General features: G+C 48.3%; 7 protein-coding genes and 2 pseudogenes across 24 annotated transcripts; 5 read left to right on the forward strand and 4 right to left on the reverse strand.

The window, feature by feature from the left end:
* The first annotated feature begins 9,850 nt into the window (after nucleotides 1-9,850).
* LOC108580973 lies at nucleotides 9,851-11,268 on the forward strand (annotated as a pseudogene).
* A 3,531-nt stretch (nucleotides 11,269-14,799) lies between these two features.
* PRPF40B (pre-mRNA processing factor 40 homolog B) lies at nucleotides 14,800-36,356 on the forward strand. Of its 4 annotated transcripts, none has more exons than XM_021922310.1 (26): nucleotides 14,800-14,974; nucleotides 22,232-22,312; nucleotides 23,091-23,234; nucleotides 23,549-23,614; nucleotides 24,285-24,312; nucleotides 24,549-24,574; nucleotides 24,706-24,816; nucleotides 25,126-25,246; nucleotides 25,336-25,360; nucleotides 25,585-25,791; nucleotides 26,031-26,154; nucleotides 26,237-26,301; nucleotides 26,799-26,963; nucleotides 27,066-27,174; nucleotides 27,541-27,691; nucleotides 28,414-28,547; nucleotides 29,166-29,280; nucleotides 29,442-29,533; nucleotides 33,594-33,710; nucleotides 33,922-34,059; nucleotides 34,267-34,362; nucleotides 34,619-34,705; nucleotides 34,912-35,086; nucleotides 35,381-35,442; nucleotides 35,551-35,694; nucleotides 35,790-36,356. In XM_021922310.1, the coding sequence occupies exons 1-26, from the start codon at nucleotides 14,972-14,974 to the stop codon at nucleotides 35,880-35,882; spliced, it is 2,679 nt and encodes an 892-aa protein (XP_021778002.1). In that variant the 5' UTR covers nucleotides 14,800-14,971; the 3' UTR covers nucleotides 35,883-36,356. The 4 variants fall into 4 exon arrangements, with proteins under 4 accessions (XP_021778002.1, XP_009178956.2, XP_021778004.1 ...); XM_009180692.3 differs by having other exon boundaries at nucleotides 34,616-34,705; nucleotides 35,790-36,355; XM_021922312.2 differs by lacking the exon at nucleotides 24,706-24,816 and having other exon boundaries at nucleotides 34,616-34,705; nucleotides 35,790-36,354.
* On the reverse strand, nucleotides 32,432-98,167 carry FMNL3 (formin like 3). 10 transcript variants are annotated; one of them, XR_002515640.2, is made up of 28 exons: nucleotides 97,758-97,883; nucleotides 59,979-60,062; nucleotides 57,630-57,710; nucleotides 57,334-57,410; nucleotides 53,501-53,584; nucleotides 49,952-50,104; nucleotides 48,596-48,704; nucleotides 48,337-48,413; nucleotides 47,916-48,009; nucleotides 46,429-46,503; nucleotides 45,723-45,833; nucleotides 45,257-45,406; nucleotides 44,798-44,899; nucleotides 43,507-43,786; nucleotides 42,964-43,032; nucleotides 42,750-42,874; nucleotides 42,255-42,457; nucleotides 41,292-41,526; nucleotides 41,071-41,139; nucleotides 40,860-40,940; nucleotides 40,639-40,768; nucleotides 39,802-39,962; nucleotides 39,368-39,469; nucleotides 38,938-39,030; nucleotides 38,547-38,670; nucleotides 38,299-38,413; nucleotides 36,988-37,586; nucleotides 36,617-36,786 (listed from the first exon to the last, which is right to left on the reverse strand). XR_002515640.2 is itself a non-coding variant. In XM_003906335.5 (27 exons), the coding sequence occupies exons 1-26, from the start codon at nucleotides 97,881-97,883 to the stop codon at nucleotides 38,322-38,324; spliced, it is 3,087 nt and encodes a 1,028-aa protein (XP_003906384.1). In that variant the 5' UTR covers nucleotides 97,884-98,167; the 3' UTR covers nucleotides 32,432-37,586; nucleotides 38,299-38,321. The 10 variants fall into 10 exon arrangements, 9 of the variants coding, with proteins under 9 accessions (XP_003906384.1, XP_003906385.2, XP_003906386.2 ...); XM_003906335.5 differs by having other exon boundaries at nucleotides 32,432-37,586; nucleotides 97,758-98,167; XM_021922306.2 differs by having other exon boundaries at nucleotides 36,619-37,586; nucleotides 45,257-45,403; nucleotides 97,758-98,167.
* A 10,383-nt stretch (nucleotides 98,168-108,550) lies between these two features.
* On the forward strand, nucleotides 108,551-109,093 carry LOC100998078 (60S ribosomal protein L27a). Its single transcript, XM_003906345.4, has one exon. It carries the CDS (start codon nucleotides 108,573-108,575, stop codon nucleotides 109,017-109,019), a length of 447 nt encoding a protein of 148 aa, XP_003906394.1. The 5' UTR covers nucleotides 108,551-108,572; the 3' UTR covers nucleotides 109,020-109,093.
* A 14,908-nt stretch (nucleotides 109,094-124,001) lies between these two features.
* On the forward strand, nucleotides 124,002-148,182 carry TMBIM6 (transmembrane BAX inhibitor motif containing 6). 2 transcript variants are annotated; one of them, XM_003906340.5, is made up of 10 exons: nucleotides 124,002-124,133; nucleotides 136,066-136,151; nucleotides 136,570-136,678; nucleotides 139,160-139,280; nucleotides 141,478-141,526; nucleotides 141,640-141,737; nucleotides 141,943-142,022; nucleotides 142,492-142,592; nucleotides 144,973-145,048; nucleotides 146,148-148,182. In XM_003906340.5, exons 2-10 carry the CDS (start codon nucleotides 136,096-136,098, stop codon nucleotides 146,169-146,171), a joined length of 714 nt encoding a protein of 237 aa, XP_003906389.2. In that variant the 5' UTR covers nucleotides 124,002-124,133; nucleotides 136,066-136,095; the 3' UTR covers nucleotides 146,172-148,182. The 2 variants fall into 2 exon arrangements, with proteins under 2 accessions (XP_003906389.2, XP_003906390.2); XM_003906341.5 differs by lacking the exon at nucleotides 124,002-124,133 and adding an exon at nucleotides 124,141-124,807 and having other exon boundaries at nucleotides 146,148-147,332.
* Nucleotides 148,183-177,557: 29,375 nt separating this feature from the next.
* On the reverse strand, nucleotides 177,558-216,309 carry NCKAP5L (NCK associated protein 5 like). 4 transcript variants are annotated; one of them, XM_009180694.4, is made up of 13 exons: nucleotides 215,835-216,309; nucleotides 192,486-192,547; nucleotides 190,422-190,550; nucleotides 189,598-189,666; nucleotides 189,459-189,497; nucleotides 188,320-188,439; nucleotides 184,792-184,905; nucleotides 181,142-183,771; nucleotides 180,121-180,283; nucleotides 179,741-179,822; nucleotides 179,071-179,379; nucleotides 178,851-178,993; nucleotides 177,558-178,453 (listed from the first exon to the last, which is right to left on the reverse strand). In XM_009180694.4, the coding sequence occupies exons 3-13, from the start codon at nucleotides 190,542-190,544 to the stop codon at nucleotides 178,241-178,243; spliced, it is 4,005 nt and encodes a 1,334-aa protein (XP_009178958.2). In that variant the 5' UTR covers nucleotides 190,545-190,550; nucleotides 192,486-192,547; nucleotides 215,835-216,309; the 3' UTR covers nucleotides 177,558-178,240. The 4 variants fall into 4 exon arrangements, with proteins under 4 accessions (XP_009178958.2, XP_003906395.2, XP_017801346.2 ...); XM_003906346.5 differs by having other exon boundaries at nucleotides 190,422-190,580; XM_017945857.3 differs by having other exon boundaries at nucleotides 190,422-190,580; nucleotides 192,522-192,547; nucleotides 215,835-215,941.
* An 8,784-nt stretch (nucleotides 216,310-225,093) lies between these two features.
* Nucleotides 225,094-230,953, reverse strand: BCDIN3D (BCDIN3 domain containing RNA methyltransferase). Its single transcript, XM_021922313.2, has 2 exons — nucleotides 230,677-230,953; nucleotides 225,094-226,545 (listed from the first exon to the last, which is right to left on the reverse strand). Exons 1-2 carry the CDS (start codon nucleotides 230,917-230,919, stop codon nucleotides 225,916-225,918), a joined length of 873 nt encoding a protein of 290 aa, XP_021778005.2. The 5' UTR covers nucleotides 230,920-230,953; the 3' UTR covers nucleotides 225,094-225,915.
* Nucleotides 230,954-242,173: 11,220 nt separating this feature from the next.
* LOC116268869 lies at nucleotides 242,174-242,510 on the forward strand (annotated as a pseudogene).
* Nucleotides 242,511-249,364: 6,854 nt separating this feature from the next.
* FAIM2 (Fas apoptotic inhibitory molecule 2) lies at nucleotides 249,365-280,182 on the reverse strand. 2 transcript variants are annotated; one of them, XM_017945858.3, is made up of 13 exons: nucleotides 279,987-280,179; nucleotides 279,060-279,194; nucleotides 277,381-277,573; nucleotides 274,265-274,368; nucleotides 273,799-273,863; nucleotides 273,300-273,353; nucleotides 267,348-267,398; nucleotides 266,980-267,019; nucleotides 266,413-266,450; nucleotides 265,772-265,859; nucleotides 265,346-265,441; nucleotides 263,640-263,693; nucleotides 249,365-249,647 (listed from the first exon to the last, which is right to left on the reverse strand). In XM_017945858.3, exons 2-13 carry the CDS (start codon nucleotides 279,102-279,104, stop codon nucleotides 249,498-249,500), a joined length of 978 nt encoding a protein of 325 aa, XP_017801347.1. In that variant the 5' UTR covers nucleotides 279,105-279,194; nucleotides 279,987-280,179; the 3' UTR covers nucleotides 249,365-249,497. The 2 variants fall into 2 exon arrangements, with proteins under 2 accessions (XP_017801347.1, XP_009178961.1); XM_009180697.1 differs by lacking the exon at nucleotides 279,060-279,194 and having other exon boundaries at nucleotides 279,987-280,182.
* Between the last annotated feature and the right edge of the window lie 3,809 nt (nucleotides 280,183-283,991).

Below are 283,991 nucleotides of genomic sequence, written 5' to 3' on the forward strand. Positions count from 1 at the left end.
GAGAGGCTGAGGCAGGAGGATCACCTGAGCCCAGGAGGTCAAGGCTGCAGTGAGCCATGTTCACGCCACTACACCCCAGCCTAGGTGATAGATACCCTGACACACACACACACACACACACACACACACACACACACACACACAGAGGGAGGGACATCCCATGATGCTAAAGATGTCAATTAATAAGGGGGACATAATTCTAAATGTATATATACCTAATAACATTGCTTCAAAATACATGAAGCAAAAAGCTTCCAGAACTGAAAGGAGGAATAGGTAAATCCAAAATTATAGTTGGAGATTCCAGCACTTCTCTTGCAGGAGTTGATAGAAACAGCAAAAAATAAGTAAAGTATAGAGGTTTTGAAAAATACTATCAACCAACTTGACTCCATTGACAGTCATAGAACACTTCACCCAACAATAGGACATATATTATTCCCTATGCATATGGAACAATGATCATATAAACCATAATTTGGGCCATAAAACAATTATGAATTAACCTAAGAAGGCTAAAATAATACAAAATATGTTCTCTGACCACTATGGAATTAAACTATAAATCAGTAATTGAGAGATCTTAGGAAAATTCCCAAATATTTTACAAATTAAGCAACATACTTTCATATAACCCTGAGTCAAAAAAGAAATCACAGAGAAAGTTATGAAATACTTTGAACCAAGTAAAAATAGAAACATACCAAAATTTTGAGGATGCTGCCAAATCAGTGCTTAGAGGAAAAAACTAGAAAAGGAAGAACAAAAAAACCCAAAATAAGCACAAGGAAGGAAATAATAAGGATAAGAATAGAGACCAATAGAAAACAAACAAAAATAGAAGAAAATCAATGCAACTAAAATCTGATGTTTTGAAAAGATTCATGCAATTGATAAAATTCTAGCCATATTTACCAGGAAGAAAAGAGAGAAGACAAGCTACCAATATGAAGAATAAGAGACTACAGGCTCTACAGTGGGAATAATAGGAGAGAGCATTATGAAAAACCTTTATGCCAATAAAGTTGGTAAATTAGATGAAATGGTCAGATTCTTTAACATACACAACCTATCAATGCTCACTAAAGAAAAAAAAAGCTCTGAATATCCATAAATCTACTAAAGAAATTGGATTCATAATATAAAAAACCTTTCCCTCAAAGAAAACTCCAGCCCCAGATAGTTTAATTAGTGAGTTCTGCCAAACATTTAAGAAAAAAAAAGATATGATTCTATAAAAACTCTTTCAAAAAATTGAATAGTAAAGAACACTTCTCAAATCATTTTATGAGGTTAGCATTATCTTTTTTTTTTTTTTTTTTTTTTTTTTTTTTTTTTTTTCCTGAGACGGCCTCTCACTCCGTTGCCGAGGCCAGAGTGCAGTGGCACAATCTCGGCTCACTGCCTCCTGGATTCAAGCGATTCCCCACCTCAGCCTCCCGAGCAGCTGGGACTGCAGGTGTGTGCCACCATGCCCAGCTGATTTTTGTATTTTTAGTAGAGATGGGGTTTCACCATGTTCATCAGGTTGCTTTCAAACTCCTGACCCCAGGTGATTCACCCACCTTGGCCTCCCAAATTGCTGGGATTACAGGCTCACGTGAGCCACCGCACCCAGCTGAGGTTAGCATTATCTTGATACCAAAACCAGAAAAACATGACAAGAAAAAAAAGTACTACAGCTCAATATCCAATATTGCTCACAAATATAGACATAAAAGAAAATTAATTGATTGGGAGGCTGAAACAAGAGAATTTCTTGAATCCAGGAGCTGAAGTCTAGCCTGGGCAACTTAGCAAGACTTCATACCTTAAAAAAAACAAAAAAACAAAAAAGTTGGTCGGGCATGGTGGCTCACACCTGTAATCCCAGCACTTTGGGAGGCTGAGGCGGGTGGATCACTTGAGGTCAGGAGTTCAAGACAAGCCTGCCTAACATGGTGAAACCTTGTCTCTACTAAAATTACAAAAATTAGCTGGGCGTGGTGGTGTGCACCTGTAATACCAGCTACTCAGGAGGCTGAGGCAGGAGAATTGCTTAACTCCGGGAGGCTGAGGTTGTGGTGAGCTGTGGTCCCACCACTGTGCTCCAGCCTGGATGACTAAGCAAGACTTTGTTTCAAAATAAAAAAATACAAATACAAAAATTAGCCAGGCGTGGTAGCATGCATCTGTAGTCCCAGCTATTCAGGAGACTGGGGCATGAGAATCACTTGAACCTGGGAGGCAGAGGTTGCAGTGAATTGAGACTGCACTGCTGCACTCCGGCATGGGCAACCGAGCAAGACTGTGTCTCAAAAAACAAAAACAAAAACAAAAACATAAAAATGTAGAGACAGGGTTTCACCACGTTGCCCAGGCTGTTCTCAAACTCCTGGGCTCAAAGAATCCACCTGTCTCAGCCTTCTAAACTGCTGGGATTACAGGTGTGAGCCATGGTGCCCAGCCCTCAGCATTTTTTTTTTTTTTTTGAGACAGTCTTGATCTGTTGACCAGGCTAGAGTGCAGTGGTGTGATCTCGGCTCACTGCAACCTCCACCTCCCAGATTCAAGCAATTCTCCTGCTTCAGCCTCCCAAGTAGCTGGGACTATAGGCACCTGCCACCACGCCCAGCTAATTTTTGTATTTTTTGTAGAGATGGAGTTTCAACATGTTGGCCAGGCTGGTCTCGGACTCCTGACCTCAAATGATCCACCCACCTTGGCCTCTCAAAGTGCTGGGATTACAGGTGTGAGCCACCGCGCCCGACCCATTTGCATTCTTAAAGAAAAGTAATTCCAACCAAGAATTTCATATCCTGCCAAACTAAACTTCATAATTGGGCCGGGCGCAGTGGCTCATGTCTATAATCCCAGCACTTTACCGTCCCGGCCAACATGGTGAAACTATGTCTCTACTAAAAATACAAAAATTAGCTGAGCATAGTGGCGTGCACCTGTAGTCCCAGCTACTTGGGAGGCTGAGGCAGGAGAATCGCTTGAACTTGGGAGGCAGAGGTTGCAGCGACCTGAGATTGTGCCACTGCACTCCAGCATGATGACAGAGTGAAACTCCATCTCAAAATAAATAAATAAAATAAATAAACTTCATAATTGAAGGAGAAATAAAAGCTTTTCCAGACAAGCAAGTGCTAAGGGAATTTATTACCACTAAACTAGCCTTACAAGAGATCCTTAAGGGAGTTCTTAACATGGAAATAAAAGAACAATACCTGCTACCACAAAAATACACTTAAGTGCATACCTGACAGATTCTATAAAGCAACTGCATAATAGAAACTACAAAGCAACCAGCTAATAACTTCATGATAGGATCAAAACCTCACATATCAATATTAACCTTGAATGTAAACAGTCTAAATGGCCCACTTAAAAGGCACAGAGCTGCAAGTTGGATGAAAAAAGCAAGACTTGCCTGTCTGCTGTCTTCAAGAGGCCCATGTCACACATAATGATACCAACAGGCTCAACATAAAGGGTTGGAGAAAGATCACACAAATGGAAAACAAAAAAGAGCAAGGGTCACTATTCTTAGATAAAACAGACTTTAATCCAACAAAGTCTTTTTTTTTTTTTTTTAAAAAAAGGACAAAGAACGGCATCACATAATGATAAAGGAAGCTTGTCCAACCTGTGACCCATGGGCTGCATGCGGCCCAGGACAGCTTTGAATGCAGCCCAACACAAATTCATAAACTGTCTTAAAACATTATGAGGTTTTTTAATGATTTTTTTTTTTTTTTTAGCTCATCAGCTATTGTTAGTGTTAGCGCATTTTCTGTTTGAGCCAAGACAATTCTTCTTCCGGTGTGCTCCAGGGAAGCCAAAAGATTGGACATCCCTTTCAGATAAAGGATTCAATTCAACAAGAAGACTTAACTATTCTAAATATATATGCACCCAACATTGGAGCACCTAGATTCATAAAACAAGTATTTCTAGACCTACAAAAAGACATAGACAACCACACAATAATATTGGGAGACTTGAACACCCCAATGACAGCATTAGACAGATCATCAAGGCAAAATACTAACAAAAAAATTCAGGACTTAAATTCAACACTTGACCAATTGGCCCTAATAGACATTTACAGAATACTCCAACCATCAACCTCAGAATATACATTCTTCTCATCTGAACACAGTACGCACTCCAAGATCAACCACATACTTGGCCATAAAGCAAGTCTCAATAAACTCAAAAAAATCAAAATCATGCCAACCATATTCTCAGACCACAGTGGAATAAAAATAGAAATCAAAACAAGAAGATCTTCAAAACCACACAATTACACAGAAATTAAACAACTTACTCCTGAATGACTTTTGGGTAAGCCATAAAATTAAGGCAGAAATCAAAATATTCTTTGAACTAAATGAAAACATTCCAAGAGGCACGTTTATAGCACTAAATGCCTACCTCAAAAAGTTAGATCTCGGCCAGGTGTGGTGGCTCACGCCTGTAATCCCAGCACTTTGGGAGGCCCAGGTGGGTGGATCACGAGGTCAGGAGATCAAGACCATCTTGGCTAATATGGTGAAACCCTGTCTCTACTAAAAATACAAAAAATTAGGTGGGCGTGGTGGCAGGCGCCTGTAGTCCCAGCTACTCGGGAGGCTGAGGCAGGAGAATGGCATGAACCCGGGAGGCAGAACTTGCAGTAAGCCCAGATCCCGCCACTGCACTCCAGCCTGGATGACAGAGCAAGACTCCGTCTCAAAAAAAAAAAAAAAAAAAAAAAATTAGATCTCAAATTGGTTGGGTGCAGTGGCTCATGCCTGTAATCCCAGAACTTTGGGAGGCCAAGGCGGGCGGATCACTTGAACTTAAGAGTTCAGACCAGCCTAGGCAACATGGAAAAACCCCATCTCTACAAAAAATACAAAACTTAGCGAGGCATGGTGGCACGTACCTGTAGTTCCAGCTACTTGGGAGGCTGAGGCAGGAGGATCACTGAGTCCAGGGAGGTCAAGGCTGCAGTGAGCTGTGATCACGCCACTGCACTCCAGCCTGGGTGACAGAGTGAGACCTTGTCTCGAAAAACCAAAAAACAAAACAAAAAAACAAAATAAAACAGAACTGGCCGGGTGTGGTGGCTCACACCCATAATCCTAGCACTTTGGGAGGCCCTGGTGGGTGGATCACCTGAGGTCAGGAGTTCAAAACCAGCCTGGCCAACATGGTGAAATCCCATCTCTACTAAAAATACAAAACATTAGCCAGACATGGCAGCGGGTGGCTATAATCCCAGCTATTTGGGAGGCTGAGGCAGGAGAATCGCTTGAACCTGGGAGGTGGAGGTTGCAGTGAGCCGAGATTGTGCCATTGCACTCCAGCCTGGGCAACAAGGGTAAAACTCTGTCTCAAAAAATAAAAAAATTAAAAAACAAAACAAAACAGAACTACCATTCAACCCAGCAATCCCATTACTGGGTATATACCCAAAAGAAAATAAATCGTTTTACCAAAAAGACACCTGCACTCATATCCACCACAGTGCCATTCACAATAGCAAAAACATGGAATCAACTCAATTCCATGATATGACCATCAACAGTGTTTGGGATAAAGAAAATGTGGTCCATACACACCATGGAATACTAGATAGCCATAAAAAAGAATGAAACAATGTCCTTTGCAACAACATGGATGCAGCTGGAGGCCATTATCCTAAGCAAATTAATGCAAGAATAGAAAACCAAATACCATGTGTTCTCACTTATAAGTGGGAGCTAAACATTGGATACTTATGGCCAGAAAGATGGCAACAAAAGACACTGGGGCGTACCGGAAGCGGGAGGGAGAAAAGGAGGAAAGGGCTGAAAAACTAACTATTGGGCATTATGCTCAGTTTCTGGGTGATGGGATCAATCATGCCCCCAACTGCAACATTCACGCAATATACCCATGCAGCAAACCTGCACACGGACCCCCAGAGTCTGAAGTAAAAGTTGTGGGAGCTAAGCTATGAGGACACAAAGGCACAAGAATGATACAGCGGACTTTGGGGACTCAGGGAAAGAGTAGGGGAGGGTGAGGGATAAAAGACTACACATTGGGTACAGTGTACACTGCTCGGGTGATGGGTGCACTTAAATCTCAGAAATCACCACTAAAGAACTTACTTATATAACCAAACACGATCTGTTTCCCAAAAACTTACTGAAATTTTTAAAAATTAAAAAAAATTGGCCGGGCGCGGTGGCTCAAGCCTGTAATCCCAGCACTTTGGGAGGCCGAGACGGGCGGATCACAAGGTCAGGCGATCGAGACCATCCTGGCTAACACGATGAAACCCCGTCTCTACTAAAAGATACAAAAAACTAGCCGGGCGTGGTGGCGGGCGCCTGTAGTCCCAGCTACTCCGGAGGCTGAGGCAGGAGAATGGCGTGAACCCGGGAGGCGGAGCTTGCAGTGAGCCGAGATCGGGCCACTGCAATCCAGCCTGGGCGACAGAGCGAGACTCCGTCTCAAAAAAAAAAAAAAAAAAAAAAAATTAGGATCACAATTACAAATGGAAAAAAAAAAGCTGAAATTATTTAAAAACAACAACAAAAGAAAATGAATTGAAAGGTACTGACTAGAATAAAAAGTATTTGCAAACATGTATTTGATAAAGGAGTTGTATCCAGAATATATAAAGAGCTACTATAACTCAACAAGAAGACAAACAACCCAAGATTCAAATACACACATCACGAAAGAAGTTATACAAATGGGCTGGGCACAATGGCTCAGGCCTGTAATCCCAGTACTTTGGGAGGCTGACGTGGGTGGATCATGAGGTCAGGAGTTTGAGACCAGCCTGACCAATATAGTGAAACTCCATCTCTACTAAAAATACAATAATTAGCCGGGTGTGGTGGCATGCGCCTGTAGTTCCAGCTACTTGGGAGGCTGAGGCAGGAGGATCACTTGAGTCCAGGGAAGTCAAGACTGCAGTGAGCTGTGATCGTACCACTGCACTCCAGCCCAGGTGACAGAGCAAGACTGTCTCAAGAAAAAAAAAAAAAAAGAAAATATATAAATGGCGAATAAGCACGTAAAAAGATTCTCAACTTACTAGTCATTGCATTAGGGAAATGCAAGTTAAAACCATGAGATCCCAACTCTGATAAGAATGAGTCAGATGATAAAAAGTGTGACAATACCAAGTGTTGAGGAAGATGTTGGGAAAGTGAAACCCCCATATGGTGTATTGCCGGTGGGAATGTACAGCCACTTTGGAAAAGAGTTTGGCAGGTTTTTTTTTTTTTTTTTTGAGATGGAGTCTCGCTCTGTTGCCCAGGCTGGAGTGCAGTAGCACGATCTCAGCTCACTGCAAGCTCCGCCTCCTGGGTTCATGCCATGCTCCTGCCTCAGCCTCCCAAGTAGCTGGGACTACAGGCGCCTGCCACCACGCCTGGCTAATTTTTTTGTATTTTTAGTAGAGACGGGGTTTCACCATGTGTTAGCCAGGATGGTCTTGATCTCCTGACCTCGCGATCCGCCTGCCTCGGTCTCCCAAAGTGCTGGGATTATAGGCGTGAGCCACTGCACCTGGCTGGCAGGTTTTTTTAATTTTAATTTTAATTTTTTGAGATGTAGTCTCGCTCTTGTCGCACAGGCTGGAGTGCAGTGGCACGATCTCAGCTCACTGCAACCTCTGCCTCCCAGGTTCAAGTGATTCTCCTTCCTCAGCCTCCTGAGTAGCTGGGATTACAGGCATGCACCACCATACCTGGCTAATTTTTGTATTTTTAGTAGAGACGGGTTTCACCATGTTGGCTGGGCTAGTCTTGAACTCCTGACCTCAGATGATTCACCTGCCTCGGCCTCCCAAAGTGCTGGGATTACAGGCGTGAGCCACTGTACCCGGCCAGCAGGTTTTTAAAAAAATATGCATTAGCATATAGCCCAGCAATCCCACTCCTAAGCATTTAAATATTTATTATAAAACATATGTCCACACATAAATCTATACAGAAGTATTGATAAACCTGAAAACAACCCAAACACAACAGTCCATCAACTGGCGAATGGATAAACAAATTGTAGTATGTCCGTGTGATGAAATATACCACTTCACATGACAAAGGAATGAACTACTGACACATGCAATGACATGGAAAATTTCAAAAGCATTATACTAATGAAAGAAGACAGACACAAACTCCTACAAACTATATAATTCCACTTATATGAAATTCTAGGAAGGCAAAACAATAGTGATATAAACCAGATCAGTAGATGCCAGAAGCCAGGTTAGAAGAGAGGAGACTGACAGCAAAGGGGCACAAAGGTGTTTGAGTAAAGGAATGATGATGGTGATGGTCACATGACTGGATACATCTGTGAAAATTCATTGTATTGTACATTTAAAATTGCTGAATTGTATTATATGTAAATTATACCTCAATAAAGTTGATTTTTTTAAAATGCAATGTTTTGTAATGCTCAAGACTGTGGAGGGATTGTGGGTAGCCAGGGCAAAGGGCTAGCAATTAGGAAGGTACTGGAAGGTGTTAGGAAATAATTCTTCCTCCTTTGTCAGTGGTGAGTCTCCTTTATTTGCATACCCTTTTCCCCTGAGACTGGGATGCTCCCTTTGTAGACATTAGTCCTTCTTAGCCCCTCTCACGTGAGCAGATTGCTGGCCTGTTACAACACCTTCACCACAGTACAAAGGCCATAGTTTGGTGATCACTAGCCCGGGAGAGATGTTTACAAACTTTAAGACAAACAAACAAACAAACAAACAAAAAATCACCCAACCCCTTCTCAAGCAAAGCTTTATGCAGACCCTCACTAACCAAAACAAAAGCAATATTTTGGCCAGACATGGTGGCTAACGACTATAATCGCAGCACTTTGGGAGGCCAGGGCAGGCAGACAGCTTGAGCCCAGAAGTTTGAGACCAGCCTGGGCAAAATGGTGAAACCCCATCTCTACAAAAAATACAAAAATTAGGCAGTGTGGTAATACATGCCTGTAGACCCAGCTACTCAGGAGGCTGAGGTGGAAGGATCACCTGAGCCTGGAGGCAGAGGCTACAAGTGAGCCGAGGCCACACCACTGCACTTTAGCCTGGGTCTCAGAATGAGACCCTGTCTCAAAAAAAAGCAATATTTTATTAGTACACATTTACATTATAAGCTTAATTTCATGATATCTTTCTATTATAAAGTCATTTAATGTCAACAAGCCTATTTTTCATGAACCCAGAAATTTGATATTCATATGTATATTTTTAAACTACTGTTTTAAAACCAGTTAAAATATACTTAAAGTTTCTGGGTAAAAAATGGTAGATTGAACATGATCATCCAAATTTGTCCACTGAAAACCCATGTAGCAAAGGGATTTTTAAAGGCATAAATCCATAAGGACAGGGAAACGGGAAAAGAGACAAGAGCAAAATATTTTCAGAAGTGGAAACCAGATGGATGAGAGGTTACTCACTTACACTAGAGAAGGATAGATCCTAAGGCAGTGGCAGAACTATATGGCAAACGGAATTGGTTGTGCCAGACCAGAGATGGGCAGTCTCCTCTGTCTGACCACCCTGAGAAGGAAAACCTAGGAATGCTGACACCAGAAGTTCCCAGCCAGGTCACTGTGCAAAGAAGCTGATGACTGAACGGGCGCGGTGGCTCATGCCTGTAATCCCAGCACTTTGGGAGGCTGAGGTGGGCAGATCACCAGGTCAGGGGATCGAGACCATCCTGGCCAACATGGTGAAACCCTGTTTCTACTAAAAATACAAAAATTAGCTGGGCGTGGTAGCACGTGCCTGTAATCCCAGCTACTCGAGAGGCTGAGACAGGAGAATTGCTTGAACCGGGGAGGCGGAAGTTGCAGTGAGCTAAGATCGCACCATTGCACTCCAGCCTGGCAACAGAGCGAGATTCCGTCTGAAAAAAATAAAAATAAAAAAAGAAGCTCATGACTGACAAGCCCATCCATCTACCACCTGAACAGAGAACAAAAGCTTCCAGTCAGCTTTTAGGTGACCGACCCATCCTTAAGTGTGAGCAGACAACCAAGGTTTCTAAGACCTCCAAGAAAAGAATCTAATATAGAAGACAGAGACCAAAACAACAGAAAAAGAAATTTGGAGCAGCGATTATGCAGAGAAACAAAAATGACAGAACTATCAGTAACAGCTTCTGAGATAAGATAACCCTGAAATAAAATATGCTATAAAAAGAACAATTCAGATAATAAAAATAAAGTGAAAGTGATTAAAACCTTTAAAAGATGGAAAAACTCAGAAGAAGAATAGGAAGATAAAGTGGAGGAAATCTCCCAGGAAATGAAGTAAAAAAGATGCAAAGCTAGAGAGAAAAATAAGAAATTAGAAAGACCAGTTCAACAGGTCCATCATCCAAGTAATAGGAGATCAAAAAGAAAGAATAGAGAAAATAGGAAGAAATCACCAATAGGATAATTCAAGATTATTCCCCAAAAGTGAGGGGCACTGAGTGCCCAGCACAATGGAAGATAGTAGCCACTCACCAAGACATATCACTGCAATTTCAGAACACTGGAAACAAGTTCAGAGAGGGGGAAAGTCACCTAGAAAGGACAAGGAATTAAAAGGCTTCAGACTTCTCATTCTGCACAGAAGTGTCAGAAGCTAGAAGACCATGTAGCGATGCCTTCATAATTCTGAAGGAATTCAGTACCCAGCCAAACAACCAAATCCAAGGGTCACAGTTGAAAAATGACAACAGCAAACATGCAAAATTCCACAATAATTTACTCTTCCCTTTCTCAGGAAGCTTCTGGATGATGGTCTCCTCCAAAAAGCAGGAGTATTACAAATCAAGAAAAACACGGGCACAGGTGCGGATCAAAAGCGTGAGGGGGTTTTCTCGCTCTAGGGAGATTATTCAAGCAATCACTGTGTCAACAGACACAAATGTTTCCCTTTCTTCATATGATGAAGATCAGGGATCCAAACTTATTTGAAAAGCTAAAGAGGCACCATTCATCCCCACTGGAATGGCAGGTTTTGCAGCAATTGTTGCATATGGATTATACAAATTGAAGAGCAGAGGAAATACTAAAATGTTGCATCATCTGATCCACATGTGTGTGGCAGCCCAAGGCTTTGTTGAAGGAGCAATGACTGTTGGTATGGGCTATTATTCCATGTATCGGGAAATCTGGGCAAAACCTACACCTTAGAAGAGATGCTATCTTGGTCTTGTTGGAGGAGTTTGCTTTAGTTAGACATCTTTTTTTTTTTTGAGATGGAGTCTCGCTCTGTTGCCCAGACTGGAGTACAGTGGCACAATCTCGCTCACTGCAACCTCTACCTCCCGAGTTCAAGCGATTCTCCTGCCTCAGCCTCCTGAGTAGCTGGGATTACAGGTGCTCGCCACCACGCCCAGCTAATTTTTGTATTTTTTTTTTAGTAGAGACAGGGTTTCACCACATTGGCAGGTTGGTCTCATACTCCTAACCTCAGGTGATCCACCCACCTCGGCCTCCCAAAGTGCTGGGATTACAGGCATGAGCCACCGCGCCCACATCTCATTATTGAAGCTACATATTAATGCTGAAAATAAACTATTCGAGTGGGTTCAGCTGATAACACGGCATTGTGAATACTGGCCTCCTTTCTTGCAGGCTTGATTTGCCTGGTGACTGAATTACTAGTGACTAGTTTACTAACTAGGTCATTCAGGAGAGCCAAATTAATACAAAAGAAACATGTCATCTAAATGATGGTGTTGAAATGTCCACCTTCTTAAACTGTTAAGATAAAATTAGTTCTAAAGAAGATAGCAAACCAACCCTGAAGTACTCCCAGTTTGCTCTAGAATCTTGCATGTTTTGGATGTTATATGAGTCCTATTTGCCCCAGTTAATTTAACTTTTTTCTGCCTGTCTTGTGGACTGGCTGGCTCTTTTAGAACTCTGTCAAAAAGGTGCATGGAATATAACTTGTAAAACCTCCCACAGCTGAAAGTATATATGTGTATATGTTTAAATCAAATCTAGAAAGCTTCCAATAGAGCTGCATAGTCATAGTATGTATTGAAGAATCATAACTGTAAACATGAGAATAACTTATGGATTCTAGTTTAGTTCTTTTGTAACTGTAGATATCTATATTTGCTGCTGTAATATAAGAATAATTTTTAAATGTCATCTTGAAACAGAAACATGTATTTCAAGCACTCATGCAAAGGTAACTGAAGAATACTTTTTAAATGTGTACATTATTTTCTCCATAAGAATTGTAAACGTTAAACTAAACATATTAACTATAATGGAATTGATTAATGATTTATAAGCAAGCTGGTTTGAACAGACATTATACACATGCTTTTCTATACTACAGAATGCCATTACACTTGTTAAATTCTCTTGTCTAGCCTGAATTTACATTCCATGCTGACAACATGGTATATGTATTGTTATAAAAATAAGTGACCATGTCAAAAAAAATAAAAGAAAAGAAAAACATAGAATATGGCAAATAAAAATCCCACAGAAGTGTGAGGCAGCCAGGCAAAGTGACTCACGCCTGTAATCCCAACACTTTGCCAGGTCGAGGCAGGCAGATCACTTGAGCTCAGGAGTTCAAGTCCAGCGTGGCTAGCATGGTGAAACCCTGTCTCTACTAAAAATACAAAAGTTAGCCGGATGTGGTGGTGCACGCCTGTAGTCCCAGCTACTTGGGAGGCTGAAGCAGGAGGATAGCTTGAACCTGGGAGGCAGAGGTTCAGTGGGCTACTTCACTCCAGCCTGGGCAACAAGAGCGAGACTCTGTCTCAAAACAAAACAAAACAAAACAAAATAAAACAAAACAACAACAAAAGAATGAGGCAAAGAACATGCCCAGGAGAAAAGATTTGCCAGGGTGCCAGATATGCAGCAAGGTTAGGGGATGAACAGTCAGATTGGAGAAGGTCAGCAGTCTCCAGCAGTGATGTCTCCAAGAAGATGAAATGGAGAGAATTCTCTGCTATATCTAGATCTTCTGAGAGGAAATTTAAACAACTGGGGGAAGAATTTGAGGTAGATTTTCTGAGAAATACATAGAAAATAAATGATTTTTAAAAACAAGATTATTAATTCCAGGAAAAATAAATATTTGTGCAGGAAGAAACGCAAGGCCTCCCTGGGGAGGACAGACGCAAGGAAGAAGCTGAGCAGGGAATTCCAGGGTCCCAGGTATTCAGAATATAGTCTGTTCCTGGGCAAGTGTACTTTGCATGGGCAAATCCCCTCAGACCCCTCGCCCTGTGGGGAGGGCTGCAGCTGGAGGAAGGCCGGAGATGTGAAAGTAAATGCCAGAAGAAACAGCTATAAGAGGTGAAAACGTTGCCTCTAGAGAGGGGAAGACGATGGGGGCAGGGCTCTGCTGTTTGTCTAACAAATCTGGTACAATTATTTGATTCTATATGTGTGTACATGTTCTAAGAAATATTTCATTAAAGAAAATAACATTTTAAAAATAAAAATGCAATTCATAAAAGTTCACGGAACCTCTGGACCACTTCTGCTATACTTACAGATCTCAATAATAGTTTGAAAATCTCCCCATCTGCGCGGGCGTCGCGGCAGTCCCCGGGGGAAGATGGGAGAAGTCGAGAGGCGGCGGGAGTCCGTCCCCCTCCCCCTGCCCGCCCCCTCCGTTACCCTCTCTCGGGCGCCAGTCCCCGCACCCTCACAAAAAAGTCTGAAAACCGCAGGACCCAGCCTGGGCAGTATAGGGAGACCTCCTCTCCAAAAAATTACAAAATTAGCTGGGCTTGGTGGCACACGCCTGTAGTCCCAGCTACTCGGAGGCTGAGGGAGGAGGACCAGTTGAGACCAGGAGGCTGAGGCTGCAGTGAGCCCTGATTGTGCCGCTGCACTCCAGCCTGGGTGACAGATCAATTCGCTGCCTCAAATAAGAAAACCGCAGAGCTGGGCCTTCATTTGAGGCCATGTGGGTATCGTTTTGATTAAATCATAAAGCAGTTTTCTCTCTACAGCAGCCTACAAGGGTGAATCCCATTTCCTTTTCCTCCCAGGTGTCACCTCAAACTCAGGACTTCTCCGTGTCAGGAGTTTTTCTACCTCTCCCGAGTTATCTGATCTCAGGAACCTAGCACAGCATCACGCGAGTCTTGGCTCAGGTTGAGGGGGGAATAAAGGGAACAGGAAGCCCCTTTTGCGGGGCTTTGCAGGCTGGCGTTCAGCGCCTCTCTGCACCCGTGTGCCTGTGGCCCGTCACTCTCCAGCCCCAAGGCCTTCAGCGCATTCACCGCACAGCTCCAGGTTACAGTTTCCTCGGCCGCACAGCACAGCATGTACCTCACATTTTTAACTTCTATCAAAGAGTGGGCCCTGCTCTCATGAGTTCGGCGCTCAGTGGGAGCCAGGTCCCAAAAGTGAACTTCAGGGTCACGCGAGAAGCACTTGTACGCCCCACAAGGGCATGATTTCGGGGATTTGTCTGCTTTTTTTTTTTTCCAAGCTGCTGTGTGCTCAGTCCCTGAGACAGTCCCTGCCACCTCACAGGTGCTCAACAAATAGTTCTGGAGTTAATTAACTTAAAAGTACTGTAAAAGAACTACAGCAAATTAAATTCGTTGTGCAACGCAAAGGCACCCTACACACGGCGTGAACGCTTGGGCTCCCGGAGCGACGGCAAAGCCAGGACGCAGGCAGCTGGGAGAGGCAGAGGCGCCGGCCCCTGACCGTCAGTCAGAGGCGGGAGCAGGCGTGCCCCGCCCCCCGGGGGGCGGACCTGGAACTCGGCGGCGCGGGGGCGGGGCCTGGTTCTCCGTGCCGGGGGGCGGGGCCGGGACCGAACACACCGGGCCGGTTGGGGGCCCCGCTCGCCGGCGGGAGCCACCGGAGCCCCGGCCACGAAGGGGTGCGACCCCCTGCCGACCCCGCCCTCCCGGCTGCAGCCCGGCCAATCAGAGCAGCTCTTACTGGCGGGTGGGCTGAGCCGGCCCAGCTGCTCGGAGGCTCTGGCATGGTAACATCCCCGCGCGGGGGTGGAGGGGCTCGGGGCGGTCCCACAGCGCCCCCTGCGGCCTGGGCCGTGGCCGAGGGGGCGGGGAGGCCACTGGGGATAGCTGGGACCCCGGGGAGGACATGGGGGGCCAAGGGTGAGGGAAGAGAGCCCGGGAGGGGGGATGGGGGCGGGGACTGGGGGCGAAGGGGCGGGGGAGGCCATGATGGAGCCTGGCCGGGGGCGAAAGGGGCGAGAGTGGCGGGACGGGGTGAGGAGTGGGAAGGGGAGAGGTGGGGGTGGGTTCGCGGAGAAAGATCTGGAAAGAAGAGGGGGCGGAGATGAGGGGACCAGGGTACAGGTGGGGACCAGTTTCCCCTCCTGGGATATTTGGCGTGCGACATGCCCCTCCCCCAGCCCCAGCGCCCGTTTCCTTTGGAAGCCTGGGTGCTCCTCAGACCACTTGGGACTCCTTGCTTCACCTTCCCGCATTTGCAAGAGCTTGTCTCCTGAGGCGAAGAGGGGGCCTCTGAGGAAAGGGGCTCCCAGCCCTGGCCATCAACAAACTAACGACTCTGTGTGACCTTGGGCAAGTCACTACCTTTCTTTGGGCCTCAGATTTCCCATCAATTTTTTTAAAAAGGAAATGCATGAAAATTAAATCCCAAATCTCTTCCAGGGTCTTAACGAAGAGGTTTTTGAGGAGGAAGTTTAGGAGAATGGGTTTGGTAGGGAAGCAAAGGAAAGGATGAAGATGGAGGCGAGGCCTTGGGCTGGGGCGGGAGAAATCCCCACGGGTGCGGGGGGGATGGTAGACAGAAGGCCTGCCGGGCTGGGGCGGGCTGGGGCGGGCTAGCCATATCCTGTTGGAGGGATGGAAGAACTCTAAGGAGAGGAGGAGGTTGAAACCTAATTCCGCAATGATGGAGACCAAAAGTACCATTCGCTTCTTCAGAGGGAGAGTGATGAGATGGCAGGATCAGAAAGAAGTAACAGGGGCCGGGCGCGGTGGCTCATACCTATAATCCCGGCACTTTGGGAGGCCAAGGTGGGCGGATCACCTGAGGTTGGGAGTTTGAGACCAGCCTGACCAACATGGAGAAACCCCTTCTCTAGTAAAAATACAAAATTAGCCGGGCGTGGTGGCACATGCCTGTAATCCCAGCAACTTTGGAGGCTGAGGCGGAAGAATCGCTTGAACCCGGGAGGCAGAGGTTGCGGTGAGCTGAGATCGCGCCATTGCACTCCAGTCTGGGCAGCAAGAGCGAAGCTCTGTCTGGGGGGGGGGGTAAAAAACAACAACAGGAATACTTTCTAATAAGGCAGATCTTTGGGGAGCAAGAGGAAGAGTAGGGCTGGTCCAGGAAAGTTGGAAACTAGGATGGTCTGAAACGGAAGGGCAGATGCTGTTTGGGGCAGCTGAAGAAGGACCGCAGGTAGATCACAGGATAACCAGCTGGTCGCTCAGCCTTTTCTTTTTTGATGATGGCTGCCACTTTCTGAGAGATGTGCCTCCCAGCCTTCATCTTCCAACACATATCACTTCAGGGAGTGGGATTGAGTCAGACCAAGTGGACCTTGGGAACACCTGGCTCGCTGAGGATTTCTGGATTGTATAAGGATTGGGGTTAAAAAAGAAAAAAGGAAAATGTATCTCAATGTAAGATGTATCATCTGTGGCGCCATCATCCTTGCTGGGAGGCAGCTTTGTGAACTGGTTGAAAGCACAGGCTTTGGGGTCAGACTGCTTGGATTCCAAACCTGCCTCTCCCATTTAATGTCTTGGAACCTTGGTCAGGTTACTTAATCTCTGAACCTCATTTTCTTTATCTGTAAAATGGGAGTAATAACCTCTAAGATGGTTGCCAGGATTAAATGAGTGTTTGGCACAGTGTCTGGCTCATAATAAGTGCTCAGTAAATATTAGCTATTAGCTATTATCGTTCCCTTTTTCTGTTCTTTTCCTTTTGTCTCTCCATTCTTGTCCTTTTCTCCTTTTGTTCTTCTGAGTGCTCAGTTCTGAGATGCCCTTTAGATGTGAAGTCTCAGAAATGTTGATTGCATCTTTGGTGGTGGGGAAGGGGTGGCCCCTCACTGGCCCCGGTGAACATATGATCAGATGATCAAGTGTCTCTTCATCATCTCTCAGCCCACAAATGTGTTTTTGTTCCAGGGAAGACACGGGATCTGCTTCTCTTTCAGCAACCATTTCTATATCCTTCCCTGTCACTAGTTATTTCTTCATATTCTCACCCAGAAATAAAATAAGACCCAAAGTTTTATGGCACCGCAGCAGGTAGGAGAGGAACGGGGTGTTGCAGGAAAGTAGGGACGCAACACTGGAATCTCAGGAAAGGAAGGCCTTTGGAAGTTCCATAGTAGTTTATGTTTATTCCATTGTTCTGTCCTCTGGGGAACTGTCCAGAATAGGCCAGTGTCTGAATCCTGGCCAGAGGTCTTCATCCCAAGTTGAAGATGACTGTATACCGTTAGCTTTATTAGGTTTTCCCATGCCAACATTTCATTCCAGTTTCTTTTTTCCAAGCCACAAAGACCTCTGTCAAGCTACCTCTCTCTGTCACAGCCTATAGTCAGATAATTTATACAGATGTACATACACGTGTACTCGCTGTTTTCAAAATGCATTTTAGGATACTCCAGTATGCAAAAATCTAATAAGGTTAGAGATGAGACTGCATTTGATCACAGCACTTTGTGTGCAGGGCCTGACTAAACACTTGGGGGAGGTATAAAAGGAGAAAACTCAATCCCTGAATGTAGGGAAATCCCCACATGAGTGGGAGACAAGCAGTCCCACATGAAACACCCAGCAAACATTCACAGAGTAGCATGTCACTCTGCAAAGTAGTGCATCATTTATCCTGAAGGGACACAGGTAGGAGTGTGTGTATGTGTGTGGGATAGTCATAAGGGTAACCTGGAGGAGGTGAATATTGGATCATCTTGAACAAAGCATGAAACTGTAGAATAAAAGAAATGTGTTTCACCTGAGGGTAATCTAACAATTCTGTGCAAAAAGAGGAGGAGGGAAGCCATTGAGTCAGGATGAGTAAAGGAGAGTGTGGGGTGGCCTTCGTTGCAAGGCTTTGACTGTTAGATGAAAGATTTTGTAGGGTAGGCAATTGGGAACCCTGTAAGTTATCAATAACATGTTGAGTCGTTGGTGATTTAACCACTTAGGTTGCAGGGGATATACTAGATTGCAAACAGACCTGCTTCATGTGGTAGGAGTTTTTTTTGTTTTGTTTTTTTTATTTTTGAGACGGAGTCTCGCTCTGTCGCCTAGGCTGGAGTGCAGTGGCCGGACCTCAGCTCACTGCAAGCTCCGCCTCCCGGGCTCATGCCATTCTCCTGCCTCAGCCTCCCGAGTAGCTGGGACTACAGGCGCCCGCCACCTCGCCCAGCTAGTTTTTTGTATTTTTTAGTAGAGACGGGGTTTCACCGGGTTAGCCAGGATGGTCTCGATCTTCTGACCTTGTGATCCACCCGTCTCGGCCTCCCAAAGAGCTGGGATTACAGGCTTGAGCCACCGCGCCCGGCCAGGAGTTTTGCTTTTAAGGGAGTAGGGCCAGAGGGCAGATTGAATCCATTCCTGGTTCTGTCCCTAACCAGCAGTGGCTCCTTGGACAGATTATTCCCTGAAAAAGGGGGATACCTGGGGTGACTGCCAGGGTCTCCTCCAGTTCTGACATTCTATGTTCCCTGAATAACTACTAGACCTAACTTACCAGTGGCCCCCTACTGTTTTGTAGGACTTGCCAAGACCATTTAGTCATTAAATTAACAAATATTTATTAGCACCTACTTAGAGGGTGGTAAGGAAAACACAGTGGGAACTGGATATGAGGTGAGCAAAAACAGATGAAGTCCCTGCCCTTCAGTGTTTTCAGTCTAGTAGGGGCCACGGATATTATATTTCAATAATTCTGAGACTCATATTTGAACATTTGTCAAGTCAGGATGCATCTTTAAATTGACAGGATATTATAATTTGATTGGCAGCATTTGTTTTTTATTCATGCCAAATAGAATAATAATATAATCCGGATTGTACAAATAACTATAAAATCTTAGTGGATACTTGCTGAAGGAGAAGGTATATGGTGTTGTACAAGTATATAAAAGAGGGCTCTGACTAGTTCAGGGAGTTGGGAAAAGCTTTCATGAAGAAATGATTGGTAGATGTGAAGTGTATGTAGGCAAGGTGTGTGGAGTCGGCAGGGCCAACCCGGTTTTCTCAGGCAAAGGTGGATGCCTGAGGTGGGAGAGCTGAGAGAAGGTGAGTAGGGCTGGAGCTGAGACCCAGGAGCTCAGCATGGGGGAGGCTGGCAATGTAGCTGGGTAGCAGACCCCCTCATAGCCTCACTGGGCAGGGGGTTTACTAGTTACCCTAAGAGCAGTGGGAAGCCATCGAAGAGTTTTAAGCAGGGGGCTAACAGTCGGAGGTGCACTTTGAAGAGCTTGTTATGGCTGCCGATTGGAGTGGATGTGGGGAAAACAGTTGGGAGGCCACTGCAATTAGATGAAAAAAGATGGTGGCTTGGACAAGATGGGGGTGGAAAAGGAAATGGAGAGAAATGGATAGATTCAAGAAATCTTGAGGAGGTAAAGTTAACAAGACTTGGTGATTTATTGGCAAGGAAGAAGGAGTTGTAGAGAGTGAGTCATGGGTTTCCATTTGGACAACTGATTGGTGCAGTGCCAGTCTCTGAGATAGGCTTCCTTGGAGCCTGGTAGGACCCAAAGATGTTAGAGAGGCTCCTGAGGCAGCTTGAGATAGGAAAGTGTGACACAGAAAATTGTATTTCCACCACTATTGATTAGTTTCTGACTTCCCATGCTGAGGAAAGCGTCAGGGGCAAGAGCAGGTCTGAATACAGAACTAAAGCAGTTGAGCACTTAGAAAAGGTGAGTCACATTGGAGTAGTTTAGCTCATACCCTTTTCTTCTTAGGACAAGGTGAAGGATAGTTTTTTTTGTTGTTGTTTTGTTTTTTTGAAAGAGTCTCACTCTGTCACCCAGGCTGGAGTGCAGTGGTGCAATCTCAGCTCAGTGCAACCTCCGCCTCCCGGGTTCAAGCAATTCTCGTGCCTCAGCCTCCCCAGTAGCTGAGACTACAGGCATGTGCGACCACACCTGGCTAATTTTTGTATTTTTAGTAGAGGTTTCACCATGTTGGCCAAGCTGGTCTCGAACTCCTGACCTCAGGTGATCCGCCTGCTTGGGCTCCCAAACTGTTGGTATTACAGGTGTGAGCCACCACACCAGGCCAGGAACAGATTTTTTTTTTTTTTTTTTTTTTTGAGACAAAACCTCGCTCTGTCGTCCAGGCTGGAGTTGGAGTGCAGTGGCACGATCTCGGCTCACTGCAAGCTCTGCCTCCCGGGTTCACGCCATTCTCCCACCTCTCCTGAGTAGCTGGGGCTACAGGCGCCTGCCACCATGCCTGGCTAATTTTGTTTTGGTATTTTTAGTAGAGATGGGGTTTCACCATGTTAGCCAGGATGGCCTCGATCTCCTGACCTCGTCATCTGCCCGCCTTTGCCTCCCAAAGTGCTGGGATTACAGGCATGAGCCTCTGCATCTGGCCAGGAACAGATATTTTAAAGGCAGACATGAGAGGACATTTTTAAATGCTGAGCATTCTCAGCATAGGGGAAATTGGCAGCAGTGAGGTACCTTCTGTTTAGCCAGATACCACCTTTCCCTGGAATTCCTCCCTATCACCCACTAACTTTCAGGCAAAGAGGCAGAAGGGCTGGGCCCTTTAGCTCCATCTCCAAGCCTCGGTTCATTTACATGAGTTTGTTTGTTTGTTTGTTTTTGAATAGGCAGTACAGTCATATGGCTGCGTATTCAAAAGATACAAAAGCCATACAGGGAAAAGTCTCCCCTTTACCTCTGTCCCTTTCTACCATTTCTTGTGTGTCATCTTTTGTCTCTGATTTTTTACAAATGATAAAAGTTTGCTACACCTTGCTTTTTTTCCCACTTGTTAATATATCTTAGAGATCATATTGAGACAATAAGCTGCTTCATTCTTGTTTATAATTGTTTAGTATTGTATTTTATGTATGTGTATAATTTCATAGCCCTTTACTGGTGGCTATTCATGTTGATTCCAATCTTTTGTTTTTACAAATAATACTGAAATGAAAACCTTAAACATACAGCATTTTGGCCATGTAGGGCTATGCCTATAAAATGAATTTTTAGAATTAGAAGGTTCTATATAGAGGTTTGTTCCATTTGTTCTTCATTCATTCAATATTTGCTGAATACCTATTATGTGCCAGATGCTGGTAGGTACCAGGAATCCAGCTTCCAACAAGTCAGATATGATCCCTGTCTTCATGGAATGTTATTACACTCTTGTTGGGGAAAACATATCCAGGCAAACATAATAATTACAAAATTATATACATAAGGAAACTAAAAAGGGGATCAGATAGAGAAATAGGAAGGAGCTATGTTAAACAGAGTCAGGAAGTCGTCTTAAAATAAGTGATACTTAAGCTGAGAACTAAAGAATGGGATGCGGACAGCCATTCGGGGTAGGACAGGGCAACCTAAGCTGTTCAAAGCCTACATCCACAGGGAAATAATTCAGGATTTGTAGAGGAGGGGATGGACACCAAAAAGGGGATAGAGGTAAAGTCAAAGAGATGAAGTTGGCAATTCGATGTGGAAGATGTCAAAGAAAGTAGGTGGCTAAGGATGAGGTCAATTAGGGCAGGAAACTGGTCATGAAGAGATGAGAATTAGGGAGACAAGCATTTAAAAGAATAGCGACTATTTGTGTTGAGAGAGCTTTGGAATGAATCTCTGTAAATGGGCTAATTAAGGTAGGGAAACCAGAAAAGAGGTGACTCCCTCCCTAGATACTTTGGGAATAGAAGAGACCTCTAAGTTATTTGAGAGAGGCACAGCCTTGCCGACAGGCAGGAGAATGGATTAGAATCCTTGGGTAGAGCCAGTCTTTGCCTGTAGTGAAGCCTCCTTCATCTTTTCTGTTGCTTTGGCAAAATGGAAACTTTCAAAATAAAGATGACATTCAAGGGACTCAGCCAGCTGGCTCTGAGCTGGCACGAGAGAGCAGACCTACCAAGGGCTCAGGGCTTGGGGTGGGCAGGAAATCGGACTTGAAGACCCTCCTGAACTTTGTGCTCCTTTTTCATCCTCACCACTTCTGCTTCCCTTCTGCAAAAAGCCCATCTCTGTGCCCATCCTGGGTCCTATGACTTTTCTCTCCCTCAACAGTCGGTTCCCGATTCTGGTCCCCGGCCCCCAGCAGCGCCTGCCCCCTTCCCACCGGGGCCCCCCATGATGCCACCACCCTTCGTAAGTTTTATGTCTTTCCCTGGGCTTGGCTTTTCCAGCCTGCACCCCCAGCTCCCCAGCCCCTAGCCACTGCTGCATCACCAGCACAGTTTTCCTGTAATGCCCCTTTTGCTGCCCTTGGAAGAGGGATGGTTTTACTTGGGCATTGGGGTGGGGAGAGCTGTTGTGAAGCTCTCAGTACATAACATTGACAATTCCCCCTTTGTCTTTTTGACCTTAGGACACACTGGGGCTGGAGGTAGGAGAAGTGGAAGGGAAAAGACCCCATTAATGTGAGGGCAGGGTGGGACTATCTATCTCTTTCACTACTCCTTATCTGTGCTCTTTAAATATGCCACAGAATTCGGGCTGGAATGGCATTGGTGGTCATGAGTTGGAGAGAAAGGGATGGGAGGCAGGGGACTGGGGTACTTGGGTACCTGGATACCTGCCTTCTGCCCCTTCATCTGAGAGGCCTCTTTGGGGGAGAATTGCTGAAGAGGTGGAGCCTTCCAGTCTCAGTCTGGTGCTGTTAAACTTCCCTTATTATTCCTTTCCTTTCCCATTATAATTAAGAAGCTGTGCGCTTGCCTGTTAGACCCCAGTTATCAGTCTTTCTCAGTGGTGAGGAGGGAGGCAGTTTCATGCCTTGTGCTTCTCAAACTAAAGCCTTGGAATTGCCTCAGAGGAGGGTGGAGGGTCAGGGAGGGAGGCGGTGGATATTTCCTGACAGGTCCTCTCTTCCTCTGACAAGGCGATGTCTTCCCTGCTCAGTGTCTGTTCCTTTCCTCATTTCCAGATGCCCCCTCCAGGGATCCCCCCACCCTTTCCTCCGATGGGGCTACCCCCCATGAGTCAGAGACCACCAGCTATCCCCCCCATGCCACCTGGCATCCTGCCCCCAATGCTTCCACCAATGGGGGCGCCACCACCACTCACACAGGTAATTGTTTCTCCTCCCCTGGGGCCTCAGAAAACCCTGTCACTTTAGCTGGGGGTGGAGATAAGAGTGGGCATATGGGCCTCAGAAACTGGGGAAGGGAGGGACTTTGGGGCAGATCCATGTGGACTTGTCTGCTGAATGACTGAGACAACTCTCAGGCAAGGTGAGAGGCCAGAAGCTGGGGACTGCCTGAGGAAGTGCCCAAGTGAGGGTCATGGCTCCAGTGAGATCTCTCAGGACCCTTTGAGGTACCCTGTCCCTCCTGTTCCAGCCCTTACCTTGGTGGTTGGTTTCTGTCTTCTTTGTATCCTTAGATACCAGGAATGGTACCTCCGATGATGCCAGGAATGCTGATGCCAGCGGTGCCTGTCACCGCAGCGGTAAGCGCTAGGGGCCAGCAGGTAGCAGGCTCTGCCCTGCAGTCCTGTGAGTCTGACTTGGAATACAGGGCTACAACCTCCATTCTTTCCCTCTTCTCATCGCATCCACCCAGGTCCCCAGCAGCACTCCCCACACTCAAATCCTCCTCGCCAGCCATGTATTCAGCTCTTCTAGTTTCCCACTCATCCCCAAAGGCATATACATTCTCTTGTTACTCCCATGCCTTGTCCAGCTCCCTTAAGGAGCACACTTATTTTCACAGAGCCACACACTGTGGACACATGAATACAGTTCTTCACATCCTCTTTGTCCCCAGAAGAGTCAGTAGCACCTGGGGATCTTGCTGTGCCTTCTTATGCTATTGCTCAGTGTAGCAGAGTCTGGGTAGGATATAGAATTTGGCATCCACTGTGAAGGAATGTGCCTTGGGAGTTGTCTCAACCAAATACTCTCACTTGAGGAGAACGAAGAATGGAGCTGCTATGTGATTCTCCCCTGGGATCCCAGAGCCACGGCCCTAAAGGGTGGGGGAAGCCTGTTAGGGAGCAGACATCTCTAGGAGCAGGACACATGGATTCTGGCCTGGCCTGCTTCTCTATCCCCCATGGCCTGGGTCCTGGGGGCCACTGGGCTTGGCCCCAACCCTTCCCCCTCCTCTTTCTTCGGCAGACGGCTCCGGGTGCGGACACCGCCAGCTGTGAGTCTTCTGGGGGCCTGCTCCCCCCAGGCTCGGAGGTTGGGGGGCATAGGGGAGAGGGGACCGTGGACTGGAGCCCACCCTGGATCATGCCTGTTGGGATGCCAGGGAGCCTGGGATATTGATGGGACCAGGGGAATATTTACTGGGGATGGAATACGGGAGGCATAGGTGGGGATAAGATGGAGGTTGGAGCAAGGACTTAGTATGTATCCTGTGGCTTTTTTTTTTTCTAGCTGCTGTGGCTGGGACAGGCCCTCCGGTGAGTTCTTCCAGCTCAGGGGTCTCTGGGTAGAAAGCCTGAGAGTCGGGGACTGATGGTTACGTCTTTGGGGTGAGGAGAGGCTTTGGAAAAGGGGCCTTGACTACCATTCTGTGCCCCCCCCCACCCAGAGGGCCCTATGGAGTGAGCATGTGGCCCCAGATGGGCGCATCTACTACTACAATGCTGACGACAAGCAGTCCGTGTGGGAGAAGCCCAGCGTGCTCAAGTCCAAGGCAGAGGTCCTGAGCTGGGCTTTCTGGCCCTTCCTTTCAGCTGCCCTGACCCTTCTAAGTCTTTGGCCTTCCCTTAGTCTCTAACCATACTCATGATGGTTCCTCTGATCCCAAGGTCCAAGGTCCCTGACCACTCCCCACCCTCCCTGGAAATATCTCCATAGGATCTCAAGAAGTCCACCTTCCCCAGTTTGAGCCAGGCCAGGTGGTAGCTAAAGGTTCCTGTGTCCTCTACTCACTGGGTCTCCTTAGCTCCCCTGACTGGCTGGAGAGAATGGCCAGCCCACTGATGGCTCCTATCCCATCCTCTTGCAGCTGCTCCTGTCGCAATGTCCCTGGAAAGAGTACAAGTCAGACACAGGCAAACCTTACTACTATAACAACCAGAGTAAAGAGTCTCGCTGGACCCGGCCCAAGGATCTGGATGACCTAGAGGGTGAGACGTCCTACGAGTGGGCCGGGTCAGGAGTTCTGGAGGTTCTCTGTTGCCCCTGTGACTGACTGTGTTATCTTTTCCCATCGCAGTTCTAGTCAAACAAGAGGCTGCAGGGTGAGTGACTTGCCCAACTATCCATTTATAGTTGGGGCACCTGGAGTGTGGGAATAGACTCTCCTGCTATGATTTCTACACTGTGGGAGGAAGAGCCAGTTTTGTCTCCTTGTGGAGTCATCCCCTCTGGCCCCAGTCTTTCCCAGGATAGAGAGACCAGCCAGCCCCTGAACTCCTCCATTCCTGCTCTCCTCCTGGACACTGCCCTTCTGGCTCGTCTGCAGGAAACAGCAGCAGCAGCTGCCACAGACACTTCAGCCACAGCCGCCTCAGCCACAGCCTGACCCCCCACCTGCACCTCCTGGCCCCACCCCAGTGCCCACAGGCCTCCTGGAACCTGAGCCAGGTGGGAGTGAAGATTGTGATGTGTCGGAGGCCACCCAGCCCCTGGAACAGGGGTTCCTGCAGCAGCTGGAGGAGGGCCCCAGCAGGTGAGGGCTGCCCCCCATGGCATTCCCGATGTTGGCCTCAGACTCCCAGCCTGGTTCAACCCTTGTCCTCTGCTGGGCCTCTCTCTCAGGAGGGGTTTGAAGATCTGGGTGTGACCTCTGAAGGGCAGAAAAAGGCTGCCCTGAGGAACAAGGAGGAGATGATAGGTTGCCAAGAGTTCAGGGCACTGAAAGCTGTGAGGGCTGGGGGACCCTGTGGCTGAGTCCCCTGTGCCCTCCAGTTCTGGACAGCATCAGCCACAGCAGGAGGAGGAAGAATCAAAGCCAGAACCAGAGAGGTCTGGCCTCAGTTGGAGCAACCGGGAGAAGGCAAAGCAGGCATTCAAGGAACTGCTGAGGGACAAGGTGCTGGAGTGGGGCTCCCAGGGAAGGTTTGGAGGGGGCTGGAGCAGGGCAGGCCCCATGACTCCCACCTGCTTCATTCCAGGCTGTCCCCTCCAACGCCTCATGGGAACAGGCCATGAAGATGGTGGTCACCGACCCCCGTTACAGGTAGGCCTGGGCAGAGGGAGCCAGGCCCTGTTCATGAGAGCTGCTATGCTAGGGACTTTCTAAGAAACCCCAGCTCAACACTCAGCCCTGAGGGAACCAGAGTCAGGACAATGATAGATTGGGCTGGGGAGCAAGGGGAAGAAAAGCTGGAGGGCCTCCAGGAGAAGGAAAGGAAAGGTATCTGACACAACACATTCAATAAATGCTTATTGGATTGAATCAAACTGAATTGAATTAATTGGGGAATGAGGGTGCTGGATAGGGTGACTTGAGAACCCCAAAGCAAAAGGGCCCAGTATTTGCAGTGTCTTGGAGCTGCATCTCTTCCCCTCACTTCCTGTCACCCCTACTTCTCCATGAATGGTGTTCAGATCCCAGACATCTGTGCCCTTGAAGCCGCTGCAGCCTGTAGTGTCTCATGACCCTCCAGTGTGGGCTGTGCAGGGTGGTTCAGGGTGACTTCTCTATCCCCATCCCACTCCTACCCTTTATCCCAGTGCCTTGCCCAAACTGAGTGAGAAAAAGCAGGCATTCAATGCCTACAAGGCGCAGCGGGAGAAGGAGGAGAAGGAGGAGGCCCGTCTAAGGGCCAAGGAGGCCAAGCAGACCCTGCAGCATTTCCTGGAGCAGCATGAACGCATGACCTCCACCACCCGCTACCGGTCAGGGGGCCAGGCTGGACTGGGGGCTTGGGAACCCTGAGAACACAGAGGTCCAGGGTCTCTGTTCTCTGTCTACCTACTCACAGCTCATATGCTCTACAGGCGGGCAGAACAGACCTTTGGAGACCTGGAGGTCTGGGCTGTGGTTCCTGAGAGGGATCGAAAAGAGGTTTATGATGATGTCCTCTTCTTCCTGGCCAAGAAGGAGAAGGTAATGGTCGCTGGGCAGGATCCATCAGCCCATCTTATCCTGGACTTTCCTTGTCTTTGCTTTGTTATGGACCCTAGCCATTTACTTCTCCACTTCCCCAGTGTCCCAGCTTCTGACTTGGAAGCTGGCATGGGACTTGCACATCCCATTTCTGCTCTGGGCCTATAGTCCTGGGTGTAGTGAGGAGAAGTCTCTGAGAGATGGGTCTGTAACCTGTACTCCCTCCCCTTCCCTGAGACATGAAAGTCTTGAGTATGGCCTTCTTCCTAGGGTTCCCTAGCTACCTTTCCCCAGGTCCTCCTCTGCCCAGGCCTACTTGGGTAGCTCTGGCCTGCCCTGCCTCACCCTGATCCTGTGGCTCCCCAGGAACAGGCCAAGCAGCTCCGGCGCCGCAATATCCAGGCCCTAAAGAGCATTCTGGATGGGATGAGTAGTGTCAACTTCCAAACCACATGGTCCCAGGCCCAGCAGTACCTCATGGATAACCCCAGCTTTGCTCAGGACCATCAGCTGCAGAGTAAGCCTGGGCCTCCAATCCCAGCTATCCCTTTCCCTTACTGGACCTGGGACCCCAGAGTCTGCCTCACCCCACTCACCTGTACCTCCTGCCCTCCCGGACACCCTAGGAGTACTCAACACTCACCCAGTCCTTGTACTTCTCTGGACTCTGGGGATACCAGAATGTTTCAGGTCACCCCTGCCTCTGGGGTCCACTGTTGGGCTAGACATTGTGTGTCCTTGGAGGAGGAGCTCTAGGATAGGAATCTTAAGTCCTAGAGATGTCATTGATGATGGTTTTAGCTCATGTGAATATGGTCTTAAAGCATCATAGCACTACACACCTCAAGTGGTCACATGTTACAATAGACTGTTGTTGGCCTGTAGTCACTGATGATACTGAAATTCGCTTTCTAAAATTGCATCAAAGCCTGATTGATTCCCAGTTCCCTAAGATGTGAAACGTCAGATCCCAAGACAACTGGTTTCATGTTATGGCTTCTAATAACTGAATTCACAAGAGCTGAATACTTGCTCATTTATTCTTATACAATTAATGATTCCCTCTTAAGAACCACCATTCCAGTGGCTGCTCCCACAGAGCCCTCTCCAGGCCCTTCCCTCACCACCCTGGGTATCCCTAGCACCTGTAGGACAGCATCGTTGAAACATTAGGGGTGCTGGGGTCTGAGAGGGTGTCCTCCTGGTACAGTGCCCGCTGAACCTCCTGCTTGTCTTTAGATATGGACAAGGAAGATGCACTGATCTGTTTTGAGGAGCACATTCGAGCTTTGGAGAGGGAAGAGGAGGAGGAACGGGAGCGGGCCCGGCTTCGGGAGCGACGCCAACAACGCAAGAATCGGGAGGCCTTCCAGGTATCTTTGCCATCCTTTCTAGATCAGAGCTCGGCTCTGCCCTAGAGCACCTCTTCACCCATTCCCTGCCCCTTTCTGGATAGGCTGCCTGTTCTTTATGTGCCTAGCCTGTTCAAGCTCCATGAGACCTCTCTCTGCCTGCAGTCTGTTTCTGCTGTACCCCCTCAATTCTGGACTGTGCTCTTCTAGGGAGACTAGATGTATGCACCACCCAGAAACTGCCAGCAGAGAGCACCCTACAGGCACGACTTGGCAGCTAGGCCATGTTTATTTCCCCTGGTGGGGCGCCAGACAGGCAGAGTTTATTCCCCCACCTTGCGGGTGGTAGTGGGGGTGGTAGTGCTACGGGTTGCTGCAGGCAGGTTTCTGTTTCTTTGCCTCCCGGGAATGGCTTGTTCTCACTTTTTTGTTCTGTCCCTCTCTGTGTATTTACATTCTCTCCTTTTGCATTGTTCTCAGCCTTCCATCTGCATCTCTTCATCTCTGCCTCTTTCCTGCATCTCCTCAATCTTGATTGTCCCTGCCTCTTCCTCTGCCATTCCCTCTCTTCCCCCTCATTCTGTGGCTCTGCCTCCCTCCTTGTCTCACTCTCCCTATAACTGGCCTCTCCCTGCTCAGACCTTCCTGGATGAGCTGCATGAGACAGGGCAGCTGCACTCTATGTCCACCTGGATGGAGCTATATCCAGCAGTCAGCACTGATGTCCGTTTTGCCAACATGCTGGGCCAGCCGGGTAAGGCAGCCAGGCTAGGCAGCCAGGCTCCCCCTTCTCTGGCCTGGCTTCCTGCCCTGCCAGCCTCTCTGTACCCCCTACTCCCTGGTCCTGTCCTCGGCGCAGCCCCCAGGCCTTGGGAAGCTGCCGCCCGCCAGGCCCCCCTCCCTCCCTCCTTGCAGGCTCCACACCTCTGGACTTGTTCAAGTTCTATGTGGAGGAGTTGAAGGCACGATTCCATGATGAAAAGAAGATCATTAAGGACATCCTTAAGGTGAGGGAGGCTGGGGTTATGGATGGATACAGGATGGACGCAGGGCACACTCCCTGCAGAGGACTCCCTGATAAGTCCTGTTTTGCAGGAGCATTACAGCTTGGTTCAGCAGATACCTACTGTGATCCTTTACTGTGCACTAGGGATACAGTAATGAATACACAATTTCTACCCACAGGAGTTCATGGTCTAATAGGAAGATATACATGAGAACTGTTATACAAAGGGGCAAGTGTTACTACAGAGACAGGAATCTGAAGAGCTAACATTTGAACTGCACATTTAGAAATCAGTAGGTGGAAGAGGTTGGAGTGTACCCAGGGTCCTAAGAGCAAAGGCAAGGGGGTGGAAAGGGCATGCCAGGTCTGAGGAGGAAGAAGCATAGCTAATTGTAAACTGGTAGCACACAGATTGTTCTGGCCTGTACAGTGTTTTTTAAAAAATTTGGAATTTGTTGCTAACGTTTTAAAACCAGGAAACGTCACATAAAAAATCTGAATCTTTAGCTTCTCTTGTCAATATGGATTATCTAGCAGCATTGAGCTGGATATGCAAGGCATTCTGCAGACTCAAGTTGAGATGCCACTTTAGAAAGGGCAAGTCATCCTTCTCACCATTCCTTAGTGCCTTCTTGATACTGTCATAAGTGTCAGCTGCCATTTACCATCATTCATGGCCTGTTGCTTTTCTTCTACTGGAGAAGAGAAATAGTTCTCAATATTTACATCTTATCAAAAGTGGAAAAGTGAGTGAGTGATGGACTAAACTTGTGTTCCAAAAGAAAAAACAGAGAAAGCATATTTCTTTATGGAAGTGAAGATTCTAATGCATTTGAGGAGATAATACAGTACAGTGGTTAGGAGCAGGACTGGAGGCAGACTGTCTACAGTAAAAGTCTAGCTTAACTGCTTGCTAGTTGTGTGACCTTGCACAGGTCACTTGACCTTTCTGACCCTGTTTCCTCATCTAAAAAATGGTGAGTGTTCTACCAGAGTACACCTAATTACAGAGATTAAATGGTACCTGGGTTGAAAGGGATCTGGAAATAAAGCTAGAAATGTCTCACTGCACATCTATTTCTTTGAAGTATTGTTTTGCCTTACAAATTCACGTAGGTGTTGCATTTTGACACCATATTACCTCTCTATTTAATATAAATTTAATATTTTAAATTACTTACCATTAGGTAAGATATATCATACTGTCCTGAGGTATCCTCTTTCTCTGGAACCATATGCCCCAGTTTGGAAGTAGAGCCCTGCATGTAAAGTGCCTTGAATGCCAAAATAAGAAATTTGGATTTTTCTCTCGTAAGTAATAAGGAACCAGGGAATGATCAGATTAGATGGTGTATAGTAGAACCTTTCAGTCTAGAGTATGTCCTTAGGGAAGGTTGTGGTGGTAGGTAGAGCAGTTTTTGAAGCCTCAGAATACTAAAACTGATAGTGGTAATTCAAATAGTCATATTCTTCTCACTTATCCCCAGACCTCTCTCCTACTGTTGGGGCTACTTGGTACAAAAGTCCAAGAAGCACTAGCTGCTAGGAGCTGGGTTAGAGGGATGGAAGAGGGTCAGTAAGGAGAAAAGTCAGTAGGCTGTGCAGGACTCTCGGTAGGAGGTGATCCTAGCCAGGGCAGTGGGGACAGCAGAAGAAAAGAGCAGGCTATAGCACTCCAGCTGTGCTTCTGAGACACTCTGGGTTTCTGTATAGGTGCCTTGAGACAAGCAAGGGTTGGGGTTGAGTATGGGGGGATTTTGTGCTGCTTCCTGTTTTCAAGTGAAGCAGCTTGAATCTTTTTTATGCATAGAGGTTCTATATAAGATTTCTATGTTAATAAACTGTTTCTGCTATTTAAAAAAAAAAGGGGGGGGGGTGGAGAATTTAAAACCAGTGGGATAGAGTCACTAAGTAGAACTGACAGATTTTGTGAAATGGAGGGAAAAGAAGGAATCAGAGGTGTCAGGGAAGTGGATGATGGCACCACTGATAAGGATAAAACAAGAAGAGCAAGGCTGTAGAAAACAGGAATTCTATTTGGGGAATTACTCTCAAAGCAAATATCATATTTTAAAACAAAATAATCATATAAAGTAGAAATGCTTTATCCTGGGATAGCTAAATTTTATTGGACAATTAACTTTTAGCCAGAGTGGCTGATTGATAGGCCTGTAGGGGCCTATCCTGAGTCCTGTCTCTCCACACCACCTGAGAAAGCAGCTTTTTTAGACAGTTCCCTTCCTCTTTCCCCATTTGGGTTCCTGCCTATGGAGGGCAGATGAGCCGAGTCCCTCTTGCTTTCCACAGCCAGGCAGACCATAATGGTGCCTCTCATCCCATAGGATAATGCAAAGAGCCCTGGACTTAGAACACGCAGACAGATCTGGGTCAGGGAGATCCATGGAGGGTGCTCATGAGAAATATATTCTCTTGAGATCTGTTGAATTTGAAGTTCTGAAATATCCAGTCTAGGATGAGTTTGAAAATCAGGAGAGATGAAGGATGAGATTGCTAGGGAGTACAAATTGAGTAGTGAAAGAGGACTAAGTGCTATTCTCAGGAACATGCATATGCAAGAGAAGTAATAAGAGGTGAGAGAGGAGTCGACCTGGAGAGGGGAGTGTTGAAGAAGTAATTGATAGAGGCACTGAGGACCAGATGAGTGAGGAGCAAGAAGGAGGCCTTGGATTTGGCTAGCAGACACAAGCAACCTTTGGGAGATTAGTGTCATGGAGGCGGCATAGGGACCACACATGTTTTAGAGTCAGATAACTCCTGGTTGCTTATTGGCTCTGAGTTCTCCGTAAGTTCCATGTCTCTGAGCCTGTTTGCTCACCTGTAAATCGGATAATTCATAGGTAAGGTTGTGAGAATTAAATAACATTTGTAAAGTATCTAATAGGTTCTCAATAAATGTTTATTCCTTTTCCTTTCTGCTGCATTTCAAGAGGTTTTGAAACAAAGGAAAACAGCAGAGGTAGTTAGCTTGATGAAGGGGACAGCATGGTGGAAAGGATGTTCCAGGTTAGGTGAGGTGTCTCCTTGATGGAAGGAGCCAGTGACGAGGGTGACTTGGAGCTGAGAATGAATGCTGTGTTGATAAGGACTGGGGCAGGGTTGAGGAAGTACCCTTGGAAAGAAGCAATGCAAGGAACACACCTCTGCCATCAGCAGAAAGGCCAGGGGAGGTGAGAGCTATGTGGAGGGAGAGGAAGGGAATCTGGCCTGTGCTTAACTGACGTGAGAGCCAGACTTTGAACTTACAGTGGCTTCCTTTACCACTCATGTCATCTTGGGCCAACTGAGATCACTTTTCTAAGCCTCTGCTTCACTGGAATGTTGTGAGGCCTAAATGAGAAGCACAGAGCCTGGTCCGTGGAGATATTTTTAGTATTGGTGGGGAGCTGCACACCTGGTGGCCTCCATTTCTCCCATGGACTAAGTTACCTGGGTTGGTGTGGTGCTTGAAAGCACAGACTTTGGGGAGAGAGAGACCCAGGGTAGGGTTCTTGCCTAGCCATACATCAGCTGTGAGACCTCGGGCAAGTGCTTGGTTTCTCCTTCTGTGTAAAATTAGGATACTAGGACCTATTCTTAAATGTAGAACCAAGAGGATTAAATGAGATAATGTGTGAAACACTCATCGTGGTACCTGGTACATAGTAAGCACTCAATAAATAGAGCCAAAGGGTAGGGGTCAGCAAATGTTGATTGAGAATGCATGGAAGCTCCACTGAGCAGCAGGAGGGCCCAGCTGGGGCCAGAGCTTTAAGCCAAAGGAACAAAAGTTAATTTTGAGAAACTCATGCATTAATCAGCAGTTGGGAGACATCTCCCAACCCCTTCAGCTCCGTGTGACATCCAAACCAAGGCTAGGCATGGGGGCTTAATTGTCAAGTGATGAGGACTTGGATAACTTGGTTTCTAATGCATATCACAGTCCTGTGGATCTCTTCTGGAGGCAAGGGCCTTCTTGACCATCTGTAGTGTGACCACTCTGCCTGCCAGCTTTGGCCTCAAGGCACGTGGTACCCCTGCTTCATGTACTGCTGTGCCCACAGGACCGGGGCTTCTGTGTGGAGGTGAACACGGCCTTTGAGGACTTCGCCCACGTCATAAGCTTTGACAAGAGGGCTGCCGCACTGGACGCAGGCAACATCAAGCTGACCTTCAATAGTGTGAGGGGCTGGGCAGGGCATGGGGCTCAGTTCTGTAATTCATCCCAGTGCCTTGTTCCACTCCTTCTCACTCACTGTCCGACTATATTCCCAATTCAGGGGATGGTGGTAGAAGCCCAGACCCTAACTTTCCACCTCCTAAGGTATGCCTGAGTGGGACCCGGCATCCACCCTCCTGGGTGACCCTGTTCCATGTCCCTTCTTTTCTCAGCTGCTGGAGAAAGCAGAGGCACGGGAGAGGGAGCGGGAGAAGGAGGAGGCACGCAGGATGCGGCGCAGGGAAGCTGCCTTTCGAAGCATGCTGAGGCAGGCTGTGCCTGCTCTGGAGCTAGGCACTGCCTGGGAAGAGGTCAGGAGCGTAGCCTGGCCCCAAACACCCCTCAAGCCTGAGGGCAGCGGTGCTTCACCACTGAGGGCCCACCCCAGTCACGTCACAGCCCTGGGCCAGCTCCAGTTCCCTTCCTTTCTCTGCCCCAGCCCTGCCCTGTGCTCATGGCGGTGTCCAGGCCAGGCTGAGTGGGGCCTAGTCTGATCAGCAGTGCTCTCCTCGTTCAAGGTCCGTGAGCGTTTTGTGTGTGACTCAGCCTTTGAGCAGATTACCCTGGAGTCGGAGCGGATCCGGCTCTTCCGGGAGTTCCTACAGGTGCTGGAGGTGAGGCAGGCTTGTCCTCTGGGATCTGCCCCAGGCCCTTGAACTCCCTAGACCAGTTCAACAGAGACCTCAGTGGCCTCCCTCTTACCCTTAGGGTACTCCTGGCCAGCTAAGGAAGGGGAAGCCTGAAGGATCCCTGGGATAAGCAGAAGGCTCTAGCCTGAGAAAGGGAGGCAAAGCCAGATTTTAGGAGGTAGAGTCCTTCCTGGGGCTAAGTCTGGTGCCGTCCTCACCCTTCTTCCTCTGCCTCTAGCAGACTGAATGCCAGCACCTCCACACCAAAGGCCGAAAGCATGGCAGGAAAGGCAAGAAGCACCATCGCAAGCGTTCCCACTCACCCTCAGTGAGTAAGCGGGTAGAAGGGACGTGGGGGAAGCTGGGTTGTTTTGGGGAAATAAACACTATTGGTTTCCCCTTACATTATCTCCATTGGAGGGAAATTTGAGGATTCCTTTGGCCCTGGATCCTCCTCCTCTCTCGAATTCCCAGATGAGGGCTTCTGGAGGGCAGATAACCTCTGTACTGATACGTATCTGCTGATCTGCCCAGGGCTCTGAGTCAGAAGAAGAGGAGCTGCCCCCACCATCTCTCCGGCCCCCCAAGCGGAGGCGGCGGAATCCCTCAGAGTCAGGCTCTGAGCCCTCTTCCTCACTTGATTCAGTTGAAAGTGGGGGTGCTGCCCTTGGAGGACGGGGCTCCCCTTCCTCCCATCTTCTTGGAGCAGGTAAGCAGTTGCTATGAGCCTAGAAGCTGGAGAACTGTTGTCCCAGACTGAGAGGATGCCCTCCGCAAGCCCCAGCTCCTTTGAGGGTAGACTGGATTGGGAGGGCTGCACCTGTGGGAGTAGAAAGAACTTCCTCTACCTGTCCAGGCAAGAAGCTGGAGAAGGAAAACCGGACTTGGAATTCCTCAGAGCATGAGGTTCCTGCCTGTGAAGAATGAACACGGGCTAGAACAAAGAAAAAGAAGAGCCTTCCTTTCTCCTGTTGGGACTTAGTAGGGATTTTTCTATCTCCAGATCATGGCCTTCGGAAAGCCAAGAAACCAAAAAAGAAAACTAAGAAGAGAAGACACAAGTCGGTGAGTGAAGGAACTTCTACCTAAGCCCCTGCTATTTTGTGAGCTCTGTTCTACCTGACTCCCAGACTATCCACAGGAACTGAGGAGGTGGGCTCTGGACTCTTACAGAACAGTCCTGAGAGTGAGACAGACCCTGAGGAGAAAGCTGGCAAGGAGAGTGATGAGAAAGAACAAGAACAGGACAAGGACAGGGAGCTCCGGCAGGCAGAGCTCCCTAACCGTTCCCCAGGCTTTGGAATCAAGAAGGAGAAGGTGAGGGGCAGGGGCCCTAGGCCAGTCAGCACGCTGGTCAAGCCTCCACGGCCCTCAGTGCCGGCTAAGGGTGAGCTGTGCCTTTGCTCCAACAGACAGGCTGGGACACGTCAGAAAGTGAGCTGAGTGAGGGTGAGCTGGAGAGGCGGCGGCGGACACTCCTACAGCAGCTGGACGATCACCAGTGACCCGATGAGCTGTTCTCTGCCTCGGGTCTGTGTGAGGCCGTGGCTCCTGGGCCACCCTCACCATCTGCCTCAGACTTCTTCCTTAGTCTGGTCTGTGTCCACTTTTTCTAAAGTAACCCCACCCCCAGCACACCATTGTTGGCACCTCTCAAGGTTGCTGTTGGTGTTCAAGGTTCCCCTACTCCCTGGACTAGTGCAGTCCTTGCCCTCAGCCCCAGACCAGAGATGGGTGGTATGTGCCATGTGGGGTGGGTGATGCCAATAGATAAAAGTGTGAGAGAAGGGGTCTCCAGGGAAGAGTGACAGGCTGATGGACACAGCCTGGGTGGCAGAGGGCAGGGTCGTCACCCTCTAGCATCAGTGCCTGCTCCTGCCTGCCCTGGTCCTGAGGCTCCACCACTTCTTCCTCCACCCAGGACCTAATGTACGTGTGTTTTGTTTTTGTTTTTTAAATAACAATATTTATAACATGGCCAGTGACTCTTTTCCATGTGCTACTGGGGCAGGCTGGGGACTGGACACATGCCCAGCAGAGGGCACTAGTGTCTCACGGCAGGCCTGCTTCCCTTTGTGTGGCTAGAGCCCACCCAGCCAGTTCTCCTTTCCCCAGAGTTCTGATCTCATCTCCGAAAAAGATGCAGTGCCCCAAAGATTTCTTTTCTGTCCCCATGGCCCAGGTCGGGCTAAGTGGACACCCTAAACCCTTAAGCTCAGAAACAGGAGACAAAGTCAGGCCTGGTGCATCAAGCCTTTGTTGAGAGAGGGAGAGTCTGAGGTTTATGTACAAGAGGAAAAGGAGGTGGTACATGTACAAAAAAGTGGGCCCCCACATTCCCTTCCAGGGGCAGAGGAGAAACAGGAAGGTGAGCAAATAGTCAGCCAAGACCACCATGCTCCTTGTCCCCTGCCAAAAAACAAACAAACAAAAAAACGTAGCTGAGGAAAGAAGGTGAAGAGTTGGCCCACCCTTTCTCCAGCCATCTGCAGAGAGGGGTCGGTGCAGAGAAAACCTCTGCTTTTCTGCCCACCTTGACAAGGGCAGTGTGAGCCTAGAATGAAATGGGCAGAGAAATAAGGGCAGTGAGTCTGACATCTTTCCTCTTACCCTTATCACTAGGGCACAGCTGGCACGGCCCATGCTTCAGAGGGCCTTGCTCCTGGTAAGAGATGAACTGAGACTGGCAGGGTCCCAGGGCTCCCTAAGCCTAGATACGTCTAGACCAGAGCTGACCATGGGCCTGCAAAAAGGAAGGGAAAAAAAAAGAAAGGACAGTTGCTCTCTCCTCTCATCCCTCTGGGCTCTAGTGGGAGAAAGATCTACATGCCCTGTTTAGGCTAAAGCTGGAAATGGTTTTTCCCAGCCTTGAGCTGACCCTTGGTGACCCTTCAGGAAACGAAGTCAAAGACCTTGGGGGCAAAGTGCAGTACTGGAGGCACCAGGGACCTACGGACCTAGTGCCCATAGTGGCACAAGTAGAAAGATCCAGCCTTAAGAGCTGGGGTGGATATAGTTGAGAGCAACACAGCCCTCTCCTGGGCCCTTGGCCAATTCCAGGTCCACTGGTTGGACTTGTAGGACTCTGAGGGCTGAAGTGCTTCTGCCTCCAAGAGGGTCTCAGTGGGGGCCTGGAGCCCGAGGGGGACCACTGGGTGGCGCAGCACTCCTGGCTTGGTGGCGAACAACCATAGGCTGGCAGTGGAGGCCTGTAGGGGAAGACAGAGACCTGTGAACAGGATGGTAGGCTGAGCCAGGATAGTGTCCTCAAGAGCAGCCCCACAGGTAGGGCCAGGGAGGAGCCAGCGGTGAGGCAGATAAACAGGAGGCTTAGAGGCTTGAGGGGTACCCAGCTGGGGAGATTGCTGGACTTTGCATTTCAGTGGATCAGGTTGGGGGTGACTAGAGGCCACTGGGCAGTGGACAGAGACAAGGTAGATGCATTCAGAAAGAGCCAGAAGGAAAAGACCCCAGGCTGACTGGACATTAGGAAACAGATCAAGGGACATCTGATACCTCCTGGTCAGAAGCTACTACCAGAGCTCTTATAAGAGAACCGAACCCTAGGGAAAGGTTCCTTAGGCCTGGGAATGGACCCTCAACCTCAGTCTCAAAGATCAGAACTGTAGGCCTGGTCCTGCCTGCTCTGGCCTGTCCTCAACACTGGCCTGGCGACTCCCTACCCACTGGGTCTTAGTAGAAGCCAGGACAGCATTAGTGGGAGAGACCACTTCCCTAAGGACACATGCAGGGGATATGCCACACTTCTCAGAGCATGGGGCATGCAAGAAGTATGTGTCCCCATCGCTGGGAGGCTGCCAGAGGGTGATTGCAAATCATGCAGGAAAGGAGGTGCCTGTGGTCTCCAGCAGGAATCCTGGGAGATGGGCATGCAGAGGGGGCAGCTGCGGTGCCCAGTACCTGTCGGGCCCCAGCCTTGGGGGCTAACAGTTTGACTCATCATGGTGGGCTGCATCACAGAAGAAGCGTGAGCCCCGCTTGGCAGTACGGGCCGTGAAAGGGACACTCTTCAGCACTGTGGCCCAGGAGAGAGACACAGTGGTCAGGCCTCATGGGGGGTGGGATGGGAGGAGAGCCCAAAGGAGTTAGGTTGAGCTTTGGGAGCTGGGTGCAATGGCCAGGCCCCAGGGAGTAAAAAAGGGCCCCACCTGTGATGATGTCCTCGATGGTACCATCCTTCCCCTCATAAACAGGCCGGTGTTCCTTGGCCTGGCGCCGCCTCAACTCTGCTATTAACTCCTGCTGTTGCCACTTGTTCCGCTGGGATGGGGTCTAGGGCCAAGAATGTGGAGGGGGAAGGAAGTCATCACTGACCTAATGTGGGACTGGTTCCTGCCCCAAGGTGCAGTCTGAGGATGCCACTGCTTGTGCACTGCTAGGAATCCCCAAAGGCCCTCCCTCCATCCCTCTGGATGCCAGCCCACTGGCCCTCTGGGTGGTCTGTCCACTCCAAGTTTTCATCTACCCTAGCCTTCTGACCCCCAGCCCCCACTCTTTTGCCTTGTCGTCTTCCAGGCCCCAGCTCTTGGTCCCACCCACCTTGGCATCCAGTTTCTTGGCTTCCTGAGCCAGCTGCTTCTCCCGCATTACCTCCTCCTGCTTCTTGCGGGCTTCATTCTCTTGTTCTGCTTCCTAAGAGCCATGGAAGATGGGTGGGGGCTGGGGGTGAGGCTCACAGGCTGTGAGGGGAGGGGCTCACACTGAGGTGGAGAGTGGGTGGCAGTGAGACCCGCTAACTCCAGGTGGCCACCCTCTGGAGGGGCACTTCCTGCCCCAAACAATGACAGGAAGGTCCTGGGCCCCACCCTGCCCACCAGTTCACAGCTAAGAGGCCTGTCGCCAGCTTGCATCGCTCCCTTCCCAGGACTCAAAGGAGGAGTCGGAAAAGGCCCATACTTTAAACCCAGGCTTCTCTCCCTCAGTCAGTTTTCTCTCAACCAAACTTCTTAAAAAGCTATCTGCAGCTTACCTTGTAAGAACGAATGAATCGGACAAATACTGGGAAGAATACAGAAGGAGGTGTAGTCTTGGGACTCTCACCAAAGTAGCGCACAACTGCATTGTAGGCCTCCTGGGGAAGGGGTGGGCAGAACGGGTCACTGGCGGGAAGGGGCAGCCCAGCTCCCACACCGTGGATGAGTGGCCTGCGGAAAGCAGAGCCCAGGGCCAAAGGGAGGAAAACCAACCACCCAGGCCCCTGTGAGCTGGAGAGAACCTGGGGCTCCCAAAGCTCCCAATAACCAGTCTCCAGAGGCAGCTGCCTGCCACTCCCAAAGCGCGCTCTCCCCCCTACATATAGACAGCCAGCTGCTTGATTTAAAAGAAAAAATAGAACTGGGGCCACCTAGAGGGGCCTGGAGCCTTGGCCCTGGTTGCTCCCACCCGCCTGCACCCTGTGCTTGCCTCAGCCGTCTTGGCGTCCCGCTGGAGCTTGTCTAGTTTGCCTTCATTGGTACTGAGGAAGTTCCGGAGGACACTGTTGTCATGGATGCTGCACTCACGCCGAATCAGCTCCATGCCCCGGCCCAGCTCCTTCACATCCAGCAGCACGTTCTCCAGGGACACTGGTCACCAAAAGCCTGGCTGAGGATGCCTAGGGCCTGGCACGCCCACCTCCCAGCCTAGAGCTATATCAAACTCTGGCCCTCCCCCTCAGCATGGGCTCATTCAGGTTCACATATCTGTGTGGACATAAGGAAGTACACACCAAGCTAGCTGATCCCTCACAGGGGGAGGGAATGGAATGGAAACTGAGCTTGTGACCCCAAAGAACACAGTAGCAAACAAAAGCAGGCAAGCCACAGAGACTGCTGGTCTCCACAATGAAACTGCCTCAGGCCTGCCCTAGTGTTCATGGGTGGGGCAGAAATAACAGCTACCTCATGTCTATAGAGGGCTTTATGATTTTTTCTAAGCACTTCACATACATCATACACAAACGCAAGATCTCTGGGGCCAGTTTGAGGAAGTTGGGAGTAAAGAGTCACTGCTCCCCTTCCTGTTCCTGCTCCCACTGTACCTAGCTGGGAAGAGCTGGGATGGGCCAGGCCTGGCGCCTGGAGGAAGGCTCCCTCTGGAGTGGCCCCTGCTTAAGGCTCCAGCGGAAAGCTTTGAAGTGGTCAGAAAGAAGATAACAAAAGCCAGAAACAAATGGACCCAAGTGTTCCCTCTCCTCATAGCTTCCTGGGATTGTCCTGGGCTGGATGTGAGGGCAGGCCCACCCAGCCAGGCTCTCCTCACCTGCTGCAGCCTTCTCAACAAAGTGCAGCTCATGCCAGAAGTTAGCCAGGTCTGGGTATTTCTCCTTCACTGTCAAGGCGATGAAATGAAGCAGTGTCATCTTCCGGTCAGTGGACTTGGTATCCAACAGCTAGGAGAGGGGGTCAGGGCAGTGCATAAAAGCTAAGCACACTGGCTCCACAACTGCTGCCCCCCAGGCTTCCTGGCCCTCACCATCTTACCAGATCCAGGCTCTGGAGCTTGAAGCCATACACAGCTCCCCGCTTGCTGCTGTTCATGTAGTTCCCCAGTGCAAGTATGATCTGTCCAAAGAATGCATGGGAGGCAGGTCAGGCTCAGGTCCTGAGGGCTCCTTCTTCCTCTCTGTATAGCCCCAGGCTCCCACCTAGGACCCGAGAACCCCAAGCACCCCTGTTCACAACCTCTTCCCACCTCCAACATCTGCTTCAGCTTCTGTGAAGACTTGACGGAAGCGGACGCCGCAATGATGGCATTGAGTTGCTGTAGGACAATATGAACACTGAAGTAACCCCAGGCTGAGATGCAGTAAAGACAGGGAGGGGTCAGAAGGACTGGAAGGGCAGGGGAGGTGACTAGCAGATGGAGGGTGGAGGGACAGCTGTCCAGGACCATGAGTTGGGTGGGGGCTGTACCGGTGTGAGCATCTGCAGGTTATCCTGGAAGTTCCCCAGGAAGGCCATGCCAGCCATTCGCTGGGTCAGCCGTTCCACCTTGCTGAAGAGCAGCATGAAGCGATCCTCAGCCGCCAACTCCTCCAGGGGCTGCCGCTCACGCTCATATTGCCGCAGCAGCTTTACCTCAGCCTCTGTGGGCAGGAAGCGCATCAGGCACTCCACGAAGTCCACAGGTAGTGTCTGCAAGTCAAACCTGTGGAGGAGGAAGGGACCACGTCAGTTCTCCCATCTCTCCACGTTTTCCCTCATCCCTTTTATTTTCCAAGCTCCTAGAAGGACTGGACAGGGGACTGTACACAGCACACAGCCAAAGGCAAAGGACCCATTGCCTCATCTGTCACAGCACCAGCAATGATCCTAGGGGAACATTCCATGCTCCTGTTTAATAAGCCCTTTAATGTACTCCCTCTGTACCTAGGGTGAAGTCCAAACACCTAAGCATGGCTTATGAGGCCCAGCCTGCAAGACTTCTGACTGACTCTCTACCTTCTCCTGCTCCTCTCCCTACACTAAAGCCAGATTCCATTTTTAGTACCCAAGGCACTATGCTTCTCCCTCCAGGCCCTGAACTGGACTAACTCCTATCTTTTCTTCAGGTCCCAGTTGAGACATTACCTCCTGTGGGAAGGCTTCCCTCATTCATCACCAAGCTCAGCTACATGAACCTCCATGTTCTCCCAAAGCTGCCTGTATACTTCTACCATCTTGGTGGTATCACTCAGTGTTACTGCACTGTTCCCAACAGACTGAGAGCTCCTTGGGTGAAGGTCTGGGCTGAACTGCCAGCACAGATGCAGTAAATTCTGGCCAAGCCAAGCCAGTGGATGATTAGGGGGATAGGAGGGAGTTCTGTCAGATGACCTGGAATCTAGGGAAACCCAGGCTCCTGGGTGGAGAACCCCAGGTCAGTGGGAGCCTCACGTGTGAATGGCCCTGCAGATCTCCTCAGCCGAGCGGCCAGCCTTGCGTAGGGTGATGGCCAGGTTCTTGGCACGATTGGCTTCCAACAGAGTCACCTTGCTGGCAGCTTTTTGCGCTGTCTTGTTCTTGGAGCAGATGAGGTCAAGGGCAGGGCCCTGCGCTTTCGTCTTGAATAATTCTTCAAACTTATCCAGATCCAGGTCCTGGCAGGAATAGATGAGCAGGGAAAATGCTGTAGCCTCATACTAGTGGAGGACCTCCTGACAGCCCACCCAGCGTTGGCCCAGAGCTCTGTCACTCTGGAATATTTCCTGAATACAAACACAAATAAAGTGTTGACACAACTAGAAATATATATACACTCAAGAATGAAGGGTTCGTGGAGCTGAGCCTGGCCTCACCCTGTCTGATGGCTTTTCTAAGACCAGATCTCCTCAAAAGGCAACCAGGTCCCTAGCCCTCAACCTTACCCCTCTGGACCCCAGGCCCTGTTACCTCCAAGATCTTCTCATCATCAAGTTCGCTGAAGACAGTGCCACTGATCTGGTTGGGTTTCAGTGCTGTCCAGTTGAAGACAGGCAGCCGGAACTTGGTCTTGATAGGTTTCTTAATTCGAATGGCTAATTTGGAAGGAGGATCAGTGACACAGGGGCCAAGGACACACACCCCTGGTCCCACCAGCCCTGCCCAGAGCCTTGGGGACACTCACCTGACAAGCCCACTGTCAACACCACAGAAGGTGCAGCACCAGGGAGAGGTGGGGCTGGGGGACACTTGTCTGGGGAAAGAAGATACAGTGACCCAGGGGTCAAGAGACTCTTCATAGGCTTCCCTCCCCTCTGCCTGCCCCACCTTCTCTGAGAGTTTAAAAAAAAAACAACTCTCAGAGAAGGAGCCTACATGAACTCTGCTCAAGCTGCTCCCAGAAATTCTAACTCTGACAGGGCAGTTGTTGCTGGTCTCTGACCCAGTTTCTACGGCTATAGACTAAGCCTCTCCTTGGCTGTCTTCAAAGGAATTGGGAGCAACATCTTTATGACCCTTAAAACAGGTCCACATCTGCTTTTGGGCATCCCTGTGCTGATAACTTGAGCTCCTCTCAGATTCCAGCCCTCCCTCACCCGGATTTTATATCCCCCTAGTCCTCAGATGATGCCATTTTCCCAGTTTCTCCCTGAGGAAGACACTGCTGACTACAGTTTTGGTCCCCACAAAGAGGCTGCCCCTGCTGGTTCCCAGGGGTGGTGGTTACCTGGTAATGGGGGAGGTGGAGGGGGCAAGGGCGGAGCTGGTGGTGGAGGAAGAGGCAGGACCTCCTCAGGGGGTGTGGCTGGAGCCAGAAGATCCAGGTTGGAGGGTGGCATGCCCTCACTCAGCTCTGCAGGGCCTACTCTGGCCAGGGCCTCACTGCCCACAGACTCCAGGCCCCGGACACTTGGCTCCAAATGGCATCGACGCTGAAAGGCCTCCTCCTTCTCTTTAATGAGCCTTCGCAGGGTATGCACCTGGTGGCTTGTGTTCTCGTATGTCTCCTGACAGGCAGACAGCACCATTAACGGAAAAGTGGGCTGAAGGAATAGTCATTGCCCCTAGAGTGAGAATTCCTACCCAGGGTTCTCTTAACTAGGGTCTCTGTGAGTGTACTCAGAGGCTCAGAGTGGCAGAAGCCCAGGTGGGGGAATGGGGAAGCTGGAAGGCAGCAAAACAAAAGAGGCAAGCAGAAGCTGCCTCCTCCCTCTGCTGGCACCCTCAAGTGTCCTCTCTGCTCCAGCCAATTCTCACTGCATGGACCTCTCAAAGCCCAGGGAAAAAGGTTGCCCCTGTGAAACTCTCCTTAATCTACCACCGGTCTAAAATAGCTGCTCTCTCCATAGCCCTTTGGGCCTCATTTTGCTTTACTTTCACTTGACCCTGTATAATGGCTCAATTGGAAGCGCCCTATAAACAAGACCCTGTTTTAACCACCTCTGTATTCTCCATAGCTCCCAATACAATGCTTAGCAGAAGCTGGGCAGATACATATTGAGCTCAACACAGCCAGCATATATTCTTCTGGAAGAGAAGGTAGGATGGGGACATGACTATAATGAACAAAAAGTCAGGTGAGAATACAGGAGAGAATGAAATATGAAGAGCACCTGCCCTGCCAATTTAGGATACCTGGTGGACAGCCTAATACACGGAGCACCTGGTCCCTCTGCCCCTGCTCATTAACCATGGCTTGGGGAGGAACATGGGGGTAGACGGGAGAAAAATCAATGGGATAGGCTGGTAGAAGGAGGCTGGGTTGGAACTCCAGAATACTCTGGGTGCCCCAGCTGCTCCCACCCTCTTATGTGTGTGTCTGGCTCACACTGGCTTCAGCTTTCTTCTCCAACTAGAAACATGGGGTGAAATCATCAGCCCACCCAGACCTGAGTACCTCAAGGGTGAATCAAGATCTAAATCCTAAAGAACTTGATATGACTCAGGGAAAAAAAGCAAAACCCCAAGGCCCTGGAGCCCAGGATCAGTCAGGGACCGCCTTCCCAGAGTACTTGTACCTTGATGCTCTCTAGTTCCTTCTCCCGCTGCAGCAGCTGCTTCTCTAGCTCTGCCACCCGCATCATGTTTTCATTCTCTAGGTCCAGAAGCTTCTCTGTGAGCTGCACAACAGGAAGGGCAGGTTCTGTGCTGGCCCTAAAGCCTGGGCACTCAGCACAGCCTGAACCCTAGTCAAGACCTGAGTCCAACCCCTCAACACAAGGGATAACAGATACAAGACAAAGGCCACATTCTGACTGTCTCAAGACCAATGCCACCTCATGCCCAGCCCTGGAGGTCGGTGTGTGTTCCAATTGGTGGATGATCCAGTGGCTCAGACCTGAGTATGCTCTTGAGAGCCCTGGTGGGTTCTAAAGCCTCCCTGGGACTCAATCTGGAGGCAATGGGTCAGCTTAGGATTCCTGGTAACTTGAGCTTCCATCAACAGTGGCTCTGGCAGGCAAAGAAAGACCACCTACATGGGACACATGCTCCTCCAACTCTTCCACCTTCTCCAGGGCTACATTCTTGGTCTCTGCATCCTCCAACAAACCCCCGACGTCAAACACGTTGTCTAGATATGCCTGAATCTGCACCTGTAGCTTCTCACTCTCTGTGTGCCTTGACTTCTGGGGGAAGAGCAGAGAGTAGTAGTTGTTGTAGGAGCAGGCAGATCATCAGGGGAACTTTCTGAGAAAGACTTAGTCCTCATCCCCCTTCGCCACCACTTCCCAAAGAGTTCCTGCTGCAGGCCATGTCAGATTCTCGCCCCATGGAGTGGCCTGACTGGGGAGTTATCTGCAGAGGTCCTGAGTCCCAGGCCACAGAAGACAGGCAGGGTCCCAAGAGCATCAAGGACTAGGCACTTATAAAAGAAAAATCATTTGTGATATGGCTAAACGGATCCCAACGCACCTCACCTTACAAGGACCCCAACCAGCTCACCTGCAGGAACTCCTCTAGCCCCAGCTTGGTAAACTCATACTGCAGGTGGACCCGGAAGTTCATGTCCTCCACCGAGTGCACCACGATGTTGATGAACTGCATGCAGGCCACCTGAAGAAGAGGAGGCCCAGAGAAGCAGCAACAGGAAGGGCAGATGAGAGCCAAGAGACCAGGAGGATAGGTGGCTGTTAGAATATCATCATCATGTGGATAATTACAGGGAGTCAATTAAAGAGTTAAGCCTTTATGCGGGCAATAAGAGCATTTTAATTTTTAAAAAGTCATTTAATATTCAATGTATAAAGACAAGTAAATTACATGAAAAACAGATGTAAGTGAAGATATAGCTCTCTGATTTCCTTTGTACATCAGCAGGTATTCCTCAAGGAAATCTTACCTAGCCGAAAACCCTGCACTGAGGGGAAGAGAAGCTAGAGGAAGAGCTTAGGAAAGGGAGGGCAGCTCAAAAAGGATCCAATTCAAGGACAAAAAGGCCACAGAAAAGAGGAAAAGGAGATAGATCCAATATAGACAAATGATGTCCTGAAGTTTCTAAGAGCTCTCTGGGGTGGGCAGGTGGACAAGAAGCATTTGCTGAATAGAATCATTCTGGGCTCTACATGGAATATCAAGATACGCTGTTGGCCTCACCCCTGTTGTCAAGGAACACACAGCCCTGGTGCTGGACCCAGGCCCAGTTCCTCACCATGAAGTCAATGTTGCTGTCCTCATTCCGGAAATATTCCATCAGCTTCTCAAAGCGGTGCAGCTCCTTGCATACCTGAATGAGCAAACTTTCTCAGTGAAAGGATCTGCTCTGTGCAGAACCCAAGCCCCTATGCTCTGGCTCCCAGGAACATCATGGCAAAGGACTGGTTCAGACCAAGCTTAACCACAACTCTATATATGAAATAGGGCATTCTGGACACTATAAAAGAAAACCTGGGGCCGGGCGTGGTGGCTCATGCCTATAACCCCAGCACTTTGCGAGGCCAAGATGGACAGATCACCTGAGGTGAGGAATTCAAGAACAGCCTGGGCAACATGGTGAAACCCCATCTCTACTAAAAATACAAAAATTAGCCGGGCATGGTGGCATATGCCTGTAGTCCCAGCTACTTGGGAGGCAGAGGCAGGAGAATCGTTTGAACCCGGGAGGTGGAAGTTGCGGCAAGGTGAGATTGTGCCACTGAACTCCAGCCTGGCCACAGAGTGAGACTCCATCTCAAAAAAGAAAGAAAACTGGGACCTACAATCTGGCTCTGGGTCTATGGTCCCCCACCAAATTGCTGAGGGAATTCAGTAAAGCCTGTGCCCTTAAGCTGGGCTTTGAGTGCCTCTGGGGATAGGTCAAGAAGAAACACAGGGATGTGATGCTGCCAAGTTACTAAAAGGAGGAGGGAAAGAAGGAGGAAGGGAGGAAGGCCATGGCTAAGACAGGAGGCTGCAGTCCTAGTGGGGATGCAGAGGAAGGGCCAGTGTACAGGAAAGCCCTCTCTGAGAGGGGTCTAGAGGCTCCTCTGAGCCTCTGGGCTTCAAGGAGGAAGAGCCATTTCCTGGCTTGAACAATGGATGCTAGGGAAGAGGTCCAAAGAAGAGGAAGGGGTGGGACCACCAGCTGTGGCTGGATGTCGAAGAATCCTGTGCTCAAGTAGATAGGGGTTTCAGAGGCAGGCCCAGGAGCTGGGGCAAATGCCACAAAGGAGTTCCTTCTCTCCTCACCAGTAACAGCCAACAACCCAGGAGACATCCTTGCTTACCTTCTCCTCCCATTTCAAACATATGTGCTTTGGGTTCTACCAGTGGTTCACCGCATCAGATTCCCATCTGGGGTGTCACTTAAGTACATATACTCAGGCCTCTAATGGGTCTGAACTAGAGCACAGGGATCTGTACTTTTAACAAGCTCCTTAGGTGATCTGGATGCAGGGTCCAAGTAGGACCATTAGACTATAGCCCTCAGCTAGCTGAGGGTATCTTTAGCTGGCCAATCAGGAGGTTTCTTGGCCCGAAGATCTAGTAAGACTAAAGTTCTGGTATTAAAAACAGTGGGAGTTCAGGAGAGAGGTTGCTTAGTCAAGCACTGGAATGTTAAAAAGCATTGCAGATCATGGGAAATGGTGCTTACCTACCTGGCTCCCTGCCTTCTCCCCTGCAAATACACACACACACACGCAAAGCCAAAAGACTGACCTCTTTGAAATTGTCAAAGGCAGCAAGGATGATTTCGTGACCTCCTCGCACCAAACACACAGCTGCCAGAAGCTCTAAGACAAGGGCTTTGGTCCTAAGGGGTGAAGAAGGAAGATTAACACCCTAGCTCCCCATCCTGACAACTACACAGCTCACTTCCCTGGCTGGGTAAGTCCTTTTGGAGAGTGGAGAAAGCCTCAGTGGTGAGGAGAGAGGGTGGGAGAAAGCGGGCTTGCTCCTTTACTAAGCTGTATAGACTAGAGGAGAGCCAGGGATACTTCTCCTCCAGCAGAGGTGAGGGGGTCCAAACCAAGGCTCTGACAGGACTCCAAGGCTAGGCAGGACTTGTCAGGAATACATGGAATACAGATATCCAGAGCCCTGAACAGAGTGAGGAGGAAAGGGGAGGGAAGGAACTCACCTTGGATTCTTGTTATTGAGGCTAAGTGCAATCTCATTGACAGCATGGGGGTGGGACATGACCAGGTTGAATCCATACTACAAGAGAAAGGACAGAAGGAGGAGACCTTGATGGTGGGAAAGAGAGAGCCCAGCAGATCTCCTTGACCATAGGCCCACCAGCAAACCTGTCTTTTATAAGCTGGTGCCCTCCTAGCTCTCCTGGTTTTGCAGATGAGGCAGAAGAGGTAGAGCACCCACGACTAGTGCTTCCCCCTTACCTGATAATTCATGATGGCTCTGAGACAAAGGATACAGACGTGGACGTCATCCTTCTGGCTCACTAGGCGGGAGTTCTTCAGGGCCCTGCGCCCAGGGAGAGTGCTATACCTGGGGAGATGGGCCAGGCAGTCAGGTGGGAGCTGAGGCTGCCAGTGAAGCATCTAGGGGCACTCACCATCACCCAGAGAGCAGGCTGCTCCTTAGTAGTGGCAAAAAATAGGGAATAGTACTAACAGCCAAGAGGGACAGCGTGCAGGAGGTAGAGTGTTCAGCCTGTTTTCACCTCCTTAAGTAGGCCTTTATCAGCAACTACTCAGGATCCCGGCTTTATAACCAGTGCCCGAAACCTAGAGATCCTTCAAAATACAAGTAGTAGTTGTGTAGGCCTTCCTAGTCCCTGAGATGGGTCCAGAGACACAGTCATCTGAGCATTCCCTCCACCCACTTCCAGTTGCTGCACCTTCTGCACAATCTGTGAGACAAGAGCATCGTGGTTCCCATCCCACTTCTGTATCACAGAAAAGGCAGAGCCGACCCCCAAAGGCTTTAGTGGGGCCACAGGGCTATGTCTGGCTTTGCACTACCCCTCCACCCTCTCAGTGATATTTCATGGAAAAGGGAGGAGACACTGTCTGCTCATGCATGACAAGAATAATCAACAGTATCCAAGGGACACAACCCAAAGGAGACTAGGAGAAAAGCATGGCCACAAGAGAGATAGAAACCAAGGAAAGGGCCATTGGACCCAAAGGGAAGCCTCCCAGAGTAGGAAGGGGCTCTGAGAAGTCATCCAGTCCATCCGCCTACCTCCAGGCAGGACAGCTTTCTAGACACCGCAGACAGACAGATGAGCATGTTGCACCCTTAGAGAGAAAAGTCCTGAAGGAAGAGGTGAAGGGAATGCAAGGGGGAGCCAGGTTGGGTGGGAGCTGGTCTCCAAGCAGCTGAAGGGGCAGAGTGAAGAACTACAGGGAAACAGAATGAGGGTAGGAGCTGGATCACCCAGTGAAGGCCATGGACCTGTATGAGATGTGCCCTGCTCAAGAGACCCAGGAGGAATGGCAGAGTGTGAGTGAGGAATGAAGGGGCCCCCCAGAGAGGGGTTAGGAGTGGGGAGAGCTGGAACCCCATGTGGGGTGAGTGCAGCTGAGACCATGTACTTACCCAGGACAGACCGCTGGGCAGAGTCAAGGAGACAGAGAGGACAGACCAGAGACAGACTGGCAGGCAGAGGGCAAGAGAGCTGAGCCTGGAAGCAAGAGTGGAGGGAGGAGCATGAGCACTCACCGCTGAACCTGAAACCTGCACTGAAGGGTAGGGTGGGAGGCAGGCGGGCAGAGCAAGAGCACACATACCGGAGCACAGACTGGCGCGCAGAGCGAGCGAGGCTGTTGGTGAAGGGGGCCGACAGAGCGCTGGGTGGCTGCAGGTCCTCGATGGACCTGCTCCAGGACCGGAGTTTGTCAAATGCACCATCGTCACCACTCTCCAGACCCTCAAAGTCAAACCTGGAGCATGAAAGGATACACGTGCGCACACACAGGCACATACGCGGGAGAAATTCAGTGCCAAGGCCCCCTGCGAGCCTACCCCCACCCTTCAGGCCTCCAGGGCAACAAGAAGCAGGGGTAGCAAGGAGAAAAAGCAGAACTGGGCAGCAGAGACCTGATCCTAGCTGGAAGAGCCACTAACACAGAACAGTGGCAGAAGCAGCACAGGCAGCAACCAGGAGGGGAGTCTAAGGAGATGGGAAGCTGATGGAGGCCAACTCCTTTGCTCCCCACTGGCCAGGAAACTCCAGGAGGAGTGTCCTCCTCATGGGCCACTCAGGAGCTGGCAGTCTTTCTGCACTCTCAGCTTAGATGGAACATCTCTAGGAAGCTGTGGCCCCCCATGAAGAATCTGCCCCCGTAGAGGGAATGGTGGGGAATGGGCGAACTGCAGGTCTTGCTAGTTGGCAAATGCCAGCACCCAAAGGGCCTTTCAGTGCCTTGAAGGAGTCCAGTTGATTGTGGATGGCAGGACTGAATGGAAAGGAAAGGGGGTTCTGCCAAACCCAGAGTGGGACAGTCCTTTATTGTTTGGAGGAGCACCACTGCCCCATCTTAGCACTGGGCTTTAATGACCAGGTTCTCTATGGTTCTGGCTACTTGAGGTTTCTAGGTTTTTCAGGTATACAGGCTCCCTGGGCTTCAGTTGCCCTGGGGGAGGAAATTATAAGTTGAGATTGTGGACCAGGGTCCTGTAGTCTAGCCTCTGCAGGAGTTGAATGGTTTGTCACTTCCTGATCCTGGAACCAGATGTCTTCCACCATCAGCAATTATTATTATTTTTTTTTAAGAGAAAGGGTTTCACTCTGTGGCCCAGGATGGAATGCAGTGGCACAGTCGTGGCTCACTGTAACCTCTAACTCCTGGGCTTAAGCAATCCTCCCGCCTCAGCCTCCCGAGTAGCTGGGACTATAGGTGCGTGCCACCATGCCTGACTAATTTTTTAAGATTTTCTTGTAGAGATGGAGTCTTGCTATGTTGTGCAGGCTGGTCTTAAAACTCCTGGGCTCAAGCAATCTCTCATCTTGGCCTCCCAAAGCTCTGGGATTACATGTGAGCCACTGCGCCCAGTCAACCATCAGCAGTTTGTCAGTGTGGCCAGGACAAGGAAGACGGCCAAGATCACAAACTCACAGAGACTCCTCTCTTATACATCCTCACTTCAGGATATACCCCTCTGAGAAACTGTCCCTCTCCTTCTTGTCCTCTTCCTCCATGTAGGTCATTAAAAGACTAAGGGAGCATCTCCTACAGGTTCTTCTCCCCCAAGAAGCATTCTGCTCAGATATGGGGTCAAAGGCACAGAGGTTGAGGCTTTCTGGAATAGGAAGGGATATCTACAGATGTCAGAATATTCCAAAGGAAGTGGGAGCAGGCTTTAGTGTCCTCATGATCAGGAGGTGTTTAATGGGGCTCTCAAGTAGACATCAGAGGAATCTCCTGACAGGGAAACAGCTTGCTGACTCCATCAGCAACAACACTGTATCCTCTTGTACTGGTATATGCAGTTTAAAAACAAGTATCTTCACTCAAACTCTATTTGGCCTCACCCTTTCCCTCTCAATCCTTCCCAAAACACACACTGTCTCCCACACACAGAGTCCTTCTTTTTTAAAAACAGAGTCAAAGGTACTGCCATGGACACTACAATACTGAGGTTCCAGGGTACTCTTGGTTTAGGGCGGCTGGAATTTGTTTGCTTTTCAAGTAAGAGAGATAGGCTTATTTGAAAAAATGAGCTACATTTTTTACTATAAAAGCTCTGAATTTTTAAAGAAAAATTATTTCACCAAATGTTTTTCATTTCTTTCTATAAAAAGATTTTTTTTTAAGAGAGAGGACAATCACACGAGGTATGACTTCTGCTGAGACAAGAATGAAAGTGGGCCACTCTTGCCTTTAACAGAGGATAACCTGGAAAAGGTGAGAGAGGCACTGAACGTAGAAGAAGCATCAGTTCAAATTCCTAAGGAGATGACTCTGAAGACCTGCTGGAAAAAGAAGAATGGCCAAGGGGGCAAGGACAGTAGTTAGAAAAGTGGAAGCTGGTTGGGAGCAGTGGCTCACACCTGCAATCCCAGCACTTTGGAAGGCCGAGGCAAGCTGGATCGCTTGAGCCCCGGAGTTCAAGGCCAGCCTGGGCAGCATGGTGAAACCCCATCCCTACTAAAAACACACAAAAAGTTAGTTAAGCATGGTGGTGTACACCTGTGGTCCCAGCTACTCAGCAGGACTGAGGCAGGACTGAGGCAGGACTGAGGCAGGAGGACTGCTTGAGCCCAGGAAGTCAAGCCTGCAGTGAGCCGAGATTGTGCCACTGCACTCCAGCCTGGGCAACTGAGCAAGACCCTGTCTCAAAAAAATGTTAGGGCTGAGTCCTAGGATGGAGGAGTTTCCTGGGACACTGGGGAAAACCAGGGACAGTCATGGGCAAACCGGGAAGACTGGTCTCCCTAATGCTGACCTGTCCTAGGTATAAGTCTAAATGTGTTGGTCATTATGTTTATTATGTAATTCCATATATTCAGGTAATTGTGGTAGGGTATGCCACTTTAAATAATAATAATGAAATTAACAGTAGATCTGCTACCACAATACAGACCTAGTATGTTCCAAACAATACTAAGTGTTTTAACACGTCATCATCTAATTTTCACAACAACCCTGGAATGTGGATCTCCTTTCATAGAAGAAGATTAAAAACTTGCTTTGAAGTCACACAGATAGTAAATAACAGAACTGAGACCCAAACTCAGCTTTGTCTGACTCAAGAGCTCTCATTCCTTCCACTATACCAGGCCACCTTTTCTGTGCTAACTCACTTCTGGCTGCCTCCAAGCCCCCATGCCTGCTAGAAAAAGACTCCTGAATACTTCATTTTTCTATCCAGGTCAAAAGGTCATGCTCACTGTTCCTGGGTTCTTCAACAATGACCTGGAGTAATAACCCTCTCACGTCTGGAAACCCAAAGTTGCTTCTGGAAGACTCAACTCTGCAAAGATGAATGGATCCCACCAAGGCATCTCTACCAGAAGCCAGGACATTTCCCTGGATTGCTCACAGCTTGGCATTTGGATGCCTTGGCTTCTGATTCCAAGCTCCCTTTCCATCTCTCTCTCCTATTCTCCAAAATGCATCTTATCTTCTACTCCAGCCTAGTACCATTCTTCACTGATCCCCAGACATCTCTGGGCTTGCCTGCCTACTTCCACACCACTGCTTGGGCTACTCCCTCCTGTCCAGGATTCCCATTTCCATCTTCATTGTTGAACTCTCACCCTTCCTTATCAAAGCAGAATAGAACTATGTCCTCCCCCAACTGGTCCCCAACCTTAGCCCCGGGGTGGTACTCACATGACAGAACACTGGGCAAAGGACAGGTAATCCACCAGCACATCCAGGCCTTTGTTTTCATCATTCAGAAACTCCCGTACCCACCTGCAGATAAAGGAAACACAGTGGAAGGGGTCTGCTAAAGTGGGTCAAGGATCAGGAGGGTGACATGCCTCTGATCCAACACCTCCTCCTCCTGGAACCCAGCACCAGGCTAGGAAAATTCTGAAGATCAAAACCCATGACAGACCCATCCACGGTCATGGACTTCCCCTAGGCAGGGAAGCCAGGGATGGGGAAAGTACAGGCCCTTCTAATACCACTTGCTTTATCACGAAGGTGCTTTAGACAAACAAGCTCTCAAGTACTCCCTCTTTAAGGGCCAGACCCTGGCTCAATTATTTTCTGCATCCCTCCACATGTCCTTGCTCAGTGTTTGTTGGAAGAATTTAGGAAGTATCAAGAGCATTGACCACAGGCCCGTGTGCAGAGTTGTGCTTGACTGAAGCCAGCAAGTCTCCAACCTGACTGAAGCCTGTCAAGACACCAGCAGGAAGAGTCAAGGAGAGCTCTGGAACAGAAGTATCCTGGGGCAAAGCACTCTCTACCAAGTTTAAGGAGAGGAGTTTTGGAAAGCAGTGAGCAAACAGAGATGTATAGGAGTTCTGTATTTAGTCATGTTGAGTTTGTCAGAACCTGAAAAAGCATGGGGGTGATCAGGAACTCGAGGAACTCCAGGATGTCTATGACCACTCTGAGTCAACCTGAGGACGTGGGCCCCCCCTCAGCCAGGAAGGTAGACAACAAAGCACCTAGGGACCATATCCCAGGGCATTATTTTCCCTGCTGCTTTCAGTCCTTTTGGGCTGAGATATTCCTGGAATGAAAGTCAAGGGCAAATCTAGGGAACTGTTACATGACAGGTTCATTCCATAGCAGAAACATAAAACGCTCAGGATGAAACCCTAATCTAGAGTGCTCTACTCCTTCAGAATTTCTGGGGGTCTTTATAGGAAAGCTCTGCCCAAACTGCCGTGCGGGGCCTCTTCTCCCCAACAGCTGGAAAACCAGCGCCATGTTGGCCAGCCACACCCCAAGCTACGGAGAGACTCTGGAGCTACACCACCAGGCCCAGCTGAGATTTGGCAGCAGGCTCTGGCTGAAGCTGACTGACACCGGAGCTGCCTGAAGTTAGCTTCCTCTCTGGGGGCCAACAGGCCTCCCGTTTCCTGTCTGTCTGCTCTCCAGCTCCCCACCCCCTTCTCATTTCCTGTCTGAGTCTATACTGCTATTTCGGGATCTTGACACTTTGAGGAGAGGTTAAAGGGTGCTTAGGCAAGGCACAGAAACCAATACAAACCAGGGAAAGAGGAGCTGGAGAGGCTCCAGAATCCCACTTCCCAGCCTGTCCCTCTCCAGAACCTGAGTTCCCATCTGCTGCTCCTGCACACCCAACTTCTGCAAGCCCTGGGGCTGATCAGGCTGTGACCAAAGCAGGATCCTCCTCTCCCCACCTTGCCCTGGGTTCCTTCCACCCTGAAGCACCCACAATCTGACAAACGCTTCCCAGAAATCCAGGAAGGATCCTTCCACATAACTCTACCCAGAGAAGCTGCAGTTCAGATGGCAGGCATGCCTAAAATGCCAGGCACTGAGCTATTCCCTGGGAACAAAGGACCACGTCCAGGACCTCTAACTTGTGTGCCAACTGCCAAGAGGCCCCAGGCCTGGGAACCACGCTGCTTTGGACCTAGCTCCTGGCCAGCAGCCAGAGGAGCAGGCACCAGGTAGAGGGGGCAGGCAGCAGGGACTGTCATAAACTGCTCTGTGGCCTTCTCCCAATGAAAGCACATCCCCATCCTCAGATGACTACAGCAAGACTTAATCAAGAAAACAAGGCTGGGTACTAGTGGCTCCACTTTGGGATTCTTAAGGAGGATCACTTGAGCCTAGGAGTTCAAGACCAGCCTAGGCAACAAGGCTAGACTCTGTCTCTACTAAAAAAAAATTTTTTTTAATGGACAGGCAGGCCAGGCACAGTGGCTCACGTCTATAATCTCAGCACTTTGGAAGGCCAAAACAGGCAGATCACTTGAGCCCACGAGTTTGAGACCAGCCTGGCCAACATGGCAAAACCCTGTCTCTACTAAACATACAAACATTAGCTGGGTGTGGTGGCACACGCCTGTAGTCCCAGTTATTCAGGAGGCAAAGGCAGAATGGCTTGAGCCTGGGAGGCAGAGGTTGCAGTGAGCCGAGATCACGCCTGGGCGACAGAGCTAGACTCCGTCTCAAAATATAAATAAATAAATAAATAAATAAATAAATTAAATAAAATGGGCAGGCATGGGTGTGTGCCTGTGTTCCCAGCTACTTGGGAGGCTGAGATAGGAGGATCACTTGAGCCCTGGAAGCTGAAGCTTCTGTGAGTCATGATCACGTCACTGTACTTCATCCTGGGCAACAGAGCAAGACCCTGTCTTTAAAAACAAACAAAAAGAAGACAGACGGGCTGAGAGTGACAGAAGGGACTATGGAGGAATGCAGAGTGGTAGGTGGCTTCGGGTGGCAGGTAGCACTCAGGGTTGCCACTGGTGTCATTCTTGCCCTCACACACAAGCAGCCCCTGCCACTTTGTCCTTCCATGAAGGATTCACCAAACAAAGGAAGAGGCTTGGCCACACCTTTCTCAGTGGCTTGGCTTTCAATGTCTGATTCACAGATGAGTTACAGAAGCCATACTCGGGCCACCAGAGCACAGTTACTGAGGCCAGGAACTATCCCTTTCCTGTTCTCTCCTGTGCTGTTTCCCTTGTGATTGCTGCTACAACTGGCTACACACACAGGTGTCCTCTCCCTCTAAAGAACCCCGGGAAGGCTTGCCCTGGGGGTGGATAAGGGCTGCTGCTACAACAGGAGGGGAAAGGCTGATGATGTCATTTGGCTGTCTCTACCCCACTGTCAGGAAGCCTGGGTACCCCACCCCCACCCGGGCTTCCACTGCTCACTCATAAGCACTGGACATTTGTGCCAGGCCCTCCATCAGGTCTGTAACCCCGCCTGCAGTTCTACATCACATGTCCCTCACTGTCCTTTTGCATGAGCACACATACGCACACATATACACACTTTCTCTCTCTCTCTCTCTCACTTTCATATATCTTTGCTGATTACAGTTTCGTAACACTGAGGCCAATACCCTCTTTCACTGTACCTCACACATTAGCCTTTTGCTTGTTCAGCAATTCCTGGTTTCCCACTCAGGGACCGGAAAAAAAAAGACTCACACAGTTCCTAAGGGCCCTGTCAATGGGTTGGGAGCACCACGGTCTGTGAATATAGAAAACATTCAGCTCCTGGCCCCCACTGCCTTACATCTTTCCTGGTGCTTAAGGAAGCTTCTTCTGCTCATGAACTAAGATTATCTTCTCCCAGGCACCAAAAAGTCCAAATAGTCACAGAACGGGAAGTAGGTCTCAGCTACCCAATACAGTATGTTCCCCCCACCCTCAGCCTTCTCTGGGCCTTGCTTGGCCCAGCACCAGGCCACAGGCAGACTCCAGTCTCAACTGCTGTGGGAATGTCTTCCACTCAAAGCCACAGGCGGAGGACCCCAGGAGAGGCCTCAAGCTTGCCAGAAACATCTAGTCAGCAGCTGGCAGAGCTGAGGGGGCAGAAAAGTCAGAAAAGAAACAGTCCAAAGCTCTGGGGAGCCAGAAGCCATTCAAGGGGCAACTCTGCCTCATGGCAGGGAAGATGAACAGGAACACCATCCCCAGAGGACAGCAGATCCTGTGTGCCCAGCCAACAGCCTGGGGCCAGGTGAAGAGGCTACTGCGGCCAATCCAACTCACCCAATGTGGTTGGTGCGAAGAGAGATCTCCAGCTCCCTTAGTACTTTGGTTGACTCCTGCACCCTCCTCCTGAACTTCTGTAAAAAAGGGTAGAGAAGGAGAAGAATACAAGAGGGCAGTTATAGATTTTCCCTCCATTACTGGCCAGCCATTCCAGGTCCCTGGCCACAGAACCCTGAAATCCAGCTCCCAAGGCTCAGAAACAGATGTCCAATATCCAAGTCAAAGGGTTTGCCCCCAAACCCCACAGGACTATAAAGGCTGGCAAGACGGGGCCTCTCTGCCTCATACTTCACCTTCCGAGTTACGCTGGGGTCCAAGAAGCTCTGGAGTTTCTGAATGTAAGTGTGGGGAGGATTCTTCACCTGGAATCGTTCCTGTAAGGGAAACATGCATATGCGTATCCACAAAGACAACCAGAGACCTGAGGAGGGCACTGAGGAAGAAGAGCACTCATAGTGTTCAGTGTGAGGGGACTCAGCCTCTTCAAGTTGTCACCTGGCTCTAGACATCACCTAAACTTGAGGTTACCTTCCTTGACTTATCCCCAGGTGTTGCCATCTGTTGCCATCTCCTCCTCCTCCAATTAGTGCTCCCTGAGCCTAAAATGTTTTTCTATGTCAAAAAGTATTTTTAAAGTGTGCTGCTTGCTACAAAGATATTGAGGATTACAGAGTTGTGAATAGCACCCAAAACAAAGACATAATTGATTGGGCTTAGGAGGCCAAGGCAGGAAGACTGCTTGAGGCCAGGAGTTTCAGAATAGTCTGGATAACATAGAAAGACTCTGTCTCTACAAAAAAACTTTAAAAAATTAGCCAGGCATGGTGGTTACCACATGCCTGTAGCGCTGGCTACTTAGGCTGAGGTGGTAGGATCCCTTGAGCCCAGGAGTTTGAGGCTACAGTAAGATATGATCATGCCATTGCACTCTAGCCTGGGCAACAGAGTGTGATCCCTCTCTAAGAAAAGAAAGAAAAAAAAGGTATGATTGGGAAATGCTGTTCACTGCCTGGCCAACTAATGGATATGGGTTAGGAATGCCAAGGGGAGAGGAGCTTGGCCTTGTAGAATCCAACTTTCTCAGCAATGAACTCTGCGGTTGGGACTGGAATGGTTTTGCTGAGCTGACACAGCTCAGGGCTGCAAACACTGCTCCTTGCCCAGACCCCAGCAATCCAAAGCAACCTCAAATACTGAAGGCTGCGTTCAGCAAGGTCATCCCTCGATTCCCTTCTACATAGAGCCTGGGACCACGCCCTACTTTGGCCCAACCCCTTCATCTGACCCAAAAAGAAACTCAGGGAGTACCCCTTTGCATTCTGGTCCTATTAGGGCTGCCACCACCAAGATATCTGAAGAGCTGGATATCTGAAGAGTGGAGGGGCTGAAAAATGTCCAGGAGAATGATATAATGTTAGAGAATAGGACCTAAAAACAAGTAGAAGAAAAAAACGAAAGGTCTGAGAAACAGCTGAAATTGACCTAGAAAAGACTGAGAGATCATCAATTAAAGAACCTCAATACCAAAGGGTTACTATTCTCCAAACCCCAAGCAGGTGCTAAGCAACTCCTCTTAACGCAGAACACAAGGAAATTGACCTTTGGTGGAGAAGGGACTTGGACTAAGATCCTTGAAGCATACTCCTAGCTTATGTCAAGCAGCATGACCTGGGGAGGCAGTGGAACAGAACAGTTAGCACAGACTTGGCATCTGCTTGCCGGAGCTCAGCCCTGGCTTCATCACTTACTAGCATTAGGCAAGTTACTGAGCCTTGGGTTCTTCATTTGTAAAATGCCAACACTGCCTTCCTCAGAGGGTTCTGTGACGACTAAATGAGGTATTTCAGTGTGTTGAGTACTTGGTCCATAACAAGCACTCAATAAACATTACCTATTATTATTTCACCCAGAGCCTGAAAAGAAATAATAAAACTGTACATGGCAAAGTGCTGGGTAAACACACTACCCACACTGCCAGATACTTCCATCTCTACCAAGATGTAAAAAGGTAAAAGGTAACTCTCCCAGCCCTGCATACAGGCCTGTCTGAGTTCACAGACTCGTGACTCATGATCTTCAAATGCATGCAAGGGAAAGAGCCAGGTCATATGTGTTAGAAGATTCTCAACTCTGAGCAAAGTAATGATTTCTATTCTCTTCTAGCTTTCAACACAGTTCATGTAGGGAGAGTTTTCAGACCTTGACTCTTCTGAGATTTTGGAACAAAAGACTAGAGCCTGGGGCTTCTCATTCCTAGAGGCCCCGAGATAATGAGAAAGACCCTGCTATTTGCCAGGGCTAAGACAGAGTGAGAGATCAACAGTCCTTTGAACACCCTGCCAGGCATAGCCCTGAACCTGCACAGCCAATCCTATACCCCTGATCTATACAAACCCCCTTATACTATTGCCCATTGGAAGAAATCAAGACAGCTCTTTGTGGGAGCTAGAGGAGAACTTGGCCTGCTAGCTCTGTCTCTGTTACGAGAATCTTCTTGGAAAAGAAAGTGAACACAGATGAGGCCAAGCTTAGGCCAGGGTTCCTCAAGGGACCCAGAGCTGCACTCAATGTCTCTGGCCCCACAGCCTTAGCTAGCCCAAGGCACAACTCCCCACCTCCCTCCTCTTTCCGAAACCCCATACCTGGTCACAGATCAAATCCCACTTCTTCTCATTGTCATACTGCCGCAGAAGCCGGGCCTTGTCTGGAGGTAGGTTCATGGAGCTCTGAGGAGAGAACCTGAGTCAACAAGGCTGAAACCTCCCCTCATCTGGAAAAGAGAGAGACTAGACCGCCCACACCTTTCCGCTACTGGGCCCTCAGACTTCACCCTGACACTCCATCGCTGATAAGGCAAGCTTGGAAAAGTGGAGCAGTCCTCCAGCCTCCCCTTCATATTTAGTTGAGTTTGGTTGAGCAATGTTTTCCAAACCTCTGGTTGTAGAATCAGTTTAATGAGTCAAAATTAACTCTATTTTAAATGAAAACGAGCAGATTAAAATAGAATAGAAGATACCAGAATTCATTGCAAATAGGAAGTATAAATAATGCTTTGTGAAGCTTTAGTTTCTTTTATATTTTATGTATATACACAAATGTGTCATATACATACATCATACCATAAAATGTGATGGGAACATGAGACGGGTCAAAAAATTTGAAAAGCCACCAGGTTAAAGCAGCAATTTTTTTCAGTTTGCTTTTCCCCCACAACCTGAGAGACAGGTAACTTGCCTACAACACCCACTCCCATGGGTGAATCCTGAGCCACCCACAACCTATGTAGATGCTATAACTGTGACCCTCTTGCCCATATCAGCATACAAGTGAATGAGAAGAACATTAGCATGAAGATAACTGCTTAAATTTTTTTAGGAAAAAAATATTTAGGCAAAAATTCACAAAAGTACCAGACTTTAATTGTTAGTAGCAAATTACTAATGACACATCTCCCAATTAATTAAGACACCGCAAAGCACCCTAACCCCTTGGCAAGCCACTCTAATATAGGCTATTTGAAGGACAGCCCAGGAATCATTTTATTTTGTTCACCACTGTTTGGTGACTGAATAAGGTATGAGAGAATGAGTGGGTGAAGCCTAAGGACTTCATCCATGGACTAGCCCTACCCATGCTAGAGGCTACGTTCCCTACCTTTATCCCCATTCAGCCAAACCTTTCTTCTCATCAGGCTGGCTGTCTTTGTTCCAGGTCACAGCCCTTACCTCTAAAGGCAGTCTGGGCCAGATGCAGTAGCTCATACCTGTAATCGCAGCACTTTGGGAGGCCAAGGCAGGCAGATCACTTGAGGCCAGGAGTTCAAGACCAACCTGGCCAACATAGCAAAATCCCGTCTCTACCAAAAATACAAAAATTAGCTGGGCGCAGTAGTGCACACCTGTAGTCCCAGCTACTCAGGTTGCCAAGGTACAAGAATTGCTTGAACCTAGGAGGTGGAGGCTGCAGTGAGCCAAGATCACGCCACTGCACTCCAGCCTAAGCAACAGAGAAATATTCCATCTCAAAAAAAACAAAACACACAAACAAAAAAGACTAAAGGCAGTCTGACACTTTAATCAGATCACTGTACCTGCTCCCTTGTAATCTTGAATCAAATATGATCCCCTACCCGAGGTGTTGCAGCTGCATGATAACCCATGTGACTTCCCACAAATTCAGCTTCTTCCCCAGCATAGTGCTAGCCACCTAGAAGGCTGCCTCTCATCCTTCTCTCCTTTAGCTACTGTCCAAGTTCAGCTCTAACTCTCTGGTAACCCAAGCATGACCACTCATTTACCTCTGCCCAGTTCTTGGCATTCGCATCCCTGGGGACACGAACTGTGTGCATCCAGGGTCCCTGAGGAGTCACATAGGCCCTGCATTATTCCAGAAGAAGCAAACAAATCCTAGAAGGAGGTCCTCCAACTTTTGATGGAATCAAAAGAAAATCCTTAAACATTTATTCTGTCACACTATCTATTTATTATAAACATAACACAGATATACTCTTAAATCAGCTGTATACTCATCTAGCCCCTAAAGTGCTATGTCTATTCTTACCATCTCTAGCTCCCAACATGCATCTAGTAGGGACAGTAAGGTGATAATAAACCATGTGTAAGAGGTCCCAGGTCTGAGCTACAAGCCCAGCTACTAGCTGGAAATGAGGTCACTATGGCTCAAAAAGGAAGTAGGGTTGAAGTCTTCGGTTGGAATTTATACATGGAAGAATTTATAAAGTGGGGCAGGTGAGAGAAGAAAGTGGGGCAGGTGAGAGAAACAAAGAAGGGGAAGAGAGCCCCACATCACACCTCTCCCTATGGTTCCTGCTGCCCCATGCATCTGCCTGAACTTCCACAGGAAAGTGAGGCTGAGTCCTCCTCACAGTCTATGTAGTATGGATGGCAAGATGGTCAAACACAAGCCTGGAATGTTCTCTCTGAAACTACTTTGTTAAGGGTCAATCTCAGCATATCCGTGTGGACAGCAGGATAGGAGCAAGAGGCCTCAACAAAACAAGGACTCAAAGGTCAACCCAGAGCAGGTCTCCTAACTCAGCCTAACTGGGGCCAGGCTGCTGCCAGCTGAACTCAAGACAGAAATGAGCAGAAACAGTCCTCAGGACTGGTCCTGGCTCTGTGCATATCCTAAACACATCGCTGCCATCTGACCATTTCTCCTAAGTCTGTGCCATGAAAATAGTTCTGTTGTCTCCCCTGGAAGAAAGCTGCTGGAATGGGGGAGGGGGCAGCCTGGCACTGCTGTGGCAGACATCGCATCCTGTCTATGCCAACTTCCTCCCTCAGCCACCCACTGTCAGCTGCTGTGGCTTACACTTCTCTACCAGGTGAACTGAGGAGGAAACACTTGGTCCCCTCGGTTTGAAAAACTGGGCAAAGTCACTCCCTTGGGTAGTCCCAGCCTAAGAGCATGGAAGAGGCACAGCAGAGACCTGGTCAAACTCTTAGATCCCCAGGAAGGAGTGACCCCAAATTATGGAAACAGGTGGTAGAGGCATGAATCTGCTCTGACCACAGCCACATCCTCCTGTCTAGAGCTTTGGGTGGCACTTTCTTGACAGTGGTCTCAGACTTCTCTGCTTCTTCTGGGCTGAAGTGTGATGGGGAAGGAGATGGGTAAGGGGAATTTCCCCAAGCTCCAGCATTCTCAGAAGAAACGGGTCACTGGCTGCCAGTGGGAGCCACCTGCCAAGGGGGCATAAACCAGAGCCTGGCCCGGACAGTTGTCTTCCTGCTAGACAAGGGCATCAGGGCTTTTGCCTCCACCTGATAATGTGTGAGTCTGGCAGGGCTCCAATGTCCTGAGGAAGCCACTCTGCCCTTAGGAATGACAACTTCCTGAGTTCCGGGGACAGCAAAGGAGCAAACTTGACACAGTTCCGGTCTCAGTCAAAAGGGTTTGTTTCCTTGATATTTTTTCTTCAGTGGTTCCACAGAGACTGTAGGCTCCAAGAAGGCAGAAGCTGAGTTAAGTTCTTGCTAACTCCTCATTGAGACCCTTGCTGAGCAGAAAGGAGGCAGTGGCTGTCTTGGAAAGGAGAAGGCACTAAATGTGGGTGAAGTCAGAGGGCCCAAGATCAACTTTGGGCTCTTCAGAGTTATGGAGCCTTGGTGAACGCATCCATAAACTGGAGATAATCTCACTACTTCACAGGGTTTTAACTGAGGATTAAATGATAAATATTTTATGCCTGTATGTGTCTGGAACACTGTGGGTGTTCAACACAGTCCCTGCCCCACTTCCTCCTGAAAATCTTGTGTAATGTTCTGATGTCTGAGGGACCTGCCCTTTTGCTTCTAGGCTGTCTCTCTCTCTCTGCCTCCATCCCACCTTCAGCAATTGCTTCTCAACATTCTGCCTACAGAGCAATCCATTATCCTTTCACTGATAACTGCTCTGGCTTCCTCTAAGACTAGGTGCCAATTTAAATATCATTATCCTGAGGGGTGGGGGACATGGCAAGAGACTCCAAGGAAGAAGTAAGGGAGGTAAGTCACAGCCAAAACAGTTACAATAGGAGATGTGAGGAAAAGTGGAAGATGAATTCAAACTGAAAGCAACTCTGGGAGTGATTCCTAAATCACAGGGAACCAGCAAAACGTCTAATAATAAAAACCTATAACAGGAAGAAGCCTAAAGGCATGGAGCTGGTGCTTCTCCAGCAAGGCTCCTCTGGTTTTACTGCCAGTTTGAGGCCAGGCAAATCTCCCTGCACACTGAGGTGCATGTGAGCAAGGGCCCGGTTCCTCCAGCAAGGTTTCCTAACTCTCCACCTCACCCCTGACAGCCCCAGTCAAGCCAAGGAGGAGGGAGGCAGCTCTGGTGGCAGAGGTTCCCTTCCCTTTCCCGATCTGCACCCTCAGCCCAGTGAGCCCCTCCTCGTTTCCTTCCCACTGCAGGGGAAGGGAAATGCCGGTCGGGTTTGGAGTTTCCTTCAATGCTGTGAGCTCTGCTCTGGGACTCGCCCCTACTCTGACAGTCTTCTTGAGCCAGGCCTGGGGAAAACCCAACAAACAGAAATAGGAACCACCAAAAATTCCCAACTGTTTTTGTTGGTCCCAATCATGATATATCTTAGGAACAGAGACCAAAATGGCACAGCTTCGAGAGACAGGGAGAGAGACGTTTGTAACGTTCCTGAGAAAGAAACTGGAGGCTTTAGGGAAGCTCCAGCAGGGACTGTTTGTTTTGAGAAAATACAGAAAGTGAGAGGTAGTTTTATTAATGTTTTCCCTCTTGAACCACCTCCCACCAGGTTTCCTATGGCTGTCTTCTCCAAGTATGGTAGCCTCAGCCCCCATGCTCAGCCCATGGGGACAGGGAGTCCTGAGAAACTGAATCTGAAACTGCCCCACAGATTAAATGAATGCCGTCCTGGGCACCACACACTTCTCAACATGCTGCTGAGCCCCTGACGGCAGGTCCAAGTCCTCCCTGGCATCCACAAATCAGCCCATTGAGCAGATGAGCAGAGATGGAAAGTGGCAAGAGGACACAAAATTTGGAAGTCCAGAAGACTGCTGAAGGAGGAGCTGTAACACTGTGCTCCCACCCCATGTTCCCATGTTCCCACTAGGATCCCCCTCACAAACCAACAGATCTGCCCCAAGCCAATGGCAAAGCAGGCAACACAAGGCACAAAGGCCCATTACTAGCTGCCAAAAGGACAGAGTGTAAGGAACGGCCTCCACATGTCTCTACTGGTGGGCAGTAGGCACAGCTGTGGCCAGTTGGGCACTGCTCCCAAAGGGCGAGAGCCCAAGGAGGTGGGAGGTACCAGCTCCTGCTGCCTTGGCCCCTTGGCGGCCACAGCCAGTCCTGCCGCAGTAGCAGCTCCCAGACAATGAGAGTTATTTTCAGCCAGCGCTTTAACACAAGCCAGCTGGCTAGTGTGCAGGGCGGGAGTCCTCCTCCACCCAGCCCGCCCAGGCGGCAGGCCAGCCGGGCCAGCCCATTGCCTACGCCGCTGCTGCTGCTGCTGCTGCCGCCACCGCCGCCGCCTCCATGTCACTGTTTGTTTATCTCATTGTTCCAGCACAGCTCCTTCTAACTCCCCACAAAACTGCAATCCTTTGTAAAAGGGAATCAAAAAAATCAGAGAGTTTGATCAAAGGTCCAAGAGCTAAAATTTTAAAAGGTCCAGACATGGGAAGCACGGCAGCCCCTCCAAACACCCACACTTTTCCCCAGCATTGTGACTGGCTGGGGTAGCACAGGGAAGGAAATGGAACAGATGGATGGTCAGATCTCACTGCAGCTCTCACAGACCAAGGCCAAGCCTGGCTTCGCCGCCAACCTGGGGAGACAAAGCTCAAGACTGCTCTCCTTGCCTTGACTCCCTCCCATCCTCTTCTCCAGAGCCCAGGTTTGGAGAAGATAACTTGAGACACACAGCCTGAAATGGGCTGAGTCAACTGTGAAAGGTTCTGGGCAAAGATCTATATCCTGTGGCAGAAAGGAAATCACAGAACAGTCAATGACACTTGGCTGGAAGGACAGGCAACCCCCTGCCCTGCCTTGATAGAGTAGGGGCAAACACTTCAGCTGTACCACCCCACCACCACACCAAAGTACTCAAGAATAGAAAAGGTGGAAGGCAGCAGTTACCTCCCTGGACTCTAGGCTTCCAGCCCTGGTCCTGCCCAACTCTACAGCCTCCCCAGGGCAGTTCCCCATTGCTGCTCATCTCCCTCCTTATGTCATCCCACACGCAGGAGCATGTGAGTATAATACAAGTCTAGCCACACACAACTTTCTCTAGGCCCCAGCTGCCCTATTAGACATCTGAACAAACTGCTTAGGTACCACATGACAAAAGGCATAAGAAAAGTGGGTGCTCCTTAAGTGTCTGTAGTAGCTTAGATCTGGCTTGCTGTTTTTGTTTAATTGAAACTACCACTTTGGGGATGAGCTGCCAGGGAAAAGCCAGCTCTCACAGGCTCGGAACCATGTCTGGAGAACGTGCTTCTGTGGTCACTGAGGACTCTGTAACCAGAAATGACTTGCTGAGCAGTTACGGGCCAAGTCCCTGAGCAGCCTGGAAGAAAAAGAAATGGATTCACCAGATGTCTCTGGTTGAGCTCTGCAGTTCACACCAGGGAAGTTGGATAAAGGAGAGGTCCTAAAAGGCCAGCATCATTCAAACAAAGAGATGACTTTTTCTAAATACAATTATACCCCTGGGGCCTCTTCTTCACCCTAGAGAATTCCTCCACTGGATCCTGAGAAGGCAAAGGAAATTGGCCATGTCCCCAAAGTTGGTAAAGCCTCAAACTCTTCCCTTTGCCACACTGTTGGCCTCATACCTGACATCAGATAACCTCTGCAGGTAACCCTGAGGCCCCCAAACCCTGATTAAGGCCACCCTTTCTGGCCTGCCCAGTCAAAAAATACATAATCTCCAATAGGAGCTTCTGTCAGTGCTTCCCAACTGAGCACCCAGGCCCTAGTAAAAAGCTACTGCCACAGCAACTTGATCTGTCTGTTGGCTCCTCGGCCCCTCCTCGTGGTTAGCCAGACCCACACACTCCCCAGTTACGCAGAATGGAAACTATTCCGCTGGGGGCAGCTTATTTTCCAAAGCCAAGGAGTCTTGGGGCAAAGCCTCGCATTCTCCCTGCAGCCAACCAACGACCTCCCTCTCTTCATGAGGTTCTGTCCTCCCACCTGAGGAGCCCAATGGGCAGTGCTACCTCTCAGAGGACACAGTATTTCTGGGGTCACATTTCCTCTCTCCCCATACCAACAGGCCCAGTGAGTCTCCCTCCCAAGGTCTCTCATCTATACTTCCCCTTCTGTTCCCACTGTCACCACCTGGATAGGCCGTTATTGTTCACTCGCCACCCTCTGGGATAAGCTTCTAGCTGGCATCCCTACTTCCAGTACTTTCCTCCCTGCCATTCTCCACATGAATGAAACTTTCAAACTTCTAAGCACATAAATCATGTTTCTCCTTGGTTCAGAAATCTTTTTTGACTCCTTACCATTTATATGAGAAAACCTGAGCTCCTTGGCCTATTGCTCTTAGCATCTTGAGCTTCTGAGGTAAGATTCTCTCCAGGCTGGCTCCAGCTTCTCTGACCAGCCTCATCCTCTCCCACTCTGTGGAATCTCTCTCCGGGGACAGCCACTCTTCCCACTCCTTAACCCTAGGATTTGCTTGTTATTGATGTTTCCCCAATCTTCTGACTCCCTACCTACTACTTACTACCTGACTTAAAATCCAGCAGCTCTGACTACCCAACCTAAAATAATCAGCCCCTCTCTTGAGCTCCAAGCATAATATTTAAAGAATAAAATGGCAGAGACCTGCCTGTTATCCCTGACCTCTTCTCCTCCTCTTCCTTAGTAGTGAACCTCCAATGTTGAGTTGGACACTTGACAGCCTAGAATTGATACATTTCTCAGCTTCCCTTGCATTTAGGTATGGTTTGCATTTAGGTATTCAGGTATGGTTTCCCTTGCATTTAGGTATGGCTTTGTGACCATGTGGGATGTAAACAGAAATCGTGTGCACAACTTCTGAGAAGTGTCACTAAAGGGAGGGAATATACCCTTCTTTTCTCCTTTCTGCTTCTAGCTAGTTGGAATACAAACAGTGGCTGAACCTTCAACAACTATTTTAGACCATGAAGTGACTTTGGAAATGAAATCCACATGGATGAAATAACAAGACAGAAAATACCAGGACACTGATACCATGGACCTTTAGCACAAATTGAATGTTTCATAGTGGGGGTTTTTTTGCACATGTTTTCTCTATTCACAACTAGAAAGAACAAACTCCTTAAGGGAAGGGGCCATGTCTTACCCTTCTTTGAATCATGTGCAGGTGCTTAATAAGTAAGTGATTGATCCTGCTCCTACCACTCCCACCACCAAGTCCCTTACTCAGTCTCCTGGCTAAGTGGGTAAAGGGAGGATCCTTTAACTTTTTACCACTGTCCTTACTTTTTCTGGGCTCTTTTATCTATAATCTGTCTTATGTTCTATAGCCCAAATCACTTTATATATTGCTTTCCCCTCAGCAAACTCCTACTTTTCATTCTGAGTTTCAACTCTGTCTTCAGTTTATGCCATAATCTAAGCCACTTCCCTGCTCTTCTCTTTAACCAGACTCATCTTCTTATAACCTGCTAGAACACAGGCTTCGAAGCACAGGAATCATCATCAGCTTGTTTAGCACTATAATAGGTGAGCAATAAAGATTGGGCAAATCGAATTTCTCCATTCACATGTTCCTTCATATATTCATTCATATATCCCTAAGTTGTTTACTCCATTGTACCCCAGAGACACTACCTCCTTTTGAATTGCCAGCCATGCTTCCCCTCCAATTCACAACAGGTGAAATCTACCATCTCTAGCAAATCCTTCATAAATGAGAGAGTAACATCCACTCTCCCAACAGTGTCTCTGCACATTTACTAATTATTTTAAAATGTGTTCATGGAATTGTGACTTATGGTTAAAGTTTCTTCACCTTTTCTTGGACAATCAATATATATGTTTATCATAAACCTCAGTGACACTCCTAGAGGCACATATACAATGTAGTGGTTAAAGCACTAACTGTGAAGCCACACTGCCTGGGTTTGAATACTGGCTTCACCACTTACTAGCTGTGTGGCTTTGGGAGAGTTATTTAATCTCTGCAAGCCTCAGTTTCCTTACCTGTAAAATGGAGGCAGGAATAATAGTACTTACCCCATAGTGTTGCTGTGATTATTAAATAAGTTAATATATGTAAATAATTTAAATCAGAACCTATATAGTAAATGTCACACATAATACTAGCTATGTTTTTTTGGTTTGGTTTTTTATTCAACATTTAGCTGGGAAACAACTCTATGCCAAGCACAAGCTAGAATTTGGCAATATCAAAATAAACAGAGTATGGTCACTACATTCAGAAAGTTTATATCCTGAGGAAAGATAGACATGCAAATCAGGGGTCAGTATAGACAGCGTTGCTGTGAAAGCATACAGTACTGTGGGATCCCAAGGAGGTAACATCTAATTAGACTGTGGAGTCAAGTAAGGCATAAGGCTTTCTGAAAGAAATGTCACAGGATTTATTTTATTTTATTTTATTTATTTTGAGACAGAGTCTCGCTCTGTCGCCCAGACTGGAGTGCAGTGGTGCGATCTCGGCTTACTGCAAGCTCCGCCTTCCGGGTTCATGCCATTCTCCTGCCTTAGCCTCCCGAGTAGCTGGGACTACAGGTGCCCACCACCATGCCCGGCTAATTTTTTGTATTTTTAGTAGAGATGGGGTTTCACAGTGTTAGCCAGGACGGTCTCGATCTCCTGACCTTGTGATATGCCCGCCTTGGCCTCCCAAAGTGCTGGGATTACAGCTTTCAGCCACCGCGCCTGGCCTATTTTATTTTTTTTTTGAGACAGAGTCTCACTCTGTTGCCCAGGCTGGAGTGCAGTGGTGTGATCTTGGCTTATCACAACCTCCGCCTTCCGGGTTCAAGTGATTCTCCTGCCTCAGCCTCTGAGGAGCTGGGACTACGGGCACACGCCACAATGCCCAGCTAATTTTTATATTTTTAGTGGAGATGGGGTTTCACTATGTTGGCCAGACTGGTCTCAAGCTCCTGACCTCGTGATCCACTCACTTCAGCCTCCCAAAGTGCTGGGATTACAGGCGTGAGCCACTGCACCCGGCAATTTTTTTTTTTTTTTTCCTTTGAGACAAGGTCTCACTTTGTCATCCAGGTTGAAGTGCAGTGGCACAATCTTGGCTCACTGCAGCCTCAACCTCCCAGGTTCAAGCGATCCTCCTGCCTCAGCCCCTCAAGTAGCTGGGACTACAGGCACTCAACACCACACCTGGTTAATTTTTGTTTTTTTAGTAGAGACAAGGTTTTGCCACGTTGGCCAGGCTGGTCTCGAACTCCTGGACTCAAGCGATCCACCCACCTCGGCCTCCCAAAGTTTTAAGATTACAGGCATGAGCCACAGCGCCCCACCTAGAATTAGTCTTAAACATCAAGCGGGAAGGAATCAGAAAAAGGCAAGAGCAGAAGGGAAGATGGTGATATTCTAGGCAAGGAGACAGTATTCGCAAATACATGGCAACACAAAACACCATTACAAATCCAGGAGTCTGTAAGTGATTTACTACAAAGGCATGAAAGTATGTATGAAGAAATTACAGCAGGCAGAAAAGTCAGGTGATAAAGGATATGATGAGTTAAGTAAGTAGGTGGCATAAGTAGGATAATAATAATAACACTACTAAAATGAAAACAGTAATAATGAAAAAAGCTAACATTTATTGACAGAGCTGTGATAAGCACTCTATATGAATTATCTCATCTAATTCTCAAAACGATGATATAAAGTCCTATGAAGTAGGGACTATCATTATCCCTATTTTACAAGCAAGGAAACAAAGGCCTGGAAAGGCCATGGAACTTGCCCCACATCACAGAGCAAGCATATGGTGGAGCTGGGATTTGAACCCAGGTCTGACCCAAAGTCTGAGCTTTTAACTCCTCACAATGTCTCCTCTGAGACAATTAATTGTATTAGCCCTTGCACCTTTCCAAATTGTATGCATCCTTCAGGACCAATCAGTACCATTTCAACTTTCCTCATGGAACCTCTCCCAAACCACCCAGATCTCTGTGCATCCTTCCTCTGAATTTCTGTGGGTTTTCTGCTCTAACCTCCCATTAGCACTCATATTCAATCATTCTTTGAACAGCATTTGTGTCTTTTTTTTTTTTTTTTTTTTTTTTTTTGAGACAGGGTCTCACTCCATCACCCAGTGGAGTGCAGTGGCAAGATCTAGGCTCACTGCAGCCTCGACCTCTTGGGCTCAGGTGATATTCCCACCTCAGCTTCCCCAGTAGCTGGGACTGCAGGCACACACCATCATGCCTGGGTAAATTTATTTTGGTAGAGACGGGTTTCACCACGTTGCCCACGCTGGTCTCGAACTCCCAGGCTCACGCAATCCACCCACTTTGACTTCCCAAAGTGTTGGGATTACAGGCGTAGGCCACCACACCCAGTAACATTCATGTCTTCTATGTACCATGCATTGTGCCAACTGGGGGACCTGTTTTGCCTTGTGATAACTCTTGTATTTACAAAGAAGGGGGAACCTGAAGCTTATAAACATCTACTCTGGGCCAGGATGGTGCCAGACCCTTCAATTACAAGATTTCATGGAAAAGTCAATTCTCTCTTATTGTTATTCATTTTTCACATTTTATATTATTTCCTGAACTAGACTATAAGCTCCTTGAGGATTCTGCCTTGAATACACTTGTTCCTAGACAAGTAGGCCTGGCACACAGAAAAAGCTTAATAGATACTGTGGGCTGCCCAAAGGGACAGCAGAGGCCATTTTGCGGGACAGAACCCAGTACACCGGCCTAGGGCCCAGCTCTGGCTTTCCATGAATCTCATGACACATCTAACAGCTTATTATAAAGCCATAAAACTTAATGAATCCCTTCCTACTTCCAGACACATGTGGGAGAGGCATGACCCCTGCTTTATAGAAAGATAAACTGACGTTTGGCACAGGCACACATCTGTCACAAGTTCTATCAGCCAGGGAGAGGCTCTACAAGTCCTGCCTCTCCTTGCTTTCAAATGGAGGTACATCCTCAGTGCCTCAGTGCTTCTATCCTCTTTTGGGAGGAATCATAATGACCTCAGTCTGCTCTAGATCCATGAGCTGTCCTCCCAATGTTGTCCCCTCTCACGCTTTGAAGGCCAGAACTTGACATAGAGGTCTAGGCTACCCACAGCCCAATGCTATTTTTGAGTTGTTCCAGCTTTTTTACAACTCGTTTGATTGTCCAGCTAGTAGGAAAAAACACCTCTTTGGACTTAGCCTTTGAGAGTTCCCTCCCCACGACCCAAATCTTCTCTGCTTCTTGGAAATGTCTGGTGTCCTAAGTGTTATATTCACTCAGGGAACAGGGATGAAAAACATTACTGCACATCTCTTATATGCCAGGCACTTTTCTCACATTCTCTCACTTACTATTCTCAATAACCACTGGAGGTAAATATTATACCTGTTTAACTGATTGAGGGAATTAAGAATTTGAGACCAACTGGCTCAAGGTTACACAGAAAGTAGCAGGACCCAAATTCAAACCCAGATATGTGACCTCCAACAAACAGGCTTTTCTACCATGTTTGCCCATCTCCTTACAAAGAAAACAAATCTCTTTTTCTAACTTGAGAAGGTCCAACTTGATTTATCTGACTGGCTTTGGTTGATCATTACACAATGCTTCCCTATTCTGCACAACCTAATGAAACCAGCTTAACCAAGTATGTGTGCTGAACATCTGAAGTTCAAGGCTTCACAGAGGAAGAGAGAGACTGTGCACAGCACAGAGACAAGGAATCTGTCATCTTGGACACAACCTGGTGACAAATCCCTTATATCTGAGTAGCATTTTAAACTTTCCAGAACAGCACAGGCTTTGGAATCAGGGATGACCTGGATTTGAATCCTGTTACTTTTCATGAGACAGTCGGAAAGTTCTCGTTCTGCTGCCCAGGCTGGAGTGCAGTGGTGTGATTATAGCTCCCTGCAGTCCCAAACTCATGTGCTCAAGTGATCCTCCCACCTTAGCCTCCAAGTAGCTAGGACTACAGGCATGTGCCACCATGCTTGGCTAATTTTTTTTTTTTTTTTCACTTTTTGTAGAGATGGGGCTTTGCTATGTTGCCCAGGCTGATCTTGAACTCCTGACCTCAAGCAATCCTCCCACTTTGTCCTCCCAAAGTGCTAGAATTACAAGTGTGACCCACTGTGCCCAACCAGGGCAAGCTATGACATTTCTTTGAACTTCAGTGTCTTCATCTACAAAATATGGATAATATCCACCTCTTATACAGAATAAAAGGGATTTTGCACAGTACCTGGCACAGGAGAAAGACTCTGTAAGTGGTAACTGGAATGACCTACTCCAGGAGTCACATTTGACTCAAGTTAGCTTTTAAGTACATATGCAAAATACAATTTCATACTTTTATTTATTTTTGTGTGTGTGTGTGTATGTGTGAGATAGAGTCTCACTCTGTCGCCCAGGCTGGAGTGCAGTGGTGCGATCTCGGCTCACTGCAAGCTCTGTCTCCCGGGTTCACGCCATTCTCCTGCCTCAGCCTCCCAAGTAGCTGGAACTACAGGCGGCCCCCACCACATCCAGCTAAGTTTTTGTATTTTTAGTAGATATGGAGTTTCACTGTGTTAGCCAGGATGGTCTCGATCTCCTGACTTCGTGATCTGCCCACCTTGGCCTCCCAAAGTGTTGAGATTACAGGCGTGAGCCACCGCGCCTGGCCCTCATACTATTTTTTTAGAGACAGAGTACACCAGCATGACCACAACTCACGGTAACCTTGAACTCCTGGACTGACACAATCCTTCTATGTCAGCCTCCCAAGTAGCTGAGACTACAGGTGTGTGCCATCATGGCTATTTTAATTTTTTATTTTGGTTGAGACAAGGTCTTGCTATGTTGCCCAGGCTGGTCTTGAACTCCTGGTCTCAACTGATCCTCCTGCCTTGGCCTCCTGAAACAGTGAAATCACAGGTATGAGCCACTCTGCCCAGCCTAATTTCATAGTACTTTAAAATGTATAAAAGAGTATCTATGTATAGTTGAATAGTATAGGTTAAACATACGTAAAGTACAATTCCCTCATCTCATGTGATCTAATAATTCTGTAGGTAAGAGCAGTTGCACCCTTGCCCCTTCAAAAGATAAAATCAAGAAACCAACAGCCACCCAGGGGATTCACAGGAAAACTGAGACCAGAACTTAGTGAAACAAAGTCAAGTCACTAAGCTGCTCTGCTATTTGAGCAGCTGAGTGATCTGGGACAATTCTAACCTTCTGGGGCCATGGTTTTGTTATCGATGGAGAGATATGGGAGAGATTTTGCCAGGTTATCTCTAGTGTTCCCGCCTCAAATCAGATTCCTCACTTCCTCAACTGTCTCCTAACTTCCTTGGGTCCACTTCTGCCACAAATCTGTTTTCGGCCCCCGCAACTAACTACTCTTCTCAACAACTGTGCTTCTCTCCTTGTGACATTACGTAAGTCCTAGGAGTTGTCCCTCCCCATCACTGAAGGGCTGTGCTGTGAGACTGGAGAAAAGCTCACATTTTTATTGAAAGTAGGCATAGATGACTCTCAAATATGTATTTTCATCCCAGACTTCTCCTTTGAGATTCAGCTTTAAATATTCAACTCCCATTAGACATTCCACCCAGACTTCCACAGTCTTTGCAACCTCATGTGTCTCAAAGTGGCCTCATCACTTTTCCTTCTAACGTATTTCTTCTACTGTGTTCCCTTGTTAGAGTCGTTAACTCTAATCTAGCAAGCTAGAAATCTGGGTGCCATCCTCAATGCCTCCCTTCTCCCTCATCTCTATCCTCACAATGTAAAATCTAATCAGCCATCAAAAATCGAAATAAAATCTAATCAGTCATTAAAATTTAACTGTTTATTAATAGTTAACATTTACTTGACTGTCCCATCATCTCCATTGTGCAAACTTGTCCCAGTTTAGGCTCCCATCATCACAACCACAGAGTAAAGGCCTTCCACTCAGCTGCCCACCTCCAATTCTGGTCCCTCCCATGGTTGCCAGACTGACCTACTCACAACTCACAATCTGACTATGAAACCCATGAAGTACAGTCTCTTCCACATGGCATTCAAAACCCTCCTTACCACTTTAGCCCTGCCTACCATGAGTCTCTGCCTTACACTTCACACTTCAACGGCACTGAGCAGCTCTGTGAGGGTTCTCTGAACACATCATGCTGTCTCGATTTAATGCCTCTGCTCATGCTGTCCTCTCTACCTGGAATGCTTTCTTTCCCAAACTTCTGTCCTACTCCTAAATACCCTTTCAGCCAGCAGAGATTTCCTTCTCTGGGCAATATTCCCCAAGCCCACCTCTCAACTGTGCTCTCCCGATGCTTCCTGCATCTCTACAGAATTGCACTTAGACAGCTGTATGTTATAATTACATGTTTAATGTGTTTGTCTCCCTCTCCAGACTGAACTCCTGGGGGCAGGATGACTGTCTTAGTCACCTTTCTCTAGCTCTTAACACAATTCTAAGCACTTGTTGAGTGAATGAGTACTAGGCTGCACTTGGTGAGTCTTTGAGGGCTACTATCTTGCCCCCTCTCTGTCTCTAGGCAGGCAAAATGACACCTTAACCATTCTCAGTTAACCACCTCAGAGGCCCTCCTGAGTGCTGATGTGACTCTTTAGCTGCCCTGCCACAGAATAAGGCTCTCTCTGCCCTCTTGCCTCCAATACAATCAGAAGCAGCTGGTAGGGCTTTTGTACTCTTACGACACCAACTTGACATTGCCCTGGATCTGTGGGCAACAAGCACTAGATACTTTCTTTACAATTCTTGGAAAGAATCAACTGAGAAGCCAAATGCTACTGGACACTGTCTAGCTGGTTATCCTCCAGCTTCTGAGATGATGCTCAAAACTTTTAACAAGGATATTCTAGGGAAATGAAAGATTAATGCTTTGGGACGCCACCGGGAGCTGTTGCCCCATAAATGCACAAGAGATTCTTAATTCCTTAGTCAGTCACCATGCCAGCAATAATTAAACAAGTCCAAAGGGAGCAATTAATAGCTGCTATTGGACCATCAATCTGGAACTAATGCCAGATGCCATCAGAAAATAATCTGCAGACATGAGCACTTCACGAGGGAGCAGATTCACCAAGTGCCCTGCCTGCCAAGGGCCTGAGGATAATGAGTGCTTATGTGATGTTGATTCTGCTGAGTGGCAAGTAAAAACAAAATAACCACAACCACAAACGAGAAGTCTGTCCAAAGTAAGGGGCCCAAGCATACTCTGGACACAGAAGGGGTCCAAACAAAGATGCTCTTTCCTGGTTAGATATCTCTGGCCCATCCATTCTAGAACATTGTCTGGGCCTCACTTCAGGGCTGGCATTGAAGGGAGGGGAGTATGTGATCTCCAGTCTACAAAATGAACCCATATAAAAGCAACTCTACCACCCCAGAGTTCAATAAAATCCCAGGAGCACAGGTCTCAACCTCAGCTGGTATATGATGGTTTTAACCTTGGTAAATGCCCCCAGTTCAGAAGGCTTTTAAAATAAGGTCCAGGCCAGGAGTAGTGGCTCATGCCTGTAATCCCAACACTCTGGGAGGCTGAGGCAGGCAGATCACTTGAGCCCAGAAGATCGAGACCAGCCTAAGCAACATGGTGATACCCCTAGCTGGGCATGGTGGCGCTGCCTGTAGTCCCAGCTACTTGGTAGGCTGAGGCAGGAAGATCACCTGAACCCAGGAGGCAGAGGTTGCAGTGAGCCAAGATAGTGCCACTGGACTCCAGACTGGGTGACAGAGCAAGACCCTGTCTCAAAATAAATAAATAAATAAATAAATAAAAATTAAAAAAAATAATAATAAGGTCCCTCCACGGCTGCACAAGAAACAAAATGTGCTAAAGTGCAGGCCAACAAAAGTCAAGAATTACCCCAGTACCTGGAGGTCCCTAAAGCCTGTGGAAAGGTCATGACTAGGCCAACATTATTGAGTAGAAAACAAAGGTGACTAGTATGTGCCATTCAGTGACTTTACAACTTCGAGGAACCGAGAAACAGTCTCTACCCTTCAACAATAATTCTTATTTCTTAAATATTTTTGTTAGGCTCCTCAATACCAGATCTCTGATTCAAGAGGTTAATGACCTTCAAATAATATTTCTATTTAAGGCTGGGTGCGGTGGCTCACACCTGTAATCCCAGCACTTTGGGAGGACAAGGCAGGCAGATCACTTGAGGTCAGGAGTTTGAGACCAGCCTGGCCAACATGCTGAAACCCCGTCTCTACTAAAAATACAAAAATTAGCCAGGCATGGTGGCGGGCGCCTGTAATCCCAGCAACTTGGGAGGCTGAGACACAAGAATCACTTGAACCTGGGAGGTGGAGGTTGCAGTGAGCTGAGATTGCGCCACTGCGCTCCACCCTGCGCGACAGAGCGAGACTCAGTCTCAAAATTACATAAATAAATAAATAAATAAATAAATAAATAAAAATTCTATTTAAAATGTTTTGGTTTTTTGTGGGGGAGGGTTTGAGACAGGGTCTCATTTTGTCACCCAGGCTCGAGTGCAGTGGCATGATCATAGCGTACTGCAGCCTCGATCTCTTGGGCTCAAGCGATCCTCCCGCCTCAGCCTTCCAAAGTGCTGGGATTACAGGCATGAGCCACTGTGTCCAGCCTTCTACTTAAAATGTATTGAGCATCCTGGCCGGGCAGAGTGGCTCACACCTGTAATTCCAGCACTTTGGGAGGCCGAGGCAGGTGGATCATGAGGTCAGGAGATCAAGACCATCCTGGCTAACACGGTGAAACCCTGTCTCTACTAAAAATACAAAAAAATTAGGCGTGGTGGGGGGTGCCTGTAGTCCCAGTTACTAGGGAGGCCGAGGAAGGAGAATGGAGTGAACCTGGGAGGAGCCTGCATTGAGCAGAGATTGCACCACTGCACTCCAGCCTGGGCGACAGAGCAAGACTCTGTCTCAAAACAAAACAAAAAAGTTTGAGCACCCTTTATGCCAGTCACTGAGCCCCAAAACTCTTACAAAAGGCCAGGCTGAGCACCTAGACATGGGCAGAAAGAATCCATCCCTACACTCCTTGCAGCTGCTTCCCAGACCAGACTTCGTATTTCTCTTCAAGACCAGAACACGCAGAGTGACTTCAGGAAATCTTGAGAATCAGACTTGAGAAGCCTAGGAAAGACAAGTATCTCTTTGCAGTTAATCAGCACCCTGCCCAGCCCTGCAGACAGTTCTGACAACTGGAGCCAGGAAGAAGCAACCACAGGCTCTGGCTGGGGCCCACCTGGGGCTAGGAACCAGTTGGACCCCCAGATGAGTACTGACTCTGATCCCCACCCAGGCTGGCTGCAGTGCCACAGGGAGCCCCTTCCTCGGAGACACACTCAGGCACTGGGATCCAAAGTTCATGGAAAGTTTCACCTTCTCTTATAGCTCAACCCCCAAAACTGCCTGATAATCTTACCATCTTATCTGAATATCTTCCCCATTACTTTTTTTTTTTTTCTTTTCTGAGACGGAGTCTCGCTCTGTCACCAGGCTGGAATGCAGTGGTGCGATCTCGGCCCACTGCAACCTCCGCCTCCCAGGTTCAAGCGATTCTCCTGCCTCAGCCTCCGGAGTAGCTGGGACTACAGGCACCCACCACCACGCCTGGTTAATTTTTGTATTTTTAGTAGAGACGAGGTTTCACCATGTTGGCCAGGATGACCTTGATCTCTTGACCTCGTGATCCACCCGCCTTGGCCTCCCAAAGTGGCATTACAGGCGTGAGCCACCACGCCTGGCCCCTCTCTTATTTTTTAAGAGACGGGGTTGCCCAGGCTGGACTCAACCTCTGGAACTCAGGGGATCCTCCTGCCTCAGCCTCCCAAGCAGCTGGGACTACAGGCACATGCCACCACACCCGGCTATAACACCCAATGACCATCTATCTCTTTATCTTACCTTCTTTTTCTTCATGGTACTTCTTGCTACTTAACATTATATTATATACCTGTAAATTTGTTTACTGTTCTCCCCAACAGCAATGCAAATGCTATGAGACTGGTTTGTCTTTTTTGTTCCCTGTGGTATCACTAATGTCTAAAATACAGAGTAAACACTCAATAAATAGTTGTTGAATGAATAAATAAGTGATCATGCAAACATTTTAAAACTCTGCTTCCATCCTAGTGGTGCTATATGAGAAGCAAGACTGAATAATGCCTACTTCCCAGAAAGCCCTATCAACCTGTTGTTGAATCCTAACATCTCCTCCAAATATCTCCCTAAAGTCCTCCACATCTCATTCCCAGGCCCACAAACCCTAACCCACCCCAGAGCAAGTATTAAAGAGAGAAAATGGAGCAGCACCCAGGGAGGAGACACATTTTTCCTCCAGTTAAGTACAGTCTAGAACCTCTGCAAATTAAAAGCTCCCTCTTCACTGAATCCACTCGGCTATAGTTATAGGTCACACTTTTTATTTTTATAACCAGCCAACCCATCAAATTATAGGCTCCGGCCACTGGTAGGCACGCCAAACACTGGGGCCAGCTTAGCCTAGAAGAGGCACTGCTCCTTCTGGCTTGTGAGGGGGTGCAGGAGTGAGGGCTGAGCACCAGTCAAACCTGAAAGGGCAGAAGGCACCATCACCCCACTGGGGACAGTGTAGCGATGAGCCTGGATCTCACTCAGGCCAACCTGCTGCCCATAAGGGAGACAGATTCCAGGATTCTCCACACAGCAAACAAGAGAACTCTTAACCTTATAAAAGCACACCTAGAAGTTTCCCTACAATTAATTTCCAAACTCCTTACCAAGGCCAACAAGATCCCACATGATCTGGGCCCTGCTCACCTTTCTTTCTTTCTTTTTTTTTTTTTTGTTTTGAGACGGAGTCTCGCTGTGTCTCCCAGGCTGGAGTGCAGTGGCGTGATCTCGGCTCACTGCAAGCTCCGCCTCCCGGGTTCATGCCATTCTCCTACCTCAGCCTCCCAAGTAGCTGAGACTACAGGTGCCCGCCACCACGCCCGGCTAGTTTTTTTTTGTATTTTTAGTAGAGACGGGGTTTCACCATGTTAGCCAGGATAGTCTCGATCTCCTGACCTCGTGATCCACCCGCCTCGGCCTCCCAAAGTGCTGGGATTACAGGCTTGAGCCACCGCGCCCGGCCTTCAATCATTCAACTTTTAATAAGCAAACTCATGAATGGCCAGAGACCACTTACCAACTATTCTCTATTCCCTGTTGAAACCCTGGGCAGGAAAGTCCCTTTTCTAACAATCAAGAAATGTTCAGGCTAGGGACGATGGCTCATGTCTATAATGCCAGCACTTTGAGAAGCTGAGGAAGGCAGACATGGCTTGAGCCCAGGAGTTCAAGACCAGCTTGGGCAACACAGCAAGATCCCATCCCTACAAAAAAGTAAGAAGCACAACTGTAGTCCCAGCTACTAAGGAGGACGAAATGGAGGATGGCTTGAGCCTATGAGTTGGAGGCCACAGTGAGCCATGACCACACTACTGCACTTCAACCTGGGTGACAGAGCAAGCCCGTTTCAAAAAAATAAGAAATGTTCAGACAAAACTCAGTGTGTACTGGCCATCTGTCCTGATCCAAGCTCACATCTGTCTATAACTAAACTCCTCTATTCCAGCAGCAGGGCTCCTGGCTGCCCCTCATATAGCTGCTTCATTCCTCCTCCATAATCCCCTCCCATCCGGCTCTGCCCTGCAACAATCTCCTCTTTCCTGATCTACAGTTGACTAAAGACCTGACTAAAGCCCCTGTCCTCCTTAAAGCACTGCCTAATTAGCACTCCTATACCACGCTGATCCTCCCTTAGCTCTCCAATCTTTCTGTGTTTATAGCTGTGTGGCACCCTATCACCTCATGATCTCACTTGGTCTTCACAAAACATGTGATTGGGCAAGACAAACAGTATTCCCACATTATAGATAAATAACTATGGCACATAGAGTCTCATAGACAACCTGAGGACATGCACTTGCTTTAATTCTCTTGTTCAAAATACAGTTTTAAGTACATACATATTTTGTCTCTCCAACTTAGATAGCAAGCATTATCTTCTATTTCTTTGGTATACCCCAAAGCACTAGGGAAAGTGCTGTGTATACAGCAGGCACCTATGACATATTTACTTAATAAATCATGAAAGAAAAGAAAATGGAATGAACATTTAGAATAGACCCAAGACTTCCCAACCTAAAGCCTTCTTTGTTACACTCTTAACAACCTGTTCTTTGCCTTCCAAGAATATATCATAATTAAATATTTATTTAATATCTGTCTTTTCCTTTAAACTCTATGAGGGCAAAGGAATTCTTTGATTTTTTCACCACTATATACCTAGTGATATCAGGAACACATAGTAAAATTAAAAATAAAAATAAAAAACTTCTCGAATAGCAAATGTCCTAGTGGGATGGCTAAGATTCAAACCCAAATCTGGCTGACTCTAAAGCTCAAATCTTTCCACCACACCCCTTAGCAAAGGAGAACTTGTTTGGTAAACTTTCCCCTATATTCTGCCACAATCCACTCAATCCACTCCAAAGCAGTAATAACAGCAAAGGATAATCAACCCTGCAAAAAGGAAACTATAGTTAAGAAAGTGGGGCTGGGTGCAGTGCTTCATGCCTATAATCCCAGCACTTTGGGAGGCCATGGCAGGAGTGCAAGACCAGCCTGTGCAACAGTGAGAGCCTGTCTGAACAACAGCAACAAAAAAACTGGGCTTTGGCATCAGGCTGCTTGGATTCAAATTCCAACTTTGCCACCTACTAGTGTGTGATCCTAGGTGAGTTATTTAACCTACCTGGACCTCAGTTTCCTCTTCTATAAAATGGAGATTAACAACAACTACTTCACAGAGTTGTGATGATTAAATGAGATAATGTGTGTAAAGTGTTTTGCATGGTGCTTGGTATACCATCATCACACATAAATGTTAGCTATTAAAATTATTAGCTATCCTTATTCCTAGGAGGCAAGACTCTAGAGAAAATGATTGTCATGGTGGTCATAGCTGCTGAACTGACTTGACTTTGAGAAGCTGAGATGCAGCACAGCCTAGAGCTCAGGTTTATTCTCTTTGCTGACTTCAAGGGCTATGGCTCTGCCAAGGCTGGAGAGACAGCTTTCACTGGCCTGAAAATGAAAGAGGCTAAAAATATATAGCCTGCCTGTGTCTGGGGGACCAGGATCATGCCTACATTAAAGAATTCAAAATATAGCTTCAGGGCAAAAGAGCATCTCTTAGGATTCTTTTTACTGTGGAAATAGTGCCAAGCTCAGCACAGGGCACAGGGCAGTGGCCAGTTGCTGACCCCACTGGTGCCCTTTCTCTCTCTCGCATTTTTCTTTTGGCTTAGTGCAAAAAGTAAGAGAGGAGCTTTTTTTTTTTTTTTTTCCCATTAAAAGTTGGGTCTGGCCGGGTGCGGTGGCTCATGCCTATAATCTCAGCACTTCGGTAGGCCAAGGCGGGTGGATCACTTGAGGTCAGTAGTTTGAGACCAGCCTGGCAACATGGCGAACCCCATCTCTACTAAAAATACAAAAATTAGCTGGGCGTGGTGGTGCACGTCTGTAGTCCTAGCTACTCAGAAGGCTGAGGCTGGAGAATTGCTTGAACCTGAGAGGCAGAGGTTGCAGTGAACCCAAGATCGCACCACTACACTCCAGCCTGGCTGACGGAGCAAGACTCCATCTCAAAAAAAAAAAAAAAAAAAAAAGTTGGGTCTGGCTGGGCACAGTGGTTCATGCCTGTAATCTCAACACTTTCGGAGGCCAAGGCAGGCCGATTGCTTGAGCCCATGAGTTCAAGAACAGCCTGGGCAACATAGCGAGACCCTGTCTATTCAAAAAATACAAAAATTAGCCAGGCATGGTGGTGCATGCCTGTAGTCCCAGCTACTTGGGAGGACTGATTGAGCCTGGGAAGTTGAGACTGTGATCACACTACTACACACTGAGCTGTCTCCAAAAAAAAACTTCAGTCCACTCCCTCCCCACCCCATTTTTATTCCTCCTTTTCCCTTAAAGGAGGAATACACAAGTAGATAATGTAAAAGAAAAAACTCCAACCAACTCAAAGCTTACAGAATAAAAAATCAGTCACTATTCAGCCTCCAAACCCACTCAATCCTCTCCATAGTTCACCAGTTCATAGGTTGGTCTTTATTTTTCTAGGCCTTTTTTCTATGTATTTATATACAACCACATGTGCTTTTTATAAAGCACTATATATACAGTCTTCTAATTGCCTTTTTATATTATATTTACACACACATATATATCTTGGAGATTCTCATTTGCCACAACCATTTATTGAGTGCCTACCCTGTGCCAGGTGTTTGGCTGTACAGTGATAAGCAAACATAATGTCCCCACCCTCATGAGTCAACAATCTGGGAGATGGATAATGAACAAGTAATCAAATAATTGTAAAATGGAAAAAGAATGAATAGGATGCTAACTAAGACAAAGAATAGTAAGTGCGGAAGATTTGAGAGGTGGCATTTTTAAAAACTGAGAGCTAAAGTATAAACTAGAATGAGTCATTTTAATATCCAGGCAAAGGGTATCCCAGGAGAGGAAACAGCTTGTGCAAAGATCCTGAGATAGAAAAGAGTTTGTCCTGAATGAAAGAGGGCTAATGTGGAACTTCATAAACAAGAGGGCAATAAGGTTAAAAAGGTCAGCAGGTGTCAAATGATGCAGTCCTAAGGGTCCGTGTCAGGAGTTTGCATTTTTCCTTTTAGTATAATAGAAAGGGAAGCCATTAAAGGTTTTTAGGTCAGTGAATGATGCTATTTGATTTATATTTTAAATTTGGATGCTTTGTGGAGAATGGATGGGAAGATGGAGATAGGGATAAGAGAGGAAAATGGAAAGCCAGTTGGTTGGCTGCAATATAAGTAAGAGCTGATCTTGGCTTAGACCAGGGCAGCGGCAGTAGAGAGAAAAGGGACAGGCAGATTACATATACATACAGAGATAAACAGTTTTTTTTCTTTTTCACTTTTTTTGAGATAGTCTCACTCTGTCACCCAGGCTGGAGTACAGTGGCGCCATCTCGGCTCATTGCAGCCTCTACCTCCCAGGTTCAAGTGGTTCTCATGCCTCAGCCTCCCCAGTAGCTGGGACTACAAGCATGTGCCACTACACCCAGGTAATTTTTTAGCAGAAACAGAGTTTTGTCACGTTGGCCAGGCTGGTCTTGAACTCCTGGGTTCAAGTGATCCACCCGCCTCAGCCTCCCAATCTTGTTTTGTTTTGTTTGAGACGGAGTTTCGCTCTTGTTGCCCAGGCTGGAATGCAATGGCGCAATCTCGGCTCACTGCAACCTCTGCCTCCTGGGTTCAAGCAATTTTCCTGCCTCAGCTTCCAGAGTAGCTGAGATTACAGGCATGCACCACACCTGGCTAATTTTGTGTTTTTAGTAGAGGTGGGGTTTCTCCATGTTAGGCTGGTCTCAAACTCCCGACCTCAGATGATCCGCCCACCTCCGCCTCCCCAAGTGCTGGGATTACAGGCGTGAGCCACCTACAATCTTATTTTTTTTAAAGACAGGGTCTCATTCAGAGGCCCAGACCAGAGTGCAGTGGCACAATCATGGTTCACTGCAACCTCAAACTCTTGGGCTCAGGCAATCCTCAGGGATTAGACTACAGGAACATGCCACCACACTCAGCTAGTTTTTATTTTTTGTAGAGATAGGGTCTCACTATGTTGCCCAGGCTAGTCTCGAACTCCTGGCCTCAAGTGATCCTCCAGCCTCAGCCTCCAAAGTGCTGGAATTACAAGCATGAGCCACCGTACCCGGCCTATTTTTGGAGATGAAATCAGCAAGACTTACTCATAAAGTGGGTATGGAGAAAGGGAAAGAAAAAATTAAAAATAACTCCCAGGATTTGCCCTGAGTAGGTGAATGGGAGAGCAGTAAATTTAAGCAAGAAATGGACAATCAGGCTCTTCCCCATTCCTTTTTTTACGTTAAACAATGTAGCCCTGAGTATTCCTTACATGCACCTTCCGTCACGTGTAAACTGTTCTGCAGAATGGTTTCCTAAAAGTGAGGTGGGGGAGTTAGAGAACATGCGCATTTTAAATGGATAGACCCTGTAAGATGCCTCCTAAAATGTCTGTACCGAATTACTCTGCCATTAATATTGACCATGGACATTGTTGGTCTTCAAAATTTCACCAGATAATTAGTATAAGTATATCAGGCCGAGCGCGGTGGCTCACGCCTGCAATCCCAGCACTTTGGGAAGCCAAAGCAGGTGGATCACCAGGTCAGGAGTTCCACGACTAGCCTGGCCAAGATGGTGAAACCCCGTCTCTACTAAAAACTACAAAAAAGGCCGGGCGCGGTGGCTCAAGCCTGTAATCCCAGCACTTTGGGAGGCTGAGGCAGGAGAATGGTGTGAACCCGGGAGGCAGAGCTTGCAGTGAGCTGAGATCCGGACACTGCACTCCAGCCCGGGCGACAGAGCGAGACTCCGTCTCAAAAAAACTACAAAAAATTAGCCAGCTGCAGTGGCAGGCACCTGTAATCCCAGCTACTCAAGAGGCTGAGGCAGAATTGCTTGAACCCAGGCAGTAGAAGTTGCAGTGAGCCGAGACTGCGCCATTGCACTCCAGCCTGGGCAACAAGAGTGAAACTCGGTCTCAAAAAAAAAAAAAAAGTATATCCTCTAAATTTTCATCTCCTTGATTTCCAGTGAAGTTAAAAAAATTTTTCTATTCTTTAACTTTTAATTATATAACTAAAACATAAATGAATTATCCTTGCCAAAAAAAAAAAGTAAACATTATAACTAGGCATGGTAGTACACTCCTGTAGTACCAGCTACTCCAAAGGCTGAGGTGGGAGGGCCCAAGGGTTTGAGTCCAGCTTGGGGAACAAAACAAAACACTGTCTCTAAAAAATATACAAATAAAAATTTCAGATGTAAACATTATAGATAAAGCTAAATTCCTTTTGAATCTGTTCTTCCTATCATGGTTCCTCCCCTACCCCCAAATCCCAGAGGTAACTAACTAGTGTTATCGGTTTTATCTGTACCCTTACAGATTTTTTTATGAATTTAAAATCTATATATAAAAAATAAAAGATTAAGCATATTTTAGAAGTTGTTTTTCCAACAGTTCTTTTAGCGTGAATAAAAAAATATAACCAAAAATATTTTCCTTAAGGCCTAAGTGACAGTTAAGCTGAGACCATTCCCGCTTAGTTAACCCCTCTGAGTGCTAGCTTCATATTGCCTGTAAAAAAACACTGCAGTGAAATACTGCCTCACAGAGTTGTTGTCAAGTTAAATGAGATAACACATGTTAAAGTACGCAGCATACATTTAACAAATGTTAACTGTCTTTCCTTAATCTCTACAAGTTAAATCCAGGCATTTGGTGAGGACCAGACACTGAGCCATTCCTGAAGAGATGAGATGAGGGACTCTACCCAGAAAAAAGAGTGTTGTTTTAAAAAAGATTTTTTTTTCATAAGTCCCCCAAAAGATGTAAATTTTCCTACAAAGATTCTGTTATGAAATATCCGAGCAGTCAAAAAAGGTACAGGTCATTTTTTTTTTTTTTGGTAAGGCAGAAGAGAGGATTTAAGCATTGCTAGAGAAATAAATGTTCCATCCTTCTCCCAGGCACACGCTGGGAAGCCCACTACCCAGATATTCCCCAAGGACCCCAGGCCTGCAGGAAAGAGTTGCTGCTTTAGGCAGGTAGTACCTCCAAACACAGGATATTACCTAACCTTTGGCCGTTACTGCAAGAGGCCACTGGGTTCCTGGGATTTGTCCAAGTATAGTTGTCTCTTGGTATCCGAAGGGGATTGGTTCCAGGACCTCTCTAGAATAACAAAATCCCCAGATGCTCAAGTCTCTGATATAAAATTGTATAGTAATTGCATATAACCTACACACATCCTGCTGTATACTTTAAATCACCTCTAAACTATTTATAATACCCAATACAATTAAGTGCTATGTAAATACAGTTGTCCCTCAGTATACGCGGGGAATTGGTTCCAGGACCCGACCAAATGGCTCCAAGCCTGGTCCTGGAACCAAAATCTGAGCATACTCAAATTCCACAGGCCCCATAGAACCCATTTGTATGCAAAAGTCTGCCCTCCTTATAAGGTTTTCAATTCTTACCACTCAATTCTCATTTGACTGAAAAATCTGTGTATAAGCACACCCACATAATTCAAGGCCTTGTTGTTTAAGGTGCACCTACAGTTGTTACACTCTTTTGTTTACAGAATAATTACAAGAAAAAAAGGCTACATGATCAGTACATGCACAATTTTTTCAAATATCTTCTATCTGAAGTTGGTTGAATCCACAGATACAGAACCCACAGATAAGGAGGGCCAGCTGTACATCCTATTATCTCCACCTGGATTTTCCCAAAGGTTGAGGGCTAGGGCCCTAGTTCAAAGGGGTAGACCCCACCACAAAGGATCCTTAATCAAAGTTTTTTTTTTTTTTTTTTGAGACGGAGTCTCGCTGTGCTCCCAGGCTGGAGTGCAGTGGCCTGATCTCGGCTCACTGCAAGCTCTGCCTCCCGGGTTCACGCCATTCTCCCGCCTCAGCCTCCCAAGTAGCTGAGACTACAGGCGCCCGCCACCACGCCCGGCTAGTTTTTTGTATTTTCAGTAGAGACGGGGTTTCACCATGTTAGCCAGGATAGTCTCGATCTCCTGACCTCGTGATCCACCCGCCTCGGCCTCCCAAAGTGCTGGGATTACAGGCTTGAGCCACCGCGCCCGGCCCCTTAATCAAAGTTAAATCAAACTGTCCAAGGGCCTGAATATCTCCCTTTGAATGGGAATCACCCAAGTTTCAACAAGCTCTCTTTGTTGGAACCACCAAGAGCGGCATTATTTTATCTGAACCAATAACCAGGGCTCCTTCTTACCAAAGATCAAGAGTACTAACTGTATCAAGGAGTTCCTGCAGTAGAGTTTCCTCATCCAGCTATCACTTCCCACTCCTCCAGGCTGGAAGCCAGGGCTTCCTTAGCAAATCCAAAAATGGGCTTTAAAACTCCCAAAGTACTACATGTGTTCATATATACATGGGAGGGGGAGGGGGAAATAGGGACCACAGGTTTAACTGGATTTCCAAAGGAATCTGTTACCCAAAAGATTCAGAACTACTGTTGAGAGATGTCTCAAACATATTCCCAACTTATAAAAACGTTTACTCTGGCCTGAGTAACTGACCAGGGGGTGAGTGTAGTATGTACACCCCAAACTGCCCCTTGATGAGTTTTACGGTAGAGCCCACAGTACAGAGGAATCAGGTATTAAACTGACAGGCAGAGGCAATAAAAAGAGGTCCACCTCTTTCCTAAAGGTGTGCCAGGAAATCGGAAAACCAAGAAAGCGCGACATACCATGGCTCTGTCTTTCCTTTTACTGCTCTTGAAGCTTCATCCTCAATTGGCACACAGGACAAAAGAGGTACAGATAAGTGGAAGGCAAATCTCAGCAGGGATGCCAACCACATTTTGGGCAGGATCCTTCTTCATTGTGTGGGACTGACCCAAACATGACCCAAACACAGAGGGATGGTTAACAGCCTTGGCCCTCAGGTAGAAAGCCTAGCACTCCCAGTCAGTATGATAATCAAAACATCCTCAAGTGCTTCCAAAAACTCCCTCCTGGGACAATACCTCCCTCAGTCGAAAGCTACTTTAACTTATGGAATTCTGAGAGGAGATAAAGTGGGTAAAGTATATACAATAAATATTTTTAGCACCTTTATAGGTTACAAAGTATGTTCACTATGTTGTCTCCTGTAAGCATCCTCAAAAATCTGTAGGATAGGTATTATCCTCACACATGTCATAAACGATGAAATTGACTCAGAAAAGTTACAGGATTTGCCTAAGGTGCAGCTAAAAAAAAAAAAAAGACTATAAAGCTGGATCAGAACCTAAGTCTTCTGATTCCAAAACCAATGGTCTACTGCTTCCTTTCAGAACAAAATTTTTTTTAAGGTTTCATGGGAAACACTAGGGGGAATCTATTGACTGGCTCCCCAGCTTCTGTGCAAAAACAAGAGCAGAAACTGCTCTAAGCTGTAGGTAGTTCTTAAAACCAAATATCCATCTCCTAAAGTACCCAACGACCAGGCAACTTTCTTAGGCACCGAACAATTAAAAGAGGATTATGATATTCTCCATTCTGAATTTGAGTAGAAATGAGCAAACAGGGGAGAAAGAAAGTACATATCTTCCCTGTTATTGTGTATAAGGGACCCAGAGGTAAGATCACCAGCCCCAACTCCAGCTTTGGCCGTAACTCTGGGTGAGGGTGGGAAGGTGGTAAAAGAGATGGGGGTGGGGTATGAGGATAAGAATTAAACCATCACTAATATACAAGAGCCTAAACTTGTCCTCTACTGGCAAAATCTGCCATGTAAATAATTCTGCTAGCCCCTCGTGGTTCTGGACATTATTGAGAACATCTTTGAAGGACCTCAAAATACTTTATAAACTAAGAAGAATATGCGTAATAGTAAAGCTGAAGGAGGGGAGATACTGCACCCCACCCAAAAACAAAAAACAAAACAAAACACCCTATCCATGCCCTCCCCTACCCAACACACAAACCCCAACCCACAACTTTGTTGTGAGGTGATGGAAGACAGAAAGGGTAAGAGAACCTGGAAAGAGGAAGATTCTAAAAGAGGAAAAGAGAGGGGGAGAAGAAAGTGGGAGGCAAAGACAACAAGAGTTATCTCCAGGACACAGAGGGAGCTTGACACTTCTACACCTTTCTTGGGGGACTGACTCACTCTCCATGTGGAACGAAAACAAGATACAAAGACATAACTTTGCCCAGAGAGGCAAAAGAGAGAGACTGGAAATGGAATGCAGGAATTCCAGCTGCCCAGCTCAGTTCTATTCTGGAATCCACTTCACTTCTTCATGAATGACAACCTTAAATCCCTGAAGTTCTCACCTGCTGCTATTCAGAAGTACCCAGCGAGAAGGAGGAGAGGGAGAGCCTGTGTGCTGACAGGACCCTCCCCTACTCTATCTTCAAAGTAAAAGGTCCTCCCCGTTCTTTAAAGTCATTTCCGAACCGCGATGAACCCCCAGCCTTTCCCTGGCACTGCTATTGCTCGGCTCAGACGTGGGAGAAATGTTTCCCCAGAATGGAAGTGAATGGTCTGGCAGACCAGATGACACGCTGACTTCAGGCAGCCAGCACTGCTGTCCCATGGGCTTACTACAGTCACTTCTGGGGCACATACTTTGATGCTGACCACAGAACCAGGACCCTGGCTCTGCCCAGCCTCCCCAAGCAACCTCAGGGGCAGAGGAGGATCTGTGGTCTCATTTCCTCCCCACTTTGGCTTCTTTTTTCACTTCACTGAAGATTAGTTATTTCCACCAAGACCAGTTCCTGTTCTCACCAGCTGTAGCAGTTGTTTCCCCACAGACAGAATTATGAAGCACTGGTGTGGCTGCCACCTGGACTGTCCCAGCTGCAGAACACAGACCCAGTGAGTCCTGAGAAAGGGCTTTTTTATCCTAAAGTAGCAGGAAGAAAATAAGGGGCAGGAAGCAATTCTAAGAACTCCACAGTGGATACACTGGTGTCCATTTTATTATTTTAACTTTACATAATAGTTACAATGGTTTCATATGTGAAAAATATTTTATAATGAAAAAGCATAGAAAATGTATGCATTTATTACATTGACATATGTATATAATAAATCTCCAACAGAGAGCAAAGAGCGCAAATAAAAGATGGCCAAAACACTTGCAATGAACTGTTCAAAGAACTGCAAAGTAAAACAAGATACCATGTCTAATTAATCAAACTGGCAAAGGTTTTAAAAACATTAATCCACTCAGTAATGGTTGGCTTACAGAGAAAGGTAGACACACATATACTAAGAGTGGAAAAGGTAACTGATAAAACTTTTTCAGAAGATATGTCTCAAAGGCCTTTAAAAACCATATACCCTTTGGCCCAATAATTCCACTTCTAGCAATTTATCCTAAAGAAATAATCAGAGATGGACACAAATATTTATGCACAGGATGTTCAACACAGCATTATTTGTAACAGCAAAAAAAAAAAAAAAAGATTTTAAAAGGGTAAGATAGGCTGGACACAGAGGCTCATGCCTATAATCTCAAAACTTTGGGAGGCCGAGGCTGGTGGATCGCATGAGGTCAGGAGTTCAAGATCAGCCTGGCCAACATGGCAAAACCCTGTCTCTACTAAAAATACAAAAAATAGCCAGGTGTGGTGGCACGTACCTGTAATCCCAATTACTCAGGAAGTTCAGGCAGAACTGCTTGAACCCAGGAGGCAGAGGTTGCAGTAAGCCAAGACTGCACCACTGCACTCCAACCTGGGTGATAGAGCAAGACTCCATCTCAAAAAAAGAAAAAAAAAAGCAACATAAGGCAGTGATAAAATATTACAGAGTACTATGCAGTAATGAAATCATGATACTGGGCCGGGCACAGTGGCTCATGCCTGTAATCCCAGCACTTTGGGAGGCCAAAGTGAGTAGATCTAAGGTCAGGAGTTTGAGACCAGCCTGGCCAACATGGTGAAACCCCATCTCTACTAAAAATACAAAAAAATTAGCCAGGCATGGTGGTGGGCATCTGTAATCCCAGCTACTTGGGAAGCTGAAGCAGGAGAATTGCTTGAACCCAGGAGGCGGAGGTTGCAGTGAGCCGAGATCGGGCCATTGCACTCCAGCCTGAGCAACAGAGTGAGACTCCATCTCAAAAAAAAAAAAAAACAAAAAAAAAACCATGATACTGAAGAATATGTAAGCAAATGAGAAAATGCTTAAAATAGTCAATGAAAAAATCAGTTTACAAAACAATATACACAGTATGGTCCCAATTGTTAAAAAATATATATACATGTACATCAAAGTATTAATAGTAGATGGTGAGATTACAGGTTTTATTGTCTTCTTTATAATTTTCAGTAAGTTCCAATTTTACCTATTAAACATGTATTATTTTCATAATCAGGAGAAAAGAAGCTATTCTCTATCCTCTTCCATTCTTTTAAAAACACTTTCATACATTATTCCCTCTTTTAAAAACTATTTGGAAATAAAAACCATTATATCCTACAATCTAGCAAGTTTTGAGTTTCTATCCCAAGGAAAACTCTTAAATATTGAAAACACTTTGTATGCCAAGATGTTCATCACAGCATTGTTTATGATGGCAAACACAAGCCAAAAACCTAAATGTCTAAGAAAAGGTGTATAGGTAAGCAAACAAAGGTACATTGACTTGATGGACCATCATACAAGCATTTAAATGTTTACAGGCCAGGCTCGGTGGCTCTTGCCTGTAATCCCAGCACTTTGGGAGGCCGAGGTGGGCAGATCACCTGAGGTCAGGAGTTTGAGACCAGCCTGGCCAACATGGTGAAACCCCGTCTCTACTAAAAATACAAAAATTAGCCAGTCGTGGTGGCAGGTGCCTGGAATCCCACCTACTTGGGAGGCTGAGGCAGAAGAATTGCTTGAACCCAGGAGGCAGAGGTTGCAGTAAGCAGAGATAGTACCACTGCACTCCAGCCTGGGTGACAGAGTAAGACTGTCTCAAAAACAAAACAAAACAAAACATGTACAATTACTAACCTGGGAAAACTAATGAAATAACAAAAGCAAAAAACAAACAAACAAACAAACAGGATAAAAAACATATATACCGGCAGGGCATGGTGGCTCATGCCTAAAATCCCAATACTTTGGGTGACTGAGGTGGGAGAATCACTTAAGTCTAGGAGTTTGAAACCAATGTGGGCAACAAAGCAAGACCCCATCTCTACAAAAAATGAAAAAATTAGCCAGGCATGGTGGTGCACGCCTGTGGTCCAGCTACTCAGGAGGCTGAGGCAGGAGGCTTGCTCGAGTCTGGGAGTTCAAAGCTGCAGTGAGGCCCAGTGAGCCGTGATCATGTCACTACACTCCACCATGGGTGACAGAGCGAGACTCTGTCTTAAGTAAATAAATCAAGTATCAAAACATTGTATAAAACTCTATGCAGAGAAAAAAATATAAAGGTTTTAAAGCACATCAGCTGCATTTGGTAAATGAACTAAGAAAATATTTGCATTTGGTAAAGAAACTAGAGAAAATATGGATGTTTTTCTTTAACCTAAATCTTTAGTCTTTTCTTCTTTCTGAATTGTCCCATACTTTCTTTAGAGAATAAGTATTACTTTAAGAGGAAAAAAACAAAAAATGCTGAATCTCCCTCTGGGCAATGAAAACATTCCCAAATGACAGAGTCCACTCTATCAGTCCCTTCCCAACATGCAGGCTTCCCCCAGACTAAAGCAGGGTCATATCAGGAGGTCAAGGGAACAAGACTCCTCTCTGTGGCCTAGGGTCTTCTCTGTGGGGTCTCTGAACAAGAAGAAGGTTCCTCTGACCAGCTGCTGTCAAAGGCCCTTTCCCCGCCCCCTCCCAAGTTCTATTCCAGCCTGAACTAATTCACCACAATCCTGAGGGCTGGGAAAAAAATTTCCACCATGGCGATTTGGAACCTGATATTTAGTCCGTTTTTCCCAGCCCCTTTCTGTGTCAAAGGAGGCCCCTCAAAGCCTCTTAGACAACTAGCACCCAGGCCAACTTAGCTCCCACATCAATGCTACATTTACAGAAAAACCCCCAAGTTGTCAGTCATCACCAGGGAAATGTGAGAGGAGGAACTGCAGCAGGGATAGCCCCTGTCACACAACCCTACCCTCATGCCCTGAAAGCCTCCTCCTGAGGGATATGCAGGGCTTTTTCTGGCATCAGAACTTTGAGACTCCATTTCAAATCTGTACTAAATCAACAAAGAGAAAAATCAGAGTACAATCACAACAAAGACAGAGAGCTATCCTTTCAAAGACCTTAGAGCCCTCTGCCTCCTTTCTCTAGGGAAAATCCAGTACTGGCCAGAATACTAGCTTCTGAGCAACTGAGTTTGGGTAGTAATCTAGTTTGGACCAAAACACAGACTTGGACTGTATCAGACCAGAGATTGGCTCTCATTCTGGTATTCATAAAGATGAACTCCATTAATTGCCCCAACCCCAAACTTCTCAATACCCAACAGAATGGGAAGTGCTGCTCAGATAGGGGGTAAGGAAGGATGCCAAGAAGCAGTGTAACACAGCAGCTTCACAACCTTTTTCACATCGAGGCACACCTAGAAAATAATACTGTTTGTACAGTACATGGGGTAGAAGCTGATCCCATCCAGAGGGAACTGACTGGGAACTTTAGCTGCCCCTAGGAATAAGGGGAAATCAGTATCCCAGCACACCTGTGACCCATCTGCAACACACCAGTAGGGAAGCCCTGAATTAAGGCACTGGGCTGGGTTAGGATTCTTGGAATCAATGTCCTCATCAAATCTTCTCATAGCCATCATCTCAAGCTCTTCAACTTGGGCTGACAGATCATATGTCTGGAACAGAAAGCTGGGAGCCTGTGGTCTTGACTCAGCACTGATACAACTTCCCCAGCGGAGGATACTCTTCAGGGGGTTTTCCACAGACACACGGGGGCTGAGGAAGCCCTCCAGCTTACAGCAGCAGCCATATTCTGAGACTGGATATACACAACAGGGTAATTGGTTTTATCAGATTTTTAAACTTTAAAACCCCTTTTTGGGAACACAAGTGATCTCAGATCTGAGTCACTGCTGAGAGGTACAAACTTAAAAGCTACCATTTACTAAGCATATAGTAGATGCCAGACTCTGCTAAGTATTTGACTTCCAATTTCATTAAATCCACACAACAACCTCATGTGGCAAATGCTATTATTATCCCCATGTATAAGAGGAGGCTGGGACTCAGATTAAGTAGCTTGCTTGAGGTCAAACACTCTTCTAACCGAAGACTATGGATGAAACAGTATTTGAATCCACTCTGATTTGAAAGTCCGTATGCTTAACCAGGACACCACTATGTCACCTCAACAAACCTCCCAAATAGCTTTTTCAAAAAACCAAACCAGTTATAATGAAGCTGACAATCCGGGAAAGAAAAAGGTGATAAAGGAACAACTTATCTGACTGTTTCAAGCCAACAACAAAAATAAGCTAATCTGGCCAGGCACCGTGGCTCATGCCTGTAATCCCAGCACTTTGGGAGGCCAAGGCGAGTGGATCGCCTGAGGTCAGGAGTTTGAGACCAGCCTGGCCAACATAGCAAAACCCCATCTCTACCAAAAATACAAAAATTAGCCAGGCATAGTGGCACGCGCCTGTAATCTCAGCTACTGGGGAGGCTGAAGCAGAATTGCTTGAACCTGGGAGGTGGAGTTTGCAGTGAGCTGAGATTGTGCTGCTGCACTCCAGCCTGGGTGACAGAGTCAGACTCCATCTCAAAAAAAAAAAAAAAAAAAAAAAAGCTAATCTATATTGAGTACTTACTGAGTACTTATTACATTGAGCACCTTATATACAGGGGCTCACCTAATTCTCACAATCTCACCAGAACAAGATTACCTCCACTTTACAGATGAGGAAAAAGTCTAGGCTCAGAGAAGTTAAGATACTTGCTAAGCCAGAGTCCTTACTTTTTCAACTACACTATGCTTCTCCTGACTGTTCAGGAAATACACTTGAGCCTGTACCTGGGTCAAACATCTAACTCACAGTCAGTACTATTCCCAAAGCATGGTAGAAAAGGTACCTTTCAGAACAGTGGACACAGGGACACTTAAGGGCCCCCAGAGAAGAACTCAAATCCCCAAGAAGGGATAATTTCCCTGTATTGGAAAACTGAAGTGAAATCTCGTCTCCTGAGACAACTAATTAGCTCTGGCCTGCCCTGTTCCAACCCTTCATCAGCAGCAGCTCAGGCACACAAAAAGGAGACCAAAATAAAAGGCACAAGAAAACAAATCAAAATTTTATACAGAAAAGCAGGCAGGCAAGTGGGTGGTCCAGTCCCCGGTTTGACCTGGGTTCTCCTGGTGCTCTGGTGTTCTGGTTAACTAGGACACCACGTGCATTTTGTGAATATTAAGCCATTCGTTTGCTAACTAAACAAATTGGTCAACCAAGGGCCAATGAGAACATGATGGATTCTGGTTCTGAGCTCTCACAAAAAATGGCTTGGCAGCTCCTACCTAAGGCAGCCTTCCACCCAATCCACCTCACCCCATCCCTTTCTCCCCAATTTCTATAGCTAACTTGTGTCAGCTTGCTGGGGGTTTTCACACCCCCACTGGAGTGCAGATCCCCTCCCACTCTTTTCCCCAACAGTTGGGCTCTTGTTCTCAAGGCCACTAAGTCCGTCTCTTCCTCAGCCTGTGAGATGGTCACAGCACATTGGTAATCACTGACTCACCCGATCCCCCTGAGGAGGCTTAGGGGAAATGCAGAGGGCCACAGGATGTATGGCCCACATCCCTTTGGCCCTTTGCAGAGCTGGCAGGCAGAGAGGTGCCAGCGACACCACTTCCCCTTGGAACACTGTAGACCCTCTTTGAGCCAGCTCTGGTACCAGTGGGCTGATGTCAGGCTCTCTACCCTCGAAGAGGCCAAGATCTCTAGACAGCTCCACTGTTGCCAATAGATCTAATCTCCTTATTCCAAGGCAGATGAAATCCAATAAGGCTGCTAAGTCCACAACTTATCCCTCCTCACGGGCAGAGGCAAAGGCAAAGTCGGCCCTTCAGGCCATACCAACAATAACGCCAGAATTATTACTGCTTCTCAGATAACTATTTGGGGAACTGAGAACTATTTCCCCAAGTTTCTCAAAGATTAACCCTGGTTTACCAATGTTTTCGCTCTGCAAAACTTCATTTTCAGCGGCAACATTTTCTCTGGCTTCTTCCCAGTGATACCAGCTCAGAACCTCTCGCTTCATAGAGCCACTGACATCAATGTCCAATTCCCATACCAAAGAAGAATCCCAAAGTCAGCTCTAAAAATCCATTTACACAGACCGTTTGAAATCTACAGAAAAACTAAAAAGCACAGGCTAAACAACACAAACCAGTCACGGTGGCTTAACATGAAAAGTGGGGGAGGAGGCGGGATGGTTTGTGTATTGTTTCACTTGGAAAAATACCCCAGTGAAATGGTTTATCCACATGTTCAGCCTTTTAGGCAAATCCACTATAACTTAGCAGGATGCCTGCAGGCCGTTCTGAAAATAAGCAGAATGGCACACTCCTTATTCCACCCCTTCAGGAGCTGCCAGCCCCTTCCCTATACCCTTCTCCCCCCAAACATCTGGTCTGGGCTGGGAGCGGGACCCACTCCCTGGGAAGCCTCCATGTTCGCAGGAGAGGCGGTGTCCTCACTCAGGGAAGCCTGCTAAGAACCCGGCCGCGCTTCTGAATTCCCCCCACCGTGAGAGGCTCCTGGCTGAGAATGCTAGGGACAGGGAGCCTGGCGAGGAAGCAGGGAGACTGCAGAAGGGCAGCAGAAGGGGGAGGAAGAAGGAGGGAGAAGCCTGGTTCCCAGGACGGTCCCGAGCTGGGGACGTCTCCTAAGCGTCCAGCGGTGGAGGCGTCGGTCCCGAGATCCCCCACGGGACTGTCCGGGCCGGCCAGCAGCTGCTCAGAGGTTCCTGGGAAGAAACTGGAGGCTGAGATCCGTCCGGGACCCCGACTGAAAGGGTGGGCGGGACGGGGGCTCAGGACAAAGTCCCAGCTCGGGCGTCGGGACCTGAGGGGCGGTAGGCGGGGGAAGGGGCTGGGCTCAGCTCTCACCAGCACCAGGGCGAACCTTTCCTCCAGCTCACAGGGCTCAGGCATCGGCATCTTGCCGGGCGGCAGCAGCAAAGGGACAGAGGGCGGCTCTCCCGGGCCCCCCTCGGCGCTCTCCAGGTTGCCCATCGCTGCGGGGCCCCCTCAGGGGCCTCGGCCCCCCACCTCCACGCCCCGGAGCTTTCGGCTCTGCGGCTCCGACCAGGCTCCTCCTTCAGCGCCGGCTCCCCTAGTCCCGACTCCTCGGCCCCGTCGGGGTCGCCGGTGGTTCCCTGGAGTCCCTCAGGAGGCGGCGCGCGGCGAGGGCGAAGGCAGCGTAGCGGACAGCCGCACCGAAGCGAGGGGGACGGAGGCAGCCGGCTCTTGCTCACACCCGCCGCCTCGCCGCGCTCGGCTAGCTGCCCGGGCGCTGCCCCTCCCCGCCCCCCGCGCTCTTTCCCTTCCCCCCACCCAACGTCGCTTCCTCCCACCCACTCCCGGCCGGGACTCGGGCTTCCCCCGCGAGCGCTGACTGCAGCCAGCCCGCCGCGCGCCCCATTCATGCAGGCCCCGCCTCCCTCCCAGAGGCCTCCCAGGCGACCCGGCCCGACCCGCCTGCGCCCGATTGACGGCCGCTTCTGCCAATCACAGGTCCTCCCGCCCTTGACGGCCTCGTGCAGGGCGCCGAGCGTTCCCTGGCGGCCTCAGCCGGGATCGAATCACCCGCGGTTCCCAGAGGGCGTGAGGCGCTGGCCTGGACACCCCGGGAATGGGCCGTACCCTTTTTCACAAGGAACTCATGATGTATACAAGTAAGTAAAATATTATACAAGGCATGGCGTACAAAACTACAAGAGAAGTAGAAACAAGCAGGATACTCAGAAGAGGGAGAGAGACAGTATCCGTTAAGAGTCGGGGTGAGGGGCCGGGCGCGGTGGCTCAAGCCTGTAATCCCAGCACTTTGGGAGGCCGAGACGGGCGGATCACGAGGTCAGGAGATCGAGACCATCCTGGCTAACACGGTGACCCCGTCTCTACTTAAAAAATACCAAAAGCTAGCCAGGCGAGGTGGCGGGCACCTGTAGTCCCAGCTACTTGGGAGGCTGAGGCAGAAGAGTGGCGTAAACCCGGGAGGCGGAGCTTGCAGTGAGCTGAGATCCGGCCACGGCACTCCAGCCTTGGCTACAGAGCGAGACTCCGTCTCAAAAAAAAAAAAAAAAAAAAGAGTCGGGGTGAGGGAGATCATGGTTGGACCAGGCATTGAGGGATGAGGAAGCCCTTGCCCGACAGAGGCAGGGGAAAAGACATTTAGGAGGAGAGGAGCTTAACCATGGTCACAGGCTCATCTGGCTGCGTGTGAAAATGGAGAGGCGGGAGAAGAACGCTGTTCTGGGCTCAGTCGGCGGGTGGGTCGTTGATGATGCGGTGGACATTTGTTGTCTAGCCGCCATCTTCTTCCAGTGATAGCATCCCCTTTTCTTTTAGGAAACCACCTCTCCCCTCTTCTCAGTCTAAATGGAGCTGAACTTTATCCCCGGTTCCGAAGGGCCCCAAGACCCAGGCCCAGTCAGTTACAACATTTTCCTCCTCTACTCTTAGACACTGTTTTAGGGATTGTCACTTGACCCAAACCCAGACAATATGATATATCCAAGGCTTTCTCTGTAACAATCAGGAAAGAGGCACTCACTCTCTCTCCGTTTAGGCTGCAAAATTGTTAGAATGTAAACCTGCAGCCGCTGGTGGTCTGTTATCATCACCTGTAACACATCAAGCCTGCTTGAGAATGAAGCCAATGCAGAGGAAAGGCTACGAGACAGAAGAAAATTCTAATGACATGCCAAAAACCTGGATCTAACCATGCCTGAAGTTATCACCTAGATTTTTCATTGATTTATTCAACAAACATTTATTTGAAAAAGCTTATTCTATGCCAGATACTATTCTGGGCATTGAAGATACATCTGCAAACAGCATATACATTGTGTCCTCTTAGAATTCACAATCTGTGTAGAAGGAAAGATAGACAATAAACTAGATGAGTAAAATGTATAGATGTTAGTGATCAGTGGTATTAAAAATAAAACTGAAAGGGGATAGAGATGGAAGAGGCATTAAGATTTTAAATAGAGTTGCTTACTTGGGAGGCTGAGGCAGGACGGTCAATTGAACCTAGGAGGTTGAGGCTGTAGTGAGCCATGTTCATGCCACTCCACTCTAGCCTGGGTGACAGGGTGACTCTGTCTCAATAAATAAGTAAATAAAGCTGCTGCTTGTCACAGGCATGATGGCTTCCAGGTTAGTTTTCAGAGCTGGAGCGCCAGCCACATAGGCCTGAGGGCTTACAGTCCCAATGGGGTGGTTGCAGCATGCTTCATGGCATCTGGAGGTGGTGTTCCTACTGATGACGAGCAGATGACTGGGCTGGAGAGGGAGGTCATGATAGCCATGTATGAGACTGGACCCATACAATATACTACCCCAAAAGGCAACTTCAGGCACCAGGGAAGACCCTAACAGCTCCCTCCATCACCAAGAGAATAGCGAGCTGCATCTGTGAAGAGGACAACAGTGCTGTCAACTGGTTCTGGCTGCACGAAGGCGAGACCCAGCGATGCTCTAAGTGTGAACCCATTACAAGCTGATGCCCCACCAGTTGGCCCAGTGAGCCCTGGCAGTAATTGCTCAAAAATGTGCTGTAAAGTATCTTCTCTCCAATAAAGACTAGCCATTGCATTGGCTCCTTCTTCCCCTCCCTCATAAGAAATTTTTTAAATAGGATGATCAAGGAAGGACTCACTAATAAGATAGCATTTGGGTAAAGATTTGAAGAATGTAAGGAAATAAGCTATATGACTATCTAGCGAAGAATTATCCAGACAAAGGGAATGGCAAGTGCATACTATGCCTGATGTATTAGAAGAACAGCAAAGATGCCAGTGTAGCTGGAGTGCAATGAGCAAGGAAAAGAGTAGTGAAAGATGAAGTCAGAAAGGTAACCAGAAGCCATGTTGTGTAGGATATTGTAGGTTATTGTGTGAGGACTTTGGTTTTCTCTAAGTAGGATAGGTAGCCATTGGAGGATTTTGAGCAGAGGAGTGATATGATCTAACATGTTTTCTAACAGGGATCACTCTGGCTCTTGCATTGAAAACAAACCAACTGAAGTATGCACAGGGAGACTAGTTAGCAGGCTAATCCAATCATTTGGGTGAGAGATGGTTTGCACCAGGGTGGTAGCTGTACCAGTGGAAAGAAATGGTCAGATTCCTTATAGACTTTAAAGTAAAGCTGATGGAATTTCTTGATAGTTTGAATGTGGAGGGTGAATGAAAGATTACTGCAAAGTATTTGACTTGAGCAACAAAGACGGTGGAGTTTTCACTAATTGAAATGGGGAAAATGATAGGAGGTGTAGGTTTGGTGAGGGGAATTGGAAAGGGAAGGTCAGGAACAAGTTTGGGCCATGTTGAGTTTGATTTGCCTTTCGAACATCCAAGTAAAGATAACCACTAAGCAACTGGATATATGTGAGTTTGCTTTTCAGACTCATATATGTCTTATTGCAGTTGCACCCCACTGGGACTGCAAGCCCTCAAAGCCTACATGGCCAGCGTTCCAGCTCTGCAAAGTAACCTTGAAGCCATCATGCCTGCGACAAGCAGCAGCTCTACTTATTAATTAATTTCTGCAATTTGGCAATGTAAATTTGGAAATCATCATCATATAGATGCTATTAAAGCTAGTAAATTCTTTTTCTAACTCACTCTGCATTGGGTTCCTGTTGTTTACAACCAAGAGTTAGAAACTAGAGGTAGAAATGGTCTTTCCAAACCATTGAAACCCTTTTCTGTGAAGCTCAGCCTCTTCTAATCAGTGAAAAAATTAATCAGTTCACATCTTATCCCCTTTCTTCCTCTCTATTTCTTAGCCTAAATACGTGCTTTCCCAACTGCTGTAGCAGACTTGTCTAAGCAGAGGTGTTATACCAAGACTGTAGACTTCCACTAGACAAAAATTGAGAATTCAAGAAGGGAATAATTCATCAGTCATTTATCATGGATGCACAAGGAACATATAGCAAAAAGAAGAAACTTGATAGGACAGTGAATAGCAGTGTATTCACCTTTGTGTGGTCTCTTGATCCCTAGCCTTTTAATTCTGTTTTTGCTTACCTCAAGCATAACCACCAGATTTATATACTCTAGGGTCTTTGGGGGTCTGCTAGATTACTGCTTTCATTGTTAACTCCCTGTTCACCCACCTTCAAATGCTTACTTTCTATAGGATAAAACTAAAACTCCTTACTCTGATATTTGAGGGTCTGTATTATCTCCAAACTTTAATGTATTCTAATCAAATCAGCCCTTTGCTTCAGCTGGAAAGGTCCATCTCCAAACATTAGTTGCTCATTCTTATGTCTAGCTTTGCTCTTTGTGGTAGACAGAATAATGGCTCCCAAAGTATCTATATCCTAATCCCCAGAACCTGTGTATATGTTATCTTATGTGGCAAAAGGGACTTTGCAAATGTGATTAAGTTACAGATCTAGAGATAAGAGGATTATCCAGATGATCTCAATGTGATCACAACAGTCTGTATAAGAGGAAAGGCCAAAATGAGGGAGGGGGATGTGATGACAGAAGTAGGGGTCAGGGTGAGGTGGGGCCATGAGCCAAGGAATGCAGTAGCTTCTAGAAACTGAAAAAAGTCAAGGAAACAGATTCTCCTTTCAATTCTCTATAAGGCACATGACCCTGTCAACACTTTAATTTGAGCCCTGTTAGACCTAATTTCAGACTTCTGATCTCTAGAACTATAAAATCGCAAATCTGTGTTGTTCTTAGCCACCATTTGTGATAATTTGTTAGAGAAGCAACAGAAAACTAACATATTCTTGCTGCGTCCCTGATCTGGATTTCTTCTTCCTTCTACTCCATCTATCCAAATCCTACCCAGGCTTAATACAATCGTTAGGTTTATTGGGTGCTTATGTACAAAACATCTGACTAGATACCAGTAGATAAAGAATGAATGCAAGATAAAAAGATGAACAAGAGACCTGCTGCCAACTTCAAAAGAGCTCCAAGTCTGCAGCAGGGGAGGCTCTTTTTTTGACAGAGTCTCACTCCGTTGCCCAGGCTGGAGTACAGTGGTGCAATCTTGGCTCACTGCAGCCTCCACCTCTGGGTTCAAGTGATTCTCCATCCTCAGCCTCCCGAGTAGCTGGGATTACAGATGTGTACCACCACATCCAGCTAATTTTTGTATTTTTAGTAGAGACTGGGTTTCACCAATGTTGGCCAGGCTGGTCTCCAACTCCTGGTGATCCACCTGTGTAGGCCTCCCGAAGCTGTTTAATTTTTTGTCTATGTCTTGTCTGGTCTGTGGAGCTTATTTGTTTATTTAAACATATATATACATATATATATATCCAGTACCTCTTTTGTTTCAGGTACTAAGGAAGATCCATCTATGAATAGGTGTCTTTCTTCCCTGTGCTTACAACCTAGTAGGAATCTAAAAGCCTCTCAAACTAATGTTTACAAAACAGTATGATAAGTATTGTCATAGAGGGACATGCAAAGTGCTACTGAGAGAACTGGGGAGTGGATAACACTTGAGCCAGTGCTTACGGGCAAATAGATGTGCCAAATGGAAAAGAGAGAACAGTGTGATGAGAAGGTGATGGAAAGAAGGATGATCAGGAAGGAGAAAAGGCATTCCAGAAGGGGGAACGATACAGGTGAAAATGGATCGTTTGAGCAATAGTAAGAAATTCAGTGAAGCTGAAGAGCAGGGTGTGTAGCAGGAAGAGAGGAGATAAATCTAGAAAGACAGGTCAGATCAAGTTCAGAAAGAGCCCTATGCTAAGGTAAGAAGTTTGTCCTTTTTTTTTTTTTTTTTTTTGAGACAGGGTCTTGCTCTGTCACCCAGGCTGGAGTGCAGTGGCGTAATCTCTGCTCACTGCAACCTCAACCTCCTAGCTCAAGTGATCCTCCCACCTCAGCTTTCCTAGTACCTGTGACTATAGGTGTGTGCCATCATGCCCAGCTAATTTTTGTATTTTTTTGTAGAGATGGGGTTTCACCATATTGCTCAGGCTGGTCTCAAGCTCCTGGGCTCAAATGATCCTCCTGCCTCAGCCTCCCAAAGTGTTGGGATTATAGGCACAAGCTACCATGCCCGGTTGAGTTTGTCCTTTATTATGTAGATAGTAGCGTGTCCTAGACAGTTTTTAAGTAAGATCTATGGAAAAATTTCTTTAGGAGCACTTGAAAATATAGAGGGTCTACAGAAATGACATAGAGAAGATAGAAGCCTGAACCAAATCAGAGCAGGGGGATGAACCGAAGTAAAGTTGGGGAAGGAGATATACCTGAGATACAATCAACCAGACTTCATTGCTTATTACATAATAATACTGACTGGTGGGGCTGGGTATGGTGGCTCACGCCTATAATCCCAGCACTTTGAGAGGCAGAGGCAGGCAGATTGCTTAAGGCCAGGAGTTCGAGACCAGCCTGGCCAAAATGCTGAAACTCCGTCTTTACTAAAAATAAAAAAAATTAGCCAGGTGTTGTGGCGCACACCTGTAATCCCAGCTACTTGGGAGGCTGTGGCAGGAGACTCACTTGAACCCAAGAGGGGAAGGTTGCAGTGAGCTGGGATTGTGCCATTGCACTCCAGCCTGCACAACAGAGTGAGACTCAGTCTCAAGAAACAAAAACAACAACAACAACAAAAAATTTGACCCAGCAATCCCATTACTGAGTATATACCCAAAGGATTATAAGTCATTCTACTATAAAGATACAGGCACACGTATGTTTATTGTGTGCACACTGATCATTTGCAATAGCAAAGACTTGGAACCAACCCAAATGCCCATCAATGATAGCCTGTATAAAGAAAATGTGGCACATATACACCATGGAATACTATGCAGCCATAAAGATGAGTTCATGTCCTTCGCAGGGACATGGATGAAGCTGAAAACCATCATTCTCAGCAAACTAATACAAAAACAGAAAACCAAACACCGCATGTTCTCACTCGTAAGTGGGAGTTGAACAATGAGAACACTTGGACACAGGGAGGAGAACATCACACACCGGGGCCTGTCTGGGGGTGGGGGGTTAGGGGAGGGATAGCATTAGGAGAAACACCCAATGTAGATGATGGATTGATGGGTGCAGCAAACCACCATGGTACGTATATACCTATGTGACAAACCTGTACATTCTGCACATGTACCCCGGAACTTAAAGTATAATTTTTAAAAAAAAAGTGACTGGTATTACCATAGTGTTTTACAATTTTCAACATTTTTTCACATCCATTATCTAATTAGATCTTTACAACACTATACAATGGAGATATTATCATTATCCTTATCTTATAGATGAGAAGGCAGATTTTAAAAAGTGAAGTCATATGAACAAGATCACCTAGTGAGTAAGTGGTATCCCTGGCTCTGAACCCAGGCTTTGTTTCAGAATCCCATGCCATCTGATTATCTAACGAGAACTGAGGAAGTAAAGAAGACTGAAGAGTTTAGGACAGGTTAAGGATGCCCTACCTTTAGTCTCTAGGGAAGCTCTTAGGTCAACTGCTTCCCTCTCCTTACTGATAGCACTTTCAAACTCCAGCCTCCACCCCTGTCCTACCCATCGAAGAAGCTTCTACATTGTCCCTACCTCCTAGTCTAGCGCCTAGTCTTTAGAAACACACACCTCCTCTCCCCATCTCTTTCCTAGGAAGGTGTGGGAGAAGCGTGAACACAGATATTTAAGAGTTTTACTTAATAATTTGCCCTAGCAAATTATTACAGGCGGTGGCTTACACCTGTAATCTCAGCACTTTGGGAGGCTGAGGAGGGAGGACGACTTGAGCCTAGGAGTTTGAGACCACCTTGGGCAACATGGTGAAACCCCGTCTCTACAAAAAATACAAAAATGAGCTGGGCACGGTGGCATGCACCTGTGGTCCCAGCTACTTAAGAGGCTGAGGTGGGAGGATCACTTGAGCCTGGGAGGTCTAGGCTGCAGTGAGCCATGACTGCACCACTGCACTCCAGCCTGGGGGACAGCAGAGATCCTGTCTCAAAAAATAGTAATAAAATAAAATAGAATGCTCTTCTCCTTCTTTGCTGGCCAATTCCTACTCATCTGTTAAAATCAAGCTTAGAGGTTACCTCTTTGATGACATCCTACCAAGTCTGATTGAGAACATCTCTGTGAGCATATAGTATTCTAACATATCTCTATCATCATACCATGAAATCATCAGGTCATGTAAGCTCTTTCAGGGAAGATAGGTATTCTTGATATCTAGCTATAGCACCCACTCCATGTCTGTTACATGCTTGTTGAACAAATGAATGCATTTCCACAATCCCATTTTTCCCATGATAGAAGATGTTTTGTTCTTTTTTTTTTTTTTTTTTTTTTTTTTTTTTTTTGAGACAGAGTTACTCTGTGGCACAGGCTGGAGTGCAGTGGCATGATCTCAGCTCACGGCAACCTCCACTTCCAGGGTTCAAGCGATTCTCATGCTTCAGCCTCCTGAGTAGCTGGGATTACAGGCATGTGCCACCAGGCCTGGCTAATTTTTGTATTTGTTTTTAGTAGAGATGGAGTTTCACGATGTTGGCCAGGCTGGTCTCAAACTCCTGGCCTCAAGTGAACCGCCCACCTTGGTCTCCCAAAGTGCTGGGATTATAGGAATGAGCCACTGTGCCCAGCTGAAGATGTTGGATTCTTTATCATTCCTCCCAGATACATCCTGACTGCATGTATCACTCAGGATAGTTGGAGGGGATTTGGTGCAGAAAACAGAAACCCCTGCAACTATCTTAGGGATACAAAGAATTAAGTGCTTACAAAATCCTTCAGAAAGTCTAGAGGAGCGGCCGGGCACGGTGGCTCATGCCTGTAATCCCAGCACTTTGGGAGGCCGAGGCAGGTGGATCACGAGGCCAAAAGATGGAGATCATCCTGGCCAACATGATGAAACCCTGTCTCTACTAAAAATACAAAATTTAGCTGGGTATGGTGGTGCACGCCTGTAGTCCCAGCTACTCGGGAGGCTGAGGCAGGAGAACCTCTTGAACCCAAGAGGCAGGGGTTTCAGTGAGCCTAGATCATGCCACTGCACTCCAGCCTGGTGACAGAGCAAGACTCCGTCTCAAAAAAAAAAAAAAAAAGAAAGAAAGAAAAAGAAAGTCTAGAGGAGCTAGCTTTGGGTTGAAACTCCAAGAATAACCACCGGAACATGGTAAGGGAAGCTGCTACCTCTACCACTGTCAGGGAGGGTGAAGCACCTGAAAGTCTCCACTAATTGGGTTTAAGAATAAGGGGCTGCAGCTGTGATCCAGGGAGCTGGCAGCTGTATCAGGACATTGCCACTGCTAACTCTGATGCAACCACCTCTCAATATTTGCAAAGCTAGAGACCTAACAGTATCACTGCAATAGAAACATGACACTTCTCTACAACCTTGCTTGGCCAGGAGAAATAGTCAAAGTAGCAGGGTGATGGCCTTTGTCTCACTTTTACATTCTATTATATATATTTTTTGAGACAGAGCCTCACTCTGTCATCTAGGCTGGAGTGCAGTGGCGCAATCACAGCTCACTACAGCTTTGAACTCCTGGGCTCACACAATCCTCCCACCTCAGCCTCCCAAGTAGCTGGGACTACAGACATGTACCACCACACTGGCTAATTTATAAAAAAAAAAAAAAAAAAAAAAAGTTTGTAATACAGGGTCCCATTGTGTTGTGCAGGCTGGTTTCAAACTCCTGGGCTCAAGCAACCATTCTGCCTCAGCCTCCCAAATTACTAGAATTACAGGTATGAGCCCAGCCTCACTTCTGCATTCGAAATCTCACCCAAGTACATGTGATTGGCTGTAAGGCATTCTGAGACATACAATCCTTAGCTTTTTAGCCTCTTCAGGAAAGTATGCTAAAAGGAGATGAAAATGGATGCTGAATGCTAACCAATCATATCTACCACATTGCTTGTCTGAAAATCCACCCAACTGTCTTACCATCCACAACTGAATCTCTTCCTCTACACCTACACCCCTTGCCCAGTACCTGCCTCAGTGGCTGGTTTAGTCTCTGATTCTTGCCCTTAGTCAGCTCCTTCAGGCTACAGTTTGATATTTTCTGCAACTTGGTTTAGGCAAAATGTCTTAGCTACGATTCCAGAAGCACAATCCGTAAAAGAGCAATTGATACATTGGACTCTATCAGAATTAAAAATTAATACTATTTGAAAACTACTGTTAGGAGAACTAAAAACAAATCGCAAGCTAGGACCGGGAGGAAATATTGCAAATCACCTATCTGACAAAGGATTTGTATCCAGAGTATATAATGAACTCTCAAAACCTGCCTGGGCACAACGGCTCACGCCTGTAATCCCACCACTTTGGTGAGGCTAAGGCAGGCGAATCACTTGAGGTCAGGAGTTCGAGACTGGCCTGGCCAACATGATGAAACCTCGTCTCTATTAAAAAATTCAAAAATTAGCTGGGGGTGGTGGTGCGCGCCTGTAATCCCAGCTACTCGGGAGACTGAGGCGGGAGAATCACTTGAACCTGGGAAGTGGAGGTTGCAGTGAGCTGAGATTGCACCAATGCACTCCAACCTGAGTGACAGAATGAGACTCCATCTCAAAAAAGAAAAAGAAAACAAACACCCAACTCAATAGCAGCAGGTATTAAGCAGCCTCTGCAAAAAAGAAAAGAAAAAAGAAAAAAAGAAAAAGAAAAGAATAAACAAAGAGCTCAATTAAAAATGGGTGCTTTTTCGTCTGGGCTGCCAACATGCCATGCAGACTGAGGAAGACCCGGAAATTACGGGGCCACGTGAGCCACGGCCACCGCCGCATAGGCAAGCACCGGAAGCACCCCGGAGGCTGCGGTAATGCTGGTGGTCTGCATCACCACTGGATCAACTCCGACAAATACCACCCAGGCTACTTTGGGAAAGTTGGTATGAGGCATTACCACTTAAAGAGGAACCAGAGCTTCTGCCCAACTGTCAACCTTCACAAATTGTGGACTTTGGTCAGTGAGCAGACACGGGTGAATGCTGCTAAAAACAAGACTGGGGCTGCTCCCATTATTGATGTGGTGCGATCGGGCTACTACAAAGTTCTGGGAAAAGGAAAGCTCCCAAAGCAGCCTGTCATCGTGAAGGCCAAATTCTTCAGCAAAAGAGCTGAGGAGAAGATTAAGGGTGTTGTGGGGGCCTGTGTCCTGGTGGCTTGAGGTCACATGGAGGGAGATTCATTAAATGCTGACTACTTTAAAAAAAAAAAAAATGGGTAAGAAAAAAAAAAAATTCGGCCAGACACAGTGGCTCATGCCTATAATCTTGGCACTCTGGGAGGCCAAGGCTGGAGAATTGCTTGAGTTGCTTAAGTCCAGGAGTTGAGGACCAGACTGGGCAAAAATGGAATCCCATCTCTATAAAAAAATTAAAAATAAAGTTAGCCAGGTCCATGGCACACACCTGTAGTCCCAGCTACTCAGGAGGCTGAGGTGGGAGGATCACTTGAGTCCAGGAGTTTGAGACTGCAGTGAGCCATGATTGTACCACTTTACTCTAGCCTGGACAACAAAGTGAGACCCAGTCTCAAAAAATGATAGCAATTTTTCAAAAATTAAGTCTAAAATAAAGGCTGAGCGTGGTGGCTCACGCCTGTAATCCCAGCACTATGTGAGGCCGAGGCGGGTGGATCACGAGGTCAGGAGTTCGAGACCAGCCTGGCCAACATGGTGAAACCCCATCTCTACTAAAAATATGAAAAATTAGCTGGGCGTGGTGGTGGGTGCCTGTAGTCCCAGCTACTTGGGAGGCTGAGGCAGAAGAATCACTTGAACCTGGGAGGCGGAGGTTGCAGTGAGCCGGGATCGCACCATTGCACTCCAGACCGGGAGACGGTACGAGACAGCATCTCAAAAAATAAATAATAATAATAATTTTTAGCAGAGACAAGAGTTGCCAAGGTGGTCTCGAACTCCTGGCCTCAAGTGATCTCCCTGCCTGGGCCTCCTAAAGCTCTGAGTTTAAAGATATGAGCCACTGTGTGGGCCTAGAGCATTTTTCATATACGTATTTGCCACCTGTACATCTTTTTTTTTTTTTGAGATGGAGTCTCACTCGATCGCCCAGGCTGGAGTGCAGTGGCATGATCTCAGCTCACTGCAACCTCTGCCTTCCGGGTTCAAGGATTCTCTTGCCTCAGACTCCTGAGTATTTGGGATTACAGGCACGTGCTACCACGCCCAGCTAATTTTTGTATTTTTAGTAGAGACTGGGTTTCACCATGTTGGTCAGGCTGGTCTCAATCTCCTGACCTCGTGATCTGCCCGCCTCACCTCCCAAAGTGCTGGGATTACAGGCATCAGCCACCACGCCTGTCCACCATCTGTACATCATCTTTGGTAAGGTGTCTGTTAAGGTATTTGGCCCATTTTAAATTTTTTATTTTATCTTCTTTCAGATCAAGTAAACAAAATGGCCCATTTTTTAAAAATAGGATAGTTTGTTTCCGTATTGTCAAGTTTTAAGAGTTTTTTGTTTATTTTGGTTAATAGTACTTATGTCTTTTGCAAATATTTTCTCCCAGTCTGTAGCTTAATTTTTCGTTCTCTTGACAGTGTCTTTTGCAAAGCAGAAAATTTTCATTTTAATAAAGTCAACCTTTATCAATAATTTCTTTCATAGGATTATACCTTTGGTGTTATATCTAAAAAGGAATCACCAAACCCAATGCCATCTACATTTTCTCCTATGTTATCTTCTAGGAGTTTTATACTTTTGAGCATTTATACCCTTTGCCCACTTTTATGTTTGTTTGTTTTTTTTTCTTATTGATTTGTAGAAAGAACACTGTTTCAGGCCAGGCATGGTGGCTCACACCTGTAATCCCAGCACTTTGGGAGGCTGAGGTGGGCGGATCACTTGAGGTCAGGAGTTCAAGACCAGCCTGGCCAACATAGTGAAATCCTGTCTGTACTAAAAATACAAACAACAACAACAACAACAGAATAGCCGGGTGCAATAGCTGACACCTGTAATCCCAGCATTTTGGGAGGCTGAGGCAGGTGGATCACCTGAGGTCAGGAGTTCAAGACCAGCCTGGCCAACATGGTGAAACCCTGTCTCTACTAAAAATTAAAAAAAAAAAAAAAAAAAAGCCGGGCATGGTGGTGGGCGCCTATAATCCCAGCTACTTAGGAGGCTGAGGCAGGGAGAATCACTTGAACCTGGGAGGTGGAGGTTGCAGTGAGCAGAGAGTGTGCCACTGCACTCCAGCCCAGGCAACAGAACAAGACTCTGTCTCAAAACAAAAATAAATTAGCTGGGCACGTGGCATGTGCCTCTAATCTCAGCTACTCAGGAGGCTGAGGGAGGAGAATTGCTTGAACCCTATAGGGGGAGGCTGCAGTGAAGTGAACTGAGATCGGGCCACTGCACTCCAGCCTGGGCGACAGAGTGAGACTCTGTCTCAAAAAACAAACAAACAAACAAAAACACTAAGAACATGAATAGACAATTCTCAAAAGAAGATACACAAATGGCCAAAAAAAAATATAAAAATTGTTCAACATAGGCCGGGCACGGTGGCTCAAGCCTGTAATCCCAGCACTTTGGGAGGCCAAGACGGGCGGATCACGAGGTCAGGAGATCGAGACCATCCTGGCTAACATGGTGAAACCCCGTCTCTACTAAAAAATACAAAAAAAACTAGCTGGGCGAGGTGGCGGGCGCCTGTAGTCCCAGCTACACAGGAGGCTGAGGCAGGAGAATGGCGTAAACCTGGGAGGCGGAGCTTGCAGTGAGCTGAGATCCGGCCACTGCACTCCAGCCTGGGCGACAGAGCAAGACTCCGTCTCAAAAAAAAAAAAAAAAAAATTGTTCAACATCACTAATTATCAGGGAAATGCAAATCAAAACCACTAATTATCAGGGAAATGCAAATCAAATCCACTAATTATCAGGGAAATGCAATACCACCTTACTCCTGCAAGAATGGCCATAATCAAAAAATCAAAAATAACAGATTTGGCATGGATGTGGTAAAATGGGAACACTTTTACACTGTTGGTTGAATACAACCACTATGGAAAACAGTGTGGAGAGTCCTTAAAGTGCTAAAAGTAGATCTATCATTTGATCCAGCAAACCCACTCCTGGGTGTCTACTCAGATGAAGTCATTATATGAAAAAGATACTGACACATACATGTTTATGGCAGCACAATTTGCAATTGCAAAAATATGGAACCAGACCAAATGCCCATCGATCAATGAGTGGAAAAAGAAAATAATACACACACACACACGCGCGCACACACACACACACCATGGAATACTACTCAGCCATAAAAAGGAACTAAATAATTTTATTTGTAGCAACCTGGATGGAATTGGAGACCATTATTCTAAGTGAAGTAACTCAGGAATGGAAAATCAAACATCGTTATATTCTCCCTCATAAGTGGGAGCTAAGCTTTGAGGATACAAAGGCAGAAGAATGACACAGTTGGACTTTGTGGACTCGGGAAAGGGTAGGACAGGGGTGAGGGATAAAAGACTATACAGTGGTTACAATGTACACTGCTCTAGTGATGGGTGTACCAAAATCTCAGAAATCACCACTAAAAAACTTATTCATGTAACCAAATACCACCTATTCCCCCAAAACCTATTGAAATAAAAAATAAATAAATACAATTTTTTTTTTTTTTTTTTTTTTTTTTTTTTTTTTGAGACGGAGTCTCGCTGTGTCGCCCAGGCTGGAGTGCAGTGGCGCGATCTCGGCTCACTGCAAGCTCCGCCTCCTGGGTTCACACCATTCTCCCGCCTCAGCCTCCGAGTAGCTGGGACTACAGGCGCCCGCCACCTCGCCCGGCTAGTTTTTTGTATTTTTAGTAGAGACGGGGTTTCACCATGTTAGCCAGGATGGTCTTGATCTCCTGACCTCGTGATCCACCCGCCTCGGCCTCCCAAAGTGCTGGGATTACAGGCTTGAGCCACCGCGCCCGGCCATAAATACAATTTTTAAAAAAGATAGTACACTGTTTCAATATATATGCAACCCCAAACTTGGTGGCATAAAACAACAACCATTTTATTTGGCTCATAGATTTTACGCAACAGGAATTTGGACTGGGCACAGCAGGGTATCAGCTGGAGGGACTCAGATGACCAGAATAATCTGGAGTCTCTTTCATTCACATGTGTAGCATCTGGGCTAGGATGACTCAAAAGCTGGGTTTAGTTGGGATTGTTGACCTGAGCACCTAAAGATGGCCTCTTCAAGTGGCTTGGGCTCACAAGTTCATGGCTGGGTTCTAAGAGGAAGTATCCTAAGAACAAGCATGTTCCAAGAGACTTAGGCAGAAACTGAATAGCTTTTTATGACACAACCATGGAAGTCACACAGCATCACTTATTCTGTAGTCTGTTCATTGAAACAGCCACAAATTACCCACCTTCATGGAGAGAGGATATGGACTCAACTTCTCAATGAAATCTATGTCAAAGCATTGAAGATCATGTTTAAAAAACCACCTTGTGGGGGCCGGGCCTGTAATCCCAGCACTTTGGGAGGCCGAGAAGGGTGGATCACGAGGTCAGGAGATTGAGACCATCCTGGCTAACACGGTGAAACCCCGTCTCTACTAAAAAATACAAAAAAAAAAACTAGCTGGGCGAGGTGGTGGGCGCCTGTAGTCCCAGCTAGTCGGGAGGCTGAGGCCGGAGAATGGCGTGAACCCGGGAGGCGGAGCTTGCAGTGAGCTGAGATCTGGCCACTGCACTCCAGCCTGGGCGACAGAGCGAGACTCTGTCTCGGGAAAAAAAAAAAAAAAAAAAATCTTGTTTGCCTGAGGTCAGGAGTTCGAGACAAGCCTGGCCAACACGGTGAAACCCCGTCTTGCCAGGCGCAGTGGCTCATGCCTGTAATCCCAGCACTTTGGGAGGCCAAGGCGGGTGGATCACGAGGTCAGGAGATCGAGACCATCCTGGCTAATACGGTGAAACTCCGTCTCTACTAAAAAAATACAAAAAAAAATTAGCCGGACTTGGTGGCGGGCGCCTGTAGTCCCAGCTACTCCGGAGGCTGAGGCAGGAGAATGGTGTGAACCCAAGAAGCGGAGCTTGCAGTGAGCTGAGATGGCGCCACTGCACTCCAGCCTGGGTGACAGAGCAAGACTCCGCCTCAAAAAAAAAAAAAAAAAGGAACCCCGTCTCTACTAAAAATACAAAAATTAGCCAGGCATGGTGGCGGGCACCTGTAATCCCAGCTACTCGGGAGGCTGAAGCAGGGGAATCACTGGAACCTGGGAGGCAGAGGTTGCAGTAAGCCAAGATCGCACCACTGCACTCCAACCTGGGTGACAGAGTAAGACTCTGTCTCAAAAAAAAAAAAAAAAAGAAAGACAATAACAAATGTTGGCAAGGATTTGGATGGAGAAAGAATAATCCACATCCTGTTAGAGGGAATGTATGTAAATTGGTATAGCCACTATAGAGAACAGTATGGAGATTCCTTAAAAAAATTAAAATAGAGCTACCCCATATGACCCAGCAATTTGAAATCTTTTTTGTGTGATATAAGTATAGCTACTACTGCTGGCTTATACATCCAAAAGAAAAGAAATCAGTGTATTGAAGAGATATCTGCACTCCCATATTTATTGCAGCACTATTCACAATAGCCAAGATATGAAATCAACTTAAGTGTCCATCAATAGACGAGTGAAAAAAGAAAATGTGGTACTAATACACAATGTAATATTATCACATCATAAAAAGAACGAAATTTTATTATTTGCAACAACATGGATGGAACTAGAGGACATTATGTAAAATGAAATAAACCAGACACAGAAAGACAAAAAATAAATAACTGAATAAAACCATCTCAAATGTGGCTTCTAATTCTACTGCTGAGAGAGTAACCAGGACTGGGAACAATTGAGGTACAGCATTTTATATGCATAGTCAAAAGATGTTTATTATCTGTAGGGCATTGTTTAGAAATTTGCTCTACTATTTAATTAGTGATAAATGATTAGTAAACATGTTTATCAGTGTAAAACTCATAGAATGACAAAAACAAAACAAAACAAAACAAAACAAAACAAAAAAACCTACCTCAAACAGTTTTAATTTCCAGAAGTATGCTTTCCCCCATTTGGGGGAAGCATTAGCCTTCCAAGTATTTTATTTTTTCCATTTGAAAAATCAGTGTAAAAAACTGCAGTTGATGGCAACTCCATCATTCTAGGTGTTCAAGTGGTGGCTGTAAATATTTTCTTAGATTCTTTGATATCCCACCTTCAAAAGGTATAGTCTAATTCCCTTCCCTTCGAAAGTAGACAAAACTCAGTAATGGAAACAGGGCCAGTCTTACAGTGTGTGGGTCCCCAGGCAAATTTTTTTTTATGAGATCCCATCTATATAAATGATTTGATTTAAACTGTATTACATTCTTAGATATGACACATAAAGCTCAAGCAGCACAGATTTTATCAAGCAACCAAAGAAAATGGATAAATTGGATTTCATCAATATTAAAAATGTTCTGGCTGGGCTCAGTGGCTCACGCCTGTAATCCCAGCACTTTGGGAGGCCAAGATGAGGGGATCACAAGGTCAGGAGTTCGAGGCCAGCCTGGTCAATATGGCGAAACCCCGACTGTATTAAAAATACAAAACAAAGGCTGGGCACAGTGGCTCACGCCTGTAATCCCAGCACTTTGGGAGGCCGAGGTGGGTGGATCATGGGGTCAGGAGATCGAGACCATCCTGGCGAACACGGTGAAACCCCATTTCTACTAAAAATACAAAAAAAAAATTAGTCGGGCGTGATGGTGGGCGCCTGCAGTCCCAGCTACTTGGGAGGCTGAGGCAGGAGAATTGCTTGAACCTGGGAGGCGGAGGTTGCAGTGAGCCAAGATTGCGCCAGTGCACTCCAGCCTGGGTGACAGAGCAAGACTCCATCTCGGGGGGGAAAAAAAAAAAAAAAAAAAAGGGCCAGGCCCAGTGGCTCACGCCTGTAATCCCACCACTTTGGGTGGCTGAGGCAGGCGGATCACGAGGTCGGGAGATCAAGACCATCCTGGCTAACACGGTAAAACCTTGCCTCTACTAAAAATGCAAAAAATTAGCTGGGCATGGTGGCACGTGCCTGTAGTCCCAGCTACACAGGAGGCTGAGGCAGGAGAATAGCTTGAACCCAGGAGGTGGAGGTTGCAGTGAGCCGAGATTGTGCCACTGCACTCCAGCCTGGGCAACAGAGTGAGACTCTGTCTCAAAAAAAAAAAAAAAAAAAAAAAAAAGTTCTCATTTCAAAGAATCACTAAGAAGAACTTAAAAAACATCCCATGGAATGGGAGAAAAATATTTGCAAGCTATACATCTGATAAGTATCCAGAATATGTAAAGAACTCTTAATATCTCAACAATAAAAAGACAACCCAAGTAAAAAATAATGGGCAAAAGTCTTGAATAGACATTTCTCCAAAGAAAATATACAATGGCCAATAAGATACTCAACATCGGCCGGGCGCGGAGGCTCACGCCTGTAATCCCAGCACTTTGGGAGGCTGAGACGGGCGAATCACGAGGTCAGGAGATCAAGACCATCCTGGCTAACACGGTGAAACCCCGTCTCTACTAAAAATACAAAAAAAATTAGCCAGGCGTAGTGGCGGGCGCCTGTAGTCCCAGCTACTCGGGAGGCTGAGGCAGGAGAATGGCGTGAACCCGGGAGGCGGAGCTTGCAGTGAGCCGAGATCGCGCCACGGGCACTCCAGCCTGGGCGACTGAGCAAGACTCTGTCTCAAAAAAAAAAAAAAAGATACTCAATATCATTAGTCATTAGGGAAATGCAAAGCAAAAACACAGTGACATATCACTTCATATCTAATAAGATAGCTATAAACAAAACCATGGGTAATAAGGAATGTTGGCAAGGATGTAGAGAAATTAGTGACCAGAAACTGCTGATGAGAACATAAAATGGTACAGCAACTTTGGAAAACAGGTTGGCAAGTCCTCAAAAAGTTAAATCTAAACTTATCATATGGCCAGGCACGGTGGCTCATGCCTGTAACCCCAGCACTTTGGGAGGCGAGGCAGGCAGATCACCTGAGTTTGGGAGTTCGAGACCAGCCTGGCCAACATGGCAAAACCCCGTCTCTACTAAAAATACAAAAAAATTAGCTGGGCCTGGTGGCAGGCGTCTGTAATCCCGGCTACTTGGGAGGCTGAGGCAGGAGAATTGCTTGAACCCAGGAGGCAGAAGTTGCAGTGAGCCGAGATTGCACCATTGCACTTCAGCCTTGGCGACAGTGAGACTCTGTCTCAAAAATAAAATAAAATAAAGTTACCATATGATCCAGCAACTCTACTCCTAGGTATATATCCAAAATAAATGAAAGCATATGTCCACACAAAAATTTGTACATGAATGCTCATAGCAGCATTATTCATAAAAGCCAAAAAGTGGAAATAACCCAAATATCCATCATTGGACATTTAAAGTGAGTGGACAAACTAAATGTAGTATAGTCATACAATGGAATATGATTCAGCCATAAAAAGGAATGAAATACTGATACATGCTACAACATAGATGAACTTTTAAATATTATGCTAAGTTAAAGAAGTCAGATACCAAAAGCTACATATTGTATGATTCTATGAAATTTCCAGGATAGGCAAATCTAGAGACAGAAAGGAAATTAGTAATTGTTGGGGTTGTGGAGAAAGAGAGAAGGAAATTAACCCTGCTAATGAATGGAGGGATTTTTTTGGAGCGTAATAAAAACGTTGTGAGGGCTGGGCATGGTGGCTCATGCCTGTAATCCCAGAATTTTGGGACATCAAGGCTAGAGGATTGATTGAGTCCAGGAGTTCAAGACCAGCATAGGCAACATAGTGAGACCCTGTCTCTACAAAATTAAAAAAAATTTATTTTAATTAGCCAGGTATGGTGGTGCACACCTGTAGTCCCAGCTACTTGGGAGGCTGAGGTGGGAGGATTGCTTGAGCCCAGGAGGTCAAGGCTGCAGTAAGCCATTATTGTACCACTGTACTCTAACCTGGGCAACAGAGCGACTCCCTGTCTCAAATATTTTAATGTTAAAAATATTTTTAAAATGAAAATAAGGTTCTGGAATTAGTGGTGATTGCACAATCTTGGGAATATTCTAAAAATGACTAAAACGTACACTTTAAAAGGGTGAATTTCACATTGGGAGGCTGAAACAGGAGGATCACTTGAGTCCAGGAGTTGGAGACCAGCCTGGGCAACATGGCGAGATCCCATCTCTACAGAAAAAAAAAAAAAAATGTTTTGTTTTGTTTTTGAGATGGAGTCTTGCTCTGTCGCCAGGCTGGAGTGCAGTGGCACCATCTCGGCTCATTGCAACCTCTGACTCCCTGGTTCAAACGATCCTCCTGCCTCAGCCTCCCAAGTAGTTGGGATTACAGGCACACTCCACCACGCCCAGCTAATTTTTGTATTTTTAGTAGAGATGGGGTTTTGCCATGTTGGCCAGGATGGTCTCAATCTCCTGACCTCGTGATCCATTCGCCTCAGCCTCCCAAAGTGCTGGGATTACAAGTGTGAGCCACTGCGCCTGGCCAAAAAAAAAAAATGTTTTAAATTGCAAGGCATGGTGGTACACACCTGTGGTTCCTGCTACTCGGGAGGCTGTGGCAGGAGGATTGCTAGAGCCCAGGAGTTCAAGGCTGCAGTGAGCCATGTTTGCACCACTGCACTCCAGCCTGGGTGACAGAGCGAGACCCTACCTCAATTAAAAAAATAATTGGGCCGGTAATTTATAATAATTAAACAATAAATGGTATTTTTTTTTTTTTTTTTTTTTCCTGAGACAGACTCTCACTCTGTCACCCAGGCTGGGGGTAGAGTAGCACAATCTTGGCTCATTGCAATCTCCACCTACTGGGTTCAAGTGATTCTTGTGCCTCAGCCATCTGAGTAACAGGGATTACAGGTGTGTGCCACCATGCCCAGCTAATTGTTGTATTTTTAGTAGAGATGGGGTTTCACTACATTTTCCAGGCTGGTCTCAAACTGCTGGCCTCAAGTTATCCACTCACCTTGGCCTCCCAAAGTGCTGGGATTACAGGTGTGAGCCAATACACCTGGCCTAATTGGTAAATTTTATGATACGTGAATTATGTCTCAATTTTTAAATGTATTACAAATACATTTTAAATATTTTAAATGTATTAAAAAATTATAAATGTAAACAAAAGTTTATGAGGCTATGTGAAGCATAATGACATATAGCAAAATGATATATCAATGAAGACTTAGAATAATGGGTAGAAAAGAGGTATCAGCTTATTGTCCATATCAGAGCATATGATGATTCTTCATAGTGTGCAGGTACCACCTTTTCTTGTTCAGGTCCAAAAATCATGTTCTTCATGTTCTTTATTGTCAAATGTGCCATTCCTGGCTAATTTTATATCTCCCACCAAGAGAAAAAGGTAGTAACTCTGTTATTATAATTCCATGGGTCTTTGGGACCTGTTTGTATTGAAACAATATAGACATTTTTGTTTCTGGAGTTCCTTAATACTCTTGGTTACAACATTATTCATGATACATTATTCATGATGTTGTCCATGACTCTCTCAAAAATTATTATTGTATTTTCTTTTAAATTTTTTATTTTATTTCATGTTATTTTATTACTGTGTTTTCTTGATTATGATCACAAATGCAAGTCTTATCCAGAGAATGCCCAAAAATGTGAACAATAATTTGTTTTATGGTCATGTTAAATTTTCACTCAGAATTTTATGTAATAAACATAGAGCATCACTTCTTCTAACCCTATCTTCTTTTGCACACTTTAAACCATAATTACAACATTCCTAGACTATCAGTTATTTGAATGTTGACCACATCCCTATCTTTTGGACACCATCAACAACAGGGAAGATGTGTGAAGGGCCCACAGGTGCAGCAAGAGGAGTGATCCCATTCCTGCATGCCTCATTTGGCATGACTTAAGACAAACATGGAGGGAGCATTGCATCACCACATCAGTCAGAAGCAAAAGAAGACATCGGTTGGAAAGGGCTCTTTGGCACTGTGTAGCAACAATACCAAAATCATTCATCTTGGAGGAGAAAGGTTATACTACCCCGGGAGGACTGCCTGACACCTGTCATGGAATCTTCTGTGGGGGTGGGGTAACTACCCTGGGTGCGAGTGATGGGGCAGAAGGGAGATGGCATGCAGTCATACACGGAATAAAAGATGTCTGCTACCACCCTGTAGTCCTCAGTTGCTGTGGACCACCAGCAGTTCCACAGTCAGAACACTGACAAGGGAGGGCCAGCACAAGGTCCCCAACACATGGGTCATGACTGAGGGTTGGCCCTCTGAGTTCAGAGACCTGAAGGAGTTTGGCACCAAATAAGCATGTCAACACTATTCTGGAGACCCAATTTCACACTATTTTATGAAAGAACTGTGCTGGCCAGCAAGAGTGACTGACTGACTTACCTGCAAGGTGCTCTCAAATTCTTGTTTTCTTTTTTGTAGAGATGGCATCTCGCTTTGTTGCCCAGGCTGGTCTTGAACTCCTGGCTTTGAGGGATCCTCCGACCTCGGCCTCCCAAAGTGCTAGGATTACAGGCATGAGCCACCATGCCTTGCCTCAAAGATAACATAATAAATGATTATTGTTTTAAGCCACTGAGTTTTGTAGTGCTCTGTTACAAAACAGTAGATAAATAATACATATGACTAAAAACCTAGGTGTCATCCTTGACTCCTCTTTCTCTTACATCCCACATCCAATCTGCCAGCAAATTATATTGGTTTTACCTTCAATATATATCCAGAATCTACTTCCCACCACCTCCACCACTACCACTTTAGTGTGAACCTTCTAACTGTACTGCTTCTACGCTTGAATCTCCACAATTTATTTTCAAACAGCAGCCAGTGTTACTGTAAGAAGGTAAGTCATATAATATTAGTCCTCTGCTAAAAACCCTGCAGTGGTTACCTATTTTCCTTAGAAAAAAAAGCCAAGGTCCTAAGTCTTTCAAGCCCCTACATGATCTGCTCCCACTACACTACTTCTCTGACTGCATCTCCTGTCCTTCTGCCCTAATTTATACCACTGCAGCGGCACTGGCCTTCCTACTGTTCTTCACCTGTGCCAGGCATGTTTCTACTTAAGGCTTTTGCCCTTACTGTTCCTCTGTCTGAAATACTCTTTCCTTGGATCCTGCGTTGCACAATCCCTCCCTCATCTCCTCCAAGTTATTGCTCAAGTCTTACTTCCCAATGAAGCCTACCACCTCTGTAATTTCTACATGTTCATCTCTTTGAACCTTTTTTTGTTTTTTTTTTTTTTGAGACAGTCTCACTTTGTCACCCAGGCTGGTAAGATCTCGGCTCACTGCAACCTCCACCTCCTGGAATCAAGTGATGCTCATGCCTCAGCCTCTGGAGTAGCTGGGATTATAGGCTCGTGCCGCCACACCTGGCTTATTTTTGTATTTTTAGTAGAGATGGGGTTTCACCATGTTGCCCAGGCTGGCCTTGAACTCCTGACCTCAGGTGATCCACCCGCCTCAGCCTCCATCTCTCTGAACTTCCAATACTAATTATCCTACTCTATTCTACAGCACTTATACTCTAACAATACTACACAATTTACTTATTAAGCTTATTATTTAGTTTTTCTCCCTCTGTTAGAATTTAAGCTCTATGAGGGCAGTGATTTTTGTATTTTGTTCACTGATATACCCACATATGCATAAAGCAGGCACGTCGTAGGTGCTCAATAAATGAATAACCTATGTCACTAAAAACTGTGCAGGCAGAACTCTTAGCAAGTTCTTGTTCTAGGCACATAATTTAAGCCTGACAAAAGGTCAATTGAACCTTAAGTATGGCATGAAAACAGAGCTGCAGCACCTGAAAGGGCCACACTGGTACAAACGTAAAAATCTTGGGGACAGGCGTGGTGGCTCACGTCTGTAATCCCAACACTTTGGGAGGCCATGGCAGGTGGATCACCTGAGGTCAGGAGTTCAAGTCCAGCCTGGCCAACATGGTAAAACCCTGTCTCTATTAAAAATTTAAAAAATTAGCCGGCTGTGGTGGCATGCACCTGTAATTCCAGCAACTTGGGAGGCTGAGGCAGGAGAATCGCTTGAACCCGGGAGGCGGAGGTTGCAGTGATTGCGCCATTGCACTCCAGCCTGGGCGACAACTCTGTCTCAAAAGAAAAAAAAAAAGTGGCTATATGATCAGGCCAGGCACGGGGGCTCATGCCTGTAATCCCAGCACTTTGGGAGGCCAAGGTGGGTGGATCACTTGAGCTCAGGAGTTCAAGACCAGCCTGGGCTACCTAGTGAAACCCTGTCTCTACCCCACAAAAAAAAAAAAAAAAAAAAAAAAAAATTAGCCAGGCATGGTGGCGTGCGTCTGTAGTCCCAGCTACTTAGGAGGCTATAGTGGGAGAATCACTTGAACCCAGGAGGTGGAGGTTGCAGCAAGCCAAGATTGTGCCACTGCACTGCAGCCTGGGTGACAGAACAAGACCCTGTCTCAGAAAAAAGAAAAAAAAAAAAAAGAGTGGATATATGCTCTGTGGAGCCTGAAACGTATACAATTGTGGGGCTCTAAAATTATGTAATAAATTCAATATTTATTTAGAGTAAATAAACATGTAATAAAGAATTAAATGATGTCATAAAGTCAACATTTAGAATGAGAAGAATCATTGTAGATTTTGAAATACTGACAAAAACCACAGACATCACAAAGTCCAAAAGATAATAATAACTGCCTAGCAACTGCTATAAGTCTTCACCCATCTTGCATTTTTTAGTTGCATACTCTTTGCAACTAAATGACCATTTTATACCATTTTTATAGAGATGTTAGAAAGCTAAATTAGTCAAAAATAGATTTTAAATAATTGATAGTCTCGAAACTTTGTAGTATCAGCTTTCCAACTCCTTACTATAATGTCTTGCACAGGTGGTGCTTCTCGCTGACGAAAGCCCTGGGGAGAATTCCAGCCCTTTGACCTCCCTTGGCTTGGTCTCCAAAGGGGCTGCTAAGACAGCTCCGTCTGGTGGTCACTGCCCTCGTCCCCTAGCCCACCCACCCTAGTCCACCCTCAACTGCCACTTGGCCTGAGAGAGTGACCTCCATGCTGGGGACCAAGGGTCCGATGAAGAACTGGTAATACTTTTTTTTTTCCATTCCGGTGGAATGAGGTTCAGAGTATATATTAGGTTGTACTATAGCAAAAATTAGATTGTATTACAGAAAATTAACTTTTTTGGTTTTTTTGAGACGGGGTCTCGCTCTGTCTCCCAGGCTGTAGGGCAGTGGCACCGTCTCGGCTCACTGCAACCTCCACCTCCTGGGTTCAAGCGATTCTCCTGCCTTAGCCTCCCGAGTTGCTGGGATTACAGGCACGCGCCACCATGTCCGGCTAATTTTTTAAATTTTTAATAGAGACGGGGTTTTACTATGTTGGCCAGATTGGTCTCGAATTTCTGGCCTCAAGTGATCTGCCCACCTCAGCCTCCCAAAGTGCTGGGATTACAGGCGTAAGCCACCAATCCTGGCCGAAAATTAACTTCTATTAATTGCATACCTGGGTTTGCGTACTGAGAATCATACCCTGGATATTTGTATTCCTTACTGAAAAGAACTGTTCTATCTTTCCAGAAAGTGGTTTCCTAAATTCTGGCTTTCCTCCTGTTCTCCTGGAATCTTGCTATTTCCTTCTCGCATACTCTAGAGAAGTGCTTTCAAAGGTGCTCTGAAGCTTACGCTTCACTGGTTTCACAGTAAATCGCCCCCTGTGAGGGCGCTTTTTTTTAATGTGTTCTCTGAATCGCTTTCCCAGTTTAACACTGCATGACAAGACTATAAAGCCAGAATCCCGAAACTGCGGCGCTACCCCTTCACAAGTCGTGGGGCTGTCCGGGGGGTAGCCTGCCCATTTTCACTTTCTCCACTAGAGGAAGCAGCGCACCGTGACCCTGGCTTACTACGGTAAGAAGGCGGAGACTTTTTGCTTCGACGGCGGTTGGTGGCCAGAGTCTTGATCGACAAGCTCAGGCCTCTGCACTAAGCAGCCGTTGTTTTTGCAGGTACAGCCAATGGAAAGGCAGAAGTGCGGTCAACGGCCAATGAGGACTGGTTTTAAGCGGACCACAGGGCGGGGCTTCCCTCGAGAGGCGGACGCCGGATAAAGGATCGGGAGCGGACGTGGGCGAGTCAGAGCACATCCGGTGTTAGAAGCGCCTGTAGGCCTTGGAGAGGCTGGTTAGGAAGGTACGTCTGGCGTTAGTACTGGGCGAACTGGGAGTGAGAAATGGAAAGGGAGTTAGCAGTTACTGTCTGAGCAAGAGTGGGAGTAGCTTCCGTCTGCGGACAGGTGGCACCTGAAGGAACGAGGCCCTGCTCGGAGACCAGACTCGGGAAAACTGGGCGGAGAGGGAAGCTAGGGAACTAGTGCTGCGCATGCGCAACAGTGCTGAAGCGGGGGGGTTGGGGCGGAGGCGAGTCTGCGGGGTTTTGGGGGGGCGTCGAGGCCCCTATTCTGCCCCAGAGCGCTGGCGAAGGACCATTCTCAGCCCGCCTTTTCCTTTCTCCCGCTCCTCCTCCTCCACTAAGTGTAGACGCAGGGCCCCTTGGCCCAGCTTCGATCGCTCGAATTCAGAGCACGTCCTTCCGAGGTGAAGGAACGCGAAACCCCACCCAACCGATTGCTGTTTGGCTGCTGGCGGGTCCTCGGGCCGGGCTGACCCTGGGTGAGCGGCCTGGAGCCGAGTCTCGAGGTGGGGCCTGGCGGGCAGGTGATGTCACACTCTCTGTGACACGCGAGGCTCCTTAGTTACTTCTTAGCCAATGGCAGAGGCGGGAGGCGAGAGGAGGCTGGGGCTGGGGCTGCCTTCCCAGGCCCACGAAGAGGCCCCGCTCTGTTCGGATTGGTTACCTTTGGGCAGGTGAGGTGGCTTTGGTTTGTTTGGTCTTGAGCTTTTGTGGGCGTCTAAGTCTGCTCAGGAAGGGCGTCGTTGGGCAGTTTTTATCTTGGGCCTATTTGCTGGATCTGTGGTAACAGATAGGCTTTGGTATCTTTGTATATTTACTAAGTGTAGAATTACTATCCCGTGCCAGCCTGGGCTGCTTGGGGTCATCAGCCTTTCGTTGACCACCCCCACAACAAAAATCACTATGAACTTGAGACTGTGTTCCAGCAATTTGTGAATGTGTAACCCAGTAGAAGGGCTGACTGTGCTTGAAACAGACAAGGATTTTAAGGTCAAAGGTAAATAAATGGTAAATGGACTTTTCTAGTTACTTACTGATATTTACGGTTTTTCTTTTGTATGTGTGGTTTAAGAATTTAATTCTGGAACGATATCGGAATTGCACAAACACATTTCTTATGGCCTGTGTATACACTTTTTTCCCCTGTAATTATTGTATTTACACTCTTTGGTGTTTTCTTATTCCTTTTTGTTGTCTAATATTTTTTGTTCTGGCCTAAATATGTTGACGTTTAGATTGTCTGCCACTTTCCTCCAGTAGGGACAGAATAGTTGAACCCTTGGGAAATACAATCTGTACTTTGGATCCAGAGTTTCCTTCTTCCGTTATTCATCTGGTTGTGGAAACATGGCTTAGTACCTTCCTTCTTTTTTTTTTTTTTTTTTGAGGCGGAGCCTCACTGTTGCCCAGGCTAGAGAGCAGTGGCACAATCATGGCTCACTTGAACCTTGACCTCCCCTGCCTTAGGTGATCCTCCCACCCCAGCCTCCTGAGTAGCTAGGACCACAGGTGGACGTCACCAACTCCAGCTAATTTTTGTATTTTTTGTGGAGTTGGGGTTACACCATATTGCCCAGGATGACCAACTCCTGTACTCAAGCGATTTATTTATTGTTATTACTACTATTATGGTTTTTTGAGACATCTTACTTCCTTACCCAAGCTGGAGTGCAGTGGTGCAATCTCAGCTCACTGCAGCCTCCGCCTCCCGGATTTTTGCAATTCTCATGCCTCAGCCTCCTAAGTAGCTGAGATTACAGGCTTACCACCACGCCCAGCTAATTTTTGTATTTTTAGTGGAGACGGGCTTTTGCCATGTTGTCCAGCCTGGTCTCAAACTCCTGACCTCAAGTGATTCGCCCGCCTCGACCTCCCAAAATGCTAGCATTACAAGTGTAATCCTTTCCTAAAGAATAAGAGTCGTCTCTCCTAAAGAATAAGAAAAGGTAAAATTAATCCAGATACTTAGCATTTTCAAGTTATTTCCCTGATTAAAGATATACTTCATGCTCTTTATACAAACGCTGAAAATACAGGAAAAATGTCATAGGAATCAATGTATGTTTTGGGAGTTTTTTGTTTTAAAGATTTGTCTTCACCTATGGCTGAAACTTACTTTTGAAAGCTTATATAAATGAAAACTTATTTTCTACTGTAGGATGGAATAGTAAAAAGAGCACTAGACTATAGTGGTCAGAAGACCCCAAATCTGGTTCTGACTCTGCTATTTAACTTTCTGATGTTGGTCAAATCAATACTAATGTTTGTTTTAGTAGTTTACGTTGATTTCACATAGATTTTCTTATTGGCATTCAGTAGAGCAGGTACTAATCATCATTATCTTACAGATGAGGAAGCTGAGATAACCTTAGGTAAAATGATTTTTCCTAGGTTATGTGGTAGAAAGTGGCAGCACTTGTGACACCAAATCCTGTCCTCTTGCCACTATTGCATTGCCTTTTTGAACTTAAAAAAGATGTATATTTAAAGTGGGCCTAATCTTGCCCTTTCTTCGTTGGTTGATGTGTGAAGATTAAAAGGCATATGTATATAAGAGCACCTTAAAAGTTTTAAATTTTATATAAATGTAGTCAGGAGTATTAGTATAGAAGGTACTACTGCTGGCCTGACGAGTTTCATTTTATTTCGTGAACTACCCAAGGGTATTAATTTCCTTTAGGGAAACCATTGAATATTCTGATGCTCTAACTTCTAATGTTTTTTCCTTTACTACTTTGACCTGGTTGTAGAATCTGGTAGAAGTGTCTTCTGCCACTCTGTTTTGTTCCCCCAGAGTTTTTAACCAAACTGCATGCAGCCCTTCGTAGTTTTTATACACATTTTGTTTTCCAAAGATGGTGTTCGAGACCAAGGAGAAGCCTGTCTCCTTGACTTTAAGGTTACTTGAGTGACCCCTTGAGGTAGGTTCCACTCTGAGCCAGCTGGGGAATGTTGACTTAAGGTTACAGCACTCTTGATCTGAGAATAGGTTCTAAATTTGCTCTAGAGACTCTGTAGTGCTTATATCTTGGGGATAGCTGAGCTGAACCAGATGCAGACTCTGCCCTCAGGGTGAGAAGTTTCTGCACAATTAACTGGAATCCAAAACACTTGAAAAAGGAGCTTCAAGAGTGAGGGTGAAGTGGGTGTGCTGTTTGTCCTAATCTGTGTGCTCCCATTTGGGCTACATATGGTGTTATTGGGGAGGGATTACTGGTTTATACTGGAAGAAGATTATTTAGGATTTTGGGGCCTTCTTAGGATTCAGTATCTGTCAAACAGTTGTTAATAGAGAAGGAGATGCAGTAGTGTCAAAGTTTGGTACAAAAAATAATTTATTGAAGGCAGTAGACATTTCATCTCCAGTTACCGGTTTGGTTTTGAGGCAGCGCCCTAGAGAGATGGATTCAGTATTAGCTAATCCAGGGATTTGGGTCCAAGTTAAGGGAGAGGCTGGGACATCTAAGGTGTCCACCTGGGAAAATCAAAGCTCAGCCCTAGTTGAATGAAACACAATTCCTTGGATTGTTCCAAAACTGAACTGACCTACCTCCTGGGAGTGGCAGGGAAAGCACCAAGCTATTAAGCATTTACTTCATCAAATCCTTTACCATATCAGATTATCACTTAGTGGCTATTAGGCTGTCTCAAAATGCCCATGGCCCTGTGGGAGAAGAGCGATAGTATAAATGTGCTAGAGGAAAGGTATGCCATTTAAACAAAAGTACAGACAGACCCCAATTTATGATGATTTGACTTAAAGATTTTTTACTTTATAGTGATACGAAAGTTCTACTTGTTTGTTAGAAACTGTACTTCAGGCCGGGCACAGTGGCTCATGCCTGTAATCACAGTACTTTGGGAGGCCGAGGTGGGCAGATCAGTTGAGGTCAGGAGTTCAAGACCAGCCTGGCCAACATGGCAAAACCCTGTCTCTACTTAAAATACAAAAATTAGCTGGGCGTGGTGGCACACGCCTGTAATCCCAGCTACTTGGGAGGCTAAGGCATGATAATCGCTTGAATCCGGGAGGCGGAGGTTGCAGTGAGCTGAGATCATACCACTGCACTCCAGCCTGGGCGACCGAGCGAGACTGTCTCAAAAAAATTAAAAAAAAAAAAAAGAAACTATCCTTCAAATTTTGAATTTCCTTCTTTTCCCAGACTAGGGATATCTGGTATGATGCTTTTACATGAGATATTCAACACTTTATTATAAAGTAGGCTTTGTGTTAGATAGTTTTGCCCAACTTCAGACTAATGTAAGCGTTCTGGGCACATTTAAGGTAAGGTAGGCTAGGCTTAAGCTATAATGTTTGGTAGGTTATGTGTAGTAAATGCATAAATTACGATATTTTCATTTTACAATGGGATTATTGGGATGTAACTTCATTGTAAATCGAGCATCTGTACTTTTAACTAGTAATGAGATTTTTCAAGTGCCTTTACATTTCAGTTTATAATTTTCTTTTTTCTTTTTTTTTTTTTTTTGAGATGGAGTCTCACTCTGTCACCCAGGCTGGAGTGCAATAGTGCCATCTTGGTTCACTGCAACCTCCGCCTCCCAGGTTCAAGCCGTTCTCCTGCCTCAGCCTCCCAAGTAGCTGGGATTACAGGCGCCCCCCACCACGCCCGGCTTATTTTTGTATTTTTAGTAGAGATGGGGTTTCACTATGTTGGCTAGGCTGGCCTCGAACTCCTGACCTTGTGATCCTCCCACCTTGGCCTCCCAAAGTGCTGGGATTACAGGTGTGAGGCACCGTGCCCAGCCTATAATTTTCTTACCACCATCCGCCTCCGAAGTTATTACTATTATTATTATTTTTTTTTTTTTTTTTTTTGAGACAGGGTCTCACTCCCTCACCCAGGCTGGAGTGCAGTGGCACAGTCTTGGCTCACTGCAACCTCCACCTCCTGAGTTCACTCAATTCTCTGGTCTCAGCCTCCTGAGTAGCTGGAATTATACAGGCATGTGCCACCACACCCAACTAATTTTTGTATTTTTAGTAGAGATGGGCTTTCGCTGTGTTGGCTAGGCTGGTCTTGAACTCCTGACCTCATGCAATTTGCCTGCCTCCACCTCCCAAAGTGCTGGAATTATAGGTGTGAACTACCACACCTGGCCCCTCCAAATTAATTTTACTTAATATTGGGGTAAATATTAAGCCTTCAGGATACAGCTACCTGTGAGTTAATGGTTGAGTAATTTTTTAAAAAGTTAATTTACATGACATGTAAATTAGCCTGGGATAAATGTATTCTAAAACTAGACTTTTTTTTTCTTTCCTTTTTTTTTTTTTTTTTTTTTTTTGAAACAGAGTCTTAATCTGTCACCCAGGCTGGAATATAGTGGCGCGATCCCGGCTCACTGCAACCACATCCTCCTGGGTTCGAGCGATTCTCCTGCTCCAGCCTCCCGAGTAGCTGGGACTACAGGCATGCATCACTACACTTGGCTGTTTATTGTGTTTTTAGTAGAGACAGGGTTTCACCATGTTGGCCAGGCTGCTCTTGAACTCCTTACCTCAAGTGATTCGCCTGCCTCAGTCTCCCAAAATGCTGGGATTACAGGCTAAAACTAGACTTTTAAAAGAGAGAATAATCTACTGAAGACATTGTAGTAATGAGTACACCAGTAATAACAACGTTAGTACACCAGTAATAACAATGGCTACCACGTATTGAACTCATCCTGTGTACAAAGAGCTATTTTAAGAAATTTATTTGTATTATCTCACCTAATCTTCAACCTTATGAAGTAAGGAATGTTATGTATTAGTGTTTTACAAATGGTAGGCGAAACTGAAGTATAGTGAGGTTATGTGCCAGAAGCTTGCTGCGTGTCCCACTGCTAAGGAAATAACTAGGATTCATAAGTAGCAGACACTCTCAACCACTATGCAGGGGACATGGTTATACAGTGTATGAACATTACTCAGTAGTAAAAACTAATGAATGGAAAACTTTCTTGGCCAAAAACACAGAAGAAGAAAAGGAAGAGGAGGAAGAACTACTGAAAAATTACTAACAGTTCTTCCCCCTCCTTTTGTTTTTTTGAGACTGAGGCTGGCTGTCTGCCAAACTCTGCCTCCTGGGTTGAAACGATTTTCCTTTCCCAGCCTCCTGAGTAGCTGGGATTACAGGTGTCCACCACCATGCCGGGCTAATTTTTATATTTTCTTAGTAGAGACTGGGTTTTATTTGACCAGGCTGGTCTCGAACTCCTGACCTCAGGTGATCCACCCATTTAGGCGTCCCAAAGTGCTGGGATTACAGGCACGAGCCGCCGTGCCCAGCCCTTTCCCCTCTTTTAAACCATGTGAGATTTTTCTTCCAAGTATCAGTTTGGTCCTTTCTAGATATGTGGGAACAAGGTTCAGGATGGTTGAATTAATACAACAGGAAACAAGAACCATGTAATTGACAAACTATTTTTTTTTTTTTTTAATTTTATAAAACAGTTTTGCTGTGTTGCCCAGGCTGGGGTGCAGTGACATTTTTGCTCTGTTACCAGGCTGGAGTGAAGTGACGTGATGATGGCTCGCTGCAGCCTAAAATTCCTGGGCTCAAGTAATTCTCCTTCCTCAGTCTCCCAAGTAGTTAGGACAATAGGCGCACACCACCACACCAAGCTAATTTTTTAATTTTTTGCAGAGATGAGGTCTTGCTGTGTTGTCCAGGCTGGTCTGGAACTCCTGGGCTCAAGCGACCCTCCCACCTTGGCTTCCCAAAGTGCTGGGCTCACAGGTGGGAGACACTGCCTGGCCTAATTTTTTTTTTTTTTTTTGGGAAGTGAACATAACCTTGAGATTTTATTGCCTTCATAATAAAACATAAACATATTTAATTAAATGTATGAACAGTGTTTCTTTGACTTGCTGTTTTAATGTTGCCGTACACACTGAGGCTATGTCTGTCCTGCCTCCAGCATGCGTAGAATGCATACTAAACTGAATCCATGATAGTTTTGTTTTGCATAGCTTTTGGCTACTTCAGCATGTTTCATATTGACTGTAGTTCCTAGGTGTGTGGGAATAGGATTGAAGAGAATGGGTGTGTGTGTGTGTGTGTGTGTGTGTGTGTGTGTGTGTTTTCTTTTAGAGACGTAGTCTCGCACTGTCTCCTGTGCTGGAATGCAATGGCGTGATCTCAGTTCATTGCAACCTCCGCTTCCCTGGCTCAAGCGATTCTCCTGCCTCAGCCTCCCGAGTAACTGGGACTACAGGTGCGTGCCACCACACCCAGCTAATTTTTGTGGGGTTTTTTTTGTTTTTTTTTTTTTTTTTTGAGAAGGAGTCTCACTCTGTCGCCCAGACTAGAGTGCAGTGACTTGATCTCAGCTCACTGCAAGCTCCGCCTCCCAAGTTCACGCCATTCTCCTGGGAGGCTGGCTCAGCCTCCCGAGTAGCTGGGACTACAGGCGCCTGCCACCACGCCCGGCTAATTTTTTGTTTTTTGTTTTTTGTTTTTTGTTTTTTTAAGTAGAGATGGGGTTTCACCGTGTTAGCCAGGATGATCTCGATCTCCTGACCTTGTGATCTGCCCGTCTCGGCCTCCCAAAGTGCTGGGATTACAGGCTTGAGCCACCGTGCCCCGCCTAATTTTTGTATTTTTAATAGAGACGGGGTTTCACCATGTTGGCCAGGCTGATCTCGAACTCCTGACCTCGTGATCTGCTCACCTTGGCCTCCCAAAGTGCTGGGAGGAGCACAGGCGTGAGCTACCGCACCAGCCTGGTTTTTTGTTTGTTTGTTTGTTTGTTTTTTAAATTTAAGGCTGGACCCTTGATAATAGTCTTTCATTTTAGGACAAGGGTAAGGGAGATACCTAGAACAAAACAACAAGGCATTTAACATGACCTAGGTGTCCACTGCTAAGAATACCTGTCTCCTACCAGCCCCTGCTGTCCCTCCTTTCCCAAGGAGAAGCAGACCACAGGAGTATCTAACTCAAAATAATTATGTTTACTTGAGTTTTTTCTTGGGAGAGCTGTGTATTAAACTCTTAGCTTTTTGTTTTTGCATGGCTCTGGCAGAGGAGGCTGATCATGGATACCACAGAATGACGACACTTCAGCAAAACTTTAGCAGTATGTACATGACATGTTGACAGCTTCAGGTTTTCCTCTCCTGGGATGAAGGCATAACAGGAGGCTCTGAATACAATGAGAGGAATTTGGTTATGATTAACACCTGAACATTTACTTCTCATTACAAGTGCAGTATAGGCAAAATTTCCACAACTCCAGGAGGCACTACCCACACTGTATTCTATGTAAATAACCCCTCTTTATTTTAGGGTTGAATTAGTAAGTAATAGGCTTAGAGGTGTGAAAGGACTGCTGTATTGAATTTTTTAGCAGCTTGTAATTTACTTTTTTTCTTTATTGTGGTAAAATATACATAACATTTTAGTGTGTTTTTTTAAAAACAAAGATTTTCATTTATCTTTGGGTTCATCTGGGAAGTTAGTGAGTTACTTGGTTAATGGTGTTGAATGTAGTACTTCAAACCCTGTTAAGAGATGATTGCTCCTAGGATGGAAAATACTTGATATGAGAGCTGCTATTTTTGAGTTAAGTGCAACTTAATCTCGTTTGGCTGAGTTTGCATATCGGCCATTGAAATGTAGGTATCTTTTCTGAGCTTCACTAGTTGAAGCTAAGATTGAAACTTGGTAAGTTTATTTTATCTGGCAAAACTTGTCAGAACAGTTTGATCTCATTATTTATCTGTATATTCTTGTCTGTTTGGAACAGATCTGGAGCAAACTATCACATTTCTTTGATTCTAAGACCTATGTATTCCCTCTCATGTTTTAATGTTTTTGAAATTGTCATCAGTACATTGTATCATAAGCCCTGTCCTCAAGACAGGGCTGCATCTGGAAAATCCCCATTGTAATTTGAAAATACCCTAAGTTGAAAATGTTGAAAATATTGTAAGTCGAAAATGTAAGTCCTTTTCTTTTTGTAAGTCATTTTTGTTTGTTTTTTGAAATGGAGTCTCGCTTTGTTGCCCAGGCTGGAGTACAGTAGTGTGATCTCGGCTTACTGCAACCTCCGCCTCTCGGATTCAAGCGATTTTCCTGCCTCAGCCTCCCAAGTAGCTGGGACTACAGGGGCATGCCACCATGCCCAGCTAATATTTGTATTTTTAATAGAGATAGGGTTTTGCTGTGTTGGCCAGACTGGTCTCAAACTCCTGATGTCAAAGTGATCTACCTGTCAGCCTCCCAAAGTACTGGAATTACAGGTGTGAGCCACCGTGCCCAACCTGTAAGTCATTTTTGAGTTAATGAACTTTTAATTTACAATGGGTGTATCCAGATGTAACCCATCGCAAATCAAGGAGTGTACTGAATGAGTATCAATTTCTCCCAGTGATAGGTCAACCCTGGTAAGTCAGGGACCATCTGTGCTTTACCAGGTTTCTTTTTTTCTCCATAAAGCTATTAAAATTGCTGTGCACTTTTGCATCTACAATATTTGGTAGTTACATATTTTGCTTAAATTTTGAAATAGTGATATTGAAAAACAGAAGCTTTGGTTATTTTTTAATGATTTCAAACCACAAGCTTCTATTAAAGTGAAATTGCTATTTCATATCCGCGCCCCCGCCCCAACCAACACAGCCTTTGATGGTTTTGGATTTTCCATCAACAGTTGTTAAGAGAGAACCAGAAAGAGGCAGTCAGTACCCCCTGGGAAATGTCAGAGAGGTATCTGAGAAAGGGGAGTTTCTGCCATTCTCCCCTCGAACAGATTCCACTGAGCAGTGTCTGGTTGCCTGAGTGTTGCCACTTTCTTAGAATCCCCTGGGTGTTTGAGGATCCACCCCCTCCACCCCCCACCCTTCTTTAATTCTTGTAATTGGAAGCAAGAGGTTCTTTAGCGTTGCTGTTGTGAATACTGAGAAACTTGGCTCTGAAGGTTGCTTCAGTATTGTTGTAAGTGCCGTCTAGGGATGTCATTAGGGGTGTTAATGGGAAACCTTAAACAAAGATACTTTCCAGGTGATGAATTCTGCCATGCTGTAAGTGTGCTCTCTAGAGGACATATTCATATTCATCTTGGTTTTGGAAGGCTGTGGGTGGCCTTGTAACAACCTGCAATAATTGCACCATCTAGATCAAGAGGGCCCAGATCCCTGTAACTCAGAGGAGAGAGCAACAACCTTAGTAGGTTCTGCAGCTTCTCACTGTATCTGTCCTTAAGAACTGAACTAACAAAAGTTCTGAGGTGAGTAGTGATGTTGATGAGAGAAGGAAAGGAGAAATCAGAGAAGGCAAGCCAGCCATTGGGAATATTTCATTTGTGGGAGAGAGCCTCAGGAAGCAAATGATGTTTATATCTTTCCACTGGCCCAGGATTCCTTAGGAAATTTGTTTGGGGACTGTAACTTTTATTACCTGGATGAATTGTTCTGAGTGTTGCTCTAGGTGCTCATTAGAGTGCTTCATTCAGTAGGTGGCCTTTCACACAACTTATCTTTTGTGTTTGAATCCCTTCCTCCCTGCCCCTCCTTTTCTGGTAGATTTAAAGTGGATGGGCATTAAGGCCCTGATAAGACTTTGGAGGATTTAGATTTAGAAAAGATGAAAGATCTTGACTCAATCTTTAGCACTGTAGATTGTACATGTTTACTTAGGATTGCATGTGAAATGGGGGAGGGAGCAAAACTTAAGAACTTGACTTTATGGTATTGATATGATCTAACCTGGATATAATTCAGTTTAAAAATGCTGTTTTTGACATTGAGACACTTGGCAAAAATCTGAATAAGGTCTGTAGATTAGAAATAGTATTGCATCGGTATTAATATCCTGATTTTGATCATTGCTTTCAGGATATACACACTGAAGTATTTAGGAGCACCGTGTCTTCGTGGTTAGGGAAAAATATTTTTACATCTCTCTATATATTGCTATATAGAGAGGGGATGAAGCAAATATGGTGAAATATTAGCATTTAGGAAATCTGGGTGAAGGTTGTACAGGAATTCTTGGTACTGTTCCAGCCTTTCTGTAGGAAAGGTTCTGAAACTGTCAAAAAATACCCCCCAAAAATTATCCTTTCTGCGTAAATTCCTTTTTTATGGAGGTAGAAACCTTTCTTTTTATTAAAATTGTGAATCCTTTTCAGTTCAGTTCTTAAATGTATTAGGTGAGAAATTTTGATATGCATATATTTAAAATGGAAGTCTTAGTGCCAGACCCAGCTTTATATAGTCTTGTTTTGTTTTGTTTTGTTTTTGAGGCGGAGTCTTGCCCTGTTACCCTGGAGTGCAGTGGCGCATCTTGGCTCACTGCAATCTCCACCTCCCTGGTTCAAGCAATTCTTCTGTCTTAGCCTCCCGAGTAGCTGGGATTGCAGGTATGCACCAACATACCCGGCTAATTTTTTGTATTTTCAGTAGAGACAGGGTTTCATCATGTTGGTCAGGCAAGTCTCGAACTCCTGACCTCAGGTGATCCGCCCACCTCAGCCTCTCAGAAGTGCTGGGATTACAGGCGGGAGCCACCATGCCCGACCCAGGGAATTCTTTAGCATCTTGAAACAATGACAAAATTGCTTTATGTGCCAATGTCTAGGTGCTTTTAACTAGATTGTTAATTGAGAATCTGTCTTACAAACTTTCTGCCTTTTAAAGGGGCAAATTGCCTTCTGAAAGAATAGAAATCAAATGGTAGTAACAAAATAGTTCGGGGGAGAAGAGGATGCATTCAATTCCTCTGTCCTCTTTAAAATGGTTGGCTATGATTGCAAATAACATTGTAGGACACATAAAAATAAAAATGGTTGTGTTAGGGCTGTAGAATTTTAGGCGAGTTTTCATCTTTCTGAACTTATATGTTGCCTTTTTTTTTTTTTAAATAAGCTGTTCGTGTGACTCCGTGTGACTCAATAACTCTAACCTTTCTTTATTCTACAGAGTGGAGACTGTTGCACAGACTCTGGAACCATGAACATATTTGATCGAAAGATCAACTTTGATGCGCTTTTAAAATTTTCTCATATGTAAGTGTTTTGACGTTAACTGGTTTTGTACAGCATTTCTTGTCATATCTCTTTTTCCCTTTTCCGCGTTTATAACTTTTGTGTGTATAAGCTAATAAATTGGCCAGAATCCAGAGGACCTGATGAAAATGTCCAGATTCTACAGGTTGCTGTGTGGTTATTGGAAAGGCATTTTTTCTAGTTTGGGTACTGATTATTCATAATCTTGGGCATTTGGTCTTCCTCAGCATTTAAGATTCTGTTAACCTATTTTCAAAATATTATTTTTTATTATAATATGCTTTCCTAAAAGTATTTCAGACTATTTGTAACAGAACTTTTACATATTCCCAGAAAGGCAAAGAGATAAGTGATTCTTCTTAGTTTAAATATGAGATTGGTCTGGGAGTGATTGCTCTTACTCACATTCTTTTCTTAGAACCCCCTCAACGCAGCAGCACCTGAAGAAGGTCTATGCAAGTTTTGCCCTTTGTATGTTTGTGGCGGCTGCAGGGTCCTATGTCCATGTGGTCACTCATTTCATTCAGGTAAGAACGATTTTCTCTCCTGGTTGCTGTGGTACAAATTACATTAGGAAGAAACCAGCTCAGCAAGGTGGTCCAGGGACCCTGTTCCTCTCTTTAATCTTTATCAGTAGTTTAGGATTTAAACTCAGCCATTAAATCAGGACATGTAAAGCCATTTTAATTTTCTGGCAACCGTGCCCCCTGTAGATACTGAGAACAGAATGCCTTAACCTTGGCACTGAATGGTGTGCTGCTGACGTACAAGACCCCCACCCACTGAGTAGACGCATGATGTGCATGCTGGGATTCTTTTGCACAGAAGCCTTTTTTATCTTTTCCACCATTCTTCCTTTGCAAAACTCTGATTGTGTGATTAACTATCAGGAGAGGCAGGATTGAGATCTTTTTAAGGAATCGACCCCTTTTATTTTCTGATAACTGTTGCCTGCATGGTTGGGTAAAAACCTTCAACAATTTGTTTTCCTGTATTGAGAGAGAATTTGGGTTTGGTCAACAGGAGTAGAAGGTACAGTTTGAGGAATAACCAGAAAGTTTGAAGACTCCTAACATAGTCTTGTCCCTTTGTAGAATATTCCTTTTAGCATAAATGTAGAGGTGGGCCTCTGTTGGCATTTGCCACTGCTGAGAACTATCTTTATGTTCAGGCATCTCCTGGCAGTGTGTGAAAAATTACTGTAGACACTCAAAAGATAGGGCTTTGATCGCTTGAGTTTTAGGCAAGGTTAGCCCTTAAATAAAGTAGTAAAATGCAATCAGTCCTTGTTATTCACAGATTCTATGTTTGTGAATTCACCTACTCATTAAAATTTGTAACCCCAAAATCAATACTCATGGCACTTTTTGCAGACAGGCACAGAGTGGTGGAAAAGTTGAGTCACCCTGCTATGCAGTGTTTTCAGCTGAGGTTGAACAAGACAGTGTTCTGCCTCCTTGTTTCAATTCTCATATTGTAAACAAATGTTCTTTTCATGATCATTTAGTGCCACTTTCTTTGTATTTTTGTGCTTTTAATTGGTGATTTTGCTGGGTTTCTTTGAGTGGAGGTCTTGGTGTGTTGTCCTGACTGGTCTCAAACTACTGGACTCAAGTGATCTCGCACCTTAGCCTCCCAAGTAGCTGGGATTACAAGCACATACCACCATGCTTGGCTTAATTTTGCTGTTCAGAATGCAAACAGCATAGTGCTGAAGTGCTGTCTAGTATTCCTGAGTGCAGAAAGACCGTAATGTGCCTTATGAAGAAAATGTGTATATTAGATAAGCTTCATTCCGCCATGAGTTGTACTGCTGTTGTGACTGTGAGTTCAATGTTAAGGGATAAAAAATAATGTCAAATGAGGTGTCCTTAAACAGAAGCACACATAAAACAAGGTATCTATTGATCATTTGATGAAAATGTTTTGACCTTAGGCTTGCAGGAACCTACCTACCTTTTATTTCCCTCAGGAACAAGGGCTTACTAATTCATTGTCCACTGTGACTTTATAACATAAACACTGTGAATAATGAGAATAAACTTCTTCCTTTAAAGGAAGGAAGGAACTTCAGTGTCTACATCCATCCTTAATGATTTCTCTTTTTTCTAATGCCTGTAGCTTGTCCCACTTGCGTTTTTAAAAAAAGAAACACTTTTTTCTTACTACAAAGCTAATATGCGTTCATTTTAGAAAATTCAGAAAACAGACTAGCAATGAGAAGGAAGTATTTTAAAAACTTCCATAATCCTATCATCCAGAAATAACTACTGTTAACATTTTAGTACTTTACAGTCTTCTGTATATGTATGTGTCTTGGTGTTTTGGTTTTGGGGGGTTTGTTTGTTTGTTTTTGTTTTTTTGAGACGGAGTTTCACTCTTGTTGCCCAGGCTGGAGTGCAATGGCACGATCTTGGCTCACTGCAACCTCCACCTCCGCGGGTTCAAGCAATTCTCCTGCCTCAACCTCCCGAGTAGCTGGGATTACAGGCATGCGCCACCACGCCCGGCTGATTTTGTATTTTTAGTAGAGACCAGATTTCTCCATGTTGGTCAGGCTGGTCTCGAACTCCTGACCTCAGGTGATTCGCCCACATTGGCCTCCTAAAGTGCTGGGATTACAGGCGTGAGCCACTATGTTTTTTTTAAGTGATCAAAAAGGGATCGTTTCTATTTCTTCTACAGATGGAATCTACTTTAAGCACTTGTCACGTTGATTCATCCTTTCTGTTTTTTGGGCAGGACTCACTCATAGTTTGACTTGGGTAGTTGTACTGTAGTTGAAGCCAGAAGAGCCTCCAGTATCCACCATGGTCCTGACTCTGTGCTTCAGGGCTTCTGGGTTCTCTCCTCAGCCTCATCCCTGAGAAAACACTACTTTTTCTCCTGCCTCCAGGTTATAAGCAAATGTTAGGAAGTTCAGACGAGTATTTGAACCCAATAAAGATGTCTTGCAAAATAAAATTTGAAACTTTCAAGTGTTTAATGACTAATTCTGACTCTGACAGGCTGGCCTGCTGTCTGCCTTGGGCTCCCTGATATTGATGATTTGGCTGATGGCAACACCTCATAGCCATGAAACTGAGCAGAAAAGACTGGGACTTCTTGCTGGATTTGCTTTCCTTACAGGTACATTAAGGGATTTGTCTAATTTTGAGGGGTGAACTATATTTTCAGTATCTCTAAGCTCTCCACTCCTTTTTTTTTTTTTTTTTTTTTTTTTTTGAGACAGTCTCCCTCTGTCACCCAGGCTAGAGAGTGCAGTAGTGTGATCTCGCCTCACTGCAACCTCTGCCTCCCGGGTTCAAGTGATTCTCCTGCCTCAGCCTCCCAAGTAACTGGGATTACAGGCATGTGCCACCACACCTGGCTAATTTTTGTGTTTTTAGTAGAGACAGGGTTTCACCATGTTGGCCAGGATGGTCTTGATCTCCTGATCTGCTTGCCTCGGCCTCCCAAAGTGCTGGGATTACAGACGTGAGCCACCACACCCAGCATGCATTTATTTATTTATTTATTTATTTATTTATTTATTTATTTATTTTGAGACTGAGTTTCACTCTTGTTGCCCAGACTGGAGTGCGGTGGCACGATCTTGGCTCACTGCAACCTCCACCTCTGGGATTCAAGCGATTCTCTTGCCTCAGCCTCCTGAGTAGCTGGGATTACAGGCATCCACCACCACACTCGGCTAATTTTTTATATTTTTAGTAGAGATGGGGTTTCACTATGTTGGCCAGGCTGATCTCGAACCTCTGACCTCACGATCCGCCCACCTCGGCCTCCCAAAGTGCTGGGATTACAGGCATGAGCCACTGCCCCGGCCCTAATTCTGTATTTTAGTAGAGACGGGGTTTCACCCTGTTAGTCAGACTGGTCTCGAACTCCTGACCTCAGTAATCCACCTGCCTCAGCCTTCCAAGGTGCTGGGATTACAGACATGAGCCACTGTGCCTGGCCTTCCTGGCCTGCTTTCTAATTTCACATAGGTTCATTTTGTTTCCCCATCTATTAGGGGAAACTCTTTGTGAGTAACCACTATGACTCTACTTTTGTGTCCAAAAATAGCCATTGTGTACCTGAATGAATGAGGTTCAAGAGCTTAGGTGGCATAACCTATTAATAGTAGACATAGAACTTTTAATAAACTAGACCTGAGAATCTGACTTAGTTGCACCCACACTGGCAATTATCTTCTGTTCTGAGTCTTACAGACAGTGCATTAAAGCTATACATTGAGATCCATTGTGCAGGACACTTTGCTGATTCTCAAAAAAAAAAAAAAGACACAGCTCCTGTAGAATTGTCATAAAGGAAGCAAGACTCAAGCTATGTAATAAAAATACTTGCAAAACAACATTTGAATTAGAACAGCTTGTTCTGAGTGATAGTCTAATATATGTAGTATTGGAGAAATTTTAGAAAGGAAGAGATTTAGGGATTAAGATTTTTGCATCAGGGCAAGCTAATTTTTGAAGGCATTAAGGGGTGGAATTATCAGAAGGGAAGAGGAAAGTAATTAGAATGAAAGAAATGTTGAAGCTGGAACAGGTTGCCCTCCCGTTGGCAGGTGTCCACCTACAAAACCAGTCTGGCCTTTGCTACAAAGGGGAGTCGGTCCTCCATGACAATAAGGTTGCTGGCCACAAGGCACTGTTTTGCTCTTTATCCTTTTTTTCTAATTCCTGATCTGGCCTATATTACCATCTCACATCACTCTAGCTCTGAAATGTTTGACATGCCTGCTTTATTTTCTTCTAATTTCTGTTCCCTCCCTGAGGTCATTCATGATTTTCAGCTAAAAGCACAATTTTGCAGCTATTTCTATTTAAAAAAAATAAGAAACAAAAACAAACACAGTCAAGTATACGTTTATTTTTTTATTTCGCCGCTCTGTCGCCCAGGCTAGAGTGCAGTGTCCGGATCTCAGCTCACTGCAAGCTCCGCCTCCCGGGTTTACACCATTCTCCTGCCTCAGCCTCCCGAGTAGCTGGTACTACAGGCGCCCGCCACCTCACCCGTCTAGTTTTTTTGCATTTTTTAGTAGAAACAGGGTTTCACTGTGTTAGCCAGGATGGTCTCGAGCTCCTGACCTCGTGATCCGCCCGTCTCGGCCTCCCAAAGTGCTGGGATTACAGGCTTGAGCCACGGCGCCCAGCCAAGTATACATTTTATTGAAAACAATTACAGAGGGGAGAGAGATTTAACTCTTTAGTCCACGTTTGTTAAGAGCATAAGTATGCCTATACTTTGGGATCAGCTTTTGGATGAGGATCCTAATGAAGAATTGATGGTAATACTGTTTTCTGGGTTTTTTGTTTTCTAGGAGTTGGCCTGGGCCCTGCCCTGGAATTTTGTATTGCTGTCAACCCCAGGTAACTCTTTTGGTCATGTTTAATGTGCTTTTATCTTTATGAATATACCTTCATATATATATATACCTTCCTAATATGTATACCCTTAATCTAATGGTCTTTTTCTCTAACAGCATCCTTCCCACCGCTTTCATGGGCACAGCAATGATCTTCACCTGCTTCACCCTCAGTGCACTCTATGCCAGGCGCCGTAGCTACCTCTTTCTGGGAGGTAAGTGTGAACTGGCAAACAGGGAATGGGGGCTCCTCTTTAGCCAGAATTCTCACTAGTACTCCTTCCTTACCCCTAACTCCTTTGCGACTATTGAATTGAGATTAAAAACCTTCATTCTGGGGAAAGTTAAGGAATGGCTTTAATGGAATTGCTTTACTTTGCTTTGGCTTTTCTCAAGACAGCTTTTTGCTGTGTCTTATAGGTATCTTGATGTCAGCCCTGAGCCTGTTGCTTTTGTCTTCCGTGGGGAATGTTTTCTTTGGATCCATTTGGCTTTTCCAGGTAAGACTTTGCCTAGAACTTGCTAGCAGCCGTTTGCCTCACACTTCTTTTCTTTTCTCTTTCTTTCTTTCCTTTTCTTTCTACTTCTTTCTGTACTACTTTGGGCAGTGCTCTCTAAGCCTTCCCATTATCCTTCATAGGATGGAGCCTTCTGCCACAAGTGAAAACAGGCTGCACAAGGTTAGGCATTGCTAAGAGAGAATGGTTTGCTCAGACACCATTTTTGTAAGGCCAGTCTGGCAGTGGCTGCTTGTTAAAATGATTGAAACTCTTCCAGTGACCAGTGCAGTGTTGTGCCTAGGGAAGTAATGTGGTCTTCCCTAGGCTGCAGTTCTCATGAATGGTAATGTTCATAGGGTTCACATTTGATGTACATTCAAGTGGCCATGAGCCAGAAAGTATGACTGTTTTTTTTTTTTTTTCACTGCAACTTCTGCTATATAGTAACTTCATCTCGTACATTTGTTAGGCAAACCTGTATGTGGGACTGGTGGTCATGTGTGGCTTTGTCCTTTTTGATACTCAACTCATTATTGAAAAGGCCGAAAATGGAGATCAAGATTATATCTGGTGAGTGTGGGAACTAGTCTTTAACAAGCATGAAGGTTGAGGTATACTGTTCCACAGCTGAACTTAGGTTGGCATTGGCTGAACATAGGTGGTCAAGCTTTGGGAGTGTATGTGGTAGGAAACCCACGGTTTTGGAACTGTGTACCGTAATCTTCCTCAATTCCTGAAAGACTTCACATTTTTTAAAAATCTGGCCTAATAGGCCCGATGTGGTGGCTCACACCTATAATCCCAGCACTTTGGGAGGCTGAGGCAGCTGGATCGCTTGAGCTCAGACGTTTGAGACCAGCCTGGGCAACATGGCAAAATCCCATCTCTACTAAAAATATTAAAAAATAAACTGGGCGTAGTGGCACATGTATATCATCCCAGCTACTCAGGATGCTGAGGCACAAGAATCATTTGAACCTAGGAGGTGGAGGTTGAAGTGAGCCAAGATTGCGCCACTGCACTCCAGCCTGGCAACAGAGCAAGACCCTGTCTCAAAAAAAAAAAAAAAAGTGTGGGGACCAGGCGCAGTGGCTCATGCCTATAATCCCAGCACTTTGGGAGACTGAGGTGGGCAGATCACAAGATCAGGAGATCAAGACCACCCTGGCTAACACAGTGAAACCCCATCTCTACTGAAAATACAAAAAATTAGCCAGGTGTGGTGGCGGGTGCCTGTAGTCCCAGCTAGTCAGGAGGCTGAGGCAGGAGAATGTTGTGAACCTGGGAGGCCAAGGTTGCAGTGAGTGGAGATCGCACCACTGCTGGACGACAGAGCGAGACTCTGTCTCAAAAAAAAAAAAAAGTGTTGGAGGGTGGCTGATATATTTATATACCCATAGTGGCTGCCTCCAGACACAAGCGAGGGAGATCTTTATCCTTTTCCTTTCTATACTTCTGTATTCTTTAAACAATGAGCAGAAGATACACTCTGTTTTTAGAGGCAGGGTCTCGCTCTGTTGCCTAGGCAGTAAGTAGTGTGGTGCTGTGAACACAGCTCGCTGCAGCCTGAATTTCCTGTGCTCAAGCAGTCCTTCTGCCTCAGCCTCTTGAGTATCTGGGACAACAGGCACATGTGACCATGCCAGGGTAATTTATTTTTTGTAGAGATGGGGTCTTACCATATTGCCCAGATTGGTCTCAAGCATTCCTCCTGCCTTGGTCTCCCAAGGTGTTGGGATTACAGGCTTGAGCCACCATACCCAGCTACTTTGTTTTTTTTTTTTTTTTTTTTTTTTAAGACAGAGTCTTGCTCTGTCACCCAGGCTGGAGTGCAGTGGCACAATCTCAGCTCACTGCAACCTCTGCCTCCTGGGTTCAAGCAATTCTCGTGCCTCAGCCTCCCTAGTAGCTGGGATTACAAGTGCTCTCCACCACGTCCAGCTAATTTTTGTAATTTTAGTAGAGATGAGGTTTTGCCATGTTGTCTCTTGAGGACATGGTCTCAAACTGTAGGCCTCAAGCAATCTGCCTTCCTCAGCCTCCCACAGTGGTGGGATTACAGGCATGGGCCACCATGCCCAGCTCACTTTTTTTTTTTTGAAACAGTTTCGCTCTTGTTGCCTAGGCTGGAGTGCAGTGTGCGATCTTGGCTCACTGCAACCGTTGCCTCCTGGGTTCAGGTGATTCTCCTGCCTCAGCCTCCTGAGTAGCTGGGATTACAGGCATGCACCACCATGCCTGGCTAATTTTGTGTTTTTGGTAGAGATGGAGTTTCTCCATGTTGGTCAGGCTGGTCTCGAACTCCGTACTCTGGTGATCCACCCACCTCGGCCTCCCAAAGTGCTGGGATTACAGGTGTGAGCCACTGCACCTGGCACTTTTTTCTTTTTTAATGTAGTGATTCTCTCAAAGTCTCATGACTAATTAGTGGTAGTTAAAGGTTCAGACTTGGACCTCTGCAGAGTCCAAAGCTCTTGAGACAAGGCTTGCTGTCACCCAGGCTACAGTAGGAGAGGCACTGTCATGGCTCACTGCAGACTCAGTCTCCCTCGGTTCAGGTGTTCCTCCCACCTCAGCCTCCTCAGTAGCTGGGATTGCAGGCGCATGCCAGCATGCCCTGCTAATTTTTGTAGAGACAGGATTTTGCTGTGTTACCCAGCTTGGTGTCGAACTCCTGGGCTCAAGCAATCCACCTCCCTCAGCCTCCCAAGATGTTGGGATTACAGGCATGAGCCACTGTGCCCGGCCCAGTCTCTTTTCTGTATGCTGTATGACTTCGATGAGTCTGAAAGGATCTCAGAAACCCAAGTTTTACTTCCTTAGTTGGGGGTAAAGTGTGGGAGAAGCTGGCTCGTGGGGGTGGGAGTGGGGTTTATATTCTGCATCTTTGTGAGCTTGTGGATAAAAGAAAGTCTGAAGTACAGATCCTAATCTGGTTCTTGCCTTTCAGGCACTGCATTGATCTCTTCTTAGATTTTGTTACTCTCTTCAGAAAACTCATGATGATCCTGGCCATGAATGAAAAGGTTTGTTAGCCCTGTCACCCAAAGATGAGAGAATAATGGCTTCTGAGCTTAGCATGTGTGTATACTTCAGATTTGAAAACTTGCTCACACACTGTGTTAGGTCCAGGGTAACTGTAAGCAGGCCACTGAGTAAGAGGTAAACTATAAGTCTTCAGTTGTTAGAGAAAAAGCAACAAGTGAAAAAAAAATTTTTTTAAACTAATTCCTGAGCTTAGCATAAAAGGGAAAAAAGCTTCAGTGGGCAGTAAACACAACCTACTATATGAATAATTTAAAGGCTATATAGTTGTGACTCAGAAAGGTATTGTGGAGGACACTGCAAATTTCAGAAGTAGACTAATATTATCCATTTGTTAGTCTTTGTTTTTTTTCCAAGGAAGCATTCTATATGGGGCTAATGAGTATCCAACATAGTCTAGTTCAGCAGTGGGGGAAACAACTGAAATGAGCTTTTCTTTACAGACCTTATGGAGCTCAGAGATAGCACAGTGGTAGTGGGAGCAGCTGACCAGATAGGGTTGCTGGCTCTGTCTGGGCTGTGCCATGGTTGGACTGAGCACTAGGCAGATGTGCTAGTTTCAGAACGAGCAACCCAATTTTTATTCCTTTATACATTGGGCTTCCACCCAAGATTGAATGAAGAATTCTGCTGGACCAAATTATTTCTGAATGTCAGTTTATGCCAAAGAGTCATGCTCACTTTGCAGAGGGGAGCACTTCTCAGGCCTAATGGATGGTTGGTGGTCTTGGCCTCTAGTTTCACTCTTTTAGGATAGAGCACCATCTGCAGTCTTCACTGTTGGGATTTGAGCTGTGGTGGCTGTGAATAGCCTAGAACGGTCAGGCAGCCCACCTAGGCACTCTTGGGGTTGGGGTGGGGACATCTGCTTAACCTTTATTTTCAGTTGGTCTGTTGGCAACTTTGGGAACCACCAGTAAGACGTGGTTAAGATTCAGTTTTTGCTGAGCCAAGGAAGCATTTCTCATTTCTTTTTAATTGTCTGGCTCACTTCTAGTCCCTAAGTACATGCTCACTCAAGAGTTTCAGCTTGAATGTCAAATGTCAAAAATTAATTGGGTGATTTTTCTCTATTTCTAGGATAAGAAGAAAGAGAAGAAATGAAGTGACCATCCAGCCTTTCCCAATTTGACTTCCTCTCCTTCCACCCCTCATTTCCTTTTTGCACACATTACAGGTGGTGTGTTCTGTGATAATGAAAAGCATCAGAAAAGCTTTTGTACTTTGTGGTTTCCTCTATTTTGAATTTTTTGATCAAAAAACTGATTAGCAGAATATAGTTTGGAGTTTGGCTTCATCTTCCTGGGGTTCTCCTCACTCCCTTTTTTGTCAACCCCATCTGTAGCCTCTTCCTCTACTTAGGCAGTCGACCCGCTGTGATGAGGAGTGGGACCAGCAGAGGGCGCTAACTTCAGAAGTCGCTTTCCCACCAGTGGACCTGAACTGTTCGGTAGCGCCACCCGGCCCTTCCTTCCTCATCGCTGTTTGGTATGCGCACAGTTCCTGTGGGACTGGGCCATGAGTTTTCCATTGGAAAGAAATTCAGTGGTCCCATTGTTAACTTAGCCTCATATCTGAACTGTCAGGCCCTACAAAGAAAATGGAGAGCCTCTTCTGGTGGATGCTTTGCTTCCTCTGAGCTGCCCATGCTGGTCTGGCAAACACACCTTTCTGCTTTGCCTTCACAAAAGTAATGTGTTCCCTTTCCCATCCCTTGCCTGATCCTCAGGGAGTCAGCCTGCTTCCATCCATGGGTGGGAAGACTTCAGCACAAAGGGAAGACTAATTCTTGTCAGGCATTTTTGAAAAGGCTGATTATGTGTATCAAGGTACAGCATCGTAGGGTTCCCCTAAACTTGCCCTGTTTTTGTTTTTTTAGTTGGTTATCCCCTTACTGAGTGGCCTCTACTAAGTGGCTGTGATTAAATGTCTGAGCAAGGATAGGGAAGGGGAATGGTTGAGCCTCTGGAGCTCATTGTAACCAATCCTGCCAGACCTGTTTGGGGCAGCAGGGAACAAACCTAGATAAGGACCTGTTTGGGGCGGTGGGAAGCAAAATCTCCTTTACCAACCAAGCAGTTCCTTGTTCACATCAACAGAATGGGGCTGTGATAACTTAGGAGGCAGCAATCCAATAGTCCTTCAGTGCATTTTAGTCTGTCCCCAACTGACCACCAGTAGGTAGTGTCAAGCCAGAGACTCAGGGCAGTAGATAAATGTTCATTTTACTGATGCACTTTAGTTTTTGGTCTGTTACCTGTTTTCCAGAAATTTGTGGCCTTTTAGGCGGGAGTTAGGTGACCAAACCAGTGACAGCCCCAATCCCTGCAGTTTTGTGGCTTCCAGTGTGGGTGGACAGTCCTGATGGGGATCTCCAGCTCCTTCACTGTGGGCTGCCACAGACAGCTGCCCACAGAAGGGCCAGTGTTGGGAGTGGTTGTGGCTCTGAGCTGCTCTACAGAGCCTCAGTGTAAGGGGATTGAGCCATTGAAAGCTCATTACCAATAGGACATAATTTTTGGCTCTCTATTCACAACCAGTGCACAGATTGATACGGTGGCCTCAGGTTCACAGTGCACCGTGTTACTGTGCTATCCCATGAAACCATTTGTTCCCAAGTTGTGTTTATTCCTGAAGTGACACGCCACCCGAAAAGGCTCACTTTGACTGAGGATGCTGTCCTCTGATGTAGCTGCTGCCTCCAGCCTCTGGCTAGAGAACTTACTAAAGGGACTTCCTTCCTGTTAAACCCCTGTTAACAGCTCTCCATAAATTTGGTGATTCTCTGCCAGGTCTAAAAATTTGAGTTACATCTCCTGAAGCCAAACTCCACCTTCTGTGCTTTTTTGCTTGGGATAATGGAGTTTTTCTTTTAGAAACAGTGCCAAGAATGACAAGATATTAAAAAACAACAAAAAAACTACTTTTAAAGAAAATGCCTAACAGATTTTTAATACAGTTATCTCTAATTACCACTTTATTTTCTAGTTCCTTGATTTTCAGCTCAGGCTGCATTCTAACTCATACTGTGAAGACAAAGGTGTTTTTGATTCAGAAATATATGAAATCTACGTAGTCTTAATTTGTAAAAAATAAAGAAAATTCCTTAACCTTTCCTGGTGTTTGTGTTAAATTCAAGGGTACAGCTGGTCATGGAACTTGTGATACTGCCAGGTTTGCTAGTGGGGGCTGGGAGTGGGACACAATTGAGTTCGTGTCATAAGTATGAATGGTGACAAAGACCCCCACTTAGACCTGCCACTCTGTAGCCCCAACATGCCACAAATGTTGAGAATTTTCTCTGTCAAATATGTAGGCCAGTTTTGTTTCCAGTCCTCTCCACCCGCTGCCACCTTTGCTGTATGTTGTTTGTGGTGGTATGTGCATTTGGTTCAGATGTGCAGCCAAGCTTTGGAATTTGAGGATGCATAATGGGAAAAAAGGCAAATGATGCCCACTAATTCTGCAAGTATTTTGTTGACCCACTGCTGCCAGGCTGTATTTTAAGTGCATTAGTTAATAAAAGTGTAAAAGTTGGCCAGTCATGGTGGCTCACACCTGTAATCACAGCACTTTGGGAGGACAAGGTGGGCAGATCTCCTGAGGTCAGGAGTTAAAGACCAGCCTGGCCAACATGATGAAACCCCATCTCTACTAAATACACCCAAAAAAATAGTGGTGGGCACCTGTAAACCCAGCTACTTGGGAGGCTGAGGCAGGAGAATTACTTGAACCTGGGGAGGTGAGTTGCAGTGAGCTGAGATGCACCACTGCATTCCAGCCTGGGTGACAGACTTCGTCTCCAAAAAAAGTTGGACAGGTGCGGTGGCTCACGCCTGTAATCCCAGCATTTTGGGAGATTGAGGTGGGTGGATCACCTGAGGTCAGGAGTTTTGAGACCAGCCTGGCCAATATGGTGAAACCCTGTCTCAACTAAAAATACACACACAAAAAAACCCCGGCGTGGTGGCGGGCGCCTTTAGTGCCAGCTACTCGGGAGGCTGAGGCAGGGGAATCACTTGTGCCTGGGAGGCAGAGATTGCAGTGAGCCGAGATTGTGCCACTGCACTCCAGCCTGAGCGAGACTCCATCTCAAAAAGTCCTTGTCCTCATAGTTTAGATAGGAGATTATCAATTGGGACTTGGGTTACAATCAGGTTGCTCAATTCTGTGTGTGTGCGTGTGTTTTGATTTTTGAAGACAGGGTCATGGTCTTGCCCTGTCACCCAGGCTGTAGTGCAGTGATGCGATCATGGCTCACAGCAACCTCAGTCACCTGAGCTCAAGTGATCCGCCTCAGCCTCCCGAGTAGCTGGGACCACAGGTGCATGCCACTGCACCCAGCTAATTTAGTTTTTGTAGAGATGGGATCTACAACTCCTGTTCCTCAAACGATGCACCTTGGTCTCCGAAAGTGCCAGGATTATAGGCTTGAGTCACCGTGCCCAGCCTAGTTGCTCAATTTTACCATGCTTGTTCTCGGCATATTCATTGTAGACCCAGGCCTTTATGTTAGAATTTGACCATTCTGACTGGTTCATGTAAGTTACTCCCAGTTGACCTGTTTGGACTCCACATGTGCCCGTGCCAACTAAGGATAGCCATTTTCCTTAAGCTTGGGAAATAATTTCTTTTTTTTTTTTTTTGAGACGGAGTCTTGCTCTGTCGCCCAGGCTGGAGTGCAGTGGCGCAAACTCGGCTCACTGCAAGCTCCGCCTCCTGGGTTCACGCCATTCTCCTGCCTCAGCCTCCCGAGTAGCTGGGACTACAGGCGCCCGCCACTGCGCCCGGCTAATTTTTTCTATTTTTAGTAGAGACGGGGTTTCACCATGGTCTCGATCTCCTGACCTTGTGATCCACCCGCCTCGGCCTCCCAAAGTGCTGGGATTACAGGCGTGAGCCACCGCGCCCGGCCTAATTTCTTAAGCATCTTTTCTCTCTTGCTGACTTTGAGACACTCTCAAAGACTGGTCTTAAAGACTCTTTAAAGCCCCCATTTTATCCTTGCTGGGGGAGAAGTGCAAGGTGCAACACGTTTTGAGTGTTTACAAGGTCAGGCAGTGTACAAAGTGCCTTAGATGGATTGCTTAACATCCCCAATAATTTAAGAAGATGGTGTATTTACTACATAACCGCCAGTTATTTCCAAGGTCATGCCGGCAGGCAGTGACTGGCAGATGTGTGTCCAGAAGGAATCTAGGCACACTGTCTCCAGAGCCCCTACCCTTCACTGTTTACCCATGTAAGCAGCATTAAGGTTAGTCCTGCTGCGCTGGAGTCACCTTTTCCACCCTGACCTGCATCCTGGCTATGGCTCTGGCCAAAGGTGGAAAGGGAAATTGTGAAGGGGTTTGAACAAAATCTCCCCACCCCAAATCTTTGAACCAAAGAAATGTAGAAGAGTGAGCGACCTTTTTAGTCTTTTTTTCCCCCAGCCAGCCTACCAATTACCAATTAAATGGAAGAGGATAACAAACAGCAGCTCTTCCCATGTATAGCAGACCTGCAGGCCAAAACTAGACCAAGGAAGACCCTAGTGGGCGGCAAAAGTGGAAGGTCCTCTGGGTTGAAAGAAGAAACAGTATGGGTTTTTTTTTTTGTTGTTGTTGTTGTTGTTGTTTTTGAGATGGAATCTCACTTTGTGGTCCAGGAAGGAGTGCAGTGGCGTGATCTTGGCTCACTGCAACCTCCACCTCCTGGGTTCAAGCAATTCTGCCTCAGCCTGTCCAGTAGCTGAGATTACAGTGCATGCCACCAGGCCCAGCTAATTTTTCATATTTTTAGTAGAAAGGGGGTTTCCCCATGTTACTCAGGCTGGTCTCGAACTCCTGACCTCAAGTGATCTCCCCTCAAGTGATCTGCCCACTTAGGCCTCCCAAAGTGCTGGGATTACTTACAGGCGTGAGCCACCGCGCCCGGCCAAGAAACAGTATGTTCTTTCTAAGCATGGTGAGCAAATGAGGGGATCCATTATGTTCAAGCTGGGGATAAAGATGTAGAAGACAGTTCCTGCTTTGTAGTCCTTCACCACTGAGCGGCGCTGGAGAGCCACATGTGAACATTACGTGTGAATAGGAGTTAAGCGTAGTACGTCGTAGTACATCATGAGACAACAGCAGGAGAGATAGCCTGGTCTGATGGGTCAGAGAAAGTGTTTTGGAGATGACACCTCAGCTAAGTCTAAATCTCAAAGTTTGAGTCAAAATGAGGCAAGTGAAGAGATGAAGAAAGGCAGTGGGAATGGATGTTTCTGATCAAGGGATTAGCAACAGAAAAGACAGGGGTACGCTCCAGCACGGGGAGTGCAAGGAAGGAGCTGCAAAAACAGATTTTGCTGACTAGGAAACTTGGAGGAAACTAGTAGGAAATGGAGGGGGTAAGTCAACAGTTACTGAAGAGCTGGTATGAGGCACTGTTGCATCCAACCGCTGATGAAGCTGGGCACAGTGGCTCACACCTGTAATCCCAACAATATGGGAGACCCCAGGCGGGTGAATCACCTGAGGTCGGGAGTTTGAGACCAGCCTGACCAACATGGAGAAACCTAAAAATACAAAATTAGCCAGGCAAGGTGGTGCATGCCTGTAATCCCAGCTACTCCGGAGGCTGAAGCAGGAAAATCGCTTGAACCCGGGACGTGGAGATTGTGGTGAGCTGTGATCGCGCCATTGCACTCTAGTCTGGGCAACAAGAGCACAACTCTGTCTCAAAACAAAAACAAAAACAAAAACAAAAACAAAAAAAACCTTTGATAATGAAGGTAGGTAATGATAATATAAGAAGGGACACTAGGCCGGGCGTGGTGGCTCATGCCTGTAATCCCAGCACTTTGGGAGGCCGAGGCGGGTGGATCATGAGGTCAGGCAATCGAGACCATCCTGGCTAACACAGTGAATCCCCGTCTCTACTAAAAAATACAAAAAATTAGCCAGGAATGGTGGTGGGCGCCTGTAGTCCCAGCTACTCGGGAGGCTGAGGCAGGAGAATGGCGTGAACCCGGGAGGCAGAGATTGCAGTAAGCGGAGATTGCGCCACTGTACTCCAGCCTGGGCAACAGGGCAAGACTCCTTCTCAAAAAAAACAAATAAATAAAAAATAAAAAGAAGGGCCACTAATGCTGGGCACAGCGGCTCAAGCCTGTCATCCCAGCATTTTGGAAGGCAGAGGGGGGCGGATCACAAGGTCCAGAGTTCAAGACTAGCCTCACCAACCTGGTGAAACCCCATCTACTAAAAATACAAAAATTAGCTGGGCGTGGTGGTGCGCCCCTGTAATCCCAGCTACTCAGGAGGCTGAGGCAGGAGGACTGCTTCGACCCGGGAGGCAGAGGTTGCAGTGAGCTGAGATCGTGCCACTGCACTCTAGTCTAGGCGACACAGTGAGACTTTGTCTTAAAAAAAAAAAAAAAAAGGCCACTAACATCATATTGAGACAGACAACCTGACATCACATACCTCCTGATGGAAGTAAACACTACCAATGAAGTGTGGGTTTTTTGTTTTTGTTTTTTTGAGATGTCCCACTCTGTTGTCCAGGCTGGAGTGCAGTGGCACGATCTTGGCTCACTGCAGCCTCTGCCTCCCAGGTTCAAGTGATTCTCCTGCCTCAGCCTCCCGAGTAGCTGAGATTACAGGCACCTGCCACCACACCCAGCTAATTTTTTTATTTTTAATAGAGATGGGGTTTCAACATATTGGCCAGGCTGGTCTTGAACTCCTGACCTCAAGTGATCCGCCCACCTTGGCCTCCCAACGTGCTGGGATTTACAGGCGTGAGCCACTGCGCCCAGCCTACTAATGAAGTTTTCTTAACAAAAAAGAAAAAAACTGAATCTGGCCTGGGCACAGTGGCTCACGCCTGTAAGTCCAGCACTTTGGGAGGCTGAAGTGGGTGAATTGCTTGAGTCCAGGAGTTCGAGACCAGCCTGGGCAACATGGCAAAACCCCATCTCTACAAAAAAAATACAAAAATACAAAAATATACCTGTGGTCTCAGCTACTTGGGAGGCTGAGGTGGGAGAATCAGTTGAGCCTGGGAGGTTGAGGCTGCAGGGAGCCATAAACACATTGCTGCACTCCAGCCTGGGGGAAAAATTGAATCTGAATCATATTAAGTTCTATGTGAGGTAATAATACATACATCAGTTCACTAGATTTCATCATGCCACAATGTGTATACACGTCAAAAGATGTTGGACACATACATGGTTTTATCTGTCAATTAATAATAGAAAGAAAAATTTAAGTTCAAACAACTGGTTTCTTTTTTCAAAAAATATGGCAAAGAACAAATCCAAAAAGAGAGGGAAGGAAACCTAGACATTAAGAGACTTATAAGCCATATCAGGAAAATGCAGTCAATGATGTGATCTTGTTTGAATCCTGATTCAAATAAACCAAGTGTAGCAGGGTGCAGTGGCTCACACCTGTAATCCCAGCACTTTGGATGACTGACTGAGGCCGGTGGATCACTTGAGGTCAGGAGTTCGAGATAAGCCAGATCAACACGGTGAAACTCTGTCTCTACTAAAAATACAAAAATTAGCTGGGCATGGTGGTGGGCACCTGTAATCCTAGCTACTCAGGAGGCAGAGGTGGGAGAATCGCTTGAACCTGGGAGGGGGAGGTTGTAGTGAGCTGAGATTGCACCACTGCACTCCAGCCTGGGCGACAAAGTGAGACTTCGTCTCAAACAAAAACAAAAATAAACAAAAAACCTAAGTGTGAAAGGAAAAGAAAAAGGGAGACAATTTGAGCAATTTGAACCCCGATTTACATTCTCCAAGATGGCCCCCAAGGATCCTCACCTCGGTGTGCCCTGGTAGAGTTTTCCACATTGAGGCAGGCTGGCATGCATGACCAAAAGAACACCGCAGAAGCGTGTGTGTCTTCTGAGGCCAGATCTTCACAGGAATTGCAGCTTCCTCCTTGGCTCCTTGGATCACTTGCTCTGAGTGAAACTAAGTACAGGTTCTGAGGCCATTCAAGCCGCCTTGTGTGGAGAGCCTCAAAGTGAAGACTGGAGCCCCCTGCCCACAGCCAGCACCAACTTGGCAGCCAATGGGAAGGAGCCACCATGAAAGCAGATCCTCCAGTTTCAAAGTTTCAGGTGACTACTGTAGTTTCATGAGACACTGAGCTGGAACTGCCTCACCAATCTACCAACCTGTTTCTGAATGCCTGGCCCACAGAAACTGTGAGCAATTTATTGTTGTTTTAAACCACTGTGTTATACAGCAATAGATAACAACTGAAACACTGACTACATGATAAAGAAATATTATTAATGCATAATGCTAATAATGTTATGACTGCATTCTTCAAAAGTTATCTTTTAAAGATGCATACTGGCCGGGCGTGGTGGCTCACGCCTGCAATCCCAGCACTTTGGGAGGCCGAGGCGGGCAGATCACCTGAGGTCAGGAGTTCGAGACCAGCCTGGCCAACATGGTGAAACCTGGTGTGTACTAAAAATACAAAAATGAGCCAGGCATGGTGGTGGGTGCCTGTAGTCCCAGCTACTCGGGAGGCTGAGGCAGGAGAATCACTTGAACCTGGAAGCAGTGGTTGCAGTGAGCCGAGATCTTGCCACTGCACTCCAGACTAGGCGACAGAGCGAGACTCCATCTCAAAAATAAAAATAAAAAATAAAAATTAAAGATGCATACTGAAATATGTATGGATGAATTACTATGAGGTCTAAGATTTGCATCAAAATACTCAGTTGGGCTTGTGGAGCGCCTGGAGTGAGGGTGCTGGATCCCACCCGTGAGATTTAGGATTGTTAAAATGAGTCTTCGGAAGCAAACCCCTAGTGACTTCTTAAAGCAAATCATCGGACAACCAATTGTGGTAAAATTAAATTCTAGAGTGGATTATCGAGGGGTCCTGGCTTGCCTGGATGGCTACATGAATATAGCCTTGGCATAGACAGAAGAATGTATAAATGGACAACTGAAGAATAAGTATGGGAGGCTGGGTACAGTAGCTCATGCCTGTAATTCCAGCACTTTGGGAGGCTGAGTTGGGCAGATCACCTGAGGTCAGGAGTTTGAGACCAGCCTGGCCAACATGGTGAAACCCCTTCTGTACTAAAAAAAAAAAAAGGTACAAAAATGGCCAGGCGCAGTGGTACACACCTGTAGTCCCAGCTATTCAGGAAGCTGAGGCAGGAGAATTGCTTGAACCCGGGAGTGGAGACTGCAGTGAGCTGAGATCACAACACTGCACTCCAGCCTTGGTGACAGAGTAAGACTCTGTCTCAAAAAATAATAATAACAAATAAATAAAAGAATGAGTACGGGCTACATTTATCCAAGAAAAGTACATCAGTACGCAGAACAGAAAGATGTGAAGGCACCAAGACGGCCATACTTTTTATAGTTGGATATATTTTTATTATTTTTTTCTAATTTTTGCTTCTTTGTGATATACTTCATCCTGTTTTTTATAACAGTTGGTGATTTTTCACTGACATTTAAAATAAATGTATACAATTAATTGTGAAGTGTTCTTTCACATTTAAGTTTCAGTCATTTTCTTTTTTTTTTTTTTTTTTTTTTGAGACGGAGTCTCGCGCTGTGTCACCCAGGCTGGAGTGCAGTGGCGCGATCTTGGCTCACTGCAAGCTCCGCCTCCCAGGTTCAGGCCATTCTCCTGCCTCAGCCTCCGAGTAGCTGGGACTACAGGCGCCCGCCACCACGCCCGGCTAGTTTTTTGTATTTTTAGTAGAGACGGGGTTTCACCATGTTAGCCAGGATGGTCTCGATCTCCTGACCTCGTGATCCGCCCGCCTCGGCCTCCCAAAGTGCTGGGATTACAGGCTTGAGCCACCGCGCCCGGCTCAGTCATTTTCTTTTACCACTGTGTCAGTGTACAAAATGCTAAAATAATTTTTTAAAAAGACAAAAAAAATACTCAATTGAATCATGGCAGGGAGCGAAGGAAGTAGAAGGTATAGATAATATGAATGGTCATGAGTTTATATCGGTTGTGGCTAGGCAATGGACATTCATTGTACGATTCTCTCTCCTTTGGTGTTTGAAATGTTCTGTCATGGAAAACTAAAGAAATAAAAAAGGTATAATGGTCCAGGCAAGAGAAAAGATGATGTGAAGTAGAGCAGTAGTCATAAGGACAGGAGACAATGGACTAAAATATTCTGGAGGTAAAATCTCCAGGCCTTAGTGATTAATTAGACATGGGGAAGTGAGAAAGACAGGAGATCAAGGATGATTCTCAGGGAGTCGGGATGGTCCTACCAGCTACTTGCTGACTGTGCAAGCTTGGGAGAGTTACTCAGCCTTTCTGTGTCTCATTTTCCCATGTGTAAAATGGAAGTAATAACAGTACTTGCTGTATAGAACTATTGTGATAATTAAATTAATAAAATACAGTCATGTGCCATATGATGATGTTTTGGTCAATGACACACTGCTTATATGATGGTGATCCTATGCTCATGCCTGTAATCTCAGCACTTTGGGAGGCTGAGGCAGGCAGATCACGAGGTCAGGAGTTCAAGACCAGCCTTACCAACATAGTGAAACCCCGTCTCTACTAATAATACAAAAATTAGCTGGGCGTGGTGGCACACACCTGTAGTCCCAGCTACTTGGGAGGCTGAGGCAGGAGAATAGCTAGAACCCCGGAGGCAGAGGCTGTAGTGAGGTGAGTTGAGATCATGTCACAGCACTCCAGCCTGGGCAACAGAGCGAGACTCTGTCTAAAAAAAAAAAAAATTATGATGCTATATTTTTACTGTAGCTTTTCTGTTTGGATACACAAATGCTTATCATGGTGTTACTATAATTGCCTATAGTATTCAGTATAGTCAGATGCCGTACAGGTTTGTAGCCTAGGAGCAATAGGCTATACCATAGAGCTTAAGTGTGTAGTAGGCTAAACCATCTAGGTTTGTGTAAGTGTATTTTACCATATTCACACAATGACAAGATCCCTGTCTTACTGTATGTAAACAATTTAGAAGCGTGTTTGGCCCATAATAAAACTTCTAAATGTGAGTTCTTCCACTGGGGAGGCCCAGCACTGCAGGTGAGATGGTAGTTATGGCTCTGACATGCTGAGATTGCAGTGGTGTGGGACACCCTTGCAGATGCCAGGGGACATTGGGATATGAATCTAAAGCTAAGGGAAGAAGTTAGGAATAGACGTATGGATGACTTGGCACTTTTTTCCTTTTTTTTTTTTTTTTTTTTTTTTTTGAGACAGAGTCTCACTCTGTTGCCCTGGTTGGAGTGCAGTGGTGCGATCTCAGCTCACTGCAACCTCTGCCTCCTGGGTTCAAGCAATTCTCCTGCCTCAGCCTCCTGCGTAGTTAGATTACAGGTACCCCACCACGCCCGGCTAATTTTTTGTACTTTTTTTTTTTTTTTAAGTAGAGATGGTGTTTCACCATGTTGGCCACGCTGGTCTCGAACTCCTGACTTCAGATGATCCACCTGCCTTGACCTCCCAAAGTACTGAAATTACAGGCATGACGCACCACGCCCGGCCTGACTTGGCACATTTTTAACCATAAAAATGTCAGCTCCTTGAACTTCACTACTTCACCAAAGAAGATACACAAATGGCAAATTGCACATGAAAATATGTTTAAAATTTAAAAATTAGTTGGGTGCGGTGGCATGCACTTGTAGTTCCAGCTACTCAGGAGGCTGAGTTGGGAGGATCACTTGAGCCCATGAGGCTGAGCTGCAGGGAGCTGTGATTGCCCCACTGCACCCTTGCCTGGACCACACAGCAAGACCCTGTCTCAAAAAAAAAAAAAGAAAAGAAAAAAAGTTGTTCAACATTATTAGACATTAAGGAAACGCAAATTAAAGCAACAATCAAATACTACTACACACCTACTAGAATGGCTAAAAATTTTTTGAAGTGATAATGAGAGGTGACAACGTGCTAGCAGCCCTCCTTCTCGGCGCCTCTTCGGCCTCGGCGTCCACTCTGGGGGCGCTTGAGGAGCCCTTCAGCCCTCCACGGCACTGTGGGAGCCCCTCTCTGGGCTGGCCGAGGCCAGAGCCGCCTCCCTCTGCTTGCGGGGAAGTGTGGAGGGGAGACGTGCGGGCGGGAACCGGGGCTGCGCGCGGCGCTCGCAGGCCAGCGCGAGTGCCGGCGGGCGCGGGCTCGGGCTCGGCGGGCCCCGCACACGGAGCGGCCGGCCGGCACCGCCGGCCCAGGGCAGTGAGGGGCTTAGCACCTGGGCCAGCAGCAGAAGAGGGTGCGCCGGGTCCCCCAGCAGTGCCGGCCCGCCGGCACTGCGCTCGAGTTCTCGCGGGGCCTCAGCTGCCTCCCCGCGGGGCAGGGCTCGGGACCTGCAGCCCGCCATGCCCCAACCCCCTCCCCTCCGCGGTGGGCTCCCGCGCGGCCCAAGCCTCCACGACAAGCGCCGCCCCCTGTTCCGCGGCGCTCGGTCCCATCAACCGCCCAGGGGCTGAGGAGTATGGGTGCGCAGCGCGGGACTAGCAGGCAGGTCAGCCTGCAGCCCCAGTGAGGAATCCACCAGATGAAGCCAGTTGGGCTCCTGAGTCTAGTGGGAACTTGGAGAACCTTTATGTCTAGCTAAGGGATTGTAAATACACCAATCAGCACTCTGTGTCTAGCTCAGGGTTTGTAAATACACCAATCAGTACTCTATGTGTAGCTCAAGGTTTGTAAATAAACCAGTTGGTACTCTGTATCTAGCTAACCTAGTGGGGGACTCGGAGAACTTTTCTGTCTAGCTCTCTGTGTCTAGCTAGAGGATTGTAAATGCACCAATCAGCACTCTGTGTCTAGCTCAAGGTTTGTAAATACACCAATCTGTACTCTGTATCTAGCTAACCTAGTGGGGACTTGGAGAACTTTTCTGTCTAGCATTCTGTGTCTAGCTAAAGTATTATAAACGTACCAATCAGCACCCTGTCAAAATGGTTCAATCAGCTCTCTGTAAAATGGACCAATCAGCAGGATGTGGGTGGGGCCAGACAACAATAAAAGCAGGCTGCCAGGGCTCCCCAGCAGTAACTCGGTTGGGTCCTCTTTTGCACTGTGGATGCTTTGTTCTTTTGCTCTTTACAATAAATCTTGCTGCTGCTCAATGTTTGGGTCCACGTTGCTTTTAAGAGCTGTAACACCGGGAAGGTCTGTAGCTTCACTCCTGTCAGTGAGTCCACAAACCCCCCAGCAAGAAATTCCAAGCACAAACTACGGACACACCATCTGTAAGAACTGTAACACTCAACGCGAGGGTCTGCGGCTTCATTCTGAAGTCAGCGAGACCAAGAACCCACCAATTCCGGACACAATAATACTGAGTGCTCCTGTGAATGTGGAGCAGCTGAATCTATTGTATGTCGCTGGTGGTAAGGTAATATGGTACAGACTCTCTGGAAAACAATTTGGCAGGTTCTTTTAACATTAAACATATTAACCACACAACCCAGCAATTGTACTGCTGGGTATTTACCCTAGAGAAATAAAAATTTGTGTTCAGACAGAAACCTCTACATGGGGCCAGGCGCGGCATGCATGTAATCCCAGCACTTTGGGAGGCCGAGGTGGGCGGGTCACTTGAGATCAGGAGTTTAAGACCAGCCTGGCCCACAGGGTGAAACCCTGTCTCTAATAAACGTAAAAATTAGCCGGATGTGGTGGTGGGTAGCTGTAATCCCAGCTACTTGGGAGGCTGAGGCAGGAGAATCACTTGAACCCAGGAGGCGGAGGTTGCAGTGAGTCCCGATTGTGTCACTTCACTCCAGCCTGGGCGACAGAGTGAGATTCCGTCTAAAAAGAAAAAAAAAAAAAAAAGAAACCTGTACACAAGTTCAGAGAGGCTTTATTTTTAATAGCCTACGACTAGAACAAACCCAAATATTCTTCAATATGTGAATGAATGAACAAACTGGTACAGCCATACAATGGACTACTACTCTGCAATAAAAGGAATGAACCACAGACACATACAACAACTTAGATGGATCTCAAAGGCTCCATCAGGAACCCAGGCACCTCACCTCTTAAGGAGTGTGTGGGAACTTATTCCACAGTTCTCCATCTCCTCCGCCACTGCCTAGGTTTAGGCCACACTGAATCTCACCTGGATGATTGTCCCAGCCTCCTCACCAGCCTTGGATTTCTGCAGTCCATCTGAGAGGTTTGCAGGCCTGAACTGCCACTCTGTGGCGAGAAGAGGAAATATGCAGAGTGCCATTCTTTTACCCTTTGTGAGCAATGCACCAAATCCTGACCACAGTCTCCCCAACCCAAAGCACTACTTATAGAAGGACTTTTCTACACTGAACCTTTCAATGGCTTATCTTTGCTCTTTAGGTAAAATCCAAACTTCTCATCATACTTCCCAGACTCTGGTTTACCTCTGTCCTCTGATCTTTCAGTGCCTCAGCCATGAGACTCATTTTTATGCTAGAATATTCCACTAGATCCCTTACTGTTACACTGATTGGTGTTTTTCGTTATCTGCCTAGAACTGTCACTCCACTCTCTCTGCCTAGGTCAGTCGTGCCCACCCTGCAGATCTTAGGTTGTTTTGTGGGGTTTTTGTGTTGTATTTTTTTTTCAGACAGTCGCATTCTGTCACCCAGGCTAGAGTGCAGTGGTGCAATCTAGGCTCACTGCAACCTCTGCCTCCCAGGTTCAAGCAATTCTTCTGCCTCAGCCTCCTGAGTAGCTGGTATTACAGGCACCCGCCACCACGCCTAATTTTTGTATTTTTAGTAGAGACGGAGTTTCACCATGTTGGCCAGGCTGGTCTCGAGCTGCTGACTTCAAGTGATCCACCCGCCTTGGCCTCCCAAAATGCTGGGATTATAGGTGTGAGCCACCTCGCTCGGCCACAGGTCTTAGTTTTGATGTCGCCTCATCTAGGAAGTCTCCTCCGAGCCCTCAAGACTGTTAGAGGAGCCTCTTCTGGGGCCTTCCTCCATCACAGCACAGCTGGAGTAACCTGGGGGCTGTTGGCATCACCCACTGGAACTGGGAGCCACATTCACCTCTGAATTCCTGCTGTCTGGCTCAGCATTTCACACCTACTTGGTGTGAAGGTTTGCAGATTAACAACATGGTTGGATGAGAAAATGAAGGCCTGAAAGTGGAGGCATGGCATCGGGAGGGAGGTCACCCAAAGTGCGTCCTGACTTCAGGAAGGCCAGGGTAGGAAAGGCAGACAAGGCTCACCATCCATCCTGCTCCCTTGCCAGTGCTCTGTACCTTGGGGCTGAGTGTAGGATAAGTGTCCCCTGCCCCCCATGCCAGGCTGTGGGAAGGACTGGCAGGGTTACTTCTGGGAGAAACAGATAAGGCCAGGGAAGAGTTTCTGTCTGTCAAGCCCATATATTTGTATTCTCTGTACTTTGTCCAAGACCTGCAGTGGGCTGGGGAGACTGGTCAGGATTTGGTGCATTGGTCACAAAGGGTGAAAGGTAGGTACTCTGGATATTTCCTCTTCCCACCACAGGGTGGCAGTTCAGGCCTGCAAACTTCTCGGATGGGTGCTGCCTCAGTTGCACCATCTGGTGGCTACATGTTTCACCATGTTGCACAGGCTGGTCTCTAACTCCTGGCCTCAAGTGATCCACTCACCTCAGCCTCCCAAAGTGCTGGGATTACAGGTGTGAACCACTGCATCTCGCCAACAATATGTATTTTTTTAAGTTGAAGGAATTGAAAACAACATATGTGGCAAACTTATATCTGTTATTAAAAAAAAAATTCCTGGGAACGCTCCTGCCTTAGAGATGGCCCCCAATGCTATCTTCTTGGCTTCCCGAGTCAGCAGGAAAAACCTGATTTCTTGATGGCATTTGCCACCTGACTGGGCCTGCCTGCTCACTCTCTCGCATGAACTGTTCTCTGCATTTATCAGACCTGTATCCAGGTGTCCTCTCCCTCCTCGTTCATGTCACTTGGGATGCCCCAGGGCTTCTGTGGCTGACCCTCCCCCACCCAGCTTCTTGGTCTACTGCGGGGACGCTCATCTGACCCAGCCCCATTTCATCATCTGCTCTCCTACTCTCAGGTCACAGCCACGTTATTCAGTTCTCACTTCCTCTGCCCCCTCCTCACCTACACTGGTTGCATTACAAGCCCAGTCCTGCCCCTTAATTCCTCCTCCACTTTATCTTGCTGCTTTTTTTTTTTTTGAGACGGAGTCTCACTCTGTCACTCATTTTGGAGTGCAATGGCTGGCACGATCTCAGCTCACTGCAACCTCCACCTCCCGGGTTCAAGTGATTCTCCTGCCTCAGCCTCTCGAGTAGCTGGGATTACAGGCACCTGCCACCACACTTGGCTAATTTTTATATTTTTAGTAGAGATGGGGTTTTACATGTTGCACAGGCTAGTCTCAAACTTCTGGGCTCAAGTGATCCTCTTGCCTCGGCCTCCCAAAGTGCTAGGATTTCAGGCATGAGCCACAGCACCCGGCTTGTGTTGTGATTTTGAATGCAGACTCTGGGGCTAAGCTGTCTGGGCTTGTCTCACAGCTCTTCCATAGACAAGCTTTGACATTGGGAAAGTTACTTAAGTTCTCTGATCCTCACTTTCTCCTAGTAAAACACATAACAATAATACCTACCCAAAAACATGGTGGTGAGGATTAATGGACTTAATCTGTATAAAGTGCTTAGAACAGTGCCTGGCACATTGTAATTATATATGCGTTTGCGCCTAGATATTAGTATTACTCGAGCTGGAGGCTTTGGGTCACTCCACTTAGCCTCTCGCCAATTCCCTCATGGGCAAAGCCCGACCTTGGATTAATCCCGCAATCTTCCTTCTCTAGTCCTAAAACCAGGCCTTTGCACCCTGCTGGGAGAAGCAGCAGCAACCACAGAAGTCGGACTTTCCTGCAGTCTGGTGCTAAGGAGATGCCTGGACTTCAGCCTCCACTGGGCTCCAACCTCTTTTGAAAACCCTTGATTTGTCCTTAGCCTGGCCCCTCTCCACTGTCTGCAGTGACCATCCCATATCCCCATCCACACGGTGTGAAATTAAAATGGTACAGAGATATAGAATGAAAGTGAGGGCCCCATATGGTAAACTGATAGACAATGGCCACCATATTTTGTAGCTCCTCCATCAATGTGTGATGACCCCTCATCTCACATACTCTAATCCTCAAACTGCTCTGCACATTCCCAAGTCTGTTCCCAACTCCTGAAGCCCTTCCAGTGGGCCCTCTAGAATTCACAGCCTTGCATCCCTAAAACTCCCCGTCTGGATCTTCTCCCAGTGTTCCCTTTGCCTTCCCAGGCAGCAGGTTCTCGGCTCCCCCTGGAGGACACGGCCCTCCCTGCAATCCCCTCAGGTGGGTGTAGCTTTCCCTGCCTCACCTTTGTGCCTCAAGGCTCCCTCCTTGCTCTTCAGTGCTGTTTTCAGAACCTTCTTCCCTAAAATCCCTCAGCTCTGAGTCTCAGGTTGTTGGACGCTGCCTCCCTCTTTGCACGCACCTACCAATACCTGGGCTACTTCCGTGTTTCTTGAAGGTTTCATTCCTACCTCACTGTCATTCTCCCTGACGTGATTTCTGCCCTCATTCTTAGAGATTTCTTTTTGTTTGTTTGGTTAGATTTTGGTTTGTTGTCGTTGTTGTTGTTTTGAAACAGAGTTTTGGTCTTATATCCCAGGCTGCAGTCCAATGGCAGAATCTTGGCTCACTGCAACCTCCGCCTCCTGGGTTCAAGCAGTTCTCCTGCCTCAGCCTCCCAAAAAGCTGGGATTACAGGTGCGCGCCACCATGCCCAGCTAATTTTTGTATTTTTAGTAGAGATAAGGTTTCACCATGTTGGTCAGGCTGGTCTCGAACTCCTGACCTCAGGTAATCCACACGCCTTGGCCTCCCAAAGTGCTGGGATTACAGGCGTGAGCCACCGCACTGGCCTGTTGTTGTTTTTGAGACAGAGTCTCACTCTGTCTCCCAGGCTGGAGTGCAGCACTGTGATCTTGGCTCACTGCAGCTTCAACTGCCCAGGCTCAAGCAATCCTCCCATCTCAGCCTCCTGAGTAGTTGGGACTATAGGCATGTGCCACCACACCAGGCTGATTTTTGCGTTTTTTTGTACAGACAGGGTTTCACCATGTTGCCCAGGCTGGTCTTAAGCTTTTGGGCTCAAGTAATCCTCCCTCTCAGCTTCCAAAAGTGCTGGGATTCCAATCGTGAGCCACTGCACCAGGTCCTTAGAGATTTCAATATTCACGTAGATACATCTTCCCCATACCCTGGCCTCTCATGTCCATGATCTCCTCTCCTCCAATGACCTCTCGTGGCCACATCCTGCTCCTTGTCATTACTGATAACTGCAACTCCTCTGTATTAGTTTGCTAGGGCTCTCATATCAAAGTACCACAGACTGGATGGCTTAGACAGCAGAAATATATTGTCACAGAAATGTAGCCTTCTTCTGGAGGATGGAAGTCTGAGATCAAGGTGATGTCAGTGTTGGTTCCTTCTGAGGCTGTGAGACAGAACCTGTCTGTGCCTCTCACCCAGCTTCTGGAGGTTGCTGGCAATGCTTGGGGTTGCTGGCAATGCTTGGGGTTCTTTGGCTCATGGGTGCATCACCCTGACCTCTGCTTTCATCTTCACATGGTGATATGGTTTGGTCACGTCCCCACCCAAATTTCAACTTGAATTGTAGTTTCCATAATCCCCACGTGTTGTGGGAGGGACCCAGTGGGAGGTAATTTAATTATGGGAGTGGGTAGCCTCATGCTATTCTTGTGACAGTGAGTGAGTTCTCACGAGATCTGATGGTTTTATAAGGGGCATTCCCCACTTTTGCTCAGCACTTTTCCTTCTACCGCCATGTGAAGAAGGACATGTTTGCTTCCCCTTCCACCATGATTGTAAGTTCCCTGAGGCCTCCCCAGCCATGCTTAACTGTGAGTCAATTAAACCTCTCTCCTTGATAAATTACCCAGTCTAGGGCATGTATTTATTAGCAGCATGAGAATGGACTAATATACATGGTGTCTCCCTGTGTGCTTGTCCATCTGGCTTCAAGTTCCTCCTTTTTATAAGGACACCAATCAAAATAGGAGTAGGGGCCGGGCGCGGTGGCTCAAGCCTGTAATCCCAGCACTTTGGGAGGCCGAGGCGGGTGGATCACGAGGTCAGGAGATCGAGACTATCCTGGCTAACATGGTGAAACCCCGTCTCTACTAAAAATACAAAAAACTAGCCGGGCGTGGTGGCGGGCGCCTGTAGTCTCAGCTACTTGGGAGGCTGAGGCGGGAGAATGGCGTGAACCCGGGAGGCGGAGCTTGCAGTGAGCTGAGATCAGGCCACTGCACTCCAGCCTGGGAGCACAGCGAGACTCCGTCTCAAAAACAAAAAACAAAAAACAAAAAACAAAAAAAAAAAAAAACAAAATAGGAGTAGGGCCCACCCGAATGACCTCATTTTAACTTGACCCTATTTCCAGATAAGGTCACATTCTGAGATACTGGGGGTAGGCCTCCACATCTTAGGGGGATAGGGACACAATTCAACCCATAACACCCCATTCCCATTCCCATTCTCTCAACGTCATACAGCTCATCCCGTGACCACCACCTCATTTCTTCCCAACGTCTTTCCAACTCATGCTCACTAGTACTCTGCCTGCAAAATTCCTTTGATCCCACCAGGACCTACAATCTACTGTCCCTATTCCCCCATACTTCCCTCTTCTACTGTTCCTTTTTCCCTTTTTATCCAATTTGAAGACCACAGTCTCACCTGTAATCCCAGCTACTCAGGAGGCTGAGGCAGGAGGATCCCTTGAGCCCAGGAATTTGAGGCTGCAGTGAGCTGTGATCTCTCCACTGCACTTCAACCTGAGTGACAGAGCAAGACACTGACTCCCCCACCCCGCAAAAAAAATAGAATCACTCCCCTGCATACACCTTCAATTCCCTTGCTTCTTTCCCTCTCCTTTCTTGCACCCCTGGCTAATTCAACTCACTGCATGGGAAGCATGGACTGGAGAAGAAAACCAATACCTTAATGTTAATCAGTCTCCCTTTAAATTCCTAATTACCTAAGGTGGACCCTTCAAGCTGCCTGGTAATCCCTACTACATTTCCCAGTCCATTCACTCTTTTGAGCTCTTAGATGAATATTCATGTGTTCTCCTGTCTTCTCAAGCCTCCAACATCTTCTCCTGCCATCTTTCTTAGCTGATGATCTTGAATATTTCCTTGAGAAAGTAAAAGCACCCAGGAGAGAACTCCTATAGTTAGACACCATCACATATACCCAACTACCTGCTTCTGTGCCTTCCTCCTTCCTGTACCTATGAATGCTATTGAAAGCCACTTATGCACTGGAGTCCAACAATTCCCTCTTCTCTTTCCTGCGTCATCAGATTTTCTGTCTTCCTTTCTTTCCTTCCTTTCCCCCTCCCCTCCTCTCTTCTCCCCTCCCCTCTCCTCTCCTTTCTTTTGAGGTGGAGTCTCACTTTGTTGCCAGGCTGGAGTGCAGTGGCATGATCTCGGCTCACTGCAACCTCTGCCTCCTGGGTTCAAGCGATTCTCCTGCCTCAGCCTCCCAAGTAGCTGGGCGACTACAGGCATGTGCCACCACGCCCATCTAATTTTTGTATTTTTAGTAGAGACGGGGTTTCACCATGTTGGCCAGGATGGTCTCAGTCTCTTGCCTTGTGATCTGCCCGCCTTGGCCTCCCAAACTGCTGGGATTACAGGCGTGAGCCACTGTACCCGGCCCCAGATTTTCTCTATTTTATCATTCCAATAAGTGTAAGAATATGCTTTCTTTCTTTTTTTTTTTTAATTTTTAGAGATAGGGGTCTCACTATGCAGCCCCAGCTGAACTTGACTCCTAGGCTCAAGCGATCCTCCTGTCTCAGTCTCCCAACTAGCTGGGACTACAAGCATGTGCCACTGGGCCTGTCTAGCTAACTTTTCCTATGTTGAAGAAACCCACCCTTAGAGCCTGGGAGCAGCAACACTCCAACAGCGATGAGCATACCCAGCCTCCAGATCTTTGTTTCTGAATACTCCCCACACAAATAAACAGAGCTCTTTGGAAAAATGCTTGATTCCAGTGCTGGGTTGGGGAAAATCCAAGATGAATCTCGAGCATGTTATGACAGAAAGTAAGTATCCTTGAAGAATGATGAGGATTTGTCAAAAAGACACAGAAGCCAGTTTGAAGGGGCTCCCACTGGCCAAATCATGGACAGTTTGAGCATTTGAGAATATAAACCACCGAACAAAATAATAAACCATAATTCTATACTGGTTTAAATAAATGAACACATAAAAAGTTAAATAAAAATTAAATATTTATATAGTTTCAGAGTACCTACCTACAGTGTAATTATTCATTATAAAGGGAAAAGTAGTAAATGTGTGGAGAGACCTACCAGACAGCAAGTAATGAAAATGAGCATTCGTCGTAATGAGACAAATCAATATCAACGTCTGTAATCTTCCAACATTTCAAGGTCCTGTAAGTTAGGAAGGACTGAGGAATTGTTCCAGATTGAAGGAGACTAAATAAACATGACAACTGAATGCAATGTGTGACTTTAACTAGAAAGGATATTATTCTGACAATTAGTGAAAGTTGACTGTGGTCTGAGGAGTAGATAAGTTTTTTTATCAATATGAATTTCTGATTTTGATGGTGGTATGGTTTTGGGGAAGATAAGTTTCCTTGTTTGTAGTAAACAAACCTGAAGTGTTTGGGGTGATAAAACATCATGTTAGCAACCTACTCTTAAATAGTTTAGGCAAAAGACCGGGCGTGGTGGCGGGTGCCTGTAATCCCAGCTACTCAAGAGGCTGAGGTAGGAGAATCACTTGAACCCAAGCAGGCGGAGGTTTCAGTGAGCCGAGATCACGCCACTGCACTCCAGCCTAGGTGACAGAGTAAGACTCTGTTTAAAAAAAATGAATAAATACAGGAGGCTGAGGCAGGAGAATGGCGTGAACCCGGGAGGCGGAGCTTGCAGTGAGCGGAGAGTGCGCCATTGCACTCCAGCCTGGGGGACAGAGCGAGACTCCGTCTCAAAAAAAATAGATAAATAAAATAAATAAATAAAGATAGTTTAGGAGAGGAAAAAAAACTTTGTACTGTATTTGAAACATTTGTGTATGAAATAGTTTCAAAAATAAAGGCTTTAAAATATTAAAAGTCTAATTTCTTGACCCAATCTCCTCTCCCATTCTCTTCTACTCTACTTATTTTTCCCTAAAGAAGGTGTCTAGGCTGGGCGCAGTGGGTCACGCCTGTAATCCAAGCACTTTGGGAGGCTGAGGTGGATGAATCACCTGAGGTCAGGAGTTCAAGACCAGCCTGGCCAACATGGTGAAACCCCGTCTCTACTAAAAATACAAAAATTAGCCACACGTGGTGACACGTGCCTGTAATCCCAGTTACTCAGGAGGCTGAGGCACGACAATTGCTTGAACTCAGGAGGTGGAGGTTGCAGTGAGCTGAGATCGTGCCACTGCACTCCAGCCTGGGCAACAGAGCGAGGCTCCATCTCAAAAAACAAAAGAAAGAAAGAAAGAAAAAAAAAAAAGACAGCGTCTAGGGAAAACAAGATCAGGATGGCCTCAAACCTCGAACTCTTAAACTCAAGAGAGTCTCCCACTTCAGCTTCCTGAGTAGCTGGTGGGGGACTTACAGGCATGTGCCTTTTTCTTCCCTATATCTTAAAATAATTTTTTTTTTTTTTTGAGACAGAGTCTCACTCTGTTGCCCAGGCTGGAGTGCAGTGGCATGGTCTCCGCTCGCTGCAACCTCTGCCTCCCGGGTTCATGCCGTTCTTCTGCCTCAGCCTCCTGAGTAGCTGGGACTACAGGCGCCCGCCACGACACCCAGCTGATTTTTTATATTTTCAGTAGAGACGGGGTTTTACCGTGTTAGTCAGGATGGTCTTGATCTCCTGACCTCGTGATCCGCCTGCCTCAGCCTCCCAAAGTGCTGGGATTATAGGCGTGAGCCACCGCACCTGGCCTAAGAATTTTCTATTTCTTAAATTATTTATTTTTATTTTTTTAGAGACAGGGTCTCGCTTTGTCGCCCAGGCTGGAGAGTGCAGTGGTGCGATCATAGCTCACTGCTGCCTCGAATTCCTGGGCTCAATGATCCTCCCTCCTCAGCCTCCTGAGTAGCTGGGACTATAGGGATGGGCCACAATGCTAAAAAAGAGCTGTCTATACTCCAGTTCTTCCTTTCCCATTTGCTCTTGACCTACTCAAAACAGCTTTCACTTCCATCACTGTTCCTGTTAAGGTCACCAGTGACCTCTGTGCTGCTAAATCCAAATGGCAATTTTCTTTTTTTTTTTTTCTTTGAGACAGGGTCTCACTCTGTCATCTACCCAGGAATGGCTAGATGCCTACCCAGGCACAATCATAGCTCCCTGCAGCCTCAACCTCCTGGGCTCAAGTGATCATCCTGCCTCAGCCTCCCAAAGCACTAGAACTAAAAGGTGCACGCCACCATGCCTGGCTCAAAAGGCAATTTTCAATCCTCTTTTTGCCTGCACATCAGCAGAAGTGACAGCTGATTATTTAATCTTTCTTGAAACATTTTCTTCACGTACATGCCAAGACCCCACATTCTCCCAAGATCACCCTGCAGCCTCCTTCACTGTTTCTTCCTCGTTTCCTCTGACCTCTAAAGAATGGAGTATGCTAGGGGTCAGGACCCAGACTTTCCTCTTCTCACTTCTTTGGTGATCTCATCCAGTCCTCTGGCTTTAAATAACATCCACATGCTGATGACTTACTAATTTATGTCTCCAGCCAGGCCTCTTTTCTAAACTCTGGACTTCTATAACCAACTGCTTACTCCACATTTTCCCTTGGATGTTACCCAACAGGCATCTCAAATTTAACATGGCCAACACTTAACTCCTGACCTTCCTTCCCTCCCCCACATCTGCTCTAGCCAGTCTTCCCCATATCAGTGAATGGCACCCTTCCATTTGCTTCAAAACCCTTAGAGTTATCCTTGACTCTTCTTTCTTCACATCAATTACGTCAGCAAATCCTGTCATCCTGACTGCCTCCGCTTGGTCCAGGTCACCAGCGTCTCTCACTGGGATTCCTGAAGAGGCCTCTTTACTGGCTCCTGCTTCTGTATCAGCCCTCTACAGTCTCTTCTCATCAGTCTCCACCGCTTCCCCATTTCACTTTGAGTGAAAGCCAAAGCAGTCCCGACACTGACGCAAAACCCCACATGATCTCTTCTACCAAACTGGCTAACAAGAAGTTTGATAATAATGATATGGAAGAAGTGGGGAGACAGTTCAACTTGTATGTGGCTCGTGGGAGTGCAACGTATGAAAGTCTATTACAAAATAAAGTTAAGGCCGTGTGCGGTGGCTCATGCCTCTAATTCCAACACTTTGGGAGGCCAAGGCGAATCACGTGAGCCCAGGAGTTCAAGATCAGCCTGGGCAACATAGCAAAACCTGGCTCTACAAAAAATACAAAAGTTAACTGGGTGTGGTGGTACGTGCCTAGGTCCCAGCTCCTGGGGAGGCTGAGGTGGGATGGCCAATTGAACCTGGGAGGTGGAGGTTGCAGTGAGCTGAGATGGCACCACTGCATGCAAGCCTGGGTGACAGTGAGACCCTGTCTCAACAAACAAAAAACAAAAACCTAAGCATACTCTATGACTCAGCAATTCCATTTATAGAAATTTATTTATTTATTTTAGAGACAGGCTCTTACCCTGTTCCTCAGGCTAGAGTGCAGTGGTGGGATCATAGCTTGCTGTAGCCTCAAACTTCTGGGCTGAAGGGATCCTCCTGCCTCAGCCTCCCAAGTAGTAGGACTACAGGTGTGTGCCACCACATCTGGCTAATTTTTGTAGGTTTTGTAGAGATGGGGTCTCTGTTGCTCAGGCTGGTCTCAAACTCCCGGCCTCAAGCAGTTCTCTCTGCCTCAGCCGTTCAAAGTGCTAAAATTACCAGCATGAGCTACCATACCTGGAGAATATAGGAATTTACCTTATGGAAATATACAAGTGGCCAAAGACACATATGGAATGTTCACTGCAGTGTTGTCATGACAAAACAAATAAATAAGGTATGTCTATACAATGAAGTACAACGTACAAAAGCGGAGATTCATGGGTTTTGGAAAAATCTCCAAGATACATTATTGAGTGCTACAGGGAAGATCAGTAACTACAAGATAATCTCGTTGTCTAATAAAAGGTAAACATAAATATGCTTGTATATATGTGGATTTTAAAAACATCTGAAAGGGGCCAGGAACAGCGGCTCATGCCTATAACCCCAACACTTTGGGAGGCCAAGACTGGCAGATCACATGAGGCCAGGAGTTTGAGACCAGCCTGGGCAACATGGTAAAACCCCCATCTCTACTAAAAATACAAAAATTAGTTGGGTGTGGTGGTGCACATCTGTAATACCAGCTACTCAGGAGGCTGAGGCATGAGAATCACTTGAACCTGGGAGGCAGAGGTTGCATTGAGCCAAGATCCTGCCACTGCACTCTCAGCCTGGATGACAGAACGAGACTCTGTGTCAAAAATAAATAAATAAAAATAAATAAAATCATCTGAAAGGATAACCAATTAACTCAGGTTGCCTGTGGAACGAAACTGAGGGTGCAGTATGAAGGGAATTTTTCCTTTTTTCTGTTTTTTATTATTTTTAATTTTTAGAGACAAGGCCTTGCTTTGTTGCCTAGGCTGAAATGTAGTGGGATTCTAATAGCTCACTACAGCCTCAAATTCCTGGGTTCATGCAATCATCCCATCTCAGCTTCCCAAGTAGGTAGGACTAGAGGCTCACACGACCATGCCCAGCTAATTTTTTACTCTTTATTTTTTGAGACAGGGTCTCACTCTGTTGCCCAGGCTGACTGCAGTGACACGATCATTGCTCACTGCAGCCTCCAATCACTCAGGCTCAAGCCATCCTCCCACCTCAGCCTCTTGAGTAGCTGGGATTACAGGTGTGCACTACCATGCCAGGGTAATTATTTATTTATTTATTTTTGAAACAGAGTCTTGCTCTGTTGCCCAGGCTGGAGTGCAGTGGTGCGATCTCGGCTCACTGCAACCTCCGCCTCCTGGGTTCAAGCAATTCTCTCACCTCTGCCTCCCAAGTAGCTGGGATTACAGGCCTGTGCCACCACACCTAGCTAATTTGTGTATTTTTAGTAGAGACAGGGTTTCACCATGTTGGCCAGGCTGATCTCAAATTCCTGACCTCAAGTGATCTGCCTACGTTGGCCTCTCAAAGTGCTGGGATTACAGGTGTGAGCCACACCCCCGGCCTAATTTTTTATTTTTTTGTAGAGACACGGTCTCACTGTGTAGCCCAGGCTGGTCTCAAACTCCTGGGTGCAAGTGATCTTCCTCCCTTGGCTTTGCGAAGTGCTGGGATTACAGGTGTGAGCCACCATGCCCAGCCCCTTTTTTTCCCCTAGTATAACATTCAATTTCTTTTCCTTTTTTTTTTTTTTTTTTGAGACCAATACGGAGTCTCACTCTGTTGCCCACGCTGGAGTGCAGTGGCGTGATCTTGGCTCACTGCAACCTCTGCCTCCGGGTTCAAGTGATTCTTCAGCTTCAGTCTCCTGAGTAGCTGGGATTACAGGCACGTGCCAACACGCCTGGCTAATTTTCTTTTTCTTTTTTCTTTTTTGTATTTTTAGTAGAGACGGGGTTTTACCATGTTGGTCAGGGTGGTCTCAAACTCCTGACCTCGTGATCTGTCCACCTTGGCCTCCCAAAGTGCTGGGATTACAGGTGTGAGCCACCGCACATGGCCTAATTTCTTTTCAATTATTTATTTATTTTTATTTTTTGAGGCGGAGTCTCGCTCAGTCACCAGGCTGGAGTGCAGTGGCATGATCTCAGCTCACTGCAACCTCCGCCTCCCGGGTTCAAGTGATTCTCCTGCCTCAGCCTCCCAAGTAGCTGGGACTAGAGGTGTGCATCACCATGCCCAGCTAATTTTTGTATTTTTAGTAGAGATGGGGTTTCACTGTGTTGGCCAGGATGGTCTTGATCTCCTGACCTCATGATCTGCCCATCTTGGCCTCCCAAAGTGCTGGGATTACAGGTGTGAGCCTCAGTGCGCAGCCTCTTTTCAATTTTTTTTTTTTTTTTTTTGAGATGGAGTCTTGCTCTGTCATCCAGGCGGGAGTGCAGTGGTGCGGTCTCGGCTCACTGTCAGCTCCGTCTCCTGGGTTCACACCATTCTCCTGCCTCAGCCTCCCGAGTAGCTGGGATTACAGGCGCCCGCCACCACGCCCAGGTAACTTTTTCTATTTTTAGTAGAGATGAGGTTTCACCATGTTAGCCAGGATGGTCTCGATCTCCTGACCTCGTGATCCGCCCGCCTCCGCCTCCCAAAGTGCTGGGATTACAGGAGGGAGCCACCACACCCGGCCTCTTTTCAATTTTTGACACATTATAATTGTATGCACTTATGGGATACAATGTGATGTTTCCATACATGGATACATTGTATAGTGATCAAATCAGGGTATTTAGGACAGCCATCTCATTATGCATTTATCGTTTTTTTGTGGTGAGAACATTCAAAACCCTTTCTTCTATTTTGTAATAACATACCATAACTTGTTAACCATCGTCACCCTACTGTGCAATAGAACACCAGAACTTATTCCTCCTATCTAGTTTTGTACCCTCAAACCACCTCTCCTCAACCTCCTCTCCTGCACTGGCTCCACAGCCTCTGGTAACCACTGATCTGCTCTATACTTCCGTAAGATTGGCTTTTTCTTTTTCTTTCTTTTTTTTTTTTTTTTTTTTTTTTGAGACGGAGTCTTGCTCTGTCACCCAGGCTGGAGTGCAGTGGCCAGATCTCAGCTCACTGCAAGCTCCGCCTCCCGGGTTCACGCCATTCTCTGGCCTCAGCCTCCCGAGTAGCTGGGACTACAGGTGCCCGCCACCTCGCCTGGCTAGTTTTTTGTATTTCTTAATAGAGACGGGGTTTCACCGTGTTAGCCAGGATGGTCTCGATCTCCTGACCTCGTGATCCGCCCGTCTCGGCCTCCCAAAGTGCTGGGATTACAGGCTTGAGCCACTGCGCCCGGCCTCTTTTTTTTTTTTTTTTTTTAAAGATTCCATGTCTCAGTGAGATCATGTGGTATTTGTCTTTGTGTCTGACTTATTTCACTTAACATAATGTTCAGGTTCATATAATTTGTTCAAATGACAGGATATCATTCTTTTTCATTGCTGAATAGTATTCTACTGTGTAGATATACCACATTTTATCCATTCATCCATTGCTGGCATTTAGGTTGACTTCAAGTCTTGGCTATTGTGAACAGTGCCTCCATTTACCCACTGGTGGGATTGCTGGATCATATAGTAGCTCTACTTTTAATTTTTTGGAGGAACCTCCACAGTTTTCCTTAATAGAGGTACTAATTTACATTCCCACCAACAGTGTATAAGGGTTCTATTTTCTCTACATCCTCACCAACACTTGTTTTGTCTTTTTGATAAGAGCTATTCTAACTAGAGTGAGATGGTATTTCATTGTGGTTTTGATTTGCATTTCCCTGATAATTAGTTGTAACATTCAACTTCAATTCCTTTTTTAAAAACCATGAACGTATACTTTTTTTTTTTTTTGAGACGGAGTCTCACTCTGTCGCCCAGGCTGGAGTGCAGTGGCCAGATCTCAGCTCACTGCAAGCTCCACCTCCCGAGTTCACGCCATTCTCCTGCCTCAGCCTCCCGAGTAGCTGGGACTACAGGCGCCCGCCACCTCGCCTGGCTAGTTTTTTGTATTTTTTAGTAGAGACGGGGTTTCACCGTGTTAGCCAGGATTGTCTCGATCTCCTGACCTCGTGATCCACCCGTCTCGGCCTCCCAAAGTGCTGGGATTACAGGCTTACTCTTTTTTTTAAGATGGAGTTTTGCATTTGTTGCACAGGCTGGAGTGCAATGGTGCGATCTCGGCTCACTGCAACCTCTACCTCCCAAGTTCAAGCTATTCTCCTGTCTCAGTCTCCCAAGTAGCTGGGATTACAGGCATGCGCCATCACGCCCAGCTAATTTTGTATTTTTTAGTGGAGACGGGGTTTCTCCATGTTGATTAGGCTGGTCTCAAGCTCCCGACCTCAGGTGATCCACCCACCTTGGCCTCCTAAAGTGCTGGGATTACAGACATGAGCCAACGTACCTGGGGAACATATACTTCTATAATTTCTATGCCTTTAATAATTAAAAACCTTTTAAGGGGCCAGGCACAGTGGCTCACGCCTGTAATCCCAGCACTTTGGGAGGCTGAGAAGGGTAGATCACGAGGTCAGGAGATCGAGACCATTCTGGCTAAGACGGTGAAACTCTGTCTCTGCTAAAAATACAAAAAATTAGCTGGGCGTGGTGGTGGGAGCCTGTAGTCCCAGCTACTCAGGAGGCTGAGGCAGGAGAATGGCGTGAACCTGGGAGGCAGAGCTTGCAATGAGCCGAGATCGCGCTGCTGCACTCCAGCCTGGGTGACAGAATGAGATGCTGTCTCAAAAAAAAAAAAAAAAAAAGTTAAAAAAAATTTTTCCCAAGACCATAGAAATGCTCACGTTTATTTACTTCAAATTCATATAAATAAGTTATTTATATGCTTGAACTAACTCACATAGGATTATAGAATGAGGGTATATATCTAGAGTTTGCTGCAGAGAATGATTATTTCTCTTTTAAAACTTTTTTTGATAAAGAAAAAACAGGTTGGATGCAGTGGCTCACACTGTAATCCCAGAACTTGGAGAGGCCAGGCTGGGAGGATCTCTTGAGGCCAGGAGTTTGAGACAAGCTTGGGCAACATAGTGAGACCCCATCTCTAAAAAAAAAATTTTTTTTTCTTAAAGAAAACAAAGCACACTATTTGTAGAAAATCTAGAAAAGGGTAAAGAAGAAAAAAGAAAAAAACCACTGGCTACCCAGAGAAAACCTGAGTTAACATTTTTGGGACATTTCCTGCAAAAGGCAAAGTGCCCAGTGAAATTGAACCTGAAGCCTTGTCATAATCTTTTGCTGATGCCTTGATGCCATTTTGGGGGATGGAGGAGGTGGCCTGGCAGTTTTGTCTTCCTTTGTTTGGAAAACCCAGCAGAATGGGTCTCGCACATTGGAAAGGCAAACATTTACCTGTTCTTGGAGGAAACAGTGAATTTACCTGAGTTCTGCAGGAAGATGTTGCAAACTGAGATATGCAGCGTTCTGCCCTAGTAAGGATCAAATGGTCTTTTAGCCAAACCTTTCTTTGAAGTGCAAGAAATTGATTCCCCAAGAGTGTCTTTAAACTCAACTGCACATCCTCCTCCACAGAATTATTTGAGATAAAATATTGGGTCTGTGTGGAGGGCACACAATTATGTGGGCTGTGGGGTGGCTCATCTGGGCCCAGGGTCCCTTCGCGGAATGCTGAGAGATTTAGGAAGTTTCCCACCATGGAACAGTTGGTAGGCAAGAGCTGCCTCCAGGCGCCAGGTGTAAATGATGCCACCTACCCTGCCCTGGTCAGTCAGCCCACATTGCCCTGGAAACCAAGGTGATGCCCTGCATTTGCAAACACCAGAGAATAGAGCCTGGCGGCAGATGGATCAGACCCTGGTGGCAAGAATGTGGATGGACCCTCTGATCTCAGCTTGAAAGAGGTGGAGTCCTGCGTCAAACCCGCTATGCCAAACTCCTTCCCCAAAAGGAAATAGGAGAAATATCCTGCAGGCAAACAATTCTGTTCTAACTAGGAAATGAGGTAATCTACCAAGTTCCAGCAGAGAAGAGGGCTTGAAAAACCAAGAAATAAAAAGTGGGAAGGAGGTAGACCTCTCGAATTCCACCTGGCAAGAAGCAGAGATTTACAGCTTGGTAATACTATGCTTAAGCCCATAAAAGCAGAAGGGATAGGACAGTGGGATAGGAACCCGGAAGCAGAAGACAGAGGTACGAAAATGGGATATCGACTTAAAAGAAAAACCCAGACATCTGACTTGATCCTCTCCGTCTTGTTCATTTCTTCAATGATGATATTAACTAAGAGAAGGAGTAGGAAGAGAATGCTGAGAAGAAAGTCTGGCTGATGGGACCAGCTCGTCTGGATTAACCTTCTAATCTTCTGTAGAGGAGGAAAACCAAGGTCTGGAGAAGAGATGCAACTCTGCTCAGAGTCTGCATGTCCCATGCCGCCTGGGACACGTGGGGCCTGAATGCATGTCCACAGCCATCTTCCCCAGCTCCTTCTCCAAGGGGCTGCCCAGCCTCACGTCTTGCCCAAGTCCTGGGCCAGGAGAATCTCTCTGAGCCCAGGCACCCTTCCAGGCCTAAGCAGGCCCTACCCTCCCAACCCTCTGTTACCTCCTGTGATGACTCCAGCCAGCTGCCCTGGTTGGGGGGCTGTGTCACAAGGGTGCCTGGGGTCCCTCAACCTGGCACCCATGCAGTATCCTCCGACCTGGCCTGCCTGAGTCCTCCCACACAACAAGCCGAGTCAGGGGCAGGGAGGGGGCCTCCACATTTTATTAGGGATACGGCAGAAGCAGAGGCAGGGAGCAGAGCAGCCGCATTTTAAACAACAGATAAATTAACCGCAGTGCGGGGCTGGGGGCTGGGCCAGACGCTTCAATATATAAAAACAACAACGAAAAAGACGGACGAATAGACCCCAAAGGCATGGGGCAGGGGAGGGCAGCACCATCCAGACAGCAGGGAGGACCAGGACAGAGAGAGAAGGCAACTTGTCCCCCAGCCCCCAAACTCCACAAGTACAGGGGCCTCCAGGAGGACCTTGCGAGGGCTTCGGGGCAGAGGAGCAGCCAGGTTGGGCAGAGATGGCACGGCTGGTGGGCAGGAAGCCCAGCACCACAAGATAGCTCAGCCTGAAGTAGGAGCTGGGGGGCTGTGACACAGTGGCCTTAAACCCCCAGTCCCTTCAAGGAAGAGCCTTACTCTGGGTGAGAGAAGGGACCAAGGGCGGGGTCTCTCCCTGAGCTGAGCATGGTCATCTCATCCGCAGTAGCAGTGGGTGGTGGGGTGTGCCAGGGACTCCCTTTTCACCTTCTTATCCACCTGCCTCCTTGGTCCCTTCAGGGAGGGCCCTGGCTCCAGGGGCATGAAGAGAGCCGATCCAGTCTGTGGTCCCCAAATCCAGCGGGGCCGTGGTGTGGCGCAGACCCTCAGCCCTGACTCCCACAGGAGGATAGCGAGTCGTAGAGCGAGTCACTGAGAGACTCCGAGGTCTCCAGCCCTGGGGGGCCCCCGCTGGCCACTCTGCCTTCCTCAGCCATGTCCGACGTGCTGGGGGTGCGGCTACCCCCAAAAGCTGGGCCCTGGGGCATAGGGGATGGGCGGCTGGACTCCTGGCTTCGCTTCTGGTCCACGGGCAGGGCCTGGGAAAGGAGGGGCAGCTCGGGAGGAAGCTCCTCTCCACCTTTCGGCCCAGCCTCAGAGGCACTGAGCTCTGAGGGGCGTCTGTGCACCCGATGGGGAGCTGCTCCAGAAGGGGCCCCCCAAGGTGGAGTGTACTTCAGAGGAAGCAGGCTGGAGGTACAACTGAGAACAGTCCTACAAGGTTCTGGGGAGGGACAGAAACCCTATCCCCACGAGAGGAGTGCAACGAGGGTGGGGGGAGGGCCGCTCACAGGGCATCCCGGCAGTCCTCCTCCCAGAGGGTGCAGCGCTGAGACTGTGCGATATACAGGCCATACCTCACTGGAGAAACTGGTCTCCCCACATCACTCCCTCCTGCTCCCGAGTCCTTTCCCTTTCCCCTGCTGCAATTCTCACCATGGGGGTCCTGGGCAGCCCCTCCAATTGTCGGGGTGGGCACATGAAAGGATCCGAGGAGCTGCCAGCTGCCCTAGTATTGGGGAAGGTCCAGTTCTTGGCCAGCTGGACAGGAGGGGTGGGGCCTGGGTCTTCACAGGGATCTGTCCAGGAACAAAGGGAAGGTGGATGGAGCTGCCTGGCTCTCAGGGGCATCCCACCCTCCCACCTGGACACTCACCATCAGGACAGGTCTCATGGCCCCGGTGGCCCGGAGCAGCAGGTAGCAGTGCAGGGAAGGCTGGCATGCTGGGGTGCCGCCCGCTCACCAGCAGCTCCTCTATGCCTGGCACTTCCCGCTCCAGTGTGTGGGCACGGCGGGGGACTTTGGTAAGGGGTGGGGGCCGAGCTGGGGGTACCCCAGGTGGGGGATCCAGCCGTGGTGGCTTGGTCTTAGGAAGATTCTTGCTGGGGGTCCCACCGCTACCATGGTCCGGGGGTGGGAAGGTCCCAATGCCACTGTCCAAGGTTCGAGTCAAGGAGCCACAGGCTGGGGAGGGGAAGGTCCATCAAGAGTGTGAGGCTGGGCTCAGTACCCGGCCTGCCTCCACTTCCCACCCAGCCCAGGCTCCACCCCTACTCAGGGCTCCTCCTGGCCCAACAGGCTAATTCCACAGCACCTGTCCACCATCCCTACCTGCCCTGGGCTTGGGGAAGGGGTGTAGGTGGGGCAAGTACCCTGAGGGCAGAGAAGAATTTGTTCCTGTATAGCTCCAGTGCCCACCTGGTGCTTGGCACCAAGATGGCACACAGAGCCTGGCACCTGCTGTGGGGACAGGAAGAAGTAAAGTGGGAAGAAGTGGGTAGAGGGGTTGGGGGCAGACCCATCCTCAGCCCCTGACCCTGCTGACCTGTGAAGTGTGAGGTGGGCACTGGCTCGGCCAGGCTGTCCTCCGAGGGCATCTCTTCCTGCCTCCCTGGCTCACTGCTCGGCTGTGTGGGGTACAGGAGACCTCAGTCCACTCCTCCCCACTCCACACCCCTCCCCATGCCTCTAGGGGGTGGGAATGTGGCTGTAAATGTATGGAAGTGTGAGGATTAGGGCCCTGGAGTATGGATCTGAGAACCTCTGTAGACTGGGAAGCCCCTCTCCCCTCTCCAGTCTCCCCTTAGAGACTGTGAGTGCATCCAGCACTCATGGTCTTGGGGAAGGGGAACCCTCTGGGGGGTAAGAGACCTGGCAGGGCCAGAGAGCCAGGCCCTCTATCCAGTCCCTGTCCCAAGAACTTACCTTTCCAGGAGGTTTTCCGCAGCCCTGAAGAGGGCCCACCAGGCCATTCCGGGGTCCACAGGCTGGCCAAGGGCTCTTGGGGTCAGAAGACACTGGCTGGAAATCCCCGTACTCAGGCTTGGGCTCCCTCCAGCTCTTGGGTGGCAGCTCCTTGCCATCCACCCTATGGGCAACAGCGCAGATGTAGGTGAGGGCGGCCTGGCCTACCCAGACATTCCAGCCTTGCACCCGCCAATGGTGCTGGGTTTAGGGAGGCACTTCCTGCCACCCACCCCTGGGGAAGGAGACATGTCGCTAGTGATTGCTCCCATTGCCTTCTTGACACTGGCAACAGGAAAGGACCCTGGGGAACCCAAGAGGAACAGAGGGCAGGGGAGAAGATGGGGGAACTCCCCCAAAGTCATCCAGAGTCAAGCCTAGAGACTGCTTGATGGTGATTCCAGGTAGACTAGCAGACCCGGTCACATCCTGGTCCAGGAACAACACACTCCACCTGCTCTAGCTGAACTTCTGAGCACACCTGCGGTCCAAACCACACCCCTGCCTGGGGCCCAATTCCTGCAGACTTTCTGCCTCATCTGGCCCAGACAGAGCAACCCCAAGATGGGTGGGTCCCTTCTTTAAACCACAGCTCCTGTTGTGGCAGGTGTCAAAGGGCAAGATGGGAAGAGGACTCCCCTTGTCCCTTTCCTGAAGGAGAAGACCTTTATCAGCCCATAGGTAGGCTCTAGCCTTCACTTAACTATCACATGCAGGCTGCCTCATCTGGTATGGAGACCATCCAGGAAGATGCGGACTGTTAACTTCTCAAATGAGAAGCCAGAAACGAGGCCAAGCCCCTGATCTTTCCTCCAGGCCAAGTCACTGACCCCCCAGCTGCTTTGGTGGCCTTCTATCCCTTTTGAACTCTGGAAAGTCCCAGCTCCCAGGAACGGCAGGCCTAGTTCCAGACCCAGGTGTGCCCACAAAGGGAAGTGCCCCATGCCCACCAAGCACCTGTTGACTGATCTCAGGCCCTCACCTGTTTAGCAGCTGCTGCATGAAGGTGTCTGCACCTTGGTACATGCCAGCCAGTTGGCCCTGCACCTGCCCCAACCCCGTGCTGGGCCCTGGGGCTGGGCCACCAGGCCGTGGCCGGGCCCTGCTGCTTAGGTAGGCCTTCTCCTCTTCCAGTGCCCGACGCAGGTCTTCGGCCTTGGCCATCAGCTTGGAGATGTTGAGGCTCTCGGCCTCCAGCTTCCGGGATTCCATCTTGACTTCCCTCCTGAGCGGGGAGCCCCCGCCAGCCCCCTCCTTGCTCTTGGTGGCCTCCGTGCGGCGGTTCAGCGCTGGCAGCTTGCTCTTCTTAAGGCCAAACCAGCTGGCGATGCTGCTGGTGTTGCGGTGCTTGACCTCGGCACCAGGGGCTCGCTCCTGGCCCTGGAGCCGCAGCACATTCTCCTCGATGCCCTTCATCACCTTCTCCTCGATGGCTGAGTGTGGGGCCAGCCCCTCAGGGCCCTGGCCTGGGTCAGTGGGGCCAGGTACTAGGGGTGTGGGCTGGGCCGTGGTACTACCACAGTCTGCCCAGGGAGGGCCCTTCCCTTTGTCAGGTTTGGGGGACTCCTTGGTGACTGGGGAAGCCCCAGGTCGAGGCACCACCTTGGTGGGTGACTTGGAAGGGAGCTTGGTGGGGCTGCTGTGAGGGCTTTTATTGGGCTTGCCCAGGCTTGGGGCTGAGGTTGGCACTTTGGCAGGGGTACGGGGTACCTGGGGGCACAGGGCCCCTGCCAGCCGGCTCTTGGCCAGCTCCACTTTGGTGAGGCAGCTCCTTGGTGAGACAGGCTCCAGGTCCACCCTGGCCCCCATGGAGTGAGAGGAGTAGACTCGGGCCCCGGGATCCCCCATGAGTCCGGGTTCCTGCTGCTTCAGGCTGTTCGTGCCCAAGGCCACTGCCCCCCGTATCCCTCCCTTAGCTTCTAGCTGCTCTGGTGGCCTGTGGATGGGGGGCACCATGTCTCCAGCACTCTCCCCTGACTTCCCTGGTCCCCGGGTCTTTTCGGTGCCAGGCCTGGCTGGCACCCCATTCTTCTCTGGGCCCAGGGCCCCCTCAGGGCCTGTCTTCAGCTTCCCCAGGGCCGCCAGTCTGTCCCGCAGAGGTGTGCTGCCAGGATCCCCAGGTCGCCGCCCTGACCCCTGGCTGGGCTTCTTGGATGAGTTGCCTGGGGTCCTGCGGCCAGGATGGGGAGACTCCGAGCCTGCCTTGTCCAAACTCTTCTCCTGGGGGCTCCCATAGCGGTACGATTCTGGGAGGCAAGGGCTGGGGGGGACTCCAGGGCTTCTGAGGACCTCGGGGGCCTGTGGTACCTCCAGAGTTAGCTGTGGGTAGGTGGGCACCTGCAGTGGGGATGGAGGTGGCTCTGGGGAAGGCCCCCTAAAGGTGCTCCTAGAAAGGTCCAGGATGTTCTCATAGCAGGGAGACACCACTGGGCCTGGGGACAGCGTGGTGGACAAGGCTGACTGCGGGGGTCTGAGCTGTGCGGAGTCTGGGGTTGTGTAACAGGGTGAAGGGCTGGTGGGCAGGCCTTGTGCCCCCTCTGGGGACAGCTCTCCTCCACCCAGACCCCTTCGGGCCAACAGTGGGGAGGGGCTGCCATCTGAGCCACTGTTCCGACAGGGGATTCGCGAGTTCCGGGGGAGTTGGGGACTGAGCTGTGGGCCTCCTGGGCTGGGGCTCTTCTCCGAGGCTGGAGGCAGCTTTAGAAACTTGAGACCCCTAGCTGGAGAGGGCAGAAGTGGTCCCTGGGCTTCCCCAGGAGAAGGGGGACCAATTTGGAGCTTGCTTTTCACCTGAGATGAGGAATGAGGGTGGCCAGGCCGAGAGCCCAGTGGGGCATCCCCAGCACCCATGAACATGCTAAGGAAGGGGAGGGGCCCCTGGCCCTCTGAGGTAGCACCGAAGCCTGGCCTGTGGGCCTCTGGGGTACCCCCACCCCAAGCTGACTTGGGGAGGCCTTTGGACTTGGACAGCTGTGGGGGCCCCTGGTCTGGGGAGGATGGCTGCCCAGGACCTGGGTGGTCCCCATTGAGTGGGCCTGCAGCCCCGGCCAGGAAGGCCTGTAGGTAAGACTCTGTGTCCTCAAGGAGCTGGCCCAGGTTCAACTGTCTGCGGGCCAGGGCACCGAGCAGGGTGTCGGGGCTGGGTGCCTCACTGGGGTCACCTGCCTCATCAGAAGAGGAGGAGGAGCTGCTGCCTGGGGCACGGTTTGGGCCAGAGCTGGTGCCCTGGGTCTGAGGAGGTCCCCTGCTAGGACCCCAGGGCTGCCCAGTACCCTCTGCCCCTCCCGGGCCCCCCAAGAGGCGCTCCCAGTGCAGGAGGCCTCCCAGGTTGCCAGGGCCTAGCAGCAGGCAGGGCGCCCAGGGCGAGGGTTCAGGCTGAGGCGGGCCACACAGCTCGCCGTTGATGGGCTCTGGGGAGCCAGGCCCCTGGCCTGGAGGCCGCCAGGGGGTGGCAGGTGAGCAGAGAAGCAAGGGGTCAGTCTCTTCCAGGGCTCTCAGCACCTCCAGAATCTGGGCCTTCTTCCGAAGGAACGGGGATAGGGCATCCAGCGCTGGGGGTGGGGCGGCTGGGGGGCCTGGGCCTCCTGGCCTCAGCTGCTGCTCCCAACATACCTTAGGGGAGAGATGATGGCATGAGGAGGAGACCACACGCAGCTGGGATCCAGTTCCAGGCCCAGGCCCTGGGCTGGCATAACAGGGAATGCCAGGAACAGAGCTGGCCTGGTTGTGTCTGTGTCCCCAAAAGGAATTCACAGCAACTGGGATATGATGGTTCCGCTTCCTCGAGGGTTGCTGAGCCCTGGTTATCCCAATTCTTCTTCCTGGCACACTTGGGGTTGGGCAGGCATCCTACATTCTTTTCTTGGTTGTCCCAGCTCCTACTCCCCACAGCCATTTGAATCAGCAAGGCTGACCACCTACAACTCTGACCTCTGTGTGTCCCAGGGGAGGCAGGCCTGTCCATTTCTCAGGCCCAGAAAGAACACAGACTCCAGAAGGGAGTGTGATGTGGCCAAGTCCTAAGTCAGTCACTATAGGCAAACCGAGCCCTCCTCAGGGAACACAGCTGACCCCGCTGACCTCATCCCCAGCAGAAAGGGGCTGGGGGTGACGCCATGCAAAGCCTTCCCTGCTGTCTCCTAGCCCTTTCTTGGGTGTAGCATAGTGTGGTATAGTGGGCAACCCATAGGCTCTGCAGTCAGCTGGTGTAGGCTCAAGTTCCAGTTCTACCTATCGACAGGGGCTTCAAGTTATTTAAGCGCTAAGCTGCTTCATTGTATCATCTGTAAAATGGGATAATTATTATGTTAACCTCACTAAAGAAGACAAATGAGATCCAGGGTGTTCTACACAGTGCCTGGCATGCAGTAAGAGCTCAGTAAGTGTTAACCATGCCTCTTAATGCATTACTAATGCATTTGTTCACAGGGCCAGTGGCTAGGGTTAGGGATCTGCTTTTCTTGGCATTGGGCTGATAGCAGAGGGCTCACACTTCCAGCCTGGACAAACGTTTGAGCACTGGGAAACAGCCCTTCCCCGGGGATTTGCTAGGAAACATCAGTGGAGTACTGACTGATGAGCCTCTAGCCAGTGGGGCCACGGACCACGGACCACAGTACCTAGCCCTCCTACCTCTCTCTGCCCAGCACAGTGCCCCAGAGGCAGCGGGGTGGCCGGTCCCTCAGTGGAGCTGAGGGAGGGGGAGGCTGGTGGCTCTGATGGCGGCTGGAGTGGAGTGAGTGGGATCTGCAGAGGGAGAGGCAGAGTTAGCACAGTAGCTGTCTGGCCCCAGCTCCCTACTCCCTCGCAAAGCCAGGCCTTCCCCTCTGAGTCCGCTCCTTCATGGAGGACTCCCAGACTCTCAGCCCCAAATGCAGCTCTTCCTGCTGCCCCACCCACTGGTAAGAGAAGCCTCAGGAGACCACAGCACAGGCAGATCTGGGGTCTCAGAGTGAGACTGGTCAGAGGGCTTTGGAGAAACATGAATGTCCTGGGCCCAGAGGGCCACGGCAGGTCTAACTCAGGGTGCCTTTCTCAGCTCCAGGCCTGCTTTACTTTTCTGTGGGGCTTCCTCTCCTCTCACAAAGAGAGTTACCGCAAACGTCTCTTCCTGTTCTGACCACCTGGGATCTGAGGATCATAGGGACAGCTGAGATAAATGGTCTTTGATGATCTTAAAAAAGAGATGGCAGGGAGTTATAATATTTCTGTCTCCCCTACCTGGACTCATGTGGAACATCTACTCCGAGGACTGAAAAGGCAGGATTTAATCATGGGCACTTCTCTCTGAGTCCCTGAGAATGCAATTTCCTTCTTCTGGGCATCTTGTGGCTAGATATAAGTCAGCTTTAACTCCTCCCTCTCCCTCATTCTTCACAGCCTTTAAACCCTGTCTCTGCAGCACCCCTCAGGCCCCCCTGCCCCACAACCTATGGCCAGCTGCAGCAGTGCCTCCAGCCCAGTTCTTCCTGACTCTGGCCTGCACTGTTCAGCATCTCAGTCAGTCTCCTTGACCTGGTTTGGTGGTCTTTTAATCTCCTGTGCACAAGACAACCTAAAGCATCTTTTTTTTTTTCTTTAAACTATAAACTCTAACAATGAGATGAGTTTTTTTCAGACAGGGTTTTGCCTCTGTCACTCAGGCTGGAATGCAGTGGCACGACTGTAGCTCACTGCAGCCTAGATCCCCTGGCTCAAGCAATCCTCCTGCCTCAGCCTCCCGAGTAGCTAGGACTACAGGCATGTGTCACCATGCCTGGCTAATTAAAATTTTTTTTTTTTTTTTTTTTTTTTGTACAGATGGTGTCTTGCTATGTTGCCTAGGCTGGCCTTGAACTCCTAAGCCCAAGTCATTCTCCCGCTTCAGCCTCCCAAAATGTTGGGATTATAGGCATGAGCTACCTACCTCGCTTGGCCTCATTTTCTTTTCTAAAGCATTTTTGTACTCAAAAGCCTCCTATGCCTGCCCATTGCCCATGGAAACAAGTGTGAACTCCTCTGCAGGCATTCTGGGCCTGGCTGGCCAGCTCTTCCTGTGCCACCGTCTCCACCTTGCTCTCTCCCTCACCGTCCCTTCACACGTCCTTTGCTCCAGCCAAGCTGCACAGTTTGCTGCTCTCTGGGCTTCTCTGCCCTGGGATCTTTGCTCATACTATTCTTTCCACAGGGAATCCCTCCTCCCCAGTCCCCATTCCACTCTTAAAATCTCCCATCCAGCCGGACATTAATGGCTCACGCCTGTAATCCCAATACTTTGGAAGGCCGAGGCAGGTGGGTCACCTGAGGTTAGGAGTTCGAGACCAGCCTGACCAACATGGAGAAACCCCATATCTACTAGAAATACAAAATTAGCCGGATGTGGTGGCGCATGCTTATAATCCCAGCTGCTCAGGAGGCTGAGGCAGGAGAATTGCTTGAACCTGGGAGGCGGAGGTTGAGATGAGCCGAGATTGTGCCATTGCACTCCAGCCTGGGCAACAAGAATGAAACTCTGTCTCAAAAAAAATCTCCCATCCACCCATTAAGGGCCAGTTCCAATGTCATTTCCATCCTTCTCTGATGGCCTCCCCTCACTGTCCCCTGGGTTCTTTGACAGCACTGTCATACTCTGCCTTGTGGCATGGTGTCTATACCTCCCTGAGCTCCCAACAGTCCCAGGCTCCTGGGGTCCTGTTGGCCTGCAGAGGCCTCGGCCCTTAGACAGGGCCTCGTGATGCAGTCCGATTCCATACGTGTCGTCAAAGGCACTGCTCACGGTAAGAGCCTAATTGGCATTTGTGCGAAGGAGCTTCCACCCTAGCAAAGCACAAGCTGGGAATCACATCATAAACAGCTACCACTGACTGACTATCTACTGTGGGCCAAGCGCAACATATCATCTCATTGAATCTTCACGTCAACTGCAATATGGGTATTTTTATCCCCATCCGTAAAGAAAAAACTCTAGTCTGTAAAGCTTAGTAATTTGCCCCAGGTCACATAGCTAAGAAGGAGCTAAGTTAGGGATCCAACCCATGTTTATCTAAGGCCAAGCTTCGTGCTCTTTCCATTATGTCATGTTACCTCTGGGGAAGATAAATCTATTGGCCCAAACCCCATGAGGTTCCAGAATTCATTTAGGTAAAAAGTAAATGATTTAAGGACACTCAATCCCTCTGTTATCAGCAGTCATTGAGAAGAGTGTGCTGGGGTGGGCTGATTTGGTGTGGTTGGGCCGCCGGGGATTCCAGGGTGAACCCTGCCACAGGGACAGATCTAGGGCAAGGAGAACTGCAGAGTCACTGCTGTGGACTCTGACCCAGCTCTGTGCCAACCTGGCGAGACGGGGGCTCCAGAGTGGCCATGGTGACAAGGGGCCTCCTCTGCAAGGGCCAGGCTTCCAGTGAGTGGAGAGGCTGCCTGCTCAGGGGCTGGGGGCCAAGAGCTGCCTACTTTGCATCAGACAGACACAAACACGTCCAGCCCCCTCCCTAATACACACACACACACACACACACACACAGAAAAGTGCTTCTCTTCTTGTCAAAGTGAGGGGAAGGGGCTGGCTAACTTCAGAAACAATCTGCTGCTCACCTCAGGCATCTGGAGCTGCTCCTGATCCTCCCACCCCCATGTCTCACCCCATCCTTAGGGGTTCCTCACACAGTAACCTCAAGCAATACCTTAACTCAGCCCAGGAGGCACTCTCAATAGCCTCCTGCTTCTCCTGGGGAAGGCAGGTGTCAGGGCTCCCAGCAGAGGTTGTGAACAGTTATCAGAACCAAAATGTCCTTCCTGACCTCTCCGTGACACCACACCCTAGGCTGCCTTACACCCAGCCTACCCTGCATCCGGCCAAGAAGAGGCTGTGTCAGTGGCCAAAGAGGCCTCTTGGACGCTTGAAATAATTGCATCTGCAGACTCCACCCATCTCCCCACATGAGGCAGGAGCAAGTGCAAAGCTCTGTCAACAAGAAGGGACACCCTCCTGCTGGTGGGGAGCACTGGGAGGAGGGAACAGCCAAATCCAGGGAACTTGGGTAGTTTCCATACCCCCAGAATGGAAAGGGGACAGCTGATGGCCTGCTTCCCTAGGTGCATGTGAGAAGAGAGTGATGGGGCCAATGGAGCTGAGGAGGCAGGAGGCAGTGCGATGGGAGTGAAAGGAGCACAGGTGCCTACCTGGGGGAGTGAGCCTGTTGTGAGCTGAAGTTTCTGCTGAAACAGGGCACTCAGCATCTGGTTCTGCCGTTCCAGGTCAAACACCCTCTTCTTCAGCTTGATGCACTCTTCTCGCAGGTCCTGCCACCCACCCCAGGAGGTGCAGGAAGAAGAGGAGAGGACGGTGGGAGAGTGTCACAATGCTCTTCATCAGAGCAGCGGCATGCACAGATGCCATCTAAAAGGCCCCAGGACCCTTCTGGGCACACCCTTCTGCTGCAGCCTCCTTCTATGAGGAATCTGAGTCTGCTGATGTTGGTAGCTATAGCATCTTCTAGAGATGGTAAATTCTCTAAAGTTTATCACCCCTGGTGGGAGGTAAATCCTATTCTCTTTGTTACCTTTCTCATTCCTGGAATCGACCCCCCGACTCTTTTTTTTTTTTTGAGATGGAGCCTCGCTGTGTCACCAGGCTGGAGTGCAGTGATGCAATCTCAGCTCATTGCAACCTCCACATCCCAGGTTCAAGTGAGTCTCCTGCCTCCGCCTTCCTACTAGCTGGGACTACAGGCACGCGCCACCATGCCCAGCTAATTTTTGTATTTTTAGTAGAGATGAGGTTTCACTATGTTGGCCAGGCTGGTCTTGATCTCTTGACCTCGTGATCTGCCCACCTCAGCCTCCCAAGGTGCTGGGATTACAGGCGTGAGCCACTACGCCTGGCCCTCTGCCTCTTAGAAACCACACATCAAAAAAGGGCCTATATAAGACAGAGTAAGGCCTTGGAGTCAAAGTGGCCCTGATGTCAAGAAGTTATCCACCATATGTGAGTAAATATTCAGATGCCATTTAGGCTGACAACATCAACACTGCTTTAAGGGCTATCACAACCTGGGAAAGACAGCTGGGGACAGGGTAAGGGAAGGAGTCACGCTCAAATCAGTGACCACTGCTCAGAGACCTGGCCTTACCTAGTCCCACCCCTGCCTCTAGGCAGAACAGTATGGACCTGCCCAAGGCGGAAAGATGGGGAATCACCGGAAGGCAACAGCCCATCTCCTCCAAGCCCTTAGTCTCCAGGAAGGGCCTCGTCTGCTGTGCCCAGGGCTTCTCCCCAGGGTGTCTGGGCTTGCGGGTGAGTGTCTCCTGTGGCTACTCACCTTCTGGTTCAGCAACGCCTGCACCACGTGGTTGGCAACCTGGGGACAGAAAGCCCCGAGGCAGAGCCATCAGCTGACCCCAGCTTCTGCCAGGAGCAGATGAGCCACGTCCCCCCAGTCCCATTGCAGACCCACAGACCTCGTCCAGACAGCGCTCATAAGTCTCCCGCTGGTTTTCGTTGGCCTGGGCAAGTGCCGAGTTCTCTGCCTGCAGGAGTGAGGGAGGAAGAGGGCAAAAAGGTGGCTTTGGGGATTATTCTTCCCCCATGGCACATTCCTTTTGGGGAGGCAACTACAGGGGTGCTAACTACACCCCACTCCAGCTCTTGGCTGTGAGCAGATTCTCATATGAGGAATCCTGCAGAGGCCAAGGGCAGCAGGAGGGCAGGGCTGACATGGGATAGTTTTCTGTAAACCCTGACCTCAGTCAGTGGCACTGGGGGCCCTGGGGGCCCTGGGGAGACACAGTGGCCAGGTAGACCTGAGGTGGGAGGTGCCCATAGTAACCCTCATTTCCCTGGGAGACGGGCAGAGGAGGCTGCAGGGAGGATGACAGGGTGTTAAGAATGTGGTGAGGGGTGTGGCCTGAGGATCCTCACCCTTGTCCCTCAACTCCTGAACCCTGGGCCACCCAGCCTCTTCCTCCTGTGGCCTCTGACCACCCCCTTTCCTAGAGCCTGCAGAGGCATGAGAGGTAAGGAAGGGAAGCAGGGGTTAGGACGCTCATCCCTGTGCATGCTTCTTGTCCCCGAGCCGTCACTGGGCTGGGGAGCAAAGAGCAAGGAAAGGGTTTCTCAGAGGAGCTTTGCAAAAGAATCTTCTGCTAGCCTCCCGCCTGGCAAAGCAGGCAGAGAGGAAGGTCCATGGCACCCACAAACCCGCAGGAAACTCAGAGGGAGGGGCAGCCCCGCCTCCCCAGGGCTCTGGCTGGCACTGCTTCCCCCACCCTGCCCCATGCCGCACCTCCAGCTCCCGCAGTCGGTGCAGAAGGTCCTGGCAGGTGCCCGGCTCCATGCTGCCATCATCACTCTCTCCTGGTCTTGGGTTTCCAGGACCCCCAGCTGGCTGGTCCATGGCCTCAGACATCTGGCCCTGGGAACAAGGGAGAGAAGCCCCGGCAGGCTACTCCAGGGCACGAGAAGGAAGTGAGGAGGAAGAGGACAAAGATGAAACCCTTCAGTCTCCTTGGAGCTTAGGTCAGTGTGACCTATATGCATGACACTAACAACTCAGGGCCAGGCTGGGAATCTCCCGGTCACGGTCACGGGGCAGACACACAGATGCTCTCCTCGTCTTAAGAACAGAGACCATTGTTTTAGAAAGCCCCACACTAGCACAAGAAACCTGACTTCTCCACTGGGACTGGCCTCAAGCTGGCGAGTCATTCAGCCTCCCTGGGTCTCAGTCCCTCTATTTGTGAAATAACACCAATATCCCCTAATCTCATTCAGTGTTTGCAAACAAAGATTAGGTCTGTGAAAGTGATTTGAAGATGTTAAAAAAAAAAACAACAAACTACTTAAGACACAAACTGTTATTACTCATAACACTAACAATAATTTAAACTAATAAGTAAGACAACTAGGATTTTGTCCTGGGCATTGGTGGTCTCCTGCCTGAAGCAGGAACATGCTTTAGGTAGTGGAGACAGTGGATAAAACCCTGGCTTTGTGGCCAAAAGCCTCTGCCTGGCTCTGCCTAGTATGAACTGGGTGAACATATGAAAATTGAGCTCATTCATTCACTTGGTCAACCAGATGATCCTCAGTTTCCCAGTTCTGAGAAATGGGCAGAAGAATTCTTCCTTCCTTACAGGGTCATTGTGAGAGTCAAATGTGATCACCTAGGGAACAACACCCTGAGAACATGACTCGGCACGTGTGGAGAATACGTTGAGCCTGGGGCCTAGCGCCTGGTGCCCTTAGCTCTAGTTCAGGCTCCAGTGCTCACTTGTTGGATCATCTCAGGGCAAGGTCCCGCTCCCTGAGCCTCAGGCTCCTCCTAGACAGAATGGGAAGTGCCCTCCACCCCTCCAGGGCTCTTCTTTCTAGCTCCAGCCTCACTAGGTACCCACTGCCCTAGCAGGAGCTAGGCCCCAGCAGATCAGGCTCTTTGTGCACACTGGTCTTTCTGCTGGGGTCTCTTGATACCACCTGCTCCTTTCCACTTGGCCATCTCCTCCCTATTCATCCTTCAGGGCTCCCAGGCGACGCTCCTGCAAGACTGTACACCAGCCTCTCCCACCAGACAGTCAACTCCATGAGGGCAGGAACACTGCATTTGCCTCCCCATCCAAACTCACATGCCTCCTGGTGGGATCCCTGGCATGTGGAGACAGACTGATGACTAGGCAAAGTTCATGACCACACCCAGCACGACCAGGGCTCAGACCTGTGTTGCACCACGGGATCCTCCCACCCCACCAAACCTTTGCCATTGTTGCTAGCTTGAACTGACTAGTCTTCATCTTCCAATTGAGTTCCAATGTCTCTGCTAGAGAAAAATGCTGTTTTTTCTTTCACACAAATATTGTGAAGGTTTCCAGTAGATGGGCAACCCTTCCTATTATAAAAGGGTGGAACCTTGGTCCACCACTGACTACTCCTTGTGCCATTGAATCTCCCACAAAAGAAAAATGGGGTTGGGCGTGGTGGCTTATGCCTGTGACCTCAGCACTTTGGAAGGCCAAGGTGGAAGGATGGCTTAAGGCTAGGAGTTCAAGCCCAGCTGGGCAACGTACTGAGACCGCATCTACCAAAAGAAAAAAAAGAAGTGGGAGGATCCCTTGAGCCCTAGAGTTTGAGGCTGCAGTGAGCTATGATGGCCACTGTGCTCAAGCCTGGGCAACAAAGCGAGACCCTGTTTCAAAACAAAAATAAAAAGGGTTGGAGCTTTTGGACTATAGGAGAGAGGGGTCCTCAGCAGCTCACCACCCAGCCATCTGAGCACTTGCTCCCCTATCCTCCACAGTGGAGCCCAGGGGTGCCTCTCCCACCCCCAGCATGCACAGGCCCCAAAGCCCCTCACCTGTCTCTGCCCCCTTACACAGGTGAGCACACTCACTCTAGCATCCAGAACGGTCACCTCGCCTGTGGAAAAAAAAAAAAGATGATGTCAGCCACACACTTACTGGGCTCCTGCTATGCGCCAGGCACTGGGACATGGGATGAACAGCCAGAGAGAGCTCAGCCGCTATGAAGCTTCCATTCTATTGGGTGGAGCAGACAATGTACAGCGTTGGGTTGTGATAAGGCAGAGAGATGACAATTAAGCAGAGACTTGAATGAAGTCCAGATGAAATCCTGAATGGGAAAGCATTTGGGACAGCAGAAAGAGCCAGTGCAAAGGTCCCCAGCTCTCAGCCAGGAATCATCAGATAACAGAGGAGACTGAACAGTCACACCTGGTACTTTACCACCCGGTTCTACAACATACATTGTCTTGTCTCGTGCTCAACAGTTAACCACAACAATGTTAAATGCTATTATCAGTGCCTGTGTTTCAGATGAGGAAGCCGAGGAACAGGAAGTTACACTTGCACACACTGTGTGCACCCAGTGTGATGAACAGCACAGGCACTTTCTTCTACACCATCCCATCCGGTTCTCCTAACAACCCTGGAAGGGGAGCACCCACCTGTGGGAGGAGGCAGGCTCTGGGGCAGAGGATGTTGCCCAAGTTACATGGCTACTTCACAAAGCACACCAGACAGGCCTAGCTTTTCCCACTCCTCTGCACACACCCAAGCTGCACTGTAAGCTCCACAGTACAACAGACACTGAAGCTCCGTACAGCCCCAGTGCTCCCCAGAGGCTAGAAACTTGGGCTAGAAATCTGACACTAAAGAATCTCTTTTCTCTTTTTCTCACTTGTAAAACAGGGATAAGAACACTTAGCCCAAAGGATTGTTGGAGGACAAAATGAGATAATATTTGTAGGGTGTCTGGCACGAATTCCATACATGGAGACTTTTCATATTATCACCTGCTGACACAGGCACAGTGCAAAGCTATGCGGTTGTTGTAGAGCCTGCTGCTACCTTGTCCGTTCACACAGAGGCCGACTCCGAGTCCCAGCGCCCTTACCCAGGGGTCTCAGCTACAGGGGTACCTGAAAATCTCAGAGTGCTCCCCGCCCACCCTGACCTCAGAAGCCTCCTCTCCAACTCCTCCTAGCCGGCTTTCCAGCCCCAGGGCCGGCCTCGCCTTCCCTCTTCTCTTCTGATACCCCAGAAAGAGAAGCAGCTGGATGTTTGGGGACTGGGATAACAGTGAAAGGGGAGAATGCTGCTGTGTGTGTGTGTGTGTGTGTGTGTGTGTGGACACAACAGTGGGAAGGGGACTTCTGAAAACACTTGGAGGAAAAGGAAGACCTGTTTAATACTGATTTTTAAATTTTTTTTAAGAGACAGGGTCTCACCTCACTGCCCAGGCTGGAGTTCAGTGGCACATTCATAGCTCATTGCATCCTTGGCCTCCTGGGCTCAAGTGACCTCCTGCCTTAGCCCCCCAAGTGGCTAGGATGAGAGGCATGAGTCACTGTGCCTGGCCTCTAATACTTATTGTTAATACTCTATAACAATTTGAAGTTGTTTGTTATTTTAACATCATAAAAATGTATCATATTTAACTTGGTTTGCTCATAACATTATCATGTTTATCATGTTTGATAGACTTAGAAATATACAGGCCTGGAAAAAAATGAAAAAAATTTAAGAATTATCCTCCTTCCCACAAACGTGGTGAAACCCAGAAAATGTCTCAGGTCACCTCCAGCATCTGACCAGTGCCACCCTCACCCACAACTCTAGTCTCTGGGCCATTGTCCTCCCACAGCCTGGAGCAACCTGCCTGTAGGTTCCCAGCGTGTCCCTCAATCCCCTCACCATCTACTTCTCTAGTGAAAACTTCCATGGAAGAGAGGCTGGGGTGTGGCTGAGGTATGCTGTGGAGGAGGAGAAAAAAGTTGGGAGGGTGAGGGAAAGGAATGGGATGAAGAAGGCAGCATCCAGGGTCTGGAAAAGGATAATGCTAAGGACCGGGAAACCCTAAGGTTTGTGTTCTTCGCAAGAAAGCAACAATGAAACAATGGGTGACAGTGGTTTAGTAGAGTATTTTTTCCCAAAATAATAAAAAAGCATCCAGGTTAGGAGCAAGGCCCAGCTGTGAGGACTGGCTGTGGATTCTCTGTGTGTGCACACAGTGGTTTTCTGTGCTGAGGAGCATGGAGACCCCACACACTCCACAAAGCCAGGCACGGCCCCGATCCATAGCTGAGCTCCTGTGAATCCCAGGCCGGGAGGCCTGAGTCCCACTGCGAATGGGGGAGACCCTCTGATTTATGAGCCAGCCAGTGGCCACAGTTGTTCTTCTCAGTGTGCCCCAGCTGGAGCAGGGCTGGGACTCAGCCCCACTTCGGGAGAAACACTTTCTGGCCTCACAGCAAGGGGGTCTGGGGTCAGCCCAGGATGAGGGGCCTCCTCTGCATCCGCAGGGCCATGACAGTGGAGGGCAGGAAGCTGTTACGGAGAAGAGACCTGCAGGAAAGCTTGGTGGTGGGGAGGAGCACGGGCCGTGAGAGTCGGCTCAGAGTCTGAGTTCAAGATTTCTAAAGAAAACTTCCTGTGTCCTTATCCGTCTCTAGGGAAGGTCAAGATCCAGAGAGAGACCACCACCACCAGCTCCAAATCAAAGCCAAGTCAGGAATGTGGCCCTGTGGAGTCTGGGTTTTCTGCCTGCATCTCATGAGGGACGCCTACCCAGGCAGGCTTCGCAGTGGTGGTCCCTGCTGCCTCCCCAGAGGCTGAGCGCCGGCTTCTCCCTCAGGACCCACAGCTCCTGCTCACAGCCCTGAGCTCAGCCCGACCTGGGGCAGGGAAAACCCCAGGCTTGGGGTTTTCGGAATGGCTCTGGTTTCAAACATTCCTCTGGTGGCCCCAACACATCTGGGATGTTGGGTCTGGACACACGGTGCCGGCCAGGCAGGGGCTGGGGACTCTAACTTGAACTGGAGGCTTCTCCCGCCGGAATTGCCAGCGGAGGCCCCTCCCTCCACAAAGGCCTGATTCAGAGGGAGGTGACCTCAGTGCAGGGGGAGGGAGAGAAGGAGCGGGGAGAAGAGCAGAGTCCTCTCTGGCTCGTCCTTCAGAGCGGGTGGGGAGGGGCAGTTTTCAGGCAGCCAGGGCTGAGGAAGAGGGAAACTGGCCAGGGGTCTCTGGGTAACCTGGGCGACTACCATCTCTTCAGCCAAGTCAGTCATAGAGGGCCCCAGCTCTCTCTTCCCCCTTAAAGCCAGGAGGGGACAGAGGCTTTCAGGGCCTCCAAAGAGATCTGACTGTCCTGGCCTTTCAGTTAGCCAGACCAGAGGGGGTCTGTAGCTCCCACCCCCTCTCCAGCAGGGCCCAGGCAAGACCCCTCCCTGAACAGAGACCAGGCATGGGAGGAAGGGGCTGGAGAGGCAGGCGGCAGCAAGCCTGTCCTCATTCCCTCACCCCGGCCCTCAGCCAAGGCCTCCTGGCCCCTGGTGAGCCCCTCACTCACCAGCTGTTCCCCCCAGAGTCCTCTAGGGAGAGAAGCCAGGGAGCAGGAGTGGGGGAGGGTGGGCAGCTGTAGGAAGGCAGAGATGGAGAGCTCACTTAATCACAGAATCACCCGTAACGCCAACCGCTTCCCTCTGCGCCCTCCCCAGCTGCTTTCTGGAATCCCTCTTATTCTCCCAGCCCTTTTACCAGTCACACCCAAGAATCCACTTGTAAACAGCAATTTCTGTCCCCACAGCAAACACCCTTTCCAGCCAAGATCAGCCCTGGGCTGCTGAGGAGTGTGGGGAGGGACAGGAGGACTGAGGCCTGGCTCCCAGGGCACTTCTAGCCTGAAAGGGGCCACTAAATCCCTGGCCCAAAGCATCTTTCAGCCCTGAGAATTCCAACTGGTCTCTTCCCGCTTCAGGGTAAGAGGGCAGACAAGAATTTCCTTCCCTCCTCCTGACAACTGGTACTGGAGACACAATAGCCCTTCTGAGAGGCATCTGTCTTGGAAGGGGCCCCCTGCATCCCCCCAACTTCCTTTTCACAGGCATTCTAAGCACCTCAACCACCATGGCGTGGGTTCTTCCAAACCGGCTGCAGGATAGGTCCATGGCCCTTCCAGGAAGGGAAGAAGGAAGGGCAGTCGTGTTATGAGCCCCAAAGGCTTCCAGATTTCAACATCCCTCATCTCCCCTCCCTCAGAGCCCTCCTGCTCCCTGTCCACAGCATAATCCAGTAACAAAAATAGCAGCTGCTGGGGGTGGGGAGAGGGAAGGGGTGCCGACACAATGGGTTTATTTATAGGACCACACACCAGGGGCTCTGCAGCCAAGCAGCCCAGGCCCCACTCCCAAAAGTCCAGACTGTGCTGTCCTAGCCCAGCCGAGGGTACTGGAAACAGCCTCAGACCAGAAGGCAGAAGAGTCTAGCATTCAGTCCCAGTTCTAACTCTGCAAATAACTTACACGCTGTGTGACTAGGCAAATCATTCCGTCTCCCTGGGATGAGTTTCTTCACACCAGGTGGTTGTTGTTCTGCCACAGTGGTTCCCACAGTGGGGCCCAGGCACCCTGTGGCCCTCTCCAGGGGTCTGTAAGGTCAAAGCTGTTTTCCTAATACTACTAAGACACTATCTGCCTGTATTACTCCCATTCTCTCCTGAGTGTACAGTGGCATTTTCCAGATACTATGCTGTGTGATACCACAAAAGATTGAATACCAAAGCAGACAGGAGAGGCCAGCTTCCTTCTATTAAGTCAGACATGAGAGATTTGCAAAAATAGAGAACAATGACATTCTTATTATTTGTGTTTTTGGAACATATATAATTATATTTTTAAATAAAATGCTAACATGTGATGGGTTTATTGCTATTTTTAAACAAATTAATTAAATAACTGTAAGTATAACACATATAAACAAAAGTTCTTCGGGGTCTTCAAGTTTTAAGCATATAGAAGTGTCCTCAGACCAAAAAGTTGGAGTTGTTTTTCTAGAACAGTGCTGTCCAGTAGAACTTTCTGTGATAATGAACATGCTTAGTCTCTACTATCCAACATGGAAGGTATCTATTAGCTACACGTGGCTGCCGAACACTTGAAATGTGGCTAGTCCAACTGAGGAACTGAATTTTACATTTAATTTTAGATAGCCACATGCAAGCCCAAGAAGCTCCCTGGGATTCCTTGACTTGTGCATTCTAGGACAATGCTTCTTTCCACAAGGTGTGGATGTTGGAAAGGGACTTCTGTCCCCAGGCTTGTGCTTACGCTCTCTCTCACTCTCTTCCCCACCACAGAAGGCCAGCTCAGCTCCACTGTCAGTCCAGCCTGGCAATCCTGCCCGGCTCGAGTAAGAGAGCTACTCTCTCATTCTCTGCCATGAGTAGTATACACCCTGTCCACTCTCCTAAAACTTCTGGCCTCACCCTCCTGTTTCCCCAGAGGATTAAAGCCAGAAGGAAATCCCCTCACACATCCTGCCGCCACCATCCCAGCCCCCTCGGAACCCTCCCCACCTCCTCGTCCACTATTATAGCAGATGAGCTGCCCGCTCCCAGCCAAAGCTGGTACCGCTTGTCCCAGACTTACCCCATTTACGTCTTCAGTATCTACCTCCTGAATAGAGCTTTCCCATCTACCCTTTAAAACTTAAAATCTTTAAATCTTAAGAACAATCTTCTCGCTGGGCACAGTGGCTCACACCTGTAGTCCCAGCTACTTGGGAGGCTGAGGTGGGAGATCACTTGAGGGACTACCAGGCTGCGGCGAGTTATGACCCGGCTACTGCTGCACTCTAGCCTGGGCGACAGAGAGGGACCCTTTTTTTTCTCTTAAACAAACAAAACCAACAATCTTTGCTTGACATTTTCCCAGATACTGCCAAATTTCAAAAAATACTCTAGATACTTCAAAGCCAAACTTCTCAAAAAACACAAAAGAAAATCCCAAAACCATTTTCTCATTCCTCCCTCAACCTGGTCCAACTTCAGTGGTAAACACCACGATGCTAAATCCAAACAATATTTTTCAGTCCTCATTGCCGTCGCAGGTATAAGACCTCTGTGACCACTTCCTCCTGGACTTTTTTTCTTTTACGGAGTCTTGCTCTGTCGCCCAGGCTGGAGTGCAGTGGTGCAATTTCAGCTCACTGCAAGCACCGCCTCCCGGGTTCACGCCATTCTCCTGCCTTAGCCTCACGAGTAGCTGGGACTACAGGTGCCCGCTATTTTTTTTGTATTTTTCTTAGTAGAGACGGGGTTTCACCGTGTTAGCCAGGATGGTCTCGATCTCCTGACCTTGTGATCCACCCGCCTCGGCCTCCCAAAGTGCTGGGATTACAGGCGTGAACCACTGCGCCCAGCCACTGGACTTTTTTTAAGCTTTGAGACACAGTCCTTGTCTCACACAATTCACCCACTTAAAGTGTACAATTCAGTGGTTCTTGGTATACTCAGACATACGTGCAGTCATCACTATGGTTAATTTTAGAACACTTTTATTAGCTTTTTTTGTTCCTTTCCTTAATACTGCCCCCTCCCCACCCAGTCACAGGCAACCACTCATCTATTTTCTGTCTCTATGGATTTCCCTATTCTGGACATTTCATGTGAATTCAATCATATCATTGGTGCCTTTTACGACTGGCTTCTTTCACTTTGTGTGATGTTTTCAAGGTTCATCCACGTTGTTGCATGTTTTAGTACTCCATTCCTTTTGTTTTCTTTTTTTTTTTTTTAGACAGATGGTCTCGACAAGGTTTCACTCTTGTTACTCAGGCTGGAGTGCAATGCTGTGATCTCGGCTCACTGTAACCTCTGCCTCTCAGGTTCAAGCGATTCTCTTGCCTCAGCCTCCTGAGTAGCTGGGACTACAGGCACACGCCACTACGCCTGGCTAATTTTTGTATTTTTTAGTAGAGACGGGGTTTCACCATGTTGGCCAGGCTGATCTCGAACTCCTGACCTCAGGTGATCCTCCCGCCTTGGCCTCCCAAAGTGCTGGGATTACAGGCGTGAGCCACCACACCCAGCCTCCATTCCTTTTTATGGGTGAACAGTGCTCCACTGTACAGGCCAGCCACAGTTTATCCATCCATTCTACTGATGAACATTTGGCTTGTTTTCACTTTTTAGCTATTATGAATATTGCTATGAGCATTTATGTAGTTAGCCTTTGGCATCCCCAGGGGATTGGATCTAGGTCTCCTGCAAAAACCAAAATCTGAGGATGCTCAAGTCCCTTATATAAAAAAATGGTGCAGTATTTGCATATAACCTAAACACTTCCTCTGGTATACTTTACAAATCATCTCTAGGTTTCTTATCATACCTAAACAGTGTAAATGCTATGTAAATAGTTGTTAGACTATATATATAAACAATATGTATATTGTTTTAAGCTTTGTATTATTTTTATTTTTATTTTTTTTTATTGTTTTTTTTCTTCCAAATATTTTTGGCCCGCAGTTGGTTGGACCCTCCCCTGCAAATGTGGAGCACCAACTACACAAGTTTTTGTATAGATGTATGTTTTCCTTTCTCTTGGGTATATATACTTAGGAGTAGAATTGCTGGGTTATATAATAACCGCAGGTTTAATCATTTGAGGAACTGTCAGATTGTTGTCCAGAGCAGGTGTACCATTTTATAATCCCACCAGCAGTGTATGAGGGTTCTAATTTCTCCATACGGTCACCATTTATTATTTGATCTGCTGATTCCAGCCACCCAGTAAGTATGAAGTGAGATTTTATTGTGGTTTGAGTTTGTATCTCCCTGATGACTAATGATGTTAAGCATCTTTGCATGTGCTTATTGGCCATTTGTATCTCTTCCTTGGAGAAATGTTTTTCAAATTTTTGCTGATTTTTAAACTGGGGATTGTGTCTTTTTATTATCTAGTTGTGAGAATTCTTTAAAAAAAATTTTTTTTTTTGAGATAGAGTCTTACTCTGTAGCCCAGGCTGGAATGCAGTGGCATGATCTCAGCTCACTGCCACCTCTGCATCCTGGGTTCAAGCGATTCTCCTGTCTCAGCCTCCCGAGTACCTGGGATTACAGGCATGCGCTACCACACCTGACTAATTTTTGTATTTTTAGTAGAGATGGGGTTTCACCATGTTGGCCAGGCTGGTCTCGAACTCCTAGCCTCAAGTGATCTGCCCGCCTCGGCCCCCCAAAGTGCTGGGATTACATGCGTGAGACACTGTTCCTGGCCTACATTTTTTTTTTTTTTAAGAGACAAGATTTGGCTTGGCTCTGTCACTCAGGCTGGAGTGCAGTGCCACAGTCATAGCTTACTGTAACTTCAGACTCCTAGGCTCAAGTGGTCCTCCCACTTCAGCCTCCCAAGTAATCAGGACTACCACAGCTGGCTAATTTTAAAATTTTTTGTAGAGACAGGGTCTTGCCATACTGCCCAGGCTGATCTTGAACTCCTCCTAGTGATCCTCCTGCCTTGGCCTCCCAAAGCACTGGGATTACAGGGATGAGCAACTTTGCCCAGCCTAGTTTTCAGAACTCTTTACATATTCTAGATACAAGTCCTTTTTTATATATATATATGTGTGTGTCTGTGTGTGTGTGTATGTATATATATGTGTATATATATGCATATATATGTATATACATGATTTTAAAATATTTTCTTCCATTCTGTGGGCTGTCTTCTCACTTTCTTGAGGGTATCCACTTCTTCCTGGATGACTTCTCCCTTTCCTATTACATTCCCCTGCTCCTCCCACCCCTCTTCCACCTCTTCTTCTGTGTGCCTATGTGTTACTTTATGTATAAATACATACTTAAAAAAATACATAGTAGCACATTCTCATGGTTCCACATCTTTCTTTAGCAGAACAATTTTTAGAAAATGAAACTATAGCCTTTATATGGATCTTATCAGTTTTTGTACCAATATTCTGTTCCAAGATCCAATCCAGGATTCCACAGGGTACTTGGTCACCCAGTCTCCTTAGCATTTGCAATTCATGACAATCCCTCGACCTTTCTTTATCTTTCATCATCTTAACACTTCTGAAGGGACTAGTCAACATTTTGGAGAACGTCCTCCAGTTTGGGTTGTTTGATGTTCTCACTGATTAGACTGAGGTTATATGTTTTGACAAGAATACCACGGAGGTGATATACCTTCCCCAGGGCATTATATCTGAGGACACACATGATACCAAGTTTTCTTGTTCCTGGTGATGTTTTAACCTCATCACTTGGTTAGGCAGTATCTATTAATTGGTTTCTCCATTGTAAAGTCACTGTTTTTCCTTTTGTAATTAATATTTTGGGGGGCAATACTTTGCGACTATGCAAATATCCTATTTCTCCTTAAATTTTCACCCGGCAATTTTTAACCAAAATCAGTGGATCTTGCTTGTAGCAATTACTATGGTGTTCTAAAACATAATTTTCAATTTCCTATCTTCCTTCTATATTTATTAATTGCAAGTTTTCTATAAGGAAGAACTGTCCCTTCATCCCATTTAATCATGTATTTATATTGGTATGGACGAACTGGATATATATTTTTTTAATTAAAGAAAATTTTTTTTTTGAGACAGAGTCTTGCTCTGTTGCCCAGGCTGGAGTGCAGTGGCACAATCTCGGCTCACTGCAAGCTCCGCCTCCCCGGTTCACATCATTCTCCGGCCTCAGCCTCCCGAGTAGCTGGGACAACAGGCACCCACCACCACGCTCGGCTAATTGTTTTGTATTTTTAGCAGAGACGGGGTTTCACCGTGTTAGCCAGGATGGTCTCGATCTCCTGACCTCGTGATCCACCTGCCTTGGCCTCCCAAAGTGCTGGGATTACAGGCGTGAGCCACCACGCCCGGCCTAGATATTTATTTAATCTTTGGGTTATAATCCAATACTATCATCACATTTCATTGCTCAAATTCCAGCTATGGCCATTGGCCACTGAGAATCTTTCAGGCTGGGTCCTCCTTCCAACATGCTTCCTTTTTTTTTTAGACAAGTCTTGCCCTGTCGCCCAGGCTGGAGGGCAGTGGCGTGATCTCGGCTCAAGCGATTCTCATGCCTCAGCCTCCTGAGTAGCTGGGACCACAGGTGTGTGCCACTACACCTGGCTAATTTTTATGTTTTTAGTAGAGATGGGGTTTCACCATGTTGGCCAGGCTGGTCTCGAACTCGTGACCTCAAGTGCTCCACCCACCTGGGCCTCCCAAAGTGCTGGGATTACAGGCATAAGTCACCATACTCAGCCAGTGCTTCCTTTTTTTTCTTTTTTTCTTTTTCAAGCACTCTCTTGCCGTAAGATGTTCCTGGCTTATCTTGTATTTTCCTTGCCACAACCACTTTTCCAAGGAGCTCCACCATAGCAACCTTCTAAAACTATAAATCTGATTGTGTTCTTCCCACTTCAAATCTTCCCACGACCTCCTACTGCTTCTGGGACCGACCAAAGCCCTCAACACAACCCTCGAAGCCCTGCCTTTGTCTGGCCCCTGAGCAACTCTTTGGACAAGCTTTCCTGGACTCATGCAGCCTCACTGTTCTATCTTCTTCAAGTGCCTCCTGCAGGATCAGTATTTCCAAATGCAATGCAGCCTGTTCTTGAACATTCCCTGTGAAGAGGAGGGGACTCCCCATACTGTTAAAAGGGGAGCTCCCCCAGGAGAGGCTCTTGCTTGTATTTCTGCACTCCCTGCCACATCCTCTGCCAGTGTACCACTCCTACCAACCAGACCAGGCCCTGAGCCACCCTGCCCCCTGCAGAACTGGTGATCTCCTTTCATTCTCGCCAGAAAAAAGGTTAGAAAGAAGGGACAGTAGACCATCCTGGCTAACACAGTGAAACCCCATCTCTACTTAAAAAATACAAAAAACTAGCCGGGTGAGGTGGCGGGCGCCTATAGTCCCAGCTACTCGGGAGGCTGAGGCAGGAGAATGGTGTAAACTCAGAAGGCGGAGCTTGCAGTGAGCTGAGATCCGGCCCCTGCACTCCAGCCTGGGCGACAGAGCAAGACTCCGTCTCAAAAAAAAAAAAAAAAAAAAAAAGAAAGAAGGGACAGCTAAGAACATACCTGGGCTCATCAGGTTCCCCGAAAGACCCCTAACTATCCTCCACCAAATGGCTCTTAAGGCCCACAGGACAAACCATACTGAGGGGTGAGGAAGAGACATTTTCAGATTTGTTCCTGACCCTTTCAAAGTTCTCAACCCTCTCAAAAAAAGAAAAAAAAAAGCCAGAAGCGGTGGTTCACACCTGTAATCCCAACACTTTGGGAGGCCAAGGTGGGCAGATTAAGAGGTCAGGAGTTTGAGTCCAGCCTGACCAACATGGTGAAACCCTGTCTTTACTAAAAATACAAACATTAGCCGGGCGTGGTGGCAAGCGCCTGTGATCCCAGCTACTTGGGAGGCTGAGGCAGGAGAATTGCTTGAACCCGGAAGGCAGAAGTTGTGATGAGCCAAAATCGCGCCACTGCACTCCAGCCTGGGTGAGAGTGAGAGTCCGTCTCAAAAAAAAAAAAAAAAAAAAAAAAAAAAAAAGGTTCTCAACCCACTCTTAGGACTCAGTGACTCTCTCTGGCAAATAGTACTAACCTATTCATTCTACAGATATTTCTGGACTGACAAACTCACTAGGAAATGCATTGCTTGGGTATATAGCTGGGGGCAATTCAGAGAAGGGTCAGCTCTTGGGCTTCTGGGAGCTTTCAGTCTATAGGGGACATAAGACATGCAAGAAAAAAAATCAGCAGCCTTTCTATATGTTAACAATGAACTACCTAAAAAAGTACAAAATAATAAAATATTCCAGAATAAGTTTAACCAAGGAGGTGAAGGATCTCTACACTAAAAACTATAAAACACTGATAAAAGAAATTGACATGAATAACTGGAAAGATGTCCCATGTCAGGGATTGGAATAATTAATATTTTTAAAATGTCCATAAATACCCAAAGCAATCTACAGATTCAATGCAATCCCTATCAAGTTACCAATTATATTTTTCATAGAAATAGGAAAAAAAATCCTAAAACTCATATGGAACCGTAAAAGACCCCAAATAGCCAAAGCAATATATCTGACAAAAGAATTACTTTGATAGAGTAAATAATAGAGGTTAAAATCCTCTTATTTCTAGAATATAGGAATTGAACCTACCCCTGAGAATCCAAAATTCTCCGTGCTACCTATCACACCACATCCTAGAGTAAAGCCAGGTAAATAAGCTGAACAAAAGTTTGTTCTTAAGCAAAAGAACAAACTTGGAGACATCACACTACCTGATTTGAAGAACCTACTACAAAGCTATAGTAATCAAAATAGCACGGTACTGGCATAAAAACAGACACTAGACGAATGGTTCAGAATAGAGAGACCAGAAATAAATCCACATGTTTACAGTTAATTAACCGCTGACAAAGATGCCAAGAACACACAACAGGGAAAGGACAGTCTCCTTAGTAATTAGTGTTGAGAAAACTGGATATTCACATGCAGAAGAGTAAAATTAGATTAGACCCTCATCTCACACCATATACAAAAATCAACTAAAAATCTATTAAAAACTTAAACCTGGCCAGTCGCAGTGCTCATGCCTATCATGCTAGCACTATAGGAGGCTAAGGCAGGCAGATCACTTGAGGTCAGGAGTTTGAGACCAGCCTGGGCAACGTGGTGAAACCTCCTCTCTACTAAAAATACAAAAATTAGCTGGGTGTGGTGGCTCATGCCTGTAATTCCAGCTACTTGGGAGGCAGAGGCACAGGAATCTCTTGAACCCAGGAGGTAATGGAGGTTGTAGTAAGCTGAAATCTCACTGCTGCACTCTGGCCTGGGTTACAGAGCAAGACTCTGTCTTGAAAAAAACAAAACCAAACCTTAAACCTGACCAGAAACTGTAAAACTACTAGAAGAAAATAAAATACAGGGGAAAGACTCCATGACATTGGTCTGGGCAATGACTTTTTGGATATGACCCCAAAAGCACAGGCAACAAAGGGGATTACATCAAACTAAAAAGCTTCTGCAGAGCAAAGGAAACAGCAGATTAAAGAGACAATCAACAAAATAGTAGAAAATATTTGTAAACCACACATCTCATTCACTCAGGCTGGAGTGCAGGCTGGTTGCAGTGGTACAATTATGGCTTACTGTAACCTCAAACTCCTGGGCTCAGCTGATCCTCTCACTTCAGCCTCCCGAGTAGCTGGGACTATAGGCATGCATCACCATGTCCAACTAATTTTTTGGATTTTTTTTTTGTAGAGACAGGGTTTGACCATGTTGCCCAGGCTGGTCTCGAACTCCTGGGCTCAAGCAATCTGCCTGCCTCAGCCTCCCAAAGTGCTGGGATTATAGGCATGAGCCACTGTGCAGAGCCCGACATTTCTTAAAAGACATACAAATGGCCAGTGGGTATATGAAAAAATGCTCAATATCACAAATCATCAGGGAAATGTAAATTTAAACTACAATGAGATATTACTTCACACATTTAGAATATTATAAAAAAGACAAAATAATAAGTGTTGGCAAGGATGTGGAGAGAAGGGAACCCTTGTACACCATTGGAGGGAATATAAATTAGTATAGCCACTATGGTAAATAGTATGGAAGTTTCTCAAAAAACTTAAAATAGGCCAGACCAAGTGGCTCACACCTATAATCTTAACACTTTGGGAGGCCAAGGCAGGAGGATCACTTGAGGCCAGGAGTTCAAGACCAGCCTAGATAACACAACAAGACCCTGTATTAAAAAAAAAAAAAAAAAAGGCTGGGCGCGGTGGCTCATGCCTGTAATCCCAGCACTTTGGGAGGCTGAGGTGGGCGGATCACAAAGTCAGGAGATTGAGACCATTCTGGCTACATGGTGAAACCCCATCTCTACTAAAACTACAAAAAATTAGCCGGGCATGGTGGCGGGCGCCTCTAGTCCCAGCTACTTGGGAGGCTGAGGCAGGAGAATTGCTTGAACCCCGGAGGCAGAGCTTGCAGTGAGCTGAGATTGCGCCACTGCACTCCAGCCTGGGCGACAGGGCAAGACTACATCTCAAAAAAAAAAAAAAAAAAAAAAAAAATTAAAAACCGTTAAATGGAACTACCATTAAATCAGGATGTTGAAGAGATATCTGCACTCCCATGTTTATTCATTGCAGTCAAGATATGGAACCAACCTAAGTATCCATCAGTAGATGAATGGATAAGGAAAAGATGCTATATACACATAATAGGACACTATTCAGCCCTAAAAAAGGAGGAAATCCTGTCATTTGTAACAACATGGATGAATTTGGAGAACACTATGTTATGTGAAATAAGCCAGGCACAGAAAAATACCACATGATCTCACTTATATATGGATTCTAAAAAGTTGAATGCGTAGAAGCAGAGGATTGCTTGAGCCCAGGAGTTCAGGACCGGTCTGGGCAACATAGCAAGACTCTGCCTCAAGGGAAAAAAAGAAAACAGACATGTGGATAGATAGCTGTACTATGAAGGAAGTTTCATAAGAGGAGTCTGTTGAAGAACTTTAAAAATCAAGAAAGAAATATTGGAGTTTTTCAGAATTGGAGACATCAAGTGAACAGAAGGTAAAGACAGGTGGGGTTTACATACAATGAAAAGGGAAGGGTGTCATTCCACACAGAAGGAAGGGCAGAAACAGAAGTGAGGAGGCAGAAACCTCTGGGTGTATATGGAACCAGAATGACTCAGTGCTGCTGGATCTAAGGACATTTGAAGGTGATTGTTTCCTGCTTCCCGGCCCATGCCAACAACTAACTCCTCTCCTATCCCCTGGCAGAATTAGGGAGTTGCATCTTTTCAATATCCTGGGCATAACCAGAGACACATGCTGGGTCCCACAGGAGGAACCAAGGCAGAGAGGCTCCTGGAGGTGATGGCGAAGGTGATGGCAGAGCTGACCACTGAAACATCAGCTATTAGTATTTTCTCCCAGGTCTGAGACAATAGGGCCTAGGAGGCTGCACCTGCAGGGGGAGGAGAGCTGGGCAGATACGCTTCCAGCTCCTAGTGCCCATCCCCTAAACTTTATCTCCTGGCCTTTTTTTTTTTTTTCCGAGATGGAGTTTTGCTCTGTCACCCAGGCTGGAAGGCAGTGGCGTGATCTTGGCTTACGGCAGCCTCCACCTCCCGGGTTCAAGCGATTCTCCTGCTTCAGCCTCCCAAGTAGCTGGGACTACAGGCATGTGCCACCACGCCTGGCTAATTTTTGTATTTTTAGTAGAGACCGTGTTTCACTATGTTAGCCAGGATGATCTCGATCTCCTAACCTTGTGATCCACCCACCTCAGCCTCCCAAAGTGCTTGGATTACAGGCATGAGCCACTGCGCCCAGCCCCTCAATCTCCTGGCTTCTTTCTACAACAAGAATAGGCTCTGGCCAGCCAATATGCCTTCTGCATTCAAGCAACTCCAGTGCTCAGCTAGTGGGCACCATCCAGCCAGACCCCAGAGGCGACACCCCAAGCTGCTAGCTCTGGGCTGGGAGGAGAAAACAGCTCTGGTTCGCCCACAAGCCCCCACTAGGCTCTGCTCTTGTTTGTGATCACAAACAGGAGGCAGGCTTTTGGGATTCTGCTCCTGAGATTCATGCAGCCAAACCACATGACCCTAGGTGAAGCTGGCACCCCACTGGGTCTCAGTTTCCTTCCTGTAAAATGGGGGTCAGCCCTCTGACTCCTCTCCCCTGCAGGGCACAGGAGAGAAGAATATCCCATCTAGAGAAGGACTGCAGCTGAGGAGCCAGGTCCCTTGTGCGGGATAGGGGTGGGGTAAGGAGCTCCGCAGGGCCTTCAGGGATAAACTGCTGGCTTTGATGCTGCCTTGCTCCTCCAAGGCCTGCAGGCTTCCCAGGAAAGCAGTGGGGGAGGAGAGAGGAAGGGGTGGCAAAGCCAAGAGTTTTAGCCTTCTTCTAGCCTGGAGGACAGGAAGTGAGGTGCTGTCTACAGAGGAAGTGAGAAGCAAACCCCCGTCCCCACCCCCCAACTTCCCCTCAGCCTGGAGTGGAAAGAAAGGCTCCAGCTTCAGGAGCCTGCAGGCTCACAGCTGGGGAAATAGAAGGTGATGCAATGTGGGTAGGGGAAGAGGAATGATCAGCACCATCTGGAAGAGAAGAGGGTCTCCTGTCTTGGGCACAATAATACTCAAGGGACCCAGGACACCCCACAGACTGGGGGAGTGGGGAGAAGAGAAGCCACTCAAGCCAAGTTGAGAAAGCCAGTATTCCAGGCCACGTGGTACCCACATCTGCAGTCCTGGCCTGACTCCTGCTCCCAGCATGTGTGCCATGTCATGCGCCTCAGCACGGGCCACCCCCAGCACTAGGTGGGGCAAGTCCTCGGAGCACTTGCTCTTATAGCACGTGTCCTTTCTTTGCAACCCTTATCACGGCTATAATTATAAAACCATTTAATTACTTGATTAACGTGGACTTTTTTGATCACCACTTATCCCTAGAGATTAGCACAGCACCTGGCACACAGTAAATTCTAAATAATCTGCTGGCTGAATAAATAGGCCGCTCATATAGCTTGAGAATTCCTCAGAGGCCAGTTTGGCCTGAATCCTGACATCTGAATGAAGTTCGGTATACAAAGGTGAATGAACACTGCTCATGACTTGGGGCCAACTGGGGAACCCTGGGATGAGTGGTCAAGGCCAGTGCTATGGTCTGAATGTTTGTATCCCCGCAAATCCACATGTTGAAATCCTAATACCCAAGGTAATGCTATTGTGGGGCAGCAGGGCAGGGGTGCTTTGGGACGTAAATAGGTCATGGAGGTGGAGCCCTCATGAAGGGGATTAGTGCTCTTATGAAAAGGGGCCTGGTGAGATTCCTCACCCCTTCCACCATGTGAGGACACAATAAGAAGCCTCTGTCCAGGAATCAGAAAGCTGGCCCTCACCAGACACCAGATCCGCCCTTGCCTTCACCTTGGACTTCCCAGCCTCTAGAGCTGTGAGAAATAAATTTCTGTTGTTTCTAAGCTGCCTAGCTTATGGTATGTTGTTACAGCAGCTCAAACAGACTAAGACAGCCAGAAACGGGAGAGCTGACATAGGTGGTAGGAGAAATCCAGGCACACCCAGGTACTGCTAATAGGTAAGGCAACAAATACAGTAGACACACTATGCTGTATTTTGGGTAAGAATGAAAAAAAAAGAATATATATTTGTGTGTGTTTGGTATTGTGTAAGGAAACTCAAGGGATATATAAGAAACTAATAAATGATTATGGGGGAAAAGGGGATGGAGGTGGGGGTGAGATTTTTTTTTTTTTTTTTGAGACAGGGTCTTACTGTTGCCTAGGCTGGAATGCGGTAGCTCAATCTCTGCTCACTGCAACCTCTGCCTCCTGGGTTCAAGTGATCCTCCCACCTCAGCCTCCCCAGTAGCTGGGACTACAGGTGCACACCACCACACCCGGCTAATTTTTATATTTTTTGGTGGAGATGAGGTTTCACTGTCTTAGTTAGGCTGGTCTCGAACTCCTAACCTCAAGTGACCCACCCACCTTGGCCTCCCACAGTGCTGGGCATGAGCCACAGTGCCCAGCAGAGATTTCAATTTTCAAACTATATTTATAAAACCTGGTGAAAAAAGAAAACAAAACTGCAAAAAATATTAGAAGGAATCAAACTATTCAACAAGTTGATTTCTTTTTTTTTTTTTTTTTTTTTTTTTTTTGAGACGGAGTCTCGCTGTGTCGCCCAGGCTGGAGTGCAGTGGGGCGATCTCGGCTCACTGCAAGCTCCGCCTCCTGGGTTCACGCCATTCTCCCGCCTCAGCCTCCGAGTAGCTGGGACTACAGGCGCCCGCCACCTCGCCCGGCTATTTTTTTGTATTTTTAGTAGAGACGGGGTTTCACCATGTTAGCCAGGATGGTCTCGATCTCCTGACCTCGTGATCCACCCGCCTCGGCCTCCCAAAGTGCTGGGATTACAGGCTTGAGCCACCGCGCCCGGCCGCAACAAGTTGATTTCTAAAGCTCCTCCCAGCTGTGGCATTCACCCTCTTCCAGGCCCCTAGGACAAGGGAGCAGGTGAGGCGGCCAGTCAGATGAATGTGGGGGCTCCATCCCAGGGTTGCTGATGCCTTCACATCCTTTCTTCTCCAGCCATCTTGCCCTGGGTTAGCAGAGAGGCCCTCCTAACCCCAGGCTGTGGTGTGGGCATGGTAACACCACTATTCAGAAGTTGGTCATGGGCACTTCTACCTGGGTAAGAGTTGGGTTTATTCTAGGTCGCTCAGAAGGGGGACAGTCTGGTCAGGGGCAGAGGCAGAGGGCAGGGGAAAGTTTGGGGCCAGTGGGGTAAATGGCTCCTGGAAGTGCCTGGTGCTGCTGTGGGCAGGTTCTGGGGGTGTCTGAACAGATCCTTGTACAGAAGGGCCGATTATAGCCCCCACATCAAGCCAGCTGGGAGTGAGGTAAATCAGCCCCTGGGAACTGCAACTGCTGAGAACCCCAGAGACACACCCCGGGAGTTCCAGGGCCCCTCACAGCCCTGCCTAGAAAAACCTTGACCATTGGCCTACCAGAGAGTCTACGGGCAGGGACAATTTCAGGCTGAACTACATGAGAGTGAGGAGACATGCAGACCACAGGTTCTAAGCAGCACCTGTCACTCAAGCCCTGCAGGCAACAACAGGAGCAGCAGAATGGGGTCTTCTCTCCTCTAAGACATCTATACTTGGAAAAAAAAAAAAAGCATAGTGAATATTGGAGAATTCCCAGAGTTCAAGGACCAGCATAAGGTACAGGGTGTTGTGTCTGACTGGGCTCTTCTCAGCAGCTGCTGGGTTTTAGAAATCGGTAATAACAGCAACAATAATTCACCTTAATAACAGCCTGGCCTCCTCTTTCATCTGCGTAACTCCCAGAGCTGGGAAAATGGTAATTATCGAGCAGGTGCCACACCCCAATGGTGATGCATAATTAATCCAGGAACACTGGCTGGGAAACTGAGGCCCAAGGAGAAGGATTTCCCCTCGCAGAGAGCTACAGACACAGGTGCCAAGGGCTGCTGGGCGGAGGGGGGTGAGGGTGCCAGTTCCACACCTGTAGTGTTTTGGGAAGGTGCTGAAGACAGGGGCACTCATTCCAGAGTCCTCCAGACTTGGGTTTGGGGAGAGGTGAAGAAAGACCCAGATAAGTGTCCCAAGCCCCCTCCTAGGCTGCGGCAGGGCCTGGTGAGTAGCCCTGGCTGGAAGTCAAGGCCTCTGTTCTTGAGCCCATGCCCTACCCTCCCAGAGTATCACAAAGCAGGCTGACAGCTGCCTCAGGCACCTCCACATCTCTACAGTATGCCCAGGCGCCACAGGGTAAGTGAGTGCAGCCCTCCGAACAGCCCCACGCCACAGGCATAGTTCATGAAGTGGGAGTGGGGAGCACCTTACAGCCAGGTAGGCAGATCAGATCAAGAGGAGTGAAGAAATGGGGGAGACGGCTTCTTGGGAACCCCAGCCCATCTCTGAAGCCCCCTTGCATCCTTGGTACTGATCCTAAAATAAAGAGATCCTTCCTACAGCAAGGCCTGTCTGGCCAGTGCTGTAGAAACCTGCCAGGGAGGTCCAGTTGGCGTATGCCCTCTAAGAGGGCAGAGGACGGTGGGCAAAGCATCCTAAGAGACCAAAGACCTTTTCCCACTGTGTCCACAGAGGGAACCAGTAGAGACTCAAACTAGAAGGGAAGGGTAAACAAAGATGGAGGCATTGCATATGCAGGTCCATCCACAGCCTGCTGCGTGCCTGGTACTGTGACAGATGCCAGGACAGAAAAAATCTAAGTTCCCGAAAAACCACAAGAGCCAAGACAGGCAGCAACCAATGACCTTGTCCTCCAACCCTCCAGGTCAGTGTCTGGGGGAAAATATTATGGGTCTTGTTCTCAGGGATTTGAAGTTGTTTTTCCTCAGCATGTTACAAAGCTGACCAGAGCCCCTGGGCGGTCCTGCGATAACACTCTGACTCTCCGAGGGCCCAGCTTTCTGCTATCTCAGGTTCAAGAACTGGCCCTCTCTGCTTTAAATCCAGCCAGGCTACCTCATGCATAAAACATTAAGGCAGAATGGGACCATGTGAAACTACAGAGCAGAATCAGGAGGCCTGCCTCTGACACTCACCACCGCATGAATCACTTCCCGCTCTGGACTTCAGTTTCCCCATTTTTAACATGAGGGCGTTGGACTAGACTGTCTCTAGGATTCCTTCCAACCTATGCTCTGTGTTGTTTTGATGTAGTGGCAGATCCCAGATTGATTTACATAAATTTGCATGTTCAATCAGAAACCCCAAACTCCAAGTATAGAAAATCCAATCAGTCCATTAATGCAGCCAGACTGGGGCTCGGGGAACCTGCCAGGTTTGGGTGAGGGTTGTCGAAGGAGACGGTGGGAGCGGTGTTGAATTGGGGGAGGGGCTGAGAAGCAGGGGCTAGAAAGGGCACTTGTTTTGAGAGATGCAGCTCCAGTGACTCAGGCATGATGGGGTCAGGGACCCCACTTCGGCTGTCAGGCAAGGGCCCTTTCTCCTCCTGCTTCTAACGGGGCCTCTGGCTGGCCAGCCTCAGAGCCACACCCCAAGAGGGAACAGCAGCCTCTGCCTAGTAACAGCTGCATCCTTCAATCTGACAGGGACTCCAGCATTAGCCACTTTCTGGGAAACTGACCTCCCTGGGAGCTTCCATTATCCATTCCAAGGGCTCACAGCAGTAAGGAAGGCTTCCTTGGGGTTTAACCTAAACACCTCCTGCTGCAGCTTCACCCTCATAGGCAGCAGGGCCCAGGGCAGAGGGCTTCCCAGGCCCAGGAGAGCCAGCAGAGGGAAAAGCAATGCAGGGAGAATGTGCCCCTACATGAGCAAACCCAGGGCTTCCTTAACCACCACCTCTCCTTCAACATTCCCCTTCAACTGGGAGACCGAGGATGAAAACAAACAAGAAGAACTTCAAGACCTCTGGCTCTTGGGCTGGAAAGCAAGTCCCAACCTGGAGAGCCCAACTCCTGACGAAGTCCTACCCCCGGGAGGGAAGGGGCTGGGAAAGGTGGGGTGGGTGCAGTTTCTCCTCACTGCTGCCACTGGCTGGTTTGGCAGGGCCTGGGAGGCTGGCTGGGCTGGATGAGGGCAGTGGGGAAGATTCCTTAGCCCCTTGCCTGGGACCTGGGGATGTGAGTACAGCAGTGAGGTGGGCAGGGCTGGGGATGGGATGGGCAAAAGCAGTGGGGCCCTCCTTGCCCTCCTCCTATAAGAGGGCGGGTGGGTGAGTGTGTTGTGCTCCCTGGCCCAGATCCTAAAACAAGTCCCAACAGCTGAGACGTAAACTGTCTCCTGGGAATCTGCTTACCCTGCTGGCCCTTGGCTGCCTCCTCCTCTCTCAGCTCTTCTTCAAAGGGCCAGGATGTCTCACCACAGGCGTGATGGGTGGGCCAAACCCAAGCCAGCAGGAGTTCATATCCCAAGGCACCAGGGGTGTGTGGGACAAGGTCTACTCTCAGGCATAGAATAAGGGAATCTGTTCTCTCTACGCAGGGTTCTAATCCTAAGTAATTGCAATTTAAAGCACACCCAACACTTTAGCACCCTCTAAATGGGACCATTCTGCCAGAGGACCTTTCTCCCCTATAGATTCACCCATCAGTGAAACCATTCAATGTCAAAAAGTGGACGGGAATATTAGAGCTATCTAGTCCAACTACTGAATTTTAAAGATGGGGAAACTGAGCCCCAGAGAGCAAACTGTCTCGGCCAAGGTCATACAGCAAGCTAGGAAAAGTAGGGACCAGAGCTTCTGACTCTGTCTTTATTGATACCAGCTTGGTCCCCAAACACTTAGGTCTTCACCGGCCTGTCATGAAGATCTTTCTTCCCTGCCAACCACGGCACCTGCCCCTCCAGGTCCTCACTCTTTTCCTGAGGGCCAGAGCTGGAGAAAGATGCCACCTCATGCACAGACCATAGCCTTTGAAAACAAGCTTGAATTTGGGACTATCTCCCCGGACAGGAATACACACGGTTTCTTTGGGATAGGAAACCCCACTAACTCCAGGTTGTTTTTAGGAAGATGGGGGGACCAATTTGAGAAGTGAATTCCTGTCACACAAGGAGTCTCAGAGAGCCAGATGGCGTAATGTCTGCAAGGGAGGGTCTGCAACAAGGCAAATGGGCTATGTTCATTTTCCCCAAAAGTACTGACCATAAACCGGTTAGGCATTGACACCCTTTTTACCGCTCCCCAGGACCACCCCTGCCCGGGCTACTTCCTCTGGCTGACCACTGTGCTTAAGAAGGAGGACCCATGAAGGAGCGGGAGAAGTGGGAGGGAGGGATTGCCTCTACAGCCAGAGAACTCCTTAGCCCAAGATCCCTAGCTCCTCAGCAAGGCAGGCCTTTAAGAAGTAGCAGCTGGAGAGACTAGGTAGACTGGGCTGATCCAGCCCTGGGATGCCTGGAAAACTAGGCCTGTGGGAGGCGAGGGCCCTCTGTGCCCTTGGGGCCATGCCAGGACTGGAGACAACGCAGGGCCTTGGGCCCAGGACAAGGAGAGGGGAGCTAGGATCCGGGCAGCCGCTTTCTTAGTTGGGCTAAGCCAGGGGAGCGTCGGGCACAGATGAATTCTCTGCATTCTTCTGGCACCGCAGCCAGCACCCTGAGGGCCTTTTCTGCAGGCGCTGCCCTGTCCCTGCTCCCTGCCCAACCAACCCTCTTCCCTCCCTTAGCTTCTCTTCAGCTTGCAGCCCGCCAGGTCCTTCCTCCTTCCCGCAGCCCCTCAAAGCCTCTGAAGGGCTGTTCTCCAGGAGACCCGCTCTTTCCGCCTCTCCCCGCCTTCCTCAGGCCCTACCGCCCCAGGCCACGGGGACTGGAAGGAGTGCGAAAGGGAGCCCCAGGCTCGTCTCCGCGCCTGCGCTTTGGGGAGAGAGCCCCTCCCCCCGCAATAACCCGGCACCGCTAAGCGGCACCCGGACGGTGGGATGCGGGTTGGGTGGGGTGGGCAGCTGGGGCAAGGTCAGTGCTTTCAAAGAGGGAGGGGAGCCCGGCCCCCGGAACATCCCCCACTCCCGAAAGTTTCCCTTCCGGGGCCACTGAGTGTGCGCGAGGATGGCGCGGGGGGCGGGAGGGGGTGGGGTGGGGGTGCACAGAGTCTCAGCCGGACCCCCGAGGAGGGTGCAGCTGGAGGGAGGGACGGAGGGGCGGCCAGTATGGTTTGGGTAGGAAGCCGCGACGCCCTCTCTGACCCTGTACTGCCACGAGAGCCTTACCCTCTACACCCCACTTCCCCCGGCACGGAGCTACAGATCCCCCCCGCACTCGCCGCTCTTTCAATCCCAAGTAGACCCAGAACTCACCGAAATCAGGTGTTGAGCTGGGCCAGGGCAGGCCGGATCCGCCAGGTCCATGGCCGCGGTTGGGGGCGGGGGGCAGAGAAAGGGGGGTGCCGGAGCCGCCTCCTGATGTCAAGGCTTTAAAGGGGCCGGAGAGCCCCGCCCCTGGCTCTGACCCCGCCTCCCTCCTCCCTAGCAGCCAATCCACATTCACCCTGGATGCGCGCCCCTCCCAGCCCCCTCCAGATGTTCCCAGGACGCCAGCTAAGTCTGCCCGGCCGGCGCGCGCCGCTTCCGCTCTGGTGGGAAGGACCTCCCTTCCCCCTCTGTAGAAACACTTTCTCCAGGCCCGGCCGGGCTTGGTAAACCTCAGCCGTGCCTGGGTAGAGGACGCCGGGCTGGGCCGAGCGGGGGTGGAATGAGGGCGTCTAGAACAGAGAAAACTAAGTAGCTGCGCGCGGACCCACAGGCATGCGCGTTTGCTTCTGTGGGGCTGGGCGTGCACGTGTATGTGTGGTTGTGAGCGTCGGTGTTTGTCATTTGCCTTCCTGCATACGTGTTGGGTGTAAATCCATAGGGAAAGTCTTGAGTGCCTCTTTGGCCTTAAATGCTACCGCCTCTCTCTTCTTTATCCAGGATAGGGTCGTCCCCCCAGTAATCTGGAAAACAGTGATAGGAACAGGCTCCGCTCATCGACAAGCAGTGCTGGCTGTTTCCTCACTGGTTTGGGAGGGAAGGCTGAGCAGAAAAAGGATACAACCTTGTTCTCAACCACTTGCTATCTCGGTGGGGATAAGGAAAAGCAAACAGCCCATCCAGGCCCCTGCAGAGCCTCAGAGCTTTCAATATCATTCCCATTAGTCCTTAATTAAACACTTACTTGCCCTTGCCTAAATACCGTATAAACCTCACAACCTGCATTGTAGTGACTGCCCCAGAAATGTAGGTTCTCAACTGGGTTCTGCAGGGAAATACGAAGGAATCCCTAGGCACCGTCTCTGCCTACTTCATTAAAATTTCTTTTGTTGTGAGTATACAAAGGAGGCAGCTTAGAGTATCATATTAGTCCAATAAAGGAACATAAAAAGGGAATTCAGAGTGCTCAGATTGGCTAGGATTAGGAGTTCTTTTCTGAAGGAGGCTTATTTAAACACGGGATTTGAAGGGCAGAGAGAACTTGAGTAGGGTCCAGGCAGGGTAAAGGCCACAAGGAGACTCAGATAGGAAAGAACAAATTATCTGCATAGGACCGTGAGCAGATCACTGTGGTACGCTGGAAAGTGGAAGAAGTTAATGGAAGAGGTTTCCTACGGAGGAGAGCAGAAGAAGGATACGGATGTGACAAGGCATAAGATAAGTCATTTTGGGTTCTTGAGCATAGAGGTAGCTTGATGAAAAGAGTGCCCAAGGACAGCTATTACTGGAACCTAAAAGATGTCTTGATAGTTACTCCCACCAACTTTTTCATTTTTTTTGCTTAAAAAATATTTTATTCTGGTTGGGCATGGTGGCTCACGCCTGTAATCCCAGCACTTTGGGAGGCCAAGGCAGGCGGATCACAAGGTCAGGAGATAGAAACCATCCTGGCTAACACGGTGAAACCCCGTCTCTACTAAAAATACAAAAAATTAGCCGGGCATGGTGGTGGGCACCTGTAGTCCCAGCTAATTGGGAGGCTGAGGCAGGAGAATGGTGTGAACCCAGTAGGCGGAGCTTGCAGTGAGCCAAGATTGTGCCACTGCACTCCAGCCTGGGCGACAGAGTGAGACTTTTTTCTTTTCTCTGAGATGGAGTCTCACTCTGTCCCAGGTTGGATGGAGTGCAGTGGCACAATCTCTGCTCACTGCAACCTCTGCCTTCTGATTTCAGGTGATTCTCCTGCCTCAGCCTCCCAAGTATCTGGTATTACAAGTGTGCGCCACCACACCTGGCTAATTTTTGTATTTTTAGTAGAGACGGGGGTTTCACCATGTTGGCCAGGCTGGTCTCGGACTCCTAACCTCGGGTGATTTGCCCACCTCGGCCTCCCAAAGCGCTAGGATTACAGATATGAGCCACCGTGCCCAGCCCTTAAACTATTCTTAACATGCAATAAAATGCACACATCTTAGGTGCTTTGTTTGGTGAATTTCAAAATATACACCTATGTAATTAACACCCAAAACAAGATACTGAACCACCACCCTAGAAAGTTCCCTCATGCCCCTTTATAGTTGATCACCCCACACCCACCACCACCCTCCCCTGGCAACTTCCTGAATTATAGCACCATAGATTTGTCTGCATTTGTATTTCACATATATGGAACTTTACAGTATGTACTTGTGTCTGTATGCTTTAGCTTAGTAATGTTTTTGAGATCCATCCACGTGTATCAGTAATCTGTTCTTTTTTATTGCTGAGTAATATTCCATCACATGAATATATCACAATGTGTTTATCCATTCTTCAATTGATGGATATTTGGTATTTCCAGTTGGGGTTATGATGAATATGGCTGCTATTAACATTCTGGTGCAAATATTTTCATAGACATGTTTTCATTTCTCCTTTTCACCTTATTTCTTGATGATAATGGCATCTTCAGAAGCCTACAGCATTGTGAATTCTTATTCAATTATCTAACATTTATTGAATAGGGATCAGTGGGCTAGTTCTGGGATTACAACACAAAGTAGACATGGTCCTTTCCTCAAAGGGCTTGAAAGTCCAATAAAACTCCATGTACCTGTTGTATTCCTAATATTGCCTTGTATTCCTAATTCTGCCTTGAGGTAGAAAACCTTAAAAGTCTGCCAGGCATTTCTAACTACTTTTGGATGTTTCCAAATAACTGAATTATTGGAAGTAAACAGAACGTCAAGATGATAATTTACTTTTTTTTTTTTTTCTTTTTTGAGACAGAGTCTCACTCTGTCACCCAGGCTGGAATGCAGTGGCACAATCTCGGCTCACTGAAGTTCTGCCTCCCAAGAGGCAATTCTCTTGCCTCTTGCAATTCTCAAGCAATTCTTCTGCCTCAGCCTCCCAAGTAGCAGAGATTACAGGTGGGTGCCACCACATCCAGCTAATTTTTGTATTTTTAGTAGAAATGAGGTTTCACCAAGTTGTCCAGGCTGGTTTTGAACTACTGACCTCAAGTGATCTGCCCCCGTCAGCCTCCCAAAGTGCTGGGATTACAAGTGTGAGCCTCCGCGCCCAGCCAATATTTTACTTTTCATTTAGATGTTTACCCTTGTTTAGTAAATACAGCCAGAACATCTGTATTTGTCAGAGCAAGCACCTGTGCTCCTTCCTTAAAGGCTATTGTGCATTTGGTAATTTTGGCATTCAGATTTTGGCAGATTCTCTATGCTTCACAAACCTTCATCCTCACTGACAGGGGTTGAAAGAAGTGTAACTACTATTGCTCCAAGATCCCTTTCAGTCTTTTGATGAGACTTAAGACTCTTTCATTCCTTAGTGCTATTATTTGCATAAATTAAAAATTACACAGAAGTCCCAAAGTTTGTTCTTCACTCTTATATCACTAATCATATATTGTTATTTACTTGAGTCGTCTGTGTAACAAAACAGGCTAGGCCTCTTAGGTCTCTGGTAGCTGCAAGCTGTTACTACTGGTTTAGTAACAAACCAGTTTGGTGGTATTGTCTAACTATGCATGTAGTGCTGATGCCTGATAGATGGATTGTCAGAGAGAACCACCCTGTCACTGCTAACATCAGTACTTTGAATGGGGTTCCCTGCTTTAATACTATGTGGTGATTCATTTAATGTTGGAGCATCTTCAATTCTCAGAGGTTGAAACTGTAGCCATTTAGCCATTGGCTGACAAACTGACTCTAGTTTAGAACTCCTGGCAACAGGAGATAGTCAGGTTGGTATCTAGCCTCTCAAAACATTTTTTCTTTTTTTTCTCTAGATTGGGTCTTGCTGTGTCACCCAGATTGGAGTGCAGTGGTGTGATCACAGCTCACTGCAGCCTTGACTTCTAGGCTCAAGTGAGCCCCCACCAACTAGCGGGGACTACAAGTGCATTCCACCATACCCAGCTAATTTTTTCATTTTGTGTAGAGACAGGGTCTCACTGTATGCTCAGGCTGGTCTTGAACTCCTGAGATCAAGCGATCCTCCCACTGTGGCCTCCCAAAGTGCTGGGATTGTAGATGTGAGCTCCCATGCCTGACCTCAAAACATTTTTGCAATATGGCTGTTTTCCAGACAGATGAACTCTGAGTGCAATCTCAATGTCTTTCCTGATCAGTAATAGGAAGAAAGAAGCTGTTGTATAATGTTTGGTCCACTTGCTGTATAGGAATAGATCTTTACTGCTACATGTACATAATTCTCTACGGGACAGTCATGTTCCTTGGATTCTGACAGCATTGCCAGTATGTGCTTTGAAACCTCCTACCTGGCACAGATATGATGGATCTGCTCATATCCTTGAACCTCTTTTTCATCACTTTTCATCATTCGAACATTTTTATTGAATCTATATGCTAAGCACTGTACATAAAGTATTAGATAACTTGTACAGAGTTCATGTGGGGTATGATAAACAATGAGACTGGAAAGGTAAGCAGTGGGTAGACCATCCTTTATCCTAAGAGCAGTGTAGACTTTGAATGGTTTTAAGCAGGAGGGTAGCATAGTCAGATTTGCATTTTAGATCAGTGTGGTTGCAGTGTGGAGGATAGAGAGAGCAAGACTGAAGTCAGGGGGGCCAGGCAAGGTTTTTGTAGTACCTGAGGAGAAAAATGAGAAATGATGTGGTCTGGACTAGGAAAGTGATAGTGGTGATGGGGAGGATGTTGAAATCCCCAGGGGGCATCCAAGTAGAAACATCTCTCCAACTCGTCAGAACTTCCCAACTGTGTGCCTCAGGAAGAGGTTAAGGTGGTGCCGCATATTGGGCTTCACAATTCTCAGGGCAGCACAGGCTTCCTGAGTCAGAGAGCAATCTTGGTTATGCCAGATTGCATCATCCAGCATATAAAACACAGAAAAGGTTGGGAAGCACTGATGTAGGCTGTGGGATAAATAATTCTGAAGCTCAGGAGAGGAATTGGGATGATAGATAAGAGATTTGTGAGTCCTCAGAACATTGGTGGTTACTGAAGTCATGGAGTTGAGGAGATCATGCAAGTAGAGAAAAGCAAAGCTGGAGCAGAACCCCAAGGAACATCAACATTAGAGGGGGGTCTCCGGAGAAGGAGAAAGAAAACTGAATGAACATTGTCAGCAGAACCCAAGAAAGGGATTTCCAAAAAAAAAAGACCAAATACAGTCAGTCCTTCTTATTGGTGACTTCCACACCCATGCACTCAATCAACCTCAGATCAGAAAAATAAACAAACAAAAAAACTACATCTCTCTGAAGACTAGATCAGAAAAAAAATAAAATAAAATACAGCAATAAAAATGCAAAATTTTAAAAATTTAGGCTGGGCGCAGTGGCTCACGCCTGTAATCCCAGCTCTTTAGGAGGCCAAGGCGGGTGGATCACGAGGTCAGGAGATCGAGACCATCCTGGCTAATACGGTAAAACACCGCCTCTACTAAAAATATAAAAAATTAGCAGGGCGAGGTGGTGGGCGCCTGTAGTCCCACTACTCGGGAGGCTGAGGCAGGAGAATGGCATGCACCCGGGAGGTGGAGCTTGCAGTGAGCCGAGGTCGCGCCACTGCACTCCAGCCTGGGCGACAGAGCGAGACTCCGTCTTAAAAAAAAAAATTAGTGTGAACTATTTGCATAGTATTTACATAATATTACATATTACAAGTAATCTAGAGATGATTTAAAGTATATAGGAGAATACCCCTAGGTCATTTGCAAATACTACACCATTTTATGTAAGGGACTTAAGCATCCTTTGATTTTTGTATCCTTGTGGGTCCTGGAACCAATTCCCCATGAATAGGAAGAGATGATTTTTTTGGCCCCGATGTTGCTGAGTCAAGTTGGATCAGGACAGAGACATCCCTAGGGACTCTGGCCACTTGTCATTGGAGACTTTGATAAAACCAGATTTTACTTGTTTATTTAAAACAAAGATGGGGTCTCACTCCATTGCCCAGGCTGTTCTCAAACTCCTGGGCTCAAGCAGTCCTCCCATCTTGGCCTTCCAAAATGCTGGGATTACAGGCGTGAGCCACCCCGCCCAACCTGGCAAAACCAGATTCTGAAGGATTGAGAAAAATGTACAAAGGAAGGAATGGAGACAGGAGGTGTTTAAAACTTTTTGGCTGGGTGCAGTGGCTCACACCTGTAATTCCAGCACTTTGGGGAGGACAAGGTGGGTGGATCACCTGAGGTCAGGAATTCAAGACCAGCCTGGCCAACATGGTGAAACCCGGTGTCTACTAAAAATACAAAAACGAGCTGTGCGCAGTGGCACGTGCCTGTAATCCCAGCTACTCAGGAGGCTGAGGCAGAAGAATCACTTGAGCCTGGGAGGCGGAGGTTGCAGTGAGCCAATTGTGCCATTGCACTCCAGCCTGTGCAATAGAGTGAGACTGTCTCAAAAACAAAACAAAAACACAAACAACAACAACAAAAAACTTTTCTAAGATTTTGGCTATGCTGTGAAGGAAAAATTAGGCAGATAGATGGGTGGTACAGTGAGAGTTATTTTAGAAAACACTCGCTACTTTAAAAAATTATTCATTTAAGATTAGTTTGTATAAAAAGTAATATGTCCATATGTTTTTTTTTTTTTTTTTTAGAGTCTCGTTCTGTCGCCCAGGCTGGAGTGCAGTGGCGCGATCTCGGCTCACTGCAAGCTCCGCCTCCCAGGTTCACGCCATTCTCCTGCCTCAGCCTCCCGAGTAGCTGGGACTACAGGCGCCCACAACCGCGCCCGGCTAATTTTTTGTATTTTTAGTAGAGACGGGGTTTCACCGTGGTCTCGATCTCCTGACCTTGTGATCCGCCCGCCTCGGCCTCCCAAAGTGCTGGGATTACAGGCGTGAGCCACCGCGCCCGGCCGTCCATATGTTTTAATAATCAAATAATACAGAAGCAATTATTTGCTGCATTTCTTACCCCCAGCAATGAGCCATTTTAACTTTTTGGCTGATTCTTCTATATGACTAAATACGCTTATACTGCCATTCCTTTTTTTTTTTTTTTTTTTTTTGAGATAGAGTCTCACTCTGCTGTTCAGGCTGGAGTGCAGTGGCATGATCTTGGCTCACTGCAACCTTGCTTTTCAGGCTCAAGCAATCCTCCCACCTTGGCCTCCTGAGTAGCTAGGACTATAGGCGCATGCCACCATGTTCAGCTAATTTTTAAATTTTAAAATTTTTTTGTAGAGATGAAGTCTTATTGTATTACCCAGGCTGGTCTTTAACTCCTGGGCTCAAGTGATTCTCCCGCCTTGGCCTCCCAAAGTGTTGGGATTACAGATGTGAGCCACCGCACCCGACCTGAGGACCTCATTTTTATGGGCACTAATTACACATCCTTTTTGAAACCAACTGCCACAGACGTGAAATACAGTGGTTCCTCGCAACAGGTCAGGTAACTGCTCAGCCAATCTCTTACTAGGGAACAGGTCAGGTTCGGATGCTGAAGCATCTCCCAAAGCTTTTAGTTATTGAGGATTTCTTTTTTTAAGACAGTATCACTCTATTATCCAGGCTGGAGTGCAGTGGCACGATCTTGGCTCACTGCAACCTCAGCCTCCTGAGCTCAAGTGATCCTGCACCTCAGCCTCCCAAGTTACCAGACTACAGGTGCGTGCCACCACTCCCAGCTAATTTGTGTGTGTGTGTGTGTGTGTTTGTGTGTGTGTGTTTTGCAGATTCGGGGTTTTGCCATGTTGCCCAGGCTGGTCTCAAACTGCTGAGCTCAAGTGATCCACCTGCCTCAGCCTCCCAGTGTTGGGATTACAGGCGTGAGCCACTGCACCTGGGTATTTCTTAATTAGCCATGTTGGACAAAGCTCCTGTGTATCCTTCTGGTCACTGAGGTTATTTTCTGTTATCAAGGAGTTATCTGGGAAAGGTGCCACTTGGCTTTGTAAGCCAGTCTCACTGTAGTCAGAGCCCATGTATTAGTTTTGTAGTGTTGCTCTAAGAAATCACCAAAAAACTTAGTGGTTTAAAATACTGATTTATTCTCTTACAGCTCTGGAGATCAGAAATCTAAAATCAAGGTGTTGGCAGGGCTGTTCCTTCTGGAGGCTTCAGGGGAGAATACATTTCCTTGCTTTTGCTAACTTCTAGAAGCCACCTGCATTCCTTGACTTGTGGCCCTTCTTCACATCACTCCAACCTCTTGCTTTTGTCATTACATCTCCCACTGTGGTCAGCTCTCCCTCTGCCTCCCTATTATAAGAACACTGATGATTGCACTTAGGGTCGATTCTGATCATCCAGGTTAATCTACCGATCTCAAGATCCTCAATCTCATTTGCAAAGCCCCTTTTGCTATCTAAGGTAACATTCACTGGTTTCAGGGATTAGGTGGACATCGTGGGGGACCATTATTCATCCTACCATAGCGCCACGTATGTTTCTGTGCACTGCCTTGGTGGAGTGAGAGAAGAGAGCACCTAGCAGGGTTACAAGGTTTCAAAGTGTTCCTAAATTAAGATCTTGTGGGCAAACTCAGCTCTGTAACTACTGTGATAACTGAGACCATCATAAACTGGCCTCATTTCTATTAGCTCCATATCCCTCCCTGCCAACACTGCTTCCTTTAAAATGTTCTGTAGCACTGAGGCTGGACTCCTTATTACTTCATTATCCTGAAAAACAAGTTATTCGAGATAGTAAGATGCATGTTTTCTACAAGGTGAGATGTTTTTCTCATAAGCCTCTGGTCTAACAAGTGCAGTTGTGGTCTGCAGCATGCTCACACAGTGTAATAGCACCTTATTTTTCTTTATCACTCTATATTCTGCAAAATACCTTCACATCCTTAGGAAATTTGGGCATAGGAAAAGGAAAGTGGTGTTATTTCAGTTGTACAGATGAGTAAACTGTGGCTGTAAGGCAGAGAATGGATTGGAAGGTAGATGACTTTAATATAGGAACCCCCCACCAGGCACTGGACACATGGATGGAATGAAACGTACATGTAATTGATAGAATTTGCTGCTGGACTTTGTGAGCATTTAAATGTGGGGAATGTAAGTGAGAAAATCAACTGAGGTTTCTAGCTTAAGCAATGAATACTGTAATGAGCTTGCTTTTGAGATATGTTGAATCTGATGTATCTAAGAACTAAGGGATATAATGACAAAACAGGAAAAATGCTAGTCTGGGACTGTGGATGTAGGGCTACCAATATATTTGGGGACCATAAGCATGCAGGTAGTTGTTAAAGTCACAGGGAAGAACTCATACCAGGAAAAATACATAGAGGAGGGCTGAATGGAACCGTAAGCACTCAAAGTATGGTCTACCTCTGCTTGCCTCAGAATCATCTGGGGGAGCTGTTAAAAACAGATGCCTCATTGTTAATGTACTTAATGTCACAAAAATTGTATACTTTTAAAAAAATTATTTATCTTTTAATTTTTTACCCAGTTTTTGATGGGATTTCCACATTCTGAAAAACTATACTTAAAAACAGTTAAAATGGTAAATTTTATGTATATATTACTATAATAGAAGAATGCACAAACAAAAAACAGAAAATAGATTCCTAAGCCACATTCCAAACCTGAATTACTAAGGTTTTGCCCAAAGTCAGGCCTAGCAAGTCCGGAAGCCTGAAGAAACCAGGTAAGATTCAGAGAGCCCAGGAACTGATATATTTTAAGACTAGCCTAGTTTTATCTTTATAAATAATCCCCCAAAGCAGCCCCCTCCATAACCCATAACCAGGACCACTTTTCCTAGGCCATCCCAATCCAGATACCCTAGCTCACCACTCCACAGATTCATTCTCCACAAGATTTGTTCCAAACAATGGGGAACAGATACCGATTCTTTGAATTATATGCCTTGGACATTTTACCAAAAGCTCCTGCCAGGTTTTGAGGCTGCCTGATTGTTAAGGAGTTAAGGAGAATGAACATAATTCTCAATATAAAACTCTTTCAGTATCTCTTTCTTGGTCTTCTTGCCCTCCCATCTCACTGCTTCTGGAATCATAATCTGTTCTTTTCTTTCCCTCTTTCTATCAGTGATTCAGGGATTGGATGAGTCTCTATGGTTTGTTTTGCCCTGAAGAACAGAAGGCTTCTGTCCCAACTGGTGTTGCCAAAGCAACATATTAATTCCATGCCATGATCCTGGGTCAAGATCTGCACAATCTGATTGGTCATATCACCTCGGATGGCAAGGGAGTGGAAGTGGTCAAAATCATGGAGTCCCAGCTTTCGGAGACGCCTTGCAGCTGCCCGGTAACACTTCCAGGGTTGGGGCTCCACAAGGAGGTAGTGGCAGAGGGAGGAAAGATGGGCCAGGAACTCCCACAGGCCATGGTCTCCGTGGTTCAGATGAATCCACATGGTTATTGACATACAGAAGCCAATGTCAAAAACTGAACGTCCAAATTGGCTTAAGAAAGAGCTCAAGAGAACCTTCCGTTTCCTTTGATTCATGAAGTCCAGGGTAATAAAGGTCAAGGCATCAGGAAAAGGACATTCTTTTTCGGCTCGCTTCACCAGGACTGGATCTATGTCACAGCAGAGGAGCCGGAGTTCTCTTGAGGCATCTGAGCAGGTCTCCCCGTCAGGTAGGGAGAGGAAGTGTTTGTACAGAGCCACACTCAGATCCTAGAGGAATCCAAAAGAGCTTTGTCACTACAGTTCTCAACCAATGAACAGAAGAGAAATCTATATCATTCTCCCACTAAGAATGCCACTTACCTCTGGCTGTACAGGATGTGAGGTTCCTAAACCATAACCTAAAGAGGTTGTGCAAAAAGTTTTCCACAGAATAAGCTCTCAGTGCCCTCCAGGGGTCACATGCTGTAATGCATCATCCCCGTATTTTCCTGACACTGATGATAGATTGGGTTGTAGTTCAAAGTTACAGCCAAATGGATGCAGCAAAGGAGCCTACAGCAGTATTTCCCAGCTTAAGTAATATGCTGACAAACTCACTCTTTTTCTGGGTATCTCAAGACCCCAGGGAGGAGGAAAGGGGTCCAGAGGCATAACCAGTGTCTCTTATGAAGGAAGTGAGGAATACAGCAAGCACCATCTTATAAAAACCTGCTTCTCAGACCTGTGGTGGGCGAAGTCTGGATTCCAAAGTCCTCATTTAGCCTTCACTACAGCTTCAATTTTACTGTCTTAGGATTCATCACTTCCTTCTGAGACATTCTGCTTCTATAACCATCATTGCTAAAAGTCACTGCTAACAACCTTCTAGACAAGTCTAATGATTTGTGATTTTTACCACATTAGCACCTTTTTACTCTTAAGTCACCATCTCCTTTCTCTAACTTTGAATTCCTTTTTTTTTTTGGAGACAAAGTCTGGTTCTGTCACCCAGGCTCGAGTGCAATGGCGTGATCTCGGTACACTGCAACCTCTGCCTCCCAGGTTCAAGCGATTCTCCTGCCTCAGCCTCCTAAGTAGCTGGGATTACAGGCACACATCACCACACCTGGCTAATTTTTGTTTTTAGTAGAGACCGGGTTTCGTCATGTTGGCCAGGTTGGTCTTTAACTGACCTCAAGTGATCCACCTGCCTTGGCCTCCCAAAGTGCTGGGACTATAGGAATGAGCCACTGCACCTGGCCTCTTTGATTTCTATAACCATTATAACTAACTCAAATTTGTGTTTTTCCACATAGTATTTTCCAGGCATTTTTCTGTTTACTACTTTATTTGCTTGGTGTAACAAGCATGTGAGGAAAATATTTATTTATGCCTTTTGTGCAGGTGAAGAAAATGCACAATGGAAGCCACCCAGATGTCCAATGATAGTGGCATAGTCAAATCAATGTGGTATAATCATGAAGATAGAATACTAAGTAGCAGTTAAAAATGAAGACACAGGCTGGGCGCGGTGGCTCACGCCTGTAATCCCAGCACTTTGGGAGGCCAAGAGGGACGGATCACGAGGTCAGGAGATCGAGACCATCCTGGCTAACACGGTGAAACCCTGTCTCTACTAAAAATACAAAAAATTAGCCGGGCGTGGTGGCGGGTGCCTGTAGTCCTAGCTACTCCAGAGGCTGAGGCAGGAGAATGCCGGGAACCCGGGAGGCGGAGCTTGCAGTGAGCCGAGATCGCGCCACTGCACTCCAGCCTGGGTGACAGAGCGAGACTCCGTCTCAAAAAAAAAAAAAAAAAAAATGAAGACACACAGCTTGGTGCACAGCATGGACAATTTTCACAAATACATAATGTTGAGAAGAAAAAGCAAGCCATAACAGAAAATATATGACAAGCATCCACTTACATGAAGCTCAAAAATGGGTGAAATTAAACTACATCATTCAGGGAAGAAAAACAGTACACTATAAAGAAAAGCAAGGAAACAATAGAAGGCTAGTTGTTACCTCTGGGTAGAGAATACAGGTTTATGAACAGGAAAAGGAACTTTTGGGGAACTTGTGGGGTGCTGACGTTTATTCTTTTTTTTTTTTTTTTTTTTTTTTGAGACAGGGTTTTACTCTGTTTCTCAGGCTGGAGGAGAGTGCAGTGGCGTGATCACTGCAGCCTTGACTTCCCAGGCTCCAGAGATCCTCCTACTTCAGCCTCATGAGTAGCTGGAACCACAGGTGCACACCATGATGCCCAGTTAATTTTTGTATTTTTGGTAGGGATGAGAGTTTGCCATGTTGCCCAGGCTGATCTCGAACTCCTGAGCTCAAGCAATCCACCAGCATCAGCCTCTGAAAATGTTGGGATTACAGGCGTCAGCCACTGCGCCCAGCAGTTTTTTGGGTTTTCTGTTGTTGTTCTATTTGAGACAGGGTCTCACTGTGTCACCCAGGCTGGGGTATGTGGCACAATCAAGGCCCACTGCAGCCTCGACCTCCTGGGTTCAAGCGATCCTCCTCCCTCAGCCTCCCTAAGTATCTGGGACTACAGACGCCCACCACCACACCTGGCTAATTTTTTTTAGAGATAGGGTTTTGCCATGTTGCCCAGGCTGGGGAAAGAGTATTTAAAATTGAAAAAAAAAAAGCACCCATAAATTATGGTACATCTATCCAATGAAACATTAGGACGCTGCTAAAAAAAGAATGCGGTTATATAATCTCAGAATTAAAAGCTACTAATAGTGTGTTACCATTTATAAAACTAAAAGGGGGGTATTTATACCTACATAAAATGCTGGTATACACACAGGACTGTGTGGGGGAAAAGGAGGATTTAGGGTTGGGAGTAGAGACTTTTTACTATTTACCCCTTTGTAGTTTGAATTTTTTTGTTTTATCAAGCGCAAGCATTTTTTTCCCTTTTCTGACTACAAAGATCCAGAAGAGAAAGCATTTTTTAAAAAGTGCAAAACAGAAAGCTCCATAAACGTACAGCCAGGTTTGGGAACCACTACCCTAGTTAGCTGCCAACTATGTCTTTACCTCTCATGTGTATACTACTCTTAACTTTAAAATCTCTGGTGGTTTCCTAATGCCTTTCGTGAAATCCCAAGCCTTAACCTCAGTCTCTCTTTTCCACCGTTTTCACCCTCTGACTTCCTGTATCATCACAGAGAAGAAATTTTGCAGGGGACACCGGACATCAACCCATCTCCTCATTCCAGTCTTTTAAGACTGTATCCAAATGTCCTCCTCCTACTTATCAACTGAGTCCCACAAGGTCTGCAATCGTCCCCCAAAGTCTCTTCTGTGAAAGGACAGCAACACAACAAAACTGTCCCCTGCACTCCAGATGCTGGACTGGAGTGATGGAGGGAGCAGAGAGAGGGTACTAACTTTTGAAGCATTTGCCATGGTAAGTTCAGACTGCCTGCTAGTGTAGGATATCCCAGTGGCTACAAACAGGTGTGGGAGAGACATTTCCTTATTTTGCATGTGGTTTGATTATAATCATTATATGCCTAAGAATAGTTTGCAGCAAGAAGAGTGGCAGTGCCACCCTTCTCCATTCCCTCGGGCAAAATGCTCTATTTGCTTCTCGATCCTCTCCACTGTACTTTGTCAACTCACTGTTTTTGTTTTGCTTTGTTTTTGTGATGGAGTGTCGCTCTGTCGCCCAGGCTGAAGTGCAGTGGGACCATCTCGGCTCACTCCAGGCTCCGCCTCCCGGGTTCACACCATTCTCCTGCCTCGGCCTCCCGAGTAGCTGGGACTACAGGCGCCCGCCACCACGCCACCTAATTTTTTGTATTTTTAGTAGAGACGGGGTTTCACTGTGTTAGCCAGGATGGTCTCCATCTCCTGACCTTGTGATCCGCCCGCCTCGGCCTCCCAAAGTGCTGGGATTACAGACGTGAGCCACCGCCCCGGCCTACTCACATTTTTTGAAATAAACATGCAGGTCCTAGGGTCTGTCCTGTACTGTATAGCACACGAGTCTCAATATCAGGCATGATTCTGTCACCCTTGGCTTTTCTCTCCCAGTAAACCAAACCTAACCCCATGTTCCCAAACGTGTGTCTCTGGAAGCCCCCTCTCCCCAGCCAAAGCGCCAGGCACGCTGGACAGAGGCCACCCTAGTTACAGGGACCGTCCCCACCTGGGGTCTGGCCCTTAAATAGAAGTGGGAACGTAGTCGACAAAGACTCCTCTCCAAGAGAGATTCCTAAGACAGATGGTGGAACCCTGGCGGGCAAGCATCAGCAGCACTGGCAAGGTCAACGCCACGCTTTATACTCGATTTGGGAAAGTTCTGATGGGTGTGAGCCCAGGCCAGAACCACCGTGGATGTGTAGGCAACCAACCGCTTGGTTCCGGATGCTCCAATCCCTCCCCTGTCACTCACCCCGGAGTTACACCCCACGTCGAGCCCCAGAATCGGCCCGTTCTCAGGACTCTGAGGAAAGAGCTGTCGAAGCAGCTCCGGGGGCAGGAGGCGGAGCCGTTGCTCCGGAGGGTGGAAGCGAGAATAATGAGGAAAATTTCCGAACGGGGCGGCGCCGGGTTCCAGAACTCGCGGTTCCTCTTCCGCTACGGTCTCCTTAAGACTCCCTCCATCCAGTTCCGAGGGCACCGCCATTAGCCTCATCACCGCCTCTGGGCCCTGGCGGAACCGGAAGTCGGGAACCTGTGGTCGGCGGGGGCGGGGCGGTGCCAGCGCGCGTGCGCTGAACGGCGAGGGCGGGTGGATCGAATTCTGCGGTGAATTAAAAAGGCTGTGCCGACTTCCTCGCGCTGTGTGCCTGTAGCCGGCGAGCGCGTGGGGCTTGCCTTGTATTATTAAACCCTCATCACAACACTGGGAGGGGATTAGCAATATCATCCACGTTTTAGAGGGATGAAACAAGCTCTGAGGGCTAAGTGTCTTGGCCAAACTGACATAGTTTGAAACTTGGGCTGCTTGACCCAGAGCAAGGATAATAGTTTGTTGGGATCTTGGAAATCAATTTTAGTCCGATTTCCTTTCTTTATAAATGCAAAAAGTGAGACCCGGAGAGAACTTACTTGTCTGGGGCCATACAGTGAATCTGTGACTAAAGAACTTCCACCCGGTTCAGGAAAGGGTAGCCAGGAGCTGCAGGTCACTTGCGAAGCCGGCCGACTCAGTCCTGTCCCCCAGGGGGAACAGGACCGCGCCTTAAGAGCCAGCACTTAAAGAGTGCTTACCGGGCACCAGACACCCTTCTAAGCTTAGTCAATCCTCTCACTAACCCCATGATTAAATGACCGTATTATTATTCTTTTTATATAGATGAGGACACTGGAGTACAACAAAGTAACTTGTCCAAGATCCTACAGTTAGAAATGATGGTACTAGGATTCAAACCCAGGTAGTTTGGATCCAGAGGATGTACTTGCAATGCTGTGTTATTCTCAACCTTGAGTCTCCTGTACTTACCATGGGCCTGGCACAAAGATGCTCAACAAATGTTGTTGAATGAAAACTCAATAGAGGATACAAGTAGGTGACTAAGGCCAGATCTGTTTGGGGAAAATTTAAATGGAAGGGAGAAAGGATGCAAACTGAAACAGACAGTGGAATGGAGTTGGGCAAGATGTGAGCTAGAGATTGGAAATAACAGAGCTGATAAGGAGAGGAACTGAAGGGTCAACCTAGGTAGCAGGTTCCAGTCAAAAGCCAGCATGGCCCAGAATATCCGTCAGGGTCAACCAAGCATCAACAGAGTTGTGCAGGAACTCCCACCCCCACCCCTGCACCTGGCCCACCCATCTTAAAGAGGTCTCCTGCTCCATGAGGCTGGCAGTTTGGTAAACTTCTTACAAGGCACTGAAGCATGACTCCTGCAAACAGTGCCGTCAGGAGTTAAAATAAGCACTGTTTTCCTCTCAGTTTTTACTTTCTATTTGCTTTTTCTTTTTTCCTTTTTTTGAGACAGAGTCTCACACCGTTGCCCGGGCTGGAGTGCAATGGCACAATCTTGGCTCACTGCAACCTTTGCCTCCCAGGTTCAAGTCAGGTGATAGTTATATGGGTGTTTGCCATAAAATTATTTCAACTTGTCTATGTGTTTGGAAACTTTCATAACAAAATATTGGAAAAAAGGAACATTTAATGCACAAAAAACCCTCTTGAAAATTAACAATATAATAGCAGAAATGAAACACTCCATAGAACAGTTGGAAAATAAGCTAGAGGCAATCTTCCACAAAGTAGAGCAAAAAAAGATGGAAAATGGAAAATAGTAGACAAAAGACAAGGTCCAGCCTAGGAGGTCTCACATAATAGGAGTTCCAGAAAGGGAAAGCAGAGAGAACTATCTAATTATCCATCAAGGAACTACTATCAAGGAAGCAATTCAGTAAAATTTCCTAGAACTGAAGGGCCCATCAAGTGTCAAGTATAATGGATGAAAATAGTTTCACAAATGACAAAACATGGTGAGTTTTCACAACACTGAGGACAGAGAGGAAATCCTCCTACATGTTTTCAGAAAGATGAAAAACAAACAAAAAGACAGATTTCATACAAAGGATCAGGAATCACGACAGCAGTGGCTCTCTCACCAGTCACAGTGACAGCTGGAAGGCAATGGAACAATGCCTTCAATGTTCTGAAGGAAAATGATTTCTAATTTTCCCTTCTATACACAGCCAAATGATTAATTTAGTGTGAAGACAGAATGAAGGCATTTCTAGACATGCAAGAAACCAAACGCATTGTCTTCTATGAGCTCTTTCTCAGGAAGCTACTGGAGAAAATCTTCCACCAAAATGAGGTAGAAAAACCAGAAGTGAAAGTGTATGAGTGTATGGAACCTAGAAAGCAGGTTTTTAACAGAGGAGAGTTGAAGGAAATCCCCAGGATGGAGATGGAAGGTTATTGAACAGCAGCTGGGCAGCAGATCTTCAGAGTGACCAATGCAGGCTACAGCAGTCAGAAGATTCCAAGAGAGAAGATGGCATCAACAAGATGAAATTGATAAAACATTTAATGGGCTGGGTGCAGTGGCTCACACCTGTAATCCTAGCACTTTGGTAGGCTGAGACAGGAGGATCACTTGAGGCCAGGAATTTGAGACCAGCCTGGTCAACATGGCGAAACCCCATCTCCACTAAAAGCATAAAAATTACCTGGGCCATCGTGGCACGCACCTGTAATCCCAGCTACTCGGGAGGTTGAGGCACGAGAATTGCTTGAACCTTGGAGGCAGAGGTTGCAGTGAGCTGGGATTGCGCCACTGCACTCCAGCCTGGGGGACAGAGTAAGACCCTGTCTCAAAGAAAAAAACGAACAACAACAACAAACCATTTAATGTATCTGAATATATTCAGAGAATATTTACCCACTTAGGGAAGAGTTAAGAAGTTACTAATAGGCTGGGGGCAGTGGCTCAAGCCTGTAATCCCAGCACTTTGGGAGGCTGAGGCGGGCGGATCACCTTAGGTCACGACCAGCCTGACCAACATGGAGAAACCCTGTCTCTACTAAAAATACAAAATCAGCCAGGCATGGTGGCACATGCCTGTAATCCCAGCTACTCGGGAGGTTGAGGCAGGAGAATCGCTTGAACCCGGGAGGCGGAGGTTGTGGTAAGCCAAGATCGTGCCATTTGCACTCCAGCCTGGGCAACAAGAGCGAAACTTCGTCTCAAAAAAAAAAAAAAAAGAAAGAAAGAAAGAAAGAAATTACTAATAAGGACATGAAAAAACTAATCAATTGAACATATAACTAACAACAATGATCAGCTCCCAGAAAAGCAAAATGTTTTGCAAGGAAGGAGAAGTAATCACTGTATACTACATAGTTCAGTGGTCAACAGGTTTACAGTCTTGATAATGTAAACATTGAATATTGATCAATCTGCAATCTTAGTTATAACCAAATCAGAAGGACAGGGTAGGAGTGGCAGGAGGTGGGAAGAATGTGTGTGTGTGTGTGTGTGTGTATGTGTGTGTGTGCGTGCATGCCCTTGATTTCCTTCTCTTTGTTTTTAATCCCTTCTGATTTTTTCTCTGACTGACCTTTTGTGTTCTTGTTCAAACTAATGTATTTCCAGCTTTCTAATGCACATATATTAGTTTTATAGTCAGAAACCAATACAGGTTATTACCAAGAAAAGGTTAGGGACCACATCTCTGCATCCTGTTTGCCTTCTTAACTCACCATGGACTTACATCTGTGAATCTTTCTCTATGTTTTTTGAGCCTACTTATGTTTTCAGCATGTGCCACTGCTTGGGCATAATGAATTCCACAAGGTCACCCTGCTGTGCAAAGTATTTCATAGAATCATGGAATCTTACATTTTCATTTATCATTGTTCAAACCCAAGGGATTCCTTGCACTCAAGAATTACACCAGGTGTGTTCAGGGCAGTGAAAGTCTGTGAAGACAGGCAGTGGATGGAGGACTGGAGTGTTTGGGGTTAGTGGTGGCAGAGGGGCTGATGAAGACACAGGGAAGGAGAGGACTGGGAAGAGGATATGAAGAACCAAACCCTGCTGCAGACACCAAGGAAGGTGGACCGAACAACTGTGTCCTGCCCCTGCTGAAAGCCCTCAAAGGCTCCCCAGTGTCCACACAATAAAGTTTGAAGGTGTTAAATCAGAGCAGAGCTTCTTGAACTTGAATGCACAAAGGAATCACCTGAACCTCTTATTAAAATGTAGATTCTGGTTTGTTGTTTTTGTTATTTGAGACAGAGTTTTGCTCTTGTTGCCTAGGCTGGAGTGCAATGGCATGATCTTGGCTCACCACAACCTCTGCCTCCCGAGTTCAAGCAATTCTCCTGCCTCAGCCTCCCGAGTAGCTGGGATTACAGGCATGCACCACCACACCCGACTAATTTTAGTAGAGACAGGGTTTCTCCTTGTTGGTTAGGCTGATCTCAAACTCCTGACCGCAGGTGATTCACTTGCCTTGGCATTCCAAAGTGCTGGGATTACAGGCATGAGCCACTGCACCCGGCCTAAAATGTAGATTCTGGCTGGGCACAGAGGCTCATGCCTGTAATCCCAGCACTTTAGGAAGCTGAGGCAGGAGGACCCCTTGAATCCAAGAATTCAAGACCAGCCTGGGCAACATAGTGAGACCCTGTCTCCACAAAAAATTTTAAAAATTAGCCAAGCATGGAGGTGCATGCCTGTATTCCTAGCTACTCAGGAGGCTGAGGTGGGAGGATCACCTGGGCCATGATTACACCACTGCACTTCAGCCTGGGCAATAGAGTGAGACCCTGTCTCTAAATAACTAAATATGTGTAGATTCTGATTCAGAAGGCCTGTGGTGGGCCTGAGGGTCTGCACTTCTGACAAGCACACAGGTAATGCACTCTCTTTGAGCAGTGAGGCCTCAGAGGACTCAAAAACTCCTCTGAGACTGACTTCCTGTCTATTCCTTCATCTTCCCCTGCACTCCCCACCCCATCCCAACATCTCTGTTCCAGCCATACTGAACCACTCACGGTGCCCTGAGTGTGCTGGGTGGGAACTCCGTGTCCTCACATGTACTGTTCCCTGTGCCTGGAATCTACCCTCCATGCACAACTCCCACTTTCCTCAAGACCCAGCTCATGTGTGTCCTCTTTTGTGAAGACTTCACCAGCCACTCTCCTTCAAAGAAAGTGAATATTTTCCTTCCTCTATCTACATGAATGTCTGTTACTGCATTTGTCACACAATACTGCAATGTTTGATTTACTGTGAACTCATGGAAAAGAGTGACCACATCTAGCCTTTGTATCCCCAGCATCTGGCACGATGCTGGGCAGCTAAAGGAATGCTACCTTAATGGGTGGAGGCTCTTTACACATAAAGAAGGAACAGGTTCTCAGTAATGCACAGTTTTACTAAGGGAAGAAAAATAATTCTCAGGAAAGGACATCTGATGTCTCAAGTAGTTGATACATGGTGAGTATCACTAATTACCTGTATTCCTGCCATCATCCTTCCCTCCTTCTTTCTTCCTTCCCTCCTTTCCTTTATATCTGTTTATTTTTTGAGTTTCTCTTTACAGTATATTTTAATACCCAAGTTATAGAATTCTTTCAGTATAGAAAAATTAGTAAACCTAGATAAGCTACAAGAAAAGACCTATTCTTACCCAACCTCTGGAGATAATAATTAATCTTAAAATTTCAAAAAATGTGTAGGTACATAGTAGGTGAATATATTTATGGGGTACATGAGATATTTTGATACAGGCAATAATGATCACATCAGAGTAAATGGAGTATCCATCAATTTAAGCATTCATCTTTTGTATTTCAAACAATCCAATTTTAGTTATTTTTAAATGTACAATAAATTATTTTAATTATTCGTAAGTGTACAATAAATTGTTGTCGACTACAGTCACCCTGTGGTACTATCAAATACTAGACCTTGGTCATTCTAACTATATTTTTGTACTAATGAGTACCATCCCCACTTCCACATTCCCCACTACCCTTCCCAGCCTCTCATAATCATCCTTCTACTCTATATCTCTATGAGTTCAATTGTTTTAATTTTCAGCTCCCAGAAATAAGTGAGAACATGCAAAGTTTGTCTTTCTGTGCTTGGCTTATTTCCCTTAACATAATAACCTCCAGTTCCATCCATGTTGCTGCAAATGACAGGATCTCATTCTTTTTTACGGCTGAATGGTACTCCATTGTGTATATGTACCACATTTTATTTATCCATTCATCTGTTGATGGACATTTACTTGGCTTCCAAATCTTTTTTTTTTTTTTAGACAGAGTCTTGCTTTGCTTTGTCGCCAGGTTGGAGTGCAGTGGTCCGATCTTGGCTCATTGCCTCCACCTCCTGAGTTCAAGCGATTCTCCTGGTTCAACCTCTCGAGTAGCTGGGACTACAGGCACGCATCACCATGCCTGGCTAATTTTTTGTATTTTAGTAGAGATGGGGTTTCACCATGTTGGTCAGGCTGGTCTGGAACTCCCGACCTCAGGTGATTAGCCTGCTTTGGCCTCCCAAAGTGCTGGGATTACAGGCGTGAGCCACTGCACCCGGCCCCAAATCTTGGCTATTGTGAAAAGTGCTGCAATAAACATGGGAGTGCAGATACCTCTTTGATATAATGATGTCGTTTCTTTTGGGTATATACCTAGTAGTGGGATTGGTGAATCATATGGTACCTCTATTTTTAGTTTTTTGAGGACCCTCCAGACTGTTCTCCATAGTGGTTGTAGTAATTTACATTCCCATCCACAGAGTATGAGGGTTCCCTTTTCTCCACATCCTCGCCAGCATGTATTATTGCCTGTCTTTCAGATGGATGAAAGCCATTTTAACTAGGATGAGATGATATCTCATTGTAGTTTTTGATTTGTGTGTCTCTGGTGATCAATGATGTTGAGCGCCTTTTCATATACCTGTTTGCCATTGTATGTTTTCTTTTGAGAAATGTCTATTCAGATCTTTTGTCCATTTTTAATTGGATTACTAGATTTTTTTCCTATTGAGTTATTTGAGCTCCTTATATATTCTGGTTATTAATCCCTTGTCAGATGGATAGTCTGCAACTATTTTTTCTCCCATTCTGTGGGTTGTCTCTTCACTTTGGTCATTGTTTCATTTGCTGTGCAGAAGCTTTTTAACTTGATGTGATCCCATTTTTCCCATTTTTGCTTTGGTTGCCTGTGCTTGTGGGGTATTACTCAAGAAATCTTTGCCCAGCCCAATGTGCCGGGGGGTTTCCCCAATGTTTTCTTTTAGTAGTTTCATAGTTTGAGTCTTAGATTTAAGACTTCAATCAATTTTGATTTGATTTTTGTATATGGTGAGAGATGGAGGCCATTTCATTGTTCTGCATATAGATATCCAGTTTCCCAGCACCATTTATTGAAGAGAATGTCCATTCCCTAATGTATGTTCTAGGCAACTTTGTTGAAAATGAGTTCACTGTAGATGTATGGATTTATTTCTGGGTTTTCTTTTCTGTTCCATTGGTCTATGTATCTGTTTTTATGCCAGTACCATGCTGTTTTGGTTACTATAGTGGCTCTGTAGTATAATTTGAAGTCAGATAATGTGATTCCTCCAGTTTTGTTTTTTGGTCAGGATAGCTTTGCCTAACTAACACTTTAATACATATCCATCTAGAGGTTTTCTCTATTCATAAATAAACATAAAATATGTGTGCATATATATATTTAGTCAACATTAAACTAATTAAGTAGTTTTAATATTACTCACTCAAATATTACAACTGTGAGGATAGCCTCCTTTGGAGGTGCCATCAGAAACCTACATTTCAGAACATTTTTGAGGAATACAAGCCATTTAGTTTGCCGAATATCCTTCAGTTTGGTTTTTGTTCTTGTTATTGGTTTTTTTTTTTTTTTTTTTTGAGACAGAGTCTTGCTCTGTTGCCCAGTGGTGTGATCTCAGCTCACTGCAACCTCCGCCTCCCGGGTTCAAGCAATTCTCATGTTTCAACCTCCCAAGGAGCTGGGACTGCAGGCGCGCGCCACCATGCCCAGCTAATTTTTGTATTTTTAGTAGAGATGGGGTTTCACCATGTTGACCAGGCTGGTCTTGAGCTCCTGACCTCGAGCTCCTGACCTCAAGTGATCCACCCGCCTCAGCCTCCCAAAATGCTGGTATTACAGGTGTGAGCCACTGCACCCACCCTCAATTTGGTTTTGTCCAATATTTCTTCATGATAAGACTCAGGCTTTGCTGCTGCTTTTCTTTTCTTTCTTTCTTTCTTTTTTTTTCCTTTTTAGTCTCACTCTGTCGCCCAGGCTGGAGTGCAGTGGCATAGACTTGGCTTACTGCAGCCTTCACTGCCTGGGCTCAAGCAATCCTCCTGCTTTGGCCTCCCAAAGTGCTAGGATTACAGATGTGAGACATCCTGCCAGCTGGCTTTGCATTTTTTTTGGCAGAAGTGTTATAAAGTATATTTTTGTCCTTCTCAGCACATCATATGAGAAAACACATAGTGTCAATTTGTGTCATTATTTGTGATTTATGATTAAGTTGGAACCTAACAGTTTTCTCTACTGTAGTGTTACCATTTTTTCCTTTGTAACTTTTTTTTTAGACAGGGTCTCGTTCTGCCCAGGCTGGAGTGAAGTGGCACAATCTCGGCTCACTGCAATTTCTGCCTCCCAGGCTCCAATAATCCTCCCACCTCAGCCTCCCAAGTAGCTGGGACTACAGGCACGTGCTACTCAGCTAATTTTTGTATTTTTAATAGAGACAGCGTTTCGCCATGTTGCCTAGGCTGGTCTTGAATTCCTGGACTTCAGTCTTCCAAAGTGCTGGGATTACAGGTGTGAGCCACTGTGCCAGACCTCTCCTTTGTAATTTAAAAGTAATCTGTGAACAAAAAGCAATCTGTGCACATGAAAAGATACTAAGCATCACTACTCATTAGGGAATGCAAACCCAAACCATAATGAGGTACCAATTCACATCCACAAATAGGGCTACAATTTAAAAGACAGACATCAACAAATTGGCAAGGATCTGGGGAAATTGGAACTCTCATCCATTGCTGATGGGATATAAAATGGTGCAGCACCTTCGAAAAACAACTTGGCAGTTCCTCAAAAAGTTAAACATAGGTACCTATGACACAGCAATGCTTCTCCTAGTATACACCCGAAAGAACTGAAAACACATCCCCACAAAAATCAGGAATGTTTATAGCAGTATTACTCATATAGACAAGTGAAAACAAATGTCCATCGATTGATGAATGGATACATAAAATGTCGTATATCCATACAATAGAATATTATTTGGCAATAAAAAGGAATAAAGTGGCCAGGCACAGTGGCTCACACCTGTAATCCCAGCACTTTGAGAGACGGAGGTGGGTGGATTGCTTGAGTCCAGGAGTTCGAGAACAGCCTGGGTAACATGGTGAAACCCCGACTCTACAAAAAAATAAAAATACAAAATACAAAAATTAGGCTGGGTGCAGTGGCAGATGCCTATAATCCCAGCACTCTGAGAGGCTGAGGCGGGCAGATCACTTGAATCCAGGAGTTCAAGACCAGCCCGAACAACATGGCGAAACCCTGTCTCTACAAAAAACACAAAAATTAGCTGGGCATGGTGGTGCATGCCTGTAGTCCCAGCTACTCAAGAGGCTGAAGCGGAAGAATGGCTTGAGCTCACGAGGTGGAGGTTGCAGTGAGTGAAGATTGTGCCACTGCACTCCAGCCTGAGTGACAGAGCCAGACCCTTTCTCAAAACAAAAACAAAAACAAAAATTAGCTGGGCACGGTGGTGTGCACTTGTAGTCCCAGGTGCTCAGAAGGCTGAGGCAGGAGGATTGCTTGAGCCCAGGAGGTGGAGGTTGCAGTGAGCTGAGACTGCACCACTGCACTCCAACCTGGGCGACAGAGTGAAACCTTATCTCCAAAAAGAAAACGGAATGAACTACTAATAAATGCTACAACTTAGAGAACACTGGAAAACATTATGCTAAGTGAAAGGAGTCAGTTACGGAAGACTGTATTGTATGATTCCATTTATGTGAAGTGTTCAAAATAGGTACATTTCTAGAAACAGAAAGTAGATTTGTGGTTGCCAGGGCATAGGGGAAGGAAGGGAATAGGGACTAATACTAATGGGAGAGAGAGACAAAAACATTCTAAAATTAGATTGTGGTGATAGCTGCACAGCCCTTTGAATATACTAAGAAAACATTGAATTGCACATTTTAAATGGTAAGTTATACAGTATTTGGATTATATCTCAATAAAGCTGTTCAAACACAAAGAAAGGCCGGGCATGGTGGCTCACACCTGTAATCCCAGCACTTTGGGAGGCCGAGGCAAGTGGATCACCTGAGGTCAGGAGTTTGATACCAGCCTAACCATCATCGTGAAATCTCATCTCTACTAAAAACACAAAAATTAACTGGGCTTGGTGGCGGATGCCTGTAGTCCCAGCTATTCGGGAGGTTGAGATGGGAGAATTGCTTGAACCCGGGAGATGGAGGTTGCAGTGAGCCGAGGTCGTGCCAGGGCACTCCAGCCTGGGCAACAGAGCGAGACTGAGTCTCAAATAAACAAAAATAAAAACAAAAAACATGCACACAAAGAAAAAATTCTGTGTGGAGGTAAGTTTAAACTATATCAATATTCCGTTTCCTATCAAACTTGCACCTAAAAGTTTTAACATTCACTGATGATTCTTGACTGAATCATTACTGTATTGCAAAATGGTGATTTTTCTATCATTGCTTCTTCATTTACTAGTTGGCATTTTACTATAAGGAAGAGCCATCAAATATATTTTTAAAAATAAAAAATAGGATTATACTCAACATTAATGCTTCATAATTTGCTAATTTAATATTACTCAGTCCTGTGATTCTGTATGTAAATATTTACCAATGTCATCATTTTTAGTGGCTGCTAAGTTTTTGTTTTTTGAGATAGGGTCTTGCTCTGTCACCCAGGCTGGAGTGCAATGGCGTGATCTCAGCTCACTGCAACCTCTGCCTCCTGGGTTCAAGCGATTCTCCTGCCTCAGACTCCTGAGTAGCTGGGATTATGGGCATGTGCCACCAAACCTGCATAATTTTTGTATTTTTTAGTAGAGACAGGGTCTCGCCATGTTGGCCAGGCTGGTCTCAAACTCCTGACCTCAGGTGATCCTCCTGTCTCAGCTTCTGAAAGTGCTGGGATTACAGGCGTGAGCCACTGCGCCCGGTCTCTATGAATCTTACTGGAGGATTATTCCTTTAGACAAAAATCACACTGATAAGTCTCTTTAAGATAAGGCCTTCTCTATCTTGGGTACCCCGTGAGGCTGTGGAGGAATAATATCCTTAAGATCCTTAGAAGATCTTTCTCTTCCTGCCATCTTGGATCCTGTGGAGGCCTGCTGGGAATAGGACTTCTAAAAGGAAATATGTCTGCAAGGCTGTGGTCCAAGGCCATTTTTGCTGGCTATAATCAGAGTCTCTGGAACCAAAGGGAGCACACAGCAGTTCTTCTTAAAATTGAAGGTGGTTTATGCCTGAGATGAAACAGAATTCTATTTGGGCAAGAGATGTGCTTCTGTATACAAAGCAAAGGACACCACAGTGACTCCTGGTGGCAAACCAAACAAAACCAGAGTAATCTGGGGAAAGGTAACTCCGGCCTACAGAAACAGTGGCAAGGTTCATGCCCAATTCCAAAGCAATCTTCCTCCTAAGCCCACTGGACACAGAATCTGAGTGATGCCGTACCCCTCAAGGGTTTAAACTGATGAAAAGTCAATAAATAAAGGTGGATTTGTGGGGGGAAAATATCCTTAGAAGTCCTACTGTTAACAGAGTAGGTCTGCAACAAATGCCTGTAGGATCCTTAGGACTACTTCTGCCTGTCTGAAGGATTCTGAGGCACCCGCTTAGGTCTTTCTGATGCTTAATGACTCTGCCTTTACAGTCACAGCTTTGGCTTCATGTTTACCCAGAGACTGTGTGTTCCTGACAGTGCTCTGGAGTTGATCTTTGCCCCGAGGCTTTTTTATTACTTTGACAATTCTTGCTTGGCTGGAAAGATTATCCTGGGCTTTTTATATCTCCTCCAAATTCTGCCTAAAAAAACAGAATAATTCTTTCTTTAGCTTTTCTCTCACTATCTGTATCTTAGGATGCAAGGCTCAAAAAAGTCAAACATAACTTCCAACACTCTGCCTGAAAATCCTCGCCAGAGTCATCAGTTAATTAGACCTTTTTTATTTTTCACATTAGTACAGATGAAAGTTTCAGTCCACTGTCCACCACTACATCAGAGTCTCTGTTCCTCCAGATTCCAATAGTGTTTCCCTCAACTTTCCCTTGAGCCTTCGCCCGCAGTCTCCTCGAGGCCCTGCCAGCTTTCCCGCGCAGTCTCACTGAGGCTGTCAGGCGCCTCCTACCCATGTTAGGTTCTGCTATGGCAGTGCCTCGCTTCCAGGTACCAAATCCTGTCCCAGGTGTCTGTTGCTGCACAGCAAATGACTTCAAGCTTAGTGGCATAAAACCACAACTATTTTATTATTCTCATAGATTCTGTGGATTAGGAATTCGGACAGGGCATGGAGGAGATGGATTTTCAATGCTCCATGAGGTCTTGGACCTCAACCAGGAAGACTCGGTGCACAGGAGCTGGAACAGCTGAAGTTGGAGAATCCACTTCCAAGATGGTTCTTCCTGCCTATAGCTGCCAGCCTGGCGGGCGTGGCTGGGAGGCTGGCTCAGCTGGGTCTCTTGGCTGGAGCACTACACATGGCCTCTCTGGCATGGCGGCCTCGGGAAATTGGACTTCTTACATGGTGGCTCAGGAGAAAAAGAAGCCAACAGAGGGGTACAGCAGTGATGCAGGACAGGCAAGGCTGACTCCTTTTGGCAGGGTTTTCCCAGATAAAGCAAGCAGAGAGTGTGGAGAGGAGTGGAGGATGAGAAGCTGGGAAGAAAGCATCTTAGCTATCTATGCATGCGCGCGCGCACACACACACACACACATACATACACACACACACACACACATACACACACACACACACACACACACACACACACAATCTGTAAGGGCAAACAGGTTTGCTGGGAGTAGCCAGACTCGAGTAAAGACAGATGGTGTAAGTGAGCTGGATGAGGTTGCTCAGCTCTGGAACTTCTCCAGTCTCACTGGAGGCTGGGTATTGTACGTGAAGACTGTCCCATGAGTGGGGGATACATACAGAGGCCACCATGGGGCAGTAGCAGCCAGAAGAGAATGAATGGTGTAAAGGGTTGAATAGTGGCCCCCTCAAGAGAGATATGCCCAAGTTCTGAACCTGTGAATGTGACCTTTTTGGAAATAGGATCTTTTCCCAAATAAAGATCTTAAGAAGAGATCATCCTAGATTAATGGTGAGCCTTAAATCCAGAGACAGGTATCCTTCTAGGAGGAAGGAGAGGGAATTTCAAGACACAGAGACACAGAGGAGAAGGCCATGTGAAGATGGAGGCAAAGATTGGAGGCGCCACTACCAAGCAACACTGCAGATCGCCTGCAGCTGCCAGAGACTTGGAGAGAGCTTGCCACAGGCCCTCCCTCAGAGCCTCCAGCAGGAACCCATCCTGCTGACACCTTGATTTCAGGCTTCCAGCCTCCACAACTGTGGTGGAATGAATCACTGTTGTTTTGAGCCACCCAGTTTGTTGCAATTTGTACGGCAGTCCTAGGAAAGCTAACAGGCAGTCCAGATAGGAATGAGTGGTGAGGCAGAAGGGATCTGGAGGCAGGGGGTGGCAAGGGGGCCCAGCGTGTACCCCAACCTAGACCACCCAGCCCTTCCGTCACACCGGCCCCTGCCCCTCAATGTTTTGCACACTTTGAGGCCTGATCCAGGGATTTTCCCTTTCCCTGGTGCCACGGCTCAGCACTGCTTCCCCCTTGGGGCTGCATCTTCTCAGGACCCACGACTGCACGGTCTTGAGCCGCAGTGCCTGGTTTCTCTCTTGCACCACCATTGGTATCTTCTCCCTCCCCTCTCTCTCACCGTTTGCGGAAGTGCTTTGTATACAGTGAGTGCTTAATAAAAGTCACTTTTCTCTCCTCAGAGTCCCCTAACTCTCGCCCCAGCCACTTTCCCTGCTCCAACTGAATCTGTGCCCTAACCTTGTCAGAGACAAGGATAACGTCCCCCATGGCTCCAGTGTGATGGCATTCCCTCCCCTCCCACACAGCACCCCGGCCCCACGTTCCCCACAGGAGCTTGTGGGGTGATCATTAGCCTATGTGCCTCCTGACCCCACTCCCAGTCACTAATTTGTGTGTAAACTTGGACAAGTCGCTGCACCCTCTGCTCTTTAGTTTCCTCTCAGGTAAAATAAGAGGGTTGGAGGAGACACATTCACCCATGCATTCCTCCACTCGCTGTTGTTTACTAAGACTGTGAGCCATAACTCTGCCTTCAAGGAGCTCTGGTTCTATAGGGTTTTTGTTTTGTTTTGTTGCTTTGAGATGGAGTCTCACTCTGTCACCCAGGCTGGAGTGAAGTGGTGCGATCTCCATTCACTGCAACCTCCGCCTCCCGGGTTCAAGCGATTCTCCTGCCTCAGCCTCCTGAGTAGCTGGGATTACAGGTGTGCGTCACCACGCCCGGCTAATTTTTGTGTTTTTAGTAGAGACGGGGTTTCACCATGTTGGCCAGGCTGGTCTCAAACTCCTGACCTCAGGTGATCCACCCACCTCAGCCTCCTAAAGTGCTGGGATTACAGGCGTGAGCCACTGTGCCCAGCCAAGGTTCTGAGGTTTTAAAGCTGCCACTTTGGAGAATCTGTCCAGGTGCAACGCAGGCATTCCTTCCTTCTGTGTACCCTTTAGGAAGCAGATTTTGGCTCAGAATAAGAAAGACCCTTCTACCAGAAAGGCCCACAAACGGACAGGCTTCCACAGAAAGGGGTGAGCCCCTGGTCCGGAGGAGTCTCTGGGATTGCTTCCAACTCTGGGATCCTGAGATCCTCCGTAAAGGGTTTATTGAGCAGGAGAACCAATTTAACTCTGTTCCCATTAAAAAAAAGGTGGAGATTTACTTCAAACTCAGCAGCTCTGGTGAGAAGGCTCTCACACAGGTCCAGGTTAGACCCACACAGACTCCACGACCCTCTAAGGCAACTAGCATACAGCAGACGAAGGAAACGATTCAGGTGTCAGAATTGCTTTTATTTTTATCTCCAGTCAGTCACAGACCCCAGGAAGGTGAGGCCAGGGAAGGGAACAGGCACGGACACTGGGGAACTTGGAGGAGCTGAGGCCAGTGGACAACAGGAGTGTCTGGGGTATGGCAGCCGGGCTGTGTCCCTGGAGCTGTCTGCCGTCAGGGACTCAGGAGAACGGCTCAGGGAGGGCTCGGGAGGGGGTACACTGTGTCCAAGAGATGCAACCATCGTTCGGCAAAAGTGAACAGTGGCGGCTGATTAGCAGATAGGTCTGGGGAGGTCTGAGGAGAGCTGGGGGCCAGATCCTGCCCCCAACCTCCAGCCACATGGGCCCTCGGTGACTCTCCCAAACCAGGCTCTGTGTTTCCTCAAGCAGCCACCGGAGGGCAGCAAAGTGCTTATGCAAAATTCCAATCCGCCCAGGAGAGCAGCCAGGACACCTGGGACTTGGCCTCAGGCGGGCCAGGGAGGGAGGCACGGAGCCTGTTGGAAAATGGGTGTCTGTCCCATCCTGACTCCCTCGGAAGGAAGAGTAGGGAATGGAAGAACTAAGATTCCGGAGCTTCCCCAGGTGATAACAGAAGGAGCCATGCGTGTGCCCAGGAATGAGTCCCAGACTCGCACCCTGGCCCCCATCTGTAGCTTCCAGGAGAGGATTTCAAGGGGAGACCCCTCACCTCGTATTCCAGACGATCAGATTCCTGGCTGCCTCCAGCTTTACAAAATCCAGCCCACCCTTTCCTGGGCCCAGCCCCACCCAGTCCAAAAATGTGAGTGGCCTTCAGGCTCCCTTCCTCCTTTACAGCTTGCAACACCTGCTCAGCTGCGGTTTCCTTAATCCTGCATTCCTGTTCCCCCACCCTTCCTCCTTCTGACGCCTCTCCTGGTGTTTCAGGGATCCTCACTGCCTGGATTGGAGATGGAACACATAGTCTTTGGCCCTGACCCTGCTGCCGACACTGTGGTACCCGGGACGCCCCGCTCAGGACCCAGAGTAGGAGGCTGCAGCATCTTCTGCCTGGCCTCCCCAGCTCTGCAAAGAAGCCATTTCTCAAATGGCTGTGATGCGTGTGTGATGTTGTCTATAGCTGAGGACCTGTCCCTCCTCCCCCAAGCTTTTGGCACTCAGCCCTGAATAAGCTTTTAAATCCCCAGTTTTTCTGCAATAACTTATCCCAGGGAGAGGAGAACTTGGACAAGTAGATTCTAGGAAGCATGACCAAGGCTGTCTGACAGTGGCAGGAGAGTGGGGTGCTGGGACTAACCCCTCTGGAACTGAGGCCAGAGATGAGGAGAGGAAACTGAGTGGCTTGGAGGAGAGGAGGTGGAGGAGGGTGGGAACCAGGTGAGGAAGTCAGTGGAGAGAAGTGTTCTGGTGCCTCTCCCACCCTATCCTGGCTATGAACTTCCACGTGGCAGATAGAAAAACTGAATCCCAGACAGCAAGAAACCCTCCCCTAACACCAGGAGCCCGCTGGCGGTGAGGTTAGAACCAGAAACCAGAAATCTTGCCTCCCAGTTCATGTCCGGAGGATAGAAACCTCAGAGCACAAAACCTGGCGAGGGGTTTCAGGAGAGACGGGAGGCCGGGTGGCACTGAGGACAAGAAATCCCCAGGACATCAGGGCCTGACCACCCACCTCTCTGTGTTCTCATGTGGTCTCATTCCAGCCCCCATCCAGGCCCATGGGCAAGAGTGATACCCTGTTTGCGTGAGGCAGCTGTGGGTCTGAATCCCAGGCCCACCACTCGCTACCCATATGACCTGGGACTCATTACTGAGCCTTTCTGAGCACCTCGGCTTTTCCCTCTGTGACGGACATTAGCGGAGTGCTGTCTCTGGAGGATCACTGCGATGGATTAATTTGGACCAGCACACAGTGGGCATCTCACCCATGCCCCCAATGCCTTTGCTGCACACACACCACCCGCCAGTTCTTGGCTCCTTTTCTCTTCAAATATCCAAGATGGAACAAAACTTCAAATGCTTCTGCAATATTTCTTGAAAGCTGGGAGTAGGAAGGGTGGGGAGGGATGGGGTTGGGAAGGAACAGCACACCTCGTCACCCTTCCCAGGGCAGACGGAGCTCCCAGCACAGGGGAGAGAGAAGAGGAGGAGGGCGAAGCCAAGGGGGGGTTCTGCTATCCACTCAGAGCTTTCCTGTCTCCACACAGTAACTTTCCACTGGCCTCGAGCTGGCCACTGCACATGCTGGCTGCACGCTCCCCCAGTGTGGCCTCCTGGTTCCCTCCCCACAGGCGCCCCCCTGGGGGTTGGAAGGCTGACGCACACCCTGCCTGAGATCCCAGCCGCCTGGAAGCTGATAAGCAGCCCTGGCCTCATTACATGGGACCAGCTGGAGGGACTGGCCCTGGCTGTTAGCATCAGCTGGATGGCTTCCAAATTGGAGAGATGCAGAGATAAGTGGGGGGGTGAGGGGGGCACGTAGGGACTCTGGGCTGAGTGAGCGGCCAGTGAAGCTAGAAGAGATGTGGACTCTGCCAACGACGAAGGCCTCAGGAGGCCTGGCTGGGGACAAGCCAGCAAACAGCAGCTGACAGGAAGGGTTTAGGAAATAAGAGGTGCAGAAGGGACTCCCACACAGCCTCGGGTTAGGGCTGGGACAGAGCAGGGACTCCTTCCAGATGGGGCTGGCCTGGCAGCTAGAATGATTGCCTCCTCCCCCAGAACATCCAGCCGGAGGGCCCAAGCGCACCTCACTCAGCCTCAGGCCTGTGGCAGTAGCCTGGTGGGTGGAGAGAAGCGAGTGAGAGGATGTGGATCTCGGTTCTGCAACCCCAAATGCCTCCCAGGTGGACGCGGGTCTGGGTGGATTGGCTCCCCGGCTCCCACTTCCCTGGGAGCCCCAGGACAGGCCCTCACTGAGGAGCAGGGACCCCTGCTGTCACCTCCTGCCCCAACAGTGCTCTGTCATGACCTGGGAGGGCCGTTCACAGCGAGCAGCAGACAGCACAGGCTTCAAACCCCTAGAACAAGCTGCTGGTCCCAGAGCCAAGAGAAGATGGGCAGCCTGGGACAGCCATCCTGCCCACTCACTCCACCTGCCCAGCTACGTCCCCCACCCCCTTTCTTACAAAGTGTCAATGCCTGTCCTGCACGAGAAAGACAGGAGGACACAGACTGGACGCAGGACCCAAGGCCACATGGTTGTGCAGCCCTAGGAGGAATTGTGGTGGGGGGTCAGGGCTCCGCTGGGCTTCCTGGGTCTCACTCCCGCATTTGAAATCCTGCTAGGCTTCTCCCCGCTGTCCCTTAGGCCCTCAAACCCAGAGGAGCCTTCAGCCTTGACCGTCCCAGTTTGGAAGATGTAACGGGGGGAACAGGGCGGCACAGGGATTGACATGGCCTCGGTTCCTCAGGGTCCCCATGGCGTATGTACAAGCGGCAGAGGGCTGGGCTGGGCTGGGGTAGACAGTGGCCTGGCCACAGCCTGGGTTGGCAGCTAGTTTTATATCTGGTCTTGTAGGGGCGCAGGGGAGGGACAGGGAACCAAGAGGGGTGCATTCTCTGGAGGACGGTGGGGTGGGGAGGGCTCCTCATTCCCGGTTAGTGCCAAAAAGCTGCAGGAAGAAGGTGAAGATATAGATGATGTCTAGGTAAATGTTGAGGGCTCCAAAAATATACTCCTCAGGGCTCAGCGAGTGGCGTCGGTTACCCATCAGCAACTGGGTGTCAAGTGCCAGGAACTGGGAGAAGTGAGGAGAGAGAGAGGGGTCAGAGGCCCAGGCAGTGTGACACTGACTATGGCAGCCCTGGTGCCCCCCTCAGCCCCACCCCCAATTTTATTACCCTCACCTGCTGCCTGGCTGCCCAGTGGCCCTCCTGAGACACCTTCTATCCCTAATTCTGTTCAGCAGCTATTTACTGAGCCTCTGCTATGTGCCAGGCACAGGGATACAGCAGAGAACAAGACAGCCAGGGTCCCTGTCCTCACAGAGCTTCGAGTCTAGAGGAATTGTTAGGATGATGAGTATAACAAGGTTCCAGGCAGCGGTGGGGCTGATAACAAGGAGCCTCACCTATGTGAGTGTGTCAGGGAGTTAGGGAAGGCTTCCTGGGGGAGGGGACCTTCAAGCTGAGGCCTAGACTTCTTGGCCATTCCCTCAGGACCCTGCTCTCAGAGGAAGGCGAATGCTTCAGGTACAAGCAGGGCCCAAGCACTTGTGCTGTACTGACATCAGCCCATCAGTGCTATACCGACATCCCCATCCAGTAAGAATCAGATTCTTCCTACAGGAAGTGAGGCCCAGAGACCTTAAATATAGCCAAAGGTTACACAGCTGGAAAGTGGCAAAGCCAAGATTTGAACCCGAGCAGTCCAGCTCCAGAACCCCAGGTGTAACCATTCTGCCCTGCTACTAACAGCACCTGGGGTTAATGCCTTTCCTCCCAGGAAGCAGGCTCTTCCCTGGGGACCTGCTTGGCCTAATGGACGAGGACCAGATTCCCTTTGAGACAGCACTGTGCCACCCCGCTGCCCCTGCCAGGTCTGCCCACTGTATACAGTGGCTCCTACCCCTCCCCACCTAGCTTTCCTCTGGGCTCCAAGCCTAGGGAGCAGAACCCTTGAGAAGTAGAATATGAAATTTGGCAGGCGTGGTGCGCTTTTCTGGAGAAAGAGCCCAAAATGTCCACCAGAATCTCAAAGGTGATGAAGCACTGATCCACGTAGGATTGGAATTGGGTTTTTTTTTTGGTTTTTTGTTTTGTTTTGTTTTGTTTTTTGAGACAGAGTTTCACTCTTGTTGCCCAGGCTGGAGTGCAATGGTGAGATCTTGGCTCACTGCAACCTCCGCCTCCTGGGTTCAAGCGATTCTCCTGCCTCAGCCTCCCGAGGAGCTAGGATTGCCGGCATGCACCACCACACCCAGCTAATTTTGTATTTTTAGTAGAGACGGGGTTTCTCCATGTTGGCCAGGCTGGTCCCGAACTCCCGACCTCAGGTAATCTGCCCGCCTCGGCCTCCCAAAGTGCTGGGATTACAGGCGTGAGCCACCATGCCCGGCCCGGGATTGGAATTCTTTTACATTGATTCACATTCTTGTTAAGTGGGCTCTTCGGTCACTTGTGTATGAAAGGCATGTTCCCTGGGTCCTCTGAAACTCATTCATTATACAATAAATATGTATGGGGCGACAGCTGCATGACAGGGACTTGCTGAGAGTGGAAGAGACAAGAAACACAAAGCCATGCCTGCCTTGGGGAAGCTCACAGCGTCATGGGGGACACTTACAGGTCATTACAAGAAAATCCACGAAATGCACAATTAGGACTGTGAAGGAAGGAGCTACTGATTGGGCCAGAGGAAGGTGACCCAGGAGAGGTGGCATTTCACCTGAGGCTTAAGTAGGAGTTTGCTAGCTAGGAAGGTCTAGGGAAGCCTGGGAGGCCTGACTGGTGTTGTGTGAAGAGCGGAGAACTCGGCCAGGCAGGAACTATGGGAGAAGTAGACAGAGGAGGAAGGGGTTGGGGCCTGCCCTTGCAGCTTGCATTCTGCTCGGTAGGCAGGGGTCATGCCCAGTTCCCTTTCCTTCACCCGCCATGGACTCCTTGACTCCTAAGACCCAGACTTTAGAGTTGCTATAGATGCAGCCCTGTAGAATCTTAGTTGAATCCCAGCTCCGGTGCAATGCGCCCCCATGCCCAAGAGGCCAGGGCTCCAACAGGGAGCAATTCCAGCACACAGGACATTGAGGCAGGGCCACCCTCAAAGTTGGGGAGGTGGGGGCAATTATGAGCACAGGCTTGAAAGTCAGATCCACTTGGACTGCAGGCTCTGCTCTACCACTCATTAGCTGTAGGACCTGGCTGGGCAGAGCATTTAATCTCTTTGGGCCTGTGAGTCCCTATGTGTAAAAAGGAGATGAGCGTGCCTGCCTCCTGAGGTTGTTGTGAGAATGAGACAATGCATGCAAGGGGCCTGGCACGATGCCTGACACATGGTAAGCACTTAATGAATGCTTGCTATTATATTAACGTGGTTTTGTTGTTATTATCTGCAGAAGGAGAGGTGCCCTCTTGAGGACGTGCACACACTGCTGATGAGACTCAGGTGTCTCTTGCGTCTCATCAGGGAGGCAGCACTGTTCCTTGGGGAGCTCAGTGGCCTTAACAGAGCGAAAATGGGGAGCCATGGCCAGAGCTGAGAGGAGCCCTGTGCAGGATGTGTCAGGCTCCTGAGCTCAGTGGCACTGAGGAAAGGGCACTCCAGACAGGAACAGGAGTTGAAATGCCTGGGTTTGAGACCCGGCTCCATTGCTCAGTAGCCAAGTCATCCACTTGACCTCAGTGTCCTCGTCTACAAAATGGGATAGTAGCAATGCCCACACCACGGTGTGGTTTTGAGGGTAGATTTATGACAGTGTATGTGGCATCCACTATTTGTATTTTTGAGTATGATTTCTCTCCATTCCGCTCTGCTCCTTCTGTGTTTGATTTGGATTCCCAAGCACATTTTCCTTCTGCAGAGAGAATGAGCAGGCAGAAGGCCCAGTGCAAAGGCTTTGGCCACTTGGCGGTCACAGCTGCCAGCATCAGTTCATAAACTGCTGACCTGGCTGATCCATCAGTAGCTTGCTTGGTTGATTTCTCAGAGCCTGGTCACTCCTGGGTGAGCTAATGAAATTAAGTCTCTTAACTTGGAAGGCTTGGATCTGTCCAGCTCTGGGGGTGGCCCTTCTGAGAAGCACTCATGCAGGAGACCCCCTAAAGCAGCCAGCTGGCTTTTCTCTTGGAGAGAGGAGGAATGAAATGATTTCTGCCCCAGCCCTTGGTCCATGCACACAGATGCTTATCTATGTGGCGTTCTCTGGGATGGCCTGCTTCAAATTTCAACCCCACCGCCCAGTATGACCCATCACTGCCACCTCATGCCTGGGAGTCAACCAAAGTCTTTTCATTCATTTATTCCCAACAATATTTGCTGAGCACCTACTATGTTCCAGAGAACTTGCCCTCATAGAACTGACAGTCTAACGAGGGCAAAAGACATGATCAGAGAGATTCTGCATGGCAGTGCATTCATTTACAGGGGAAGTCATCTGCTGCTATCTCCTTGGAGATGGAAAGCATTGTTAACTAATGTCTTGGTTGAGAGCAGTTATCTTGGTTATAGTTAACATCTTAGTGGGTAGCTAGGATCTTGGCTGAGAGCTAGCAACCGAGTTGACTGCAAACCCCTAAAAGGAGGGCAGGTACTTGAGTTAGTGGCCAGCTGAACAGGAGACTCTGCAGGAGGAGCACTTGGGATGGGGCAGGAGGCCCCCAGGGACAAGGATGCTATTAATTTACATCTGAAGAGTCTTTCCCTAGACCAACACTTGATCTCTCATCTCCCTCTCCCCATTTGCCCTGGGAGGTGGACGTCCTCATGGTCTTACACATGAGGAAAGGAGTCTGAGAGCTGAGTGATTTGCTGATGGCTGCTTCTCAAGTGTCGTCTCCTACACTGGTGGAGATGGGGGAGGAGTGGGCTTGCAGGGAGGGAGGGAGCATGTGCAGAGGGCAAACTTCCCTGCCTCACCTTACTGGCCAGCGCTAAACCTCGCCGGGGCCCCCAGCCACACATTTGGCCTGACCCTGCCGTATCTGGGGCCCAGGCTTATGTCTGTTGTCCTCCCTGAATGTGGCCCCAGAGGTGACACTGAGGGGCTCTGGGCAGTGCATGCCATGGAAAGGCCAGCTCAGAGCCACCCGCAGGCAGGCACTGAATACAAAAAGCTGGGGTTGCAATGTGTTGAATCAGCTTAAACAGTGACACGTGGACTGTGTCTGTCCTGCAGAAATGCCAGTGTGACGGCGCGTGGAGGCAACCCCCAGGCTGTTGTTTGCAGCATTGGTTCTAACAGTGAGATGCTGAAAACAACCCAAACTCTACCAACACGGGGGTGGTTAAATAAACTCTGGGCAGCAGTGCTGAGGTGGAAACATCTGTGACAGACGCTACTGTGAGAAAAAAGCAAGTTGCGAAAAATCCATATCGTATGATCCCATAAAACTATACATGTCAGAGGAGCCAACATAGCAAATATCTATGAAATGCACAAAGAAAGGTCTGGAAGGAGAGATAATTCATGGTTCCTGCTGGGGAAAGAAGTGAGGGACACGATCAAAATGACATTTGCTTTTTTCTATATTTAAGATTTTCCAAAAGTGAAATATGTGAATAAATGTATTCACATATTATATAATTAGAAGTTTAAAATAGAAGGGTTAAAATAGCACAAAAGAAGAGTTCATGAACTCTTTCACTCAATTCTCACCATAAGCCTCTGCAGCAGGTGTCTCACTATCAGCTCCATCATTTGCTGAGGACACTGAGGCAGAGACAGTGTAAGTGACTTGCCCATGTCACACAGCCCAGGGACAGCTAGAGGGTGAGCTTGGGCTTTGGGGAGTCTTTGGAGAAGAGACTACCAGCCATATGTCCAGGTGCACCGGCTGGGCTGCAGGGGAGTGTGAGGGGGTGAGGGAGGGAAGAGAGACCATTGAGTGGAGATCTGGGGCCCATTTCTTGCCTGATACCAATAGAAGATATTTCTCTCCATTGACCTGGGTGTCAAAAATTTAGATGGCATAGACAACATTTGCACCCCCAGGAAGGCCACCAAAAGAACAGGGTCTGGCAGGCATTCGAATCAGAAAGCCTGGCCCAGGGTGAAAGGTGGGTAGTGTATGAAAGTGCATTAATGACACACGATTATCTATCAACTTTTTAGAAAGTAGGCCAGGTGCAGCGGTTCACGCCAGTAATCCCAGCACTCTGGGAGACCAAGGTGGGCAGATCGCCTGTGGGCAGGAGTTCGAGACTAGCCTGGCCAACATGAGGAAACCCCGTCTCTACTAAAAATACAAAAATTAGCTGGGTGTGGTGGTGGGCACCCGTAATCCCAGCTACTTGGGAGGCTGAGGGAGGAGAATCGCTTGAACTCGGGGAGGTGGAGGTTGCAGTGAGCCAAGATCGTGCCACTGCACTCCAGCCTGGGCAACAGAGTGAGACTCCGTCTCAAAAAAAAAAAAAAAAAAAAAAAGACAGAAAGGAACCAGGAGACAAGGTAGGCTTCAATAGCCTGTCGCAGTAAGTGGAATAAAATATTTTGCATGAAAGAACCATATGTGGTCATACGAGAAAGGGCATGAGTCCAGTATAATACAGTGCTTAAGATCATAGGCTGGGGAGTCCCACAAACCTGGGTTCAAATCTTGGCTCAGACCTTAGGTAACTTACTAACAGGTAAGAGTTACTGATCACTGACCACACACCAGGCACTAAGTGCTTTACATATATGAATGCATCCAAGTCACAGCCACCTATGAGGGAGTTACTGTTCTTGTCCCCATTTTACAGCTAAAGAAACTGAGGTACAAAGACATTACGTAACTTGGTGAGTCCACACAGCTAGAATGTGGCGGAGAAGGGCTTTGAGACTTATAGTGAATGATAACCTTGTCATTTAGATCACCAGATTTTGAAGCCAGGCTAAATCTGGTGATCTAAATGAAAAGGTTATCATTTACCATAAGAGTAAAAGCTGTCATCGATTGAGAATTGCCATGTTCCAAGTGTGAGGAGGCTGTTTTCCCTTCATTTGTTACCCTATTCATCCATTACAACAGCCTGCTGAGACAGGCGGGTGAGCCCTATTTTAAAGACGAGGCCGGTGAGGCACAGCGGTCAAGTCGTTTTGCCCAAGGTCACAGAATGGTAAGAGGAGCAGCGAGGCCTTGAATGTGACTTGGTGGGGGGCACTGGCCAGCTGCAGAGCCCCCTCCCCACTCCACACACCTACTGGCCCTGCCAGTGCCTCTTCCTGGCTCTGCTCTGAAGAACCAGGTCCTGGATACGGAAGCAGAAGTTCCTTTCTGCCCCCAGGCAGGTGTGGAGCTGCCTCTGCCTCCCCTCCCTCAGTCCGCCACCCCAGGGCTTCTCCACCTCCTCCTGTCAGGTTTGAGCAGAGTGTGGGCTGGGGGATGAGTGCCTCAGGAGTGAGACAGGCAGGCCTCAGGAGGGGCCTGCACATTCTCCCCTGAAGGAGCAATCACTGATCAGTCCGCCCACCTCAGGAGGAACCCACGCCACTTCCAGGTTGTCTGGGTGAGGCGTGGGGAGGGGGTGCGAGGAGGCCTCAGGGTAGGCATTGGGACTGTTTCAGCTGCAGAGGGTGGGTGACCTAACAGAGAAGGTTCTCACTGGCTCCTTCAGCTTCACGTAATGCATTGAGGGAAAAGAGCCTCTAGGCTCTGAATGGAACGAAGATAAGTCTAAAAGTCATGCCTCAGCCCTGATCTAGGGACATTTTAATTTCTTCTGGAAGTGAAATGACCAGGGAGGGAAGGGTGAGTATAGACAGAATGGAGGATGGAATCCTGACTGGTTCATTCAGACTGAAGGAAGGAGACACTTGTATGGAGAAAAGGAGAGTGGAAGGATATATAGTATGGTATATGTGGCATAAAGGTGGTATGGAAGGTATATGGAAGGGGAGTACGGGCAGACACGCGTTAATCCGTGGCGGTGATTGCAGATATTGCGGCATCAGGCATCGTGGTATCGAGCGCATTGCAGATACGCAGGTATCGTGATTAACCGCAGCACCGCAGACACGACAAGCATCGATGCGTGATGCTGCACGGGTAATTGTCCACGCGACACTGCGTTAACGTAAGACACGGCAGACAGGCGTTATCGACAGCATCACGGGTAACATCGTATCGGCGCATCGCAGACAGCAGGCATCGTTATCGACAGGCGCATCGCGGCATTCAGGCATTACGGGCACGTGATGGCAGAACGAGTATCAGCATTCACGATACGTACAGATTGCCGATGAACATCCGAATCCGCGGCAGCATCATCCGACAGTGTTATTCACGACAGCACCGGCATTATCGCGCGATATGGATGCGCATTACGCGATTACCGCATCGCGTTAATCGCAGATTACCGGCAGCACGGCACCATCGCGCGCATCGCGATGCGATCGCGCGTTAATTGTGGCGGCAAGATATGATAAGTAACGCGCACGCGGCATGGCGAGATCCAGGCGCATCAGGTACGCGATGGCATTGTCCCAGGCGCATCGAGCGCATCGTGGTGGCACGGCAGATGTATTGCATGACAGCATTGGCATCCAGACGTGACACGTGACAGCAATATCGGTGCAGACCAGACAGCATCCAGACGTTGACGCATCACGCGATTACCGCATCCGCAGATTGACGGGGCAGCGCCAGCAAGGTACCGATATCGCGCCACCGCGTTAACGATTACATCGCATTTACCGTGCGCGAACGTGATGCGACCGCAGGCAACGCGACCGCATCCAGCACCGCGCGCGATCCGCAGCAAGGCATCAGCAACTGACGCGAAGTGAAGCAAGCAATCAACTGATGCGCACGACATTGCAGCATCAGTAAGATTGCGGCGCATCGTGGCAGACTGGTAACGCGCATCGCAGGCATCGCAGGTGTTATCCACCGCAGTATCCAGGCGACCGCAGTGCGACATTGCAGCATCGCGGACTGATGCAGACACGAGTGCAGGAGGGCATGTGCATTACATGCGGACCGTGGTGACATACAAAGATGTGTACGTGCGTGTCCATGTTAATGCGGAGTGTACGTGCATGCACGCTGCGTCCAGGTAGCCCCGGAGCACACAAAGGCAGGATATGTGGTAATGTGGTATTGTCCGTCTGGTCTGCGGAGCGCACGGCATGCATGCGCACGTACGTATTACGTGCGCATGCGGTGCATGCGTGCATGTGCAATGTGCCGCAGTATTGCATGCGTAAAGCATCCCACGCGGATCCCGTGCGTACGTGCAATGGGCAGGATTTATTACGATGCGTACTGTACGTTAATGTATACGTGCCAGCATTACGGATTTCCATGTGAGAACGTACGTCCCATGCAGGCATACGCTGAACGTGATGCGTCCTGAAAGCCTGGTCCCACCAATGCGACGTCCGAATTCAGCTGCTATGCCTCAGGCAGTTCCCTGTCAGCTCTGAGGTCTCAGCCCTGCTTTCCTTCCAGAGACTGAGGACAGATAGCTCTATGTCTCTCCATAGTGGTCAACATCAGAACTGGAGGTCCAGCACCCCTACTGAGCATCTTCCTATCCCAGCTCTGTTCATCCAAATGCCATTAGGCTTGCAGCATCCAGTACTGACCATGCACAGTCTCCCTGCCCCCACCCACCCCAGCTCTGGGACACTGCAGTGACCTCCTAAATGGTCTCCCAGCCTCTGGTCTGTCCACTCAGCTTCTCACTAATCTTCCTTAAAGCACGACAACTGTGATGTTTCTTAGCAACTGTCAGTGGTTCCCAAGGTCCTCAAATCGGCCAGGCTGGGCAGGGAGTGAAGAGGTCTATTCCCACTGGGCCCATCACCTAATTTCTAATGTCCTATGCCTCAACCTTCCTGAGGACTCTGGGACTTGGGCTCTCGATTTAGGGGGCTCAGAGACCTTAGCTTCCCCAAGGAAGGACCAACTCTGAGATGCGGCAACCTGTCTCAAGTCCCGTGGGCCCTGGAGTCTCAGCTGTGGCTAGAAGCCAGCTGTAGGCATGTGACCCCACCTTATTCCCTGCCCCATCACGCCAGCCCGGCCTGACCCTCATGCTCCCTGTGTGACTTTCCATGAGTTTCTACAGAAAAGCACCCAAAGAGAGGGCACTAGGGGGAATGGGAGGATTCGGCCACTCTGAGGTCAGGGCTGTTCAGCTGGCTTACCCACTTCTACTGGCATATTTGGGTTCTGGCATCCAGTGAGGGGTCTGGGGTAGGGGTGAGGCCAAAAACCCAAGGCTCCCTGAGAATGTACTAAGGCTGACATGGGTGAGGCCTAGGAGGGTCCTGTTCCTCAAAGCTGGACCAGAGCCCTGAGAAACCTTGCCTCCCATCCCCTCAGGTGCTGCCCCCTCCACTGGGCGGCCCTGCCCTCAAAGATGGCAGAATCTCAAGGGAGGTGCTGATGTTTCTGGGAGAGAAACTGGATTCTCGAAGCTGGATTCTCACAGCGCTTCCAAAGCTCAGGTTGGTGGGAGTTGAGGGGCGGGTCTCCCTCGGGGTCTGGGGCCTCCTCCTCCACTTCTTTTCACCCCACTCTCGCACAGTCTCCTCAAGGCGGCACACGTGGCAGGGACGCCTGCATGCAGTGTGTAGTGTGCAGTTCTGCTCGGCTATAGGGCTGGGAGTGGCCCCCACTGTGCTGAGAATTCCCCAAAGGGTATGGTGGGAGATGGCAGGATGGGCAGATGAGAGACTAGGGGGTGCTGGGTGCTGGTTATGGGACACACTGGCGCTAGGGGACCACAGAGTCTGCAGGCCTGAGGGTCAGGACGAGGTCAGCATGTTCCTGAGTTCGAGTTAATGGGAGGGTAAAGGGATTTAGTTATGGGGCTGGGCCTCTGAGGGCCTTCATCTACCTGAAACTGAGAGGAGGGAAAGGGAATGAGTCTCAAAGCCCCTCTCATCAACATTCCCCTGCCCCATGGGCCCCAGGGGAGCTGCAGATGAACATGGGCAGGGGATGGAGCCAGGGGAACTGGCCCTGTGCTCTCCATTGTTGTTTCTATAACCTGCAGGATGATCCCGACCAGGGACCTTTGAAGTGTTGATCTCCTAATAAGATAATTGGCACTGCAGTTCCCCCTCTCCTGTGACTCACAGAAGACTGATGGGCAGTGCTGAATTCAACCACACAGCCTGTGGGTTCTCTGCCTTGCTCTGATTGTACCTCTGTGGGCCTGGCCCTGGCCCCTGCCACACCTCTTGGGGATCCGTTCATGCCACAAACATCTCCTGGGCACGTACTATGTACCAGTCCCTGTTCTGGGCATGGGGGCTGCAGTGATGAACAGGCCAGACTACAATCCCTGCCCTTAAGGAACTTAGATTCTGCTGGAGGGAGAGAGACAATGAGCAATACATCAAGAAAAACAGACAGTGTGTCAGAATGAGATGCACTACAGAGAGAGGGAAATAGAGTAGGGAGGAAGAGGGAGGGACAGAGCTGCACACACTTGAAGGATGGGAGAGAGGACTATGAGCAGTCCCTAAGAACAGACAGAGGCAGGTGCAGAGGCCCTGGGTTTGGAGAGAGCCTGCCATGATCACGCAGCACGAAGCCAGTGTGGCTACAGCAGAGGAGAGTGGGGAGGTCAGAGAGGGCCTGCAGGCTGTGGGAAGCGATTGCGGGATGCTCAACAGAGGAACAAGGGTACCTAACACTCCAGCTGCTGTGCCCCGCATAGACACAGGGCATAGCGGCAGCCTGCAGGAGGCCATGGCAACAATCAACCCAGGCTGGAGGCTACGGGGGCTGGGACAGGGAGTAGCCATGAGGGTAGAGATAAGTTGTCAGATTCTGGATAGGCATAGGGGCCACAGCATTGATCTGGGGTGTGATGTGGGGGATGAGGAGAGGGGAGGAGTGGAAGGTGTCACCAAAGCATTTGTTCTGAGTTACAGGAAGATGGGGAAGGCTTTGGGAAAAGCAGGCATCCTGGGGAAGGGGCAGGAGCTTGGTTTTATACATGTGAAGTCCGAGGTGCCTATGAGCCTTCCTCATGCAGACCCTCATTAGGCAACCGGAAATTCTAGTCTGGAATTCAAGAGAGAGAGATCCAGGCTAGAGATGTAAATGTTAGAGTAATCATCATAAAATATCGCATTCAAAGCTTTGAGGCTGCCTGAGGCCCTGAGGGAGCAGGGTAGAAAGAGAAGAGTTGGCCCTTTGCAGGATCAAGAGGGCTGTAGAAAAGCCTGGGCGGTTGGTGGCCTGGACACCAAGGGACGAAGATGCTTTGGGGAGGGTGGTGGAGGGAAGGAACGGTTGTATCCAATATTTCTGGGAGTCCATCAATATTAGGACTGAGTTTGGGTCCCTGGATTTAGCTACACGGAGGTCCCTGAAACCTGGATGAGAGTGTGTTTAAGAGGATCAAGAGAGAATGGTCGGGCACCGTGGTTCACGCCTGTTATCCCAGCACTTTGGGAGGCTGAGGAGAGTGGATCACGAGGTCAGGAGATCAAGACCATCCTGGCTAACACGGTGAAACCCCGTCTCTACTAAAAATACAAAAAATTAGCTGGGCGTGGTGGTGGGTGCCTGTAGTCCCAGTTACTCGGGAGGCTGAGGCAGGAGAATAGCATGAACCCGGGAGGTAGAGCTTGCAGTGAGCTGAGATCACGCCGCTGCACTCCAGCCTGGGCGACAGAGCAAGACTCCGTTAAAAAAAAAAAAGGATCTGTGCCAGCCCCTTAACACCTAGGGCTTCAGATGTGGAAAGTGAGTCTTACAGCACCAGGGCTGCCTGCCCCCACTCCCTGGCCAGACTGTGGTGGAGATGCAGGGAGGTAACAGGTGTGAAAGTGCTTTGTAAAACATAAAGGGTAGAGCAGAGGGTGGGGACTATTGCTATTATTTTAATAGCACTAGGGCTTATCAAACAAATTTAAGGGATTACTATTCACCCAGCCTTACTTGCATGCATGGCTCCCTCGGGTGGTTCACACACTCACTGTGACCTGATCCACGGGAAGCCAAGTAAACTCCCTGGCCGGCCCCCATGGGTGCTCCCTGCCTCCAACATCACCAGCCTGTCTGCCCTGGCTTGACCCCTCTTCTGTCCCCTGCAAATGCCTCCCTCTAGGGCCTCCAGGTGCTGTTGCCCAGACTAGCTCTCCCGAATGTGGCCCTCCTCCTTCTCTCCTAATCCAATTCCCCACCACATCCTTTGAAATCTTTCTTTAGGAAGTATTGCCTGGAGGGAAGAGCATGGTGCGGGGTCTGAGAAAAGTTAGTCTCTTCAGGTGACCAGGCTCCCAGTTTGCCCAGGATTTAAGGGCTCCTCAAGAAGTGGGGCTTTCAGTGCTGAAACTGGGGAAGTCCTAGGTAGCCTGGAATAAGCTGACACTTTAGTCTTGATCAAGGCCACATCGACCCATTATCTTGCCAGGAAACCACGGACAAATAATTCCATTTCTCTGGAGTTCAGTTTTCTCATCTGTAAGAAGAGGGCTGGGAGTTTCACTAGACCCCAGCCCTTCAGTTCCAAGCCTGGAGGTCATTTATTCATTCTACAATACTGGCTGAGTGCTACTCTGCACCATGCACTGCACTCTCCCTGCTGACCAGGCATCTGGGCAGCCACGCTGCACATCACACACAGTATGTGCTCTATAAAGACCTGTGGAAAGGACACATGAATGAACCTGCCACACACGCCCCCTCAGGCTTGATCCCTATCCAAATCCCCCAAAACCCCTGCTCACTGCTCTCTCCCCATCCCGTCCCCCATTTCAGCGCCCCCAGCCTGTCGCCCACAAGCCTCCGGAATCTGGACTAAGCTGCAACTCTGGCCACTTGTATTGAGCTGAACGTTCCAGCTAGGGAGGGGAGAGTCTGGTCACTGCTTCCATTGTAAATAAATGTTGACCTTGAATGCCTTCCCAAGAGGATGTCACCAGTACAAGCTTGCCCACCTGGGTGGGTCCTGGAACACGATCACATTCGGGTGCGTGGAGCCCACCTGAGCAGAAGGCAAGTGTTGGGCAGCTCCAGGCAGGCGTCTGTCCCTGGTCATCTCATCTCCTGGGCATCTGCTTCCAGCCACTCCCCACTTAGCCTCAGACCCCAAGGGGGACTCACACCAGACTGTCCAGGTTCCCAGATTGGCCCCGTCACTTCCTAGGATGCTGTGAGACCTTGGGCATGTTATTTGATATCTCTGAGCTTCAGTTTCCCCATCTTAACTAATTAATTTATTTATTTATTTTGAGACGGAGTCTTGCTCTCTCACCCAGGCTGGAGTGCAGTGGTGCGATCTCAGCTCACTGCAAGCTCTGCCTCCTGGGTTCACGCCATTCTCCTGCCTCAGCCTCCTGAGTAGCTGGGACTACAGGCACCCGCCACCATGCCTGGTTACTTTTTTTGTATTTTTAGTAGAGACGGGGTTTCACTGTGTTAGCCAGGATGGTCTCGATCTCCTGACCTTGTGATCCACCCTCCTCAGCCTCCCAAAGTGCAGGGATTACAGGCGTGAGCCACCATGACCAGCCTCCCCATCTTAATTTATTAACAGTAGAACCTATCTTATAGACTTAAGACGACGATTAAATGCATATGGAGAGCTGGCTGGGGGGAAGCAAGTGTTCAATAAATATTAGCTGTTACTGTTATCCCAACCAGAATCATCATCATCAACATTTTCAGTTTCGTGAGAAGAGCAAAGAACATGCTCAATCTAACAGTGTCTCTCTCTCAGGGTGCTTAGAATCCCCCTAGCTCCAAGAAGTCTTCCCCAGTTGCCCCTAGGAGGGTAACTACTAACTTGGTCCACATGGCCAGGATGCACCCACTCTCCCGCCCCCGCAAGCACTGCTGCCCCTCCCCTGAAGGAAGGGGTGCCTCTTCCCAGCTCTGCCTTTGTCTACAGCTTCCAACCTGCTGTTACAATCTTCCCTCCTGCCCAGGTCAGCTGGTCTGTCCTGGAAACTAGGTTGAATTCCCCGAACAAACAAACAAACGCAGCGCTGGACCTAGCCCTACCCACAGGTGCTCCCAAGGATCCAGGGAGGAGGGCCGTGGGGAAGATGGGAGCAGAAGGGGACTGGGGTGATGGTCAGGATGCTGGGAAGGCGGCTGCCAAGGAGCCAGACCACACTCACCAATGTAAACACACCCGCTCCCAGTGCTGCATAGACTGCGTGGAGCCAGGGCACCTGTGGCAGAGGAAAAACGGACTTAGGGATGACAAGAAGGGGCAGCAGTCAGAGGGGCAGGGAGGAGGGCTCAGTCTAGAGAATGGAGGCCATGGGGTAGCCCCGCCCAGCGCTCCCTCAGGAGCCCCAGGACTGACAGTGGACCCTGATTCTCTGGGTGCCCAGGGTGGGTGAAGTGCGGCATGGGATAAGAGTGATCCTGGTGGGAACGGTGGGAGAACTCCCCGCCAGCCTGGTCCTTCTTCCCGCAGCACACAGCCCCCGGCTCAGGGCTGATGAAGATGACTTTCGGTGGGCCCTGTCCTCCCTCTGGCCTGGGACTGCTTGAGGCTGCTCCCACCTCCCAGGGTGCGTTCATCCCTGTCCAGCATAGGATCTGTCTGTTCTTGTGTCAGGGCGCTCCTGGGCTGTGCCTTGGAGGCAAAGAACTCAGGAAGAAGGGGACAAAGACTTGACCTCAGGGGTGTGTGTGGGGGGCATCTGGAGTCTCTGCCAGCTGTGATGGTGGGCTTGCCTGCACAGGCTGGAACAGCACCTCCCTACCCTCTGCCCCCTGAGTCTCCCTCCAGGTCTGGAGCAGCCAACTGTGGGGAAAACTCTGCTGGAGGCACCACACTAGGGCCCTCCATGGGGCCCTCCTCCAGAAGACTCGGAAACAAAGGCATCCCATCAACCAGACCAGGATCAATAAAGGGTTCTTTGAAGTTCTGTGGCCCCTTCCTGTAACACTCCTCCCCATCCTAGACACACAGAGGGCCCCCAGGCCAGCTCTGGCCCCTCCCTTCGTCAACAGGATCCTGGGAAGAGCCAAGGAAATGCCAGCACCAATCCTGACATCCTGGAATGGACGCCAAGTGCCCAGAGGCTGGGGTTGGGCAGGATGGAGGTGGGGAGGGGGAAGTGAGGACTACTGCTCACAGCCCTGCTAGAAAAGGGCAGTGGGGGACCATGCACCATGTGTGGCTATAGGGGTGAGGGGTATAAGCACTGGGCCCCTAGCAGCAGTCCAACAGCTCATCTCTTGGGTTCCCAGGATTCAGATCTCAGGGCCTTTCTGCGATGCCCCCAATCTGCCCCTTCTCCACATGCAGGGGCCCGGGTGCCTGCAGAGTCTCAGTTTAATTCCCCAGGGCAGGCTGGACACCTCTAAAAGAGCCGAGATTTGGCCACCAGCTGGTGGATGCTCTAAGGATGTGGGTATGCCCCACTGCCCCACCTCCCGCCTGCCTGGCCAGCTAGATTCTACCTCTTTGGACTTGGCTGATCCCACAGGAGCCCCCAGAAGACCCTTCATCAGGCCCCTCTGGGTCTGGTGGGCCTCATGGAGCCCCAGTACTCCCTTCCCTGCCCAGGGTTTAAATGCTCCACACCCTACCCTCAATCTCACCTCCACACCACAGAGGAGGATGGGAAAAGTGAAGCCGGATGTGGCTTGTGGAGCCCGGCAGCTACCCAGGCCTGACAAGAAAAGCCTCCTTGTTTGCTTACACTGCCAGCACGCCTGTGACAGGTGCCAGGAGGGGCCGCACAGGATGGCAGGCTGTGGGGCCTTGGCTCCTGGACTTCCCTGGTGGGCAGGGGAGGGAACGGCACCTTGGGCCAGTGGGGCCCCTCCCTCCCTGTGGGTCCTGCCGGGGGACCCAGAGACTCACATATTGGAAGGGTAGGAGGATGGCCAGGATGAGTCCGCTGAAGAAAAGAGTCATGAGAAGCACGAAGAGCACGCCCTGGCAGGAGGTGAAGTCGAACTGCGGGGACAGGATGGGGTCAGCTGCCAGAGCGGCCTGACCTTCCTGGGACCCCAACCACAGCCAAGCCTGTATGGGCCAAGCCTGTATGGGCATACAGGCATACAGGCATACAAGCATACAGCAGGCCACAGTCTTGTGCTCACTCCAAGAACCTGGCATTCCTTCCCCTCCTCGCCCTCACCAGGTTGTCTCCCTCTCCCCAGACCCAACTCACCCCTTTACTTCTCTCCCCAGCCCTGGGTCCCAGCTCTGAGCCCCCCCACCCTATCTGCCTTCCCCTGCTCAGCCTCAGGCCGGGGGTCCCTGCCTGCAAGCCCCAAAGCTGACCTTGGTCTGGAAGCTGAAGACGGTGACTGAGAGGCAGACAAGGGCTGTGATGCCCAGGCACAGGAGCACGGAGGTGGTGTTGTAGTAGCTGAGGACCGTCAAGCCGAGGGGTCAGCTCCCAGGCAGGGCGTCTGGTCTCCCCCACCCTCCTAGCAGGGCCCCCTCTTCTGCCAGGACCTGGTCTTGGGATCCCTGGCCCTAATCTGGTGCCCTTTCCCCAGATCCCTCTGTCTGCCTCCCCAGGCTTTCTGCTGGGCCCTGCCCCTCCCAACAGGCTTAGACTCAAAATCAAATTAGAAGGATCTTGAGGAGGTGGGAGTGGGAGTGGGGAGGGGTTTGTGCCGGACCCAGAGGTGGTTTACAAGTAACTGCAGGTCATGAGTCTGGGGGCTTGTAAGCTAGTTTGGGAGGAGCCACCTTGCTCCCCTCCCCCTATCCACCAGGCCAGGTCTTGGGGTTGCTGTCCAGCTGAGTGCTCAAGGAGAGGACCCTAGGCCAAAGCCTCCTGCATTCCTGAGCCCCAGCCCCATCTACATGCTCCCAGGAAGTATGGCGTGTGGGGCAGCGCCCCTTGGGTGTGGCCAGTGCCTGGCTCCAAGCCTGGCCTACGGTCCTCCTCTCCTTCCACCTGCTCCCTTTACCTGGACAACATCCCAGTGAGGTAGGCCATGGACAGGGTCTGAAATGAGAAGCAAGGTAAAGGAATGCTCCAAACTCAGACTGTGGGGGCCCAGGCACCCTCAAGGTCCAACCCAGGTCCCCGTCCCTTGCAGGTACCCCTCAACTCTTTGTCTCTGTCACCCCCACACATACTGACTTTCAGGAGTCAGGCCTGGCTAAGGAGTGTCCCCACTGCCAGCTTCAGGCTCTGTGCCAGCTGTGCCTTTCTTCTGCAGCCCTGCTCCCTGCTTCTAAGACCCTCCACTCTTCTTCATTACCATAGCTCTAGAATGCCTCAGGCAAACCCCTTAAAAAAATTCACAATGAAAAAAGACAGTGGATGGGGAGTGGGGCGAGATTAAGCCCATTTGGAAAGAGAAGATGGAATGTGTTCGTGGAAGAAATGGGGTGAAAACACCCCTGCCCCATGCCAGGGACCTCACATTGGACATCCCCAGCCCAGTCTTCCTGGTCCTCAGTCTACCCTGCTTCCCTTCTTTCTCCATCTCCACTCAGCATCTGTCCTCAGCACACCCCAGATCACTTACAAAGACGGTCAGGAGAATCAGGTTCCAGGGGAAATGCCTCCTGCAAGGCAAGCCACAGAGTTCAGGGGAGAGTGGGGGGTGGGGGCTGTGTCACTGCTGCAGTGAGGGGGTCTCTGACCAACCCCCTCCACACTCCTCAGAGCCTCTTCCTTCAGCCACATCCCCATTTGCTCCCTTCTCCATCCCCCTTCTCCCTACCTCAGAGGCACGAAGTAAAGGAGGGAGGGGCTGCCTGCTCGACAGAGGCCCAGAGAGGGATGAGGCCCTCTCAGGGGTGCACAGCTCACTGGTGGCAGGCAGGGCTGGGGCCAGAACTTTCATGATCCTGCTCATATTCCCACAAATTCTTCCTCAAGCCATTAGCATACCTGGGTCCAGAACAGCAAGCCAGGGTCAGGTAGGTTGCAAAGAACACAGCACTGTGAGAGACAGACAGATGGGTGAATCAGCCAGCCTCTCTTGGGCTCTCCCCGAGACCCCTTGTTTATGCCACTCTCTGCCACCCTCACCCACAGGGCAGCCAGGCGGGATGGGATGGGGAGGCCACGGTCATCCTAGAACCTAACAGTGGGCAGGGTGGTGGTCCAGTTCCAAAAGAGAGCAAAAGGATGGGACAAGCCTGCTTCTAGAAACAGGGAATCTTGGGTCACATGAGACAGCTGTTCCTGACCACTCAATCCAAAGTGGCCTCCTCAGACACTCTTGTTATTTTAAAAGCCCATATACAGCATTTTCCACGTGCTAGGCAGTTTAAAGTGTTTTATGAGTATCAATGAATGTAATCCTCACATCTTTACTTTACAGCTGAGGCACGGGGAGGTCAGGCAACTTGTCCAAGGCCATCCAGCTACCATGCTGCAGAAGCAAGATGAGAACCCAGGCACTCTGGCTCCAGAGTCCCTGCTCATAACCACTGCCCCACATAGGCCCTTCTCAGCCCTTATCATTACCTGGAGAGATCTTGTTAGTTATTTTACTGTTGGTCTAGCCTATTAAATTGTAAACTCAGCAAGGGTAAGGCCCTCGTCTGTCCTGCCAGCACCTGGTCCAATCAGGAAGTGGCACCTGTCGGATGAATTTTTATATCAAGTGGCCACGTCCAGTGAGAGGCTGGCAGGCAGCTTGAGGGCAATCCAGAGATGGGGATGGAGGACTGAGATTTTCTGAGTAGTGGAGGCAGAGGCCAGTCCAGGAGGTGGGAGATGATGGCTGGGGACCCAAGGGTGGAGCTTTCCCCTGCCTACCTAGGTTAGCGGTGCCACCAATGCGTAGTTTCCAACCCCCAATGGGCCTTGAACATGGCACTGCCATCCTTTCCCCATATCCTTCCTCAGTTCTCTCACCCACAATTTCAAGCTTCCTCCTCCATACACAAACCTCCCAGGCCCCTTCACTCTTCCTGCACAGTCTGCCTCTGGTGTTCCAGAAAGACTGGAAATGAGGTGAGCTCCCTTGGCTCCCTGCCTGCCACCTGCAAATATCATGTGGTGCTACTTGCCCTCCTGTCCCTCCTGTCTCTCCTCCCATCCCAGGCCAATCCTCCCATCCCTTTAATTGCCTGGGGATCTCCATTACTTAAATCTTTCCACTGGTACCTCTCCTCCCACACAAGCCTCCTCAGCTGTTTTCCATCTTTAACCAACACCTTCCCTGGCTCCAGCTACTGCCACTTCATCCCTCTCTTGCAGCCAGGCTTCTTGAAAAAGTGGTCTCCACTCACCATGCCCCCTCCTCCATCTTCCCAACCCAACAAACACAGTTTCAGCACTACTCAACAGGAGCTGGCTTTGCCACATCACTAGGACCTTATTGAGTGCAGTGGATACTTGTCAGTCCTTATCTTGCCTGACTTCTCAACATCTGGTCACTATCATTGTTTCCCTAGTTCCTCATGACCCCTGGGTCCCTCCTACCTCCCTCACACTCCTCAGTTCCTCCAGGGTCTCTCTCAGTCTGCGTGGTTCCCTCGATGTGGGGTCCTCTCCAGCTCTTCCCCCATGCTCTCCCTAGGTGGGCTCACTCAACCACATGACTTGCTCACCCATATTTCTGATCTATATTTTCCTTTTCAACCCTAGTCTCTAATTTTCAACTACCAACTGGGCAGACATGACTATTCAGACACAAGTAATGCTCAACAGGTTAGAGGGGAACTCCCTGTCTCCCCTTCTTCGTCTCCTGCATTCCCTCCTGCAGAGAATGTCATGCATCCTCTAAGTCACCCAATCGGAGACCTCAGCCTCATCCTTAACTCTCACTCTGCTACGCCCAATTAACCACCTGGACTTGTTGATTTTTCTACCCAGGCAGTTATCAAAGCTGCCCTCTTCCCTCCACCCACTACCACCCTTTGTGGTCAGGGCACCTCTCTCTCTCTCTGGCTTGGAGTATTGCAGGAGCCCCCCTGCCTTCCACCCTCCATGCTGCAGGCAGATCCAATCATGTGACTTCCCTGTATAAAATTCCCAAAGACCTGGCAATGCCCTGTCTGAGCAATCAGGCAATGCATTCCCACCCACCCCTCCAGCCCTTCTCTCACTGCACTCCGCCCCTCCACTACACCCCTCTCATCACAACCTGCTCTGCTGCCTGGAAACGTGCCTGCCACACTCTACTCTGCTGGAAGGGACTGACTGGCAAGGACACCTGAGGCCTTGGTTAGGGGGGCATCTTCTGTGCACCACAGGCATACCTCAACCAAAGCCTGAGCCGCCGCACCCTTCGGGCCAGCTCCTGTGACTTCTCACCCAGGTATAGCATCTGGGGGCCAGCCTGCAACTTATCAATGTTCTATTCCCACCATCTGACCCAGAGCTTGGTGCCTGGTAGATGCTCTTCAAATATTTCTGGATGAAATGCAAAACAAAACAAAACAAAACAAAACAAAAAACCCAAAAAACAAGAGATGCAGGAGTTGAGACAAGCATACTGGATTTGGTGAGTAGGACCCCTTCAATTTAACCCTTTCCTGGTCTTCAGTGGTTTTCAAATAAGGAGGAATTGTTGTCACAGTGACTGGAGGGCTCTTCTGGTAGTTGGTGCCAGGGGTTGCTGAACATCCTGCTCCGTGCAGAATGGCAGAGCTATCCTGCCCAACTTAGGAAACACTCGGAACCTGCCCTCTTTCAGTCTCACTTGAGTCATTGGTCAGCCACCTCAGCAATAATGCTAATAATAATACCCTTGTCCATGTGGGTGTGGGTTCTATCTCCCCAGCCAGAGTGGAAGCTTCCTGAGGGCAAGAGCCCAGTCTCCTTTTCTCTCTGGTTCATAGCTCTCTAACTTTCAAGACAAGGGGTCCAGAGGAAGGGCAGAGGGGCCAAAGACCCTGGGATTGTGGTACAGCTTGGGAGCCTGACACCCTGAATTCACATCCCAGCTCTGCCACTACTGTTGTGTGACCTTGGACGATAGCCAAGACCCAGTTTCCACTTTAGCAAAACAGAAATACTGGTACCAACTCACTGGACTGTTGGGAGGACTGATGAGACAACACAGTTCAAGCGCTTCGCGTGGGCCTGGCACAGGGGTGGGACTCCCCACTAGAGTTATGATAATTAGAAGCTGGCTGATGGACAGCTTCCTGGAAAGGCTCTGACCCACCTCCACCCAGCTCTGGTCTCACACTTTTCCTCCTCTGCCTGGATTTCTCCTGGCCCACCAGCTTTCCACCACCGCAGACACGGTGGCTCAGTGGGCGCAATCAGACAGTGAGGTGAGAACCGATGGAGGGAGGCAACAAGGGCCTTGAGAAAGCTGGGCTGTGGGTCGGGGAGGGGGAGGCTGGCAGCCCAGGGGGCAGGGAATGAGTCACTTAAGAAGTCAGAGAGAGAGAGCCAATGATTTACGTATCAGAGCCCCAGCCCCAGGGCCTGGGCAGGAACCACAGTCTGTTTACAGAATGTCAGGACAGGGAAGTAAGGCTCAGGTGCAGGCCAGCATCCAAACCCAATGCCTTCCCCCAGCTTGTCCTGCTCTAAGACAAAGGAGGAAGCAGAGCACAGAGGGCAAGTACATGGGTTTCACCATCAGAAAGACCTGGATTTCTACCCTGGTTATGTTACTCTGAGCCTCACTTTCCTCATCTGTAAAATGAGGATAATAGTAGTGTCTGCCTGGCAGGGCTATTGAAAGATCAAGTGAAAAATACATGTAAAGTGCTTAGCACGGTGCCCTCCATACAGAAAAAGAGCTGTCTGCTTCTCAGTGCTCCTATTGTTATTCTAAAAGGAAGAGACCCGGATGGAGTCCTCAGGGAGCACAGGATGTGTTGCAGGAGGTGAGACCCACCAGGACTCAGACACGAGGCCGACTTAGGGGGCAGGATGGAGAGAGTTGAGAGGTGTGAGGGGGCAGGGCAGGGCAGGACCCCAGGCAGGGTTTCTGGAGGAAAAGGGCAGCATCCCAGTGGTGAAACTTCCAAGCACCTTTCACACTTTGGGACACCCTATGAAAAGCGCCCAGTTCACGCCCACCTCACCTCCCACTTTCGCCAGCACCCACCCTGGTAGAAGCCAGAGAAAGCATCTCTGTTTTCTGCCCAGAGACGCTGAAGAGGAGGGACTCCAAATCTCACCATTCAGAGGTCAGATTCTCATACTCCACCCTCCCAATCCCCCCATCCCACCCAATGGAGTGGACTCTGCCCCCACTTCCTGGGCCTACTCACTCCTGGGCTGTCTCCCTGCCACCACCTGCTCAGAGCATGGAATCCCACAGACCCTCCCCCAGAAGGCTCAGAGAGGGGCCTAAGAATCTCTTCCCAAGTTCTCAGGGGCCCAAAGCTGCCAGGACATGCTGACATGCCAGAAGCCATGCCAACTTGCCACATGGGCTGGCCCAGGTGGTAGACTCTGGGGCCTCATTAGTTTTACTGTACAGTGCCTCCCAGGCCCCCAAGACACATGCCTCCCCATCTGCCTGCAGACAGGCCCTCTGCCCTCTGCTCTAGGAAAGACTCTGGAACCCCCAGAGGCCAGGCTAGGGTCCTTACCGTCAGCCTCTGGTGGGCCTCTGTGAACTCTAGGCCCATCTCTGAGGCTACTGTGGGCTCGACGTGGTCCACGGGGCTCTGGGCTGAGCTCACCTCCCCACCAGAGCCCTATCCAGGAACAGACTTGGGACAGCCACAGTGTGTAGGCTCCTTGGCCAGGCAGTCAGAGCGTTGACCCCACAAGGCCCCACTGCTCTCCAAGATGCCCGGAATCCCCCTGCATGGAGCCTTCCACCTCTCTGCCAGAGAAGTCCCAGTTTAGAAAATGCACCATGTGCATTCTCGCCCGATGCTTTTACTTAAGCCACTTCTCTCCTGGGAACGCTGTCTCCAGTCTTCATGGCCCATCCTTTGGGGGGCGCCCCTGATGTGGGCTGCATGCGCTGGTGTACAGGTTCACTCCTTCCCTCCTCCCCTCTCCGAATGCTGCATCCGTTCATGCTACTTTGGGCCACCAATAACTTTCCCTGCAGAGGCCTCCTCTCCTGCAGCCCCTGTACAGGGCTGGGCTCACAGCAAGTGCAAGAGCAGTTCTGCTCTGAGCCCCAGGATGGTTCTGGTGTGGAGATATCCAGGATGACTCCTTAATTACCCAGAAAGGAGGATCAGAATCATCTACACCTTCAAACCTCCTCTCCCAAGTTACCGGCTGGTTTCCTCAAAGAATATAGGACAAGCAGGAGCCAAGTGGCTCGAGGGCTGCAGGGAGCCTGCCAAGTAGACCGATTAAGAGCACAAGCCTCAACCGGAATTCTGGGTTTGAATCCCAGTTCTACCACTGACTAGCTGTGTGACCTTGGGCAAATTCCTCATTTCTCTGAACCTTAATTTTCTGAAGTAGTCATACCCAGTAGATGTGAGGACCGAATGCAATACTGTACATCAAGCACACAGAACAATGCCCAGCCCTTATTGAGCACTCTTTAAGTGGTAGCAATTATGATTAATATTTCATAAGCATTACTAACAACATTAATAAGAGTAGCAACATTATCATTAGTGTGGGCCAAAGTGTTCCAGCCTCACTGCCTCTTAGGACCGAGGTCTGGGTCTCTCCAGCTACAGCCCTGGCCCAACCCTTCCCAATTTGTGCAGGCAGCAGAACCTACCCCCATCTCCTTTGTGCTCCACCAGATTTAACACCCCAGATAGGTCCTTCTGGCCATGCTCTGAAGCCGGCAGAATGGGGCAGGGCTGGAAGGGATCTGTGAGAACAGTCCCTATGGGGCTGGGGGAAGCTATGGGCTCAGATTAGGTCACGAAAGACACAGAGATTCCCTCTTCTGGCCACTAAGCCTTCTCTGGAAGGGGACTGGGATATACTCACTAGGATGCCCAGTACCAGGCTGGGTTGGCCTGGACATAGTCTTTGACAGGGTCACTGCAGAGAAGAGAGAGGGGGAGAGAGAGTCAGAATGTACCCTAGGTCTCCATTTCTGGTTCAACATCTGCATCTGTCCCACACAGTTCACAGGACTTGAAAGGAAGCTGAAGGAATGCAGCCCCTGGAGGCTCGGGGAGTCCCAGCCCATAGTCCCTAGCTGGGACCTGCAAGTGCCTGGGCATGCAGTTAGTGGTTCGGATCAGAAGGACTGCCACACAGACACCCAGAAGGCACCCCGGGTCCACCCCACGCTGGACAGACGACCCCTCGCCTTAGAGACCCCTGGTGCACTCTCTAAGGCTCTGTCCCAGCAGGAGGAGGCCCACTGCCCCACAGGCATCTCTCCAAGCAGCATTCCAGCAGGAGTCTGATCATGGGTTCCCCAGCTCCAGGCCTGGCCATAGTTACCCGTGGAAGGTGCTGGTCCATGCTGCCAACTCACCAGAAAGTAAAGAGAGCCACGACAGCCAAGGTCACCAGCAGCTGAATCAGCAGGATGGTGTAGACCTGGGGGTGGGAGGAGGTTCTACTCAGCTTGGGGAGCCCTGTTAGGGACCTGTCAGCCCCTCAGCGACTCGTTCACCTCTCCAGGTCCCCATCCTGTGCACTCCACCCTCCTTCTTGGGGGTCATTGGAGTGAACCCAGGACAAGGTGAAAGGAAAGCAAAGATGCTGTAGAGCCAAGCGCACCCCCTAGCATTGGGAGAAAAGAGGCGACAGTGTGTTAAGGTGTAGCAGGGGGCACTGGAGTGACACCTAAGGAAGCAATTCCTAGTGAGTGCTGTCAGCTGGGATCACAAGAGAAGTGGGTAGGGATGACTTCTGCAGGCAGAGGTTTGGGCCAGGGGCCTCTACAAGGGCTCCCCCACTGAGCTTCCCAGTCCCAGAGGGCTAGAGAGGGGCATTACCTTTCTGATGAAGACTCGACGAACTTTCTGGTCATCCCAGCTGAAAGTGGTGAAGAGCTCATGGTCTCCGGTGGGGAAACCGCTGTCATAGCTGGAGCTGCTGCCTGTGTGGCATGTGGAGGAGGAGGACATGAGGGTTCCCCCTACATGGAATTACTGTCCCCAACAGCCCCCATCTCAAAGCTGCCTCTTTGTCAGCCTGGCTCTCTGGACCCTGAAGTCTTTCTCTGCATCCCCATTATCAAACACCCAGCCTTGGCCCAGCCCAGCCCCACCCCAACCCCCAGATCTCTCTCCCTGGTCAATTCTCCCTTTTCCTGCTCTGAGTCCTGGGAAGAAACTGTCATCCCCTACTTCTCCCTCCACCCTGGCTGGGGCTCCCCAGGGACCAAGCTATGCCATACGAATGTGAACCTCCCATCTTCTTCACCCCACCCTCCTCCTTGGACATTCTGGCTCCCTTGCAGTCAAGGATCACAGAGGGCCAGCCACTCTCTCTGGGCCACCCAGCAGCAAAGATCCTGACCCTGGCTCATTCTTTTTGTTTCTGTTTTGTTTTGTTTTGTTTTTTTGAGATTGGGTCTCACTCCTGTCACTCAGGCTAGAGTGCAGTGGCATGAAACGGCTCACTGCAGCCTAGACTTCCCCTGGCTCAGGCAATCCTCCCACCTCAGCCTCCCGAGTAGCTGGGACTACAGGTGCACACCACCATGCTTGGCTAATTTTTCGTATTTTTAGTAGGGATGGGGTTTCACTATGTTGCCCAGGCTGGTCTCGAACTCCTGGGCTCAAGCAATCCACCTGCCTCGGCCTCCAAAAGTGCTGGGATTACAGGTATGAGCCACCGTGCCCAGCTCTGACTCTGGCTTGTGCTGAGGCCCTTGGGCTGGGAGCTGGGGACTGGTTGGCTGTGGTGGACTGCTGGTGCTCCAGCTGGAAATCAGGGCTTCAGCGGGGTGAGGGGATGGAGGGGAAATAAAGCCAGGACACGGGCAAGAAGTGGGAGTGAGGATGACCATTCCAGGCCTAGTCCCAGAACTGAGGCTTTCAGAAGAGCATGGACTCCACAGTCAAACAGACCCAGGGGTGGATCCCTCGCCTAGAACGTACTAGATGTGTGACCCTGATAAAGTTACTGGCCTTCCCTGAGCCTCTTCTGATACTGGTTAGTGATACCCACTTCCTGGGGCCCAAATGAGATAAACATGAAAACCTCCAGGTCTGTGAAATGAAAGCCTTTGCTCTCTGGTGGGAACTACACTGCCCCCCTCCTCGTGTCCCTCATCATGGCCATTTCCAAGTCCTCCAATGTGTTCATTCTGTCCCTCCACTGTCACCACTAGGTGTCCATGATCTCCTTTGCCCCCAGCAGTAGCCTCTGACTTGGTCTTTCAAAGTTGACCACGGCATTGCCCTGCTTTCAGCTCTTCAATGGCTCCCCACTGCCCTTCACTCAAGTTCAAGTTTCTTAAGAAAGCCTCCACGGCCTCCCTGAGCAGCGCCCTCCAGCTCCACTACACATTCCTCCCCCCGACCCTGTTCTCAACCTGAGTATATATTTTCCACCACGTATTCTCTTGCCTGTGGGCCCCTGCACATTCTATTCTTTCAGCCTTAAACACTCATTTTCTTGCCTTTTCACCAGGTTAACTCATGCCTATCGTTTGGGACTCAGTGTGGATACCCCTCCTTCCAGGAAGCCTTCCCTGACTGTCAGGTGGGTTAGGTAAGGTGCCCAGGCGCCTGTCACTGTGTTTGTGTCACTGTGTGGTAGTTGTCCAATCACTTGTCTATACAGTCAGCTCTCCGAGGACAGAGATCCCAGCAGGTCTTGCAAATCAGTGCATCCTCCGAAAAAAACCCAGACGCAGACCCTGTGCCCTGGCACACACTTAGTAAATGTCTGTCACAGCTGCCTTCCTGCCTCGACAGTTCCTTAGAAAACATACCTTAAAGCAGCAGTCCTAGCAGCCAGGATATGGGAAATGAGGAAGGGGGAGAGAGGTAGACCCACTGCAAACCTAAGGACCGGAGACCCTCGCCCTCTTGACCTTCACTTCTCCCTCGTGTCCTGTCTACATCCTCTGCCAAAGCCCACGTGGCCAGGCCACAGAGAGAAGGGAAAAAGAGAGGGAAAGTGGGCCAGTGGGTGTGTAGGGAGGGGAGGAGGACGCCCACAAACACCAGACCTTCATTGACCCTCCAGTAGGTCACGGTGGGGTGAGTCTTCAGGGGTCTGCGCCCAGGGGGTTTGTAGTGGGAGGTGTAGACCATGGTGGCTACTCCCTGTGAGCAGAGGCTCTGTCTGGGGCATTGTCTCTGGGATCTCTTCTAGAATCCTGCTGGGGGTGGGGTGATAAAGTGGGGGAGGGGGAGGGGCTGCTGAGGGCAGCCGAAGGGGCTGAGGAGGATTTCCTCAGAGCTTTTGGGAAGCTGTACGTTCCTGGCCCCAAGGTAAAGCTCCCACAGGCTGCTGGACCCAACAGAGCAGCTCCTACCCACTGAGATTCTCGGTCTGCAGGAATCTGGCATCCACCTGGGTGAGTGTGCCTGGCTGTGGGGGACACTGACGCTGGCAACCACACTCCCTCGCCGTGTCATGCCCCCCTGCCCCAGCACGGGCCTGGGGAAGGGAACACAGATGAGGAGAGTGATTGGTGAGGTGGATTCCCAGACCCCTATCCCCCAACAGCCCTGGGCCTCCATGGGGACCTGTCCCCACTGAGCCAGGCCCAGTGAAGGCTGTGGCCAGTGGCAGTTTCATACGCCCCCTCCTTCTCTGTATCTCTTTCTTCTAGGAGATCTTTCTTCACTAGCCCTTAGCTTTTCTCCCTCATCTGTCCCCTCCATTTACTCTAGCATGGTGACTTGAAAAAAAAACCGCCCTCTTCCCTATTGAGAGCACCCTGATGCAGACATTGTGTCTCTTTCCGTTTTCATGGAGTTGTCTCTGACCTCCCCTCAGAACAGTTCTCCAAATCCTAAGCATCTAACAAGATAGCTTCATACAACCACACAGTGTACCTCTTTCTGGACAACTTCCTCCTACTCAGGTTTTCCCTCCGGGTCGACCCCCACCCCATGATGCTCCAGTTTCCAGGAGCTGAAAGACTTACTGGGGTCCACATAAGCCCAGCTTGGGTGGAGAGGCACCGCCGTGGGGGCTGGGGAGAAGACCCCTGCCTTCATCCCCTCCCCAGATGTGGCTTCCTCATAGGAGGGTGGGGCTGAGGGCACTGTTGGAGTCTCCTTCTTCTCGTGCACCTGCTGCTGCCCCTCGGTCCCAGGGGCCTTGTTAGCCACAGAGAGCTGTGGAGTAGAGGCAGAGGGAGAGACAGTCGCCAGGGAAAGGGAGCCTTCCAAATCCTCCTCACCAACTCCTCAATTCCTGAAACTTTCATGGGTCCTTCCTTATCTGCACTCGGAAGCCAGGAGTGCAGGCAAGAATGTCTCTATTTTATAGACAAGAGAACTAAGCTCCAGAGGGGTCAGAGCTAGCTGGGGCACACGGTGGAGCTGGGGTAGGAACAGAGGAAAAAGAAAATTCTTAGGAGTGCCCACCACTGGTTGTCACTGTCACTGTCCCTGGGGTAGGGGCAGGGCCTCTATGGTTCCAGAAAAGGGCCTGACACGTAGTAGACTGTTACAAATAAAACGTCCTGTCATTTAATCTTCCTGAGACTTGCTAGTTGTATTTTGACCCCTGCTTTAAAATGAGAATGAGGATCAGAGAGGAAGAGCGATTCATCCAAGGTCACAGAGCTGCATGTGGGCCCACTGAGAGGCAGGGCCTAGGCACCAACCACTGGGATTGGTCTTCTGTTGGGCTGGAAGTGATGCAAGGAGGATGGAGATTAGGGAGAGAAGGGCAACAGAAAGGGAAGAGGAGAGGGAGAAAACAGAAAAGAGGAAGGGCCTTCAGGATGGAAGAAGGGCAAGAGGATCCTGGCTAAAGGTCTGTTCTGGCCTCATCCTGTAGGAATCTCAGCCTCTCCCCTAAACCAGAACAGACTCACAGAGTGACCCAGTGGAAGGGGCCTCAGAAGACATCCAGTTGAGTCTCTTCCTTCACTGAACAGATGAGGAAACTGAGGCTCAAAGGGAAATGTCCCCATGGCAGTTTGGAAACGCGAGTCCATTTACACTCAGATGTGTCCCCTGCCCCCCCACCCGTGGACATGTTTAGCTTTGGTGGGAGGATTTGAGCTGGGAAGTGAATGAGGCAGCCAGAGAAGATTGGGGTGGAGGGGGTGGTGTGAAATTGAAACAGCAACAAAAGGTCCGGTTCTCAGAAAATGGGATTTAGGTGTGGTTCCCAGAAGATTGTGTTAGACCCAAAGGGCCACTGAGGAAGACTGCGGACTTCCTTCTTTGCGGGGGCGTCTGGCTGAGGCAGCCTGGTGATGGGCACGCCACAAGACTTCTGGTTCCATCCAGGCCCAAGGACCACGGACCTGGAGCGGTCTCCTCCGTCACCCAGCAAGCCTGTGAGTGAGCTGGGGACAAGGGGCAGAGGAGGCAGAGTTCCCCCTCACGCCAGGAAGGGAACAGCGCCACTAAAGGGCCTGGTGGAGGGGGGGTGGGGGTGGAAGGAGATTCAGCAGAAGGGGTGGGTTCTCCATGTTTACCAAACTGAACACTCCCCAGGCCTCCCACTCCCTCCCACTCCCCAGCCCCCCGTTATCACCCGGATCTGAAGGATCATGCCCACCAAAATCGAGTTCAGCCCCCACCCTGCCACTCCGCCCCTCAGAGCCTCCTGAACCCTAATGCCCAGCGCCCCCTACACACATACGGCACTCCCAAGTGAGGTGTGATCAATGGCAGGAGGTGGTATCATCCAATGACATCATTTGAGGCCCAAAGAGCTTGCACACAGGGAGAGGAGGGTCTGAGGGTCCAGGGAAGGATGCCATTGGCTCTGAAGCTCCTCTCAAAGAGAAGAAGGGGGAGTGTAGGGTAGGTCCTTGCCCTGTTTCCTCTGCCCAATCCTTAGCAACCCAAACAGAGGGCCAGAGGACCCTCCCCCTTAGCCCCAGGCCCTAGTGGTTGTATAATTCCGCAGGCTATTGATGTTACATAAGCCTACTAGGCCAGCCAAGTCTCTGCCCCAGCCCCTCCCCTACAATTCAGGCCTAAAACTGGAGAAGAAGAGATGCTTCATCCGGACCCATCCATGCCTGGCCAGAACCAAAACAATTACAGCATCCCGATGCAGGGTTGTCATAGCAAGCCCCAAGCATAGGGATGGAGCCAAGATGCCCAGATGTGGAATAATGGCAGGGAGCGGGGTGGGGGTTGTTTCTGTGGAGAGTGGAAAAGATAAGCATAAAGTGGTTGGGTCTGGGATTGGAGGGCTGGGCCAGAGGGGGTTGCCCTATAGGCACTGCCCCTCAGGACTCACCCTGGCACACACATACAGTCACACCGGACGCCCGGGCTGACTCCTCACAGGGGGCCTGGGTATCCGGGAGGAGCCTTGTGATGCCAAAGCAGGGGTGGGAGGGAGACAGGGGAGGAGAGGCGCGCCTGCGGGCTGGAAGAGGCCCGGTCCATTCCTTGACACCGGCCTTTCGGTCCTCTGACTTCAGCAAGGACCACTGAGGACCTTCAACCTAGGGCCAGGGGAGGACGCTTTCGTGGTCCAGAGGGTTTGCTGAGGATGACAGGGATCCGGGAGCCGGAGGATGGAGGATGGTGCAGGCGGGGGAGATGACGGTACCTTTCCCTGGGTCATGGTGCCGTCTCTCGGGGAAGGGGTCTCTGAGGCCGGGGCGGCCGCTTGGGTAGCCGCAGCCTGCCTGCGTCTCTTCCTTCCTCCGCGTGGGTTCTAGCAACATCCACTGCAGCCGGGCCGGGCCGGCGCGTACCATCGGCGCGGGGGGAGGAGGGGGCCGGGCCTGGGAAGATGCTGCGGAGGACGCTGCGGATTTGCGAGCCCTGGAGGCGGCGATCGTGCACCGCCCCCTCCCGCCGCTCTCCCCACTGCGCCCCCCACCGCCGCCCTTAGCCCTCCCCCGGGATAAGAGAGCGTCGCGGTGCGGAGCAACCTCAGTGGATGGATCCGCGGGGGCTGAGCGGGCGGGGGACGCGGGAACTCCGTGACACCGACCAGCTGACACTGCCCACGTGAAACCAGAGCCAGGCGTCAGGGCCTCATCTCTCCACCGTATCTGCACCTCTCTGCAGCTCCAGCTGCGCCTCTGCCTTTTCCCCCTCCCTCTTTGGATGCGGCCCTGATTTCTGTCTCCATCTCCACCTCTCCTCTCATCATCTATTTCATCATCCGCGGTGGAGGGGAAGGTCTGGAAGTCTCGCTTGTGCTACCCGCTGCTAACAGGGCCCCTGGGCCCTGCGCTTCTGTGGGTCTGGGGCAAGCCAATAGCCACCTCTCCTTGCTTCTTTTTCTCGCCTGTGAAATGCACACAGTAGGTTCCTCCCTGCCTTGGTTCACAGAAACATGGGGTGGGAGGACACCTCTTCTGTTTCCTTCAACCCTGCTGGGACATTTCATGGGGTCTTTCTGGAGACACCGCTAGTTCTGTCTCAAAGCCTCTACAACCCCTGCCAGAGCTCTCTTCCTGCCTCCACGCTTAGCTTCCATCACCCCGTCTCCATCTTCCCCACGTTCCATTCCTCTCATGCCAGAGCTCATTCTCCTCGCTTCCCCAGACGTGTCCTTGTGACCCAGCCATCATTAGGCCCCGTTTTCTGTAGCTGCCGCAGTGTCACTGTGGGGTTTGCAATCTCAAGAGCTGGGATCAAGTCCCAGTTTAGTCACCCACTGGCCACGTGGCCTTGGCAAGGCCCTTAACCTCTCTGAGCTGCAGCATCTCCTGAAAAAGGCTTAGAATAGCTCTCTCCATCCTAGACTGACTGTCAGACGCACAGGTTATGGCAGTAAAAGCACATAAAAGACCACGAAGTGCTGGAAGTATATGAGGTATTATTAACTGAGGAGTCTCCTACCAGAATGTCTTGGGTTGCCCCAGAGCGAGGACCCACAGATCTGCCTAAAAGAAGGATCTGAACCTGCTATGATGGGATGAGGAACTAAGACCTGGGACAGGTGGGGGTGGCCACTTACCTTCTGCTTCCCTCTCACTGCCCAGGGACCCACCTAAAGACTTTGAGAAAGCAGGGCCCGGTGGGCAGACAAATTATAAGCCTTTTTTTTTTTTTTTTTTTTTTGAGACAGAGTCTTGCTCTGTTGCTCAGGCTGGAGTGCAGTGGCACAATCTTGGCTCACTACAACCTCTGTCTTCCGGGTTCAAGTGATTCTCCTGCCTCAGCCTCCGTAGCTGGGATTACAGGCATGCACCACCACGCCCGGCTAATTTTTGTATTTTTAGTAGAGACAGGGTTTTACCATGTGAAATGCACTGGACCAGACTGGTCTCCAACTCCTGACCTCAAGTGATCCGCCCACCTCAGCCTCCCAAAGGGCTGGGATTACAGACATGAACTACTACGCCTGGCCTAATTATCAAAGTCTTTATCCCATCCCTTTTTGCCCTTTGTCCCCCACTCCATAACCACCAATTTTGTACAAACACACTTAAGCCTGGGCCTCCGAGTCCAGAGGCTCTCTCAACTCTGCAAACCTGAGCTCTTCTTCCAGCAAGCTATGCCCTGGTCCCCAGCACTGCTCCTGGAGCTCTGACCAGCTGGTCCAGGTTCTGGCCTTCCCTCCCTCTCTGCATCTGCATCCTGGAAGTGTTTTCCTTCTCCTGCTTGACAGCTTGAATGCCACCTCCTCCAGGAAGCCTCCTTCCCCGTGTTGAAGTTAGATGCTCCTCTTCTTAGTTCCCTAGCCTGTCACGTGGCGCTGTGAAGTTTCTTTGACTGACTCCCTGCTACACTCTAAGCTCCTGTAGCAGTTTTGGTGTGAGTTGGACTGAATACAGTGCCAGGTGTGTGGAATGCACTCCATCAGTTGTAGTTATTAATATTTCCCAGACGTGGCACTACGCAGAGCCTGACTTTCATCAGCCTCAGCACTTTCATGTTTGTGAATCCCTCCTATTCCTTCTCTCGCATTCACTCTGCTCCAGCCACACAGGCCTCTTGGCCATTCCTTAGACGGGGCTAAGCATGCCCTTAGCTGAGGGCCTTTGCACTGGCTGTGTCTTGTTTGGAAATTCTGCAGATCACTGCATGGTTCCCTCCCTCACTAACTTCACTACTCTGCTCAGACATTGTCTCAGGGGTGGTCTTCCTGATCTTTAACAAAGTAGGAATGCCACCCACGTACCCCCATCCAGTACATTGGACAGTCCCTTTTTTCTGATTAAGCTTTATGTTTTCTGTGTCAATTGTCACTTCTGACATGTTTTTTGTTTGTTGGTTTGCTTGTTTAGTTCTCTCTCTCTCTCCCATGAGAATGTCAGCTACAGAAGAGGAGGAGTTTTGGGGTGTTGTGTCATTGCCCTACACCTGTGGGTTAAAATAGTGCCTGACATGGATGTAGTGGGTTGATAAGTATTTGGTTGAGTAAAGTACAGCATTATACAAAATCCTTATATTCCTCAGACATGTTGACATTGTCAGTGCTATGATGTTTCTCAGATGTTGGACTCCATTACCTTGACATTGCTTATATGTCCCCCCAACTTTTTTTTTGGAGACAGGGTCTCTCTCTGTTGCCTAAGCTGGAGTGCAGTGGTATGATCATGATTTATTACAGTCTGAATTTCTGGGCTCAAGCGTCTTCCTGCCTCAGCCTCCCAAGTAACTAGGGTATATGTTCCCATGAGGTGGTCTTTGGACATTACTAAAAAAAAAATTTTGTTTTAAGGTGTAGTTTTGCTCTTGTTGCCCTGGCTGGAGTGCAGTGGCACAATCTCAGCTCACTGCAACCTCTGCCTCCCAGGTTCAAGCGATTCTCCTGCCTCAGCTTCCCGAGTAGCTGGGACTACAGGCGCACGCCACCACTCCTGGCTACTTTTTGTATTTTTGGTAGAGACAGAGTTTCACCACGTTGGCCAGTCTGGTCTTGAACTCCTGAACTCAGGTGATCTGCCCGCCTCAGCCTCCCAAAGTGCTGGGATTATAGGCCTGAGCCACCGTGCCCAGCCAACATTACTCAAATATTAAACATTCGTGTAACATTCCTCTGGGATCTGGTAATGGTTAGGTGTGGTAGTTGAAAGCCCAGGCTACAGAGTCAAGCCGCTGTGCTCCAGATCCCAGCTCCTCTATCTAAAAGCTGTATGAGAGATTGTGAGAGATGAGTTGTGAGAGTGGTGAGAATGACGAGAGGTAGGATTTTCAAGGCACTTAGAACAGAGCCAGGCATCTAACACATACTCTATGCATGTTTGATGACCATAAGCACACAGTAAGCTCTTGGTGTTAGCTATTAGTGTTAGCCTTAAGTGTTCCACAAGTATTGTTTAATGAAGTAATTTCCACCACATAAGGCAGCTCAGTTCCACAGTTACTCATTTGTTCATTCATGTGTCATGTCTGTCATCTCTGTCCCTGTTGACACATTTGGTAGAAGCCATTCTTCAAGGATGAGGTCCCTTCAGACTCACCCCAGGGCAAGAGGGGACGGGCAGTTCTGGGGTGGCTGAGGGCTGGGGGAAGAGTGCCTCAGGGGAATCAGAAACAGTAAGGGGCTCCCCAGGGGAGCTGGGGGACTTATTGGGGTAACATCCTCAAATCTCCAGCCCTATGATAGGCTTTATTCTGTTTGTACAAGGCGGGGTAGTAATGGGGAGTT

Source organism: Papio anubis, chromosome 9 (genome assembly GCF_008728515.1).
Source record: "Papio anubis isolate 15944 chromosome 9, Panubis1.0, whole genome shotgun sequence".
NCBI classification, from domain to species: Eukaryota; Metazoa; Chordata; class Mammalia; order Primates; family Cercopithecidae; genus Papio; species Papio anubis.

Coding starts and splice junctions, on each gene's coding strand:
- FAIM2 (XM_017945858.3), bottom strand. CDS start 279,104: ATGATACCACCTCCTGCCATTGATCACACCTCACTTGGGAGTGCC. Junction 273,864..274,264: donor GTCGAGTCTTCATCAGAAAG/GTAATGCCCCTC, acceptor TCCCACCCCCAG/GTCTACACCATCCTGCTGAT. Junction 267,020..267,347: donor GCTTGCTGTTCTGGACCCAG/GTATGCTAATGG, acceptor CTTGCCTTGCAG/GAGGCATTTCCCCTGGAACC.
- PRPF40B (XM_009180692.3), top strand. Junction 22,313..23,090: donor CCATGATGCCACCACCCTTC/GTAAGTTTTATG, acceptor CCTCATTTCCAG/ATGCCCCCTCCAGGGATCCC. Junction 29,534..33,593: donor TCATTAAGGACATCCTTAAG/GTGAGGGAGGCT, acceptor CTGTGCCCACAG/GACCGGGGCTTCTGTGTGGA.
- FMNL3 (XM_003906335.5), bottom strand. CDS start 97,883: ATGGGCAACCTGGAGAGCGCCGAGGGGGGCCCGGGAGAGCCGCCCTCT. Junction 48,414..48,595: donor GAGCCATCATGAATTATCAG/GTAAGGGGGAAG, acceptor TTTCTCTTGTAG/TATGGATTCAACCTGGTCAT. Junction 45,834..46,428: donor ACAGCAACATTGACTTCATG/GTGAGGAACTGG, acceptor CCTCTTCTTCAG/GTGGCCTGCATGCAGTTCAT.
- BCDIN3D (XM_021922313.2), bottom strand. CDS start 230,919: ATGAGGCTAATGGCGGTGCCCTCGGAACTGGATGGAGGGAGTCTTAAG. Junction 226,546..230,676: donor ACGTGGGGTGTAACTCCGGG/GTGAGTGACAGG, acceptor GGATTCCTCTAG/GATCTGAGTGTGGCTCTGTA.
- TMBIM6 (XM_003906340.5), top strand. CDS start 136,096: ATGAACATATTTGATCGAAAGATCAACTTTGATGCGCTTTTAAAATTT. Junction 136,679..139,159: donor TGGTCACTCATTTCATTCAG/GTAAGAACGATT, acceptor TGACTCTGACAG/GCTGGCCTGCTGTCTGCCTT. Junction 139,281..141,477: donor TGGATTTGCTTTCCTTACAG/GTACATTAAGGG, acceptor TTTGTTTTCTAG/GAGTTGGCCTGGGCCCTGCC.
- NCKAP5L (XM_009180694.4), bottom strand. CDS start 190,544: ATGTCTGAGGCCATGGACCAGCCAGCTGGGGGTCCTGGAAACCCAAGA. Junction 188,440..189,458: donor AGGCGTTGCTGAACCAGAAG/GTGAGTAGCCAC, acceptor GGTGGGTGGCAG/GACCTGCGAGAAGAGTGCAT. Junction 178,994..179,070: donor CCATGAGACCTGTCCTGATG/GTGAGTGTCCAG, acceptor GTTCCTGGACAG/ATCCCTGTGAAGACCCAGGC.
- LOC100998078 (XM_003906345.4), top strand. CDS start 108,573: ATGCCATGCAGACTGAGGAAGACCCGGAAATTACGGGGCCACGTGAGC.